The sequence below is a fragment of the Doryrhamphus excisus genome, linkage group LG18 (genome assembly GCF_037039965.1).
Source record: "Doryrhamphus excisus strain RoL-2023G ecotype Guam linkage group LG18, RoL_Dexc_Guam_v1.1, whole genome shotgun sequence".
Classification (NCBI taxonomy): domain Eukaryota; kingdom Metazoa; phylum Chordata; class Actinopteri; order Syngnathiformes; family Syngnathidae; genus Doryrhamphus; species Doryrhamphus excisus.
Window position 1 is genome coordinate 13321404 of NC_136374.1, and position 281520 is coordinate 13602923.

Genomic DNA, 281520 nt, shown 5'->3' on the forward strand with positions numbered 1-281520 from the left:
TTTAAATAGTGTAATTCTAACTCATGACAATATTACTATACAGTATTTTATGCATATTTTTATTTTAGTTTTTATTTTTAGAAACAATAAAAAATTGCATCACGTCATTTTTTATATATTTGTATTTTTTCTCTGTCTCGTAGGAAAAAAAATAGTTTACGGAATTACATACATTTCTATTTACAAATTTCCCTCTTTAGGTGTAATCCTACAGGTAACCATAAGATGGCGCCCGTGCAGTGTCACCACAGCCGTGCGAGTGCGCAGCAGAGTTTTTAAAAAAGGGGGCGTTTCAAAGCCCGGCTGGACGAGTCTTGGCCGTGCCAGGTGTGTTGGAACCTTCCGCAGATGCCTCCACTGTGCGTGGGCTGGACTTCCACGGCGCACACATCGCCTCCCGCAGCCTCCGAGCGCTGCTTGCCGGGGCCATGACAGCTTGCTCGTTGACGCACTGGGTCTCTCCGCTCCATTAAAGGTTGTTCAATCTGTACAAACTTGTCGTCACAAGGAGGCCACCTGAGAGACGGGGAGCTCCGACAGAGAGAAGCCGTGATTGCTGCACTTGTGCGCCGTCGCTTTTTTACGCACACCGGAGCCTCTTTAAGTGAGACTATACTGCAACCGAGGCAAGCGCGCAGGTTTTGGACATAAAGAAGCCGTGGGATGACTGGCACACCTTCCATGGGTGGGAATCACTCCTGTGCACGTCAGGGAGATGAACCATCACTTTCTCCTGTTTATTAGGCCGCGCTAATTCAGCGAGTGGAAGCATCTCGACTGTTGAGAAAAAGCAAGCAGAGCCACCATGTCCAGAACCCTGAAGAAGAAGAAACACTGGTCTAGCAAGGTGGTGGAGTGCGCCGTGTCGTGGGGAAACCTCGGGGACTTCGGCTCCGTGGTGGAGGTCCTCGGGGGAGCCGAGGTGGGCCAGTTCCCGCACCTGGGCCAGATGAAGCTGGACGTGCTGGTGTGCCACGTCGGGAAGCTGCCCTACTACGGTGATGTCCTCTTGGAGGTCAATGGGACGCCAGTCAGTGGACTTACCAACCGGGACACGTTGGCTGTCATCCGGCATTTCCGGGAGCCCATTCGCTTGAAGACGGTCAAACCAGGTGATGTTACCTTGTTACCTTGTCGGTTCCGGTATTCATATCCCAGCGTAATTGAAGCAGTGCCACCTCCGCTACTCTAGGTGGCGCTCGTCCCAATGTTAGCCACTGAGTAATGACGACTTTGAGTCCAAGCAAGCTAGCAGGAGGCTAAGCTGAACATGTGGACAACATTAGGTACTTGATGTGCGATTTTACTACTTAAGTGGTTTTATTTTACGTAATGTGTTTTGGTGTACTGCCATCTTGTATATTCCCGATTTAGTTTCATTATCTCTTTACATGCAATGTTATCTTAATAATACATTTGATTTGTATAGCGCTTTTCAGAGTACTCAAAGACACTTTATAGTAGAGTAATAAAAATAGAGTTGAGTAAAAACAAAGTAAAATATGCATTAAAATACAATATCGAAAACATTAATTCATAGCTAAAACAAGGCTAAAAGCAGTCGGGTATAAAAAGTTAGACATTAAAAACAGATTTAAACAGGTGGGTTTTTAGTTGTTTTTTGAACGTGCATGGAGTGAATGGGGCAGCAATGGAGAAGGCTCTGTCTCCCCAGGTTCGGAGCTTGGTCTTACAGGGGAGTGCCAGTAGGTTAGAGTCCGAGGAGCGAAGGTGATGTGCAGGGATTGTGTGGATGAAGGAGGTCTGTGAGGTACGGAGGGGTCAGATTGTGGAGAGCTTTGTAGGTGATGAGAAGGACTTTGAAATGGATACGTTGGGGGACGGGAAGCCAGTGGAGGTGGAGGAGATCTTCTATTCCTGCTTTTGCTCCTGTTTAAACTACTCAACCTAATGTGGAACATGTGTATGTATCGCTGCTTGGTTGAGCAGGATAAACTGTTGGAGGATACACTTCACAAAATGACGAATAATATTAATAATAATCACATACGCTAGCTTACCATTTTGTTCCAATCTGCAGTGTCTACTTTGCTGCAGGGTTCCGGTTTCCGTTTGCCCTTAGTCTCCTGTCGGATAAACTTGGTCTCCTTCCATGCAGAGTTCTCCTATGCATGAGATGAGTTAATTTGCTTTAAAATGGTCACTTCCTGTTGTAGCTCTATAGCATCATACTATAGCATCTACACTTTACTGCAGGGTTCCGGTTTCTGTTTGCCCTCAGTCTCCTGTCGGATAAACTTAATCTCCTTCCATGCAGAGTTCTTATGCATGAGATGGATTAATTTGCTTTAAAAATGTTCACTTCCTGTTGTAGCGCTATACCATCCTACTATAGCATCTACACTTTGCTGCAGTTGCACCCTCAACCTACACAAGCACAATAATAACACGGAAGCTTCACCCAAAAATGTCACAGCTGATTGGAACATGTAATCAACCGACATGTCTCAGTTGGATTAAAATGTATTATTCCCTGAGTGATGTAAGTCAGTGTCGTCACCCATCTCTTCCCTCAGCCTATAATGCCCCATCATGGCCCTAATTGGCCTACTGGCTCTCATCACTTTTTCAGCGAGATCGAACGCAGATAATGGCAGTAATGGCGTAGCAGACTGGTTTGAGACATCAAGTCTAAGTGCACTCCCATGCATAGAAATAAGGCCTAATTACATCCTCCATTATTCAGTCCGGCCCGTTCCGAGCTGGAGTGGCAAGGCTGGTTGCATCCTGTTGTCTCATCGCAGCACATCCGGCTGAGTCCAGGATGCCGCCTCCGACATCCCAGCACTGATAGATGGGAAGGTGGGAGGGCTGCACTAGCTGGTCCTAATGGAGTTAGTTGACGGAGATGGAGATCGCCTGGTATCCTGATTATGTGCTGGTAGTATTTCAGACCAGTACTTCTCAAATAGTGGGGTGGGCCCTCTTGGGGGTGGCTCGGTGAACTGTTGGCGGATGTGAGAGGCAGGGAAGACGTTCAATATTAGTGCATGTTTGAATTTGTCATAATCAGCATGAAGTTTGACTGGTGAATGATGAATGATTTGACCCCATTCCATGCAGATTACATTCATTTCTATTAGATTGCATGGTTAGCATTTGTCGATGGAGACAATAACATTTATTCATTCATTCATTCATTCATTTTGCAGGAGCCTACCCCAGTTGTGTTCGGGCGAGAGACGGTGTATTTGATTTTGAGTATCAGCCGATACCGAGTCCCGATCGAGTACTTCTTCACTCTCATATTCATACCTATGGACAATTTGGAGTCACCAATTAACCTAGCATGTTTTTGGAATGTGGGAGGAAACCAGAGTACCCGGAGAAAACCCATGCACGCATGGGGAGAACATGCAAACTCCACACAGAGATGCCCGAGCGGGGAATCAAACCCGGATCTCCTCGTTGTGTGGCCTGCCTGCTAACCACTTGTCCAACATTCATTCATTTTCTACCTCTTATCCTCAAGGGTCGCAGGGGTGCTGGAGCCTATCCCAGCTGTCTTCGGGCGAGAGGTGGGGTACACCCTGGACTGGTCACCAGCCAATCACAGGGCACATATAGACAAACAACCATTCACACTCACATTCATACCTATGGACAATTTGGAGTAGCCAATTAATCTAGCATGTTTTTTGGTTTAGGAAACCCATGCCTGCACGGGGAGAACATGCAAACTCCACACAGAGATGGCCGCGGTTGGAATTGAACCCTGGCTGCGTGCTAACCACGACCGCCGTGCAACCAAGACACAAACATTTTAAAATAAAGATGCCAATTATAGTGTGACATCACCACTAATAGATGAAATATTTTTCTGTCCCCCAGTAGAGACATGACAAAAAATTACAAAGAACCACTGACTTAGACCATCCTGAATCCTGAATACTCCAGAGACAGCAGCAGCAGTAGCAGTAGCAGCAGCCGAGTCCCACAAGCACACAGGTCGGGCTCCCTGGAGATCATCCGTACATCCATACAGTATATGTGTGATCATTTCATACACTGGATGAAAGGGAAAACGGGTATTCGTCAAGCTTTAGGAATAGTGTGCTTGTGCCCCGATGTGATGCTGTGTTTTATGGCTCTCAGCTCCCCAGAGCTGCTCGCAGCCTTCTTTACTGGCCCACTAAGCCAAGGATGATTAATAAAGAGCGCCAAGATTCTTAGCAACACAGGGAGACGTGTAGCGATGGGGAGATATTAATATTATAATTATTAATGCTAAAAAAAAACATCACCATCAGCATTGTTACTTAAAAATAATTAATTTTGAACAACATTAATGTTTAAGGGCTGCACGGCGGTCAAGTTGTTAGCGCTCAGACCTCACAGCTAGGAGACTCGAGTTCAATCCCACCCTTGGCCATCTCTGTGTGGAGTTTGCATGTTCTCCCCGTTCTCCGGGTATTCCGGTTTCCTCCCACATTCCAAAAACATGCTAGGTTAATTAGCGACTCCAAATTGTCCATAGGTATGAATGTGAGTGTGAATGGTTGTTTGTCTACATGTGCCCTGTGATTGGCTGGCGACCAGTCCAGGGTGTACCTCTCGCCCAAAGACAGCTGGGATCTAGTGAAAATAAGCGGCATAGAAAATAGATGATGTTCCTGCACGGAATAATACACACAGTAGCTCCGTGTACCTGCACCATCTAATGAGATCCAATAAGAGATTGCATAAAAAATATTGTGCTGATGAGCCTTGCTGCCTATCTTTAATCAGCTTGCGAGAAGAGCGGTCACATTCATTAAAAGAGACCTATTATGCTCATTTTTCAGCCTTTTGTATTAAGTTGTGGACTCCAAAAGAGCAGCTTCACATGATAACCAGCACAGAAAGCTTTCTAAATCTTCCAGACTCTGCACCTATTCCAGCTTTCTTTGGATTCCGTGCTTCCCACGAAAACAATATGTTTTAATGTATTCTACTCACGGCCCGCCTCCAGGCACGCCCACTTCGCTGTGGTTGGTCACACAGTGCTTAGGACGACTTAGCCGCTAGCTGCCGAGTTCAACTTTATAGGAGTTGATAAAAGACTTCATAATAAAAGGCGATTTTTGTTTTTAAAATGTTCGCTTTTAACATAAAGCCATATATGTTGGATCCCGAATCCGATTCGGAAGTAGAGACCGGACGTTAGAATTTTCTCAAGAAAAGAGGTTATTTCAAGACGTCTCTGGATGGTGAGTAGCTTTAGCATTTTAACATTAGGTTTTCTACAGCATCGATAACCGATAATGTGGTCATTATTATTTTTGCAGGGCTACCATTGTTTTAAAAACTCAGGTAGACCCACTGATTGTGGTGGGAAGTGGCTATTAGCAAACCCACTCATTGTTTGCACACTCTATAATGCTACACATACAACTGCTCTTGTTCCATTACTTACACAAAATAAACACAGTTAGGGCACTGATAAATTGTTACTCACTGCTTGTTCTTTTGACTCTTCGACACGACCAAGTAATGTTGGAAAAGCATCAGCCTTTGGCAGAAGTTTGTCGGCTAGTCCAGCTGCATATTGGCCCATGTTCACGAAACAGTGAAATGCCTTTGACAGATTAAAATATATATTTTTGCTGGTCGGGAATCTGGAACTCCAACCAGTTGTACTTAATGATGGTGTTGTTGGGAATTGTAAACAAATGTAGCGTTTCTTTTCACCCGAAGAAACACTTCCTGGAAGCAGAAGTTGAAAAAGGCTCATTTCAAAGCTACCCAGGAGATGCAAACATATAGACATACTAATTTTTAATTTCATTACAATGTCTTCCCAACACTAATTCCCCATGTCTTCTCACAGTGAAACTTCTTATTCTACAACTGAATGATGTTTCTAATAATTAAACATTGTCTCCTATGTTTTAAACAATAAACTGACGTCAACTAGGCAACAAAGCCTGAGGCTCAGAGCTAAACCTTGTCACATTCAACTGCATGTGACAGTGCCTTGGCAATGAAAGCACTTGCTCCCAAGTTGAGGGGATACAAATGTATTGACTTTGCCAATGTGGGGAACAACACTCCATCATTGTAGATTACCTTTAATGTGTATGCTAATCCACAAACTAGTTGGACTAAAATTAGCTGCACCTTGTGCTGGTTAGACGTAGCAGAAGCTAATGAAGGGTCTTGTGAGGATAGGTGGTGATCCCTTGCCTTGTTGTCTCGCTGCCCACATTTGTCCATACATCACATACATGAACACGAGCATATGTATGTTGTCCTAGGGCATGTCTTCCATGTTTGATAAGTGGCATTGGCATGCAGATACCGGCGCCGCTCGCACGTCCAGAGCTCACTGGTGCACATGTCGGCGCTGTGTATACATTCCTGTGTGGTCGCCTCATGTTTTATTCACACCTCCTGCATAATTGAGTTGGCGAGTGGATTTTCTCCACTCTGATAGAGTCGCAAGATCAGCTGTTACTGGGGGGGGGGGGGATTCTAGACATGACGGCGGCTTCTCTTGGTTGAGCAGATGTTCATTGTTGTTCCTCACCGAGTTCCTCTGTGCTCTTAGTGTGGATGCTAGCATCCGAAAAAGAATGTGGAGCAGCATTTCACGCCGTGCACTCTCCAATTCTCCAGGGACCCCCTTCTGTTCTCACACTTCCTCACATCCTGTGTCTTCTTGGAGATGAAGACGTTCATAGTAGGGCCCCAACATTTCTCTGGTACCTTTTTGATTGAGTCGGGAGTGATGCCTCTATTAAAAGATCTATGCTCGCTGCAGGAGGCTATTTCTGCTGAGGCGCAGGAAAGCGGCATAATGATAAAAGGTTGAGTGTTAGCTACTCTGCAATGTCGCTTATACATTCACTGGACGCATTATTAGATACACCTGCACCATCTAATAACGTCCAACACAAGAGCTGCCTATGCAAACATACATAAGTAGCATATTGTGCAAAACTCTGCCAAGGCCCAACAATGTACTATTTACTTAATTTTACCAAATACACATGTTTCCTAAGTATTTATGCATTTTCCCTTGATTTGGGTTCTCGAGGACTTCCAGACAACTGCCGAGCTTATTTTGTCAGATTACTTACACAAAAAAACACAGTTATTAATTATACATTATTTACAGCGGCCTGCACGGTAGTCGAGTGGTTAGCGCACAGACCTCACAGCTAGGAGACCTGGGTTCAATTCCACCCTCCGTCATCTCTGTGTGGACTTTGCATGTTCTCCCCGTGCATGCGTGGGTTTACACCGGGAATAAGCAACTCCAACCACTTCTTGCCTCTTTAGAAAACAAAATTATCTTTAAACTATCTTTCCCTTGCACCGGAACAAACATTTCCAGCGTGCCTTTGCTAACTTATGATGAACAGAGCTAAGCAGATAGGGACGAGGGCGGACCAACGTCAGCAGAACTTGGTGATAGAAAAAACATTAACATGACAATACACCATTTATAGGTCAGAAAAGTGAAAAAGCATAATATGTCCCCTTTAACATTGAATCCTACTTCGGGGAAAATTTACTTGCAGTCAAGTCTCAACCCAGTTAACTGCGATAAATGAGGGACTGTACATTTATACTGTATTTGTATAGCACTGAGCGGTGCTTAAGAACTGGAGTAATACTTTTTCCAACCAGTTCAGGATAATTAGGCTTCTTATGTTTATCACCATTTCCTCCCAATGAAAACCACCCGGGACAAATACTAACAGAGCAGATGGACTATTTTACAGCAACCATTTCTGTTCTGTTTTCCTTTTGTGATTTTTAATCATCTCATATCGCAGCGGGTTGTCATCTTCTTTTTATGTTTATTGACCTAAAGTGTTGCTAGTAGCTGAGGCTATGATGATGATGTTGAAAAGCGTCACTTGAAGCGTTAATCCAGAGGCCAAATTACATTATTGTGTTTTAATACAGCAGCACTTGGGGTGTTGATTGACAATTTGTCACCTGCTCCCGATCACATGGCGACTCCCCCTCGTGCTGCGGCGGGGTCACAATATTTTCCATCAGTAGCTGATCCAACCTATAACGCTCCAGAATCAAACAGCAATAGTGAATGTGGGTTAATGCACCACTTATTCCAGGAAATGGCTCTCAATGCAATCATCTGCTTGACGGGTTTGTAGTTGCAAAATGGGCAGCTGCAAAAACGGAAAAAAGAAATAGTTAGGGAAGATATTAGTCACATGTATTCAGAATCTGATTTTTTGGTGCAGAGCGTTACATGTGGGGACATGTATTATGTTTCCTTTGTGCACTAAAAATGAGCCAAACCGTGACCTTCAAACCAAAGTATGGCTTTATGGATTATGGCGTACTGTTCCACCCTTAGATGTTGACCTGTAGGTCTATGTATTTTAAGGAGACAGAGTGGAATAAGTTGTCATGTGCTACACTGGCTTTTAAGGAGGATAATATAATACACTGTATGACAGTGGGGGCTGCATGGTGGTCGAGTGGTGAGCGTGCAGACCTCACAGCTATTTTTTGCTGCTTATCCTCATGAGGGTCGTGGGGCTGCTGGAGCCTATCCCAGCTGTCTTCGGGCGAGAGGCGGGGTACACCCTGGACTGGTTGCCAGCCAATCACAGGGCACATATAGACAAACAACCATTCACACTCACATTCATACCTATGGACAATTTGGAGTCGTCAATTAACCTAGCATGTTTTTGGAATTTGGGATGAAACCGGAGTACCCGGAGAAAACCCACGCATGCACGGGGAGAACATGCTAACTCCACACAGAGTGTGGAATTGAACTCGGATCCCCTAGCTGTGAGGTCTGCGTGCTAACCACTAGACCGCCGTGCAGCCATACTTGTCCAACAGTAAATATAAAATAAAAAAAATAAATTAAATAGAAATATCATGTAAAAAAACGACTAGCACCTCAATTTAAAATACCCGTCAGGTATGTAAACGAAAATAAAAAAAAAAGAAAATAAAAGTGCCTGAGTATCTTCTTATGTAGTAGTTGACAGTGTGGGTTCATCCAGCTTGGGTGGGGTCATGTCCTTGAAGAAGGACATTTTTCCTTCATGACATCATGAAAAGCAGCAAGTTCAAAAGTGAGCATTAGAGCGCCTCTTCTCTCAAAAGATGACAGAATTTTCTCACATAAACAGGCTCTAGCTACACAAACAGCGTTGCTGTTATGAAGTAATTAAACAGTCACTTTTAATATAGGGGACCTTTTGATATTGAATTAGTACCAACCAGATATTATGACCCATTCAATAGCATAACAGTCCGATTAATCCCGCTCTGGTGTGGCATAAATGTTAGCTACAAATAGATTAACACTCCAAATGTCGCGTATGTCATCATCAGTCATGGCAGATGTTCACCATGTGTGACAATTAACAGGAACATTGTTCCATTGATGGTTGTCAAGCGTTGGACCGCAACTTGTTAACGGCTCACTAACCCTCGCTGCCGCTTTCAACCATGCGCTTACTATTGATCCTCTTTCATGAATATCTTTACTTAACACCCGATAACGAGTGAGATAACAGTATTTATTGTGTTTACCGTTTAGTAACTTAGCTATGAGACGCTCTTCTGAACAAGGAGGAATCTATTTTTCAAAAATGGTTCTTATTGGATAACAGATTTCCTTGCCAATGAGCGCTCTGTGGCCGTCTGACCTTTCTTTGCGGCCGCTTTCAAAGCATGCTGTTGATAAGCAGCTTGTTTGTCCTTCGTGGCGCTCATCAAGCTCTTCCCCAATGTGCCTGGAGGCAGCTGTCAGGCTTTTAGTCAAGTGCTGCAGTCAAACACACACACACACACACACACGCACACACACACTGTCCAGTGTCCAAGGGTAAAAAATAATAGTGTCCTTAAGACGCATCTGACTAAATAAATGTAAATATAAGATACTTAGATTGTCAGGGTGTTAAGCAGCCAGATGATGTAAATATTAGTGCTGTTTTTACATTAAATAACATATTTTGTGCAGTTGCAGGGTTCCATTGTCATATCATTTTATGGTAATGCTTTAATTTCATTTTAACATGCACAAGATTACAATATGCATCACATAATCAGTTTACAGTTCCACATGTCCAAAAAGGAGTAGGAAGAAGCAAAGCTTATTAAATCCTACCCCTCCATCTGGTACTTTTACAATCCGTAACTGTTACATTTGTTCACTTCCTGCTTTCCATAATACAGTTTAAGGTTTTTTTTTTTTTTTTTTAAATAATGTACCTTGTACTGAAATACAAGGTGATATGACCATCCAATGACATAATGGGTACCATAGTATATTGCACAACACAACGGCAACAGAACCAATGTTGTAAAAGCGGTAATGGCCGTTGTTGAGTTCATTGTAAACAACAGTACGTCAAATATAAAGTGTAAATTTCACAGCAACAGCGGAGCAACTCCGCTGACATTTTAAAGCGCATGCAGAGCTAGATTAACTACTTGTGATACTAGAAATACAGCTACTGCAATCTTCCCTATAGCCATTGGTTTTAGATATCCTGGTGGTTATTTGTAGACCGCATACAGGAGACTCATCAGTTAATTGAATGGAGACATTAATTGGAGTATTTCTGGCATACTCGTCAGACCCGTTGAACTTGGGCAGTTTATGTTGACTATTATTCCGAATTGATTGGGAGTTATTGTGCTGATTGTATGATTTTTGACCTTTGACCTCACCAGTTATGCATTGAATGTCATTCAAAATAAACAGGGTTCTTGCACTTGGGTTAAGAGCATTAATTATATATATATTGACCTTTGGACAAAGCATTTTGGAGACTCATCAGTTAATTGAATGGAGACATTAATTGGAGTCTTTCTGGCATACTAGTCGGACCCGTTGAACTTGGGCAGTTTATGTTGACTATTATTCCAAATTGATTGGGAGTTATTGCGCTGATTGTATGCTTTTTGACCCTTGACCTCACCAGTTATGCATTGAATGTCATTCAAAATAAACAGGGTTCTTGCACTTGGGTTAAGAGCATTAAGAGACTCATCAGTTAATTGAATGGAGACATTAATTGGAGTATTTCTGCGTACTAGTTAGACCCGTTGAACTTGGGCAGTTTATGTTGACTAATATTCCGAATTGATTGGGAGTTATTGTGCTGATTGTATGCTTTTTGACCTTTGACCTCGCCAGTTATGCATTGAGTGTCATTCAAAATAAACAGGGTTCTTGCACTTGGGTTAAGAGCATGAATGATATATTGATTGACAGTTGGAGAATGCTTTTTGTTTTGAGCACAGACATGAGGGGGCAGTGTCCGACTGATGTGTCACCATGCTCAAGGACATTGTCTTTATGCAGCAATATTGCCACACGCTGCACACTGCACTGATTGCTCATTTGGCCAATGCTCCACCCCCCCACCCCACTCCTTTTCTGCTGTCATCCAGATGTGCACCATCCTCCAAATGGTGTTTGCCGCCGCAAGATAGCGACTCGGGTCACCTCTGCAGCGCTCACAGGTAATGGGCCTTGACATCTGAATTAGCCTGTCCTCTCAAAGGGTGATTAGCAAGCAGTTTAGCATTCTGAGGGGAGGTTGGGTGCTTCTGATAAGCAAGTCCGGTGGGGTTCTGTCTCCAGGCGCTTCACCGTGGCACTAATGTGGCTCATCACAAAGCGGTCACGGCGCGGTTCTGCAGATGACCGAGGGGAGAGATGAAGGCTTGAACTGGGGACAGCTGTGATTTGGATTCTCGAGGCAGCCAATTTTCATCAGTCGGTACTCCAGCTGTGAGCACCCGTGGACCAGACCTTCAGTCCAGAATCTTGGCCGGTCCTTTTCTCCTCTTCCACAGCCGTACGTTTGGCAGCAAGGGAGTGGTGGGCTTTGTGGAATCTTAATAGCTTTGCGTTGGCCGCCTGCTGCAGGCGTGTGACTGAATGCCAATGAGACACCAGACCCAACTGTGTGAGTGGCGTTGGGGGCGCTTCTTCATCAGGTGGAGAGCGACACACCCCGAGGACACGAGTGTCGTCAAGACGTGGCCCCCTTGCGCTTCTTCATCCATATCTGCTTTGACAGGTTCTGATCCAGTGATGGTGCAGAAATTATAAACACAATATGAATCCAAAGAAATGCAGTCGCGAAGTCAAGATGACCTTTGTGATTGAACACAATGCATTCTGGGATGCTGGTTGAAAGTCATGAATGAAGATGAAAAAGCACTCTGGTAACTCTAGTCAAAAATAGTTTAGACTTTTAAATTATTTTGTTTTATGCAGGAACCACCTGGAATCGACTACAAATAAGTTCTACAAATAGCAAGTGGTTCATTCTGATGTTCTTTATAAGCAAGACTTGGCTGCCAGTTGCATAGTTTTTTTTCTAAAATAAACCTGCTTGCTACTTGTTGATGTCCAAGCAAAAGCTGGAGCAATTCTACATTTGATCGATGTTACTTAAAGTCAGATAAACCCACGGAGCTGTTCGGACTTGTCTGCACCTCGATTGATGCTCATTGCATTTGGCGAGGCACCGACTTTCAAGTAGGCTTGGGTGGAAATTACAGTATGCGGTACATTGGTATAGATTCTTCAATGATAACAAAATGACTTATATCGGTATAAATGATGAGCGTAAACAACCCTACTCGAAGACTGTGCACCACGGCCAAAATCCAGTATATTAGTATAGTTAGAAAAGATGTTCATGTTTGGGAGTATTTACTCTGCAGGCTGCACAAAATCATTATAAACAATGAGCAATCCCCTCCCGACTTACAGATTGAAAGGCCGATAAAGTTGGCTGAATCTCCTCTTCCAGAGCGTGAATGGAAGCTTACTAGGTTTAGCTTGTGTGGTTGTGTGTGCGCGCGCGACTCGGTCTTGATGATTATATTTTAACCATGCTGTGTTTTATGATCAGGAGCGATTCACAGTGCCTGATAACTGCAGTTTATATGTGGAAAAAACACAAGAAGCACTTGTATTTGTTTATGTAGCTCGTCTTGCACGTTCTCCACACACGGAACATTCATTTGTGACCGTCCTCCTTCAAAATAAGAGCGCTGTTTGCCCCATGTCTGCATAAACAAAACAAATATCTACATATGCAGTTGGAATTGCATGGGTGACTACATGTTCTCTTAAGGGGAACTGCACGTTTTTTGGAATTTTGCCCATCATACATGATACTTATGTATCACTTATGTGATAAATTAAATTATGTGATAAATTAACATATATGTCCTTCCCTTTTCTGTGCATTATAACGGCAGAAAATGAGTTAATATGAGCTAGCTATCAATGCACGTCATTGGGAAACAACTATTTAGACTACAAATTAAATAAAGTTGAATAAAGTTTGTTTGTTCAGTCATATTTTTTCATTATACTTTAATGTTATACTTTATAATACTTAAATTTGGTCCCAACCTCGTGTCTGGTACGTTTTGTCTCTCATGTTCAATGCGAACATTGAACTATTCAAATACAAAATAAGTGTTTTTTTTCTTTAAATAAATAAATAAATAATCATAATAATAATAATGATAATAAATATTTCTCACAATTGTTTCTCATGTTCAATGCAAACTTTGAACTATTCAAATACAAAATAAGTGTTTTTTTCTTTAAATAAATAAATAAATAATGAATAATAATAATAATAATAAATATTTCTCACAATGGTTGGTCAAAATCCTGGATCGACTTTGGAGGTGTCATTGTACATCACAACATATCATAGCCACTATCCCCATGTACTGTCTTTTAGCATATGGGGATGATATTATTTCATTGTTAGGTATCAAGAACGAGAAAAGGAAGACTTTTTATATCACGCAGATCCCTCCTAGCTGGTTGTGTTATCCCTGGCCTCATCATGTAGATGTTTCATGTGACACCAACACAGACTGTTGATGTCAACACTGGACGTGTTAAATATCCGAATCACACCTACATTGGCTTTTTCACACATACACTTATTTCAATCTGCTCACCCCCCCACCCCCCCTTCTCCCATGCCAATGCAGCTGTGTCTGACATAGGAAGGCACTAGCCCCCCTCGGCGCCCACCCAGTGGCTTCCTAATCTGATTACAGTTGGTCTTGTGCAGCTTGGCGAAGGGCGGCAGGGGTGGGCGGGCGGCATTCATGAACAGCTGCTATTAACGAGGGTTGTGTGGCGCTCACACAGATACAGAAGCCATGTGTCCAAGTGTCATCCTGGTTGGGATTTGCATTGCATCCTGGGACTTGCTGTGGGATTGTTTCTTTGTCAGAGAGCGAGAACCCTGTTGATTTGCCATTTATAAGGTTAAGCCCACACAAATACGGATTATAAAAAAAAAAAAAAAAGTTCTGTGTATTTTGGTGTCACATGCAAATGTAGGTGTTTGTCCTTAAAAATTGAGATTTTGGAAAACTCCGGTTTCAGCATATGTGTGAGGACAGTGAAGTCTTTGGATGACATAATCATCTGCCGCTATTTCCACATTTGTTAAGTATAATAGAATATTTGCAATGGTTACATTACATTGCTGGATTTAAACATGCTAAAATTATGTGTTGTGTGTTGAAGAGAATATACAGTGTACTTTTATTTTACACTGAAACTATTATGGGCCCCCGCGACCCTCGTGAGGGTAAGCGGTAGAAAATGAATGAATGAATGAATGACTATTATGGGCTCCATTATGGGCATCGGAGGAATCCTGCTGCAGCTATTTTGCTCTCCAAACATCTCCACGCTCACGCCAACTAAGGCGATTTGGGCTAAGACCCGATTGGACCTCTAGCTGGTGGGACAACTTTGAAAAGCATGTCGTTATTTTGGAAGAATGGCGTGGGATCTTCTTTGCCCACACATTGAAAAAACATCCCGGTTTTCCGTATATATGCCTGTTTGTGCCACATAGCTACTGTTGTGGAGGCAATTAAACATTCATTCATTCATTTTCTACCGTGAGGGGTGCTTGAACCTATCCCAGCTGTCTTTGGGCGAGAAGCAGGATCGCCAGCCAATCACAGGGCACATATAGACAAACAACCATTCACACTCACATTCATACCTATGGACAATTTGGAGTCGCTAATTAACCTAGCATGTTTTTGGAATGTGGGAGGAAACCAGAGTACCCGGAGAAAAACCACACATGCACGGGGAGAACATGCAAACTCCACACAGAGATGGCCGAGGGTGGAATTGAATTTGAGTCTCCTAGCTGTGAGGTCTGCACGCTAACCACTCGACAACTTTGCAGCCGAGCACATAAACAAGGACACAGAATAATTTCAGCATTTCCATCTAAATGACGTCATTGATGCTCCTGATTGGCTAAATAAAAGGTATTATGACTACTACTAACACCATATCTTAAACATGTACGTCTTCATCATCATTAGCAACCAATGCCGTCATGCCAGTATCTGTTTTCTTAGCATGCATGCAACAGTTGTGACGTAAGGATTCTCCCAGTCAGCTCCTGGCAGCTTAGCATGGCAGCGTCTTTGCCTTCAAGGGGCTTTTGCGCTCGCTTGAGATGCCAGGAATTACAGTGACTTTCAGCAAATTAAAAATATTAGCGCCTGTGTTTTATTATGCCTCGCGTGACTCTGCGTCTATGGCCTTTTGTTTGTAGATGCGCTTGACATGTTTGGCTGTAAGCTCGTGTTATAAGGTTACGGCTTTTTTTTTTTTTAACAACAAATCCTGCTCGATTCTGATGCTTGTGCTCATGCTACATAGTCATCACGATTATATGGTATAGGCTTAGTCTGTTGGGTATATTTGGATATAGAACTTAAGTCATATTGTTTTTATACAGTTTTATACACTAACTCATTGTTATTTATTTATTGCTTGTATTAGTTTCTTGTTTTACTTTGTTTTTATTTGATTTCTTACTTTTAATTGTAGTAATTTGTACTTTTACTAGTCATTCTTTGTTTTTAATAGTCTGTGTAGCACATTGCAAACAGTGTTTCTAAAATGTGCTATATTAATAAAGTTTGGATTTGACAAAACTACAGTAATAATTTATAATAAAATAATAAAATAATAAAATAATAAAATAATAAAATAATAAAATAATAAAATAATAAAATAATAAAATAATAAAATAAAATAATATAAGAGTAATAAAATAATCTCATAACAATAATAATATAATAACATAAAATATTTTATTTTATAATCATTTTTTGACAATAATAAAAAATTTCACACACAATATGTCCTCTAGTGACTTTGCTGACTTTGAAATAAAGGGCTGACATTCTGTGAAGCGTAATTCTCTTATCTACTTTTTAAGTACAGTAAATTTACTTTTCCAGGTAATGTCATACGGTAAAGTGGTAACTTGTTGCTAGGCATAATTCACGTGGATCGTTTAAAGTGTTTCATAGATAACATTAATATAAATGTATATATTGGAGCCCAGTGTCATTGCCGCTTTATTGCAGACAATATAAGTCAGCGGTGTAGACACTGGATGAGCTCACGTATGCGAGCGTCGCTGACTGGCTTCTCTCTTGCCTCTGCGGCAAAACCAATAAAATTTAACAGCTTGGTCAAACTTCACTCCCGTGGCTCAAGGACGTTGCATCCAGATCTCGGACATCACTGGACCCAGGAAACGGCCGTCCTTGAGATTTTACTTTTATTTTTAGTGTGCCTCATTAATGTATGTCATTTTAATTTATTGATGATTTAGAGTGCATGAAAAAGTGGAAAGCGCTTTTTGTCCAATTATATTGCACAGAACCAATGTTGTAATCGCTATGATGAGCAAACTGCTCAGCCAGCATTTAGATCAGTGATGCGTTCATTGTCAACATTATGTAAGGCAAGTGTGACACTCATGTGGTTCACACAGGCAGTCGACATTTAAGGAGTCCTTGTTGATGCACATGAAGGCAACTGCATTGTCGTGTGCAGTCAAAATATTGTGACGTCGCTTGTCAAGATGCAGCACTTGTTGTAATTTACTTTGGAACAACATGTCAACAGATCGATGGGAAGAAATACATATTTTTTGTGGCATAATTTTGTTTTTTAGCATCATTTTAACATCATACACCTCCTTTACATGAAGATTATAATTGTGATTTTATTACTGAATGTGTCTGAATGAAGTGTAGAATTATTTTAATGGTCCTTTTCGGAAGGCGTGCAGTGTTCACAAGATGGAAGGAACACTTCTCATGCAGTGTCACTCGTCACGGTTCAACAGCCTTTCACAACAACCATTCAGATCATTCTGCTTTTGTCATTCAAAGGGAAACCATAGCGTCCTGATGTGACATCACAGACATTTTCAGTCTTAGTATGTTGTCATTGTGCCCAGGTAGCTTCGCTAGAATGCACGGAATCCACTTCAACAGAGAGAAGGCTTTTCTAATTGGAAACCTGTTCGACTTGTTACCTCGCTCTGCCCAGACAAGCATCATTTGCTGCTGGATTCCATCTTTTGTGTCTCAGTCGGTGTGGGAAATGTAAGCTTTGTTTTTACTGTAAAAAAAAAAGAAAAATGAAATTGTACAACCAGGATTTACTGGATTCATGATATTGAATTTGAAATAGTTTAGGGACAGAATATTGATATTGTGATGTATCGTTATCTCTCAAGACACTGTACAGTGGCATTGGATATCGATGTTGGTGCTGCTGCTATTTCTTTTCCACGTAATATCAAGAGATTTGCAGTAGGTAGTGTTGGCCATCGATAGGACGGATTTGTTCATTCATTCATTCATTCATTTTTTACCGCTTATCCTCACGAGGGTTGCAGGGGTGCTGGAGCCTATCCCAGCAGTCTTCGGGTGAGAGGTGGTGTACACCCTGGACTGGTGGCCAGCCAATCACAGGGCACATATAGACAAACAACCATTCACACTCACATTCATACTTATGGACAATTTGGAGTCGCCAATTAACCTAGCATGTTTTTGGAATGTGGGAGAAAACCCACGCATGCACAGGGAGAACATGCAAATTCCACACGTCGGATTCGTTAATTTTTGTTTTTAATTTACACAGAACAAAACAAAACTCTTATGCTTTTTCTACTTTTCTGACCTATAAATGTAGTTAGAATGTTTGTATTCTCGTGTTAAACAATGCCAAAGTTTCAGATAATCAGGTTTTCGCATTCGGACGTGATCCCTGAAAGAAGTTTGTGATGGCTCTGACTGCTCGGTTTCAGAGAGCTTTTTCTAACACTAGCTGTTTATGATGTCACAAGGAGCCGGGCTTCCTTATATGGACATAAGCTGTAGGCCAGATAGATCTGCTTCACTCTGTTTAATACGGTTGTTAGCTATGGCTCTTTGGAAATCTTTCTATGAGGCAAGCTCAGACAGAAGTGGTTGGAGTTGGTGATTCCCAGCAAGAGAAAAATATTTTCATTTCTCAGCGACATGGAGGTGGGGAAAGCCGCTTGATGTCGCCTGTGTACACTAATGCCGGACAAACAATGCCTGCACTCAGTAAACGCGGACCTACAGTAGGTTTCCCACCCTTTGAGTAGTACTACTCGGCTTTAGTACTACTCTCCAGCACTAAATCAAACCAAGGATTTTCTTATTTTGGTACAGTGTTCTCTCTCACCATACAAAAAAAGACGTACATTTTGCCTTTAGCACATCCTTTAACTTAGCAGGGTTAAAAACAATGCTATTGTCTGTGCCTGCTGTGCCTCTAATTAGGTATTTATTGTTCACAGCACTACTTACTGTTTGTTGCTATTACTGTCAAGTAAGATGTGCTTCTATTATTAGATTTAGAGATTTTTTTCATCAGATTGCCATGATATCGCACATTTTTTGCTAATTACCATAATTACAACTATACACTCCTAGACCAACTGGGAAAATTGGCGACCGGCAAAGGCCAAAACATGCTGGCATATTTAAAATAAAAATAGGACAAGGTTTGTAAGTCAGCTGACTATGCTTGTCAAACTCAGCAGATGGCAATTATGGAAAATAATAGTGCACAAATATGCCTTAGTCACACTCAGTGGCGTCATCACACACCCACTACACACCCAACTTTTTCAACTTCATGTCGATCTTTGCCAGCAAATAAAACACATTCATGTGTATTCTCTGTCCCTTGTAGTATTTCTGTTACTATGTCTTACTATTTTTGGACATTCCGGAGCCCTCCAGATATGTCTGGAACTGTCCTGATATTGTCGCATTTCAAATTTTAAATCATGTCATGCATTCCCTTCCAATGCAGTTGGATGGGTGACTGATGGCGTTCGCTTTGCATCGCCCTTACAACGCCCTGCAGGACCGGGACCTGACATTCCATATTAACTTCCTGGAGTGTCTTTGCTGATGTTCATGCATGTATGATGATTGTATGTACTGAAGATGGCCCCGCCCACTGAGAAGTGCATGTTGGGAATGTCGGTTTCATCAAAAACAAACTGTAGAAACTGGTACAGTCGCGAGTCAGCATTCATGCTCCAGCAAATTTTGGTCAGCCAGCCAATCACAGGGCACATATAGACAAACAACCATTCACACTCACATTCATACCTATGGACAATATGGAGTCACCAATTAACCTAGCATGTTTTTGGAATGTGGGAGGAAACCTACGCATACACGGGGAGAACATGCAAACTCCACACAGAGATGGCCGACGGTGGGATTTAACTCAGGCCTCCTAGCTGTGAGGCCTGTGCGCTAACCACTTGGTCACCGTGCAGCCCTTACAGTGTATATTATCTGTTTAATCAGTGTGTGAGCTACATTTAGGGCTTAAACCTCTATTGTGTTGTGAGTGAACATTGGCAATAGAAGAGAGAAGGGAAGGGTTCTGGAGCTGCATCACTTTTATTGTAAATGTTGATCCAAAATTGAATGATTGGCCATTTTCTGGTGGTTCCGGAACATAACACAAAGCAAAACAGGGAACTATTGTATTATCGTTTCCATTGTTAAACTGACACTATCATAAAACATTCTTTGTAGTTTTATGCAATTAGGGCTGTAATGGTACATACTATATAGTTGCAATGCATTTTGTTGGTGTGGAAAATACCTTAAAAATAAGAACAACACAAAAAAAAAAATAAGAACAGTCTTTTAACACACATAACTTTAATGGTCAATAAGTAGGGTTCATTATTAACAATAATAATAATAAAGGAGTAGCTAACATTGGCAGTTGCCTACCCACCTTGCATGTGATGGTAATCGTCCAAGTGCTACATTAAAGGCATATTTTTTTTCCCCAAAATATTGGTCGGTTTCCAAACTCTACAACATTTTCTGCTTTCAAAGCGTGATATTTGTTTTGGCAGTGAATCATAAGTCATGTCAGAGCACGCATATTACCCCCACAAGACGCTGCATGCACAGAATAGTTTGACCCACTCTTATATAGCCCTTAATTATCAAGTTCTTGGTATTCCAACCCACGCGGGCCACGGCAATGATGTTCTCCACCTCTGTATTTGCACAACTCCCTCCTCCGACCTGTTTAAATCCCTCCTGTCAAAGGCAAACGTGTTCAAGCCTGTTGGCGAACGCGGTAATACAGCACACTTTTGTCTTCTTATAGTGAACGTGGTCGTACGAGGGGCGTGCTGCTCACTTCACCGATTTCACTTTTCCTGCAGCACTCGGCAACCTCTTGTCACTCACTTTGCACTTTGATGAAAGCGATACAGAGCCAGAGGGAAGAATCCCAGCAGTCTCACTCGGATCCAGTGCTTTCTTTTTGCTGTCAAAGCAGATAAAAGATGAAATAATAATCATATACTTGCTTTCTTTGGTTTGTCTTGACTAAATGAAATGCTCATGCAAACATTTTGATGGAGAAAGAATGAGGTATTTCCTCCCATGACATTCACACCTTAATTTATGACTTAATTCTCCTAATATGTGTCTTTGTCTTGTGAAATGTAATGTTTTTTTTGCATAGGATTACATTATATCATATTAATTATTGAGTTTAGTTATTTTATTATTAGTTATGGTTAGTTATTTCTTATGTATTTATGTTTTTGTCACTCAACTTAACTATTTGTTGTACAAGTTTCTTCTTATTACAAATTTTAAAATGTTAATTACATGTGAACAAAGGTGTTTCTTCCAATGATGATCCTATTATTATCCTAATATCATTATATTATATTATATTATATTATATTATATTATATTATATTATATTATATTATATTATATTATATTATATTATATTATATTATATTATATTATATTATATTATATTATATTATATTATATTATATTATATTATTTATGTTTTTGTCACTCAACTCAACTATTTGTTGTACAAGTTTTTTCTTATTACAAGTTTTAAAATGTTAATTACATGTAAACAAAGGTTTTTATTTTATTTCGTTTCATTATTATTATTATTACTATTCACTATTATTATTATATTATATTATATTATTTATGTTTTTGTCACTCAACTCAACTTACAAGTTTTTTCTTATTACAAGTTTTAAAATGTTAATTACATGTAAACAAAGGTTTTTATTTTATTTCGTTTCATTATTATTATTATTACTATTCACTATTATTATTATATTATATTATATTATTTATGTTTTTGTCACTCAACTCAACTTACAAGTTTTTTCTTATTACAAGTTTTAAAATGTTAATTACATGTGAACAAAATATTTTATTTTATTTTGTTTCATTATTATTATTATTATTCACTATTATATTATATTATTTATGTTTTTTGTCAGTCAACTCAACTATTTGTTGTACAACTTTCTTCTTATTACAAGTTTTAAAATGTTAATTACATATGCACGAAGGTTTTTATTTTATTTTGTTTCATTATTATTATTATTATTCAGTATTATATTATATTATATTATATTATATTATATTATATTATATTATATTATATTATATTATATTATATTATATTATATTATATTTGTTGTACAAGTTTCTTATTACAAGTTTTAAAATGATAATTACATGTGAACGAAGGTATTTCTTCCAATGAAAAGAGTATATCTTCATAACAACGTCCCCTAGTCCCCATTGCCACTGTGAAAGTGTCTATAGGGGGTGTTGCAGTTCTCGTAATGGATCTCATTAGAGAGTGCAGGTGTACATCATAGTGTGTTTTACCTTCCTAATGGTCCATGCCTCCTTAACATGCGCTCTCACTATGGGTCTGCTTTCTGCTATTGGGTCATGGTGCGTTCATGTGTCAGTAAGTGATATGAGGTGACAGCCTGCAGAAGCACTGAACCGTAAGCTCCTATCTTTTTTTTTTTTTCTTTTAAACTTCTTTTCCTCCTCTAACATCCTTTTTTTTGACGGACTTTGTTCCCTTTCGCACAGACACACAATGGGATCGCCACAGGGAACTTTAAGGGAAGTACTGGTGTGTGTCGAAGCACTTGCCCTGCAGTCAAAGTGGAGCTCAGTCAAGCGATGCCTGTGAAGAGGGAAGCCATTTATTTTCTTACTCGCAGCTTTTAATGGAGGGACGATGCATGTGTTTGTTTGTGTAGGTGGCTGAACCAGCGTGCCCACATGGCAGCCGCCAAAATAAGCGGCCTGAGATAAATACTGTAGGTTATTGTCTGCCACGCATCTCCACTGGATTCTCTGAGCTGGATAAACACAAGCTGCTGTTGATTTAGAGGGAAGACACCACCTCCGTGCTGCCCCCAGCCTGGCTTTACTGATCCGACACGTGCACACCGATAGCGAGTTAGCGCCATGTCATCGAATGCAGCTGCACAAGTGAAAGTTGTCGACGTTAACAAAAAAGTTGTATGAGACTTTTTAATTTTACTCTAGTTTTGTTCCATTTGAATGGACTTACTCATGGAGCAAAATGTGAAATACAAATCATGGTACAATCCTGTTTCAGATCCAGTACAATATTTTATTTTATTTTATTTTATTTTATTTTATTTTATTTTATTTTATTTTATTTTATTTTATTTTATTTTATTTTATTTTATTTTATATATTCATATTCTACCGCGTATCCTCACAAGAGGGGTGTGTGTACTGGAGCCTATCCCAGCTGTCTTCGGGCAAGAGGCGGGGTGCATCCTGGACTGGTGGCCAGCCAATCACAGGGCACATATAGACAAACAACCATTCACACTCACATTCATACCTATGGACAATTTGGAGTCGCCAATTAACCTAGCATGTTTTTGGAATGTGGGAGGAAACCGGAGTACCCGGAGAAAATCCAGGGAGAAAATGCAAACTCCACACAGACATGGCCAAGGGTGGAATTGAACCCGGGTCTCCTAGTTGTGAGGTCTATGCACTAACCACTCGAATATCGTTAATAGTTGTCAGAAACCTAGTTTGATGAAGAATGAGGTCTCACAAAGAAATGAAGAGTTAGTACTAAGTGTAGTAGATGTACACAGTGATTCTTGTACTCTTCCTTGTACTTTGCAAACATCAACTGCTTGTACTATTTCTTAAAATCGCTCTTTTAGTACATTGTGTGAGATCTTCACTCAAATGTTAATAATTGTGATTGTAGGAATAGAAGCTTTGTAAGTTCTCTATACTGCATTATGAATTATCCTAACGGAACCTTTTGTAGCATAGTTAGTGAGTGAAGTGTACTTTTATCGTTATTTCCCCACACAATAAGTTCGATATTGTAATATGGAGTGCTTTAGCTTTTTTCCATTTTATATTGTATATTTTTAAAGTGAGATTCCCTGCTCATATAATCTATTATGATGGCTAGAGATCCATTTTTGTTTACTCAGTCATGCCATCAATTTTTATTTGCACATCCGCATCCTTTCAGTCGCTATTACCAAATAGCATTACTTTAGTAGTACTCGGGTTTAGCGATAATCTCTTTTTATCAAACCATCTTTTTTGTAAAGCAATTTTTCAGAGACTCTTTTATTTGCTCCGCTGTGCTTACTCCACAACAAAATGCCATAGTATTATCATCTGCAAATAATGTCTTTGGTGATAGATTTCACTTAATCTACAATCAATACCTGCAAAATATCTCGATAAATAAGGTCATGTTTGCTTTATCAGTACAGAATAATATGTATTTCAAGTAAAAATAATTAAATGCAGTAGCACAACTACAGTATATGTGAGATAGTGTCTGGAAATAACATTTTTAAGATGAATTTTACATTATACTATCATCATATGAGCAAGTGTAAGCCATTGTATTCATAAAGATTGCTGTATATGAGTTATGTATTGCAATGCAATGTTTCCTGCTGTTTTTGAACTGAGCCGGGCCTCACCATTGTTGTGAAGCCACATCAGAGTGAATGTGTCACTGTAATGAATGAAAGATCACAGCGTGTGTACCCGTACACAAATCAACAACAATGCAAACACTAGACACTGACTGCTGTTGACTTGCGTCGTGACTCCCTGTTTTTCACAGTCAGACGTTGCATTTGGGTTCTGCAGGACTTTCAGTCCCATAAGGTGCTCACAGTGTTGCATTGATCTGTTTGTGCCTCCCCATCCCTCCATCGCAGAGGAGGTTTCGACGCAAGCTTCAGCTGATGAGAAGTGTTGGAGTCAATCAGTCCAATCAGGAAAAATCACTGGGGGCTCACGTCTGACCCCTGATGAGGACTCGCAATACTTCACTCCAAAGCCACCATCCATTGATCCCTTAAACCTCATCTATGAAACCACTCTTTGGACTATTTTTGTCAAGGGAAACAATAAGGGGGAATCATCTGTTACAGTGTCAAACTGTCATCACTGAGAAATTTATTCACTATAAAAAGTCACAGTTTAACATTATGAACTGTCATACAATTCTAATTATTAATTCATTCATTTTCACGAGGGTTGTGGTTGTGCTGGAGCCTATCCCAGCTGTCTTGCACTGGACTGGTCGTCAGCCAATCACAGGGCACATATAGACAAACAACCATTCACACTCACATTCATACCTATGGACAATTTGGAGTCGCCAATTAACCTAGCATGTTTTTGGAATGTGGGAGGAAACCGGAATACCCGGAGAAAACCCACGCAGATGTCCGAATTGAACTCAGGTCTCCTAGCTGTGAGGCCTGCGCACTAACCACTTGTCTACCGTGCAGCCCCAAGACTTTGTTTTCCCGGATGCTGCCCATCGGGTCATAGGTATAACGCCTCTGACTTTCGTTTTTGATTAATGAAAACATTCTCGGCAAATGCTTTCGATTTCGTCCGTCTTGCGCCGGTCAAGTCTAATTAACCAACGGTTAAATCGAAGATCTTAGATACAGTGGTGCATTGGTTAGTGTTATTAATCCGCTCCAGAAGGGCTGACTCAAAGCAAAACGGACTCGAACCACAGCAGCTTAATCCAATTAATAAAAGACAACAAAAAGAATTAGCACAAAACATATTTCATAGACAATCATTATAGTTTTACGTGGAGATTTTGTTATCTGTTATTGCACTCATGGGGCCCTCAGGCTTTTTGACGTACATTAAAAAAAACAATGCCACAAAAATTACATATTTGAAATTATATTTAACATCATTTTACCTCTACTGCAGACTTTGGAGGTACCATTGTGGCATAAATAGTTAAATAAACCGCTACAAAAGTGCTAGGTAAGTCACGGAAAAAGTATCAGTGTATTTCTAATACAGGCATGCCAAATTACCCTGACTCCTTTAGACCCAAAATTACGCCCTTGACTGTAGGTGTCAGTCGTTGTTTGATAAAACCACCGCTGAAGCACCAGATTTATAGCTAGAGTTTGGATTTTTTGACATGAGGATTTATGGCATTCCCATCAGCAGTGTAGCGCATCAATTGTTACTTGCACCCCTGTCTTGTGATGAAGATACTGGCATCTTCTTTTGCTGTGGAACAAACATGTACTGTAAGTAAACAGGATGGCCATAGTGCTCCGTCGTGGAAGAACAAGTGAGCATTTTCATCACATACTCAAGAATGGACGGGCGACAGTGTGCAGGGAAGGTTATTTTATGTTATTTTAAGATAAGATATGCCTTTATTCATCCATCAGCAAGAGTACAGAATCAGTTAAGCAGTACAAAATACACAATATAGAAAAATAAACAATATAAACAACCCAAGTATTAACAAATAAACAGTTTTACCCAGAGTTATATACAAATACAGTATGCAAATAATATGAAACGAGATGAGATATATGACCAGTCTCTACACTGAGATCTTGCCAGTGAGTTAATATGAGGCATTATAGAAATACTTCACATAGAACTTAATATATTGCATTTAGAACCTTAATTTTGCACGTGGAGGTTGATCAGATATTGCACAGTGAATGGAGTCTGGAGTAACTATACTGAATATAAAGTATTGCACAGATTTTCATGTCTTGATGGCTCTAATAATGTCTAAAAACGTACTTAAAAGATCATAAACAGGTTTTTTTATTCCATATACATACTGTACATGCCTATGAAAATATTCAATTTCTAAAGAAAAAATGCTACCTCACGAAAATTCATGTTCCACTGTCAGAACTGGAAGGAAGTTAACATGAGGCATTATAGAAATACTTCACATAGAACTTAATATATTGCATTTAGAACCTTAATTTTGCACGTGGAGGTTGATCAGATATTGCACAGTGAATGGAGTCTGGAGTAACTATACTGAATATAAAAAAAACAGAGTATTGCACAGATTTTCATGTCTTGATGGCTCTAATAATGTCTAAAAACGTACTTAAAAGATCATAAACAGTTTTTTTTTAATGCCATATAGATACTGTACATGCCTAGGAAAATATTCAATTTCTAAAGAAAGAATCCTACTTTACGGAAATTCATGTTCCGCTGTCAAAACTGAAAGTAATTAACCGTGCTAAATGAGGGATTACTGTATGTTCTAATCACAATTGAAGCTCCAGGCTTACTTTTGTCTCCTGAGGAACAGAGTAGTACTACGACAATACTTTAAATGATCACATCTACATTAGCATACATACTCATACGACTCCATTGCATCACAGCAGATGTAGCAGGGTCCCCCCCCCCCCCCCCCTCTGTTGGTTATCCACCCCCCCAAGGCGCAGCTCGACACGCCACTTGCCGTACGTCGCCGCGTCCTGCATGACTCATCGCGTCTAATAGATTTGCAAGGCTTCATTTACGGCTGCGGCTGAAATAATTAAGTTGACATTCTCCCCCCCCCCCAACGCAATTAACCACGAGCGCTGTCCAATTTGTGACCCGCTAGATGTTTGATTCCACGGCGTCTGTGGCGGTGGCGTCTTAAATTACAAGGCCGAAACGGCGAGCACGGAACCTCATCAGGGTGTGAAGAGGAGGCCGCCTGCGAGCCACGTCGCCTCCACTTAACGCATCTTCCTGAAGGCTTCGTACAAATTGCTGCAAACAAAGACTTTCTAATGAAATACACATGTCTGCCATGGCGGCTTCTTTGTGTGTGTGTGTGATGTGTGTGATGTGGCGCTGCTTAGATCACATTTGATGACACAAAGAAGAGAGCGAGATGGAAGCAGCCTCTCATGTATTTTTAGACCGGATAAATAATGAATGCTTGAAAAGACTGCGAGGACCCCACCTAACAAACCTTCCTACCCCTCCACACACCTGAGCAGCTGTGGGGTGAATGATGAAAACGGAACATTTGCATTTGAATAGATCATGAGCTGGCTAGCCAATCACTGTGTTTCCTGTTGTCATGTGACACATGTTAATATCGGTATTGGGTCAGGAGATCACAGGTCATGTTTGAGGGTACATCTTGTCTGTTTTTTCTTCTTTCTCTTTTGGGTTTTTCCCTTCAGGGGTCGCCACAGCAAATCAACTGCCTCCATCCAACCCTGTCTTCCGCATCTCTCACACCAACTACCCTCATGTCCTCCTTCACTACATCCATAAACCTCTTCTTTGGTCTTCATCTACGTCATGTCCCAACCATCTCAGTCTGACTTTATCTCCAAGGCATGTAATGCCTTAACATGTAATTTTCCTCTGATGTACTCCTTCCTGATCCTATCCATCCTGGTCACTCCCAGTGTGAACCTCAGCATCCTCATTTCCGCTAGCTCCAGTTCTGCTTCCTGTCTCTAGACCAAACAACATGGATGGTCTCACCACAGTTTTGTATACCTTTTCTTGATGGTAAAAAAAATGAGTACTAGTATTGGTCAGAACCTTTTTTTTGAAGTATCTTTCATCCTGGGTGTTTAGTATTTCTTCCTAAATGTCTTTTGCGATCTATATGTCAATTTTGAAGGTTGTGTGATCCATGGTCAAATTCCTCATTCAAATTCCTGATCCACTGACTGTTTGGTTGTACTTGTTACAATGGCAATAAAGGACTATTATTTTCCTATTCTATTCAATTCCTCAAAATTTTTAGTGATTATGTTTGGATGTTAAAGCCAGAACCCCGCCAGTTTTGAAATGCCTATGAGCCAGGAATCCTTGTGTGTCTGGCATCAAAGTTTCAACCTGTATTGGAAGCTCTCCATTAGGAACATATTTAACAAATATTTTCATTAACCCTTTCTGGAACGTGCTTTATGTCAACATCCCTGTTAATTTGGTCACATTGTGTTTCGAACATTAATCCCTCACTATTGTGTTTTTTTTTAAACAAAACATGGACAGACAAGTCATTGGCCACTAGTAACATTACATTGACGAGACAATGAATGAGTGTTAATCCAAGAATCTTCCAGTAGCTGGGGGTCAAAGGTGAGATCACATGATATCCCCACTTTATCCGTTTATTAAGTGCTTTAAGATGTGATGGATCATCTCGCTGTCAGAAAAAAACCTGATGATACCCGATACAAAGTGCTTAGGGTGGCCTTTATTTATTTTTTGTCATGCTGTAGCAGTCATGTAGTATTCATATTCCCCCTCTACAAGTCCCACTTTGTGTGTGTGTGTGTGTGTATGTGTGTGTGTGTGCGTATGTCAGCAGTTATTTCTAACGATGACATTTTCTAGAAATTCCACGCAACCAGGCTGCCCCCAATGCTCCCCAACCCCCAATCCCCTTCTCTCTGTCAACAGATTATAAAGATGCTGCAGGCCCCCGCAGGCATGGTGAGGGAAGCTCCATGAAGAGTGATGATTTAGCCAAAACTGGATGGAGAAAATTAGCGCTACAGTGCTGTGTGTGTGTGTGTGTGTGTGTGTGTGTACTTTGCAGGGGGCATGAGTGTGTTACTCAAGGGAAGACCTTTCACCAAGCAAATTCCTTAAATTCCCCATGAATGCTGGGGCTGTAGCGTAGTGATGGGAGGATTGTTAACACACACACTGGTGTTTGAAATCGTACTGTATATTTGGCAAAGATTACGGTGTCCCACCTCCTTTTAATTGGCGGCTGTAGTGCAACACACAAAGCACTGAAATATAATACAAAATAAATATTAGTACAAAACTACAAAAATGACTACAAAGCATTGAATAAATGAAAAATCCACTCGGTTGCATTCAGAATGATTTAACGTTCATTGTGAATTATGATTTTCAAAGTTTATCAATAATTGAAATGAACACCAAGTCAAACAAATGAAATGGTTCAACACCATTATTTATTTTCTCTATTGAGAGATAGAAAATAAATGTCATTTACAACGAGTGTTAAATATTTTTCAGTGCAACCATATACAAATACACAAACTAGAACTGCTCTGTAGAAGCATGTATTTTGTGTTGTCACTGAGTAACAGCGGGTCCTGTTGACAGGTCCGCCCGGAACCAGTCATTTTCCGAGGCATGATGCCGTGTGGGTGGAAACTCTAAAAGGCAAATCTTTCTTAATCTTCTGTTCGCCTGGATAAAAGAGGAGCCGTGTTTATATTTCATTGTTAGTCTCTTGCTATTGTTGTGTTTTTAGGTGGCAGTGCTGATTGAGGTTGTAGTTGTGTCTAGCTTAGAGATTGTAGCTGCTGTGCTTTCTGTACAGATGCTAATGTTTACCTTTTGTTATATATGGGCTATTATTGCTGTGTAATGTAAATGTCGATGCTATGTATATATTTCTGTGTTACAGTTATACACAATAACTTGCAAATGACTTCACTATAATACAAGAAAAGACCAATCTTGTGCATTTATTAGAGGATATGAAGCTGTTAATTGGCTGTCGAGCTTTGCACAAAGAAACGCACTGCAAGGACGGTACAATATCGCTATATCAAAACGTCACGGCGTAGTCTTCCTGTTTGGATGTTTACATTCCTCTTTGAAGCACAGCGAGTCTGAAGTACCACCTTCGGGTAAAGCATACTTTTGTTGATAATAGCAAGGATGGGAATGAAACTGTCGTCACAAGAATCTATATGGATATAATGAGGTTCGATCAACCAAAAAATAATAATTGTGATTAATTATGATTAATCACAGAACATTAGCAATGGAACTGTCGACACAAGAGTCTATATGGATATGGCAATGAGGTTCGATCAACCAAAAAATAATAATTGTGATTAATCATGATTAATCACAGAACATTAGCAATGGAACTGTCGACACAAGAGTCTATATGGATGGCAATGAGGCTGGGCATTTTTAATCGTGATTAATCATGATTAATCACAATAATTGTGATTAATCACAGAATAGATGTGATTAACTTGATTAAATATTTGTGTCAATCTATACCAATTAGAATCGACAAATAGAAATCCTGGTTCATGCATATTTTGCTCAAATAGGTGCAATAAAAATAAACACCAAAATGGCTACACAAACTTTATGCAACTTTGTAAAAATGAAATGCTAATCATCCCTGACTGGCTCGGCCTTTTTGTATGTGCTGTGAGAGACAAGCTGTGATTTGGCAACTGTCTAGTCCTGCTGAGGACAGATGACACACACACACACACACACACACACTCTCTCTGTGGATGCACAGTTAGTGTGCGTGCGTTTGTGTGTGTCCAGTTTTTCTCCCCACCATCTCACCCCGGGAAGCACCTGAACAATTTGTTGCTGTTGCCATGGTGCTGCCAAGTGCCCAAAGCAGGTCAGTCAGGCAGGAAGTAGCACGCCTGCTGCTGCTGAACTCCATGTGTCTTTGTCTAAAACAACATGCCCAAACATCACTGGTGTTATCACCAATTACTAATCCTCTTCCTCATAAAAATTACCCTGCCAAGAAGCATCATCGGGTGTTTCAAAGTAGGTGCTGGCAGCCAGGGTGAATCCCCATATCAGTTGGTCTTCTTTCCACTTCTAAGGACAGCGTCTCCGTACTCACTGTTGTGAGACTGGGTTGATGTTTTGTAGCCATGTGCTGTCCTCTGCATGGATAATGTCCATGTCACCACGTTGTCCAGGAGACCTGAGCATGTCCTGTGGGGCTTTGCCTGACTTCACAGGCTCAGAGCTAAACACCTGTCACTTCCACACTCCACTTGCCTTTGTCACACCTCGCACTCAGTCGCTTTGATGGCCTCTGTCGATGTCGGTTATTGTCAAAACACATGAAACACAGCCGAGACCCCCCCCCCCCCCCCACACACACACACGCTTCCGTTTCCCTTCAATACCATGAATAAATCAGCTTCTCCGAGATTTTTCCCGTCGTCACGCGGGTTCAAGCTCAGCCCCTTTCGCTCGTGGAGCAGCTGATTAGATAATATTTTGTTTTTCAATTCCTTGCAGGGTGATCACAGAATGATCTACACAGGCGAATTAGCATCATCAGCGTTGCGGCAGAGAATAAACACCTTGCCGGGTGCACGCTTTAATGCACACGAGGATGTTTGTGACTCTAATCCGCTTACGCTATGATAACATCCCTCAGGAGCTGTGAAAGTTGGTGTCCTAATCCCTTAAGAGCATATTTGCCAGGGCTCCGTTACAGTGACCTTCACTTGGTTTCAAGCAGCAAAGCAGTAAGGGGCATTTAATTGGCGCACATCAGGTGTTTGACAAGTGTTGATGTTTTAAGGCGATGATGGTTCAGCATAAAAACGGACAGGCAGATGTCGGACAAAGTGGTGCACACACACACACACACATACAAAAAAAAATGATTTGTCCTTGTTTTTTTTTTTTTTTTTTTGCGGTGCAGCATCGCAAACTTTTCTTCTTTGTTCCTGCCTGGGCTGCTGTTGCCATGGTTACCTGATGTTCCCAACAGGACAGAGGCACCAGAGGGATGCAGGTGTAAATGATGAGCATGCACAGGAACCTGCCAGGGAATTAGTGGGTATTAAAGGAAAAAAAAAAACATCTACACATGTTGGAACATCGATTTTATCCACCTTTAAAGACATTTAGGTAGCATTTAGGACATCAGTGACAATAAGATGACAGTCTGTTGTCTCCAAACGATACCACGGGCTGTTAGACTCAACTGGGCGTGTCGTTTAAGAGTGTCGACATCGATTGGCTTGGAGGGAATCAGGCTCTGACACTAAATAGATCACATCGAAAACAACTGGAAGGAGAAGATGTAATGTCCTCCTTTAGGATTGGCTCCATTTGTCTCAGTTCTCCGGATGTCAGCCAATCTTCTTGAGTCACGCTGTTTTCAATCAGTCGGCCGAAGAGCCATCTTGGTCCCTAATGGTTTCATTGGAAGACAAGCACAGTTGGCCTTCGACAAAGTTGTGTTTGGACTTGTTGGGAAAGTCCATGAATTCATCTTCTCCTCAGGGAACCACAGTGTCTGCAGCACTCGTGCAACTCCAGATCATGACACTATCATGAACATGAGTTATCTTGCTACTCAATGACTAATTGACTCATTTTTAGTCGATAATATATCTATATGGAGCTGCAGTGGTTAGCACGCAGGCCTCACAGCATATTCTCTGGATTTGGGTTCTCGAGGACTTCCGGACAACTGCCGAGCTTATTTTGTCAGATTACTTACACAAAATAAACACAGTTATTAAAGATATATTGTTATTTACAGCGGGCTGCATGGCGGTCGAGTGGTTAGCGTGCAGACCTCACAGCTAGGATACCTGTGTTCAATTCCACCCTCGGCCATCTCTGTGTGGAGTTTGCATGTTCTCCCCCGTGCATGCGTGGGTTTTCTCCGGGTACTCCGGTTTCCTCCCACATTCCAAAAACATGCTAGGTTAATTGGCGACTCCAAATTGTCCATAGGTATGAATGTGAGTGTGAATGGTGGTTTGTCTACCAGTCCAGGGTGTACCCCGCATGTCGCTCGATGACAGCTGGGATAGGCTCCAGCACCCTCGCGACCCTCTTGAGGATAAGCGGTAGAAAATGAATGAATGAATGTTATGTTGTGTTATCATTTCAGCACTACTTTAATCAATCATTATGTATTCTTCAAGATCAATTAGTCAATTGTTAGACATATTACCTCTTTCTAAATGTTGCTTATTGCTGAAGGTTTGAGTTTTTTTCTACATGAAATACAGCGACTCTGTCCTCTACCAGTGGCCCCACTTTAGCAAGAACTCATTTAGCTCAGTGATCAATAGCCTCAGCTCATATAGGCCAAGTATTTTTAGATAAATAGATGGATTTAGGAAGATGTTCAGTTATCTGTCAATAATCCATTTCGACTTGGCATCCTGCCTATAATCGATCTCAGAGCAAAATGTCTGGACTGAAGTCGTGTTTAGAATCATTTAGTCTCCTTAATGGTTCATCAGGATGGAGTATGGCTGTCAGGACACCTGTGGTCCTTCCCAATTCAAGCAGATGAACCTGTGAGATACGCCGCACGGTCAGTGGCGGTGTGACGAGGCTCTCTCTGGATTTGGAAATCAGTCAGTCGTTTTACAGAATGACACACCGTGAACACATCGTGATGGACTCCACCGTTCACCGTCGTTGTCTGTCTGTAATCCAGCATCTCTTACACTATGTCAGGCTTTTTCCGATATCGGACAAAGGCTAACACCTGGTCCGTGTCAAACGGGAGATTACTGGAGCGTATCTCTGACCGCCACCACTAACCAACCACGGAGAGCGCTCGTGGACGCCATATATATGTACGTACATGGAGAGCCAGCACTCTGAACTGCATGTGCAGATGTTGTGTCTGGACCAGGAAGATACTAGGAGTCTGTTTCTCAGGTCCACTATTTGATGTATCAAAAATATATTTAGTATCTGACAAAAGAGTACAATACTCGCATTTCTGTAAGCATTCTTATGACAGTAAAACCTGGATATGCTTCAGTGTAGTTATTGTACAGCTTGTATAGTATACATATATTCATTCATTCATTTTCTACCGCTTACCCTCACAAGGGTCGGGGAAAGGGGTGCTGGAGCCTATCCCAGCTGTCTTCAGGCGAGACGCGGGGTACACCCTGGACTGGTGGTCAGCCAATCACAGGGCACATATAGACAAACAACCATTCACACTCACATTCATACCTATGGACAATTTGGAGTCGCTAATTAACCTAGCATGTTTTTGGAATGTGGGAGGAAACCGGAGTACCTGGAGAAAACCCACGCATGCAGGGGGAGAACATGCAAACTCCACACAGAGATGGCCGATTGTGGGATTGAACTCTGGTATCTGAGCTGTGAGGTCTGCGCGCTAACCACTCGACCTCTGTGCAGCTCTAGAGTAAAAATATTGTCACTCACTCATTTTCTACTGCTTATCCTCACGAGGGTCGCGGGGGTGCTGGAGCCTATCCCAGCTGTCTTCGGGCGAAAGGCGAGGTACACCCTGGACCGGTCGCCAGCCAATCACAGGGTACATATAGACAAACAACCATTCACACTCACATTCATACCTATGGACAATTTGGAGTTGCTAATTAACCTAGCATGTTTTTGGAATGTGGGAGGAAACCGGAGTACCCGGAGAAAACCCACGCATGCACGGGGAGAACATGCAAACTCCACACAGAGATGGCTAACCACTCGACCACCGTGTAGCCCACACTGCCGAGGCAAAGCCACCTTGACACTCGCACAAACTTTGTCCAACTGAAGTGGTACGCAATTTTGTGTGCCCATTAAGGATGTTCGATAGATCTGCCATCGATTAGTATGGGCTTATTTCCAGGAAAGATTGCATCCTCAGCCAATCAGAGAATTCGGGTGGGCGGGTGTTAAGAGCACATAAACGATGAGGATGACTATAGCAGGGGCGAGTAATGCAACAGTTACTTTTACTTGTGACTAGTTACTTTAGTAGCGGAGTAACTCAATTTGTAACTCAGTTACTTTTTTGGAGAAGTAACTAGTAACTATAACTAATTACCTTTTTAAAGTAACGTGCCCAACACTGCTCACATTATATACATTTGTTCATCATATCAACATCGCTTTCTCTGCTAACGTCAACCAGACCGATCTCGTATTTCAGAGCATATTCGTGATGACTCTGAGTGCTGACACCGTGGTGATAATAGCATTGGTACTGTAATGGTCATCTCTCTTTGGGGGCCAGACAGCAGACTAAACGGTCTCATCTTCTTCTGGGTCGATGCTCCTAATCGCATTAGGCTGAGGCATGCAGTGGCGGCGGCGGCGGCAGCTACCGGGCTGGGGCGGGAATATGAGGAAGTCCCCTTCTTCATGTCCAACTGGACACTAGCCAGACTTCTATGCAGCATATGGAGGCTGGTTGGCTGTGATGATGTCATACTGAGATACGCATGCGGTTCGGTTCAAGATGTCATCTTTAAAGGGAGTTTTTCCTTTGCTTCTGTTCCAGCATAATCATGATCCTAGTGATATCGGATATATCATAGGAATCAGATGGATGGATCTTTCATCACAAACCCAACTCCAAGTCTTGTGATATTTTACAGCATCCTATAAGGAACATTTATTTGGCAAACTCAAATGAGAATGTTTAACAAACTAATCACCGATTGGCTCTGTCGTTCTTTGCTCACTATAAATAAGAGTTATATGCTCGCTTGTTTTTTTTTTTTATTGATCACGGCTCCAAAATGATTCACAATGGAGCCAACAAAAGTTGCAAATGCAAGCACTTTGGAGCCAGTGGCTTTGTGGTAGTTCTGGTAACATTGAGAGTCCTCCCTGTCTCTCACGCCCCCCTGATAGTGAAGGGTTTCATTCCATATGATATTCATATGAGCTAGTCTGTGTGATGCAATTTAAGGCAAAATAATGTGTAAAAAATTATATAAATGTATTAATTCATTCACTTTCGACCGCTTTTCCGCACAGGGGTCGCGGGGGTGCTGGAGCTTATCCCAGCTGTCTTTGGGCGAGAGGCGGGGTACACCCTGGTGGCCAGCCAATCACAGGGCACATATAGACAAACAACCATTCACACTCACATTCATACCTATGGACAATTTGGAGTCGCCAATTAACCTAGCATGTTTTTGGAATGTGGGAGGAAACCAGAGTACCCGGAGAAAACCCACGCAAACTCCACACAGAGATGCTCGAGGGTGGAATTGAACCCTAGTCTCCTTGCTGTGAGGTCTGTGCGCTAACCACTTGACCACCGTGCCGCCCTGCATAAATGTACCTTACTAAATTTCAATGGAAGACCCCTGCTCTATATTCATTCATTCATTCATTTTCTACCGCTTTTTCCTCACGAGGGTCGCGGGGGGTGCTGGAGCCTATCCCAGCTGTCTTTGGGCGAGAGGCGGGGTACACCCTGGACTGGTTCGCCAGCCAATCACAGGGCACATATAGACAAACAACCATTCACACTCACATTCATACCTATGGACAATTTGGAGTCGATAATTAACCTAGCATGTTTTTGGAACGTGGGAGAAAACCCACGCATGCACAGGGAGAATATGCAAACTCCACACAGAGATGGCCGAGGGTGGAATTGAACCCTAGTCTCTTAGCTGTGAGGTCTGCGCGCTAACCACTCGACCTGCATAAATGGACCTTACTAAATTTCAATGGAAATTTGGCTCTATATTGACATTTTTTATTGTTAACATGCTGTCTGTAATGGATTAATTTTTACGTTTCCTATGGGACAAATTGCTTTCAGAGGGATCCTTTTGAACAGACGAATCATGAAAACTGAAGGCTTTTGGTGTTGCATAAAAGCAAGCTGAAAATATGGCTATAGATATGCATATAGCTATGAAAAGCTCTTCTTTCCTTAATCAAGGGTGTCCTCCTGAATATTTGCCCTTTCAAGTCGTGCTGATGTCAGCCGGTAGAAGAGCAAACACAGAGTGAGCTCACATTCTGCTTTCTCATAAAGTTCCTCTACATCCGCTGCACTTAGGTTTAATTTATTGCAAAGTCAGGCAATGCAGGCCATCACCATCTCTAATCATTTTCTGGGCAAGCCAGCTCGACTATAAGTAGAGTGAGTCGGAGCTCTCAGGGCTGCTTGTCAACAGCACTTTGCAGAGTGTGCTGCCCTTGGCTTTCACTCTAATCAGCCTTTATGGACACTTTGTGACACCGCGCATGAGACCTCCCCCAGCTCATCATAGAAAGCTAATAAATGTTGTAGCTTTGTACCTGCGTGGCATGAGCCGAGGTTTTGCATAATTAATTTTTTTTTTTTTTCAATTGATTGTGCTCTCCTGATAAACTGCTGCTCAGTTTTTTGGCTTCATTACAGCGATCAGAGTGAGATATCTCATCTCTCCGATCTCTTATAGCACTATCATCACACCAAGATGGCAGACAGGTATCGGCGCTCGCTTTATTTCATCGCAGTTGAAAAATGTACACCAGATTAAAGCAGGATATCCCAGTCGTCCTTTTTTTTTTTATTTTGTCTTTTTATTTCTTCAGCGCTTCCTTGCCCGAATGATGCTATGCTATTAAGTCTTATCAGTCATAGCAAATGAGTTCATACTCGGGTCGTCTGGCGCCGGGATGTGCTAACACACCCTCGCTTCATTCACCCTTAGTCGGTCTCCTTGCTTTGATTTAAAAAAAAAAAATGTGACTGCAGTGACTTCATCGAGTCTGTCGGATGTTTTATTTATCTTCATTCCTGCAATGATATTGAACACCATAAAGGCAAAGAGACATGTGGAAAAGTTAGTGAATTACATTGTGGCGCCCCCTGTGGGTTGTGGTCAGAATGCTTTGGAAGACAAGCTAGCATAAATGTAACATTTTATAATCATGAGGCAAATGGCCAATGACTAATGGACAGTTAGTTGCTAAGGCTCACCCATGCCACTACAAAGACATTTGATGACCTTCATGTTTTTTTGCAAATTCAGTTTCACTTCCAAATTTCTTTGTTTTCCAAAGAGTTTTCATGCATTTCACAAACAATTTTTTCCATTTCACAAATTTTTTTATCCATTTCACAAACAATTTAAAATATTTTTTTCAAAGAAGGATGTACATTTTTGCATAGAGGACTATTATCAACAACTGTCAGTCTTCTGCATCAATCTCCTGGTATGGCTGCTAATCCAAGTTCATCATTTTATAAGGCTAATAGATGATTAGAAAAGCCATCTAAAAAAATCTAAACTAAAACTAAAATCTCTTACCATGCTGTTAACTACTCCCTTCAGAGAGCAGCACAAACTGGGTCTAACAAGGACATAAAAACACTGCACAACTGTGCAAGAAGACAAATAGCCGAGAATGTGTAGTTTAAGACAAAGACGCCTCACAGGTCGTCACCTGGCAGCTGCACTAAATAGTAGCCGTCAATCACCAGTGTCAGTATCAACAGTGAGGAGGCCATTTCAGGATGCTGGACTTCATAGCAGGACTGCCAAGAAAACTGGCCAAAATTTTTTTCAAGTGATCCCAAACTTTTGAGCGGTAGTGTATATACCAAATTTTGTGACAATTGACAAAGTCACAGTGACTGTTGTGTAAAAAATGTGTTCCGGAGGTAAGGAAGTTTAGTGGGAGAATGGACAGGAAATTATGTCGGGGGGTTCAGAGTTGACTTTTCGCCTTCCGGTGGTTACGGCAACAACACTAGCCCCCTTTAGGGATTACCGCGGCTGCTGTGAGATATTTCACACCTGCAATAAAAGCCTGTTGTTCTGGCGATCAAGTATGGTGCTTGTGTGTCTCTATTTATGACCTTATTATTGTAACTTTTATTATCCATTTGATGAGGTATGGCATGACTTGTTATTATATACAAAATAATATGCTAGAGTTGTTATTGTTATTCAGATTATGATCTTGTTTTGTCAAAATTCATGACTAAAGTCTAGTATGAAGAATTCGGAGTTGGGTACCTACTGCAGTACAGTACTTAAAAACACATTTAATGTTCAATCAAGCAACTCGTACATAATGTTCTGTTGTCAACATGCCACTTGTCAACGAAACCGACATGATGATTGATTGCAAACGACTAATGAGCAGTCATCGTTATATAACTTCTCTCTACCCGCTGCACTACTCTTACCAGGGGGAAGGCCGGCCGGCCGCCAAGCAAATGCCCCCACCCTCAACCCCACTTTCTCCTCTGAAAAAGTATGTTGTTGTCATGGTAACCGTGGTCCTATCATACTCTCAGGGGCATACATTTAAAGCTGCTGAATTGCATCAGGAAAAGCAGGAAAAGTTTGTTCCAGGAGAGGAAACCATGAAAAGGTTGAAATCTATAGTTGCCATGACAACTATAGATCAAGTGTGTTATAATTACGGTGCTATGTTTTTAATACCAAATTGTTACAAAGTGTTGCTTTAAGTCCTGACCATTTCCTGTGTTGGTGTCTATTGACTGTTGTGCTTTCCGTAAACTAGATAAAGTGTCGCTATGGTAAATAAGTTTATGCCGCGTGCTGCAAGGCATCAAATACATCCAAATGCTGCAGTGAATATTACATCCCTACTGGAGAGTAATAACATTGCTGTGCCGTGTGAACGTGTGTTATGAGTCCCAGGTGTTTTTTAGATGAGATTGGCAACATCTCCACCTTTTCTCATTGTTTACTGGAGCGCTCCGTGTGTTGTAAGGACCCCCCCGGATGCCTTCTCCACCTTCTCCGACTGTGTTTTTATTGGATAAAATTACTGATCATGTCATTGAGCCTAAGCATGAAAAATAAAAATGCTCATAACGATGAGATTTGGAGCCCCGTGGAGCGAATCATTTTTTACTTTTATTGTTGTGGCTTTAATGAATCCCAGCAGTCTGGCTGGTGATTGCCTTGGAATTTACGATAATTCAACCTTCATGTGGAGGGCACTTGGCAGTAATTACAACACATCATTCAAATGTGAAAATCATCTTGTATAGCCAATAATAATAATAAAAAAAAAATACATCTTGAGTTATTATAGAAGAAATTAGGCTAATTATTTCCAGTTATTGTTGCAATCAAAAACATTGATTACTGGAGCCACATTCTTTTCATTCTCCTTTAATATTTGAATATGATAGATGAAATTATTGAGCTGACTAGAATATCTGGTAAAACTCTTACCATCTTCTGTGGGTTGTAGGTCTGGAATCATATTTATCCTATCTTTTTCTCCTAATTGGGCTGCTCTACTAGATTCAGCAGACCATGCTTTTTTATTTTGTAGTTTGACAGTTTTTTTCTGGACTAAAATGTATATAATAATGGTGCAACAATATGTGTATGTGTATCAAACCGTTATATTCTTATGTATATATACCATATATTCTTTCATTCATTCATTTTCTACATCTTTTTCCTGGGGGTGCTGGAGCCTATCCCAGCTGTCTTTGGGTGAGAGGCGGGGTACACCCTGGACTGGTCGCCAGCCAATCACAGAGCACATATAGACAAACAACCTATATCATATATATATATTCTTATTCTTATATTCCAAATTGGTTGCACGGCGGTCGAGTGGTTAGCGCGCAGACCTCACAGAGTTCAATCCTGCCCACGGCCATCTCTGTGTGGAGTTTGCATGTTCTCCCCGTCCATGCGTGGGTTTTTTCCGCGTTTTCCAAACAAACATGCTAGGTTAATTGCTAACTCCAAATTGTGCATAGGTATGAATGTGAGTGTGAATGGTTGTTTGTCTATATGTGCCCCGTGATTGGCTGGCCACCAGTCCAGGGTGTACCCCGCCTCTCGCCCGAAGACATCTGGGATAAGCTCCAGCACCCCCCGCCACCCTCGTGAGGATAAGCGGTAGAAAATGAATGAATGAATATTCTAAATATTCTTATTGTGAAATAGTGCAGCAGAACTGTACTTTTAAGGTGAGGAAAATGTTGGCAATTTCAATGACATTCAAATAATAAAAAAAATAATAATAATGTATTTTTTGTATTGAACCAAACCGTGAAATTTGTGCATCATTGCACTCCTGCACAGTGTCTTCTGCACCTTTTTTGGTTCCCCAAGCAGCTGGAAGTGGGCATGACTGGCATATGCTATATTTTCTCACGGGGGCAGTTACAGTATGACGGAGTCTAGAATTCTGCCTAGCAACAAGAATCATGTTCAAACCATCACTGCTTCTCTTGTGTGTCTTGTATTTCCACTACCTCATTGTTGCGAGGCTGCATGCTTTGTTTCCTCATGTTTACTTTACTTGCGTTGACTTTCACCGCCATGTAATGATGCAAACGTTTGATCATCAGCTGACTTTTGCACTCTTTCTTGTCGGTGGAGGTAGCACACCAGCTGCTATCGCGCTGGCTCGGCCCGCTGGTCAATGAGGGATAAACAAAGTCTATTTAAGGGCATGCTGTTCACTGCGGGAGCTTCGGAGATAAAAAAGACGTCCCCATGGGTCGTTGCTCGGGCAACTAGAAGCCTCAAGCGTACACATGTTGGCTTGTACACGCCTGAGGAGAATGTGTCCATCATGTCATGTCATATTGAATGTTTGTTAGCAGTAGCAATAGTAGTATTACTAGTAGTACTGTATTTTCTGCAGTATAAGTTGCATTTTTTTTTTTGCTATTTATGATGCAGCTATCAAAGCAACCTTTTTTTAATATAACTCTGCTCCTAATAACGTTGCATTAACAAGAGAAGAAGACAAAGCTAAAAGGAGGGAGCAATATTTCCACAAAGAGACAATCTCATGCTGCAGGAGCTACAGAAATAAGTCCATGTGTTTAATAAATGTTAGAATGTCCTCAAAGAAGACACTATAGTGTTTTCTATAGTGTTTCTATAGTGTTGTATAGTGCAGGGGTGGGCAAATATTTTCACTTGTGGATATTCCGCATTGAGTTACAAAATTGGCTGGGGGGCCAGAACATGCTTATAATTTCGCTTGAATTATTTGTCTAATTTTATCTGTAAGTGGGTTTTTTTTCAGGAGCACTTTAAACATGAGACTGTCATCAAACTAAATTTTAAATTAATTTAAATTTAATAAATTAATAATTAAATTTAAGAATTAATCTAAAATTAATTAAGTTAAATTATTTATTAATTAATTAATTTAAAAATTATTATTATTTTTACAAAATAAGACATTCTATTTGAAAGTCATGTCGCCAGTTTGTATGTTAAAAGTTGAAATACTTAGAAAGCAACTGGCGGGCCGGATTCAAACATTTGGTGGACCGCATGTGGCCCCCGGGCCGTAGTTTGCCCACCCCTGGTTTATAGTTCCAATTTCTAGCCATCTTTATTATTAAGAGAATGCCGGGTACATCTTCCTAAAGATATTTTTTTTCCATGTTTTTCTTTTTTTTTTACATGCTGTCACATACAATAAATGAGATCCCACCAGGAAGCGGCGCCCAACAAACCCAATAAACCGCTCACGCAGTGTGTCATTTAGCCATATTCTCTTTCCTCCCACTCCCCTTTCTTCATTCCTTCCCTCTTCATATCTGCGCCGCTCCCTGGTGAGGCTCAGTCATTGTTTACCTCTTCAGATGGAAAAGCGACGCCGGCTTTAATAAACAGATGTCGGCCTCTGCCTCCGCGCCACATCAGGGGGAGTCTTAAAGAACGCTCGCTGCTTTGCATTCACGTTGACGCTCGGGTTGAGGGATCTGTCTGAAGGGAGAGGAGGGGTTGGGGGGGGTGAAAACCACTGTCAGGTTGAACGTGGCAAGGAACATGAATCTGGATACCACCCTGATACAAAGACGATGAACGGTTATGATTGTATATTAGGTATTAATATTAGTACATTGTACTCGATCATACAGCGGCATGTAAACGTCTTCAAGCTTTTTGGTCGAGCCATCCATCTTCTGTATTGCTTGTCCTCATCAGGTTTCAGACTGTGAAGCCAACATGATGCAAACACTCACCCACCGTTTGTTGTTTTAGTAGTAAATAGTAGAACAGATGCAAGAAGTGTCGATGTAGGTGACAATCTGGATAACGGTGCATTTAAGTCAATATGAAAATCATGGAAGTGTCATGCATGGAATAATAATAATAATAATAATTCATTCATTCATTTTCTACCGCTTTTCCTCACGAGGGTCGCGGGGGGTGCTGGAGCCTATCCCAGCTGTCTTCGAGCGAGAGGCGGGGTACACCCTGGACTGGTGGCCAGCCAATCACAGGGCACATATAGACAAACAACCATTCACACTCACATTCATACCTATGGACAATTTGGAGTGGCCAATTAACCTAGCATGTTTTTGGAATGTGGGAGGAAACCGGAGTACCCGGAGAAAACCCACACATGCACGGGGAGAACATGCAAACTCCACACAGAGATAGCTGAGGGTGGGATTGAACCCTGGTCTCCTGGCTGTGAGGTCTGCGCGCTAACCACTCGACCGCTGTGCCGCCCTTCCAAAAACATGCTAGGTTAATTAGCGACTCCAAATTGTCCATAGGTATGAATGTGAGTGTGAATGGTTGTTTGTCTATATGTGCCCTGTGATTGGCTGGCGACCAGTCCAGGGTGTACACCGCCTCTCGCCTGAAGACAGCTGGGATAGGCTCCAGCATGCCAACGACCGGTAGAAAATGAATGAATAAACAGAAGTACAAACAAGTACACATATTGTGCTGAAGGACACATGGAACATATCCTGGACGACTCAGTTGCCTTACTACTTTATCTCGTAAGAAATCTTGGACAGTTCTATGTTTCCGGGACCTTTTTTGTTCCCAGTGGACAAAGCAACATCCTTAAAGGCATCCGAGATGAAAAACTAGCAAGTCCTATGACATCAGAAATAGAGAACAAGTCCCACAAACATACTCCAACATCTTCACTCCCAGAAGAGTGAACTTTCTAATTGCTGCAAAGTGGCCTTAAAGCTGCCTTGTCGGGCAGCGTTAGCATTAGCTGCTAGTAGATCCCATTCCGGCGACTAGCATTAGGCTTTCATCCCCAGCCTCCCGGTGCACGCACACCTCGTAAGATGGGAACTAATTAGGTTTATGCTTCTGCTGGCGGCCCGGCGGCTTCACTCGTGCTGCTGATTGTTGATTTATGCCGCATCCTCAAGGACAATCTGTTTCCTCCACCGTGGAGCTGGAAAGAAAAGGAATGCTACTTTGCTGCCAGCTGGTTGGGAATCGCATCTTCACCATTCCATTTTTTATCTCGTCTCTTTCTCGACGCCCCCTTAAGTCAACTTGGGATAAATCTGCGAGCTGATCTGAGGGTCACTGGTGAATATTTTATTACTTTACGGCCTCAAATAACCTGAAGTGGACTTTTTGAGCAACTCTCTCCTGACTTGTGTTGATATATTCTGCATGTTTAAGTTAGAGGAAAGAGCTATAATTCAATGTATCTTTGGAATAAAGTGTTTGAGCGTCCTACTTTAATATAATTTGGCCGATGGGAGAGTAGACATCATAAATGCTGTAATTGTAGCGGGGTGTTTATTTACTTAAATCGCGGAATAAATTGGAAACAGGCAATAATTGGATATTTAGAACAGTTTTAAAGTTATAAATAACATAACTAATAATTTGGATTGGGTTTGGAATGAACAACATAGCAACAATGGTATTGACTGTTTTTTGTGTACAGTGGGTCTGATTACAGTCTGATTAATTTAATTAATTATTATTTTTTTCCTAAGGAAAATTTTATTCATCCATCCTATCCACTAATCTCGTCTATCTCTGCAAAGGTCTGACAATCAGTCATCGTCACCTTTTGCTCTGCCAGACTGACGGCTATCAATGACGCTAAGGATGAAGTCAAAGCTTTATGATCAGAGATCAGCCAGAAAATTGTAAGCAATGCACCCCTACTATTTATTTATTTATTATTATATATGTATTTATTATTATTATATTATTATTTATTATTTTTAATATATTTACATTATTTAAGCTCAATACCTGACTCAGTCACTTGCTTCCTCCTAATGACCCAAACTTGCAAAAGCATAAATTGCATGAACTGTAAATTCCGGACCACAGGTCAATTCCACCAATGTCCACATTGTAACAGTTCTTACATTTAATTTTACATTTACATTTTTTTTTACATTTACATTTTTTACATTTATTATTTTTTTACATTTAATTTTTGTATTTTGTATGTATTTTTTTTTACTTTTAATTTTTTTATATTAATTTTTTTTTTTACAAATTTTCAAAATTTTTACAAAATAAAAACATTCCGAAACAGTGTGTATAATGCAGTAGCTTCATCCTCCATCTTCCTTGTCATTGTTAGTGTCTGAAATCAACTGCATCATAATTCCTTCATCACACACCTTGTCAGTCTCTCTCTCTCTCTTCCATTGTTGCTATCTGTTGTCACCTTCTTCCTGAGGCAAATTAGCCCTTGATTTTGTCCTGCCCATCACACAGTTGTCCAGCCTTTCAAAACCCATTGGTGATAGTGGATTATTTGACACTTCTCCACACTTGACTTGACAAAAGTTGCTAGATCGATTGAAAGCGGAATCATATGCATCATATTTTTGTTTTCTAAGTGTGTTCATATAGTGCAAAACGGCAACTGGAAGAATACAAGATGTCACAAGATTAAAACGTAACTATAATCATATACCGTACATAATCATACAAGACATGAATTTACTTGAGGTCACCTTTGACAAACTGCTTTATTATCAATAAAATAGTATTTTTCTCCGTGGTGTGTCTTGAGAGCTTTCCCGCCAAGCTCTGTCCCAGCCTTGCCTCGGGGTTATGTCGATGCTTCCATGGATGGTGCTGACCTTTGTGGCCTTAATGCGCTGCTTGTCCAGACAGATAAGTCAGCACGCATCCATTACATCTGTTGCGGCCGGGTTGGTTCGCAGCGACACGGTCAAGCACAGGTCAGTGCTAATAAATATTGCACATGAGCTCTAATTGCTGCAATCGCTTCTGTGTAGTAGTGCGGGCGTGTACACTACATCGTGCAACAAACAATGAGGACTACGGACCCTCGGGAATGATCTCATTGCGCCGCGGGACTTTGCTGTGCCGAACATGCGAGCATCTCTCTCGAGTCGCATGAACACATGCATGTCAGAAGACTCCATCTAAGAGAGCCATGATCGATACGTCCATCCTGTGCTCCTACCAGCTGCACCATCACTCTTCCCTAAAGGAAATATATCAAAAAAAAAAAAAAACATGACCTACTTAAAGTTGACGATGTTTTTTCTCTGGCTTGTTCTGGAAGGAGGGGGATGGAAAAAGATGTTTTGGGGGGGAGGTGTCTGGAGGCAGACCACTGCGGCACATTTCAAACAATCTGACACATTTTTTTATTGCACTTTCTGTGATGTTTTAACGCCTGCTGGTGAAGAGCAAACACCATTCTAGTCTTTCCAGAATGTTCATTTTAATAGAACTTGTTGATTTCGGGATAAGGAGAGTGGGGGTGTTATGTCAGGGGACGTGATGAAGTGCCCCACCAGCCTCAAGTTACCATGGAAGAATGTTGTCTACAGTGTATCCCAAAGTCTACTGGAGTAGGCTCCTTCATACATGGTCCTAACAGAATCGCGCTTGGATCCAAACCCAGAGATGGTTGGTTCAATTCCTTATTTGAGCTGAACCCACCAATTTACTCTTACTTTCATTCTAGGTTTTATCACATTTCCACAGCATTTCAGTCCAGCTTCAGCTTCTGAACAGCTACTGTGTTCATTCTAAATTTCGATTTTTGCACCTTTTCAAAGCTTTCAGAATTCACACGTATTTTCTGCTGACATTGCACCATCTATCTGAATAGTGATGTTGGATAGGTACAAAAATATAAACAGTTCCAAGCCAGAATAAAAATAAAACATTGATACTTCTAATACATGAGTCATGTGAGGCACTGTATATCATCAATAGGAACTAAATTACTAAATTATTAAAATCTTGGCACAACCATACGCTTTTCTTCTGTCTCCCATGGCTCAGTCAGTCGGGCTCTTGAAACGATGGCCATTTGTAAATGGCGCCATGTCTGGATGACATGGCGATGGTGATATTTGTCCAAAAAAAACAAACAAGTGTGTGCTTGTGTGCATGTGACATACATAAATGCAAGTTCACTGAGAGGAGAGGCAATAGAGAAGAACAATGTCCAACAACGGTTATTTAATTGGATGGGAAATTGGTTTTAAGCATAAATGGCAAATTGCTGCTATTCTTCTATTTGAATTCACAGTTAACTGGCAGTCTGCTGCATAAGTAGAGGTAATGGGGGTTTGCATCAAACGTTAAGAGCGTCACATGACTCGAGGCTCCCACATATACACAAATAAACAAGTAAATATGCAGCAGGCTTATTGAACAAATGAAGTGACACTGGACATCTAATGTATGTTGATATAGTCTCTGAGAAAGAGCCGCAATAGTTTTTGAAGCATATTCAACATGGTGTCTGAGGTCAGAGGTCATTCAGCGTATATGTATAGGAATATCAACATTTTATTAAAGTAGTAGAGGTCAAAACTTAAAAACATCTCTTCAATTTGCCAGAGATGAGCATTCCACGTTACTCTTCTGTTCTTGAAGGCATCGCAACATGTTTACAATAAAACATTTGTGCAAAATGTTAAACCTTTAATGATGATTTTTTGTTTTTTTTTTGTAGGAAGGGGGGTTCCACTGCAAAGTATTGGATGTGGCTCGTTTCCGAGCAGCTGCCACTGGAGCAGCGCTCATGCATTATAAATTATAGTCTGTCTGGTGCACATCTTTAGAGTTCACTGTTGCACATTATTGACAGGCGGGGTTGGAGTGGGGGCAAGTTAGGAAGTCAAGCACATGCAATGTTTATGTAACTTAGTCCAAACTTTGCCGCCTCAGAACCCGAACTCTCCGCACCAGCAGTACATTGATATTTCAAAGCATGGCTTACAATAGAAATAGAAATAGTCTGTTACAGGGTCAAACTGCCACCTTTATTAACTGGACAGGCACAGGGTTGGAGTGGGGGCAAGTTAGGAAGTCAAGCACATGCAATGTTTATGTAACTTAGTCCAAACTTTGAGTCCGCCTCAGAACCCGAACTCTCCGCACCAGCAGTACATTGATATTTCAAAGCATGGCTTACAATAGAAATAGAAATAGTCTGTTACAGGGTCAAACTGCCACCTTTATTAACTGGACAGGCACATGGTTGGAGTGGGGGCAAGTTAGGAAGTCAAGCACATGCAATGTTTATGTAACTTATGTAACTTATTCCACACTTTGCCACCTCAGAACCCGGACTCAGCAGTACATTGATATTTCAAAGCATGGCTTACAATAGAAATAGAAATAGTCTGTTCCAGGGTCAAACTGTCACCTTTATTAACTAGACAGGCACAGTTTTATTCTTTTTTATGTTTTTGATGTAGGAATCGAACTGAGGAGCCATGCAGAGACTCGTTTTGCATGAATGTCACTATAAACAAGATTTATGGTTCTATGTTTATCGTCATGTTTTCTCTTGGCGTTCTATACCAAAGCAGTCATTGTATAGATTTTAAAAGGTGCCTCACCCAAAATGGTCAAATGTCATATTTACGTTTATACATGTCCCCATCACGAAGAATAATCACCTATCACCGCCCCCATCCAGATGTCACATGATCAAAGGCAACACCCAAAAAGCAGCATGCGTGTAACCCTGCATGGCTCACTGCATGTTTGTTCAACGTATACGACTTGTCATGTGTCAGTCCAGTCAGCCATGATGCTGCTGTTGCTTAATAGGTGGCGTGCACGCTTGTCATGTCTGCTTTTGTAGCAGACATCCAGCTGCTCTGGTAGGGGCAGTGCGACTCTCCTGGGGGGGTGGGTACACATGGGATTGTCGGAAGTGCAAAGAAATAATAATGTGTGTGAGGGGGAGGGCAAGAGGGCTTAGTCTGCAGGTAGGAGAAGACAGATGTCATTTTGAATACACACTTTGTCTTCACTCACTCACGCACACACACACACACACACACACGACTGTCAGATCACAGTGGGCTCAGGTGGGGAGGTCTGCATTAAGCACAAGTGTCAGTGTCACATTAGTCACGCTTATTATAGCTGCTGTGCATTAAAAGTCCCATTAAAAGTGACATGTTGAAGAGTTTCAGCTAAATTCACATTACCGTTACCGCTTTTACGCTCCCTGCTGTGCACTTTGTTTTAATCAATCAAAGACTTGACAAAACTTTGAAAAAATTAGATACAGTGCATACATGGACCATAGCGCAAAAGAATGATGTGTAATAATTGAGAAGAAATATATTTAAGTGTGTATTTTTTTAGTTTTACTGAATTTAAAAAAATGCATATTTTTAATATTATATTAATTTGTTATTACTATAATATATTATAATAATATCAATATTTTAAAAATAGTTTTACTCTCTGTACACTGCATTATCCATCCATTTTCTGTACCGCTTAGCCTCACGAGGGTCACGGATATGCTGGAGCCTATCCCAGCTGTCTTCAGGCGAGAGGCGGGGTACACTCTGGACTGGTCGCCAGCCAGCCAATCACAGGGCACATATAGACAAACAACCATTCACACTCACATTCATACCTATGGACAATTTGGAGTCGCTAATTAACCTAGCATGTTTTCGGAATGTGGGAGGAAACCGGAGTACCCAGAGAAAACCCACGAGAACATGCACACTCCACACTCAACCACCGTGCAGCCACACTGCATCATTGATCATGTGTTAATACATACGCTGTCACTGTTGTGAACTTTAATACGGTAATAGTAATTGTGTTTCCTGTGATTGAATATTACATCATGAACAGCAGCATAGTAACACAGTGTGTTACTCTATCCAGTTAGTTCTTGTGTGTGCGCACTTGTGTGTGTGTATTAAGTAGGATCATGCATCCACAGTATAAAGGCTTCACATTCAGTGTTATGACATTTGACCAGTCACTCACACTTTAAACCTGTGATATTATAGTAATTTTAAACAATTTTGTTGTCTCAGGGGTCTCGCAATAGCATATTAGAAACATGTAGTCTAATATCTAGCCTAGATACCAGAATTTATACAGTTTTTTAATAAGCCCTACTGGGAACGCATGATTTTGTGTGTGTGTGTGTATATAGCTTTAATGCAAATGACCTGTGCTTTTTTCCAGGAAGTTCCACTCTATTCACTTTTTAAATATACATTCATTCATTAATTTTCTACTGCTTATCCTCACGAGGGTTGCGGGGGTGCTGGAGCCTATCCCAGCTGTCTTGGGGCGAGAGGCGGGGTACACCCTGGACTGGTTGCCAGCCAGCCAAGCACAGGGCACACATAGACAAACAACCATTCACACTCACATTCATACCTATGGACAATTTGGAGTTGCCAATTAACCTAGCATGCCTGGGGAGAACATGCAAACTCCACACAGAGATGGCCGAGGGTGGAATTGAACCCCGGTCTCCTAGCTATGAGGTCTGCGCGCTAATCACTCGTCCACCATGCAGCCCCTTGAAATATACAGTTTTTTGGCCAAAAAATATTGCTATGCTAAACAGGCCATGGCTGAATAAAATATTGGAATCTTTGGTATGCCATTTTTTTAGGTCCAAGCCTTGTTTTGAGATGTGTAGCGAAGCCTGTTTATTTATATACACACACACAGTACGGAACTGTCGTCGATGAAGTAATGGGTATGAACAGGGCTGGCTCGCCAAAGGTCAAAGGTGCTATCATGTTCATAGGGAAGGAAAACTCATCAAAAGTGTAGCAATTGAGGGAGATGCTAGATTTGGTGTTCATAAACACGTTTTAGGGACACATATTTCAGCATTATTAAAACGTCATTTTGAATAATATGGATCTTTCAACCGCGACCGAGGGCTGAGAATATCTTTTTAATTAAGTAATAACCATTTTGTATTATACTCCATGCTACCGTCGTCCACATTAGAAGTACAGAAGCAATATCCGTGGATCCGTGGATGTCATGTGAATCCATCTCTTAAAGTCTGAGTTCTTGTAGACTTTTTTAAAACGTTGAGTCTTGATGGAGGTGCTGTTCACAGATAAGACATGCGCCCGCAAGATTGAAGCCTGAAATATTCATGAGGTGTCGCCGTGAAGAGGAACGCCGCTCGGTCGGTAGTTTAGTCCCGGGCTTGGCAGGCAAAGAGGGGACAAGGACAAGCCAGCTTAGCGTGGGTGAGGACAAGCCACTCTTGTCCATGTGGGAATAAATTCTTAATTGGGGAAGTGTCCCCGTCAGGAAGGCGAGTGAAGGAAATGAATAAAAAAAAAAAGACGGCATGAAAATTTGCCCCGCATTAAGTGACACTTTGAGAAAAGTTGAGCGATTCAAGAATTGTCGGAAGTGCCCTCGGGCGCCGCAGAATATATTCTGTGTGATTTCATGGTCTTCTTTTATCAAGTTGAGCCAGCAGCAAAGGCTGACACACTTTGTTCTCTCACCTGACATCAGTGTTTGACAAACACTTTGTTTTTATAGACAGGACGGGAGATTTTAATTAAAATAATAAAATGACAAGGCATGCTGTCTTTTTGCAGCTGAGGGGAACTCTTGTCTCCTCGTGTCCAGCCTAAAATAAATAAAATTACAGTGGCGTCCACAAGTCTTACTGACTTATTATTCCATCACAGGCTGCTTTCATGTTTGACATAGTTAAACAATAAATAGGACACACATGTCATGGGATTATACAAAACACACACAATTGATGGCCATTTTCCATTACCCCACTGAGGGACCAATAAAGAATTATTCTCTTCTATTCGATTTTGGTGAGAATCTGGATAAAGGTGTGTTTAAATCACAAAGACCAGCTCGGCTGTTTATTTTCTTATTTTACAGGTATGTCTCCTATACTGTGTAATACGAGTGGAAAGGTGACTGTAGGGGTGTTTTTCCAAAGTTAAAACCACTATTTAGAAGGTTGGAAACTGTTTTTTCTATAAAAAAATAAAATTAAAATTAAAATTAAAATTAAAATTAAAATTAAAATTAAAATTAAAATTAAAATTAAAATTAAAATTAAAATTAAAATTAAAATTAAAATTAAAATTAAAATTAAAATTAAAATTAAAATTAAAATTAAATTAGGTTAATTGGTGACTCCAAATTGTCCATAGGTATGAATGTGAGTGTGAATGGTTGTTTGTCTATATGTGCCCTGTGATCAGTGCAGGGTGTACGCCGCCTTTTCGCCCAAAGACAGCTGGGATAGGCTCCAGCAGCCCCCACGACCCTTGTGAGGCTAAGTGGTAGAAAATGAATAATAATAATAATAAAAAGAATTTATTTTTATTATTATTATTATTTATAAACCAGGAATAATAATAATAATAATAGTTATTATTATTATTCATTCGTGTGAATTATTATATTTTTGTTCCTGATTTATAAATAATAAAAAAATAAAATAATTATGATTATGATTATAATGATTTCTAAATAATAAACAATAAAAAATAATAATTATTATTGTTATTATTATTATTTATAAATCAGGAATCCTACTTTGTGGAAAGTCACTTATCACAGTCGAGTCTGGAACCAGGGATAGTTCCGATTTTTTGACATGAACTTGTATGACGTCCACATTGTTTTGCGAAGCCAAACTCTTTACTTAAGTAGCCTCACAACTAACCGGATACATCAGACTTATTTATACAGTACATATAAGTAAGTGTAATCCATCATATTTTGCTGACACTGTTGTAGAAGCTGCACACTGACTACTTTACACTGTATAAAAGTGCTTTTTATTCAGTGTCCTCTGGGAAGCAATAGGAGCCCAGCATTCAAAACGGCTCTTTAATTCAAAGCAGCTGTTTAATTATGAGTGGAAAATTAATGATGAGCAAGGTCGGTCAAACAAACACAGACCAGAGACGTGACCGATCCCGTTCTTTCAGCCCCGTTTTACCAGCTTTACATTTGCAACAGCGGCTTATTACGGTAACCATGACGATGGTGGTCTGCAGCGTTGCGATGATAATAGAATAAAAGGCATTGAATGGGCTGATAACATCCATAGTGGATAGCCATAGTCTATTTAATTAGCTCTAAAACCAACCAAAGGTATTTCTTCCTTTGTGAAGTATGACTGGCTGCTTTTTTGGAGATGATTTTGAGGCATGGAAGAAGAAAAAGAAAAAACATTTTTTTTTTCCTTGGTGCCTTTATGACGGCAGTCCTTTGAGCTGTTTGGCAGACAAGTGTAATTGATCTGAAAGTACACAGAACACTCGAGGCTTCGCGTTGAAGTGTTGGACTTTCTCAACAACTACCGGACCCCCCCCCCCCCCCCCCCTGCGATTTTCATCTTCTTAGAACATCAAAGCCAAATTGAGTATGTCACAGTCGTCTTTGAACGTTTGCGTTTGGACAGGAAGCAGCGCAGTTTGTCGGAGAGTCGAGGTGTACAGCAGCTGGTAAATATTATGATGTAAATATCATTTAACAAGTGAGCGAGTTTGATCCTGTATCCACTGGCTAATGCACCTCGGCTAACAAACAAGGCGGCAAAAAAAAAAAAAAGTTTCCCTAACATTGTTTTGACAAACTTGTGAAGGTAAGCCTGAGGCTCAGAGCTAATCATCGCTACCCGCAGATTCTGGCTGAGGCCTTTGAGCATCAACAAAGCAGTCTCCGACTGTAGCTCGTTAAGGCAAGCAAACTTAATGACATTTCTGGCACCCCCTGTGGATTTTGGTCAAAAGACAGGCAAGCATGCATGTAATACAGACGACTTTTATAGTCTATAGTCTAACGATTTAATACTAAGTCCTGCCTTTTTAAGTTTTGGTTTTAATGGCGGCAATATATTGTCCCTCACAATATTACGCTTCAGTTATCACTCCCTCGCTATATCACATTTTCTTTCCCTCCAGAAATTAATGAATTAGTAAATTGCTGCTTCGTGGTAGACTATGGACAGATAGCTAGCTTATGGATGATGGATGGATGGATGGATGGATGGATAGATAGCTTGCTTATGGATGGATGGATGGAAGGATAGATGAATAGACAGCTAGCTGATGGATGGATGGATGGATGGATAGATAGCTAGCTGATGGATGGATGGATGGATGGATAGATAGCTAGCTGATGGATGGATGGATAGATGGATAGATAGCTAGCTGATGGATGGATGGATGGATGGATAGATGGATAGCTTATGGATGGATAGATGGATAGATAGCTTGCTTATGGATGGATGGATAGATAGCTTGCTTATGGATGGATAGATGGATAGATAGCTCGCTTATGGATGGATGGATGGAGGATAGATGGATAGATAGATAGCTTATGGATGGATGGATGGATGGATGGAAGGATAGATGGATAGATAGCTAGCTTATGGATGGATGGATGGATAGATAGCTTATGGATGGATGGACGGATGGATGGATAGATAGCTTATGAATGGATGGACCGATGAATAGACAGATAGCTTATGGATGGGTGGATGGATGGATGGATAGATAGCTTGCTTATGGATGGATGGATGGAAGGATAGATGAATAGACAGCTAGCTGATGGATGGATGGATGGATGGATAGATAGATAGCTAGCTGATGGATGGATGGATGGATGGATGGATAGATAGCTAGCTTATGGATGGATGGATGGATGGATAGATAGCTAGCTTATGGATGGATGGATGGATGGATAGATGGATAGCTTATGGATGGATGGATGGATGGATAGCTTATGGATGGATAGATGGATAGATAGCTTGCTTATGGATGGATAGATGGATAGATAGCTCGCTTATGGATGGATGGATGGAGGATAGATGGATAGATAGATAGCTTATGGATGGATGGATGGATAGCTGATGGATGGATGGATAGATAGCTAGCTTATGGATGGATGGATGGATGGAAGGATAGATGGATAGATAGCTAGCTTATGGATGGATGGATGATGGATGGATAGATAGCTTATGGATGGATGGACGGATGGATGGATAGATAGCTTATGAATGGATGGACCGATGAATAGACAGATAGCTTATGGATGGGTGGATGGATGGATAGCTTATGGATGGATGGATGGATGGATAGATAGCTTGCTTATGGATGGATGGAAGGATAGATGGATAGATAGCTAGCTTATGGATGGATGGATGGATAGATAGGTAGGTAGGTAGGTAGATAGACAAATGAATGGGAATCGTACTATGTAAAATAGTATAATAAAATAAAATAAGGTACAAATAGCAAATACAGTAAAGAGCAAAAATATCAAAAATATAAAAGCAAAGCAAGCAAAGGCAAAAACCTCCATCTTGTGCTGCTGTGATCAACCATAATTTATACATGAATATATTTTTGACAATTCCTGATAGTGAAGCTGCAACATTTGAATGTACGGTAACTGTGGAGGTACATTTTCAGAAGTCACTATTGTTGTGGACTACAGCACAGGAAGCTAAACAGCCAGTCATGTAGAAAGATGTGGTTGCTATGAAGTAAACACTTCCTCTAAAGTTTTGCAATTGCAACCCCAACACTCGGCTCCAATCAGGATGAAGATGCGGTCAGAAGGTCCGGCGTAGTGACCATGCTGGAGCATAGTGAAATTACTAAGATTATGCAAATTCTGTAATCCAATCACTGCATTGATAAGTACTTTAAATTGATCAAGTTCAAAATATTGCTTGGTATGAGTAAATAATGTCATGTTTGATTACTTCTTGTCTCTTACTCAGGTGGCCTACAAAGTTTCTCAAGACAAAAAGGGCAACATTTTAGTGCTGCTTCCCAAAATTTCTCTTCCCCAGTTAGACATGTGATGATGGTGTCTACCGATAAAGAAAATGTCAGGAGGATTCCGTGACTATCTCGGCCATTTAAAAAGGTCATCCCTCTTCCAAATCCCCTCATGCACATTCATCCCTGCTCTGCTTTGAGACCTTGCGACAGCTTAAGCGTTTCTTTTATTTCGCCTTCCCCCCCCCCCCTTCTTTCTCTCTCTCGCTCCCACTTCCAGCCTCCATAAATCTCTCAGCTCCTCAGCAGGCGGTGTTAGCAGCCTTGTACGCCGCCCACAGTGATGGAGCCTCACGTAGCACGTCTCTCTCGACCGTGCATGTTTCGGTTAGAAGCAGGAAACTCTTCCTAATTAGCATCATGTCTATAATGGATGAACCTCTAATGGAGCTGTAGGCAGAAAAAAAAAAAAAAACACACTGCTTGCCTATTTACGGAATCACGCCAGAACAATTCACCTTTTCATTTCCCGGCCACACGTGCGATGCGGAGATGTTGGATATCTGCTGGATTCTAACCCGCACTCATTAAAAGCGGCCTATGCTCCTCAGCGGAACGCTAGTGGATAATCTCATGAAAAATGCACTGAGAGAAGATATGCGTATCTCGCGGGCTCTTCCACGCCGTGGTTTTGCAGAGCCTTTTGATGTCATCCATTGATCTCGCCTCACTGACACGTTCTCACAGGCTGCTCCATCCACTGTGCTGATTAGCTTTATTAGCGTAATGGAGGGCTTCAGAGGTGGAGAGGATGGAGGAGAAAGTCATGGCGTGGTCAGTATGGAGAGAGCTAGACGGAGGCTAGTGATTGGTTTATCGAGTGAGCTTGGGAAAAAAGTGCAGCGGTGCTTTATTGGTGTCGACTTTTTGACCACTCTGAGACATCGTAAGATCCGAGATCAGGAGGAGTTGAGGAGGAGTTAATTAGTGCTTCAGTCACTGTTGGTTGCTATTACTTAGATGACCCCGACTTCGAAAGAGAGCTAAAATCATCACACAGCAACTTAACAAGCACAGCCGATTGGCATTAAAAAGTCACTGCTATTGAAAGACAAAGCCTGACAAAGTAACACATTTGGAAATTGATGAAATTCATTATTTTTTGTCCACACACACACACACACACACACACACACACTGATGTGTTCAACTCATGGATGGACAAACAAACACAAAGATATTTTGTCAAATTATTATTTTTTTATCTTTTTGTTTTGTTGATATCACAGGAGGTCATTACTTAAATGACCTCTACTTCGACAGAGGGCTAAAATCATCACACAGCAACTTAACAAGCACAGCCGATTGGCATTAAAAAGTCACTGCTATTGAAAGACAAAGCCTGACAAAGTAACACATTTGGAAATTGATGAAATTCATTATTTTTTGTCCACACACACACACACACACACACACACACACACACACACTGATGTGTTCAACTCATGGATGGACAAACACAAAAATATTTTGTCAAATTTTTTTTTTGTCTTTTTGTTTTGTTGATATCACAGGAGGTCATTACTTAAATGACCTCTACTTCGACAGAGGGCTAAAATCATCACACAGCAACTTAACAAGCACAGCCAATTGGCATTAAAAAATTGATACACGTTTGGAAATTGATGAAATTCATAATTTTTTGTCCCCTTTACTTCCATTGTCAGAGACTTTTAATCATTTAAGTCAGGAGTCCCCAACCTTTTTTGCACCATTGGTGTGATTTGGGTCTTTTTTTCACGGACCGGCAACATGTGGCGGAAAAATACAGCAAATATGAAATAGCACAACGCAAATGTTAAGTGCAGGGAAAATATAACTCACCCGCTGAATCAGTGGGAGGCCTGAGCTCGTTTCGTTGAGACAAGATGATCCCATCTAGGTGTGATGGGAGGCAGTGAGTCGTTAATGAATTAATTATTATTTCTGTACGGCCCAGTAGCAAATGCACCACGGACCGGTACCCGTTGGGGACCCCTGATTTAAGTGATACCCTGTGAATGTTCCTTTAAGTGAGTCATGAAATTGAACATTTGTGTACTGTTTTAATGGATAGTTTCACAAAGAAGACTTAAAGTCTTCAAAAGTGATGGTTGTACCATTCTGTGATTTTCTGTGAATACGTGATAAACTCACATTTTGGAATGTTGAAATTAATTCGGTTAATCTGGAGAGAAAAGTTTGTTTTCCGCCCAATTTGTCGCCACAATATGAAACTGTAAAACCAACAAAACAGAGGATGTTAAATAATGAGCACACATCACCGAATGGAACGGCTGCACACAAACACGCTGAGTCTTCCTGATGTTCAAAAAAAAAGGTCGGGTTAAAGCTTTGCATCACAATCCCAGTAAGAGAGCAGCTCGCCAAAAGGCCGCCTTGGGTTCGATAATTCCACGTCCTCTTTAGAGGGCCGAGCTTGTGCTAACAGGCCGCCAGTGGGAACGTCGCTGAGCGGCGCTGAAAGCTGTAGCCTTTGATTAAGCTCCTCTATTCCCAGCCTAATGCCCCGGCCCTGAATTATTCACCAAGTCGGTGGAGGGGGTGGGTTTGTGCATGCTACAAGCTGGCTAAGTGTGTTAGCCTAAAAAAACATAATGCAATAAAGCCCGGCCATGCATAATGGAAGGGAAGCCGGGCCTGTGGGTTCAGTGTCGTGGCAGGACAGAATTAGAGAAGGGGATCACAAAATGACCACAGTCTGATGCCGGAGGGGGACACTTGGTTTTCTGTCTCGAAAACATTTATCTGCTGACATTTTGTGTTTTGCGCATCACGCAGAGGATGGGACGTGACAAAGTCATCGAAGGTCACCGAGGAACAAACTTTTCCTGATGCTCGCTTGCTCGCTCTGCTAACACGAGGAGCTAACGTGATAGGATGTGTTGCATTGTGTAATCAACACCTTTCTCTGGTTGCAGCGTGCACGCACAAGCACCAGCTCCCTAAAGTGACACCGATCCTCACTTATCACATTGAGGCTGAACATTGCAATAAAAGTGCAATTGACACCTTCACAAACCATCACTGTCAAAGTCACATGACCAACAACACATGACAGCATCTTGCCAAGATGTTTTATATCAATTTACGGGCAAAAGTATTTTGACATGTGGCCGTTCCAGCAACAGGAAGTCACGAGGAGTCTTTCCTAACCTTCTCAGCTCAGTAAAATACTGGAACCTCTGTATCTGACAATCAATCTTATGGAGGGCTGCACGGCGGTCGAGTGGTTAGCGCGCAGACCTCACAGCTAGGAGGCAAGGGTTCAATTCCACCCTCTGCCATCTCTGTGTGGAGTTTGCATGTTCCCGTGCATGCGTGGGTTTTCTCACTCCAGTTTCCTCCCGCATTCCAAAAACTTGCTAGGCTCCAAATTGTCCATAGGTATGAATGTGAGTGTGAATGGTTGTTTGTCTACATGTGCCCTGTGATTGGCTGGCCACCAGTCCAGAGTGTACCCAGCGTCTCGCCCGAAGACAGCTGGGATAGGCTCCAGCACCCCCGCGACCCTCGTGAGGAAAAAGCGGTAGAAAATGAATGAATATTAGGAAAGCAGGAAGTGAACAAATGTATATAAATAAAATAATTTTTTAAAATAAAAAAAAAACTTAAACATATTAGGAAAATACATAAAAATTCAAATTTATTAAATAAAGTAAAAACAACTTAAATTATATTATGAAAGCAGGAAGTGAACAAATGTAACAGTTACTGATTGTAAAAGTACCAGATGGAGGGGTAGGATTTAATAAGCTTTGCTTCTTCCTACTCCTTTTGGACATGTGGAACTGTGAACTGATTATGTGATGCATTCAATTGCATTCTGATGCATGTTCAAATGAAATAAAACCATTACCATTACCAAGTCCTTAGCTGAATTGATTGTTGAGACATGCACTTAGCATCGCAAGACTAGCAACCAATTAACAGGCTGCCGGTGAAGCGATTGACGCCCATGCTCCATAGTTTAGCATAACTGAAGACAAGAATGGATACATAGTTGTCTCGCTTGAAGACAGCTGGGATAGGCTCCAGCATAACCGAGACATAGAAAATGAATGAATGGATGATATTACTATGAGAGAAACAACATAAAAATCAAAGCACTAAAGGAAAACAGATCCCCCAAACACCAGTACAAGCCTGGAGTTTGTTTTTCAGTGAGGTGCACCAAACAAATAAATATGCATATTAACACTGAATAATGTCATGAAATCTTACCTTTATGAATTCCCACATAGTATCAGCATTTGGGACCAAATATAAGGAGAAAGAAAAACGGTCAAAATACCGTATACGTAGTTACCCAAGTGGCAACACACCTAATATCTCGCATGTTGTTTCAAACCCAGAAGTTTTGTGCTACTTTATTGGCCTATTCTTTGCAAAATGCTGTCAATTGGGCGCCCTCCGGGGGTGTTCAAAATCCAGTGTAGTAATTAATATGTAAATATTATGCATAGCTTAGTTTACAATGGCGGTTAGCAGAATACTCCTTGTTTGTCAGCCACACTGCCGGGTGTGCGGTGTCGTTAGCTGGTGTGTGTGCTCGGAGGCTCGGAGACGCACAACAAATCGGGTGAGTGTGTATCAATCTGAGCATGCATTGTTCTCACTCCTGCATGCATCTAATGGTGTGTGTGTGTGTGTGTGTGTGTGTGTGTGTGTCTAGGTAGCTACAGGGCTGTGACACAGCTTGTCATCTTGTCACAGCATGACCGCCCACAAAAAAAATGGCTGCAGGAGGTGAAACAAGATGTCATAGTTTAGCAAATATTTACTTCTGTGAAGGCCATCTCAAGGGGAAATAGATGTGCTTGTTTACCGTGTGCGTTTTGACAAAACACGACACGTCGTGCAATAAAGCCCAAAAAAGTGAAGTGAGGGCGGCGCCCTCTGGAGAGGCGATCCTTTTAAAGTGATAGCAGGCAATCAGGTGCTGTCATCAAAACACGATGGAGGCGAGATACAGACGGAGACGCAAGCCGCAGGAAATAGAACAAGAGAGGCAGAGAAGACTTTGTTTGTCCTGTCGAGTTCATTAACAAAGCTGACTTCTTCACAGCCACGGCGCTAAAGAGACACAGAGAGGATTTGTTTATACTCATGCTGTGTCAGCATGCGGGATTGTTTGTGGCTGTGAGGAAGAGGAGGAGGAAGACAGACAGAACAGGATGTGTTTTTGTCAGTAGGCTCGAGAGTGAGTACGCGAGACGCTTTGTTCCACTAAAGACCACAGCATCTATTTGGGGGAGAGACCCAATAGAAACATCTACTGTTCATACTTGGAACTCGGAATTGGATCCGCCTCAAGTCAGACATCATATGTGATAGCAATGCAGTTTATGTAATGACTGGAGTTGATAATAACACATTTTATGTTAAAGGGTACTTATTATGCTCATTTTTTTAGCCCTTTTGTATTGAGTTGTGGCTCCTATAGAGCAGCTACACACAATAACCCGCACAGAAAACTTTTTTGATTTTCCAGAATCTGAACCAATTCCAGCTGTATTTTCTTTGATTTGTGCTTCCTGGTGCACAAAAACGGTTTGTTTTCATATATTCCACTCACGACCATTCCGCCGTGATTGGTCACACGCCCAAAGTGCTTTCTAACTATTAACCATACAAGGAAGTCGGTCCCTTTGTGACATCACAAAAGGGGCAGTTTTACCATGCTTTTTGAAAGCGAGCATTTTGAGTCATAACAAACTTATTTCAGGACTTACGTACATATAATTGCATAATATTTCCATGGTCATAATAAATAATAATATAATATTCATTCATCATTTTATTCCGAATATACTCACAAGGGTCGCTGGAGCCTATCCCAGCTGTCTTCGGGCGAGAGGCGGGGTACACCCTGGACTGGTCGCCAGCCAATCACAGGGCACATATAGACAAGCAACCATTCACACTCACCAATTGCCAATTAACCTAGCATGTTTTTCCATGCAAACTCCACACAGAGATGGCAGAGGGTGGGATTGAACTCGGGTCTCCTAGCTGTGAGGTTTGCGCGCTAACCACTCGACCACCGTGCAGCCCTAATAATATAATAAATAAATACAAATACACCTAAGTTCAAGGCTCTTTTTTTCCAAGACATCAACTGCTTGTATTGTTTCTTGAAATCGCTCATCTTAGTACAGTGTTTGATTTCCTTAATCAATCCATTCCATGGTCATAATTCCAAATACTGAAAAACAATGGGGTTTTAACCTTGTTCTAAGTCCTTGAGTCTCAATTTGAGAGAAAAGGTGCTCAGATGCTCACTTTTGGTGTAGCGGCTTTTCAACAACATAAAAAAAACATAAAAAAACATAAAAAACACAAAAAACCCTCCTTTCTCATGGACACCATATGCCACAGACCTGCACAATAGATGACCCCACCCCTTGTATATACTGGATGCATAAGAGGCTTCGCTACACATCTTAAAATACAACCTGAAGCTGTGCCAACTATAATAACTATCGCCTCGTATCCATTCATTACTTTTGAAATGATGTTATAGATCCATAAAAGTCATCTGAAATGACAACTTGTTGAGCACAGATGGATGTAGTTGGATCACCGGAATATAAACGGGATACATGGATGTAGTACATGGATGGTGACATCCCATATCCGGCTGTCACAACATCATTAAATGTATATCTTGCACAATATTGGACTTTTAGATATGACCTGAACTTTGACCTTGATGTTCAATTTAAAGTTATTTGTATTGTTTCATGTTTCATTTCAACTCGAATGCAAGAGAATAATTTTATGGCTACGGCGTTGAAGGAGAAACGTTTAATTAAGAGGAAAGATAGGGAATATTGCCCAAAAGAAGAAGCCATTAAATTTTGAAGCCGATCTTTTTCTTTAATGCCTCATGACAGACGTCATTTTTTTTTCAGCACTGACCTTGGCACAAAGTGCACTTGTAGTTTAATGTATTTTTTATCTTTACTTATTCCTCAATCGCTTCTTCTCTTCTGCCTTCCGCCTTGTTTGCCTTCCAGTCTTCTCTCTTCCTCTCTCGCCTCTGTCAGATGCATCCAGGCTTCCCCTCAAGGTCTAATCCTGTTGGGAGCGTTTCTGGGAAAGCGGATTATCTGTCAGAGCACCATGATTTTTTTTTTTTTTTTTTGGGAGGGAGGGGGTAGAAAGTTCACTTCCACTTGATTAAATTAAGTATTGTCCTCCCCTGGTGGATATCGATAAATAATAAGCGTCGCTATGCAGCTTGTCATCCAAAGAGTTTGTAGCATGTTTGATTTATCCTTCTCTTTGTGCTCCATCGTCAGGATCCTTGAAGGTGGCCTCGCTATCCTTTCTGTCGGTGAACGTACGCACACAATGTGGTGTATAATTTATAAAGATGTGTCAGCATTCTGCAGATTTACTGCGGAAAACATTAGATGGCTTGACAATTACTACTTGTGTTGTGTGCACATTGTTAGTGTGTGTTTTATAGCCCGTGTGGTGCTTTGTGGTCAATGAAGCTTCACAGGCGGAGAAGACTTAAGGACTTAACCTTGAGATGATGACAAAACGCTTCCACCTCCCCTACATAAAGGCCACCAAGCGTTCATGACAAAGTGACGTGGAATTCCCTTTGAAAGGAAATAATTAGAGCTGCTTCTTGTGTTTATGGAGGATAATTACCAGGAGGAGCAATTACTTGGCACCGACACTGCTGTTGCTCCACAGGAGTTGGATTCACACTCCCTGGGTGTCGAACACTTGTTGAGGTTTAAGATTTACATTGGTGCAATTGTCTAGGTTAAATGCATGCAGTTATTGTGATAGCTTTAGCTTTATTTGGTCTAACAGTGACTCCTTTCATGAAGATGCAGTCTTGTAATGCCACTATTGGACGGAACGAGTGACACGGTTCCGTCACATGACACGGTTCTACATGTGATTGAAGCTTTTACATTGGCCAAGTTTGTTATTGTATCATTTTTGTAATATTACCGACCCTGTCGCTGTTGCTATGACTTAGCTCAGGAAGCTTCATTTTTATGCAAAAAAAAATCCAATTTCAAAATATGGACCATAAAGTTTTTTTTTTATTATTTTGTCTTTATATTCATTTTTATTAATAAAACTACTGTCTGGGGCTGCACAGTGCAAGAGTGGTTAGCGTGCAGGCCACACATCTAGCAGACCCAGGTTTGATTCCCCACTCAGGCATCTCTATGTGGAGTTTGCATGTTCTCCTCGGTATTCCGGTATTCCGGTTTCCTCCCACATTCCAAAAACATGCTAGGTTAATTGGCGACTCCAAATTGCCCATAGGTATGAATGTGAGTGTGAATGGTTGTTTGTCTATATGTGCCCTGTGATTGGCTGGCCACCAGTCCAGGGTGTACCCCGCCTCTCGCCCGAAGACAGCTAGGATAGGTTCCAGCATGCCAACGACCTATGTGAGGATAAGCGGTATAGAAAATGGATGGAAGTTTTTTTGAAGGAGAAGTCTAATAATGATAGCAATAATAATAAAAAAAAATACTGTGATTTGTTAAAAAAAAAAAAAAAAAAACCCTGAATGTGTGAATCTCAATTCTGATGAAGAAATGTAATATTTAAATTTTTTGGCAGAATTATGCAACCCTGCTCCATAGTCTCCTCTTTGCTGCAATACTGCCGTCAGTCTCCTCTTGAATAAAAGTCTTTACAGTTTCCAACAGACACATGATGAAAAATATCACTAAATTTATATCAGCCATATCCATCAAAACTGATCATTGTTATCTTTTTAAAGGCCCAAAGACAGCTGGGATAGGCTCCAGCATCCCCCGCGACCCTTGTGAGGATAAGCGGTAGAAAATAAATGAATGAATGTCTGTTCTTCATACCTTATATTTTCTTTAATTGAGCTTCTACAGAATGTGTTTATTTTTCTTTTACATACCCTGGGTTGTTTTATTTCCCCAGGATTTGTGTTTGTTTGTATTTTTATACCCTTCATAATGTTTATTGTTATTTCTTAAATGGTCAGAATGACTGGCTGAGGTATTTAGGTCAGTGCACTAATGCAATTTGACTTGAATGCCTGTCTTCCGCTTCTATTTTTATGTTGTTACAGCAAGAAAATAAGAGGAAATGAGGAGTGAATGTGTTGATGTATACCATCATGTATTATTTGTCGGGTAGCATTTTGGGCGGTTTGTGTGCATGTGTGTGTGTGAGGCGGTGTGTCTGGTTTAGTCAGTGATGTGTTGCCATGGTAACAATTGATGGGGATGCAAGTATGCAATTATCATTAGAGCAACCAAACAGAATTAAACAAGACCCAGTGTTGTGCGAGAATCACGTTTCTTGGCGATCCTGCCCCGAAATCCTCTCACGCCTCACGCCAGGATGCCGTAGCCTGTCGGTTACATAATTGGTCCGCATGCGAGATGGAGCGTTTCTCTCTCTTTTTTTTTTTTTTTTTTTTTTCTCCTGCTTTCACACACCTGAGGTCGTCTGTCTTGCAGGATCAGCTTCCGTTGTAGTCGTGATCTGAATTTGCATGCTTTGTGTAACGGGCTGTGTGCATAAAACAACACATTCTGGTGTTGTTATCAGGAGCCACTGGTACAGAGAGGTGATGACGCAGATTATATTTGAGTTCAAGGGATCAATGATGAAAACAACACAAGTTATTCTGTATTGTGTTATTGTGTTTATGACGACTAAAAGGTCATGCAGAATTGAGTATGTTAATTAATCATACTGTATATAATGAGTGATAATCAAAAGTTCTTCCATTCATTCATTTTCTACTGCTTTTCCTCACGAGGGTCGCGGGGGTGCTGGAGCCTATCCCAGCTGTCTTCGGGCGAGAGGCGGAGTACACCCTGGACTGGTGGCCAGCCAATCACAGGGCACATGTAGACAAACAACCATTCACACTCACATTCATACCTATGGACAATTTGGAGTCGCCAATTAACCTAGCATGTTTTTGGAATGTGGGAGGAAACCGGAGTACCCGGAGAAAACCCACGCATGCACGGGGAGAACATGCAAACTCCACACAGAGATTGCGAGGGTGGAATTGAACTATACATAATTTAATAATAATAATTTGTAGTTAATAATACTACATCAGGAGGTTGCCTACAGCCACAGCTGAGAGTGGTATAGGCCAATATCAGTGAAAAAGCATGCTATTGATATTAGCCGATACTTTGCTTTAAGGAATTGAACCCTGGGATCAAAAGTTGTTGTTCTTGGAAACATGAGGTTTATGTATTGTAGATCACGTATTTTTCATTAACCTTCCCACTCACAGATCAAGGTGTGCTCTTCCTAACTGAAAATGTGCTAAAGCCCATGCATGTTGCTCTCACTTATCACTCCGAGCTTGATGACATGCCCGTATTGCACCTGAGCCGCGTACATCTCCATCTTTGCTGCGAACGATCCGTATGCGCTGTTATTAACGGGTCATGGTGCACACCTGAGCCGGGCTGTCACGGCCGTCCATGTTCTCACCCCTCTCTTTTTCTAGCCTTGACAGTATTTCTGGCTCTTGGGGCACTAACACTCTCTTAAGCTGCAGACAAGTCAAAGGTGACTTCTCCCCCCGCCGTCCGTGCCCGCCTAGTACGTGTCGACACAAGTGGCACAAATCCCTCGCCGAGCGCAGACGCTGGAGATGCTGCCCTTCATGGCCTCCGAGCGTAAAGATGCAGTTGCCAGTCTGTCACCGCAGAAGAGACACGTACCACGCTGCATGTTAACTGCAGCATCCTCACACAGAGGGCCTGCGTGGATTGACAGCTACAAGGCTGAGCAATGCTAATGTTCTAGCCTTACAGGAAAATATACACATTATTCCTGTATAACGCTGCGTTGATAGTCAGAAAATTCGAAATTTTTAGAATTTTTTTCTCAAAGAAAGATTTCCATCATTACACTTTGAAACGCATATTGTTTTGAGCCAAACTCTTTATTAAGTAGCAACTAATAAGAGCTTACTGTACGGGGTAAGTCACCTTTGATGGACTACACGGCTGATGGGGATGTCGTACAACTTCTGAACTATTCCTTTAAGGCTATAGGACCGTACCATATTTGATTGGTTCCACCAAAAAGGTAATATATTACTACTGTAAACCATATTTTCCGGACTATAAGTTGCACTTTTTTTCATAGGTTGGCTGTTCCTGCAACTTATACTCCAGAGCGACTTATGTTACATAAACACTGGACACCTTTATTTTTTGTGTAGCTGAATAAGCATTGTGTTAGCATATCTTACACCTATTCAGCCTGTTCTCTATTCTTTTATTGTTAGAACTTGCCTTCCAAGAGGACGTAATGTCTGTTTTGGTCAAGTAGTTTGGAAAATAAATTACCCGCAAAAAATGCGACTTATACTGTATGTTTTTTTTTCCTACCGAATTATGCATTTTTTGCCATGTGCGAATTATACTCCGGAGCGACTAATAGTCCAGAAAATATGGTATACAAAAATCTGTCAAGGTACTGATTATCACATAATCTTTGTATGGTGAAATTACTATTAGTATAATATTGCAAGGCTATTGGGCTGCACGGTGGTCAAGTGCATGCAGGCCTCACAGCGAGGAGACCCGAGTTCAATTCCACCCTCTGTGCGGAGTTTGCATGTTCTCCCCGTGCATGCATGGATTTTCTCCGGGTACTCCGGTTTCCTCCCACATTCCAAAAACATGCTAGGTTAATTGGCGACTCCAAATTGTCCATAGGTATGAATGTGAGTGTGAATGGTTATTTGTCTATAAGTGCCCTGTGATTGATGTGATGTGGTCCAACCCACCTCAAAGTTCTTCTTCAGGACTTAGACCTAATAGGTCCTATGATGGACCTGATACACAAACACCTACATCTTATGAGCGGCCATGTTTTGGGGAGTTTTGAGCTTTGTCTGATCTAATTCATTGTTGACAATTGCGCTGCGGTTCCTCTCAGGCAGCAGGATTAAAAACTGGGATTAAGACTGTGCACTGTGAGTTATTGGGATGGGCGTCATATCCTCTGGGTGTCTCTTCATGATTGCCGCCTCACTTGCTGCAAGCGCTCAATTCCCTGACACTATTTGACGAGCCATCAACCCAGTCAAGTTACTGTCGTCTGCTACTGCAAACCAAAATCTGGATTTAGGATGTCAGAAAGGCGACGTAGCCTATCCAATCCCAGCAAGGAGTTTGGTATGGTAAATTTTATGTAATACTGTGATTAAACTGATTACATTTTAGCGAACAAACGAAAGGAGAAACACCATGAAAGCGGTTCAAGCAAGGGCAGTGGCGAAAGCTGATTGGTCCAGGACTCCAGCCTCAGGACTCCAGCCTTGAGTGTATAAAAGGAAAAGGAAGGGAAAGGAAGGGTGCTTTTTTGCAGCTGCGTTGTAATAAGACCCGCTTACTTGTAGGAATACAGGCACTGCAGGACGTCTGTATTAGGTAGTGTTGTCAGGAATAAATAATCTGGTTCTCATTCTATAATTTGGCTCTTTAAGATTCCCTTATCCTCTATTCGAAACCACTTGGAGTCCTCAGGGGGAGTTTTTTGTACAACTACATACCACATGGAGGGGGTCTCAGAATCAACAACAAAGATGTTTTCCGAAAAAGTTGTAAAATGCGTGTTGTGAACAACGCGTAAACCAAACCACATATGGCCAAAAAGTGGCCTAATGGTTAGCATCGACAGGAGATGGAGGGTTCAAATCCCACATCCCCAATCTTAGGTTCATTGCAGAGTCTAAATTGTCTACATGTGCTCTGTAAATGACCGGCAACAAGTCCAGGGTGTGGGGTAGGCTCCAGCTCACTTGTGACCCTGATGAGGACAAGTGAAACTGTATGACGGATATCCATATACATGTGGAATTAACCTTAATCAGCATCCATGAGATAATTTGGGTCCTGTATTCGTAGTGTGTACGTGTACGTGTGTGTGTAACATCTGTGTGTGCTGCTCTCTCAGCACAATGCACTTTTCCCAAGATGCCCCCCGGAACGCTCTTTGCTCGCTCAAGAGTAAAGCGCATGGTAGCGAATGCGATGGAGCGGCATTTTGCGTATAGCACGGAAACGACGACCTTCCACGAGGAGGCTCCGGCGTGATACAGAAAAGCACGTGAAAGAGACTTTGCCGCCAGGAGTGAAGAATTGCACCTTTTGTTCCCCGCCGAGGTTTTTGTGATGGTAAACAAATGTAGCTTCACTTGGTATTTAGTGCAGACCTCCGCTTAGTTAAAATGACAGCAAAGTGTAAACAAGAACACTCAGTGAGCACAGCCAAGGATTGCATTTCGTTTTTGTACATTTTACTACTACTGTGATTACTACTAGGACTAGTACTTCTACTAATAATACAAATGTATTTTCTTTATGCATCTAAATGAAGTTTCATGGGACTTGATGTAAACATAGTACCATATTTCTATGAAAATACTGGTGTAGTGGGCTGCACGGTGAGCAAGTGGTTAGCGTGCAGACCTCACAGCTAGGAGACCAGGGTTCAATTCCACCCTCAGCCATCTCTGTGTGGTGTTTGCATGTTCTCCCCGTGCATGCGTGGGTTTTCTCCGGGTACTCCGGTTTCCTCCCACATTCCAAAAAACATGCTAGGTTAATTAGCGACTCCAAATTGTCCATAGGTATGAATGTGAGTGTGAATGGTTGTTTGTCTATATGTACCCTGTGATTGGCTGGCCACCAGTCCAGGGTGTATCCCGCCTCTTGCCCGAAGACAGCTGGGATAGGCTCCAGCACCCCCCACGACCCTCGTGAGGAAAAGCGGTAGAAAATGAATGAATGAATATCGGTGTAGTATACTGGTGTAATATACTGTATACTGGTGTAATACTCCTGGTGTAGTTTATTAACCCCCAAGATGGCAGTAGCTGCATTTAAAGTATCATAAGTGGTCAGCATTATAATTGCCATACAGTTGTTTACAGTAAAGTCATCATTGCTATTAATGCTGGATACTGTTTTCGTTGCTGCTGTGTTGCATGTTAATTAATGACCATGTGGTCTAAAGGAGGTATATATTTTTTTTTAACCTTTCCATGCACTCCAAGTCATTATTAAAATTTAAATATGAAGTCATTTTTAATGAGTTTAATGACAGAATCTCTCCAGTCAACACCTGCTTTCAATTAGCATCCCGCTCTGGTTGGGGTTTATGTGAATAAACAACCTGTGTATATTAATTAGAGCGTCTATGATAAATGTAAGGATGGACAAGTGGTTCGCGCGCAGGTCACACAGCTAGGAGACCGGGGTTTGATTCCCCCCATCTCTTTGTGGAGTTTGCATGTTCTCCAAAAACATTCATGTTAGGTTAATTGGTGACTCCAAATTGTCCATAGGTATGAATGTGAGTGTGAATGGTTGTTTGTCTATATGTGCGTTGTGATTGGCTGGCAACCATTCCAGGGTGTACCCCGCCTCTCTATTACTTACTCTATTATTTTATTACTGTTAGAACTTGCCTTCCAAGAGGACGTAATGTCTGTTTTGGTCAAGTAGTTTGTAAAATAAATTACCCGCAAAAAATGTGACTGATGTATGTTTTTTTTTCTACCAAATTATGCATTTTTTGCCATGTGCGAATTATACTCCAGAGCGATTTATACTCCAGAAAATACAGTATATAATAATCTGTCAAGGTACTGATTATCACATAATCCTTGTATGGTGAAATTACTGGTAGTATAATATTGCAATATTATTGGGCTGCACGGCGGTCAAGTGATTAGCATGCAGGCTTCACAGTTTGGAGACCCAAGTTCAATTCCACCCTCGGCCATCTCTGTGTGGAGTTAGCATGTTCTCCCCGTGCATGCGTGGGTTTTCTCCGGGTACTCCGGTTTCCTCCCACATTCCAAAAACATGCTAGGTTAATTCAAATTCCAAATTGTCCATAAGTATGAATGTGAGTGTGAATGGTTGTTTGTCTATATGTGCCCTGTGATTGGCTGGCGACCAGTCCAGGGTGAGGATAAGCGGTATAGAAAACAGATGGATGGATGGTAAATGTACTTCTTTTTGTCACATTATGTAACATACTTGGAGTGCCTCCATAGATCCTTAATTATATAATAAACAAACCCATAGAAATAACAATATATAGGTTGAAATAGACTCCTAAAAAAGTGAAGCGTCACATGCCAAGTCTTTCTTTTCTTTTCTTTTTTTTTTTTTTGCTTTGCAAGGCCTGCTGCTCATATCACTACACCACAAGCATATCATCAGCCTCTTAAACGCCTCACAGGGAAGCCAAATGCCAAATCAGCAGAAATGTGTCCCGTATCCACACACCGACAACTCTTTGTAGTTTAACTCGGGTGCAAAAGATGAATCCGATATTTGTCTTATCATTCCCTCACGGATGGAAGGATTAATGGCAGAGCGCCTCACGACAGCCATCTTAGGTTAGGGTTGACTCAGCGCCTTGTCTCTTGTTTTTTTTCTGCAGACTCATTGAATGTCTGAAGAATGGAGTTTGCTGCCGTGATGCACGTACATGCTTTGTGTAGATGTAGATGCTTTTCACACGTGTGTAAAGTGTATCGGACTGTGCAAGTGTTCTTCATCTCCGTCTAACACGTTTTCTGTTGCAACATCCATGTTAAATAATTTAAGCATATTTATATGTTGCATAAAAAACAAAACAAAAAAACACAAGTTCACTTTTACACAGACTCGGTGACAAACCCGTACCTTCCCGTGAACAACACATTATGCTTCAGTTGTGCTTGTTTTTGAGCTATAACCAAAAAAGGCACCTTGCACCTAGCTGGAGATGCTGTCACATGCGGCTGTGCGGATGTGCATGTAGAATAAGGAAAGTGTTTTCCTGGTTTGTAGTCTAACAGCTATCTTTTACAGTGGAACCTCTTCAGTCAGACATGAGTCTTTTCAGGGCGCTGGTCCAATTGTTCCCATGGGAAATAATGGAAATTTAATTAGTCGGCTCCACAGTCAAACTGTTGCCATAATAAAACCTTTATTAACTGTCCAGGCAAAAGATGTTTTAGCACAGTCATTCACAGTAGAAAAAAATATTCTCCACGGAAAATACTACATAAATTGTATGCAAGGGGAAACTGCGTATGACTGAGAGGTGAGTCAATACTTCACCTATCGTTATTGTCAACTTGCTTTCGCCATATAGTATGGAGCAGCCAGGACAGAGACAAGGTCACGGTGCTCCTTACATTCCATTTCTTATGGTTGTCATCATTGCTACCCTTCAGTTTGGAGCATCCCATATTCATTCATTCATTCATTTTCTACCGCTTTTTCCCCTCATGAGGGTCGCGGGGAGTGCTGGAGCCTATCCCAGCTGTCTTCGGGCGACAACCTGGACTGGTGGCCTGCCAATCACAGGGCACATATAGACAAACAACCATTCACACTCACATTCATACCTATGGACAATTTGGAGTCGCCAATTAACCTAGCATGTTTTTGGAATGTGGGAGGAAACCGGAGTACACGGAGAAAACCCACGCATGCACGGGGAGAACATGCAAACTCCACACAGAGATGGCCGAGAGTGGAATTGAACTTGGGTCCTTTTGGTGTGAGGCCTGCGTGCCAGTTATTATAATTTTTCATTAATTCATGCATTTTCTACCACTTTTCCTCACGATGGTCACGGCGGTGCTGGAGCCTATCCCAGCTGTCTTCGGGCGAGAGGTGGGGTACACCCTGGACTGGTCGCCAGCCAATCACAGGGCACATATAGACAAACAACCATTCACACTCACATTCATACCTAATAAAAACTACCTTAATAATATAATAAATATAAATAATAATTAAATAAATAAATAATAAATACCTTCATAAAAACTAAATAAAACTAAAATAAGCACGTGTAAACATATAAAGACATTTGGTTAAGAGCCAAAACAAAAGGTATAGGGTGTAAAATAACCAGGTTAAAAGGTTAAAAAAGGTTAAAAAAAATCATGCACATACAAGTATGTTTTTCCTTAAAACTTGAATGGAATTCCAAATCGTACGACTTTAGCGGGATTCATCGTGCATGAGAAATACCCCTGCATTAAAATCAGCAGTCCGCTGTTGTCAGCGTCTGTTGAGTTTGTTTAATATGACCTTTACCTTAAAGGAGGAAGGTCATCCCTCCATCTCCAGTGGTGATGGATAGAGACATGGCAGCGAGGCTGGGAGGGAAGCATATGGTTAGTTAACTTTAATGCGCAGGCAGATGTCTCACTGCGTATACTTGTAAAAAAAAAAAAAAAAAAAGCACTGGGCTGGAAATGTGTCACGTTCCACTTATACAAAGCAAACCATGTAGTCTTTATCATGCAGGTTGGCCGTGACCTGCATATATGGCTTAGTGTCAGCTCACGCTTCATTGTTTGGACAACATAGTCGGCGCATGTGTGACTCACGGGAAACAAAAGGGATGTTTATGAAGCCATAGCAACATCCCAAACATGAATGTAATCATGCGTCTTTTGACTTCATCCTTTTAAGCTGCTTATTTGCCCAATCCCTCTCTCCTGCTTTAAAAAAGGAGGTGAAATTAAGTGTGTGTTGAGCGTGCGAGACGCCTGCCAGTTCGGTTTTATCGGTCAGTCGATTGCGGCGGTGCATCCGGCGAGGGGAGCAGCTTCACCGGATGCGCCGACCGTAATGGCATGCCACTTACATAAGTGAAGAGAATCCATCTGACGGTGCTGCGTGAGGTGTGAGATTATAAACGAGGCTTATGGCACTCCGGTGACGCTCTCCGCCCCCTGAGCCAAGGCTCGATGCAGTGCACTTGTCACTCAAAAGGCGGCCCGGGGCCATTTTTGTCCCAAAAGATGGCCATGGTCCGCCGCAGGGGCTTAGACCGGGATAGAGGAGGTGTGGGAAGGACAGGCGAGAGTGATGAGAGCGGGATGCCGGGGGGGCTGAGTGTAGACCCCGGCGAGGAGGACGTGACTGAGTCATGCTGCCAGTAGTAGTTGATCGTTGGCCAAGCTTCTACCTGCGTAGCTCTGCAGGAAAAACACAACAAGAGATTTTAAAGCCTGTGTACAGATTTGATTGAAAGCTTTGGATGCATGCAATATTCATGTCGAATGGTTTGTGTTGTCTTTATGGACCTGTTGTCATGCCTAAATCCACATGTCCACGGCAATAACCCATTCTCAGTTATCATGAGAGGACTGGACATGATACAAAGTAGCCACATAAACATACAGTGAAATACAAGAAAAATGTTGTCGTCCTACTATATAATAATGTTGTATTATTGGGGAAAAATAATTTGACCTGATAATAGTAATGGTAATGGTTTAATTTCATTTGAACATGCATCAGATTACAATTGAATGCATCACATAATCAGTTCACAGTTCCACATGTCCAAAAGAAGTAGGAAGAAGCAAAGCTTATTAAATCCTACCCCTCCATCTGGTACTTTTACAATCAGTAACTGTTACATTTGTTCACTTCCTGCTTTCATAATATAATTTAATTTTTTTTTTACTTTATTTAATATTTTTTTATTTTTAAGTTTTAAATAAATATATATTTTATTAATTTTTAATTTTTTTTTTTTTTTTTGGGTCACGTACCGAAGTCAACATGTGGATCATACATGTTTCTGCCTTGTACCATAACCAAGTATGTGTACAAAAATAGACACTTTTTTGTTGAAAACCAAATCCTACGAAAACCGGGGTATACAAAAACCAAGGTGAGAGATTAGACTGAGCTTCACAATCCTTTCCCATCTCTCTTAAATATGCCTGACACCGTTGTTGAAGTCATTTTGAAGTATACAATCACAAATGAATTATAACATAAGGTGATTTATCAACACGTGTGTATAAAGTAAACAATCGATTGGTTCGAGACTCGACTGTGCAGTTCCAAGAAGTAGTATTAAATTTAATAAATATTAAATGGGACCCATTATGCTCACTTTTCAGCCTTTTGTATTGAGTTGTGGACTCCTATAGAGCAGCGAGACACAATAAACCGCACAAAAAAATGTTTTAGATCTTCCAGAATATGCACCTATTCAGCTGTATTTCCTTGGATTTCCAAAATGGTCTGCTTTAATTTATTCCACCCACGGCCCGCCTCCGGGCACACCCACTCCGCTGTGATTGATCACACTCCCAAATGTTCCCGAACATTTCTGGACTATTGGGAAACCCCAATCTTTGAAGAGCTACTTAAAAGTGGCGAGGAGCTACCCATCCTCCTTGCTAAGACCGTGAAAAAGCTGTGTAGCGGGTTGCGGGTTAAAGTCAGTATTCAATGACCGACAATGTAATTTGCATGTGGCAAAAGGCCAAAGCACATAGAAGGATTTGCATTTTTTAAAATGACCGTGTTCATTTGGACACCTCTGACAGTGGCTTTGTGTGTATTACACAAAGTAGAGGCCACTTTCTTTGTGTGCTCATGCAAATTGGACAGCATTCCTCCCTCTGGCCTCACTCTTTTCTTTTTTTTTTTTATTCCAATAACCCAAGTGTGCTGCAAGCTGCTGCAGACCTGATGACATACCGTATTCCCTTTTTGAAGTGGACGCTTAATTAAGTGACAGGCAAATGACTGAGATAATGAACACCCAGTGGAAGCTGCACACGCCGTGGGGGAGATTTCCCCTGACTGATGTCTTGTAATAGACACCGGGCGTTTGCTCACTTTTTACACCATAAGAACAAATATATTACATACATTGGTGAATTTTAAAAAATGCACTAGGATGAGCGAATTCAAGAAGCAATACAAGCAATTGATGTTGAATAAATCCAGGTTTTACGCCCCATATCCTCACTGTATGCTGGAGCCTATCCCTGTTGACGTCAGGCGAGAGGTGGGGTACACCCTGGACTGGTAGTCAGCCAATCGCAGACCACATATAGACAAACAACCATTCAAATCACCATTCTAATCACTTGGAAACCATGCAAATACAACCGCACAGGTATATTTGCTCAGTTATATAGAAAGTAAAGCTGCAGTTATTATTGTTGTTACAATTATATTGCATGAAAAGTCATGCGGTAGAAAATATAACATAGCTTTGCCTTCAAGCAGGCGACAACATTCAATCTGATTTTCTTCCTCACAACATTATTCTTGTTATTCTTATTATTCTTGTTTGAAGAGGTTACTTCTGAGCCTCGGGCTTTTTAAGCAGAGTGAGATGTCTTTGTTATGGATGCCTGTCTTAAAACGGTAGAAAGGGGGTTCCCTTGGGTGACGTTGCTATTGTGGCCCACACCTCTCTTCTGGTTTCCATGGAAATTGGAAATCGGCATTATAATATATGCATCTGGCTGCACGGTGGTCGAGTGGCAAATCTCACAGCTCGGAGACCCGAGTTCAATCCCACCCTCGGCCATCTCTGTGTGGAGTTTGCATGTTCTCCACGTGCATGCGTGGGTTTTCTCCTGGTACTCCGGTTTCCTCCCACATTCCAAAAACATGCTAGGTTAATTGGCGACTCCAAATTGTCCATAGGTATGAATGTGAGTGTGAATGGTTGTTTGTCTATATGTGCCCTGTGATTGGCTGGCCACCAGTCCAGTGTGTACCCCGCCTCTGGGATAGCTGGGATAGGCTCCAGCCCTCCCCGCGGCCCTCGTGAGGAAAAGCGGTAGAAAATGAATGAATTAATGAAAAATTATAATAACTGCCGCGCAGGCCTCACAGCAAAAAGACCCAAGTTCGATTCCACACTCGGCCATCTCTATGTGTGGTTTTTGCATGTTCTCCCTGTTCTCCCCTTGTCCATAGGTATGAATGTGAGTGTGAATGGTTGTTTGTCTATATTTGCCCTGTGATTGGCCCACCCATTGCCCAAAGACAGCTGGGATAGGCTCCAGCAACCCCCGCGACCCTTGTGAGGATAAGCGGTAGAAAATTAATGAATCTACGCATCCGTCAACTGATTGTTAATTATGCTGCTGATTGTCTGGAATTGATTGCGATTGAAGCACAATTGAGTGTAATGCTTGTCTGCGGCCAGCGGAGGCGCTGTTTATTCAGTGTCAGTTTGCAGTCTAAAGAAAACACAATATGACGTAATTTACTGAATGTGATGTTGAACTCCAATATGCTCCATTGCATCGAACACCGCATTTAATTAACTAATTGTTAATTTTCCCCATTAGTGGAACCATGAGACGGCGTACGATTTCAGTAGACGCCGTCTGCTATCCAGCGTCCAGCTTGCATAATATCTCATTTTCAACAACAGAGACATTATTTTGATGTCAGTTGTGGAATCATACATGAATAATTAAAAACATCTGGCTTAGTTAAGGAGGCGAGGAAATAAGATGTTATTTTAGTCAGAGATGTGTGGAGCCAAACTCTCTTATGTAACGATCCCCCCATTGTTAAACAGTGTGTGTCGGTTTCCAGGCCCGGCCCTCTGGGACAAACGTTCCAAACGAGTCCTTTCTGACGGGCACAGCACAACAGTCCATCCTTTGGGTTGCTGTCAGTGAAAGATGAGGCCTGGTACAATAACAGTGTTATCTGCAAGGAGGGTGGGTGGGGGGTGGGGGCTGGGGGTAGGGGGGGTGCACTTGTGTGACGTGACAGCCTCACTAACGGTTCCTGACAGGACAGCACAAACAGAAACGACACACACACTACTCGCACACAACAGATTGCAGGAGTGCTATTTGTGTTTTAAGAGGAACAGCGTGCATGTGTCACTCTCTTGCAGACACTTTTTGACAACTAAGGACTGTCGGCTACTCTTTACTGCGGCGCCACGTTGCACAGCCATGTGTGCGTGGATCTATTTACGGCACGTGTCACGCTCAAGACCCACGGGCCGAATATCATTTTATGTGACCTGCGGAACCCTTTGAAAAATAACATTAAGTTCACTCATATCACGGACCTGGAAGTCATTTTGTCAGTTTCAACTATTCCTGTTATGTTATTAAAATGAAGTGGCCACATTATTATATATAGTAATGGTAATGGTTTCATTTCATTTCAACATGCATCAGATTACAATTGAATGCATCACATGAATGCATCATTAGAATTTGATTATCTATCAAAAATGTCAATAGTGACACAGCAGGATTTGATGACATGTTTAACCATGATGCTCTTGTTGACAGAAAATAGTACCTGAAAAGGAGTTCTTAGCTTCACATGAATCTTTCACAAATTCTCCTCTGGGGCTGTTCCGGAATTGTGCTATGAGACGAGGAAGTTTTCAGCAATTTGAAGCGGACTTTGTTGAAGGATTGGATGAAAGCATATGTGCGACATGGAGTTGAAACAGCTTTGTTTCCCCGTGAACTCCCACGTGTGTGAGCTGAATCGGAACAAAGAGGGAAATTCTGGGCCAGCGTTGTGATGAAGTTGCCAGATTGGGCCTCGATCTGTTTGTTGGCTTGACCAGCTGTGATGAAGGCCTCTGCGGAGAGCCAGACGGAGCTCCTCCCGCCCCTTTTTCTGCATGTAAAGCTGTGTCAAATGGCGTTAAAGCTCATGGATGCGAGGGGCCATGTTGTTTAGAGCGAACAACGACCTCCGAAACTTGGAGTTCCAGCTCAAAATAATAGGATTGCTGTCACAATAATGGCCTGTTTTGGTTTATATAGCAAGATGAGGAGGAAGAAAGAGGATTTGAAGGTTGAGAAAGCTTACAGAACTATTCCCAGAACTCATCATTATTCTATCTGCTGTGTTTTCATCAGCACATACAGTACAGCTACAGTAGCAAGATCTTCTCTTAAGTCTTGATGGCATCACGGAGGAGTCATGCTGAGCCATGTTTGGTCTGAGAGGGGAAGAGAAGAAGAATAGAGATTAAGAAATGGCATCCCAAAAAAAAAAAAAAAGACAGAAAAAAGCGAGTGTCTATGAAGTGGAGCGCTTCAAAGTCAGCTGTCTCGCTCCTGTCAGGAGACGCAGAAACAGGGCGAGCCGACGCAGAAGATCTCCTCCTGTTTTCCAAACTCCTCATCACCATATTTCTGAAGAAGACGCTGTGTCTTCAGTCAGAAGACGCTGACGCCGACGCTTCGCAAAACTTTGCGCCAACTTGCTTTGTTTTCTCAAAAAGAGTTCTAAGTTTTATGCACTTCATGTGTTGCTTTCAGGATGTTGTGGCGTACATCATTGGCGGAAAGTTTGGCAGGCGGGCTTGTTGAGACCGCGAAGACAATTTATCACAGTAGTAGACCTGACTAATGTACGTTATATACTGTAATTGCTCCAATCAATTGCAGCCTCCAAGAGTCACCAGGGTCCCTCCTGATGGAGTTAATTACATCCCCAAGAAGGCAGCAGCTGCTTATTTAGTATGAGTGGTCAGCATCCAGCAGCTTCGTGGTGTGTATACGTCATACTGTTGTTTCCAAGGAACCCGTTAGTAGTATCGATGCTTACCACGAGTACTGCATTGGTTTTCTTCCTGTTGTTTTGTGCAATATACTTCAAAGATATCACCATAACCCTCTAAATCAGGGGTCTCAAACTCAATTTACCTGGGGGCCACTGGAGCTAGGGTCTGGGCGAGGCCAGGCCGCATCAGGTTTTCCAAAAAAAAAAAAAAATGCATTTATTAAAAACAGAAAAATGAATAAACTTTGCTTTGGTTTCGATTTTCTACAAGAAAAGCTCTGATAAAACATTCCACTGTTCTCAAATATCTTCATTTTTATTTTTCTACACAAAATAAGATCAAGAATAAAGAAAATCAATCAATCAGTAATAAATAAATATAATAATAATAAAACGGCAAATAATTAAAAATTAAAAAAACACATATAGTTGGTGGGTAGACAAATTATTTTTTTCAGATTAAAATGAACAAAGCATTATTAGAGCCCTGTAGACATGACAAAACACGACTATAGTCACATTTATACTCTTTTTATTTACAACATATTGCGCAACTGCAGGGTCTTGAGACACATGCTAACTCGTAAACTAGAGAGCTAGCGACCTAAACGGAAGCCTTCAAGTTATTTGCTTTAAACTTAAAAAGCCAAAAACTTACCACTTCCACACGGATAGGGAGGGTAACTATTAACAGTTATTTAACCTTTAACATGAACATTAATCAAACAACCATTCACACTCACATTCATACCTATGGACAATTTGGAGTCGCCAATTAACCTAGCATGTTTTTGGAATGTGGGAGGAAACCGGAGTACCCAGATAAAACCCACGCATGCACGGGGAGAACATGCAAACACCACACAGAGATGGCTGAGTGTGGGATTGAACTCTCACTCCTAGCTGTGAGGTCTGCACACTAACCACTCGACCACCGTGCAGCCCAAATGTAGTATTATCATCTGCAAATAATACTAACTTTGGCTCTTGGGCAACTTTACAGATGTCATTTATACATAGGTTGAACAGTTTTGGTCCCAGTAGTGACCCCTGGGGTATGCCACAAGATATATTTAAGCTTGTAGGTATATTCTTCTATCACATATTGTTTGCTGCTTTATAAGTCACTTTTAACCCAGTTCTGATACCATACTACAACATAGTTGTGCTAACCACTCGTCCACCGTGCAGCCCTACCCTGAATCATAAATAATGATTCAGTCATTCATTTTCTTCCGCTTGCGGGTTGCGGGGGTGCTGGAGCCTATCCCAGCTGTCTTCAGGCGAGAGACGGGGTACACACTGGACTGGTCGCCAGCCAATCACAGGGCACATATAGACAAACAACCATTCACACTCACATTCATACCTATGGACAATTTGGAGTTGGCAATTAACCTGGCATGTTTTTGGAATGTGGGAGGAAACCGGAATACCCGGAGAAAAAAATAATTAACTTGTTGTTTATAATGTTTTTTTTTCACATTTTGGACATGTGTCAGACTACCACTTCTCTACCACCTCTACGTCACTCAGAATGATAAAATGAAACGGTACAATGACAAGGACAGGTGGCCTCAAGTTATGTCATGTGACTACCGGGTTGTTATCCTGTTGGCTTCATCCAATCAGATGAACCGAGTGGACATGCCTTTTACAAGATTAGTGTAGCTCTAACAGATATTTCACTTGACCTACATGTATTTTATATCCACCTTCTATCAGATTGTTATTGTAAAATCATTTTAAGAACTCCATTGGTTTTTTAATAAAGCAAGCCATGCACAACGGAACTCACTCAGTAAGTGTGATCGTTTTGATCGGACAACATCACTCGGATTGAGTTTTCTTTTTAGTCGGTGAACTCTTGTCATGTTGTATTGACCGCCATTTGTGTCTGTCTTCTGCTGCTGCAGGCAAAGTATTGAACACGGATCTGCGCCACTACCTCAGTCTGCAGTTTCAGAAGGGCTCGCTGGACCACAAGCTCCAGCAGATCATACGGGACAACCTCTACCTGCGCACCATCCCGTGTAAGTCCACCATGAAGCACCTTAATGCACCACAGTGGTCCTCTATTATCACTGAAATCACTATCATTTCCGTAAACATATCCACTTTCGGATCGGATTCGGGATCTAACACATATGAACAGATATCTTAAAAGCGGACATTTTAAAAAGATAAATCATTGTTTCATTCACTCATCCATTTTCTACCACTTTTCCTCACGAGGGTTGCGGGGGGTGCTGGAGCCTATCCCAGCTGTCTTCGGGCGAGAGGCTGGGTAAACCCTGGACTGGTGGCCAGCCAATCACAGGGCACATATAGACAAACAACCATTCACACTCACATTCATACCTATGGACAATTTGGAGTCGCCAATTAACCTAGCATGTTTTTGGAATGTAGGAGGAAACCGGAGTACCCGGAGAAAACCCACGCATGCACGGGGAGAACATGCAAACTCCACACAGAGATGCCCGAGGGTGGAATTGAACCCTGGTCTCCTCGCTGTGAGGCCTGCGCGCTAATCACTCGACCCTAAATCATTGTTTATCAACTCCTATAAAGTTAGCCGCCCAAACCGCAAGTCATTTTATGCACTCGGCAGTGTGACCAACCACAACAGAGTGGGTGTGCAGACATAGAAATACAGCTGAATAGGTGCAGATTCTGGAAGAACTAGACAGTTTATTGTGTGCAGATGCTCCATAGGAGACCATAACTCAATACAAATAGCAGAAAAATGAGTATAATGAATCCCCCCTTAGGCGGTCGTGTGATTAGCGCGCAGACCTCACAGCGAGGAGACCCGGGTTCAATTCCATCCTCGGTCATCTTTGTGGGGAGTTTGCATGTTCTCCCCGTGTATGCGTGGGTTTTTTGCGGGTACTCCGGTTTCCTCCCAAATTCTATATGTGCCCTGTGATTGGCTGGTGACCAGTCCAGGGTCTACCCCGCCTCTCGCCTGAAGACAGCTGGGATAGGCTCCAGCATCACCCCGACCCTTGTGAGGATAAGCGGTAGAAAATGAATGAATGAATGAATCCGTAAGGCATACAGTCCACCATTCTAACCAATGAATGTCAGTTCTGGTGTTTTCCTCACCGCTGATGAAACATCTAACCTACAAAAAGCTACAGTTAGTTTTTTTTATTTATAGATCTTCAGTTACTGTAATTGAATTCCATTTTCTGGTCACCCTCTCCTACACAGTGTGTGTCCATGAAAGAACACAATTGGTCAAACATATTTGCTGATCCAGGAGATGAATGACTCTTGATAAGTCTCATGTACTTGGACTTCTGTGCAGCAGCTCTATAAATCTTCTGCTGTACTTTGTGAGGAACAGCATGACATATATTTCTATTCAGGCTGCTGTAAATGGTTTGTCACTTTGTATAATGTCCCTGGCATTATGTAGCTACACACACACACACACACGCAACATTCAAACACTCTCTCATGCTGTCTCTAACAACACTCTCACACACTCTTTTGTCACCATGGTAACCCCAGCAAGGACATCTTGGTAACCTCCAAGCAACTTATTTACTTACAAGCATATCATCACAGCCATCAAGTTGGATCCTTCGCTTCCTTTTTCTTCTCCCTGATTGTCAGCTCAGCAGGGACGTCGGCATCTACTGTGATTGTATGTTGAATCTTTGTGGGGGGTGTGTGTGTGGGGGGGGGGGGGGGGGGGCTATGGCAAACAAAAACACTTTATTTGAATATTTAGATTTGCCTCTTGTGTCCATGTTTTGTAATATATGACAACATAAAAGGTAGGATCTATAATGTTCATTTCCGTCCCTTTGTATTGAGTTATGGACTCCTACAGAGCGTCTGCACACTATAACCTGCATAGAAAGCGTTCTAGATCTTCCAGAATCTGCGCCCATTCCCTTGGATTTCCAAAACGGTCTGTTTTATTCATTCATTCATTTTCTACCGCTTTTTTCCTCACGAGGGTGCTGGAGCCTATCCCAGCTGTCTTCTGGACTGGTGGCCTGCCAATCACAGGGCACATATAGACAAACAACCATTCACACTCACATTCATACCTATGGACAATTTGGAGTCGCCGATTAACCTAGCATGTTTTTGGAATGTGGGAGGAAACCGGAGTACCCGGAGAAAACCCACGCATGCACGGGGAGAACATGCAAACTCCACACAGAGATGGCCGAGGGTGGAATTGAACCCTGGTCTCCTAGCTGTGAGGTCTGCGCGCTAACCACTAGACCGTCGTGCCACCCACGGTCTGTTTTAATTCAGTTTAATTTATTCTACCCATGGCTCGCATTCTGGTACGCCCACTGGCTGTGGCTGTAGGCAACCTCCTGATATGTTTTTTTTTTATTAACACCACAAAATGACAGTAGCTGCATTTGAAGTATGATGAGTGGTCAGGATCCAGCAGCTTTATTCACCCAGTAGCTCTCCCTCTGCATGAGCTTTAAAATGTCGGTTGTGTTTGGTGCGTACACTCGTTAAAATAAGTTCTTGTATTGCAGCTCATTAAATTGTGTGTGGGCAAATTAACAAGCTTGCTATCAAGTGGACCTTTCGTGACCTGTGAAATATTTGAAAGCTATGATATTATATATAATGAACACCCACACGGTAAACAAATTCAAGTTGAATTTTTTAAATCTCAAAACGGTTCAAAAGAAAGTGTTGGTGGCCGGAAAAAGACTGATAAGGTTTATGTTCAGTTTACTCCACTCATCCTTTACACACACACACACACACACACACACATGTCCTCCTTAAGTGTCAACGAGAACACTCTTCCGATTCTCCTTTCCATGTTCCATGGTGGCAATTGTTGAGGTTTTATGGCCCGTAGGCGCCATTCATCACCAGGGGGCAGAACTGCATGAGTCAGATCCTAATTCCCTGCTTGAATTACTGTCTTAATGAACAGGAGAGCAGGGATCGACTTCCATCATTCACTCGCTCACTCTCATGTTCTCATCCCTCACCTTCCTCTCTGTGTTTCAATTACCTTTTGGCTGCCTTGTTTTATTGTCATCGTTTCTTTGGCCAGACATTTATTGCTCGTTTTGCCTCAGCTGGTAGAAAAAAGTAGATTGACTTGAAGGGAAATGGTGCGTGGGTTTGAAAGTCTACTATTCAATGATACTTGTCTGAAGTGTTTTGCATGTAAAGGTCACTACTTCACCTCATTTATACAAACACTTAAACATGTATCATCAACAACGTGCTGTACTAAAGAAATAGATGCTACTACTTCTCCTCCCACTACAATAACAATAATGATAAAGGTCCAAAAACACAGAAAATAATGGTAATGGTAATGGTTTAATTTCATTTGAACATGCATCAGATTACAATTGAATGCATCCCATAATCAGTTCACAGTTCCACATGTCCAAAAGGAGTAGGAAGAAGCAAAGCTTATTAAATCCTACCCCTCCATCTGGTACTTTTACAATCAGTAACTGTTACATTTGTTCACTTCCTGCTTTCTTAATATAGTTTGAATTTTTTTTTTGTTTTGTTTTTTATTTTGGGGGTGGTTTTTTGTCCTGTACCGAAGTACGAGGTGATATGACGATACAATGACATAATGGTTACCATAGTAACTGTCAATATAGTGATATATATAGCACATCATGACTGGTTCAAGACTCTTCATCCTTGTATTTAGCAAACATCAACTGCTTGTATTGTTTCTTGAATTGGCTCATCGTTGTGCATTGTTTGACTTCCTTACTCAATCCATTCCATAGTTTGATTCCACATACCGAAAAGTAAAATAATTGATGTGCTCATTTTCAAGTCATAGTTTGACCGTAGAGGTTTTTTGTCATGTTTTTGTCCTTTTTTCAGGTGTGTTTTCCGTATGGCCATCGTGTGTCTTTCGAATTTGGGCAAAATTACATTTTTTTCATACGTCACACTTGTAGACTCCTATATCGTGCGCCACACGTGTGTCCCACATGCATACGTTCACATATTTTGTAGGTCCACCATGCTTGCCGAGATGTTACTCCTTCATGGTCATCACAACTATTCATTCATTCATTCATTCATTTTCTACCGCTTATCCTCACAAGGGTCACGTGGGTGCTGGAGCCTATCCCAGCTGTCTTCGGGCGAGAGGTGGGGTACACCCTGGAATGGTCGCCAGCCAATCACAGGGCACATATAGACAAACAACCCATCACAACTATGTTTTTTCCACAAATAAAAAAAAGACACACAGTGATTGGGTAAGTAAAAAAAAAAAAAAAAAAAAAAAACTACATCCAGTTGTGACCATCCAGTTTAGGAGACTTCTGGGGTCCACACTTTGGGCACGTTCCATTTCATTTAAACATGATGTGCTCTGCAGAGGACAAAAGCGTGAGGTTTTTTTTTTGTTGTTGTTGTTTTTTTCCTCTACTAAGAGGACTGGGAGCTCAGTGGCACGCTCCCTTGACACCCTGCTGAGATCAGACATGAGCTGAACGAGCTTATCACGCATGCACAGTGTATGTGTGTGCATGTGTCTGTGTGTGTGTGTGCAAATGATGTCTGGGCCATTATGTCACATAACGTCAACCTCTAGCTCCTCCCCTATTTTTATATTTAGGATATCAGGTGACAAAGTAGGTTTGATGTGTCAGTGTCCATTTCCTCCACCTAAATAACCTTGACTTCATCCTTTTTTTTTGGTATGTTGCCATTTCAGCATTATTTGCTCCTGAGGAGTAGTGTCATTGTGTGAAGAACATATTTAATAGCTATCACTTTGATTTAAGTGCAGCGCATTGCCAAGTCAGGTTAATGTGGACCATGAATGACAACTTCATTTTAGCATCATTACTTTTGTTGCTTGGCATTTCCTGAAATGGGGACCTCTGCTCCAACACATGTTGTACACAGATCTATACAAGGCCATGCGTTGCATTACCTGAACAGACATGGCATCTGTAAAGCTGATGAGATGAAAATGGTGGAGTAACTAGCCATGTATACACGGACCCAAATATTTTCAATTCCATTCGGTTTATTTGCTCAAACGGAAAGAATGTAACCTTTGTATACACCTCATTCCGAAAGAAAAGTGTCAATCCGAATGAATATATAATGGGATTCACTGGGGTGGAATATTCCTTTCCCCAATCCGATTGAGGTATCTTGTACCTGCTCAATCGGAAAGTTGTCAGACTGCATTCTTCTTCCTCGTGTTTTTCTTCTTCTGTTGTTTATTGGCAGTTGGCAAGCAACTTTCGTGTGCATTAGCTCCATCTGTGGAACAGAATCTAAACCCTTCTATACGCCATTCACAAGTCCAGTTTTCTTAAAAAAGAAAATACATATCTATATAAAACATGTGCCGAGCTTAATTATAAAATATTAGCAAGATTGAACTTTATCTTTTCCTGTTCCCGGGTGCGTTCTTTCGGCGAATGCTGAGATATGACGTAACACGCAGCTCGAGACGTTCTTCGATGTAAAAAAATGGAGGCCAGCAATCGGCACTGGACTGCTGTGGAAAGTTTGTTTTTGATTCAAATTGAATTTCAAGACTGAACGAAGGAAAAACTGGCGCTGAGTTATTCCAACAAGTGAAAGAAAAAGAAGTCGATATCACGTGATGTTGGTGTCTATGGTTTAAAAAAAAATCTTAAACTATATTATGGAAAGCAGGAAGTGAACAAATGTAACAGTTACTGATTGTAAAAGTACCAGATGGAGGGGTAGGAATGATTTCAATTGTTATATGGATGGGAAATTAATCAAATTAATAAAAATTAAAAATTAAAAAAAATTAAAAAAAACAAAAAAAAAACTTAAACTACATTAGGAAAGCAGGAAGTGAACAAATGCAACAGTTACTGATTGTAAAAGTACCAGATGGAGGGGTAGGATTTAATAAGCTTTGCTTCTTCCTACTCCTTTTGGACATGTGGAACTGTGAACTGATTATGTGATGCATTCAATTGTCATCTGATGCATGTTCAAATGAAATAAAACCATTACCATTACCATTACTGCGCTTGCCCCATTGACTATTCTGTTTGATTATAGCGACGCATGTAGACAAGAGATTTGAATATTCCTTTCCATGTATACAATTGCTTTCGGAAAGGTCATTCGGAAAGATTCCATTCGGAATGAGAAAAACTCATGTAAACTCTTGTCTTGGCACCTTTTGCTTTTGTGCGATTTGTGTTTGTTACGTTGTGTATCTTTCTGCGACTTTCTGCAACGGCACGTTAGCCAACATTTGTTCACGGTGAACACAATCCAAGGCGAAATTGTTGAATGTTAACCGAAACATGTGCTAACCAAGACAGATGTTAACCAAGGTTATCTTGGCTTATCTTTGCAAAAGGAGCTCTTGTTTTGTACTGCATGTGACTATTAGATGCTTGAAGTTCACCTAATAAAGCGTCCGGCGAGTGTCCACTCAAGCCTCATCTACAGCGTCTGCACCTGCTCTGCTCTCACTCGAACGCAGCGTCCAACACGAGCGAGGCCTCATTATGTCCTTGGCCGCTAGAGAGCAATACGCAGAGCTTCCGTGTGTCGTCCCAGATAATGGCCCGGGGAGACACTTGGCAGGTACGCGGCTGTGGCTCAAGTAATTGGGCTGCAGGGGGACATTTTTTGAGCGCAACGCCGAGACTCAGACACGTCGGTAATGAGAAGCAGCCCGAGCCTGGCATTTCTCGCCCCAAACGAGATGCAGTGTCAAGCGCTTCTGCTAGAACACAAAAGTGTGTTACCAAGCAGCGCTACAGACCAGAAGCTTCTCTGATGTTTCTCTGGCTATCAAACGCTTCATTTAATCATCTGCTCGAGGCGCCGAGGAGATGTCACAGTCCAATTACGGCGCGGATACAAAAAGAGGGGAAACAAAAAAAAAAGGCAACATAAACAACATAGTTACTTAATAGGCCACCGGGCCGCCACAATCAAATCTGCTTGCCCGCTAATTGGTTCAGACGCTGAAAATGTCAATAAATCCTCGGAGGAAATCGCAGGTTTCTATGTGGTCCCAACAAACACATTCCCAGTTTAATTATCATTTAACAACACACATAAGTCATTGTACAGTCGTTGTCGTAATACACAGATATTACTGCAATAAATGATCTTTTCATGGGGGATTAATCAAGGAGGATTTATCCTTAACTTCCTGTGAGTAATATACAACTTTAATGAAGCAGGAAGCATATTGGTTTTGCTTATGCCACTGATTTTTATGTTATCCACTTTAATCACTTAGAACTAATATTAATGTGTCATTAAATAGAACAGTTATAAAAATAATAAGACTCAACTCACCTGGCGAGCTACAGGTTGGAGACCGTTAGTATATTGACAAGATATACTGAATAAAAAAATACATAGCGTTGGAGTGCCACAATAAAAACATTCATTCATTCATTTTCTACCGCTTATCCTCACAAGGGTCAAGGAGGGGTGCTGGAGCCTATCCCAGCTGTCTTCGGGCGAGAGGCGGGGTACACCCTGGACTGGTGGCCAGCCAATCACAGGGCACATATAGACAAACAACCATTCACACTCACATTCATACCTATGGACAATTTGGAGTCGGCAATTAACCTAGCATGTTTTTGGAATGTGGGAGGAAACCGGAATACCCGGAGAAAACCCACGCATGCAAGGGGAGAACATGCAAACTCCACACAGAGATGGGATTGAACTCGGGTCTATGAGCTGTGAGGCCTCCTTGCTAACCACTTGACCACTGTGCAACCTGAAATGTTGATAATAATAACAAAAAAAACACACAATAAGTGTTGCCTTGAAATATATATTTTTTAACCTTTTTACAAAATGAATAATCTCAGAAAAAATATAAAAAAAATATATAAAATATATTTGAAAAAAATTATATATATATATATATATATATATATATATATATATATATATATATATAATATAATAATAATAATATAATATATATATATATATAATAAAATTTAAACACATAAACAGACGTAAATACACTACATAGATACTTAAATGTATTCTCATAATCATCCATTCTCGAGTGGGTATGCTGGAGCCTATCCCAGCTGTCTTCAGGCGAGAGGCGGGGTACACCCTGGACTGGTGGCCAGCCAATCACAGGGCACATATAGACAAACAACCATTCACACTCACATTCATACCTATGGACAATTTGGAAACTCCACACAGAGATGGCCGAGGGTGGAATTGAACCTGGTTCTCCGAGCTGTGAGGTCTGCGCGCTAACCACTCGACACCCGTGCAGCCTCTACAATAAAAATATAAATATGTAAATCAGACTCCTAACATTTTTCAGTTGACATTTCCACACGATGTGCTGTTCACTGATTCTGTGTGATCCTCCATCAGGACAACGTTCTCCAGTGGCCTCTGCAGGCCCTTTCCGACTGCTCTGATTTTCTCATTTGGAATTCCAAATTGCCTTTCTGATGAATGTAAAATAACTTTTATCCAAACTGCCTATGAGTGGATGTGCCTCATTGCTTCCCTCGTCCTTGAGGCGACCCTGAACTGAATCCACTGAGTGACTGAATGAATTGTCCTCCATTATGGTTCATTTATGTGATCGGGATTTGCATTGGCGTTGGCAACGATGATCAGTTGGCTTTCATAGTAGATTTATATATGGACCTCTGTGCTCTCAAGTAAATCTTGCTACTTGGTAGTTTTTAAGCTCCCTGGTGTATTTATTCCAATGTATTCTTTTGGCGTCCACTAGTATAGACTGTGGTTAAAGGTCATGGTTAAGACGGTTTGTTTTGTTTTGTATGTGCAGGCACCACAAGGCTCCCTCGAGACGGGGAGGTACCTGGGGTGGACTACAACTTCATCAGCCTCGGAGACTTTAGAATCCTGGAGGAGAGCGGCCTGCTTTTGGAAAGTGGTACTTATGACGGTGAGTACTAGTGCCATGAGCAAATGTATTTGTGGTAATTGTTAGAAATAACAGTCAGGGGTGTCAGTGTGTATAAGCTTAAATACATTTATTCTCAGAATTATTGTATGTGCCAGCATTTCAACTAAGGACCAGCTAGGAATTACATGTTTTATCTTGCAGTATGACAGCCAATGCTACACACGCCACAAATATGGCTGACATGCTGGAGAGAAGACATATTTTGCCCTATGGTATAATACATACATACTTATAATGCCACTATATTGACAGTTACTATGGTACCGATTATGTCATTGTCTGATCATATCACATCGTATTTCGGTATGTGACAAAAATAAAATAAAATTTAAAAAAAACTATATTAGGAAAATAATTTAAAAAATATATATATTTTTATACAATAAAAATAACAAATTATTAAATAAAGTATATCAAAAAAATTTACTATATTAGGAAAGCAGGAAGAGAACAAATGTAACAGTTACTGATTGTAAAAGTAACAGATGGAGGGCTAGGATTTAATAAGCTTTGCTTCTTCCTACTCCTTTCGGACATGTGGAACTGTGAACTGATTATATGATGCATTCAATTGTAATCCGATGCTTGTTCAAATGAAATGCCGCTGTTTAGGTACGTGCACGCCCTCCGCCAACATCCATCTTGCAGGTGCTTCTTCGTCACACCCTTCATACCGCCACGTTGTGAGCATTTTGAGCAGCTGTGTCACTGCATGCTGACCTTATGTAAACCAGCCAACCTGCTGATCCCAGCAGCTGGCTGCACTGTCGCACATCAGGAGGCGATGATTCTCCAGTCATGCCTTATTCAGCGGATGAAGCCTCACCCGTACCCACCATCCCCCACGCTCGCCGTCCTCGCTTGTTTGCCTCCACAGTCGCCTCTTCGTCTTCAGCTGTATTTGATAAGATGACTCAGTCACATCTTACAGACCGGATATCATACAGGGAGGTGGTTTATGTTTGTGTGTTGATGAGCGCTGGTAATGAGGCATGAGGGGCAGAACGCTGTCCTTTTATTCTGGTTTTTTATTTTATTTTATGATAGTATTATCACCCCCAGTATGTATACTGCAATTAAAATAATAATAATAATATCAGTATTAAGTAAGAATATTATGACTAAAAATCACATAAATTTATACGAAAATAAATCTTAATATTACTGAAAAATTTATTTGGCTGCATGTTGGCCACAGTGATGAGATCTGGAAGATCTGGTTTGTTATCATGATTTTGGTATCTCCGTGTGGCGTTTACATATTCTCCCCATACGGGTATGTTTTATCCGGGTACTCCTTCCCATCCGGACTTCCTCCCACATTCCAAAAATATGCATATTAGGTCAATCTGGTGCTTCCCAAATAGTGAGGCGGACGCCCTCGGGTGGTGCAGTGAACTGACCGGGGGGGGGGGGCTTTCAGTGTTATTGCCAATCTGCCGACATGTATGAATTTGTCGTACAGTTTGACTCTTGGATATGCTTGAATGCTTCATCGCTTTCCATTTTGTTGCATTTGGCTGATTTCAGTTTCAAGTTCGGTCTGTAAAGTACAGATAGATAAATCGATATTATCAGTTTCTCAATATTATTTCAAACTGGGGGTCGGCGGGGAAATATTTCTGTGCCTCAGTAGGGGTGTGACAGAAAATAATTGAGAACCACTAAGTGAATTGGAGACTTGATATTTCAGAAATTCAGAAAAAAATATTAAATTATAGGAAATTAAAGTCATTTGGAACTTTTGGTGACTGCATGGTGGATTCCAAATTGTCCATAGGTATGAATGTGAGTGTGAATGGTTGTTTGTCTATATGTGCCCTGTGATTGGCTGGCCACCAGTCCAGGGTGTACCTCACCTCTTGCCCAAAGACAGCTGGGATAGGCTCCAGCATGCCCGCGACCCTCGTAAGGATAAGCTGTAGAAAATGAATGAATGAATGAAAAACGTCATAATATTACAGAAACATCTGTATTTTAATATGACATGAAAAAATATACAACTATATTTGAATAAAGTCACAGTATGAGAGAATAAACTCTTGATATTATGATGAAAAAATATAGCAATGATTATAATATATATAATTTAATCACAGTTTTAATTTAATGTAGGCTGACCTGCGGACTGCACACTACACAAATAAACTTGAGGCTCTCAGTGACAAATTGCACAAGCGTACACACAAACGTCCACACAAGCAACAGGGAGCTTCTCTGAGCCTTAAGGCGCTTTCCTGGCTGGAGAAGGATTTAGCTTTATCTTTTTAATTCTTCATCATATGGGAAGAGCAGCTGAATGGGAAGGAGGCAGAGAGTTGGTCCATTCAGGATGCTGTAGGAGAAAAAATAAATAAATTGATCCTCTTCTTATTTCGCACAGCAGTGTGGATTTGCAGAGAGAATACGCTTTATTCGGGTCGAGCCGGAAGATTATCATGTTATTGCCATAATCATTGCGCAATGTAAGAGAAATCCCACGCTTGAATCCCTTTAGGAGACAAATACGCTGCAACTGCAAGGCTTCAGAATGCAAGAAGATGATGGCTTTATTGTTGGTGAAACTCTTTGGCCATCAAATGTCCTTTTTTTACCAGGAAAAATGACAATTTATTGTATATAGGTTTGATACTGGGAAATATAAACAATGTGAGCATCTATTTTATGAGAAATTCCTCGACAATTTGCTTTTTCTTTGGCTTTTTGTGTGAGTGATGCCACTCATGAAAGTTGGACAACAGTACAAATTCTCACTACTAAATAGTGTGAAAAATACACATTTAGCAATCTCCTGATTACATCACTCACCATCCAACGGTGAGTCATTTTATTTTATTTTTGTTTTATTGTGGCCCGCCAGGACACTAGTTTGAAAGTTTAATGTTAGTGCGGCCCGCGCAAGTTTGATATGGATGCTGTATGGTATCATGTACACAGAAAAAATTATTACGTTTGATTAATGTTCATGTTAAAGGTTAAATAACTGTTAATAGTTATCCTCCCTATCCGTGTGGAAGTGGTAAGTTTTTGGCTATTTAAGTTTAAAGGAAATAACTTGAAGGCTACCGTTTAGGTCGCTAGCTCTCGAGTTTGCGAGTTAGCATGTGTCTCAAGAGTCTGCAGTTGCGCAATATGTTGTAAATAAAAAAAGTATAAATGTGACTATAGTCGTGTTTTGTCATGTCTACAGGGCTCTAATAATGCTTTGTTCATTTTAATCTGAAAAAAATAATTTGTCTACCCACCAACTATATGTGGTTTCTTAAGTTTTTATTATTTGGTGTTTTATTATTATTATTATATTTATTTATTTATTACCGATTGATTGATTTTTTTTATTCTTGATTTGTTTATTTATTTTCATTTTTTATTTTGTGTAGAAAAATAAAAGTAAGATATTTGAGAACAGTGGAAAGTTTTATCAGAGCTTTTCTTGTAGAAAATTGGAACCAAAGCGAAGTTTTTTTTTATTTTTTTGTTTTTAATAAATGCATTTTTGTTTTTTTGTTGAAAATCTGATGCGACCCAGTCTCACCCAGACCCGAGCTCCAGTGGCCCCCAAGTAAATTGAGTTTGAGACCCCTGATCTACACCTTCTGAAATTGTCCAGGTGTCAGTATTCCGGATCTCTGGAGGACATTTATCTCCACTGCTCCAGTCCTTTCTTCTCACTAAAAGCCAGTCAGCACAAGCTGAGTTGTGAGCTCCCTGCACTCCAAAGCAGAGTGGAGGTAATCGCATTACGGAATGGACTTCTTTTCCTTTTCTTTTTCCCTCCATTGAGCTTTGCTGGGAGTGCAGCCTTTTGTACGCTGAAAAAGAGCAAAAATAAATAAGGTCAGCTGGCTTCTGTCATAGGTCAGCACAATTCTACACTTCATGTGTGTGTGTGTGTGTGTGTGTGTGTGTGAGAGAGAATCTGAATTACCGTCATTTTGCTGGCTCTCAAGTGAGTGAACTGTGCTCAAGGTAGCCAGCTAATGGGGCTCGGAGATAACCGTAATAGTCTTGCTAATAGTCTCAAGTGACTTGTCTGGATGCTCATTATGTTAATGGTTCATGTATAGCGTTTCCCCTCTGCTTTTATTGGCACTGTTCATACGCATAATTTCACTTAAATACCCTTTTCTTCACTCTTTTATTAATCACTGCGACCCGCTAACAACCCTCATTGTGACCGGCAAGGCTGATTAGAGGTAAGGGCGCACTTCTTTTTCGAGGTGGATGCATGAGTGCTCTTTGTTCAAGATGCTCACAGAGTTTGTTTCGGAAGCTGCAAAGACAACAGAAGGACAATAGATGCATGATACAGTGCTGCCAAAGTGGCTCCCATCAGAGAATATAATACATTCATTCATTTTCTACCGCTTATCCTGCTGGAGCCTATCCCAGCTGTCTTTCGGTCGCCAGCCAATCACAGGGCACATATAGACAAACAACCATTCACACTCACATTCATACCTATGGACAATTTGGAGTTGCCAATTAACCTAGCATGTTTTTGGAATGTGGGAGGAAACCGGAAGGGTCATGCACGGGAAGAACATGCAAACTCCACACAGAGATGGCCGAGGGTGGAATTGAACTCGGGTCTCCGAGCTGTGAGGTCTGCGCGCTACCCAACCGACCGTCGTGCAGCCCGTATATAATACAATTCCTTGAAAATGTATTTTTTCCCCAAAATATTCACTTCAGAGATTCCACAAAATGTTTTCTTAGTTTTTCTCAAGCTGCAGCGCCTCTCCTAAAATATTTTGGGGGAGCCCTTTTCTGAATGTTTAAAGTAACATTCTCGTGCCAAAGTGTAAAAAGAAACGAACATCTGTTAGTTAGAACTTAGAATCATTCATTCATTTTCTACCGCTTTTTCCTCACAAGGGTCGTGGGGGTGCTGGAGCCTATCACAGCTGTCTTTGGGCGAGAGGCGGGGTACACCCTGGACTGGTGGCCAGCCAATCACAGGGCACATATAGACAAACAACCATTCACACTCACATTCATACCTATGGACAATTTGGAGTTGCCAATTAACCTAGCATGTTTTTGGAATGTGGGAAGAAACCGGAAAACACACGCATGCACGGGAAGAACATGCAAACTCCACACAGAGATGGCCCAAGGTGGAATTGAACTCGGGTCTCCTAGCTGTTAGGTCTGCGCGCTAACCAACCGACCGTCGTGCAGCCCGAATATAATACAATTCCTTGAAAATGTATTTTTTTCCCCAAAATATTCACTTCAGAGATTCCACAAAATGTTTTCTTAGTTTTTCTCAAGCTGCAGCGCCTCTCCTAAAATCTTTTGGGGGAGCCCTTTTCTGAATGTTTAAAGTAACATTCTCGTGCCAAAGTGTAAAAAGAAACGAACATCTGTTAGTTAGAACTTAGAATCATTCATTCATTTTCTACCGCTTTTTCCTCACAAGGGTCGCGGGGGTGCTGGAGCCTATCACAGCTGTCTTTGGGCGAGAGGCGGGGTACACCCTGGACTGGTGGCCAGCCAATCACAGGGCACATATAGACAAACAACCATTCACACTCACATTCATACCTATGGACAATTTGGAGTCGCTAATTAACCTAGCATGTTTTTGGAATGTGGGAGGAAAACGGAGTACCCGGAGAAAACCCACGCATGCACGGGGAGAACATGCAAACTCCACACAGAGATGGCTGAGCGGGGAATCAAACCTGGGTCTCCTAGATGTGTGCCTGCGTGCTAACCACTTTACACTGTGCAGCCCCAGACAGCCCAAATATAATACAATTCCTTGAAAATGTATTTTTTCCCCAAAATATTCACTTCAGAGATTCCACAAAATGTTTTCTTAGTTTTTCTCAAGCTGCTGCACCTCTCCGAAAATCTTTTGGGGGAGCCCGAAGGAGCTGCCATCAGGAACTTAGAATCAGTCAAGACTAAAAACAAAGTGTGTACTTAAGTATTTCTACGTCTGGTAGAATTGCCATGTTGGTAACGTGTTGGTGCCGTATCATATTTGCGTTAACTCACATTTTGTGCTCTATGGTTATCATCACAGTCAGTTTGAATACAGCCCAAAAGGAAACATACTGTCAACAATGTGGCACATACTGCTGCCTTTCATGTTGTGGCGGCCGGTTCGATTCCCGGACACTCTCCCAAAACACATCCAATGGCATTGTGCCGAGCCTGAATAATTGGGAAGTTTCCAGTGTAAAAAGCCAAAATAAACAAACAAAACAAGCTAATCCCTTAAATGCTCATTCAACAAGGATTTTTGTACGACTTAAAAAGTTTATTATAACCCAAATTCTCAATTGTAGACATGCAAGTCTTTGGTTCTTCGACTAAAAATCAAAGTTTTTGTTTGCGGACTTCTGATATCTGATATTCCGTCCTTAGAACTCAATGCTGTTGCTAGCAGGCAAGTAATTATTTTTTTTTAAAAAAAAAAGAAAAAGGTCTGATGTAAGCTTAGTGTAACCTGCGAGTTAATCGTAGCTAGCATGGTTGATCGGTGTATATGTGTGAGGCATGAAAACGACAGGAAAGGGCAGGGTTGATCCGGCAGCCTTGAACTCTCCTCGCCATCTTTGTGCCGTGCCTGCTAATGAAGCCATGTTTTATCGAATGTGCATGAATGACAATCGGTAGTAAGAAGCAGGCTTTGCATCTCTCCTCCTCCGTTGTGCAGCCTCATGTTTCAGCATCTCACCGCCATGCAACATGCTATAAAAAGATAAACGTGTGACGTCTACATGTTCCTTGTTAAGTACATGAAAAGCTTGCCAAAGTCTCTCTGGCGGGTGTGTGAGGCATCACAGTAAGATCACGTTTATGGAGGCTAATTAAATTGCTTGGGGAAAAAAAAAAAAAAAAACAATCCCACAAGTGTCACTCTCGACTTTAATTAATCTCATTAAAAATCAGGATTAAGAGCAGCAGACTATTTAGTTCTGGTTTATGGGAGGATGCAAGGAAATAGTTGACCTTGCAAATGGATTATGTGCAAATAAAAGGAAAGATGTACATTATTTGTACATACAGTATCCCTTGTGTATTCTCTTCATTTGGGGAAAAAAAATACATACTGAGAAGATATATAATTGCAGTATTCAGTGAACAGTGTAATTAGTTTGTGGCAAATTCCAAGTGAAGTGATTTTAATTTTGTAACGTGAGTCACGACAGCCTTGTGGTGCACATCGGCCGGGGCAAACATGCACATCACGCAGAGGAAGACGCACGCTTATGAATAGACCATCTCTGTTGCTGGCATACATAGTACCTGGTGTGTATTTATGTATTATTGATGACCCATCAAGCTAACGTGTCTTTGTCACAACAAGGAGTTCATTTTGGAGAATGCGTGACACAAGATGGCGGTGCATTTTTTTTTTTATTGACTGCTGCTGCGTTCATTAAAAAGTCTCTAATCCATTCACTCTCTAAGGAAATTTCTACGGGACCCCAAAGCCGCCCGCCGAGCCCAACCTGGTCCAGCCGGATCTGGTGGACCAGGTCCTGTTTGACGAGGATTTCGGCGGCGAGATACCACGCAAGCGCACCACCTCAGTCAGCAAAATGGACAGGAAGGACAGCGCCGTTCCCGAGGAGGAGGATGACGACGAGAGGCCACCGCTGGTCAACGGTTTGCCTGGTGAGTAAACGTCACGCTCCATCAGCAGGCTTTTTTTTTTGCCATATTGTCCTTCCTGTCCTCGGGCGGACGCGTCACTTTAAGTGTCCGTCTCCATCATCAAAGCAGAAAGATGACTTTTTGCAGATTGTACAATTTTTTTTTTTTTTTAGGGCTGGTGTTCTGCATCAAACCCACTCTTACAAGATTTATAAAACATGCAGAATATCTATTCTAAGTCGACATAAAAGAGGCTGTAGCTAAATAATAGACTTATAACAGTAATATTATAAGTCTAATAATAATTCATTCATTCATTTTCTACCGCTTATCCTCACAAGGGTTGCAGGGGGTGCTGGAGCCTATCCCAGCTGTCTTCGGGCGAGAGGCGGGGTACACCCTGGACTGGTCGCCAGCCAATCACAGGGCACATAGACAGGGCATAGACAGGGCATATAGACAAACAAGCATTCACACTCACATATATTCATGTTCAATTTGGAGTCACCTTAATTAACCTAGCATGTTTTTGGAATGTGGGAAGAAATCGGAGTACCCGGAGAAAACCCACGCATGCACGGGGAGAACATGCAAACTCCACACAGAGATGGCCGAGGGTGGGATTGAACTCGGGTCTCCTAGCTGTGAGGTCTGCGTGCTAACCACTCGATCACAGTGCAGCCCAAAGACAAAACAAAGAAGCCAAAAACGTACCACTTCCACACGCAATAGGAGGAGAACTTCTTTTCACTGTTCATCATATCATGTTGGACATGCTGGAGCCTATCCCAGCTGTCTTTGAGACGGGGTACACCCTGGACTGGGGGCCAGCCAATCACAGGGCACATATAGACAAACAACCATTCACACTCACATTCATACCTATGGACAATTTGGAGTCGCCAATTAACCTAGCATGTTTTTGGAATGTGGGAGGAAACCGGAGTACCTGGAGAAAACCCACGCATGCACGGAGAGAACATGCAAACTCCACACAGAGATGGCCGAGGGTGGGATTGAACTCGGGTCTCCGTGCCGTGAGGTCTGTGCGCTAACCACTCGACCACCATGCAGCCTCTAATAATAATAATAATGTTATATTTTTGATGATAAAATGACGATAGAGGTGAAGTGGATTACATGTAGTAATTATACTAATAGCAGCACTCGAGTGGTACTTGATCTTCTTATGATCTTCTTGGCACTAAATTAGCCAACTTCAGTGTACTTTTAAACGTTTTAAGAGTATTTACTTTTATGCTGAACTGCAAACAGGCAGATGAGTTTTGTCTTGTTTATGACAGCATGAAACTTTATTCTAATTGTCAGTGCTCAGCGTCCTGCTTACTCAGCTGCACTGACGATCCACACAAATCTGATGTCTGTTTATCCAATAACACCCTCCTATTTGAACCCAAACACAAAAATGGCTCCCGGACGTGCGGCGAGTGCTTTTTATGGCCACTGAACGAACAGTCGTCTCAGGGCGGCCATAGATGGGCAGGGTTATGCTTCAATGAAGAATGAGGTTAATGGAAAATGTGAGCACTAAGTCTCTCAAATCTTGACTGGTCCTTATGTAAAGTCCAGCAGGGCCTTCACCGCACTTTGACCAAATATGTGGTGTGGTCAGATACACGGTGAACAAAACTGATTTAGATTTTGATTCATTTTTATAAAGAATGTGGGGGAAAAGTCTATTGATCTTCAATAGTAACAATCAGTAACTGTTACATTTGTTCACTTCCTGCTTTCCCAAAAAAACTAAATTACATTAGGAAATCAGTAACTGTTACATTTGTTCATTTCCTGCTTTCCCAAAAAAATTTAACTATATTAGGAAATCAGTAACTGTTACATTTGTTCACTTCCTGCTTTCCCAATATAGTTTAAGTTTACATTGTTACATCTGTTCACTTTATTATAGGAGTTCTTTTATTGTACTGTATGTTTTCTGTTCACTTCCTCCTTTCCCAAAACTTACACTATATTAGGAAAGCAGGAAGTGAACAAATACAACAGTTACTGATTGTAAAATACCTGATGGAGGGGTAGGTATTAATAAGCTTTGCTTCTTCCTACTCCTTCTGGACATGTGGAACTGTGTAAATTAAAAAAGTTAAAAAAGTAAATTAAAAAACAAAAAAAAATAATAATAAAAAAATTTAAAAATGAGAATAAAGATGTGATTTTACAAGGAAAGTTGTAATTTGATGACAATTTTATGACAATTTTGTGGATTTTGGGGTATTATGATATATTTGTCTTTAGTGCATACCACTCCAGAAGACACCACGAGCAGACTGTTTTATAAGTCCAAAAATACAGAGAACAGGAATAACAGGTTTCTTCTTAATAAAGGAACAGATCCTCTGAATTAGGTAAACACTAAGTATTAGACATAGCTACAGTACTTTAAATGTGACAAATTCTTCAAGTGTACTTCAAATAAAAAGGCTGCAGAAGAAGAATAGAAAATAAAAAAATATAGTTTTGGAACTGGTAGATTGATACAAGCTGTACACTGACTACTCTAAAGTGCATTACTGTAATATAGAGCCTTGGCAAGATATATTGTCATAAAAATTGTTGCTTTTTTTTAAATATCAGGGGTATACTGTGTTTTGTGAGCTACTGTATACATCTCTGCGGTTCTTTGTTTGGAGAATGCCACTTGAAAAGACAAGGCTGAAACACACTTTCTCATTTTCTACCATCATCTGGGGAGGGAGGGAAATAAAGTGAATTAGGAGTTCTTTTATTGTACTGTATGTCTTGTGTTTATTGTAGCAGTTTGTCGAAGAGAAGAAGTCTACAAAAGTAATGAAGAGCAGTGCAATATTAGCATATAGAAGATGCCTGGGGGCTCAAATGGTCTTTTTGAACATGAATCCATGTCTTCATCATCTCAGCCCGGGGGGGTTGGGGGCTTTTCGAAACCATATAGGCACAAGCGGTAACCGTGTGTGCACATGCAAATGCAAAGCTGCCCTCGGGTGAACAAACATGCAACAAAACAACGCTGGCCCTCCCTCCAACGTGGCTAACGAGGCTAACGAGGCTAACCTCCTTCCTGCTTTCTGCTTCTTCTACTCTCCGCAGAGCACAAGGCCGACTGGAGGCGAGCCGTGCCCAGCTACGCCCAGTCTAGCAGCACCATGGACTTCCGCACGTGGAGCTCACTGCCGCGTGACGACAGCCTGGAGCCGCTTCCGCTCAACTGGGAGATGGCTTACACCGAGACCGGAATGGTCTACTTCATAGAGTGAGTTCATGCGAGATCTGATCCGTGACTGCTTATTTCATACTTAAATACACTTTTACAATATACACTTATACAATATTGAGATATGAGGTTCAAAACACGTCACCGTTCTCCATAAACACAAGCTCAGAAGCAATTAAATGTTCCTTTTGTACCTTCAGTGATGTTTTTATCTGAAGTCAATAACCCTTAGGTAGGATAAATACCAGGAAAAAACACTACTCTGTTCTTTTTTTTACTTTTTACTTACTTTTACTTACTTTTTTAATCAAAATTGATGCCCTCCAAATTGTCCATAGGTATGAATGTGAGTGTGAATGGTTGTTTGTCAATATGTGCCCTGTGATTGGCTGGCGACCAGTCCGGGGTATACCCTGCCTCTCGCCGAAAGACAGCTGGGATAGGCTCCAGCAACCCCGCGACCCTTGTGAGGACAACCGTTAGAAAATGAATGAATGAAAATTGATGCCCAAATAATGTCCAAAACAAAACGCTGTATTGCTTCTTTATATGGGTCATGGTACCATGGAAGACTACATGGTAAATACATTTTTATTTATAATTTATTATAAATTATAATTTAATTATAAACAATACAAATATTTATTAGCATTTATTATAATTCATAATTTTTATATATTATAATAATAATTTTATAATAGTAATAATTTTCCTTCAAATATTATAACTGCAATGAGCTAAAGTGCAAAGGAAAACGAAAATAGTAAATCTCTTTTTGGCAAGCCTGTTGCTAGGCAGAATTTGTAGAGCACAATTATTAGTGCCCCGATGCCCGATGACGGCTTGATATCTACCAGTTCAGCTCAGCTAGATTATTGTGTTCTTGGACTATATAGACATGGTATATACCAAAATTATGATTAGTAAAAGACATATAAATACATTAATTCATTCATAAATTTTCTACCGCTTATCCTCACGAGGGGTGCTGGAGCCTATCCCAGCTGTCTTTGTGCGAGAGGCGGGGTACACCCTGGACTGGTCGCCAGCCAATCACAGGGCACATATAGACAAACAACCATTCACACTCACATTCATACCTATGGACAATTTGGAGTCACCAATTAACCTAGCATGTTTTTGGAATGTGGGAGGAAACCGGAGTACCCGGAGAAAACCCACGCATGCACGGGGAGAACATGCAAACTCCACACAGAGATTTCCGAGGGTGGAATTGAACTCGGGTCTCCTTGCTAACCACTCATCCGCCTTGCAGCCATATAAATACATCTACGTATAAATATGTTTTTGGGAGCGATTGGTGGGTTGAAAAAAAACATATAAATACATCTTTGGTAGTTAATATATAACATTCTTAAACATGATAATCATGTTAATATTGATTCTTTGGATGATTCTTTGCAGCCACAACACCAAGACAACCACGTGGTTGGACCCCCGCTTGGCTAAGAAGGCAAAGCCACCTGAGAAGTGTGAGGATGGAGGTACGTGTAGACAACATCAAGCAGGACTTTTGATATGCAGACACAGATTTGTAGTCATGGACTAACGTTAAGGATCTTCACATGAGTCCAATTTGATGAAGTGAAACAATGACCTCCTGTCTCAGCATGTTAATAGGACATAAGTGCAGCCAGTGGAACCAGTGTTTTCTTAATGGATTCTTACAGGGAGAGGAAAAAAAGAGTCCAGTGGCATGCAGAGCTTAAGCTCTCTCTGCTTTGTTCCTCTCCCTCCGCCTCATCTGTTCATCTTTGCAGCCATACATCATTGCATGAAACATTTCCCAAATGATCCCAGATTCCTTTTCAAAGCTCTACGACCGTCCGAGTCAACCAACACAAGCCCCTCATGATGATGATGATGATGATGATGATGACTATGTTATGACCTTCTCCTCCCCCTCCTCTCTCTCTCTGTAGAGTTACCTTACGGCTGGGAGGAAATTGACGACCCGCAGTACGGCACATACTACGTTGAGTAAGTCTTATCGATTCATGTAATTTTTTTCAGCACGCCGCCGGCAATGGTTGTAAACGCTACTTTAGCATGCCTCTTCCTCACTGGTGCACATAAAACATTACACTAGAGAGAGAGAGAGAGAGAGTGTACGGTAGGAGTGTACATTAGCCGCACACTAGCATGCATCAATAATGTCTAAAAATAAACACCAGGCACAAGTTTTCCATTGGAGCATTATTTCAGTAAAATAATGGTTATTTTCATTTAAAACCACTATTTAAAAAAAACAATTATTTGTATTTTTGCTGTGGCATCGTTGTTTAGACATTTTGGGAAAAAAATATATATATATAAAAAAATATATATATATATATATATATATATATATATATATAGTTAAATTAGTGTTATGCTTTTGCTGAAACGTACTTATGTTCTACTGCTGATTACTAAAGAACAATAAATGATAGTACCTCACGATTGGATGGCGACCAATCCAGGGTGTACCTCGCCTCTCGCCCAAAGACAGCTGGGATAGGCTCCAGCATACCCGCAACCCTAATGAGGATAAGTAGAAAACAACACAAAAATACTTTTTTAGTATTCATTCATTCATTCGTTCATTTTCTACCGCTTATCCTCACAAGGGTTACAGGAGTGCTGGAGCCTATCCCAGCTGTCTTGGGGCGACAGGCGGTGTACACCCTGCTCATGTACTGCACAAGTACATTTGTACATACAGTATTTCACATGTCTACCACGGCATTCATTGTATCACACAAGTTAGTGTAGCACATGTACAATTACACATTTACATGTACATATATTATACATATACTATACATATACATATGCTATACATGTAGTATATATATATATAACACAATGCATAAATTGGCCATTTAATGCTGAGTACTATATGTAGTAGATATATACTTTATCATATTGCACATGCACAACAAAGTAAAATTGATGTACTATTACACAGGGTCAGGTATACAATACAAACTATTACACATAAATGATTAATATACCTATGTATGTACAGCACGTACTATTACCAACATATCACACAGGTCCTATTTTCTTCATATTTGGTATTCCACAAGCACCTCACATGCACTACTTGCATTTCAGACACAAATGCCATTAAACATGTATAAATGTACACCATACTCATGTACTTTTGCAAACACATACACCATCACACACATATATCACATGTAGTAATGCACATGCAGTACCCATGTGCTATTGCACTTCCAGTACATGTGCAGTACATCTCATCAGTCCAAATGAGTGAAGTCATTGGCTGTGCTGCAGCAACATTGCAGACCTGCACGTGATCATCCTGTTTGTTTATCACAGAATGTTAATGTTTAAAAATAAACACGCACGCATGCAGCACATGTCTTGTTTGGTCTATCCTGGGCGGGGATGCTCCTGGCTAATGTGACACGGCGGCGAGGAAGAGCAGATGATCAGGATTTCCCCACAAAACAAGCACTGTGCTATGAGTTCGGTGTAGAGGTCTCTGTAGGCTTCATGACTGCAGGTGATTTTTTTTTTTAAGGGGGGGGGGGCTTCACTGTTTTATTGGTCATTCTGTGGAAGGAATTCTGCCAGGTGACAGCTGAGTGGACACGAGAGGGATGGAGAGATTTTTCTTAACAGCTTACTGTGGAACAATGGCTGTGCTGTGCCTGCCAGGGGGGGGACATCAGGCAATTTAACTTGTTTTTAGAAGAGCAGGCACTTCGCAAGGGGAGTTCATTTCCTACAATATTAAATGGCTGAATGCCATTTTGGATCCACAGCCATACGTGTGCTGTGTTATTAATGAGTGGATTAATAATAACGAAGCCGGTGGCTTTATTTAATGTGGAGGGGCGCGTGCATAATTGACTGCAGCAAAGAGGTGCTCGGTGAGTTTGAGTGCGTACAATGTTTCACATACGTTCACTTTGTATGTGTTGCAGCCACATCAACCAGAAAACTCAGTTTGAGAACCCAGTCCTGGAGGCCAAGAAGAGGCTGAGCCAGGGGACGGCCATCATCCAGAAGGCTGCAGTGTCTCATGGTAAAAAAAAAAACATCCTCTGCATTGCTATTTGTGATGATCAACCATGATTGGTTGATGCTGTTGTTGACGGCACATGGCGAAATGTGCATGCACTGTTGGAATTGACCACTTCTGTTAGCGTAGAATCATTCATTCATTCATTTTCTACCGCTTATCCTGCTGGAGCCTATCCCAGCTGTCTTTGGGCGAGAGGCGGGGTACACCCTGGACTGCTCGCCAGCCAATCACAGGGCACATATAGACAAACAACCATTCACACTCACATTCATACCTATGGACAATTCTGCGCGCTAACCACTTGACCGCCGTGCAACCAAGCATAGAATCAGGTACTATAAATAAGATAAGCTTAGTAAAAGCTCTAGCCTTTTTGTTCCTCTGTCGAGACTTACATACATGACGTTACAATATCACCTTTAAGCATGTCTAAACAACAATGCTACACAACAAAAACAAAACAAAAATACTTTTTTAGTATTCATTCATTCATTCGTTCATTTTCTACTGCTTATCCTCACGACGGTCACGGGGTGCTGGAGCTTATCCCAGCTGTCTTCGGGCGAGAGGCGGGGTACACCCTGGACTGGTCGCCAGCCAATCACGGGGCACATATAGACAAACAACCATTCACACTCACATTCATACCGATGGACAATTCTGCGTGCTAACCACTCGACCGCCGTGCAGCCAAGCATAGAGTCAGGTACTATAAATAAGATAAGCTTAGTAAAAGCGCCAGCCTCTTTGTTCCTCTGTCGAGACTTACATACATGACGTGACAATATCACAGTATTCATTTAGCACTGAAATGAGGTCCTGAGGTCCTGTCGCTCTGGAATAGAGTTTTGGTCCCCGTCCCTGTAATTCCACTTTAATTACTGTTGCTATGCACCTTTTGTCTCATGGTGATGAATCCGTTCACGGATGTTAGCTACATGTGTCAACCTTCCATCATCTTAAAACCGATGATTGTCAAGATGTTCCTTCATATTTCCCTCATGTAGCATTGAAAGGGTGCTCAGATGATTATGAGGGATGTGTGATGGATTAGAGTGCAACAGGCTGCTGGTGATGCAGGGACTCAGGAGGGAGCAAGAGTGCGAATACGGAGGAAGGGGGGGGCTGGGCTCTGAGCCAGATAAAAACAGCTGTCGGCACTGACGGCACGGAACGTAATCAGACAAGCCCCCCCCCCTTCCCATCTCAACAACCCCAGACCCTCCTTCAGGTGTGCAAGGACTGACGAAACCACTGTTGCTACCCGAGTTAGTCATGACGCAACTTGGCAAGCTGGTCACATCACTGCTCGGATACAAATCCAACATTTTAGTTATTACTCTGCCAAGTCTCCAATAGTTGGTTTACACCAGCAAATAACGGCCATGGTACCGTAGCAGTTTCCTTACCCATATTACAACACTGGTTCTGTTGCTGCTGTATTGTGCTTCTTTAATTAATCATGTGGTCAAAGAGAGCTACTGTTTCCTTTCTACTTTTTATACACTCTAAATTATTAATAAAGTAAAAACAAAAATATTAAATGTAATAAATATTCTCAAATTATCACCTGCTTCCAACTACCATCCCATACCTCTTTGAGGTATCCCTTTACACAAATCTGATGGAGTTACAATCGTTTACCACAGAGATTTACCACAGTATTTGTTAACGATCAAAACGTATTTCTAGATGCAATTAAATGTGATTAATTCTGAGTTAACTGTGGACAAAATGTGATTAAATATTTTCATCGAATGATAGCCCTAATTATACCACAAGTGTTGTATTGCAAAAGCACTAGTCAAAATAGTATACGTTGCACGGCGGTCGAGTGGTTAGCGTGCAGACCTCATAGCTAGGAGACCCAAGTTCAATTCCATCTCTGTGTGGAGTTTGCATGTTCTCCCCGTGCATGCGTGGGTTTTCTCCGGGTACTCCGGTTTCCTCCCACATTCCAAAAACATGCTAGGTTAATTGGCAACTCCAAATTGTCCATAGGTATGAATGTGAGTGTGAATGGTTGTTTGTCTATATGTGCCCTGTGATTGGCTGGCCACCAGTCCAGGGTGTATGTACCCCGCCTCTTGCCCGAAGACAGCTGGGATAGGCTCCAGCACCCCCGCAACCCAACAATGAACATAGTATATTCATATATTCATCACTTACACAGCACATGGTGTACATGTACTATATATTATTACACATGCCATGCACATTTACACATTTACAGCAGGAAGTCACATAAGCAATAAAAAGTTACGTCAGTTTGATTTTTTTTTTTATGACTGCCCACAACTGCTAAGACACTTCCTTTGACCGCCCCCACACGAGTGCCCACTTCCTCCATTACCTCTTGCCCTCCTACTCTACCTCTGTCAGACAGTCAAATTTTCATTTACACAGAGGAGGAGGAAGTGCAGCAAATCCGCGCTGAGTTTATCAAGCAATTTGAATGTGATTATGCAAATGAGCGCCGCTTGATCCACGCAACAGTGTGTGGACATCTGGAGTCCGCGCCGGCTCCGATAAAGCACGTCTCACGTCTGCACTGGATGTTTTTAACTGCTCAACCATTTGATAGAATGAGAGCGTGCACATTTAAATTCCTCGCACATTCCTCAGGAACCTACAGAGCACTCGGAAACCCAAAGGACACGAGGAAGGGGGAACTGTATATACATCCGTGCAAATACGTGACGGAATTCAATCAATTCTGGCCTCACTCTGCTTGTTTACGAGGTCAGGCCGTCCGTCATTTTTCTTCTAATCCTCTTCAGGGTCACTGGGAAGCTGGAGCCTATCCCAGTTGACTTAGAATGAGAGGCTGAGTGCACCCTATACTGATTTTACCACTCATAGAGACATTTGCATTCAAGGGACAAGTCCGCAATCCATCTAATCGACTCCACCGATCGATTATTGCTTCAGAACTGTGTCTTCTTGAAACTTCAGTTCATATTTCCATCTTTACAATCCACAGTCAAAAGCACCGTGCCAGGCTTCACCGCCGACCCGAGCCAGCTGAAGGGTGAGTTGTACCGCACGGCGCTAAAGAAGAGCTCCCAGGGTTTTGGCTTCACCATCATTGGGGGTGACCGCACCGATGAGTTCCTGCAAGTGAAAAATGTGTTCAGCGACGGCCCCGCAGCCCACGACAACAAAATGGCGTCAGGTGAGGGACAGAATACTCACTCGTGGTCTAGAGGTGTATACATACAAATCAGCAAGTCAGAGCATTTCTTCTGCCCACTCACACAGAAGGTTTTCTATAATACGTTTCAACTAGCAAACAAACAGCTTGCTACATTATGCAATGTACTCTCTGGTTCTACTACATCTTACTTAATGTTTGGAAATATGGGGTAATAACTACAAAAGCAATCTTCACTCACTAAATGTACTGCAAAAAAGGTCAGTAAGGATAATTCATAATGCCGCCTACAGAGAACATACTAACTCCTTATTTCTAAAATCACAAATACTTCAACTTGCTGATATAGTTCATCTTCAAACAGCTAAAATAATGCATAAGGCTAAAAAAACAATTACTTTGGATTTAATAAGCTTTGCTTCTTCCTACTCCTTTTGGACATGTGGAACTGTGAACTGATTATGTGATGCATTCAATTGTAATCTGATGCATGTTCAAATGAAATAAAAACCATTACCATTGTCATTACCATATGCTTCCTCTACTAATTACTGTTCAAAAATACATGTTGAAAAATTTAAATTTTGTCTACCATTGACAATGTAATGGTAACGGTTTAATTTCACTTGCACATGCATCAGATTGCAATTGAATGCATCCCATAATCAGTTCACAGTTCCACATGTCCAAAAGGAGTAGGAAGAAGCAAAGCTTATTAAATCCTACCCCTCCATCTGGTACTTTTACAATCAGTAACTGTTACATTTGTTCACTTCCTGCTTTCCTAATATAGTTTAGGGGTTTTTTTTGTCACGTACCGAAGTACAAGGTGATATGACCATACAATGACATAATGGGTACCATAGTAAGTCAAAAGGTTCAGTATGTGTACATACTGTATTAGGTCTTATTGTCCAATGACAAGGCAAGAACACTACTGATTTTTAACAGAGCTGTGGTCAAACATCATAGCATGACATAATTCTTGCCATTGTGACCTTGTGAGGAATGTGCATGAAGTATTGTCTGTGAGGACGTTGCGTAGACGAGATGAAGGGATCTGCCACATTCATGTCAGCAGAGTAGACAGATGAGCTACAAAATGTTCCAAAGGAAGAATCGCCTGACAATGGAAAGAACGTGGAGAGCCTTGATGAAATGTTTCATGATTTCAGTTTTTCTTCTATTCTTTCAGGTGATGTAATCGTGGAGATTAACGGGCTGTGTGTTCTGGGAAAGACCCATCCGGAGGTGGTGCAGATGTTTCAGTCCATTCCCATCAACCAGTATGTGGACATGGTCCTGTGTCGTGGGTACCCTCTTCCCCCAGATGTGGACGTCGACAGCGATGACCCTCTCCCGCCTCCCCCTCCGCCGCCGACCAACCAACCCCAGCAGGCTTTACACGGCGGAGAAGTGGTGACCGCCGTGCCGCTCATCAACGGGCAGCCGCTGCTCGTAAAGGGCGACGTCCTCCATGGCTCTTCACAGGAGCTCCACTACGTCACTACAGACTCCAGTGGCCGGCCGGTGGTCGCCGCCTTGCCCAACGGGAGGCAGGGTGAACTGGGGGAGTCAGCCGCCACAATGCTGCAGCCAGAGCTGGTGAGCGTGCCGCTGGTCAAGGGGCCGGGAGGCTTCGGCTTCGCTATTGCCGACTGTCCGCTGGGTCAGAAGGTGAAGATGATCTTGGACGCCCAGTGGTGCAGAGGTCTTCAGAAGGGGGACGTCATCAAGGAAATCAACAGGCAGAATGTGCAGACGCTGAGCCACGCGCAGGTGGTGGACATTCTCAAAGACTTCCCAGTGGGCAGCGAGGTCAACGTGCTTGTGCTCCGTGGGGGTAAGATCAGTTCTAATTATCTAATACAGCTTAAAATGACCCCAACCGACCTTCACAGAGGTGGAGTACACCTTGAACTCATCACTAGTCACATATAGACAACAGCATTCACACTCATATTCACACCGATGGACAATTTAGAGTCTCCAATTATCCAGATTTGGTCGGAAGCCGGAGTACCCGGGGAAAATAATTTGAAAAGAACACGGAAAAGCTCCAGGGATCAAACCTTTTAAGAAAGAAATGTGTAGGCACAATGTCATTGTGCAGCCTGATTTATTCATTCATTTTCTACACCCTGGACTGGTCGCCAGCCAATCACAGGGCACATATAGACAAACAACCATTCACACATTCATACCTATGGACAATTCTGCACGCTAACCACTTGAACACCGTGCAACCAAGCATAGAATCAGGTACTGTAAATAAGTTAAGCCAAGTAAAAGCTCCAGCCTTTTTGTTCCTCTGTCAAGACTTACATACATGATGTGACAATATCACCTTTAAGCACGGTATTCATTCAACATGTCTAAACAACAATGCTACACAACAAAAACAACACAAAAATACTTTTTTAGTATTCATTCATTCGTTCATTTTCTACCACTTATCCTCACGAGGGTCGCGGAGGTGCTGGCGCCTATCCCAGCTGTCTTTGGGCAACAGGCGGGGTACACCCTGGACTGGTCGCCAGCCAATCACAGGGCACATATAGACAAACAACCATTCACACTCACATTCATACCTATGGACAATTTGGAGTGGCCAATTAACCTAGCATGTTTTTTGGAATGTGGGAGGAAACCGGAGTACCCGGAGAAAACCCACGCATGCACGGGGAGAACATGCAAACTCCACACAGAGATGGCCGAGGGTGGAATTGAACCCTGGTCTCCTAGCCGTGAGGTCTGCACGCTAACCACTCGACCAACGTGCTGCCCGCCTGAGATTTATTGAGAGATAAAATAACATTTATCAGGGACTGCAGGGTTGAACCAATCCAGACTTTACGTGTCAAGCCTGTCTAAACACACTGATTGCCCCGTGGGAGTCTGTCACCTGAGGGATGTCATTCCATAATGTCCATTGAGCACCCAGCGGGAAGGATATCCTGTTTAGAAAAATGACTGGCTATGGCAACAACTGATGGGAGAAAAGCATAGGGACACTATTCCGGAGAAGTGCACATCCATGTACACATCATATAAAAAAATTCAAGAGAATCTCAAGGAGGCGTAGTGATTTACGTCCGCATAATACAACAATACAGTACATCACAACATCAACCCCCCACCTCCCCTCTGTGCTTCCATTGAAGCTAACTATGTTTACGACGGCTTCCATCAAGGCATAATGCGGTGTTACAACTCAGAGAGCGGGAATTACATAAGTGAGGGGATGGGCTCCATTCCAATCGGGGGAAGGGAGGTGTTTGTAGCATTCGAGAGCCGGCGGGGATTCTCTGCGCGAGAGTCGATGAACCCCCAGATTGGCTTTGATCATCAGCAAAAGATGTATTAGGGGTGTTGTGCTTGGGGGGGTTTCGGGGGGCAGTGCTTAAAAAGCCATGGCTTATTGGTTATAAAGGGGAAGATCCCCTTGGAGGGGTTTCATCGTTCATGCCTGATCTGTTGGCCTCCTTTCATCCTCTCGTGGACACCCACAGTATTCACCCAATGCTTCCTTCACTGATTCCACAGTGTGGGCCCCCACCTCGCGTACATCACCTGGTCACGCCCCACAAATACCACCCCAAAAACTCAGCACCGCTTCCCATCAGGCTCAATTAACCTCTCATGACACGTAACGTTTGTCCAGCACTGCAGCCCCACTGTACCCTGGAGGACTGTTTGTTAATTGAGTTAATGCGGGGGGGGGGGGGGGGGTCAGACTATGAGAGACATCTGCAGGGAACAATCTGAGTGCTCGAGATAGGGCAGAAACAGAGCAAGGGGGGGAGAATTATCTTTCACTGAATATCACCCCCATTAATGCATGCAGCCATCTTGTTAGCGGCCCCTCTTGCACTGTGTTATTATTCTGTGTACAAACTCCCTGGCCATTTTTAATCACATGCATGTACATTGCTAATGGAGCCTGCCTCTCTCTCTCCAGTTAAGAGCAGCTTTTATTGCAGTGGCAGCAGCACTCAAGGAGGCAGCGCCATCTGGTGGACAGTGCTTGTTGCATTCTTGTTGTTTACAGGCTTGTGTTTTCCTCCGTAGGTCAAACATCTCCAGTGAAGAGTCTCAAGCCTGTGAGTAAAAAAAACAAATATATTTTTCCCCTCCGTGCTCCTTTGTGGAATTAACACTGCGTTTAATTTCCAATCCTATTGTCCCTCCGTTTAACCGCTAAGCCTCTGCGGCACCAAATTAAATGATGGAAATTTTGAGTGTTGATTGTGATTCCTTTTGTTTACGCTGGGAAAAGTCTTAATTGCTTCGCCTCCACCCTTAGTTTCGGGGATCTTAGCGGCCATTGTCGGGGGATTGTGGCATTAATCAAGCATGGATGAGCCCCTTTTCAATGTGGTGCTGTTATTAATACCACACTTTGGGATAAAGTTGCCCCTTTCATCCTGAAGGAGCATCTTCAGGGAAATCACATCCCAGAGCTTGTAGGTCTCATAACAATGCATGCATTGCATCCATTGTTATTAGCAGCTAAGCTTTTTAAGTCTTTTTCATATACCTTGATGAAAAGTGTCACCATGGAGCAAATCTCATGGGACAGTGATAACCAAAATCATGCACTCCACAAGCGCATTATTTTTTCTTTGCCTTTGTTATTGTGATGCCACCACAAAAGGGTACAAGTGATGTCTTGAGGCTTAAAGCATTGAAGCATTGAACCAGAAATAACAATTGAGAAGTCAACCAATGCCACTGTTCCACTGTCCATCTTTTCATCGTCCTCTAAAGTGCTCTACTGCTCGTGTGATCCGTTTGTGTAGAGGCAGGAAATGACTGCCAGCACGGAGACTTTGGACGCTCTCATCGACTCCACCCCACAAGCGCTACCCTACCATTCCAATACGAGCACCCTGCGTGCCGCTGCTGACTCCCCCAAGCGGGACGCCACGGAGTTATACCTAAAATCCAAAGCCCTGCTGGAGAGCCGTCGTAAGTTCACAGATGGTCTTTACTAATATAACCACTCAGAATCACAAAGAGTATTGCCTCAGTTTTTTGTCGTCCACAGAGCCCCACACCAAAGACATTGATGTTTTCCTCAAAAGAGACATTGAGACAGGCTTTGGCTTTCGTGTTCTGGGCGGAGAAGGTCCACAACAGCCAGTAAGTATGTGTAATAGTACCACATACAAAAGCAAGCTACGGTGAAAGGTCACATTGTTAGCATGCATGCAATCTTCACATGAAGAATTTAATATTCATCTTAAGTTTTGATCAATTTATTATGTACAGTAAACTAAAAATGTAAAAAAAATTGTTTTAAAAAAAATCTAAAAAAAATTCTAAAAATGTTTTTTAACATTATTAGAGCCCTCTAGACATGAACTAACATCCCTATAGTCACCTTTACACTTGTATTACTCAATATAGTCAACGCAATAAGAGTAAATAGACCACCAGACATAGCAAAGACTTATGCTCGTGTGTCGCTATAAACACATCCCCTATATGAGCTGAGTGTGATGTGTATTATTTACTCATCAAAGAGTTGATGACGCTATAATTCACTACATCACCATGAGGTATTCACATGTGTATTGTCATGCATGTCAACTGATTCATCATTCTGCATTACTGATCCCCCCTCAGAATGTCTTTCCCCAGGTCTACATCGGGGCCATCGTGCCCAATGGGGCGGCGGAGAAAGACGGTCGCCTGCGGGCGGGAGACGAGCTCATCGGCATCGATGGCGTGATGGTGAAAGGTCGCTCGCACAAGCAAGTACTGGACCTGATGACGAACGCCGCCCGTAACGGTCAAGTGATGTTGACTGTGCGAAGGAAGGTCATCTATAGAGGTGAGTGAACATGGGAATTGGGAACAAATAGTTTGTCATTTGACGTATTAAGTCATGTGTGATATTGTTGGACTAATTAGCTGTGTAGTAAACCGTTATTATTCTGTAACTCATAAGCATCAAAGCTACAACAGTGCGTTGTTGTTTTGATGGAATAAATGCCTGTCGTTTCACCTCTAGATGCCACAGAGGAGGAAGCTCTGGAAATGGCTTCCACGTTGGTGAACGGTTCCCCCAAACTACCTCGGCTGCCAATGCCCAGCGCTCTAGACCACGAGTCTTTCGACATCACACTCCACCGCAAAGACACAGAGGGTTTTGGCTTCGTCATCCTAACATCCAAGAGCAGACCCCCGCATGGAGGTTAGCGGAATGTATTTAATATGTAAATGTACATATAATCATAGTTGTTGAATAAAAATATACCAGAAGTAGACTGCATCAGCTGAAGAATGTGATTTAAAGGTTTTGTAACGATTATTTTTTCTTCCCCTCTCAGTTATCCCACACAAAATCGGCCGCATCATAGAAGGCAGCCCAACCGACCGCTGCGGCCTGCTGCACGTCGGCGACCGCATCTCCGCCGTCAATGGACGCTCCATCCTTGAGCTATCACACAACGATATCGTCCAGCTCATCAAGGATGCTGGCAATGTGGTCACTCTCACCGTGGTCCCCGAGGACGGTGAGTTTGTTCAGTCCAAGCGAATAAACTTAAAGGCACTTGTGCGGGCAGGTAGCCAAAGCATGCAAGAAGTGCCTATGAATATTTTAGCATGCCAATGAAATATGTAGGCGCAGAAAAGGGGGCCATCAGTGGTGCGAAAGGGTTGAATTAATTCAAATAAATAACGTGAAATCACTGTGTCGTCCCAGTAGGTCTGCCATGTTGTCATATGTGAAATACTAACGTTTGACACTTGAAACTACATTTCAGAGTACAAGGGTCCTCCATCTGGAGCAAGTTCTGCTCGACAGAGTCCAGCTCTTCAGCATCGAGCCATCGGACAACGATCTGCGCTACAGGATGAACGGTAAATAGAATTTAATAGGGAACCATCCAAATAATGTACTGTTTGCCATTGGAATTGACCTATTATGGGAACTATTTGGCCCTTTGTATTGATTTGTGGACTCTAACAGAGCATCTGCATATGATACACCAGTACAGAAAGCTTTCTAGCGTTTCCTGTGAAATTTTTGTGAAACATTTCCTACAATAATTGCGCATTTTAAAAAAAAAATATCTCATGGTGTCCGACACTGGGCACTCGAATAAGTGGTATGTATGACCATTAAATGGTATCACATAAAAATGGGTTAATGTGAAAAATACATGCCAAGCAGTGTTTTCTGTGCAGTGGAGTGCACAGTAGTAAAATCTGAGCTTTGCGTGCCAGTGGATGTCCGCTTTGACTCCATTCCCCAGCACATTCTGCCCGAGGATGTTTAGGCCTTCAGGCTGAGACTGAATCAACAGCACCTCTGCTGGTTGCAGCCAAGTACTGCAGTCCATTTTGCCTCATTTGCCCTCAAGATGTGCCAACCCATTTCACACAACAAACTGTCATGCCCATCCTTATTCTGCATAATTCTACATAATTAACTGCGTTGAGCCTGCAGCATGTTGCATGCTACACAAACATGTCCAAGTGACAAAGTGCATGTGTGTGTCACAGCTACAACCTCGACCTGGAGGACAAACGGGACGGAGCCTCCTGGTCGGAACATAAAACCATACCAGTGGAGCAGGGGGCGCTGTGTGTCACAGGACCCAACCAGGTGCTGCTTTTTACTCCTACGTGTTGTCAGCATGTATACTCATGTATTCAGTACCATGTACAAACATTCACATTCTTTATTGCTCTCTGGTTCTACCATATCTTACTTATATGGGGTAATAACTATAAAAGCAATCTTCACTCACTAAATGGACTGCAAAAAAGGTCAGTAAGGATAATTCATAATGCCGCCTACAGAGAGCATACTAACTCCTTATTTCTAAAATCACAAATACTTAAACTTGCTGATATTTAGGCTAAAAATAACAAATTACCGAAAAATGTCATCCAATACTTCTCTACAAGAGAGGAGAAATATGATCTCAGGGAAGAACTACATTTGAAACACTTATATGCTAGGACTACGTTAAAAAGCCATAGCATTTCTGTATGTGGAATCAAACTATGGAATGGATTGAGTAAGGAACTCGAACAATGCACAACGATGAGCCAATTCAAGAAACAATACAAGCAGTTGATGTTTGCTAAATACAAGGATGAAGAGTCTTGAACCAGTCATGATGTGCTATATATATCACTATATTGACACTTACTATGGTACCCATTATGTCATTGAATGGTCATATCACCTCGTACTTCGGTACGGGATAAAAAATAAAAAATAAATTAAAAAAACTTAAACTATATTAGGAAAGCAGGAAGTGAACAAATGTAACAGTTACTGATTGTAAAAGTACCAGATGGAGGGGTAGGATTTAATAAGCTTTGCTTCTTCCTACTCCTTTTGGACATGTGGAACTGTGAACTGATTATATGATGCATTCAATTGCAATCTGATGCATGTTCAAATTAAATTAAACAATTACCATTCACATTGTCCTCATGCCATCTAGGGCTGTCTGACCGTGGAACTGGACAGAGGCCCGAGAGGCTTCGGTTTTAGCCTCCGAGGGGGCACCGAGTACAACATGGGGCTGTACATTTTGAGACTGGCTGAAGACGGGCCCGCCCAGCTGGACGGAAGGATCCATGTGAGTGATGCTGTGATGTTTCCTACATTTGTAAGACATTCTGTGGTGACTGTAGTCCTAATCAAAATGAAGAACATGACTGATTTGGATTTATTGGAGCTTTACGCGGGATATAAACAAGTCTTTTCAGGGCCGCAGAGGGACTTTACCAGATATGAGACAAAAATTGAGCTCTATTCCTGAAAAGAATTGGCTTCAATTAAGGGGCAAGGTTATTGAGGACTTTAGAGGTAAAGATGAAAATATAAATGATACCATGAGAGGGTTATACTCATACCAATTACCTCCTGACCAAGTGTTTTTTTTGTTCATTTGATTTTTTTGGTGGGGATTTTATAGTGGAGTTATGATTCACTAATGTGCCCACTGAAGCGTTTTTCCACTCTCATTTCAGGAAGACAGTGTTCAATCTCTGTTGTTGCGTGAATCCAATTTCTGGAATTTGTTATTTTGCGAATGCAGGTGGTTCATCAGAATGCACAGCAACCCAAGTAATGAATTTTTTGGAGACAATCTCCACACAGCATGATGAAGCAAACTGTGGTCTTAACTGTAGTAAAAGTAGTTGTAGTAGTTGCTGTTTTTTGTCCCTTCTTTATGACACAGTATCTCACAAAGGTAAACCGATTGGGTAGAATAGGTTTTGCCTCTGCAGACTGCACTGAAATGAGTTTCCTCTGTGGGGTAGCTGGACTCAACCTAAGAGAGTAGAGTAGAGCCGCTCCTCCTACACATCGAGAGGAGCCAGTTGAGATTCCTTAGACATCTAGTCCGGATACCTGGTGGGGTGTTCTGGGCATGCCCAGCCAGAAGAAGACCCCAGGGCAGACCTAGGACACGCTGGAAGGATGTTTCACAGCTGCCCTTGGAGGAGGTGGCCAGGGATCGGGAAGCCTGGGGTTCCCTACTTTGACTGTCCGCCGTGACCTGGACCAGGATAAGCAAAGGAGACTGGAATGGAATAGAAAAAAAATATGAATAATAAGCACACCCATTAAAAGCCCTAAAATGCTTGGCATACAGTAGGCAGTATTGTATGTAAAAACTTCAGGTAACACAACATCATGTCTTGTCACAGTTTCTTCCTGCTGGAAAATGTTGAGTTAATTTTGTTGTGAATGCTGTTGGATTAATAGCTGCAGTGTTTGTTTTTTTGCAGATAGCATCATCAAACCACTTTCTATGATAGGCGGGGCTCTTCTGTATCCAAGTCTACTTTCTATGGTATTGTCAGTAGTCAAGATATCCTGTAAAATGTTGGCGGTGTATTCACTTTTGTCAGATACTGCACTACTTATCTTTTTCTTATATGCATCGTCTCATTCTTTGGTTCATAAAACTGCAATCAAACCCCCGTTGTTGGTTCCACATGGTGACCCTATCGAGAAAGCACAGCTTCATAAAATAATCGAATCATCCCACTGGGATGTAATTATCATATTGTTATTAGCCTGAATGGGAAGGATAAAAGAAGAACAGAAGCTCCTCGCGGGATTCCATCCTGGCAGACTGTGACCTGTGGGCATGCAGAGGAATGTCAGCTGTGATTAGAGGATTACAGATTGATATGCTGGCATTCATTTGTCATCTCTAATAATAGAGACTGCCTCCAGGCTGTTATGTGTGCCATGAATGGCGACACATGTTGATGATGTGTCAGTGTGCACCATCCGGATGCTGTCAGTGGGAACGCCAAGCCAGCATATCTCTCTCTGTCCCCTTAATGATGGCGGAATGTCATGTGTTTCGAGCAGGTCGGGGACGAGATTGTGGAGATCAACGGCGAGCCGGCTCGAGGCATTTCCCACACACGCGCCATCGAGCTGATCCAAGCTGGAGGAAGTAAAGTGGTGCTGCTGCTCCGACCTGGGGCGGGCTTGACTCAAGATGGTAGTAAGTGCTCATTTACGTCCACACGCCCTAAGACATCAAGATGGGAATTACAGCACAGTATACCACATGATTGGGAATTTTGGTCATGTAAACAAAATGTCAGTGAAAAAAGTGGACTGTACTGCTAGGAGACCAGGGTTCAATTCCAACCTCGGCCATCTCTGTGTGGAGTTTGCATGTTCTCCCCGTGCATGCGTGGGTTTTCTCCGGGTACCCCGGTTTCCTCCCACATTCCAAAAACATGCTAGGTCAATTAGCGACTCCAAATTGTCCATAGGTATGAATGTGAGTGTGAATGGTTGTTTGTCTATATGTGCCCTGTGATTGGCTGGCCACCAGTCCAGGGTGTACCCCGCCTCTCGCCCAAAGACAGCTGGGATAGGCTCCAGCAACCCCCGCGACCCACGTGAGGAAAAGCGGTAGAAAATGAATGAATGAAATATTGATTTGAAATACTGATTTGGGGGGCTGCACGGCGGTCGAGTGGTTAGCGTGCAGACCTCACAGCTAGGAGACCAGGGTTCAATTCCACCCTCAGCCATCTCTGTGTGGAGTTTGCATGTTCTCCGTGTGCATGCGTGGGTTTTCTCCGGGTACTCCGGTTTCCTCCCACATTCCAAAAACATGCTAGGTTAATTGGTGACTCCAAATTGTCCATAGGTATGAATGTGAGTGTGAATGGTTGTTTGTCTATATGTTCCCTGTGATTGGCTGGCTACCAGTCCAGCAACACTCGTGACCCTTGTGAGGATAAGCGGTAGAAAATTAATAATAATAATAAATGTTATTTATATTGCACTTTACATTACAGAAATCTCAAAGTGCTACAAAGAAAGCATAAAACCATGAATGAATGAATACTGATTTCTTGTTTTTGCATCCATAGGGAACATGAGGAGTTTCCTTTTTCCTTACATTTCATTTTTTATAGCACCAGTTAAAAACATGTAGTACTAGTCGTTACTTATTCTTTTAAGTTTCCCCCAAATGAATTGAGTGCGGAAGCCTAACAGTTGTCATTGTAACGATCACAGAGAGCATTTTGTTCACTAATTGAAATTCATGCATTATTGCCAGATTGTTTGTGTAAAGCAGGTGGCTGCTGGTATTTTCACACTGTGCTCGCTGCTTTACGAGGAGAGCGCAGACTGCGCTCCTTCCCATAAATCCATGCTGTTTCCTTAGCGATGATGACTCCATCCATTTGCTAACGGGCCTTTTGTTGTGGTCTTGACTTACTGGAACACACCACCGTCTGTATGGGGTTCTTGTTTATGCATTCCATCTCTAACCATCTGCTTCCTGTCGGGTGTTCTTCTTGTGATGCAGGTAGTGCAGCTTCTTCTACTATGTGCTACTACACTGAGCACCAACACTAACATCCTCACACGCCTTTCCTGGTCTCTTCTCTTTCTACGTTGGTAATTGCTCACCTCAGTTCCTCCCCTCCATTCAAATTTGCCGCTGCGGAATGTGCGATTATTTATTAGTGCGCTAAAGCGTGTGGCGTCTCTTGCAGGTCAAAAACGCATTTCACCCTCAAACTACACCGGGGAGGTGTTTTTTCCGGACACGTCACCCCTGTCTTCTTCATATTCTACCGGGGCTTCCATCCTTGTGTCCCCTCCTTACTCCGGCAGACTGAAACACTCCCGCAGCTGGAGCGCCACGTCCCCGCGAGACCTGCGGCGCCACAGCAGTAAGGCTTTGAGCTCGGTGGAGGAGCAAGATGAGTGGCGAGGAGACAAGGAGGTGGAGACGGCTGAGAAGACAACCAGCATGAAAGAGCGCAGAGAGCTGAGCAGCCCAAAGAAAGCAGCGGAGACATCACATCAAGCCAAAGACCAGCCTCGCAGCCCCAAGAAGACGGAGAGCCAGGCGCCAATAGCAGCACGGAACGACAAGAAGGTAACTAGAGTGAGATCCGCGAGCATGGGGGAGGCGAGCCGGGCTAGCAACCTCGATCGGAGACACAAGGACTCCAGAAGCAGTGACAACTTGCGTCATGGCAACAGCCGAAAGTCCAACCTTGAGACTAGAGGACACCCAACGTCCAAAACGAGGCATGAGGCAACAAGTTTTAAAGAAAGATCTCTTCATTCTCCTCGAGAAAGTGAACGAGGTTCTAGTCGGGACTCGAGCCATGTCAAGGACCAGAGTGCAGAGGACAGGAAGAGACATAAAGAGACTTCCTTCAAAGATTCAGTACTTTCACCAAGCGAGCCAAAGGGAAGAAACTCCAAAAAACAAGCTAGCAAGGAAGACCCTGTGGCCTCCGTTAGCAGGACTCCCAAGAGCCCTCAGAGCTCAAAGGCGCCCATCAGCCCTGGCGAATGGAAGGTACCCAGCCAAGCCAGAATCCTCTCCCAGGCTGAAGTCCTCCGTGATCCCTTTTGACAAGATGATTCTGTACTCCGGATTCTCCGTGCCATCCTTTGTGGATTGTTTTGAGCTCTTCCAGTAAAGGTGATACCACGTGCCACTTTTTCGAAGCCTTTGGTCCTTTTTTGGGTGTGGTCAACCTGGAAAAGCACCAGTGGTGTGTAGCAGCCTCTTCTTCTGCCTCCATTCTCTACTTCAGTATCTCAGAGCTCGGACGTCTTGCCATGTGAATTTGTGCCAACACGATGGAAGAGCAGCACCTCGCCCATGACAATGCATCCATCTGCTCATTATGCAAGGTGAGGAGGAAAGGTCATAGGGCAATATTTTTTATTTGTACTCTCATTTCCTGAGCTGCTTGGCTCAACCGCATGCAGTCCACTCGTCTTTGTTAGCGCACGTCTTACAGACACCGCTTTCCTGATCCTCATCCCCCAAGCTGGGCCAATTTGAGACTGTTCTCCACTCTCTTCCCTACGCGCTGCATCCTCCAAATGACCAGAAACTTGTGCTTTTTCAGATCTACTTTACCGAGTGTATGATAGCAAAAACAAAGGAAATGATAAAAACAGAAAAGAAAAAGGCTGGAAAATGTGTTTATGGTAGATTATTTCTCTATTGACAGTGTCTGACAATACATTTTACACATAAGCCGCACCCACTTTAAAGGGAAAGAAATGTGTAGATACGTATGTATGTATATACAGTTGTCTAAAACATTGGATATTTACACAGAAAGACACACTATAAACCTTGAAATCCTACCTCAACTCGATGTTCCCAGTGTATCGTTAGCTCTTTTTTCCACTGGAATTCAACAGCTGTAGTAATTTACTTGATCAAACTTACCTAAGATTTGTCAGATCAGAAATTAAAAACGTGACAATACCATTCACAACAGAAATGTACTATTAGTTCTATTAGCCATAAGTTAGCCAAATCAATGTTTAAGTAGCAGTTTTCAAAGTGTGTGAAAAAAGTATCCACAAATAGTTTGGAATGTGTGGTAAGTCTAAGGCTGTGTTCGAAACCGCATACTTAGCTACTACTCATACTAACTATTTGAGTATGTAGTGTGTCTACACTGGCAGTATACTGCATTCGCCAGAAATGTTGACAATGTATCATCAGCTTACTACTCACACTCAAATTACACAGAATGCAACGCGACGTGTGGGCCAAACGGCGGTGTCAATCAGGATACATTGCAAGTTCTTTCGCTTCTTGTTTTCAAAGTAAAAGCAGTGATTTATCACTATGTTTTTTGTATGAGAAAAGTATGGGGGTATTTTATTTTGTGAAAATAAGCGAAAGTGCATTGCTCACTTCGGCTAGCTTAAATTTAGCCGAAATTCAGCCGAACGAAATTGTAAACGGTTGGTATTTGGACAAATAAATGGCACACTCGGGATCAAAACAGCCACTTTCTCACCTGATTTGAAAAAAAAATCTCAATAAAGTTATGTATTTAAAGAGTTTAGAGCTAAAGTGAAATCAGTTAGTATGCTGTTTTGAACACAGCCTAAGAATTCCCATACTAGTCTATTAGAATTGTTTTAGCTTTATGCTAATGAGTCGTGTTTGTCCATGCCTGTTTCTGACAATGTATGTCTTCAAGAAGTACTATGTACTTTATCCACTTCTTACATAATGTACTATATACTCGTTCGACACAATAGAAGCCATATATCATATACAAAAACGTAACATTAAAGTTTGGGACAGAAGGACACAAATGTTAGCAACACAAATGTTAGCTACTGTTCGTGAGCTACAGTGCTAGCATCATGCTAGCTTAACATATTTGCTGAAAAAAACCAAAATAATCAAACTTACAGCTCCCACATTTGTAGCTGACTGATGGATCGTTGGCACAGTTCCATGCTTTATTTCAGAATTGTAATCCTCTGTGAAGTGGCAGGTGTATAAACATGGCAGGCCTACTTTTCTCAAGTGGCTCCATGACAATGGAGGTTTTTCCTTTATGACAACTGTAAGAGCTCCAGTCAAACATTATAGTCACATTTTAACATCGCTAAGCAAGGATTTCAGGATTATTTACTATGAATGTGCGCCCACCATAATTTTATTTCTATTAAAATTCCATTAGATCATCAGTGATCCATTAGATCACAGTTTAAGAATCCATGATATACAACATATTGGTTAAAAAACACTATTCCAATAAGAGACACAATCTACCAAACACTTTTGCCAACTGTTTTATGTTTCTGTGAAGCTCCTTGTACGTGTAGCTAAGTCCATGTTTTGATATAAACCTTGTCCAATGGTTCATTCTGAAGTACCAGAGTGGTTCTAATGTGCTGTAGGAAACAAACCCTGCACAAATCTTTGTACTTCATGACATTGTAGAGCTCACATGCAATGTTTGCTAATAATATCTCATTGTGAATCATAATTTGCATACATATATAGTATTACACCGTTTACACATTTGGATCTTAATGAGGTTTTACGTAGAGCTACAACATGCAAAAGCAAGAATTGAATTGGAAAGTTAAAAAGTTTAAGACCATTGTGCAGAAAAATCACAAAAAACTCTCCAAACCAGGACAAATCTCAGTCGGACTCGGTTTGGGCAAGATGGCGAAGGGCATCAACTGTCTGGAACCGATTTCGAACCATTTACAATTTATAAACTTCCCTTGCCGTCTACGCCCAAATGTTCTCGATGGTATTTAAACCAGGGGAACATGCGGTGCGGTCCAAAAGATGGTCAAGCGGGCATTGTGACCAGCAATGTTGTCCTGTTAAAAAAAACCCAACTGTCCTCAGTCATGACGGATGCCCGCTAACCACTCGCCGTTTGACAACCCTGCACCACCTGAAGCTCTGATGTTCCACTGAATGGAAAAAGCACCAAATCATGATGGACCAAAACACGTTTATTGTCTCACTCCCCTTTGTTGCTTTTGCATATTGTAGCTCTACTTAAATATTAATAAAATATAAAATACACACATCTTATGTGTATATTTATATACACATGAATGTCATGTTAAGTTTTGCTAAAGTATTAAAGTCCACTGCACTGCATTTGCCCCCGTAGCATAAAAGATATTTAATAATTTGTGATCTTGATGACTTTGGTTGCCAATGCCATATTATATATAGATATATATATATATATATACAGTATATATTTATTTTTCTGTTTAAGGACAGTTTATGTAATAGTGTTCAACCTGTGAGTCATGTCGCTGCCTACTGAGGGGGAAAAAAAGACGAGATCTTTTCGGGGTGTGTGTCAGTGCTGCTGGTTGATTTTTTGTGTAAAAGTCACAGATGCTGATCTCAGCCTGTTATGTAACTTACGGCTTTAAAACGGACTTAGAAATGGCAGGTTTTTGCGAATGAATATGATAGTAGAGCGGCTCAGAAGGGAAGAGGGTTTGCAGTATTCTTTTGTTCTCTAACATTTCTAACATGTGAGGGTAGCACATTTACATAAATGGGATAAAATGAGAAATTAGTGTACATTATAATAATAATAATATGTCATTGGCTGGAAACCCACTGTCGAAACTAGGCTAGCCCCAAGTATAGCCTAACGCAGGGGTGGGCAAACTTTTTGACTCGCGGGCCGCATTGATATGACAAAATTTATGGGGGGGGGGGGGCAGACTATATATTTTACACGTAACAGTCCACCTGGTATTATTGTATCTGTAAAATTGTCATGAAATCTGCTATTATTATTTATTATTTTATATTTATATTTAAATATTTTAAAAATAATAAAATATTATAATAATTACAATAAAATTTAAATAATAATTATTATATTATTATTATGTAAAATATGCAAATATAACAATAATATTATATATAATTAATATAATAATTAGCATTAATATAATAATTATAATAATCATAATAGTTCTAATAATTATTATAATAATCGAATAATCTAATAATAATAATTATTATTATTATTATTATGTGCTTGTGTCCCTTTTTTCAGGAGCACTTTGTAAACAACAGACCATGTCAAAAAACGAAATTGATAAAACCATCAAAAGGTTGGCTCAGGCCATGATGCCAGGTTGTATGTTGAGTTTAAGTGAAATACTTTGGAAAGATTGGGCGGGCCGTATTCAAACACTTGGCGGGCCGGATGTGGCCCCCGGGCCGTAGTTTGCCCACCCCTACCCTAACGATACAATATTAATGTGATATTAGGGAAAAAATAACATATACTGTACATATGATATATAACAAGCATCAGTATCAATATCTGATTTTAGTGTATTGATACCATGTGATCAGTATTTTTGTCGATTTCCTCCGAATTCAAACTTTTTGACAAAACATGATTTGTTTGCATCCAGTAATGCAATAATTAAGAATTCTGGCTGCTTTTTAAAACTACAATCACATTATCAGAATTCAAATTTGTGACTACTGGCCAATAAAAAAATGAGCTGCGGGTCATCAATTGCCCTTGTGCCATGGTTTGGACACCCTTGAAAATTGTGACTTTGAAGCAGCCCTCTTTAATTTATCTGAGCTGACTCCAGGTTGAGTGGACGAGGTATTCAGGTGAGCTCAGGGAAACATAGCGTTGTAGCAAATACAGCATGAGATCCGGCGGCATCAAACAGTGCGCTTGACTCGAAAAAACCACCAGACTTTCAACTTAAAAGACGCACTGTGAAGCAATCTGTGACTTTTTTTGTGCAATACTTCGTTGGGCTGAAGGAAGCATCTGGTATGATATATTTGCTTGTTTGAGGTTTTTTTTTTTTTTTCTATCTCATCCTTGTATCATCCTGTGGCCTTGCATCGCTTCGGTAGGAAACAATCTCTGTGCTTATCTTCTACATTGTGTAGGAACAGTAGATGTAAATGTTTGTACATTGTACAGCACCTTTCTAAATACTCGCTCAGCGCTCTTTCGGGTAGGGGGAGAAAGAAAAACAAAACAGAGGTATATTAATGAAATTGCCCCATTATTTTTTTATGTAAAAAGAAAAAAAAAGATATTTAAAAATGGATTGAAAAGGATCTTGACATGGTGTTCTGTTCATGCACTGAATAATAAAGATTTACTGACTACACACTGGGTGCCCAAACTTTTTCATACCACTATAGTAACATTTTCTTTTAATATGTCTACTATATTGGGTGTAAAGGTGTCTATAGGGGTGTTATTTCATCTCTGGAGGGCTCTAGTAATTAAACTGATTTAGAAGTTATTTTTTTATTATTTTGTTATTATTCTTTTCAATTATATTAAAATTATAATATAATATAATATAATTATAATATTTTTTTTCTAAATATTCCAGCTCCCAAAAATTTACTTGTCACAGTTAACCACAATAAACTGTATATGCAAGTAAGTATATACAATTAAGTATATACAATAAAAATCAAATAAATATGTGCTGAAAATGATAGCTTATTTGTTATTTATAGGAATAAATTGAGCATTGCTTTACATTTTAAAAGTTCATATAACAACAGTCGTCCCTGGTGTTAACTATTGGCGGAAAAGGAATCGGACATGTTGCACATGTCAAAACACTATAACCCCGTTGCTATGTCAGATGTCCTGTTGTCATGGTAACTGGCTTGCTTTCACCACAGAGGTAAGAGAGCTTTTTATTCTTCAATCGTGACAAAATTTGAACATTTGAAGATGTGTCTGGAAAGAATGACAAATTGAATGATTATGTTTTTATGAGTATAAATGATGGGGATTGGAAACAAAACATGAAGTATATCTGTAGCATAGTAGTTGAGAGAACGTCAGGATATTTCAAGGCTTTTGGTGTGACTGATAAATAAAATATGTGCTTTTATCCTGACGAAACAGATATTCCCAAGCACACGATTGTGTCAATGTTGCTGTGAATGAGCACCATTATGTTCACACACACACACACACACACAAACACACACACACACACGGCCATTTATAATTGCCCAAGGCAAGCAGACAAGGAGCCCTAATGGCTGTTTAATGGCATAACGAGTATCAAGTAATTGCATATTGCATGTTGTTCAGCATGGAAATACTCTAGAAGGCAAGTGACTTGTGTTGCAGCTACTATAAAACTGTACTGTAAATAAGGTAATGTATATTTCATAGAAATATTATTAATGGCATAACGAGTATCAAGTAATTGCATATTGCATGTTGTTCAGCATGGAAATACTCTAGAAGGCAAGTGACTTGTGTTGCAGCTACTATAAAACTGTACTGTAAATAAGGTAATGTATATTTCATAGAAATATTATTAAATAGACAGAAGCAAATACTGTGGTGCATTTGAGGCCTAATTAATGGTTTGGATTTGAGAAAACAACACACTCAACCCGGTAACGGCATACTCAAATGATACTCGAAGTTTACTCCAAGACGCCTTACAATTTAATACATGTAAAGTACGCCCGCTCTGGATGGATAGAAAATTGATTGACACTTTACAATGAGGTACACAAAACTACAGTAGTTGATGAGCAACAAGCCTAGCTTAGCTAACCACTACTCATTCGTCCATTAGTTCTTTGTCTGTGCTTTTGTGTACCTTTTGGTAAATTAAACAATATTTAATCATAATTAATCACTTTTGGCCCGTAGTTAACTCAATTAATTACAATTAATCGCACACTTACTTCACTTTGAAATACAATTACACACACTTTAATCAAAATTTTCTAGGTAGCCTTGTAGCCTTGTATTGCATACAACAAAATTTGAGTGCAACTCCACGGTGTATTTTGTAGAAAGTAAAAATAAAAAATAAGGAAATAAAATAAAATAAGGAATAAGAATATAAATATAAAAAGTGGCAGTTCAAAATAAATGTAAATATATGTACATTAAAAACAATAACCTATACAATAAATAAAATGTAAAATTGCAGTAACCAAAATGTGGAATTGCAGTAAACAAAAGGTAGTATTGCACATATTATACCTGAATTTCACTCGAATTAATAAATCTAGTCCTGTATAGCACATTTTGAAGCTTATTGTACATAAAAGTAAGATGTGTGTAATATAAATAAATGATAATAACACTAATAAATTCCCTCCCAAGCCTTTACTGCCATTTTCAGGGAGGGTTCTGTATGTCCTCACTTACTTCCGCCTTTGCTTGCAGCTTTGCAGGGGTGGCTAGTATTGTCATATTTTTGTAGTTCTTTCATTCCACCACAAGATGTCACTGCTTCACTATGTCCCATGCAGATGCATAAAGGTCTTTCTTTTCGGGGTGAATGATGGCAAAAAACAACCAACAGTAAATGAGTGATCATGTTAGACTGACTCCTTTGATCAAGCAAAGGAGTCGAAAACACGTTTTTGTTGGGGTTTAAATCCTCAAGCACTACTTCTCTGTGCATCATACGCTTGGAATGCTGCTGGGAGAGGTTGAAGTGTGAAATGTTTGACTGGGCAGCCTGCTCTTGCTCAAACGAAGAAGAGATAGGAACGTTCCTTCACCATCAAACACCTCAGTGCTTCCAAAAGTCACTAAAGCGTGTATTTATGTTGCCATGGGAGACCGTGTGTGTGTGGGGGGGGGGGGGGTACTTGTCAAGAAGACGTAGGTGGAGAGTTCTGGGTGGAATTCACCCTAGAGTGTCTGGCACAGAGGCACAGCCCCCCCTTTGTTGCAGACGGCGGTGGAATGTGTCCATGACAATAACACAAACTTTCTGCAACAGCACCATAACAACAGTCACCCCTCCCCATCTTTAAAATGTCCTTATAACACCACCCCGACTCAGTTTGCTTGCCCCTTTAGTACAACAGACCAAAACAGATTAATAAGGGCTTTCCCTCAGTGATTCAGAGGGAATACCCTCTTTTTTTTCCACTCTCCCGTTTTAGGACACACCCATTTTGTTGGGAATGCCTTCAGATCGACCGCTAATTTAACATACGGGGACATATATAATGACAAATAATACCCAACTGTGTGTAATGCAATATTAAATACATTAATCTAATCATTAACTTTTATTTATGTATTGTATTGCTTTGAGAACGCCGGAAAAAGAGGACGTCAAGGTACCGCTTGTTAGGAGCTTCCTGCTTGGTTCCTTTCAAAGTAAAACGCCATTCAAACGTGACGCACTCTTGCCGAGCTAATCGAACTCCTGAACAAAAACTTATAGCACACTTGCTAACCAGCCTTCAGTTACCTTCACTGTAAATGGATTGAGTTTATAAAAGTAATACATGACAGCTTCCACAATAATCTGATCGATTACTTGAAATACAACCCAGGATGATATTGTCATCATCTTACATTTGTTATAATAAATTAAGTCCTATTCATAGTCTTATTACATGATATACATGGGCAATCTAAACTATACACAGCCCGTTGAGATTTCCAATGTGTTTCTAATAATTTTTTTGATGTGCTTTTTTTTCAGTACTATACACGCATGTCCTCACAAATGTTCATTAAGAGGAAAAAGGCTTTGAAAGAAAGCTAATTGAAGCGGAGTCTATATGACAACATGGTAAGCTTTATGACAAGCGTGTGCAGAAAAGTTTTAATGCTGGGTGTTAGTATTTGTATCAAGGAAGTTGTCACGGAGCTAGGGAAGTAGCTGCTGAGTCAAGAAGCGAGAACATCCAGTAAGTAGTTAAGACAGCAAATTAGTTTAATCTTATTTATTTTTCTCTATTTTTTAAAATTAGTTTTGTATTATTATGCTAATTCGGCTCTTTGTATTGAGTTGTGGACTCCTATAGAGCAGTTACACACAATAACCAGCGCACAAAGCTTTCTAGTTCTTCCAGAATCTGCACCTATTCAGATGTATTTCTTTGGATTTTGTGGTTCCCTCGAAAATGGTCTTTTAATTTATTCCACCCATTCTGCTGTGGTTGGTCACTCTCATTGCTAGCTGCGAATGGTATAGGATTTGATAATAAATGGCAATGTATCTTTTTAAATTGTGGGAATCAGGAACTCCCATACGAGCCATTGCTGGAAAGTAAACAAAGGGGGAAGGTAGAGAGCTTTGCTGGCTTAAAGCCATGCCCTTATAAGGAAGTCTGCCCTTTGTGATGTCACAAAGGGGCAGTTTTACCACACCTTTTGAAAGCAAGCGTTTTGACCCATTCCAAACTTCTTTCAGGGCTCACTTCCAAATGCATAATCCTTATTATCTGAAACTTCTGGCTTCGTTTTACACAAGATTACAACATTTTAACTACTTTTATAGGTCAGAAAAGTGGAAAAATAGGTAAATTTTTAACATTTTAACATGAAACACAACACTGCTACTCTCAAATCAATATTGCCCTGCTGATTTGTCATGTGGAAAATTACCTGACTGCCATTGTTCTCACAGCAACCAAAAAACAACCATTCAAAAACCAAATCAATGTGGAGGAAACAGCTGCACCCACAGGAAGTTTCTGCTGATCCCCTCAACGTATAGCAAACTGGCCCAAAATTCATACTTTCACTTGTAGAGCGCTATCTACCTCCCAAGGCGCTCAAAGCACTTTGACACCGTTACGCACATTTACTTACTGATGACGCAACATCAGGAGTAACTGGATGTTCAATATCGTTCCCAAGGATACTTCGACATGATCATGGCAGGACGGAGGACTGTAGGTTGTAGAACCTACAACCTCCAGGTTGGCCAAGTACTGTAAGCACACACACACACATTCAAAGTTTGGGCACCCCTAGTTATTTTCAAGATTTTCCTTTATAAATCACTGGTTGTTTCAATGAAATGTATCATACAGCAGACAAATACTATGATGTATGAGAAGTATCCTTGGGTGGGATACAAAAAGCTTCCTATTTGTTAATTCAGCGCTTTAACTGAAATTGCTGATCCAAGCAACCGCTGCTTTATCTTGAAAAAAATTAATCTTGAAAATTACCAGTTTCACTTGGTTCTTCTTTTTCTGGAGATATTCTACATTATGTAAAATGTCTTCTGTGTCAGTCATGTATGCTTTTCTTTTGAAGGCAGCATATTTCTCACTTCCTGGTTCTTTTCAGTCAACTTGATGACTGTATTTTTCTTCACTCACTACTAAGAGGTGGAGTTGAAAGAGGAGAAAGCCACCTCTCTGCCTTATCAGCCACAAGTTCCACCAGGACAGCATCGTGAATGAAGCACTTCTTTTTTTCCAGCATGGCTGACATAAAGGAGCTACTACTGCTGCTGATGATGCGAAGTACCAGAACACAGCGGAAACTCACTTGTGTGCTCTTCTTCTCCGTCTTCGTGTGGAGGTCAGAAGGTGAGAACAAAGATGATTCAATGTGTCAGTTTCGCTCTTCAGATATGTGTTATCAATGCACCAGCTTAAATCTAGTGCTTTCCTTAAAAATATACCCTACAAAATGATTGCAATTGTTATATAGATGGAAAATTAATAAAATTAATACAAATTAAAAATACAAAATTAAATATTTTTTTTTAACTTACATAGGAAGTGAACAAATGTAACAGTTACTGATTGTAAAAGTACCAGATGAAGGGGTAGGAATGATTTCAATTGTTATATGGATGGAAAATTAATAAAATTAATACAAATTAAAAATATAAATAACTTAAATTATATTAGGAAAGCAGGAAGTGAACAAATGTAACAGTTACTGATTGTAAAAGTACCAGATGGAGGGGTAGGAATGATTTCAATTGTTATATAGATGGAAAATTAATAAAATCAATAAAAATAAAAATCTTAAAAAATTAAATAGAAATTAAAAAAAAAACTTTAATTATGTTAGGAAAGCAGGAAGTGAACAAATGTAACAGTTACTGATTGTAAAAGTACCAGATGCAGGGGTAGGAATGATTTAAATTGTTATATGGATGGAAAATTTATAAAATCAATAAAAATAAAAATCTTAAAAAATTAAATCAAAATTAAAAAAAACTTACATTATATTAGGAAAGCAGGAAGTGAACAAATTTAACAGTTACTGATTGTAAAAGTGCCAGATGGAGGGGTAGGATTTAATAAGCTTTGCTTCTTCCTACTCCTTTTGGACATGTGGAACTGTGAACTGATTATGTGATGCATTCAATTGTAATCTGATGCATGTTCAAATGAAATTAAACCATTACCATTACCAAATTTGACATGTAAGCAGCTTTGTTTTAAACAAGTTTTTTCTTACATTACTGGGGTCAGTCTCCCCTTTTGAATGTGTCTTCTAAATACTTTTTACTGTTTTTACACCAGCTAATTGCCCCAGACCAATCCGAGAGGGCTTCGCCATAAACCCCAAACTATGGCTGATGGACACTTTTCCGGATGGCTCCAATGTCTTTATGGTGTGTCGTAACGGCTACGAGCCGGAGAGCGGCTCTGACATGATGACCTGCCATGAAGGGACGTGGACTGAGTTGACTCTTAAATGCAAAAGTGAGATCTCTTTTCACTGTAACTGTCATGCTGTCGAGATCTAGTCAAATCAAAGATGTTTGTCCGGCATCAAGGGAAGGACTGTGGTACTCCTGTTGCTCAGCCGAACATGAGGTTTGATTCCAGTGCCGGCACCCTCTTCGGCGATTTCATAACTGTCATATGTGATGAAGGGTGAGTGAAAAAATATATAAATATACATAGTGGGCCAAGAGTAGGTGTACATTTCATTTTTTTTAATCGCAGTTAATTCGTTCCTTACCTGTGATAAGTGAATTTCTGCCAAGTAGGATTCCTTATGAATGGAATTTTTGGAATTTTGTAATTTAAGGACAGTAAATCTGACCTACGACATAGGTTTTTTTTATATTAGAGCCCTCTAGACATGAAATAGCACCCCTATACATTTATAATACCCATATTTTTTGTTTCTTTCGACTTTTTCCTCATACCGGAGTTGCCACAGTGCGTCTGTTTTGATCCGCATAGTGGAGATTCGAACCCTGGGCATCCGCTCCAAAGTCCAGAACGCTAACCACTACATCACGGCGGGCTCTACACTTATAATACCCATATAGTAGACAAAATAACATTGCATTAACTCCTTAAGCGCCAAAGTTGCAAAGTTGTTGATAGTGGAAATTGAACTAGCCAATATTACAATAGTCAGTGTATTAGTATATTTTAATGAGTTCTTGTAGTGGTCAGAGTTTTATGGCTCCAAGGGGGGATTTTAATTTGGTATTTTGTTGATAAAGGTTGTCTACCAATGAGTTACACAGTTGAGGTGAGTTTTTGAACGCTGCTATGGACTAATTTTGATTGGCCAAGATGACTGATGACATTTTCTGACCAAATGATTTCATCAAGAATGTCTGGTTGTATACCTACTTTTGGCCCCATGTTGTATATTAGTACAGTAAATATAAACACAAGCAGGGCATGTTTGAGTGACTTTTCTTTTGTTTCCACAGATACATGATTCAAGGATTAAACTACAAGCAATGCATGGCGAAAGGCTGGTTCGGGAGAGCAACATGTCAACGTAAATACCTCCATTTAAAATCAATACAAACTTCACCTACTTCCACTATCTGACTTAAAATTTCCAAGCTTTGACATTTCTATTTGTGTCACTTTTAGCCATAACTTGCCAAAAGCCTGCAAATGTGACCAACGGTAAAAGCTCATGGGATTCCGAGGGCTTCCCAGCGTACGGAGAGGTCATACAGTACGACTGTGATGCAGGATACACTCTGCTTGGGAACAGCAGCATTGTATGCAAGAACAGTGAATATGATTCCCCGCCTCCTGAATGTAAAGGTAAGCTGATAAGACTGGTTATTAAATTTTTACAGTATTCTTGGTTATATGTATGCTTTGAGTCATGACAAATCTACGGTGGATATTTAAATTTTTTTTTTTTTACGGTGGATATTTTTAACAGCTAAAATATGACAAAGAATATAAATTATACATACTGCAACCACACCCATCCCTCCAGCCCACGCTCACACAGGGACTGGGACACCCCCACACACACACATTCTTAGGGGCTGCTGTTCTTGACGAATGTGTTCTGGAAAACCGAGAAAATGATTTACCAACTTCCGGTCATGGTAAACATTGAAAATTGAAAAAAAACCAAACTCAAATGTCCTGGAAACAGTGAATGTAGCCTTGTCGTTCTGCAAATGCACTAAAAGGTCCCCAGACCCAGTACCTGGTAGGGTCCCCCATTCAGCAGCCCCTGCCAGGCACAGGCCACAAGGCGTTCTCCCCCTGGTTGGGGGCTGCCCAACATACATAATGTTGATATAGGTGTGTAAATACCATTGCGATGAATTAATCACATTGCTAGATGAGTTAACTCGCGTAAGGCACACAGAATGACCATGTATGTAGCACCAAACTTTGTTTTAACATAATTATAATTTTTACATTCTTACATATATCCCTATTTGAAATGACAAAAATGAATGTTTCATGATGAATGATATATTTCCGCGGTTGGTTATTTTAACATGAACACCAACCTGCACGTTAGCCAATGAGAAGCATTCAGAGGACACCGTTACAGGTTGTTTTCCACATCTTGCAGAGGCGTCTACATCACGTCCATCAACCCCAACACTTGTGCACAGAGATAAAACTATCACAGCCAGCACAGAAGCGACCATCACGACTTCACAGGGTACACACACACACACGCACGGTATCTCTAGGCCACGCCTCTTTCGAGCTTTTTGTCTCTGATGGATTTGGTCAACAATGGCAGACAAGTGCTGACCGCAAGTGATCTTGTGTGTCAAGGTACAGACCTGATCAAAATCAAGACCAGTTGAAAAATACATTTTTCCACATTTGGACCGTAATGAGGTTTTAAGTGGAGCTACAGTATGCAAAAGCAAGAAGGGGGAGTGAGACAAAAAACTGTTTTTTACCTGATCAAAAGTTTAAGAGCACAGGCAATAAAAGCCTAAATCTGCTCAAAATTCTTATTTTCTGTCAGGCATTCACAGGGTCATGCCCTCCAGATGACTATGAAGCTAAGAAGCAGTGTGTCCTTGCTGCTGAGGTCGGATGTTAAATGTTAAAACATGTTTTAAAAAACTGATATTTAATAAAAAAAAACTTGACATCTGAAGACATTTTGTACAAATGATTGATCAGAATGAAGAGAGGGGCCATAACAAGCAGGAAAAGGGATGGGTGTCGAAATGCAGAATGAAAAATGGAAAAAGTGAAATCAACCAAAAGTGGTAAGCAATTGGAAACGATTGAATAGCATGGCATCAATAAGCGTCATTGCTTGCTGAAATATTGAAAAGGTATAAAAAAATTTTTTTAGCAATACTAATGCTAATGCTTGCATGCAAAACCTAGCATGATAGCGCTGAGTATGTCAATGTTAATACTAACTAGATGTGTGCACTTTCTGAAGAAACTGTGTGTGAATTCTGGGGATGATGCCGAATTGCTGTGCTAGCATGCTAACACATAGCCTTGATGAGCTGAGGCCGAACTGCGATGTTGCAACTGGCATGCTAACGCATTGTCTTGATGAGCTGGTGCCGGACTGAAACACGTAGCCCAGACAAGCTGAGGCTGGACTGAAATGTTGTATTTAGCATGCTAAGTGTGAGCATGTTAACACCTAGCTTGATAGTGCTAAATGTCAAAATAAGAAAACCTGAAACCTGAAAAAAATTACTACAAAGCTTGCATGCTAATATATATAAGCATGTTAACAGTTAGCATGTTAACATGTTTCATGTTCTCATGAAAACACTCAGTATAGGTTTATACATTTCAAAATAGCAAAAATGTCATGTTTATACGATAACAATGCTAACATACTAATTGTTAGCATACTAACATTTAGACTGAAAACAGTAAACACCTAGCATGCTAGTGCCACTAACAGCATTCACACAATAGCTAAAAATGCTACTATGGTAATGTTATCATACTAGCAATGCTAACATGCTAGCACTTAACTTGAAAGCACAGTATTTCTGAGTTCTACTGATGGAAATAGCTATAAATGCTACTATACTAATATTGGCATGCTAGCACTAAGTGTCTGTGTTTATTAATTTTCAAAGAAGGCAGAAAAGGCTACTATGCTAGTTACTATGCAGTTAACGTGTTAGTTAGCATGCTAGTATATTAACAAGCTAACTGCTAGCATGCTAACACATAACATGATAGCACAATATAATAGGAACACTAAATTGAGTTGTACATTTTGACTTTGGAATGATTTTAAATGGTTGAAAAATGCGGCAGCAGTAACAATTGTTACGTTTTTAAAGAAAAGTGGTAAGTTTGTGTAAAGCACAAATTTTAGTCATGTGAAAAATAAGTAGCCTGAATAACCTGTATGAGTATGAAACAGTTTAATGTAGAAATGGCTTGAATCTGTTGAGAAATGTGGCAGTAGAATGTTTTTTTACAGAAAGTGATGATTTTGCGTAAAACAAAAAATAAGTAATCTGAAAATTCTGATGAACATAATGAAGAGGTTGGTTTTGGAAGGGATTGAGAAAGATGTAGTACAATTGCGTAAAAATTTAAATGTTTTCTGATTTGAACATTTTGACATTGGAATGCCTTGAATGGATTGAGAAATCTGGACGAGGAAGTACAAACAAAATGGATGAATTTAGAATTCCTGAATGAGAGGAACCGTAGTAATAAGTTGAAAAAATTATGAAAAATGGGAACATCAATGAGAATTTTTTTTTTTTTTTTTAAATTTCTGAATGTTTATAAATATCTGAATAATGTGTAATCTTTACAGAAAATAATCTGATGACTGCAGAAGCTAACAAGGAAGTTGGTGAGTTACTCACATTAACCCTTAGATGCACGAGTGACTGGACCCTACACGCTTCCATAAGTGGGTCAAAAATGACCCATACTAGAATCAATGCGTTTTTAAGGAATAATCACTTGTATGATATTTAGCATTATATTCAGGACAACACAAGAATGATTTCATGTTAGAAACATCTTATTTTTTCACTTTTTTCCATCTTAAAAAAAGAAAATTACCCCATACAACAATAGAAAATGTGAGGATCCAAGTTAAAAATGTGAATGGCATGATTTCAAAAATGTTTTTTGAGGAATACCTGGAATATCAAATGCTAACAATTTTTCATTACAAAGATATTTCAAGAAAACAACCTGACCGGGTCATTTTTGACCCACTTATGCATCTAAGGGTTAAATGTTGATGTCTACTTTACTGTATAATTCTATATATGTCCTTTTACAGATTATCTCCCTTTAATCGCCATGGTTGGTGTCGCACTAGGTAACGTTCCCGCTTTACCAAATGTTAGATAAATTGAAGTTTAAAACAATGTTTACTTTTCTCCAGGCGTAGGCATAGCGGTGTTGTGTCTGTATAGGCTTATCAAAAAGAAAGGGTGAGTTTCAATATTTTCACTATTTTGTTGTATCAGTTTCTTTTCCGATTTTTTTCATGATCGTTCTGTTTGGTTCGAGATAAGGAAGTCGGTTGCTAAAGCGTCCAGGCAAAAAACTGATATCAGAATAGTAATTTAGACTGATGCTGCTATGCACACTATTAAGGGGGGGAATAAGTATTGGGACACCAATATTAAATTAATTTTACAAAGCTGCTCTGCCAAGTGGTGGGTGTATACACATTTAGTAGTTCTTCCTTTATATGTGGACATTATTTGTGTATCGTTTTTGAGTCATCATACTAACAAACACCACCTGCTGCATTGGCGTATTCACCATAACATCTAAAATGGGTATAAGAACAAAACACACACGTTTTTTTTTTAACTTCAACATAGGTCATATGACACCAGAGAAGGCCTGAAGCCCAGGTTATTCAATGTCTAGAAGCCCCACCTCACCAAAGGTACTGGTGCGTTCCAGTACGTGAACGTAATAAATAAACATCGCAGTGGAATTCTGCAGATTTTGACGAGATTTGTGTTTTTACCTCCCAAGCATCTGATTGGAAGAGTGCTGGACAACATCTGGGAGCCAGGAAGGACTTGCCAACGTGCTGCAGCAGTTCCTTTGGCTGAAGGGAAGAAGAAAGAAAAGGGAATTTAATACTATTGCGCGTCCACTGGCGGTCCATTCTGCTGAGTGAAAAGGCTTAGCGAATGAAATCAAGCACTTTTTTGTAATATTTTTGTTGTAAATTTTCAATACTGCCTAAAATGTTTTCTATTTATACTTATTTATATTGAAAACTGGAATAAACACTAACTTCTTAATGTACGCTGTATTTCAGGCCGTGCAAACGTAATGTGGACACGAGCTTATTAGCATGGACGAGGGGGTGTTACAATGTGGTTCAGTGCAGTGCCTGATAATAAAAAAAAACCACACAATCAACTGCATTCTTTTTTTTTGCACGTTTTTGGGCCTCATTGTGGGGCCCTTTTGCTCAGCCGAGTTCCGATAACGGGAGGATAATAGGAGAAAGAATGCAGCAGACGCTCATGTACCACTAGACCAATGCCATGCAGTACTGAATGTACTTAGCATGTATTTATGTACATGTATAGACCTCCAAGTCAGTGTACAGCTTGCACATTGTTTTTTTCCCTCTTTTTCTTTTCTCTGAGTGAAATGACTGCATGTGGATATCATTTTAAATACTAATATACATAGTATCTAAAGTACAGATTTTTTAAAATATAAAAAATATGTAATATATTTAAATATATATAAATATTTTATATTTTAATATGTATATTATAGTATAATTTGTTAAATATTTGATATTTTCAATTTCAAATGCAGCAATAAAATACATATATTTAGTAGATAAAACTTATTCAAATTATACTATCCCAATTAATGAGAAAAAAATAAATACAATGCATTTGTAATCATACAAATACTACATGAGGTAATTGAACTATATATTTTAAGTTATATTTTATTTTTTGAAAAATAAAATGCTTTAATTTATTCTCTTTACTGTATTATTTCTAATTTTGAATGTACATAATAGGTGAATTAAATTCTATAATTTGCCAAAAATACAAACAAGCTGTTGTACAGCAATAGTACCCTATTTGTTGTTGTTTAAGAAGATTGTTTTTCTACTTTCTATCAATCCAAACCCCCAAATTTTATTTATTTTTTTGCATCAGGGGATTTGACCACATCACTCAGGTTGATGATGTCATGATGTTTGCTGTGAAAGAGTCGTTTCGAATGTTCTTAGCAGACGTGAGCAAACATCAAGCCCCACCGAAAGAGGAAAATCTCTGCTGCAATTAAATGGATCCCACTAATAAGCACGTTCCCAGGCCGCAAAACAGCAGCTGCAAGCAGAAACTCCTTGTGGTCGTGTGTACTCCTGCTCCTGGCCATCAGTATTCCTACTCCTGGTCATGTGTACTCCTGCTCCAACCAGCACAGTATTAAGTAACGATTCAATCTTACATTAAAGTAAAAAAAACACATGGAAGAAGGAATGGGATCTCCGCACAGGAAAACCTATTCCCCTCCCAATTTCATGTCCCATCACCAAGCCGACCATTTGTGTACATGCGCCACAAACACAACCAAATCATACATGGGAGTTGCAGTCTCAAAAGCTGTCAGATGTTGAGCTCTGAAAATGTAAACTAGTCGCCCTTGAAATGCAACAAACGGGAAGATTGATACTTGCTCAGTGATAGTATCCCCTACTGGCATAATTATTATAATTATAGGACCCATTCAGGATGTGAAGTAGTCAAAAGTAATGTTAGAATACTATATTGTCATAGGCATCTTATTATGTAACACAATTTTGTGGTCCAATTAATGCAATTTTGATAGTTAATTCATATACATGCAATCATGCTCCCACTTGCTTCAGGAGTTTTGATATACATTATGAGTAGAATTATTACAGGTGTTACGGGATGATAAAAATGTGGAAAATATATGACTATATAGAGGCTGCACGGGTGAGTGGTTAGCGCGCAGGCCTCAAACCTAGGAGACCTGAGTTCAATTCCACCCTCAGCCATCTCTGTGTGGAGTTTGCATGTTCTTCTGTGCATGTGTGGGTTTTCTCCGGGTACTCCGGTTTCCTTCCACATTCCAAAAACGAATGTGGGAGGTATGAATGTGAGTGTGAATGGTTGTGAAGACATGACATATGAAAACAGCTGGGATAGGCTCCAGCAGCCCCGTGACCATCATGAGGATAAGCGGTAGACAATGAATGAATACAGGAATCTACTTGTATTATATATTGTATACAGACGTTTATCCTCGCAAAGGATGTGGGTATGCTGGAGCCTATCCCAGCGGACTTCGGGTGAGAGGCAGGGTACACCCTGGACTGGGTGACACCCCTAATAATTATGTAAATATTTTCAAAGACACCATTTTAAAAAGATGGTCTATATCATGTGTGCATCTTATGGCACTGAGCATTCAGGAGGCTTTTTCCTCCATCCTTGTATGTTGCCATTTTTTGTTCTGTGGCTCTCATCGCACTTTTCTTTTGTGACACCACTGTTAGCCTAATGAAGTGATGACAGTGTCCATTACTCAACATCGGAAGCCATTTTACTCCCATCCTGTTTGTCCTGGACAGGAAAATGGTGAAGCCAATTTGTGCTGTGGCCTTCCGAGGATGGGAATTGAATTTGTGCTGACACCGAAGTTGGTGATGATGTTCACGTACAGTACATGACAAATTCATATTTTATCACTGTTCAACAACATCCTGTTTCACACAGCCTAGAATTCTCATTTAGTCGAAACTGAGCTGTTAGCATCAGCTAATCCCAGATGACTTCATTATGGACTGTTGACATTTATGCTCTTAGACTGTGTTTGTTTTTTTAAGGTTTAATTTATTATTATTACTTACCTGCCCCAGCACATTGTCACACCTTTTTTGGATCCAGTTTGACCGAGATTGTCAAGTCTGTGACTCTTTATCAGTTCTGAGTCAGCCTTCGTGTCCCATTCTTAGTATATTTGCGTCATTTCTCAGTTAGGGTATAATAAACTTTTAACTGTGACACAATAGACTTACAGTTTAAGGAACTTCCTTTTTAAGCTGTAATTTAAAAGCTTATGGTCTCATAACATTGCAGTACTACTATAGTCTATATTTCATGTATATATGTATTTTTTGTTTGGTTTGATTTTTTTTAGCATGATGCATATAACCTTTTAATATTATGCAATGGCAGTCCATACTTCAGGTGTCCCTGGTTTAAATGAGTTCCAAATTAGACTATTTTGGACTAAAAATTCATTTATTCGTTTTCTACCACTTACTCTCTACCACTTTGGCCTACACAAGGCCAAAAATGCATAATTAGGTAGAAAAAAACATACATAAGTCGCACTGGAGTATAAGTCGCATTTTTTGCGGATAATTTTTTTTCCAAACTACTTGACCAAAACAGACATTACGTCCTCTTTGAAGGCAAGTTCTAACAATAAAAGAATAGAGAACAGATATGCTAACACAATGGTTATTCAGCTACACAAAAAATAAACATGAGCAGAAAATTTGTCCAGTGTTTATGTAACATAAACAGTTTTTTTCATTTATAAGTCGCTCTGGAGTATAAGTCACAGGAACAGCCAACCTATGAAAAAAATTGCAACTAAAATATGGTACATCCAGTTTATCATCACTTTCCCACGGTGCTCCAAATCTGAGATGCGCCTGAACCAAAGAATCTTGTTGTCAATGGTGACGCCAAGAATAACGACTCTTTATCCACTGCAAGTTTTGTGCTTCCAAAGTCCAAGTCGGGAATCTTTGGAATCCTTTTCCTTGACAGCATGAAAGCCTTGGATTTTGTAGGTTTTAAGGTAATCTTCCCATTGGCTGCTCATGCACTCATCTTCTCAAGATCTGTTTAGACTAGCTAAAACACTTGTGCTCTTACATGCAGATCTTATTGTTGCAAACAGTGGAGTCATCAGCATTGGTCCCATTTTCCTATTTTTCTTCTATGTAAACAAATATTGTTCTGAAATCTGAATGTGTTCATCATTAATGATGGAGTATGATATGGATCTGTTACAACTCAGTAACAGTGGAGTGGAGCACTTTTACAAAAGTAAACAAAGACAGAATTCCGTTGTGCACTCGTAAGGTCTGACTTGTGTTTGTGTCACCCTGGCGTTCTGACAGAAACAAATACAACATGACCTTCAGGACACAGTAAATACCGTGTGGGTGGAAAAGACAACAAAACCATAAAGAAATACATTTACTGCAAATATACTTAAAATTGCTTGTAAATTTGAAGGAGTTGTGAGTGTGAATGGTTGTTTGTATATACTATGTGCCCTGTGATTGGCTGGCGACCAGTCCATGGTGTACCCCGCCTCTCGCCTGAAGACAGCTGGGATAGGCTCCAGCACCCCTGTGACCTTCATGAGGATAAGCGGCAGAAAATGATTGAATGACTTGAAGGAGTTGATGTCACAAGTGATGCAGATGCAATGCAACTTTTGATGCAAGCCAAACTATAGAAAAGGACGATGAGACAGCTATTAATAAGCACAGCAAACAGGGCAAAGGTCAAGCAAAAATATAAATCAGATAGCTAAAAGGCCAAAGCTAAAACCTATGTGAGAAAGAAATACAAAAGTAACTAATTAAAAAGTGATTAAATTAGAATAAATAGTCCTCTTGGAAGGCAAGTTCTAACAATAAAATAATAGAAAACAGGCTGAATAGATGTAAAATATGCTAACACAATGGTTATTGTGGCTACAGAAAAGGTATCTAGTGTCTATGTAACATAAACAGTCGCTCTGGAGTACAAGTCGCAGGAACAGCCAACCTATGAAAAAAAGTGCTGACTTATAGTCCGGAAAAAACAGTATATATTCCCTTGTAGGATATTTGTAGCCGAAAAAAGCCGTCATTTCATCCCGAGGGCAAAAAGGGGAAAATGTGACGGTGTGTTTTTAACAGAAAAACCAGTGGAGGGTTGACTGCACGTCAGGCTTGATGCAGACACTCCCTGTGACTCACATGGCTTCTAAAGTGAGGCACATCTGGGGGCTTCGAGGATGGATCTGAGAGACGATCTTTGGCAGGAATAAAGCCTTGAATATGAGGCTGTCCCTACTTAGTTATTAAATGTTTAAATTACTATTCTGTTTATGTTACATGTAAGATAAGTTAGAGTTAGAGCATATTTTAACCACTTCAGAAGGATTTGTCACCTGTATCACATAATATGTCAAATACACCCACTTCTATTTGACACCCAGATCACTTGAATGACTTTGAGAAAGTTAGTAAAGAAGTGAATTAGTTATGAGGCTAAAGTTAGAGTGCTGTTTCAGGACTGAAAGTGAGTGGGAGGATTCGGTGGAAGGCTGATTCACAAGAGTGAATGCAAGAGTGCTTAACTGCATCTTCTTATTCCTTATTTACTATTTTTTCCCACAGCTGTTTCAACATAAAACTCTTCCTGGGGAACATGTGATGAAATAAATCAGAAAAAAAGTATTGTGTACAATATATGTCATAAGTGAAATGGTCTAAATATTAAGTATTGAGGACAAAGTTGCAACATTTGAAAGTTATGGTGGAAAATATCAAATCAAAACAGGGTGGGCTGATCATCCATCTTTGAAAGTATATTTCATTTCAATATTCTAATGCAATATATTTTTGCACTGCTACAAATAATATGTCATCATTCATAAAACAACACAATTAAGTGTTACTTGGCAACACCAAAAACAAAGAACATAATCTCTTCTTTGCATCAACCTACAGTATAGTCACATATACCAAACAGCATTAAAAAATGTGTTATTGTGGCACAACAATTCGTGCATTTAATTAGGAATGGAGTGATTTAGTTCCCCCAGAAGGACTCCGTGTAATATCTGAACTCTTATACAAACTTATAAATTATGTTAGACCACCCTTAAAAACAACATAGTTGACAAAAGAAGTGAAATCATATTAAATTTAGTAAGTTAATAACGTATAATAACATTGTTACACATTTAAATGATCAATAATGTAAAAACATGACACAATTGGTTGGTACAAAAATATATTTCATATATTTATTAGAAACAATTCAAGACCTGCCCTGATTGATGTCACAATGCTGCCGCCTGCTGGCCACGTAAGGAAACACACAATGAGGCTGAGTTTCCCTCTACATTGTAACCGATTTCAAATGGTGCTAGACATGATGGAAACTCTGAACACCAAAAGAAAACGGTCAGCCTTGGTGAGGGCGGGCGGGCTGGGGGGTTGTAGTGTGCAATGATGAACACGCATCATGCTGAAAGACAAAATGCTTGATAAAGCTTTGTATTGGTTCCCGTGGTGAGACATGGTGGCCCTCCTGAAGTCTGTTCCCGCTCAAGAACACCGATTTCAAATGGTGCTAGATTTGATTTGATACTCTAAGACACCATCTGAAACCGGTTCCCTGGGGAGGATGCCACCTCTGGCTGTGATAGTCCCCGTGCTCGAGGCCGCCATCTGCAACACGCAAAAAAAATACTATTACATTTTGACATCTGCATCATATTACATTGTAAACATATTGTGACACATTTTACTGTTTTTTTTAACGTTGATTAAACATTTAGCTCCAATGTACGATAGCTACTTGATAAAAATAAATTTGATATAAAATCCTGAAAAGTAGGCTGCACGGCGGAGAAGTGTTTAGCGCGCAGACCTCACAGCTAGGAGACCCGAGTTCAATCCCACCTTCGGCCATCTCTGTTTGCATGTTCTCCCCGTGCATGTGTGGGTTTTCTCCGGGTACTCCGGTTTCCTCCCACATTCCAAAAACATGCTAGGTTAATTGGCGACTCCAAATTGTCCGTAGGTATGAATGTGAGTGTGAATGGTTGTTTGTCTATATGTGCCCTGTGATTGGCAGGCGCCCGAAGACAGCAAAATGAATGAATGAATGAATGAATGAATAAATCCTGAAAAGTTTTTAATGTCAACATGGACACCAATAGCAGGTCAACAACAATCACAATGATATAATCACTGATGCGGTCAGGAGTGGTTCATTAAAAAATATACACATAGCAGCCTTTTGTTGTGGCCAACCTAAGGCACAAGTGCAATAATCCGACACATCTTAATATGTCACACTTGTGAGGTGGATGGATTATCTCGACAATGGAGAAGTGTTCGCGAACAGTCGTTTAGACAGATTTGTGAATGATGACATCGGTCTTTTGTATCCATAGAAAGAGTTTTACATCTGTCAGTTCAGGACAAAAAAAATAGAAGCATAAACCAAAGTGCTGCATTTCTATTTTTGTTGAGAAAATTATAAAGTAAATATTAATAATTGTCCCCTAATCCAAAAACCTCAGTATGTCTTTCCATGACAATTTGACTGCCACGCGTTAATCCCCACTGCCTTGTGATTCGCTGTCGGCTTCTAAAAGAACTGTCACCATGGCTTTTCATTTAAGTCCGCAACACGACTTCTCATTACTCACCATGGCATCCTGGACTAGGCACATACCCCCTTTTTATAGCCCAAACCGTTATGTCACGTAAACCCTGAATGCCCAGTTATGTGTGCGCACATATAAACAAGAGTAGGTGGTTAATCCTCTTATAGATTAGAGCTCCTAATTTATCAGGTGTGAGAGAAACAAATTCATCAGGCTAACGCGTTCTACATCGAAATTGTTTGTGCCGAATATCGACGAGCGGTCGCTGCACAATGTTGACGCTTCTAGCTGTAATTTCATTCGTACGTTGTTATGAATTGATTTGTTTGGGAGTTACAATGTTAGCGGTGACCAGCAGCGACTGAGCGTTATTACGGTCAACTGAGTCAGAGTTCACAAAATCCAGCAGATGACTCATGGTGCGTTCACTTACCTAACGTACTATAAATGCTCCGATTAACACCTCTATTCCACTAACCACCAAAAAACTACATAGCAAATGGCCGTTGTGGTTTCTAATTAGCAGAGTCAAAAACATAAGCATTACGCGGCTGTAGGGAACCTGTGTATGAACTCAACCGTGATATTAAACGGAACGGCGAAAAAAATTGCCCATCATTTACAATCATTCTGTGAACACATATTTCTGTGCATTATAACACAAGAAAACAAGTTAATATGAGCATGCTAACAATGCACGCCATTGGAACATACCTATTTCAACTATGATTTAATCGTTTGATATACATGCTGTGATCATGCATTAACACGAACACTGATAACATGTAATATTTGCAGTATCTTGCCATATTTTGATGATTTAAAATGCTACCAAAACTTTGTTTCCAAGCATATCAATACGCATACTCATGTATGCAAGTTCCATCAGCAACAGCAAAAACACTTCCAATGTCCGCACTCATTGAGATGGCTGTATCTTCCAGCACAAGACTCCAGTCCTCAGGTAAAAAAATGCTGAGCTAGGTATCCACTCTTCCATCTGTGAATGACGCTGAGACAAACGGTTAGCGAGGCGTCGTGTTAGTCCATTTAGTTATTTTTGTGAGGGGTTTAGCATCAAAATAGCTATTGTCCATGACATCCGTTGTTTGCTAGCTAATATTAACTTTTTTTGCGTCAGAATGCACAGAAAAGGGAAAGAAATATGTGTTAATGTTTCATATGATTGTGAATGTTCCCCTTTAATGCTCGCTGAGCAGTTAGCTCCGTACTACAATTACAACATTGGTTCTCGTTCACAAATGACCATTTGGTAAAAGATCTTTCCAATTTTTCTTGTGCTCCAAATCATTATTAAAGTAAAACAATTACTATTTTGAATTTGATAAAGAATTACTTCCCATTAATATCAAGTCCTTTTTGTGGTTTAAAGAATAAACACTGCTGCTATAATTAGCACATTTATGGCAATAGTGCTTGCATGGCAAAATCAATGTGTTTTGGAATACATACTAAAATGTATTTGTAAGTATTTACTGACAAAGGCTACATTATTTCATATTATTTCATATTATTTCAAATGCCACCCCAGCCGATTTCATGAGTGGATATAAATCTGATATATATTTAATGCTACAGCAGTCTATCCGACCGATACATGTATTAGTGAAGCAGCTCACCACTCCTGACCCAATTCTCAGCCAAATGCTCCTCGGAACAGACGTGGGAGGAAGTGCCCCAAAAACTGCCATAGCCAAACGTCTTGCCATCTTCCTCCTTAGTCTCCTGTGTGAAAAAATATGGTTAAGAAAATGTTGACTCTCGTTGCACAAAATCCTTGATATTGCTACAAATGCACCAGGACTGATATGTCATGTTTACTTCCGTAAACACACACAACAGTGTGATGTTGTGTTTTGTGTGTATTTGCATCACTTCCCAAGTGCAGCATGTTCACATTACACACAAATACAAGTCAAATATTTTTGGTAATGTGAAAAACTACATAACAGGATTGAATTTAAACAAAAAATACCATACCCTGCAGTGTGAGCGTAGTCAAAAAGACCAAATCAAGGCTCTGGGACTTTATGCAGTTCATTTTCTAATTAGTGTGTAAACCAGTAGTTTACAATATTAAACTTTTTGGCATGTTTTCTAAATGAATAAGACGTTATCCTGTTGGAGTTATCCAACATGACTTCATGACTGGACTGGTCCGCTTTGATGACGATCGTAACATTTCGACTTTTAATGTGAAACAGCAACACATTATCTTATATTACCAGCTCAGTAAGGAAGAACATCAAAGGCACTGATTTGTTTTTGGAACACTTAAATATGTTTTTAGCCCATTTGGCAGACGGCTAGCTGGTAATGATACCTGTGAACAAACGTGGCCTCACACTGGTCTATTAATACATCATCATCATCACTGAGTGAAGCCCAGGTTTAATTATAGCACCTCTTTCCTCGGGGTCTATAATCTCAGCATGAAAGGGCCGTGTTCGCCGTAGCTTTTATGAGGTGCGCAGGTGATACCGGGCCTGTGGTTGTAAACACATATGTCCGCACGGAACCATATTTGTGTTGTTGCAGTTGTTGCTATGCTGTTCTTGTCAGGGACAATCCTACGGTACGCTGTGTAAACGCGATGCCCTCCTGTCTGCCATCTTGGACAGGTTGTTTAGCCTCATAAAAAGTGGCGGTAGAATAACTATTAAGGTCACGCTTCCTTGTATGTGAAAGTGGGTCATATGGTGCGCTGGTCAGTCTCGTTTAGGGCGCCAGAGTCATGGTTCTAAAAAAAACAAAACACGGATTATTTGATTTATATTTGCAGCAATGAGCTTCCTTTAAATGTGTCCTTCCTGTTTCAGGTACTCTATTCAGGTTCAGTAAAGGAAATCCACTCATGTGCATCTGATTTTCATCCCACGTGGAGAGAACGTTATCTCCTGCCTCTGAGGGGTCAGCAACCGGTAAGCAACCACACCCCCATGGACGCAGATCAGCCTCCATGTGTGTCATGACCTATTGTGCCAGTGCAGTTGTGATGATACTGGTAAATATTTACTCCACAATTTTATGGAACACATTCCTTCATTTTTATGGTGGTTTTGGAGAGTGTTGTCTGGACTTCCGAAGCATATGATTCAAAATCTCCTCAAACTGACTCATATGTTCTACATGGAAGCATCTGCATTCGTTCTGTCTCCATCTGGTTATTTATCCTACTCAATGCCAACGTCCCTGACTAGGAAGGACCAGGAAGGCCCAGGAAACAGGCTTCAGCAACTCAGCACTGCCCTCTTGTGTTCTACAACGGGAGTCGCTGTCATCATATCAAGTGCGCACTAAAGGGGAGCGAGATTATTGTTGACCTGGCTACTGTGACGCAGCAAATGTTGTTGACACCTGAAACACGACACAGGTTGCGTCACCGCTGTGTTACTCACTCCACCCCGCAAACAATTTATATTTCTTTAGTAATGACAAACAATGGCGCAAAGAAACTGACTTTTCCACTTCAATTCAAAGTAAAAAATAGGCTTCCATTAAAGGGCCGTGCCAATCGGGACTGCGTAACATCTCCCACAACGGGATTACGCACTGTGCATCTCTTGCGCAGCATCCTATTCGCAGCACACGCTTTGTTTACATCATCTCATCTTCGCAAAAAGGCCAAAGTCGACTTTTTTCGCCAAACACAACTTGACAAAAGCCCGCTACGTTCACATTCTTGGCGGAAATTCCCACTGGATCTAACCGAGGATCGCCTGCGCCTGCTTCCCTCTGACGCAGTTTCATTTACCTGTTGTCACGTCGAACATACAACATTGTTGTTTTTTCCACCAGTACACATGAGCACTTGTCGTCAGCAGTCACCTCACTTCGGTGTTATGGCGACGACGGAGGTGTTTTTGTTATTTTAATCACATTCGGACACTTACAACAGCAACACCTTTTATTGTGAGCGCTTCACGCATTAGGAAGTACTTAAGTAGTATTCTCGACGCGACATACGCAGCGCAGCGACGCTCTCGTCTCACAATAACATAAATAACTTACGTGTTTATCCCGGGGACTGTCTCCCTGCCTGAGCCGAAGGTGTGTCGTCTTGCCCTCCACCACGCCAGGGGAAGGCTGTGTCCGCGGCTGTCCCCTCCGCTGCCACTATCGGCCCAAGTACGCACGTTTATCGCTGCGTAGCTCCAGTACGATAAACAGAACGATTTTCCATAGCGCAAGCAACGAAAGCCCCGCCCACAGACACTCCCCCGGTCGCTAATTGGTCGAGAGCTCCAAGAAGGCTGTCGTCAACACCGGAATCACATGTGGCTGACGCATGTTTACAAACATCACTTTAAGTCATGTGGTAATGGGCGCCATTTTGTAACCGTAAAGTGTCTCCCTTTGTCGTGATGACAACCTCTTAGTGCTATTTTACATAACTGTACTATGTAGAGATGGGAGGAAAATTGCTTTACCAGGCGTCTGTTTGGTACAGACTTAATATAAAAATACGCTTTGGTACAGTCACCTGAATTGTCACTTTACAGGTATGACAGCACAATTAAATCCACCTTAAATAAAGTAAAAAAATAACATTGCTGATTGACTGTCAGATCTAACAGTGATTGTTATTGTGGGTGAGGTTTGCAGTGGTGTAAAACGGTACTGACTCCTATTGTTTTAATATTTTGGTTGCATTATGCAACAAATGTCAATCAAATAAGCAATGAATAGACCTGTTAAGTGAATACTCCTTTCAGTGTCAATCAAAAGTGAGCATCACTATGTTCGTAAAGGTAATCTATTTTGAGTTCCTTGGATTGCGTAGTTGTACCTAATATAGATACAGATAATATTTTGTAGACTTATTTTCAATAGGTCACTCATGCAATGACAGGTTTCGTCCATTGGATGGCGGTGTAATAATCACATTTGTTCTGTATTTGGTAGACTCGTGTAAGGGCATGCTGTTCTTTTATGTTTACGTGGTGATATAAACATTGTATTTGTTAACTATTAATGTACGACTGCTATTATGAAAGTCACGTAACACTGTAAATATAAAATTGATAATAGCTTACTTGTTTTGAATTATGTTTCACTTTATCAAAATGCACAACTGGCACCCTAAACATTCAGGGAGGAAAAGCTAAAAACGATAGGTACAGTGATGATATGGACACATTGCTAACAGGCTGATGATAGCTGTGATAGTTTTTATTAATAAAAAAAAGTGGTTATTTTCTTCCTATGATAATGTCTTGGCTTGTTAATACACCAAAACAATCCTTTTACTTGCCTTTGGTGATTTCACCAAGAAATATGCTCGTTATTCCGTCAACTAATTGAACAGTATAGTAGTCAAATGAGTCGGAATACATAAATTGAGCACAGTGCGTCGCTTTAAAGGGTCCGACTAAAACACGGTGACATATTTACGTATCCGTTCCTACTTCCTGAATTAATCACCACGAGGGTAAGCGGTATAGAAAATCCGCGAATGAATGGTATCATTTGTACAGTAATCGTTGTTGAGTAAACGTCGAAGCTAACCAAGCATTTAATATTTGCACAGGAAGACGTGTCAATATACTATTTTACAAGACGTTTCTCATCATTCTTAGAGTGCTACAGTGAGTGCTGTGTTTGGCAGACCTTACTACCTGATGGTGGACATGAAGGAGCCGTGGTAAGTAAAACACTGACTTTGTTGACCTCCAACTGTGTCTTTTTTGTGCTTTTCTACTTTTATTACCAATAAAAAAATGTTGATGCACTGCCAGTGGAAAAAGGGCAATCAGTGTCGGTTAAAAAAACAAAACAAAACAAAACTGTACACTCATGTCATATGAAAAGTCAACATGCAAACACAAAAAGATCAAACATTTTTCTGACTAAGATTTGGCTGAAGTTTGCAACATAAAGTGATGCGTATCTTTTGCAAAGAACAGCTTAATGTATGACAGCTTAATCTTAACACATTCTTCATTAAATCTCAAATACTTCCGGATGATAGCATTGGAACAAAGCTATGGTTTCTATAATGGATGTTTGGGCTGATACCCCTGCTAAATTGATCAGATTTAGTTCAAGCTTCAGTTGGATCATTGCATCCCATATATTCCCAGCTACAATGGAAATTGTACACTTAACAGTTTGTAGTTTTTGGGCACATTGGGGGTGGAAAAAAACAAAAGACAACAATAAACAAAAACACACAATGAGTTTTTTTTTACACGGATATAACACCCAAAAATCATGTTAAGAATCAACAGCAAATTACTGAATTCCAATTTCTATTCCTTCAAGACTAAAGGTAGGGGGTGCTGGTGACAAATCCCAGTCAGCACCTTGCTGAGCAGTTTTAGTCCCAAATACATTGTACGCAGGCTCCTCTTGGAAGACAACCCAAATTTTTCACATTACAGGCATTGTCATTATAGTTATTATGAAGGTCACTGACGGATTCATCCTGGGTGGTGGAATTAGGAGAAATGGAGATGTGTGGGGGGTTGTTTCAGGCAAGGAAGACAGTTGATTTTTCTCAATGTGTCTCTCCAAAGTGTGGAGACCTTTCAAGGCAGCTGTTGGGAATTGTGGGTAGTAATAACCAGTGGTTGATGGTTTAAGGTTTGGGGAGGGGGGCAGAGGGGGTGTCAAGATTCACATCTCTGTGTCGGCCACTGAGGTCTGGGTGGCAGAAGAGTGTCCATTAGTGGTCGGGGAAGCGTTGGTTCCATTTTCTGGTGGAGATTCTCCGTTGGCGGTGACCTTGTCAAGGGGCTCCTGGGGCAAGGGGGCAACAGATACCAGGGTGTTGGCCTGGTTCTCCTCATCCACTTGGTAGGACTCGGCCTGAGAAAAGCACAAAGGCAGCAGTTTGTTAGCATCAAGCTAACACATGCAACCCGAAGGAGTTTAATTTTCCTGTTCAAATAACACAAGCAATCAAGCAAGACGGTGCGAAGTGAGAACCGATGTGCACATGTGGGTGTAGCCCCAAAGTAAACAAAGTAATTGGCTCTTAATTCCCATAAGTTCATGATTTACAGCTGTGTGAACTCAGATGTTGTTGCGAGTTCACACAACTCCCATACTAGTAACTCTTTGTGATAGCGTTCACATTTAAGGAGTGGCTAGATCAATGAGACGACCTCCATGGATTTATACACAATATGTCCAAAAGAGTGGTGCAGTGCCTTGGAACAAAGACGGTTCAATGAAAATTGTAGCATGGGTGTGCCTCCATGTGGTAACTCTTACAAAGGATGATGTCATGAGCTAGTGAGAAAAAGGAACTCAAACCACGTGTAGACTTCTGGCAATGGTTGAGTTACAAAAGGCTGCGTTAAGCAAGTCAAGCCGCTCTACTCCCTCAAGTGGGAGACGGTGATGAACTGACAATGGAAGAATCATATATTCAAGTCATAATCCATATGTACTCATAGAAAAGTGGTTGCAATAAAGGAACTGAATATTGGTGGTCCAAGATCTAATTCACATGGAGTACATTATAGTCACAACAACCATTGGTTTCCAACGCAGCATCTTTCTGCAGCATGGCTTATTTCGACCTTCATCCATCCTTTTTCTAATCTTCGTCAAGGTTATGCGAAAGTTCGAGCTTATCCCAGCAGACTTTGGGTTAAAAAGAGACTTCCATTGGTCAACTCACTGATCAAATTCTGAAACTCATTAATTTGCCAGATTGTGCCCATCCTTTGTCAAACGTTTCCTCCTACATTCATAGACACACGAAAAAAAATGTCAAGCCAATGAGGTAGTAATGACCGAGGCATGTCAACAAGTCCAGTGCCTTAAACAGGACCTACTATGCTCAATTCCGAGCCTTTGTATTGGGTTGTGGACTCCAATAGAGCAGCTAGACACTATAGCTTTCTAGATCTTCCAGAATCTGCACCTATTCGAACTGTAATTCTTTGGACTTACAAAACAGGGTTTTTAAATTTATTCCACCCATGTCCTGCCTACGGCACCCCCACTCCGCTGTGATTGGTCCCACTCAGCATGTTCAGCTAACAGCTTGTACAAGTCACAGTGAGCCGGTGTTAGAAAACCAGGGTTCAATTGCACCCATCTCTGTGTGGAGTTTGCATGTTCTCCCCGTGCATGCGTGGGTTTTCTCTGGATACTCCGGTTTCCTCCCACATTCCAAAAAAAACATGCTTGGTTAATTGGCGACTCCAAATTGTCCATAGGTATGAATGTGAGTGTGAATGGTTGTTTGTCTATATGTGCCCTGTGATTGGCTGGCGACCAGTCCATGGTGTACCCCTTCTCTCGCACAAAGACAGTTGGGTTAGGCTCCAGCACCCCCGCAACCCCCCCAAAATGAATGAACGCATCCTGTCATGCACTCACCAGCCGGACTCCTTTGGAATTCTTGTGGTGGGTCTTAAAGTAATAACCAGCCACAAGAAGAGCAGCCAGCAGCAAGCCAGTCAGCAGCAGGGAAATCAGCACCAGTTTCGAGTTCTTCCTCCAGTGAGGAACTGCTTCCTTCACACCGGTCTGGGCAGCAACACACAAACAAAAAGTACACATATGACGATTATTGTCCTGCACATATTACTTGAGCATGTTTTGTTTTTTTTACCTTATCTTTAATGTTGTCGTTGTTAAACTTGTTGACCATTCCTTTAATATCATCTACAAATCAGGAGAGGCACAGATTAGACACAGTACATCAACACCATTCAAAGTACACTACAGAGTTGGCATCATCCTTATAGCTCCAACAGAGTCCATCTCTGACCTTCAACATACTGTCCAGATACAAGGATCTGGTCTGTGTTGTCTTCCTGGTAGATCTCTAGCTTGCAGTCTTCACCACACAACTCCTCGAGGACGCTCTGGATCCTTACTTTGGTGTTTTCCTGCAAGGTGATGAAATATTTTAGTTGAATGGTTGCTTAGGCGATGTTTGTTTATCATTCAGTGTCATGTAAGGGAGTGGTCGCTAAACTTACTATAGCGATTTTACACTATTAATTTATGTATTGTGCAAATTATGTGCTGAGCAAATAGAAAGTGATGCTTTTACTTACACAGTTGGAAAAGTGGGCGAGTTTCAGATTGACTGCGTTTTTATCATGGACAGCCTCTTTGCCAACGCACACGACATCACCCTGATGGACATAAGTCATATTTTAGCATCCAACCAAACGGTCAATGTTACGGCAATATGATAAAAAAAAAATCTCACCCTGGGAATGTTGTCCGGACCGTCTCCTCTCCCAGGTGCAGGTGCGGCGGTCTGTTGCTCCTCAATTTCGGGTTGATCGGGATACACGTCTATGGTGACCTGGCCATCGTCAGCTGCTTCACCTTCGGGTCTTGTCGTTTCCTCTTCGTCACTCATCTGTTCTGTAGCTGGTGTAATTTGCTCAGCAGGTGTGTTCAAGTTAAACAAAACGGTGACTTTTTCATTGCCGCTCTCTGAAATTTTAATGGAAATGAGTTATGCAGCAGATAAGCTGTAGGCCTTTTTACCAGCAGGCATGACTTCTGCTTTTTTAAACATGCCAAAAAGTGTCCCTCTTGGGTTTTAGTTTAGTTGGTTTGTCATCATCATGTGTGGTTAGGCGTTAAAAATATGCATAGCCAAAACTTCCACGAACTCTGACTCATCGGGTATGTACTATGAGGACACCAACTCCAATATGAGGATGGAACATCATTAAAGGTTTGTTTAAAAAAAAGATTACATTTGACTTTTTCTCAATATAAAATAGAGAATGGCACTTTATTTTAGTGGCTATTTTTAGATACGATTATTTTTATGTGCCTATTGCATGAAGCTTTAAAATAAAAATAGAAAACACCCGCATGTTAAGTATTTATTTCAATAAAACAATTTGATATGCATATTTGACTTTCATCTAAAGTCACTTTGTGGAAAAAATATCAGGATATACCTGTATATCGTGCATCGATATTCAACCTAAATATATCAGGATATGAGTTTTTGGTCCATATTGCCCAGTCCTACCTAACGTTTACTTTTCCAAACTCAAAAACAAAACGCAGCAGCAGTGTTGAAAACGCCAATATGCATTAAGTGTGTGGTGGTGAGTGTGTGTCGCTAGTCGCCAGTGTCGTGCGGCAAGGTGTCACTACATCGATAATGTAGTTTTTTGGCATAACAATGTCAATAATTTCCCCTTGTGGGTTAATAAAGGCATATCGTATAACAATGCTGCTGTATAGCTTGATAAATATGCAAGTCATTACTGTATGTAATTGGAGTGTTGGTGGTTTTTGAAGGGTTTTTTCAGAAGTCTTTATTGGCAAAATAGTTGCGTTCCATTATGTGCATTTTTAGCTGCCTCTTTTTGTAAGCTATTTTTAGATATTTAGAACTCAAAAAGAGAAAGACTTGTGTTCATGTCTTTCATATGGATTGTGAATGATGGGCAAAATTCCACAAAAACTGCTGTTTTTCTTAAGGCAGCAACATTTTCTCAGACTTAATAATGTAGCTTACCAGAAGGAGTCACAACCGGAATCATGTCTCCACGTATGTAGCCTTCTGCATGCATGGTTGGCAATGCATCTGTAACAATGTTCTCATCTTGTGCTCTGACTCCTGCTGTAAAATAAAAAACAAACAAACAGATAAATATGCAATACTTGCTAGGTTTGAATTTTGGTTACACTCAACACTCAAATGATTTTAATGTTTATGTATATTCTAACTGGCTAAATTTTGAGTGGTGTCCTTACAATACATGCTTTAAATTCCATGGCTGAGCAGACTGGATAGCATCCAGCATGCAGTAGAGCACTTAGAACCCAAAGAGTATCTGATCTCCCGGTAAGACCTTAAATCAATGAGCGCCACTGTAATAACAAAAAAGTCAATAGTAGACCCCTTTTCAAATAAACCGTTTTCCCTACTACTACAAGACAAGGCCCGGCCAAACTATCTCACCTCCCACTGGGAAAGATGCTGGGAGCTTCCCAGGAAAATTTGTCCACTCATGGCAAGCACACAAGAGCCGATGCGATGGGCTTTTGCCAAACTACGAAACACAATTTATTATTATAAAGCTGCATGCCAGAAGACGGTGTTTCACACAAGCTATAATGACGTATTTTGTCAGTCACAAAGTTCTGTTTAGTTTTACCGCGCTTCTATCACCAGCATAGGATTATTTTTCCTGAGCCAAACCTAACTAACAGTACTTAGATTAAAAATGTGTATATACACATTTGCAAGAACCTGTTGATTCAGACTCTACATGGTCTGTTGGCTGGGCTTGTTGCTTTTGTGTCTTTTTCAATTAAACTTTTATTAATATTGTTATGACTGTTATGACTGTTATGTTCCAATGCATGCAGAGGATGGTGTTTTGTTTCAGAGACATACAGTATGATTAGATAATAGAGCTTATTAAATAGTTTGAATTGAATTCCATTGAATGGGGCATCCAAAGTTAAGTAATTTTTGAAGAATTCTTATCATTATGTCATCTTCCGCTCATTATTTATAAAATCGAGTCTTATAGGGTTATTTCTAGCTGCCATGTATTTCTTTTTTTATGTGAATATGCACACTGGTTTTGTCTTTTTTGTGTGTGTGCGACCCCACCCTGCACTGACACTGATCTGATGATGAGGTTGAGGCCTTTTGTTGCCGTGACAGTTCAAATTGCGGGAGGAGGGTCCGGCAATCAAAACAAAAAGACAGCATTCCTGCTACCCAGATTTCCGTCACGCTGCCAAAACACCACCACCACCGTCATTACCTCACTTTCCAAACATTCCCATAATGCGTCAACTCTGCAGATCTCATTACGCTCTCGCTTGCTGTGTTAGTTTTGCTGCTTCCTGTACTCTCTCAAATTGGAATATTGTTTTCCTTTTTTTTTTTTGCTCACATGCAGCTTTAATTTAGACCTTGGCTGTGTTTTGAGTTGACACAAACTTGGCTTCAGATGTGTATTGCAATTAGGTTTGTGGTGATTTATATCACAAAGTCCAGGAAAATACAGTATATCCACACATACTTTTATTGGTATTAGTTTTTGTATTTTTTTGACTGACATAAGAAAGCATCATGGACTATTCATTGCCATTTTGTCTGTTTACTACTGATTAAAAAGCTTCACAATGTGATTAAGGTTGCTTTCATGATCTAATTTGGAACAATTACATATCGGTCATTCTGGTATTGCTCTGTTATCCCATTTTGCACATGAAAAGAGTTTAGTTTAGACGGCAATGAGTGAGACTTTTTTTTTTATAGAGACCTGATGAATTCCCATCGGAATATTCGGAACTCAAGTGAGTTTTGGATCTTGGCATTCTTTAAATCACTTGAGGTTGGTAGGATATTTTTTTTTCCAAAATACTTTTTTGGCATCTCCTAAATTCCAACATGTTTCTTAAATGACACACAAAGTATGATCAAAGGCTGTGAACGATATACTGTATAAGCATCTCTATAGGTTGCTTTTTATAGAATGTAGATGATGTCTCACAGTTGTATCGGTGCTTGTTTTCTTTTGATAAATCAAAATGACAGGCAGGTGCCACTATAGTGTTGAGTGTAAGCAGGTGTTTGAGTCAGTAATCTTTAAGGTCTTGCGGCATGCTCCATTTCAGCAACTGTCCCTAGCAGCTGCACATTATATTGTATGTATATGTTAGGTGGGAATGTGGTTTCGAGACTTTGCAATACATACATGACTGATCTTTTGGCGGTTTCTCTATTCATGGCAAGCTAACAAGGTATTTGAATGTTGCTGAATGAAGCATGAATTTTTTTTCCAGGTAGATTTTGATGCTGTTTGTCAGAAAATGGAAACAATGCAAGCTACAACCTACAAAGCTACAACCTGAATTTTGGCTGTGGCATTTTGTTAGAACCGTATTAGCCTGAAGAAGACCAGCTTTTTTTTTAAACATTTGCATTAAACATTCATTCATTCATTCATTCATTTTCTACCGCTTTTCCTCACGAGGGTCGCGGGGGGTGCTGGAGCCTATCCCAGCTGTCTTCGGGCGAGAGGCGGGGTACACCCTGGACTGGTCACCAGCCAATCACAGGGCACATATAGACAAACAACCATTCACACTCACATTCATACCTATGGACAATTTGGAGTCGCCAATTAACCTAGCACGTTTTTGGAATGTGGGATAAAACCAGAATACCAGGAGAAAACCCACGCATGCACGGGGAGAACATGCAAACCCCAAACAGAGATGGCCGAGGGTGGAATTGAACCCTGGTCTCCTACAGACCCCTGTCCGCACCCCATCATCTCTTGGGATTTGAGTTAGAGGAATGTGGTGGGCTGTAGAGGAAGACAAACCTACATCTCCACACCTCTCGTTGACTGCTCGCCCTCTCCCAGTCACGCACAGCTAATCCCAGGCATCCGCTGAGGTGAGCCACTACACACCTCCCACGTTCTGGTGGAAGCGCGTCAGGATTCCAGACCATAACATTCTCCTCTCAGTACATGTTACGCTCTTGGGACGAATAAAGAGCAGTTGCATATTTCCCACGGTCTTAGAAAACTCGCATTTCATCACTATTTAGACACTGCTTATTTTTCCACTTAATGATGAGGCCTAGGGAGGTGACGAAGATCTGCCTACTTCCTTGGACATGTTATCACTTAATCACACAAAGAGACACCAATTTGTCTTACATTTGTACCGTTTCTGTTGCCATCTATCTATGCCATCCAAAACGTAAATGCAAGCCGATTTTAAAGTGTATTGTCAATACTAGAGTTGTTGTGGCCCTTTAAATAAAGACTTATTTGTTCCCAATATTGTCAGTTACTATGGTACCCGTTATGTCATTGTATGGTCATATCACCTCGTACTTTGGTAGAAGGTACATTATTTAAAAAAAAAACAACAAACAAAAAAAACCCCAAAAAACCTTAAACTGTATTATGGAAAGCAGGAAGTGAACAAATGTAACAGTTACTGATTGTAAAAGTACCAGATGGAGGGGTAGGATTTAATAAGCTTTGCTTCTTCCTACTCCTTTTGGACATGTGGAACTGTGAACTGATTATGTGATGCATTCAATTGTTATATGATGCATGTTCAAATGAAATAAAACCATTATCATTACCAAGAGTCTTGAACCAGTCATGATGTGCTATATATATCACCATATTGACAGTTACTATGGTACCCATTATGTCATCGTATGTTCATATCACCTCGTACTTCGGTACGTGACAAAAAAAAAACTATATTAGGAAAGCAGGAAGTGAACAAATGTAACAGTTACTGATTGTAAAAGTACCAGATGGAGGGGTAGGATTTAATAAACTTTGCTTCTTCCTACTCCTTTTCGGACATGTGGAACTGTGAACTGATTATGTGATGCATTCAATTGTAATCGGATGCATGTTCAAATGAAGTTAAACCATTACCATTACCAATCAGATTGTTTCCTAACACTGTCTGTCTGTTATATTGTATGTTTGAAAGCCATGCTTGATCTTGATTTAGCCATGCTAACGTGCATCTCTTAAGATGCCTGCACATAAAGATTCATCAGGACACTTTTCTCAACTGGACATTCTTGGGTTTTACACGTGTCTTGTATCCTACAACATACCGGTAATTGCATATCACATTCCTCTTAAAGAACCTGAGTTGTATAGTTTAGAGTATGCAGAGGAATGTGACACCGGAGCCTTAACCCTTTGGGTTAAACACGCTCTGCAACTCTACACTTTTTGAAACAACAGGCTGCTGACCCCCACTATCTTGACTGTGCCCAACCCCCCCCCCCCATTCATTCCAGTCCGGGGCGATTAATAGCCGTCCCGTTCTCTCCCCTTGGCAGGAAAACGACAAGCTTTCATGGTTTTAATCAGGTCTATGGAAGCACCGTGTACTTCACCCGGTGCTGCTCAGCTGGGGCCGCCACATGCCCCCGAGGCCTTCTTATCGAAAGTACAGTGCCTGCTTTTGAGGGCCACAATCAGGAAACGTGACATCTGCTTTCAATTGGCGAGTTGTCGGAGCACCCCATCCACCCCTCCTCCACTCCGCTCCCCACTCCACTGCACACTAACACTCACTTGTGCCTACTCCATGCAAAGCTGTAAAAAGGCCTGTTGGGTTTGATTCTGTGCAGGTAGACATTTGAGGGCTCGGTTTGCACACTGAGTCAAATATTCTGAGGCTTTGTATTGATTGTATCCAGAAAGAATTTGAGTACTACATCTTTTAGAAGAGTAATTACTACTATAGTGCATTCATCCACGGGTGGTACTGAGAAATGGCTACAACAAGACCATTAAGACGACCGACGTGAGTGCACTTAGTTGACGTGTAAAGATTTCATCCTTGCATTTGAAAATGCAGTCAGTGTTTAATGCAGCAAAAGTCACCATCTTGTATACAAGTCTGCTCTCTATGTTTATAACTTGAATTACAGCTTCAAATGCTGAATGAAGGCTTGTTTAATTAAGCCACGTTTCCCCCAAACTCACCGCTTTGAGAACGTGTAGGCGGGATGGAAATGCAGTCGTCCCTTGCCACGTTGCGGTTAGAATTTCATGGCTTCACTAAATCTATACATTATTCCTGTTTTGTGGTTGACTGAGGCCAATTATTTGTCAAGAAATATGCATATTTAAGCAAACTGTATGTAGTCTTGGCTTAAATGAAAATTTTTCAAGCCTAAAATGGTTATGTTAAATAAAAATTCAGTGCAGTGTTGTACACTAGTCACTAGATGTCAGTAATATTACATAAACTATGAATACAATGCTGGAAGTACACTGTGCAGAAAACTCTTCCAATGCTAACATGTGAGTCTGTTATCTTATTTATGTGTCAAATGTGTCTACTATATGAGGTAGTGTTAGTGTAAAGGTGACTATAGGGGTGTTATCTTATGTCTAGAGGGCTCTACTAATGTTAAAAACCCTATTAAGAAGTTTGTCAACAGGCTTTCAACGCTCTAACAATGAAAATATTCCATTTATAAATAAAGAATTCTACTTCACAGAAATTCACTTATCACGGCCGGGTTCACTTATCAAGGTCGGGTCCGGAACCCCATTAACCGAACTTGAGATTGCTGTACCTAAAAACTATAGCCTCATGACACAGTGAATATATGGCATTTGGAAGACTATTCCAATGACTTAATATGCAGTGTTGTACACTGGTCACTAGATGTCAGTAATATTACATTACACTGTCCAGAAAACTCTTCCAATGCTAACATGTGAGTCTATGTTATCTTATTTATGTGTCTGTGTCTACTGTATGGGGTAATATTAGTGTGAAGGTGACTATAGGGGTGTTATGTTATGTCTATAGGGCTCTAATAACCCTATTAAGAAGTTTGTCAACAGGCTTTCAATGCTCTCTGACAATGAAAATATTCCATTTATAAATAAGGAATTCTACTTCACAGAAATTCACTTATCACGGTCGGGTCTGGAAGAAGTTAACCGTGATTAAACTTGGGATTGCTGTACCTAAAAACTGTAGCCTCATGATATAAAAGCGTACTCGCACTAAGGCAACCGTTCTGTGCTTGGGTCCACTGAACACCTAAAGTGTTTGGCCATTGTCAGTGTACTCAATTGTGCCGAAAGTCAAACCCACAGCACAATTGCTATCCTGTGAATACATCATAACAATAATAACAATGATGATGAAAATGTGTCGAAAAAGCTGTTTTGGCCAATTATGGCTTGCAGCAATTATGCTGCGAAAGATGCTATTGTAAATGTTCATTATACCGAACTGAACAGTATACAGTACAGTTACAGTATATACTTGCTTGTATCGCCATGGCGCTATGTTGTCATTGACATCTGACTGTCCGATACATCTGCTCCTCCTATGGTGGCTCCACAAACAATGATTCCCATAATTACATGCTTGAACCTTAGCAGGAATCTTGGGCTGGGTTTGCCGCCGGACTGTAGAGCCGCCCTAAAACCACTTAACAGCACACAGACCATGAACTGTGTTGTGGAAATTGAACATCGGTGAAATATTTAAGGTGGTACTTCGAAGCATGATGATGTGTTCGCAATGTTTTGTGCCTGTGTTGTTTCACAACAGTCCTATCAGCGCTTTCCACCAGAAGCCAGCTGAATGTTCTCTTGCAGGAGTTTTCCCCCTGCGGGCCTGCCCTGCTATGCTACCAAAACTCCTCTCTCCGTTTGTCCCCGTAACCGTTATGCTCTTGAGCATCCATAAATCTCACCCATTGAGTTCCTACTTGCAAAACCATCACCCACTGATTACATAATATGCAGCCTGGCTTCCATCACCAAAGAGTTATTTGCATTTTGTTAAAATAAAAAAGCAAAAATTAGAGGTTTTCTATATTTGTGATTATTGATACTCGGTTTTTATGAATGTTGGGTGGTAGTTTGTGTTTGTAGCTTTGTTTGTTTCTTTTTGTTTTGATTATCTATGCCACAACACAGATGTATACTTCACTGTCATCTCCAATTTGATACTTAGGACATGGTTTAAACTTGGCTTTGTCACACTTTTTCTCTGCACATTCATTTTATGATTAATGAACTGAAACTGGAGTTTAATTAAATCAGCCTGGCTGGAACTCCTACTTAATGCTGAAGTAACTCCCTTGGGAGGAGATTTTGGGGGAGGCTTAAAGGTGTTTGCTGCCTTATTTGGTTGTGTGATAGTTTTGATGCTGCTAGACATCAAGTCTCACTCTGCTACACTGGATGGAAAGAAGATGGTTTGAAAAAAAAAATGTCAGAAGGAAAGTATTGATTGTGCAAAAAAAAAACTGGTGACGAAAACAAGCATGAGGTCATGCCGAGATGCTGCAAATGAAAATAAATGACCGTATGCTGTTGCATCAAGTAGGAACAACTGTCATAATATAAGTTCCACATTTTGAACTTGAGATGTATCCAATTTTCCAGATAGTTCAAAAAAAACCATCAGTCAACTTGAATGTGTCAGGACCGTATAGACACACGCCCTCCTTCACTCACGCATACATGGCTTCACATTACATCTGGCTAAATATAAACCTTAGTCAAGTTGTAGTAAATAGTAGTTAAACAGATATATTATATTTTTAAAATAAAGATGCATGCAAATAACATGACTGGAACTTCACTAAAAGACGATCCCTTTGTTTAGCTTGGAATATCATATGTTGAATGAAAAACAACACAATTGTTCACCATTCAACTTTGTTTTCAGTATTGAAATATTTTTGTTTGTAATCCAGAGCTATGAAAGATTGTAGGGCTAAAACTCGGATTCAAACTCCCTAGCCCTGCACTCTCTTTACAGTTTTAACCACTTCTCCAACTTTCTTTCTGTCTTTAAATAGAATTTTATTACTTACCATTCATGACTGCGGCAGCGAAGAGTAAAGCCAACGCCAGCATTTTGGCGGGTCGGTCTTCTCGCTGTGAGGCTGATGCTGCCATGTGCACGTGTCTGCCGGGTATGGGTCAAAATGGAGGGAAAGTGGAGGTAAAGCTGGTTTAGCTGTGGCTTAAGGTTTCCTCTTGCTCAGAGTGGATAAAGCACTACTTGTGTTCTGTCACTTTTATACAGCCCTCCCATTCTCGCTCCCTTTCCTCCCTCCCTCCCTCCCTCCCTCACTCCCTCCCTTCCTAGTCGAGGCCCAGCCCTGCACCCGTCTTGGTTACTTTAACCCTTCCTGTGAGGCCACGCCCCTCACTGTGAAGGAAGGCAGATGTTGTGAATGGATTCTTGCTTTCTTTTTTTCCTCCAAATATCTTCCAAGTTTATCATACACAGGGATTCAAACATGGGTGCTCCAGCACACAATGAAAGGTGATGGCTGACACTCTGCTCCTTAACAGGCTTACGGAGATGGACTACAGAACACAATATCATGCTTGCAAACAAAGGTGCGAGTCTGTGTCATGCTAATTTTCTTAATCCGTTTCTGTAGCCGTGCTCAAGAAGGCCATCAATCAGCCACAAGTGAAGACTCTGCAGGATCCGTTTAAGTATTTCACACTTCCACAAAGACCCCCGCTAGCCTCTATACCCCCACAGCCACTCTTGTGTAAATTGAAAATGGTTCTCCTGCTTTGGCACATCTGGAACCATTGGTGAAGGTATGCCAAAATGACTTGTTAAAAAATACACCACCCTCTTTTTTTGTCATTTAGTAGAAGCCGACCGACTGTGGAGATCTATTCTTAAAACAGCCAGTAATTTGACACCATTGCCTGTCACCCCCCCCTATTCCTTCTCCCCATTTCCTCTGCCGTACCCCCTCCCCCTAAAAAGACCACTACTAAACTTACTAGTGCAAACAGCTTGGTGTTTAGGCAGCCAATTGGCATCCCACTGTGATTTCAGCTTTGCACCCCCAACCCGATGAGAAAAAGACAGAGAAGCGATGTATTCCCATTACGGCGACCACAGCCGGACAGCGGCAGTCACATCACCCCAGTAAAAATATTAATTAGTCTATTAGCTAGTTATGTGTTTGGACTATACTTCAGTCCTCGTCAATCACAACTTCCTGTCAGATGGCACTAAACACACCTTTAACTCTCAGCAGGGGCACAAATTCCATACTCCGGCACAACCTAAGTGCTGTTTACGTCTCCTGTACGACATATTACACGTGATGCGCCTTGCTCCATGAGTATGCTTTTTTCCCCCATCACTTCCTGCATCTGTGAAGCAGTCATGGCGTTATTTGGTACAGCTTTTTCCACGCTATTGCAGGCATCACTCCTTGCTTTAGTAATTTCTCTATTTGCAATGTTACTGAAAAGTACATAGCACAATAGAAAAGGTGTGTAGCTCGACGACCAGGAGAGAAAAAGGAAAGCACATACAGTGTGAGTTAGTGACTAGCTGACTAGAGGACATTATTATGATCAGTTATTAACAGAACTTCACAAGGAAAATCCAAACGGCTACAGAAATGACTTTTCTACAAAGTAGAAAATGTGAACCCATTCATGACTACGAGACACGCTTTGACACCGTCGATGCGTTCATGACTAGTTGACTAGGAAATTTTGAACACTGAAACATTATCTTTGTGCACAGTTTACACATATGTCACACCTGTTTACGGCCAATTTACGCATTAGCACGCATAAAAGTGCATTAGAAGCAAGTTGAAAAAAACGATACACCCCCCCTTACGTTTTTTGTCAAAAATCACAAAATTCAAACTCCGGCATTTTATGCCATTTTTGGGTGCTTCTGGGGCCCCTGTTGAGCATGTGTGAGGTTTCCACTGTGATTTTGACCAGAAAAGTGCATTAGAAGAAGTTGAAAAAAACTGAAAAAAACGATATACCCCCCTTACGTTTTTGTCAAAAATCACAAAATTGAAAGTCTGGCATTTTATGCCATTTTTGGGTGCTTCTGGGGCCCCTGTTGAGCGTGTGTGAGGTTTCCATTGTGTTTTTGACCAGAAAAGTGCATTAGAAGCAAGTTGAAAAAAACTGAAAAAAAACGATACACACAAAAAAAAACCATACACACAAAATAATCACAAAATTCAAACTCTGGCATTTTATGCCATTTTTGCATGCTTCTGGGGCCCCTGATGAGCGTGTGTGAGGTTTCCATTGTGTTTTTGACCAGAAAAGTGCATTAGAAGAAGTTGAAAAAAACTGAAAAAAACGATATACCCCCCTTACGTTTTTGTCAAAAATCACAAAATTGAAAGTCTGGCATTTTATGCCATTTTTGGGTGCTTCTGGGGCCCCTGTTGAGCGTGTGTGAGGTTTCCATTGTATTTTTGACCAGAAAAGTGCATTAGAAGCAAGTTGAAAAAAACTGAAAAAAAACGATACCTCCCCCCTTACGTTTTTTTGTCAAAAATCACAAAATTCAAACTCTGGCATTTTATGCCATTTTTGCATGCTTCTGGGGCCCCTGTTGAGCGTGTGTGAGGTTTCCACTGTGTTTTTGACCAGAAAAGTGCATTAGAAGCAAGTTGAAAAAAACGACATACTGCCCCAAAAATCAAAAAAAAAGTGCACTCTTGAAATGCATGATGAAGTGTCTGGGGAGAATGTTTGCACTGCGCTTTTGTGAAAGCACTTTCTCACGAGGTCTCCCCTAGCCTATACTTTTAAGACCCACAAAAATCCAAATCCAGACCTTTTTTTATTCTCCAGCATGTTATATCCCTAAAAGACATAAAATTCTCGATATTTCTCTCACTGTTTTTCTCCAAATATGAATCATCCCTGTTTTATTTGGTAGCAAAAGTATTTGCTCTGTATTCTGTGAGTGGAATATGTGAGAGCTGCTGGCAGAATTTCTCCACAGGAAGTTATAAAACAGCCGACTGTCCAAATGCAATGGTCTTTCTAGTGAGGAGAAATTCCTGGCCACCCGGAACAATACCACCTCGATGATTCATGAGTCTTGACGTAAGACGTTAAAAGAAGTTCATCCTGAGACTTGGTTTGAGCTCCAGTTTCAGTTTTATTCTTCAACTTAAAGTGTAAATTACAGTCTTAGTCTTAATTCTCATGCTTAAAACTATTACTAAAACCTTTTTTATTGCTTGAATTGACATTGTGTATAGTGTAACTGGTGGTTATTTTTAGGACTATATATACTACATGCAATTTGACTGCACACCGGCAAACAAAGTAAATTAAATTGATATGAAATGGTATATTATAAATGTTTTGGAAAAGGGGTAAGTGGAATAAAATATAGCAATTAAACAGCCAGTTAAAAAACATTGAATAAATAAACAGAAAACCACAGCTTAAGTATAAGGGTTTGTTTTCTTTTTTTTTGGAAGAAAGGAAATAAAATAATACTCGCTTTGGGTGCAAAACAAAGCTGTGCAAAAAATATAACAACAAAAAAATAAAATTTAAAGGCCAAAAAAAGGGCATCAATATTATATTAATTAATTCATTGGGGTGCTGGAGCCTATCCCAGCTGTCTTCGGGCGAGAGGCGGGGTACACCCTGGACTGGTCGCCAGCCAATCACAGGGCACATATAGACAAACAACCATTCACACTCACATTCATACCTATGGACAATTTGGAGTCACCAATTAACCTAGCATGTTTTTGGAATGTGGGAGGAAACCGGAGTACCTGGAGAAAACCCACGCATGCACGGGGAGAACATGCAAACTCCACACAGAGATGGCCGAGGGTGGAATTGAACCCTAATCTCCTAGCTGTGAGGTTTGTGCGCTAACCACTCGCCCGCCGTGCAGCCCTAGATTGCATGTTGAGTACCATAATTGTGTACATGGTCTGTACTAACATTGAAAGTACTTCTTACCTGTTGCTCCCCAAGGCAGTGTACATTACTATTTGAGAAGAATTGCACTAATCTAATGTCACGCCCCAGGAAGAAATTAGCTTTTGATTATTTAATTTGATTATGTTTTTATTAATCCAATAGAAGAAGCAAAATATGTTTATTACACAACATTAGTTTTGACAAAGAATCTCTGTCTATATTGGTTTTGGTTTACATTGGTATTGTTTACAGCGTCACTGTCTTGCATCTGTAGTGGTTCCCAGAAGGAAAGTCAGAAAAAGGAAAGAAGAGAGAGGGGAATTTATCTGCAACACGAGTTGGCCATTACCTCTGTGGTCCATAGCGGTGATGTCTTGATGATCTTCTTAGTGTGCAGGCAGGAAAAAGGAAGTGATGGAATCATATAGCTGGGGAGAAAATGTGCCTTTCATCATGGTGAATCATGACTATATGTCAGTGTTTAGGACCTGTGGGACCTGCCTCTGCATCTCTACACACACACACACACACACACACACACACACACACACACACACACACACACACACAGATGAGTTCTTTGTTAATTTGAACAGTTGTTCTGTCCACTTTCCAGTGTAGGCCACGTGGTGGCAGTAGTCAACTGTCCTCTGCTCTCCACATGCTCCCTTCCATTCCTGCTTAATTAACTAATTAACACTGCATTGGAATTCCAGCTATTGCTGTTTTTAGAAGCATCATGCAAAACAATACAGTATGTGATGATGTCATTAATTGTGATGGGCAAAAAGGGTTAAGATTTTTCATTGCAAATTGGACAGATAAAGCATCATCACAGATTAGCTGATTACAGAAATGGGGAGCAAAATAGTCAGCAAAATAGAGACTGGTAGCTTGGGAGTTATTCTTGTGGATCCATCAGAGGTTTCAGTTTCCCCATTTGGACATCTGTCTCCTGTCCTTGGCAGGAACAAACACTCCACACACAGGCTGTTTGATTGTGTGCAGTCTGATAATGCAGCATGCATATTTAATTAAAGCGGCGGGGGGGTGATGCCTGCAGACCTCAGCAGCCTTCAGGATGTGTTCCAGCTGCTCTTCAGGGAATGTGACGCTTGATTTTAGAGGAAAACACAAAACAAAGATGAGCCGTGTGTGTGTACATTTGAGGTTATTAACAGATTCAACTCATTTTTTTCACAACAAGTGATTGTATGCATTGTAGGACAGACTGTAACTTTGAAGAAGCATGTATTAAGAAATGCCTACCACACCTGCTTTGCATGTAGAAGAAGTCACTGCAGCCATCATATTAAATGTGCTGTCTGTCACGGTTAGCTAAAGGGAGAGCGAGTCTTCGAATGTGCTATATCCTGTCCTCTTCCTGCTTAGTCACGACTGCCATAATTTAAAGTGAACATGCTTTGGGGGAGCTGGGATAGGCTCCAGCACCCCCTGCAACCCTCATGAGGATAAGCGGTAGAAAATGAATGAATGAATGAATGCTTTGGGTGGTCAAGTTTCGGTTACTGAAAACCAGGACGCTCGGCAATGAGATATTAGAAATTAAAAAAATATATAAAAATTATAAATTTTTTAAATAAAAAATATAAAAATTAAATAATAAAAACATTATAAAAATTAAATCATAAAAAATATACAAATAAAATAAAATAAAATAATAATATAGTGATGATATTAAAATAAAAACAATCCCAATTTTTTAAAAAATATATCAGAAAGGCAGGAAGTGAACAAATGTAACAGTTACTGATTCTAAAAATACCAAATAAAGGGGTAGGATTTAATAAGCTTTGCTTCTTCCTACTCCTTTTGGACATGTGGAACTGTGAACTGATTATTATTTATGATCAGCAAAAAAAAAAAAAAACAACAGTACAGATTAAATTTTTAAGCCAATATTGACCTTCTCTAATTTTAATATATTATCAAGGGAACTTGTGAACGAGGATATATTTTAAAATAGTCCATGCACAGCTTGCATAGCAGTGTAGCTGTACAATTCATTGAAAATCAGCCATTATTATTTAAATAGCTGGGAAAAACAAGTGAGTACATGTCCAAATTGTGTCCTTGGTGTCAATATTTGGACTATCTTGCACAGGTTATGACTGGAATCATCTTCCACCACTCCATGATGACATCACTGATTGAGGTCATACATGTTCAAAACCTCCTTCACCTTCATTTTACTCAGCAAGGCACTTCACCTTAGACGTGTTTGAGCTCCTTATTATGTTTGGAACACTGCCATGCAGCACAGGGAGACAATCATTGTCTCCTTCACAATAGATGTTCCATAATGAACCGTAGCACCCCAGTGCCAGCAGCACTTGTGCAGCCCCTGAACGTGACTCGACCACCACCTGCATCTGACAGGTAGTATAAGGAGTCGATGCTACTCTGCTTGTCCCAGGAGATGAAATAATAAATAATAAATTCTTTATAGTGCAAGCGCTGAGGAGTCCTTTAGGCTTCTCATGCCACACCTAATCTTGTCACAGTACATACAGTACAGTAAATTATTCCTTATTGCCCCAAGAGGCTATTCATCATAGGTCGCCTTTCTTTCTTTTTCTTTTTTTTTTTACTCAATTCAAAGGGATTTTATAATTTTCTCCAGGATATATATTTCTTTGTTGTTTCATAAGCTTGTGTTGTGACACTGCTGTACCTTAAGTTGTTACATTTGCTTGGAGCCTAAATTAATTTCCGTCACTATCAGTGGTGTTGCTATTTCAGTGTATTTTGCCAAAATAGTTTTGTCACCCACCTATAAGCAACCTGCAGCTATAATTGGCATTGAAACTTCTGTAGTCATATTAATTCCCCATCACTGTCATCATTGTGTGTTTTTCTAGTGCCTTGTTGTGTAATTGATTTCAGTTTCATCTCTTAGTTCATTATAAAAAAATACATTGATTAAATGTCCTGTTGGGCCATGCAAAGCAACACTCTTAAAGAAAAATATACACTTTTTTTAGAATGTTGCACATCACCGCAATCCTTATGTGAGATATGAGTGTTCTAAAGATATACAAACAGATAAAGAGGCAGCTCATAGTTGCACATCATGGGATCCACGTATGCCGCCCACAAAGTCCACTACTAACAGAGCCTTTTCCATCGCTGCCCCCACCCTCTGGATCTCTTTGCCCCATTCACTCCGTGCTTGCCCCGACCTTCCCACCTTCAAAAAACAACTCAAAACCCACCTGTTTAAATACATTTTTAATGTCTAAATTTTCACATTTTTATACCTGACTGCTGTGCCCCCCCGCTTTTAGCCTTGTTTTAGCTCTGAATTAATGTATGGATATTGTATTTTAATGCATCGTTTACCCTGTTTTTACTCTATTATTTATTTCTTTTTTTTCTCTACTGTAAAGCACTTTGAGTACTCTGAAAAGCGCTATACAAATAAAATGCATTATTATTATTATTATTATTATTATTATTAAATGGGACCTAATATGCTCTGTCCACTTTTCTGACCTATAAATGTTATTAGAATGTTCTATCATTGGTTCAATTATGCCAAAGTTTCAGGTAATGAGGTTTGCACTGAAAGAAACCATGCTCGGTTTCAGATTTTTCTAACACCGGCTCCCTGTGACATCACAGTGAGCCACACTTCCTTATAAGGGGCGTTCACAGAGTGTGACCAATCACAGCGGAATCGGCGTGCCCGCAGGTGGGTCGTCGGTGGAATAAATGAAAAGAGATCAAGGAGAAAATACAGCTGGAATAGGTGCAGTTACTGGAAGATCTTAGCTGGAGGCTTTTTTAGAAGGCTTTATTGGCATTTTTTCGTTTTTATATCTTTACTTGATATCTTGTCAGAGCATTAAATCAATGGCAACGTGACTGTTCAGATTGTCTTAGAAGACGTTTCGTCTCTAATCCGAGCAGGCTTAACAATTCAAGCCCAGACTAGATAGGACAGTTGTCTTCTAAGATAACCTGAACAGTCCGGTTGCAATCGATTTCAATGCGCTGAGAACACTCTATGGTATCAATCCCACTTCACACAGCCTTCCATTGAAAGGCCAATTATCCTGCGAGTCATCCTGCCAGTGAGCTTTTCACATAGTAATAAGATAAGGAGCTCAACAGCTAAAATTGGCCTGAAAATGACCACACGGCGAAAATATTCTAAAAATATAAAACAGACAAGCCCAGTCGGATTCGAGAGGCAATTCAGTGTAATATATTCCATTTTGGAAAAGCTTTGTCTGCAAAGAAGTAATCACTATCCATTAACACAAAAGAATCCAGGCCAAAATGAGTACCATCAGCTGTTCAGTTTAATGTATAACAACAGTAAAAAGTGAATCTTTTGCTTGCAAAATAGGAGTGTTTTCTATGTACAATATTTATACAATAATATATAGTTTAAAAAACACATTTGACAGTTTATTGCACGACACACTTATAACTTAACAAAGCACACGTAAAACAGATGGGTCCTTTTGACATATTTCAACATTTAAACAGGAAATGTAGGTTTTTTTTTCCCATTACTTTGTTTTCTTCATCCTAACATGAACTGATTGAAGGGGGGGGGGTGTGCAGGAGACAACCCCACTGATACTGGATTGGCAAAAATGACAAGCCCTCCACATCAGGCACCATCAAGCACGCAATGGGAAGTCTGTTTTTGTCTGTTTTTTGGTGATTTGTAAAGAAAACGTAAAACCCCAAAAAGGAGCGTGACGTCTCACACTGAAGGTTTTCATCATCATCATTTAGATATTTCATTTTTATAAATACAGCAGCAAAGAGACCACCAGCAGTCCGGTACAAATAAAAAGATGTGAATTACACAATTAAAAGACGAAGGCGAGCGAGATGATGCAAAAGAGTGCAGTGAGGCGCATCAAATGTACAAGGACCAGCTAACGATTAGAATTCAAGCGGCATCCATCATTACGGATAGCGCGGGAGCTCTCTGCACCGCAGTTCTGTTCCCAAACTGCATTGTCCAGGTTGCTTTTTTTTTTTTAAAAGTGTTAGAATCCACCAACCACGCAAACCATCTGACTTAATCTTTCCAGATTACTTCACGGGAGCAGCAGGTGTTCTCGTGCATTTCAAGTATGACGCTCAGTGTAAACAATGACTGATGAGGTGGGGAGAGAGCCAAGCGGGAAGGATGTGGGGGGGTGGGTGGCGGTTGCTTATACTTATCGGATCCACGGTTAGGCTTATACGTAGCATCATTAGTTACTCCTACAGTTCAATTTGTTCTCAACTTATCTCGGAATGGCAGAATCGGTGCTCTATAGATCAGCAAAGTACAAAATATTTCTTTCAAAGTGAACTCTCAGTACAAAGATGGAGATTAATAGTATTTTTAAAGGGGAGGATAATATAAATGAGTTAGATGAGATGGGGGGGTGCCAGGGATTGGATTGTGTCTATAGGAGAATAAATGAATAAGGCTGTGTTCACACTTTGGTTCTCCAGTCTAGAACAAACTAGAAAATAATACAAGGTGGGTTCAGTCTTAGTTGTAGCTGAATAAAAATGGTTTAAAGATGGATAGCTTTTCTGTGCGACCAAACTAAAACAACATACGATTTAAGGTTGTTGGATTTGTCTTCATATGATGAGATTTTTAACATCTAAAGTCTGACGAAGAACTTCATAATAAATACCATATTATCCGGACTTTTTTTCACTACTTTCCGTCATTACACTTTCAAACGTATATTGTTTTGAGCCAAACTCTTTATTAAGTACCAACTAATAAGAGCTTATTATACGGGGTAAGTCACCTTTGATGGACTACACAACTTCATGTCAAAACATCAACTATTCCTTTAAGGCTATAGCACCGTACCATTTTTGATTGGTTCCACCAAAAAGGTAATAAATTACTGTACTATACTGTATTTTCTGGACTCTGTCACACTTTTTTTCATTGGTTGGCTGTTCCTGCGACTTATACTCCAGAGCGACTTATAAATGAAAAAACTGTTTATGTTACATAAAGACTGGACACCTTTTCTGTTCATGTTTATTTTTTGTGTAGCTGAATAAGCATTGTGTTAGCATATCTTACACCTATTCAGCCTTTTGCCTTCAATGAGAATGTAATATAAGTAGTTTGCAAAAAATGCGACTTATACTCCAGTGTGACTTATGTATGATTTTTTTTTCTACCAAATTATGCATTTTTTTGTCATGTGCAAATTATACTCCAGAAATATAGTCAAAAATTTGGTATATAATAATCTGTCAAGGTACTGGCCTCACAGTTAGGAGACCCGAATTCAATTCCACCTATAGCCATCTCTGTGTGGAGTTTGCATGTTCTCCCCGTGCATGCGTGGGTTTTTTTCCGGGTACTCCGGTTTCCTCCCACATTCCAAAAACATGCTAGGTTAATTAGCGACTCCAAATTGTCCATAGGTATGAATGTGAGTGTGAATGGTTGTTTGTCTATATGTGCCCTGTGATTGGCTGGCGACCAGTCCAGGGTGTACCCCGCCTCTCGACCGAAGACAGCTGGGATAGGCTCCAGCGGTAGAAAAATTATGCAATTATGCATATTTGGCCTTGTGCGACTTATAGTCCAGAAAATACGATATGAATAGAAGAGCACCAGGAGTTCGTCCATTGCATACACAAAAACAATGGTTCCTGACTTAACTGGTAATAATTTATGCTGTAATTTTAACACTGGTCTGTTCTCATTTCAGTTGAACCGAGTCAAACTTCTCTCGAAGACCCGCCTCTTTTGAGAGGTTTTGGTTTACACGTTGGCATATTCATTTTCACTCTTGAGAGTTTGTTTTCAAACCAACCAAACCTCATAAGTGTGAGCACATCCTCGGTAAACAATTGGGCATTTTTTTCATTCCTCGATGAGAGCGATGAGAGAATCCACATTTGATAAAAAACACACAGTAGTTTTGGCATGGACTTACCTAAGAGCTAAATGCTCACATTGGCAGCATCATGCTCAGTCAGCGACACGCCAGTACCTTCATTTTGTACATATGAGCGCTACAGTATTATTAGTCTCCATATGCGGTGACATTACATTGGCATCTACTCTTCCAGGGACTTTTAGAAGTGACTTTAGCATCTGTGAAGACAGCTCACTGGAACTGAAAGCCATTTGATGGTCAATTCCTTTTCTTTCTACCTGGGGTGGTGCAGTTTTAGGAGACGGATGTGTGTTCCTAAGCAATGCAATCACATTGGATACAAACATCATGCTTTGGGATGATCTGCTGTTTATGTTTATGTGTGTGTTTGTGTTTTTTTTTTTTTTTTGCAGGTTATCATATGCATGTTGTCATTTGCAATAGGTCCATAAAGTTTGCAGCATCCCTGCATACATTAGTCTCTGTGTTTGTGTGCAGGCATAAACATGATGCATGTGCACATCGAGTGCCCTTGCTGTGCGCACCTCTTCCTTTTTCCTCTTCTTCCTCACCCCAGCGTATGCTTGAATCGTGTATCTGCGTGTACAGTGTGTGTATGTGTGTGTGTATGTGCATGTATGTTGCTGTGTGTGTCTCAGCTCTCGGCACACATGGCTGAGATGATCTGCTCCACTTTATATGCCAACTTCTGCTTCTGGGCTTGTTCGTCCTGCTCCAGCGCCTCGGTGATCTAACACACACAGAAAAAAAAAACACACACACTTAGCAAGCTCACAAACCGAAACCAAGAGATTAGCATTCCTTAGCCAGTCACATAGTCACGCCAACACTTATTTCATTATGGATAACATCCCAGATTGATGCACTGTATGCATGAGAGTTATTTGTTTGTTTTCTATTTTCAATGTTATCACTTTTGCCGCTTGAGTTCTTTGTTTTTTTAATTTTTATTTTTCTTTTCCAACTGTTAATGGCAAGTCGATACCATGCATTTTCTGAATGAATGTTTGGATATTATATTTGAGTACTCTGAAAAGCGCTATAGAAATAAAATGTATTATTATTATTATTATTATTCATTCATTCATTTTCTACCGCTTTTCCTCACAAGGGTCGTAGCGGGTGCTGGAGCCTATCCCAGCTGTCTTCAGAGGCGGGGTACACCCTGGACTGGTTGCCAGCCAATCACAGGGCACATATAGACAAACCATTCACACTCACATTCATACCTATGGACAATTTGGAGTCGCCAATTAACCTAGCATGTTTTTGGAATGTGGGAGGAAACCAGAGTACCCGGAGAAAACCCACGCATGCACGGGGAGAACATGCAAACTCCACATAGAGATGGCCGAGGGTGGGATTGAACTTGGGTCTCCTCGACCACCGTGCAGCAGCTATTATTATTAAATACTGATAAATTGTATTGTGAAATCAATGTCACAATATTATTCAAATATTTTCAGCACCCACTTTCAGGAGTATTATCCCTTTCACTATTTTCCAGCATCTTTCCTCCTACATGCGTGCTTTAAAGGTCAGGGTGAAAGCGTACTTGAAGTACTCGGTGAATACCCAATGAATATGAATGAGTTGATCACATTTTCCAGTCTCTGCTGTACACACGCCCTTACCTCCTGGCTGTATTTGCTGACGTAGGTGTAGATCTCGTGGAGGGCACTGAGCGCGTTGAACTCACTGGAGTGGAGGCGCGCCTGCTCAGCCAAATAGGCATTCATGTCCTGATCGCTGATGGCAGGCAGGCGGTTGATGTCTGCGTAGTACCTGGGAGCAGACATATAGTCTGTTGAACCTCTTCTCTTCAAAACAGCTGAAGGACTATTTGTTTTACATTGGGAATTGTTGCATTAATGGTAATGGTTTAATTTCATTTGAACATGCATTAGATTACAATTGAATGCATCACATAATCAGTTCCCAGTTCCACATGTTCAAAAGGAGTAGGAAGAAGCAAAGCTTATTAAATCCTACCCCTCCATCTGGTACTTTTACAATCAGTAACTGTTACATTTGTTCACTTCCTGCTTTCCATAATACAGTTTAAGGTTTTTTTTTTTTGTTTTTTTTTAATAATGTACCTCATACCGAAGTACAATGTGATATGAGCATCCAATGACATAATGGGTACCATAGTAAGTGTCAATATAGTGATATACGTATATAGCACATCATGACTGGTTCAAGACTCTTCATCCTTGTATTTAGCAAACATCAACTGCTTGTATTGTTTCTTGAATTGGCTCATCGTTGTGCATTGTTTGATTTCCTTACTCAATCCATTCCATAGTTTGATTCCACATACTGAAATGCTATGGCTTTTTAACGTAGTCCTAGCGTATAAGTGTTTCAAATGTAGTTCTTCCCTGAGATCATATTTCTCCTCTCTTGTAGAGAAGTATTGGATGACATTTTTAGGTAATTGGTTATTTTTAGCATTATGCATTATTTTAGCTGTTTGAAGATGAACTATATCAGCAAGTTGAAGTATTTGTGATTTTAGAAATAAGGAGTTAGTATGTTCTCTGTAGGCGGCATTATGAATTATCCTTACTGACCTTTTTTGCAGTACATTTAGTGAAGAGTAAAGATTGCTTTTATAGTTATTACCCCATATTTCCACACAATAAGTAAGATATGGTAGAACCAGAGAGCAATAAAGAGTGATTGAGAACAAATTTTGCTTTGTTCAATACTGGCCACCTTATGTTGTATATTTGTAATATGAGGTTTCCAGCTCATATTTTCATCTATTGTGATCCCCAGAAATTTAATTGGGTAAAAATATACCTTTCTACCCAGCTTTTGTAATGCGGGATGTCCTTGGCGTAAAGTAGCTTGGTAGACGGCGAGTCTTTGCCTAGACGGTGTTCTGATGTGGAGCACGAGTCCATGAAGGTCTGGGCCACCACCGACAGGCAAGCATCCGTGATGCTGCTCTTGTGGATATCGAAGACAAACTGTGGATTCTTGATCACGTTCACCCAGAAGCGTAGAGGAAGGCTGTGATGAAAAAATTATTATTTTGCTTGATATTTAGGTACAGCAACAGAGCAGAATAATGTAACAGTAACATGAGCTGTTAAAGCAGAGAACTGTTTTAAAATTCATATTCGTATGACTATAAGCTTTGTGGAGATTATTCAAATTGAAATATTTATATTTATGAGAGGCAGTGTGAGCAAGACAATAAGGTCTTTCTTTCCTGTCATGCTAATAAGACCAACGCTATCACACAGAGGTGCGCTCACGTTGGTACTGATTTTTCATTCATTCATTCATTTTCTACTGCTTATCCTCACGAGGGTCGCGGGGGTGCTGGAGCCTATCCCAGCTGTCTTCGGGCGAGAGGCGAGGTACACCCTGGACGGCTGGCCAGCCAATCACAGGGCACATATAGACAAACAACCATTCACACTCACATTCATACCTATGGACAATTTGGAGTCGCCAATTAACCTAGCATGTTTTTGGAATGTGGGAGGAAACCGGAGTACCCGGAGAAAACCCACGCATGCACGGGGAGAACTCCACACAGAGATGGCCGAGGGTGGAATTGAACCCAGTTCTCCTAGCTGTGAGGTCTGTGCGCTAACCACTCGTCCGCCGTGCAACCGGTACTGATTTTTACTTTTAGCAATGTTTTTATGAAGGACCTTCAGTTTTTCACATAAAGTCAATTCAGGCATCCTCTCGTCTTACCAGTTGCTCTTCCAAGTGTGGCGAACGTCCGTGTCGTGGATGCCATGTCTGTCGGCCTGCTCGTCCAAGAAATCGAACATATATTTGATGGCTAGCGGCAGTGCAGTGCCTCGACACACAGTACTGAACAGGGTCTCGAACAGATCATCTACAAACTTCTGCAGTGTGCCCTGAAGAAAACGGAGCGTAGTTGTGTAATGCTGTGATTGTCATGTGAAAATTTATTCATACTTTAGTTTATATGATCGCAAAATCTACCTTTGTGGCCAAAAGCCTAGTCAAGTAAATCTCTGACACCATCTTGCTGCCACGTTCGCCTTCCTTCTGGTCACCGTGGTCGTGGTTCTTTACCAAGTGCCAAACTTTAACCCCACTCTCCAGGTCAGGGGTCAGCATGGGTACACGGGAATGGGGGCTATCGGGGCTGGTCGGTGTGGAGCGGAAGGACATATCCACACCTACAGGATCAAAAGTCAGGTTGATAGTAAGGATGAGCGAACACACCACTATCTGTATCTGTATCTGTTTACCCATCTAAATGATCTGTATCTGTACTCGGAATGGGTGGGGTTTAACTGGAAATGGGCGTGTCTTAAGTCTGGAATTGCTTTGGATTGTTTATTATTCAGCTATACGTGTACTGTGTATGTGTCTAAGTGATGCTTAAAACTATTCTTTTATTAATAATCTGTGTGAAGTTGCTGATTCATGACAACATGGCAAATAATCTTTATATATTTTTCTCTAAAGCACCGCGTTCAATACTACAAATAGTTTTCCAACTGACTTTAAATCACAAGCCAAAACAACCGAAGCAAGCAGACGGGGACAAAAAAAAAGTGTCAGTGACCGATGCACGATCGTGACCGATGCACGATCGTGACCGATGCACGATCGTGACCGATGCACGATCGTGACCGATGCACGATCGTGACCGATGCACGATCGTGACCGATGCACGATCGTGACCGATGCACGATCGTGACCGATGCACGATCGTGCCCGCTGTCTTGAAAATTAAATGCATCATGTATGTTGCGTTTAAGATTGCAAGTTGCATACCGCAATGTGTTGAGAGGGGTGTAATATTTTAGCCACGCATGCAGAATGCTTGATGCCGCTCTGGTGCTGCTGTGGAAGTGTACCTAATGTTGTGTCCAGTCAATGCAGATTACCGTTACCACTGTGTGTACAGTTAAAATGTACAAAACTGAGACTACAAATGATGCTTTGTTGCCGTGAAAGTTTATTTCTTTATTTTATTTGTTTCCAGTACTCACCGTATCTGCTGATGCTTCTTGGGAAGCTGGCTGACGAAGGAATGTTAAAGGACGACATCTGTTTAGGCACCAAAGCCACCACACAGCGATCGGTCACCTGCAAAGTCAAAGGTACATTTTTACATATTTCTGTATGTAGAAAGTTGATACGAGTTAAATTCATCATATGCATATTATGAATAACATCATAACTGTTTAGAAATAGTCTATGCAGGTTGGCTATACAGCTTGCCAGTGTTAGTATGCTGCGGTCGTTGTTCAGTAGCATTCAGCTCATTTGTAAACATGCACAGAGTTTGCAAATGCATCAATACATATAAGAAGGGGAAAATATAAATCCCACTTCTCACATAATGACTGCTTCCACACCTGGTACATTAAAATTGAAAGAGCTAAATTGTGCTTTTGCCAGATGAGGCGAGGTAATTTCCTCCTGTCAGAGTAGCAAATGCATCCTTCTTTGTCTTTATTCTTTTGTTTTTTATTGAACTCGCAAAACTCCGGGCATTCACTTGGCTCAAACTTGCCAGTCAACACTCAATTATTTGTGCAACAATGAAATATAAAACCACATCCAAGGCTGTTGACCAACACATGGAAGCTGAAAAAATACACAATGTGTGGAAGAAAATAAGAGTATGTTGACGGGGGTGATGTAGCTGCTGTGAATAAGAATGAATAGCGCCCTGTCCGTCGTAATAAGCTGTATGTGTCCACAGTGCTCCAGGGCATGTAGCTGTTAGAGTTAGAAAACTAATCAAGCAAAAGAAAAAACACTGTGATTCATTTTTTTGCCCACCTGGTAGTGCAGCAGCGTGTTGAGCCTTTTCCAGTCGCCCTCGATCTTTGTGGTGATGTCTTCATCCTGAAGAACCACACGAGCTGTCCTCCCCTGCCGCCACTCTGTAGGGAGATCAAATCGATAGCGTGAACATGTCGTATTGCAAGTGTGTTTGCGTTGTGCTACCCGTGGATTTGGACCTCCACTTTTGATTTTTTTTTCTTGGGCATTATGGTAGTTTATTCTATCTGGTGAGGTACAGTTACTACTTTCAAGATCTCTGACTATATTTTCAGGACAAGTTCCACCAGACTGTTTTGCTTTTTTGTTGTTACAAACATGATAGGATGCCCGAATAATCCAGGCTCAAAAAATAGTAGTTTTTTTATGCTTGCACATCTGCAGCTTCGTAGTATTTATATACATAGAAAAGTTGTGTCATTTCATTCATTCATTTTCTACTGCTTATCCTCACAAGGGTCGTGGGGGGTGCTGGAGCCTATCCCAGCTGTCTTTGGGCAAGAGGCGGGGTACACTTGCACTTTGAGATCATTTATTTGATGTAAAGTGCGTTATAAATTAAATTTATTGTTATTATTATTATTATTATTACACCCTGGACTGGTCACCAGCCAATCACAGGGCACATATAGACAAACAACCATTCACACTCACATTCATACCTATGGACAATTTGGAGTCGCCAATTAACCTAGCATGTTTTTGGAATGTGGGAGGAAACCGGAGTACCCGGAGAAAACCCACGCATGCATGGGGGGAACATTCAAACTCCACACAGAGATAACCGAGGGTGGGATTGAACTCTGTTTCCCAGCTGTGAGGTCTGTGCGCTAACCACTCGACCGCCGTGTAGCCCCCCAATAATCCTGGCTCGAAAAATAGTTGTTTACATGGTCAGATTTTTTATGCTTACTCATATGCAACTTCGTGGTGCTGGAGCCTATCCCAGCTGTCTTCGGGCGAGAGGCGGGGTACACTCTGGACTGGTGGCCAGCCAATCACAGGGCACATATAGACAAACAACCATTCACACTCACATTCATACCTATCGCCAATTAACCTAGCATGTTTTTGCAAACCCAAGTATGCACAGGGAGAACATGCAAACTCCACACTGAGATGGCTGAGGGTGGAATTGAACTCGGGTCTCCTAGCTGTGAGGTCTGCGCTAACCACTCATCCGCCGTGCAGCCATGTGCCATTTCATTAATACAATTAATACAATATACTAATAATAGACTTGAAATAAGACTGGAAATAAACCACAGCGCCATTGAGACGACAGCAACCTCACCTAGGTCCATGTCGGCAGCTCGCGGCCGCTGAGAGCAGGGCATGTTCTTGTACACGGCATCTAGTATCTTCTCCTTCACCTGTGTGATGGTGTCGCAGTTGAGCACCTTGACGGCGATCTCCGGGCTGTTCTCATTGTCCGGGTTCACGCAGCTCAGCGTCTTGGTCGCGCAGGGGGAGAAACAGACAGGAGAGAGAGGAAGCAGGTTTTACTTGCCAGCTGAGTCCTTTTCATTAGCTGCTTCTTTCCAGACGATCCCGCTGGAGAGGATCTCAGGCCGAAATGTAATTTCACACCTTCAGGATGCGGCTGTGCAGCTTTGGCAGGGGCTTTAAACAAGTAATGAGACACTCTCCTACTGCCTGACACCGCGATCACAGAGGTGTCATCCTGTCGCCGGATGAAACTTTAAGCCTTGGGGAGAAGTTACACTGACGGTCCAGTGGTGGAAGAGGCAGCCAGTTATTAAGCTACCCTTCAGACCGCCTCAACATAGCTAAAACGTTACTGAATTATTGAACACACCGCCAGAACTCCCGACCACTGATGACTCATTTTTTGTAACGATTTCATCCACTTTGTGGGGCATTATGTGTCCTCAAGTATGCAAACCCAGACCTTCGCTTTGTAAAATTACATTACTTTGAGTAAAAAAGCGCACCCAGACATGACTGTCTGTGTCGTATGTATATTTTGATTTTTGTTGAAATGTCAGACAAAGCTTTCCCTAACCTTGGCAGCAAACTCCCATCAGTTAAAAAAAAAAAAGCAGCAGCACTTTTGTTATATTCCTGCAATATATTTTTCCTTGTTGTTTTTGTCTTTTTTTTTTTTTACTGTGTATATGCTGGAGATACTGCTGGTATGAAACGCGCCTTGAAAGTAAATTTGCCTTTCATAACTGATGAACTCTATCCTGGGAAGGCAGACCTTGAGGAGCTGTACTTTTTGAAGCACTAATGACCTCCTCTGATTGGTCAGTATGTTATAGACCAACCCCTAAAACATTCTGCTGGTGCTAACAAGGAGTGTGCACATCATCAGAATTAATATTGGTCGCCATGCATGGTATAAGAAGTTTTTGTACTACAGCCGGATCACATTTGTGCCAAAAGTCTGCTTTGCAATGGAATAACTCATTTTAAAAAAGGCCAGTTATTGCTTGATATACTGCATTTATTGTAATTATACAATGCTTCTGTGAGCTATTGACTCCTGTTTATATTTATACTGCTATTGTTAATATATTTGGTATATATTAAGTACATGCGAAACACATAAAACCTCATCTTTTGAGTAAATGCCATGAAAATAATGGGGTCATGCAGTCCACCTGCAAAGCTGTAACTGAATTGTGGCCTCTATTAAATAGTGTTTCATGCTCTATATTTGGAATCTGCTGAATGACAATTTGGTTTGTTTATTGTCTCTGCTGAGTGACATGACCCTTTCAAACAAAACAATGGCTTCCCCATCGTCACCCTCTCCTGTTTCTCCTCATCACCGTGAACCAAAAGGACCAAAGAAAGCAAATTTGCATCAAATGTCATCTGACGTATGGTCACATTGTCTTGAATTGTTGTCCATCATTGCACCTGACTGATTATTCAACTTCTTCCTGCTCAGAAAGCAGGGAAATATGAATACAGTCAATTTGTTGCAGTTTTTTTTAATTTTAAAGACTGTATTTATTCCCTCATTTGTGTCTTTGTGACTCACCAGCGTCTTGTATTCAGTCTGCTGCCGGATGAGTTTGTCCTCACTGAGGGAATAGCGCGCCTCGCCAGTGATGGCATCGATGGGTCCCTTCTCCATTTGCTGTTTGATGGCACAGAACAGCATGAAGAGGGGCTCGCCAGCGCACTCCTTTGTTTTGGAAGGGAGCCCGTGCAGGGATTAGAGGGAAAAGGTGTGAGAGAGAGAGAGAAGCAGATAGAAGGAAAAAGATGATGTGAGACGATAAGGTTCTCCACACATAGAAAGACATCAAATGTAATACAGCGGATGGATGGACAAAAGGTAGCCACCACAGAAGCCAATCTTACGATATCATCATTTTGTTGTGCAGACATTCAAATAAGACCACTCGATGGTGGTAACATGACGGTACATTATGTTTCTGTCGCCCCCTGTGTGTTGTGGTTAAACTGCTTTGGAAGACACGTTGCCATACATGTAATACAGATAAACAGGTTTTATAGTAATTGGACAATGGGCAACGACACTGCATTTTAGAGACCGTTGACTTTGGTAATGGTAATGGTTTTATTTCATTTGAACATGCATCAGATTACAATTGAATGCATCACATAATCAGTTCACAGTTCCACATGTCCAAAAGGAGTAGGAAGAAGCAAAGCTTATTAAATCCTACCCCTCTAGCTGGTATTTTACAATCAGTAACTGTTACATTTGTTCACTTCCTGCTTTCCTAATATAGTTTTTATAATTTTAATATAAATGTTTTAATATAATTTTTAAATTTTTAAATTTTTAAATTTTTAAATTTTTAAATTTTTAAATTTTTAAATTTTTAAATTTTTAAATTTTTAAATTTTTAAATTTTTAAATTTTATCCTGACTGACCTTTTTTGCAGTACATTTAGTGAGTGAAGATTGCTTTTATAGTTATTACCCCATATTTCCACACAATAAGTAAGATATGGTAGAACCAGAGAGCAATAAAGAGTGTGAAGTGATTTCTGATTGAGAACAAATTTTGCTTTGTTCAATATTGTTCAAGTCACTCCAGCTTATGGGGTCAGTTTTGGGGATTAATAACAGCGCCGTGATGTAGTTTATTTGTCACAAAACATAATAGCACAAGCAACACAGTTGTGGTGCATGTTGTGACAAATTTTCACACTTTTATGTGCAGCGGTTCAGGAGAAGAAAAGTTGGATGTCCTCATTTTTTTTACACAATTATGGCGTTTGACAGCGTAGCAGCGTGACGCATGCGAACCCATAATTTTTCCTTTTCTCCTGAGGTTTGCAAACAAGAAACAAATTTATTTTAATCCTCTTAAAATGTCATGTTTTGTTTTCTTTGTCTCTTCAATCCTGTTGGTCACAATTCTTAGTGTTTTAGTGTCTGACTCCACCTTTTATGTTATGAATTATTGCAAAATGTGCTCATGTATGGGGTCACTATTGTGGTTTGATACAAAGAGTCCGTGCTGCTTGGTTGCGAACACGTCTGGTTCTACCATATCTTACTTATTGTGTGGAAATATGGGCTAATAACTATAAAAGCAATCTTCACTCGCTAAATGTACTGCAAAAAAGGTCAGTAAGGATAATTCATAATGCCGCCTACAGAGAACATACTAACTCCTTATTTCTAAAATCACAAATACTTCAACTTGCTGATATAGTTCATCTTCAAACAGCTAAAATAATACATAAGGCTAAAAATAACCAATTAGCTAAAAATGCCATCCAATACTTCTCTACAAGAGAGGAGAAATATGATCTCAGGGAAGAACTACATTTGAAACACTTATATGCTAGGACTACGTTAAAAAGCCATAGCATTTCAGTAAGTGGAATCAAACTATGGAATGGATTGAGTAAGGAACTCAAACAATGCACAACGATGAGCCAATTCAAGAAACAATACAAGCAGTTGATGTTTCCAAAAAAAACCTTAAACTGTAGTATGAAAGCAGGAAGTGAACAAATGTAACAGTTACTGATTGTAAAAGTACCAGATGGAGGGGTAGGATTTAATAAGCTTTGCTTCTTCCTACTCCTTTTGGACATGTGGAACTGTGAACTGATTATGTGATGCATTCAATTGTAATCTGATGCATGTTCTAATGAAATAAAACCATTACCATTACAATTACCATTTTTTACCTTGAGAAATTTGTGCAGCAAAAAGGCAAACCAGTTTGTCAGCATCTTCTCCGCCACTGACTCTGTTCTGCAAGACAAGAGAATGGAGTGTCATTTGAAAGTGGAAGACATCCACTGGAGAACTTGTGTGCCCCCGATATATTAGATATATTATTATATAATTCAAGAAGAAGAGCCTAAAGACATAACATGCGGAGGGAAAATGGCATCCTGTCTTGATTGCTCAGAAGAGCGAGAGTGTCTAGCGTTTCTATTTCTTATTTGTGTGCAGTGCCATCAATGTGCAGGAGTGGCGGTTATGCGTCGCCACTCAACCGCTTGAACATGTGCCCAGATGTCTCCACATGCCGTGTTTGTTCCTGTTTAATGAGCACGTCTTCAGGTTGATGTAGCCTTGTGGTGAAGAAACGAGTCATTAAGCTTTCAGCAGGCCGGCCTCACTGGTGCCGGGAAAACAATCTTGAAATAACCAAAGATACGAGAGAGAAGGTGCCGGTGGAAAAAAAAACAAAAAAAACGGACGAATATTTCATAAGTGGCACACAGAAGATAAGCGAGACTGACAAGGACTCTGCCGTCTCTGTACTTGCTCTCCTCCATTAGGTTCTCATCCTGTTCCAGTCTGCCCTTACTCTTCTTTCCGTCACTCTAACCGTCAGTGTCTTTCACCTGTCTGCTCAGGCGCCCCGCGTTTCAGGTTCAGAATGGCGGTTTGACACCGCTGTAGAGAGGAGAGCTTGCCTGAAACTGACCTAGTTACTCATCCATCAGATGTGCATGGACTCAGTGCCTGGACTGGAAAGAACAATGCATGATGAATTATCTATGCTGGGAGATAAGCGGTGCTGACCGGATCGAGGCAGTTTTGAATCCAATTATGGCTCACGTTAGAATATCCTACATCGTAACCGCTTCTTTAAAATTGATGACGTCTATGATGAATTCATTCCTTCACTCATTTTCTACTGGTTTTTCCTCACAGGGGTTGTAGGGGGTGCTGGAGCCTATCCCAGCTGTCTTCTGGCGAGAGGCGGGGTACACCCTGGACTGGTCAACAGCCAATCAACGGGCACATATAGACAAACAACCATTCACACTCACATTCATACCTATGGACAATTTGGAGTCGCCGATTAACCTAGCATGTTTTTGGAATGTGGGAGGAAACCGGAGTACCCGGAGAAAACCCACGCATGCACGGGGAGAACATGCAAACTCCACACAGAGATGGCCGAGGGGGGAATTGAACCCTGGTCTCCTAGCTGTGAGGTCTGCGCGCTAGACTGCTGTGCCGCCCCGTCCATGATGAATTGTTTTTGGAGAAGGCAAGACCGGTTGAGGTGGATTGTGGGGTAAGGGTCCACAACAGCCACGTTCATATGAAGAGTTTTTCTCTTTACGAATGACCTTTCCGAAAGCAATGGTATCCATGGAAAGGAATATTCCAATCTCTTGTCTACATGCGCCGCTATAATCAACCAGAATAGTCAATGGGACATGCGCAGTAAAGCGTAAACATCAACATCACGAGATACCGACTTCCTCGAGTTTTTCTTTCACTTGTTGGAATAGTTTTTTGTTTGTCCAGTCTTGAAATTTAGTTTGGATCAAAACAAACTTTGATGAATTTAAACATTACAAGATCAAATTCAATCTTGCTAATATTTTATAATTAAACTTGGGGCTGCACGGTGGTCGAGTGGTTAGCGCGCAGACCTCACAGCTAGGAGACCAGGGTTCAATTCCACCCTCTGCCATCTCTGTGTGGAGTTTGCATGTTCTCCCTGTGCATGCGTGGGTTTTCGCCGAGTACTCCGGTTTCCTCCCACATTCCAAAAACATGCTAGGTTAATTAGCGACTCCAAATTGTCCATAGGTATGAATGTGAGTGTGAATGGTTGTTTGTCTATATGTGCCCTGTCCGTTTGAGCGGGTACAAGATAACTGATTGAGATAGATAATCGGATTGGGGAAAGGAATATTCCACCCCTTTGAATCCTATTATATATTCATTCGGATTGGCACTTTTCTTTCGGAATGAGGTGTATACAAAGGTTACATTTTTTCCGTTTGAGCAAATAAACCGAATGCAATTGGAATATTTGGGTCCATGTATACGTGGCTACTGATACCAAAATGACAGTAAAATGTCAATTTGATGTTCTACCATATGTGACGCTTGAGTCTGTTCATGAGCACCAAATTTTCTCCCGCTCCTCTTTTGAGAGAAGCGGCGCTCAATTGCTTGCTTTTGAAGTTGTGGCTTTCATGATGTCATGAAGTAAAAACCTTCCTCATGGACATGATATGTACCCTAGGACAGACAGAAATAAAAAAAAAAGAAGCTTCAGTCGGGTTTTATCCAGTGTTGCTAACATTGTGTCCTCCTGCTGCACTCCTTATCTCTTCTGTTTTAATTGCATTTGAAGGAGACAAAGTTTAGTGCAGAAATTCACCCTCTTTTTCGTATTGGCAAGGTTTACCTCCTTAGGAGCAGTTTTGGGTGGTTCTTGCTCTCCAGGTTGCGTTCGATCAGGTCTGAGAGCAGGTGCTTGAGGATGTCCGTGGCGTACTCCAACCGCCCCTGCAGAGCCGTCATGATAAGCGACGCCACGTAGCCGCGGTCCCGCATGGAGAATGAACGCTGCAACTCCAGCGTGCGGATGAACGTCAGGAGGAAGACTTTGTTGTTCACCAGCTGTGCAAACTGCTTCAAGGCTTTCTCCACGCCTGCCTGTCCACTCCCCGGCACCTGCGTACATCATTTCATCATGCTTGTTAGATAAAAGGGCATGATTGTGTGAACAAGTGTTTGACCACAGACGGAACAGATCATGGAAGAGTGGCGGTTAGTCGTCAGCTGAAATAGAGACTTGTTTGCACTCTAACTTGGCATTGCAATGTGATATGAATTGAAAGGCTATGTTGTTATGTGCCGTCTGGCTATCTTACTATATACCTCCGTCCAAAGCTCAACAATCATCAATATTATTGCTCCGTCTGTTGGATCTGTTGGTGACTGCACCCCTTGACCGCAATGCAAACAGACTATTTCCAATTTACATATAGCAAATTTCCGGTGCACTTGAGTTCAATTCCACCCTTGGCCATCTCTGTGTGGAGTTTGCATGTTCTCCCCGTGCATGCGTGGGTTTTCTCCGGGTACTCCGGTTTCCTCCCACATTCCAAAAACATGCTAGGTTAATTGGCGACTCCAAATTGTCCATAGGTATGAATGTGAGTGTGAATGGTTGTTTGTCTATATGTGCCCTGTGATTGGCTCTAGCACTCCAATGAATGAATGAATGAATGAAATATTGACCTTTTTCTGGCCTGTAAATATTTTTTTGTTGTTGTTATTTTTTGCACAGCTTTTTGCAAAGCGAGTATTATTTTGTTTCCTTTCTTCCAAAAAAGCCCCAAAACCCTTATACCCAGAAACTTAAGTACAAGCTGTGGTTTTATGTTTTTTTTGTCAGTGTTTTTAACTGGCTGTTTAATTATATTAAATTAAATTATCCATAGGTATGAATGTGAGTGTGAATGGTCGTTTGTCTATATGTACCCTGTGATTGGCTGGCAACCAGTCCAGTGTGTACCCCTGGACAGCTGGGATAGGCTCCAGCACCCTGTGCGACCCTCGTGAGGATAAGCGGTTGAAAATTAATGAATGAGTGAAATTTCCGGTGCATAAGTTGCTACTTTTTCTCCCGGTTTGAACCCAATTTATGCCTTAAAAACTGCATTCCCCATGATGCTTAGAGTGCAGCTTCGTGACGTAGTGATGTAGACAATATTCTGACAAATATTAAGTAAGCTTGATCAAGGGTAGAATTACTTCAACTTCAGCTTGGAACACCAACCATCCACTATCACCAACTGGATCGAAAAGGATAGACTACTACTGTATGTGATGAAGAGGGCAGCTCAAGCTAATAGGCTAATTTGCCACATGACAGAAGTCACTCCGAGAGTGACAACGAAAGAGAGAGAGACTGATAAAGTGTGTGATGAAGGAATTACGAGGCTATTCAATTGTGACGCTAAAGAAGACAACCTTGGTGGTTTTAGTTCCCGGGTGGAGGTGGAGGGTACTACTCATTATGGCAAATAATGTGTCATTTAAAATGAACTCATGAAAATGAACAAATGGGACATTATAGGAAAAAATACTGGATATCAAACTCTTGTTTAAAACGACTATAAACATTTGAAAAAGTTTTGAGATGAGATGAACTGGCAGTCACAGTGACTGGTCTGACTGCACTGCTGAGAGCCACCGAGGCAGCAAATTCCGCCAGCTGCTGCAGCATGAAACCAACCCAAGTCATACCACCGAGCTCCAGCTAGCATTTGCTCACGCTGCTCTGTTTGACAGCGCTTTGACAGCCAAGGATACATCGGGTATTGCTGCCCTTCTCTCACCTCCAGTTCTCTGAGCACCGGGTGGTCGTCGATGCCAGGAAAGAGAACCCTCATTGCGTAAGTGCGGTAGTCCAGGTAAGGGATGCCAGCACGGTCCAGGTCGCTCGTTAGCTCGTTGATGTCGGTCTGCAGCTCAGCGAAAGCTTCACAAAGGACAGAAATACATTTAGTTTCATCTCTTAAAAATAATATGGTAATGGTAATGGTTTAATTTCATTTGAACATGCATCAGATTACAATTGAATGCATCACATAATCAGTTCACAGTTCCACATGTCCAAAAGGAGTAGGAAGAAGCAAAGCTTATTAAATCCTACCCCTCCATCTGGTACTTTTACAATCAGTAACTGTTACATTTGTTCACTTCCTGCTTTCCATAATACAGTTTAAGGTTTTATTTATTTATTTATTATTTTGGTTTGTTGTTTTTTCTTAAAGGAGTAGGAAGAAGCAAAGCTTATTAAATCCTACCCCTCCATCTGGTACTTTTACAATCAGTAACTGTTACATTTGTTCACTTCCTGCTTTCTATAATACAGTTTAAGGTTTTTTTTATTTTTTTTATTTTTTTTTATTTATTAATTTATTTTGGTTTGTAGTTTTTTTATATATATTTTATTTATATTTTTATATCCCTAGTTAGACTATTTTTAACGCATTAAACAAATCATAGGACAAAAGGAGCATCAGAACTTGGGCTGATTGACAGTCAATACCAGACTGATTTTGAAGAGCCCATTGGCAACTGATCCCACACAAGCCATTTTTGTGAATCACTACGTTACCGATGTATCCTCTATAGACGTGGGTAACATTTTTATATGACGGAGTCGTAATTAGCCCGTCTGCCTCATCCTGGATAAACGGACAGAGATGATCGAATCCACTATCCTCACCTTCCTTGCACTCCAAAGCCACACGAGATTCCAGATTATCCATCTGCAGCTGCAGGCGCTTGAGAGTGAGGTCATTTTCGTGCGATTTCCGTCTGTAGGCGAGCAGGACGATGACCACCACCACGAGAAGCAGCCCTCCTCCGGCTGTGATGCTCATGATGGCTGGGAGTGTGAGGAGGCTGTCGGACCGGATGTGGACTTCTCCCGGAGAAATATGGAGTCCTCCCACTTGGACCTTGTCATTAGAAGGCAAAAGGAAAATCATATAGTTTAGATATAATTGGAAGTCAATAATCCTTGAATGTTTGTCTGAAACATATTGATTTGAAAACAATCAGGTGAAAATTTGTTTTGAAACAAGGATTCTGACTCAGATACTAGGATATTGATCCTAATCAATAGGGTTCCATGTGAAACAATAACGTCTGAACCAATATTGTCCTAAGGCCTACAAGCTCCTTATAGTATAATTTCTAAAAATCCATATTCAAAGACATATTTCCATATTCAAGGACATACTTCGGTACGAGGTACATTATTTAAAAAAACAAACAAAAAAAAAACTTGGACTGTATTATGGAAAGCAGGAAGTGAACAAATGTAACAGTTACTGATTGTAAAAGTACCAGATGGAGGGGTAGGATTTAATAAGCTTTGCTTCTTCCTACTCCTTTTGGACATGTGGAACTGTGAACTGATTATGTGATGCATTCAATTGTAATCTGATGCATGTTCAAATGAAATAAAACCATTACCATTAGCAGATTTAAGATGCTGTAGTTGGAGACTAACAATACAATGTATTTGGCCAAAGTGATGTGTTTTGTTGTTTTTTCCAATTTGTGCAAGTTCGCCTGTCAATAATTCTACACAGCAGAGTGCTGTTATAATTGGCTAGCTATCCAACCATGAACGACACACAATGACAGACACAAAGCCTGTCACTGACCCACAAAACACACACATACACGACACAAATAAGTGCTGACCCACATCCGTGCAGGACACATCAGATTTGACGACAGACATACACGAGAAACCCGTTAGATTAGACTGACCAGGACTTTGTGCTGGCCGGTGAGGTTGGGCGGCTCGCAGAGTAACTGTGTGTCGGACACTGTGAGGATACAGGGCGTGTCTCCGATCAGCACGGTGTAGTTCAACCTGGCCCCTCCAGATGCTGATGGTACCAGGTTACGGCCCTGCGTTGTCAGGAGATAGAAACAAAATGCTGAAAAATGGCAGACTTTTTTTAGCAAGTGCTAACTTCATTACTGTTGAAATGCATTATCTCATTTTGCAAAATGAAAGCCACTTTGATTTGCTGACTGATACGTAGTTGCGTTGTCAATTAAATGATTACCATGCAAATTTTTTTTCGAAAAATGTTGCAGAACCACAGAATCTGCTTCTGTTGCTAGCAAGGAGGAGCAAAATTAAAAACGACTAGTCATTAGTGGTCTACTCAAGGAGGCTGTTTGCGTAGAGACGTGATGAATAGTCCAAGCAGCCAATTATGTTGTGAGCCTGAAACATGAATGGAAGATGACTTAATGGGATTAGATTTATTGATCCGAGGAAGGACACTTTGATGTTCCAGGAATATACACATCTTTGGGCCTTTACAGTCAGTGGTGATTTAAAAAAAAAGCACTTAAACGGTCAATATTTGTGTTACAGATACACAAGGCCTACTTTTTTATTTTTGGAGTGGAAAATAAACTCTTCAGCATCATGTACTGTAAATGCTAGTCTCCTAGTTAGTCGGCCATCTCTGTGTGGAGTTTGCATGTTCTCCCGTGGGTTTTCTCCGGGTACTCCGGTTTCCTCCCACATTCCAAAAACATGCTAGGTTAATTAGCGACTCCAAATTGTCCATAGGTATGAATGTGAGTGTGAATGGTTGTTTGTCTATATGTGCCCTGTGATTGGCTGGCCACCAGTCCAGGGTGATGATGATATGCCTTTATTCGTCCCTCAGTGGGGAAATTTGCATTGGTGTACCCCGCCTCTTGCCCAAAAGACAGCTGGAATAGGCTCCAGCTCCCCCCCCAACCCCCCCGTACGTCATCAAATGTCAAGCCTTATGAGCAGATAATGTACTTTTAGGATGATGGGAGCACCCGGTTTCTGCTCCAGGATGCCCGAGAGGCTGAGTGGCTCCAGGTAGGGGTTGGGATAGTAGACAAAGCTGGTGTTGCTGTAGGTGAGAAGAGCTTGGACATTGTTGAAAACGAAGCCAAACTCGTCCACATGTTTGATGCTCTCCTGTTGGCCGTTGTAGTCTGATTGCAGTGATGGGGCAAAGCAGCTGATGGTGGTCGTGTTGAGCACCTTGCATACCTGCACACAAGTCAGATTGAAGTTATAGGAGGATAGCCGTCAAAATGACCAAACTCATGTAGACCAGATTGAAATTGTTATTAAAACCATTCTATAATCCTTTATATATATACACGACCGCTCAAAAGTTTGGGATCACTTGGACATTTTTTTTGGCTAGTCATGGCCAGATATGGCTTTTTCTTGGCAGTCCTGCTATGAAATAAAGCATCCTGAAGTGGCCGCTTCACAGTTGATACTGACACTGGTGTTTGACGGCTACTATTTAGAGCAACTGCCAGGTGACGACCTGTGAGGCGTCTTTGTCTTAAACTACACACTCTCACATATTTGTCTTTTTGCACAGTTGTGCATCGTTTTTATGTCCTTGTTAGACCCAGTTTGTGAAGGGAGTAGTTAACAGCATGGTAAGAGATTTTAGATTTAGATTAGCAAAAATGTACATCCTTCTTTGAAAATCATCTGATTCATTTTAATTGTTTGTAAAATGGAAAAAAAAATTGTTTGTGAAATGCATGAAAATGTGTTTTTCTCTGGAAAACAAAGAAATTTGCACGTGATCCCAAACGTTTGAGCGGTAGTGTACTGTTTAAGGTGACTTACTGTGTTTGTCCATAGGTATGAATGTGAGCGTGAATAATTGTTTGTCTATATGTGCCCTGCCCAATCCCCACCTCTCACCTGACGTCAGCTGGTATAGGCTCCAGTGTATCCTCGGATAAGGATAAGCGGCATCGAAAATGGATGGATGGATGGATAAATATCCCAGTTGCCTATAGAGTTCCCTTTTTTTTGTGAAAGTTGCTTAAACTCCTCAAAATCAACCTGACCTTAAAGTTTCGCCAGCTCCAAGCTGAATTCTAATCGTCAAAGCGTTTTTATCTCAGTTTTTGCCCAGAGTGATTTTCAAGTCCTTGCCTTTGTAATTTATTCGTTCGACGCTAAGTTTTTAGATATTTATGATTTGAATTGCTGCCCTCATTAAATTCGCCAGTGACCCTCTTTCTCGGCAGCTGATTTGTGTCAAAGGTCAACTTTAAACCCCTTTCTCTTTCTCTCCTGCTCTCAGATCGCAGTGCTGCCAGCGGTTCTGTCAAACTGCTGTTTTAATTGAGCGGCTCAAATCCCGTACAGTCATCATTAACACACCATTTAATTGGCTCAGAGGGCAGCGCTGTCTACATGCATTAGAGCTCAGTTTGCTCCTTATCTGACATTTTCTGCTTGTTTTTCTTGTTTCACTACGTTTTGTGTGGCTGGTAATGATAACTGTTAGATATACGTCAAGAGGTAGAGTCTATAGAGCCTTCAGACTCCATTGTGGCTGCCTTGGAGTTACAGGGAACTAATATTCTCTACTATTGGAAAACCAGCCACCTTCCATATTGGATTAGGCGTTCACTTCTTCTTCTGTTGTATTTCTAAAGCACATAGAAATGAACTGTTCTGGAAAAAACCCTTTTCATGACCTTCTGCATAACTCTTATGTACAGCTTCATTATTATGTTCAATGGATTATTACAAAAAAATTGAAAAATTGTTCCAGACATTTTTTGACTTTAATCCAAATTTCTGTTTGGTAGCTTATTGTTTTGTAACCAAATAGTTGATTTAACATGGCATTTCTCGTTGTTATGATTTGTGTCAGATTTCAACCCCGACTACTGCATTGAAGAAGCTGATACATTCTGTAAAAAAATTCCAAGTTGACTCAAAAATTTGAAACCTTGCTGCCTTAAAATTTTCATTAAATCTAGCAAATTATTATTATTAAATTATATTATGTTATAATTATTGGTTGTATCAACAATGCAATTCAAGTAATCTCAACTCACTTTCAAATCAGGTTAACAAATCATTTCAATTAATTTCAATTTAATTGTGAGTTGAATTTACTTGAGCTAATTACTTAGACTAAATCAAAAGTGAGTTGAGATTACTTGAGTTCTATTGTTGATACAACAAAAATATTTGTTTATTTGACTTAATAAAGAAAGTTCCCAAAACAAAGCAATAAGTCACTTGAACTTGATCTTTTAAGTTGAAGAAACTTTGTTGTGAGTTGAAATAATTTGCTAGATTTAATCCAAATTTTAAGGCTGCGAGGTTACAAATTTTTTTTTAAGTTGAGTCAACTTAATTTTTTTTTACGTTTTTTTAAGTTTTAAGTTTCTAATTGCTTATGTGGCTGCACAGTGGTAGAGTGGTTGCCGGCCCCACAGCACGGGTTCGATTCCCCGCTCGGGCATCTCTGTGTGGAATTTGCATGTTCTCCCTGTGCGTGCCTGGTACTCCGCAAAAACATGCTAGGTTAATTAGCGACTCCAAATTGTCCATAGGTATGAATGTGAGTGTGAATGGTTGTTTGTCTATATGTGCCCTGTCATTGGCTGGCAACCAGTCCACGAACCACGCCTCTCGCCTGAAGACAGTTGGGATAGGCGAGTACTGCTAACATTGCTGGAGGTAGCTTTATGTCCAGTGAGATGGATTGTTGGCTAAAAATGAATAGCATGCGTATCACCGAGTTAAAAGTCAGGGTTCGTAGGTAATCTCCCACCTGCTTGGATCCCAGCCGACATTGATCAAACGGTAAACAACTTCATCAGAGGTTTAGTGCAGCACATTATTGGATGTCACACTCACATTGACAGACTCGTGGCCGCCATATTTGATTCGAACTCGCGGCTCCTGAACGACATCCAGGTTGGTCCCGGTAACAGTCAGCGTGGTGTGGCCGCTATGTAGAAGGGAAAGAGCACGGATTATTGATCAGAGGCACACAGCATCAAACCGATTCATCCCCATGTTTTAATTAGTGTAACAAACGCAGATGGAGCTTTGTAACCTGACGTTTTCCAGAGAGGCTTCAGGAATAGACTTTGGAGAAGCTGGCAAGGCGTTGCGCTCTTTGTTATTGGGCGGGGGTGCCGGATCAAACGGGGGAAACCAGCTGGCTCCTATTTTTGTATTCAGCCGTGACTTTGAGGCTGGAATAGCAAGAATTCCGGAGCTGCTTGTTTACGTATCTTACCCAGATGAGACTACAATGAACGGAATGCTGTGATCTTGGCATAACCTGTGCTGTGCCGTCGTTTGAGTGTGAAAACTTAAGCACAGAGGAGAATTTCCATGTCCACTCTGACAACGCGCCAAACCTTGTTTGCTGGCACTTCAAAGGCTAGCTAAGCTTGTACAGACTCTTGGTGGGACGAATGCATCCATGATGAGACATCGACAGGAGATTGCAGCTCCGCAAAGCTCGTCCTGTCACTTGGTTATAGGCCGCGTTCTCTCTCTGCAGTCCTTATCTGCAGGGACACACTGCCTGACAGTCCCACCTGAATCTCAATTAAGTGAGGTCTGTTATCTTATGCTGCATTTCCTAATCCTGTTTAGATCTTTTTGACATGAATCATTAACCCTTAGATGCATAAGTGGGTCAAAAATGACCCAGTCAGGTTGTTTTCTTGAAATATCTTTGTAATTAAATTTTTTTTATCATTTCATATTGCAGGTATTCCTCAAAAAACATGTTTTTGATATCATGCCATTCACATTTTTAACTTACCTTTTATACATTTTAAGAAATTTTAGTTTTTGTGTTACTACCCCAACCTTCCATAAGTGGGTCAAAAATGACCCGGTCAGGTTGTTTTCTTGAAATATCTTTATAATGAAATTTTTGTAGAATTTCATATTCCAGGTATTCCTCAAAAACACGTTTTTGATATCATGTCATTAACATTTTTAACTTTTATACATTTTAAGAATTTTTTGTTTTTGTGTTACTACCCCAACCTTCCATAAGTGGGTCAAAAATGACCCGGTCAGGTTGTTTTCTTCAAATATCTTTGTAATGAAATTTTTTTTATCGTTTCATATTCCAGGTATTCCTCAAAAAACAGTTTTTTGATATCATGCCATTCACATTTTTAACTTTTATACATTTTAAGAATTTTTAGTTTTTGCGTTACTACCCCAACCTTCCATAAGTGAGTCAAAAATGACCTGCATACATTTTCTATGGAATCCAATAGGAATCTTTGATTCTTATCAACTTATCAACTCCTAAATATAATACTAAATATCATACAAGTGATTATTCCTAACCAAAATGGCAAAATTGGCATAAAAACGCATTGATTCTAGTATCGGTCATTTTTCACCCACTTATGGAAGAGTGTAGGGTCCAGTCACTCGTGCATCTCATGGTTAAATAATTAGAAATGAACTTTTAATGTATAGTTTTTCTTGGACAGATCCTGGCTGTTTGCATCAACAGAGCATCACATGCTATACATCTGATGTCATATCTGCTGCAAACATTTAGAAAGTTTTCCACTGATTCTGTTAAAGCGCATGAAAATGGGTGACATCGCCTTGTAAAAAGAATATACACTAAACTGACACAAATAGCAGGAGTAATTTTCACAGACTTTTTTTCAAATAAGGAGCATAAAAAAGTAGTCAGTATTTAACTTGCGCTATGAACTGAAACTTGTCAACACACCAGAAGGATGTGCTGAGCAGAGACTGCATTGACAGTTTGATTTCGAAGCAGTGACTTTGTACCATCCATCCTACAGTGACGAGCACACATCCAATCGAGGGTTCTGACAGTAAACCTCGGCTAATGCGCTTCAATATGCACTTTGAATTCCAAGAAATGAGACTGCAAGTCTGACTCATCTCCGTAAACCAACTCATATTTGTTTAGCGCCTCTGAACGACCTGGGGCCCTTTAAATTTGCCTTGCATTCATTACAGCGTACTCTTCTAATTAAACAGTATATTCAGCATGTAAACATGAGTTGCGGGAGCCCCTCACAAAGCTACAACCATTCATGATTTCACGACTAAAATTAGTAGTTAGCCTGCAAGCACCCAGGCAAATACCTTTTGTGCAAGGTACCCCTGAATTTTTGGCTCATCTGATGTAAACTGATTCCCCATAACGTCTGTAAAGTCACAAGACTCTGAAGCAGGGAAGTGGAGTACTCAACTATTTATCTTAGTACCTCGTTTTACACACCAACATGACACCCAAGGCTGGTAACTACTGAATATTTATTTGTAATGGTAATGGTAATGGTTTTATTTCATTTGAACATGCATCAGATTACAATTGAATGCATCACATAATCAGTTCACAGTTCCACATGTCCAAAAGGAGTAGGAAGAAGCAAAGCTTATTAAATCCTACCCCTCCATCTGGTACTTTTACAATCAGTAACTGTTACATTTGTTCACTTCCTGCTTTCCATAATACATTTTAAGTTTTTTTTTTTGTTTTTTTTAAATAATGTACCTCGTACCGAAGTACGAGGTGATATGACCATCCAATGACATAATGGGTACCATAGTAAGTGTCAATATAGTGATATATCAGGGCTCGACAATAATGATGTACCGATGGCCCGGGGCATTTGTTCACTTCCTGCTTTTCTAATATAGTTTAAGTTTTTTTCTTTTTAATTTTATTTTTGTCACGTACCAAAGTACGAGGTGATATGACCATACAAGTTTTTAAAATTTTAATTTTAATTTTAATTTTAATTTTAATTTTAATTTTAATTTTAATTTTAATTTTAATTTTAATTTTAATTTTAATTTTAATTTTAATTTTAATTTTAATTTTAATTTTAATTTTAATTTTAATTTTAATTTTTGTCACGTACTGAAGTACAAGGTGATATGACCATCCAATGACATAATGGGTACCACAGTAAGTGTCTACAATAGCAAGTTTAAGTACTTGTGATTTTAGAAATAAGGAGTTAGTATGTTCTCTGTAGGCGGCATTATGAATTATCCTTACTGACCTTTTTTGCAGTACAGTTCTAATTGTAAGAATTTGCTAATAAAGACAAAATTACACAAACTGACATCAGTTTGACATAACATTATAAAACACAGAGAGATAGATAACATATATTGTAATTGTTTTTGTAGTGTATGCTTATAAAGCTTTTTTTGCTACTGAATCTGTAATTTATTGTATCAAACAGCAACAATACAAATTCCAATTACCTTGTAATGCTCCATAGCGGCTCAATACGCTGGACTGTGGGGTCTTCTATGTACTCAAAGGACAGACTACCTGGAGCCCTTGCCCGGTCCACCCTCAGACTGACTTGCACTTGTCCCGCTCCAGTCACAGACGGAGCCGAGAAGCAAACAATCTCTGAAGTGGTCCTCCTATGGGAGTCACAGGAAAGAAGGATTTAATTCCGTGTTTGATTGCAAAACCTTGGCTTCACATGGATATGATGAGCGTTGCATGTGTGGGCAGAGGCGTCATTATAGCCTGTCCCATCTCGGCCATATTACTGACACATTAGGGATGGAACGCTGTAATTAGAGGGCGTTCGAGCTAATGGCTCGTTGCCTCGACCCTCCTGGCTCGCACCGTGTCACGTTTTTAGCTTGAAATGGATGCACACAGAAAAGTACCCGCTATTGTGGGTTTCATTGCAAACAGAATGGAAGTAACACAGTATGTTTATCATGCCTTTTAACTCACCTGTACAGCTCGCAGGTTTGATTCCCAAAGTATACATTCACGGAGCTACCCGCCCCCAGGTTGTCTCCGACAATGGTGACCTTAGTGCCTCCAGATTCGGGCCCTCGGCCTGGGGTCAGCGCCAGCATGGAAGGAGTCTGTTGAGAATCGATAATCAGAGATTGTACTGGAATAGGATTTTTATGGATTTTTTTGGAATAGCTTGGTAAACAGATTTACAAAAGTCATGCACAAAATAAGACTAAAACGGCATCCCAACAGCGGGAGCAATTAAATAACAATTGTGCACACAGACTAATAAACATGATCTTCCAGAGCAAGCACTCCCTAATCAAGTATTCTATTGCTTTCTTCTCTACTTGAATTACTGAATGAATGGATTACATTAACATGTGTTCTCGTCTGCACCAAATAACAAAAAGCACATGCATAAATTTCATATTTAATGTCAGAATTACCACAAATGAGTAAAGCTGGGAGGATTGAGTACGAAGTTCAGGTCTACATTCGCCGACACAAAGTTTTACAGGACCCGGTGTACTTCCTTTAGGGCCGGCCACCATCTCACACACGATCCTGGCACACAATAACATCATCAGATAACACGTCATCATCCATGCAGACACCGGTTGTACTATTTATGATGTAAAATTGTTATCACCATCAGAAAAAAACCTAATAAGGGCTTCCAATTTCCAATTGTACTGTGGCAATAGTGCTACTCGGTCGAAATGTGACAAAACACACTCATCCCTCGGGGCTGCTGTCTCTGTGATTGAGGTTGCTTTCATAAAAGTAGTGGGTCAGCATGGAGGACCATCTTTCTTCCTAATGGAAAACATCTCCAGAACCCATGTGATAAACTACAACCCTCCTCCTTCCCTCCATGCGCTGCATGATCGCCACCCAACTATTACCTGCAGTTGTCATGACAACGTAGGGGCTTCCATAATAAATCGACGTTGTCTCTCAGGTCAATAAGATAAAACTTGAATGAATGAATGAGTCATTAAATAAGTGACCGTACACTGAAATGAATGTCTCGAAGAGCAGTACCGTCATCTTTCACAGCGGTGAATCGCCGCCGCCGCCCATCCGTACCCCACCGAGAGTTTTCTCATTTTCCTTTGGCGTTTTTTTATTTTTACAGTATTTTTTTTTTTTTACAAGGTTATAAATGAGAAAGCCTTGCAGTGTGAGCCCAATCACATTACATGGCTGTGAGAGAAACACATGGCTAACAGATTGTCCCTCCAGTCAGCTACATGCCGTGCATTTCAATTACAGCCGCCAGCCTCCTAACAGCGACTGCACAACCGCACAAAGGCCGTCTCTTCCTTTTGCCTCCGGAGCCGCGGAAAGCCCCTCCCTCCCTCCCGACCGACTACATTCCAGCAAACGGATTTAGCAAAATAATTGCATTGGATTTATTTACACACAAGGCGTCTCTCTTACTGTTCAGCAGTGATGTAGCCCTCCTCTCGAGGGATGCATTGCACCCCCGCCACTTTCACGTTGCCCTCCAGCTCGGAGAAGGACAGGCCCAGGTTCAAGCCCTGGATGGTGACCAGTGTACCGCCCTCTAGAGGCCCTGCAACTGGGCTCACCTACATAAAGAAAAAATGGACGAGGTTACATGACTTAAGTTGACTTTTGAGATTCATTCATTCATTCATTTGCTGGTGCTGGAGCCTATCCCAGCTCTCTTTGAGCGAGAGGCGGGGTACACCCTGGACTGGTGGCCAGCCAATCACAGGGCACATATAGACAAACAACCATTCACACTCACATTCATACCTATGGGTGTAGCAATTGATATGACATATTTTTTACCAGCATTAATTAAATGCAAAAATCCTTACATCAATGGACAGTTTTGCCCAGTAATTGAAAAATTGGGGCACACTGCACGAGTGGTTAGCGCGCAGGCCTCGCAGCTAGGAGACTCGAGTTCAATTCCACCCTCGGCCATCTCTGTGTGGAGTTTGCATGTTGCATGCTTGTGTGAGTTTTCTACCGTGTGTAGAAAATGTCTGTTTACGGCCAAGATGAGCTAGCAAAAAATAAACGTGTTTATCGTATTTTTATACTCAGATCCTGCACTTTCACATCGAGCATTGTAAAACGCTCCTTTTAAAAAAAGCGCTAAAACACATTGCGGTGAAAATATACTTATCCAGTCCAAAACGCAAACACACAAAACCGCATTAAAATGCTAAACCCCGCTAGCTTTTATTCACATTCTATTTGAGGAGTTAAGGAGTTAAGTGCGCCAACAAAACATTTCAAAATTCAAATCTCATTCATTGTCATTAAATTAAAAAAGCAGCAATATTTTTAGGCCCGACCAGTCCAGGGTGTACCCCGCCCTCTCGCCCGAAGACAGTTGGGATAGGCTCCGGCACCCCCTGCGACCCTCGTGAGGAAAAAAGCGGTAGAAAATGAATGAATGAATGAATAAATATTTAGGCCCATTCAAGATCCTCTATATAAGAGGAGCACTCTGCCTGCTGTTTTTAAAAGGATCTACTACAAAACACTAGTCAACCATCTTGACAGGAGTTTTTTAAGGATGTACTGCAAAAAAAAAAAAAAAACGCTAGTCAAAGATCATTTATATGACAAAAGTGCTGCAAAAATCCTAATCACTTACAAAATTTGAACTAAAGTTGCGGGCTGGTGGGCTGCCAGTTGAACATCCCATTTTCTTATTTTGCATATAGCCTAATTATTCGGTTATTTATTTATTTATTCGGTTATAATAATATTGTCCTAAATGGAGTTATAAAGTCGTGTCAAAGATCCTCTATTTGACAGAAGTGCACTGCCACCTTTTATGGACACAAGGTTCCAACCAGTTTCCATACGGTCATGTGAGCACCTCTTAATATTTAATCAGCAGTATGCTAATGCTTACACTGATGACATGCTGATCTTTATCAAGCATGATGTTTACCTTGTGAACTGCCGTCTGTTACCGTGTTAGCATGTAAAATTCATCCAGTTCTCAATGGCAGATGGAGTATTTATATGATGACTACAGTTCTACTACCAGACGAAGACATAATATTCCACCCGTGCTAGACTCACTGTACTGGATACATCTTGTGGTATATGTAGTGGTAAGGAAGTACTGTAGTTTAACATGTTTAACAAAGTTACAGTATATTCCACAACATCTCTCAGTAATCTATACTGGACGGTACCAAAGTGATGTAAATATTATCAAATATATGAATAAACAGACCTCAGTGATACGTGGGTTGGTACACTTGACGTTGGCAGCTGAGAGGTCAAGCCAGCGGCTGGCGTACGGAGAGATGGGGGGGCAGTGCTGCTTCATTGTGCATCTGCCCTCGTTGCTGCACCAGCCGCACTGGAACTTTTTCTCCGCTCGCAGACACATGCCGCAGCTGTCCCGCTGGGCGCTGCATTTGTACAAGTGCACTGTGGGAGGACGTTGAAGATTAACAATAAGTGGAATTGTAAAATATTCTGCAGTACACCATTGTGGGGCTGAAGTTACTAAAATGTTACCAAAAATACACTGTATATAAAAATATACCAAATATTAATCAGTTGAGCTGCCGACTATACTGTAAACCGGAATGTTCAAAGTACTTAAATAAATGAAGTTATGCATACTCAAAGTTCTTAAAAATTTTGAATGACTTAATTACTTAATTAAAAAAACAAAAAACAAACAAACAAACAAAAAAAAACCTTAAACTGTATTATGGAAAGCAGGAAGTGAACAAATGTAAGCGTTGCTGATTGTAAAAGTACCAGATGGAGGGGTAGGATTTAATAAGCTTTGCTTCTTCCTACTCCTTTTGGACATGTGGAACTGTGAACTGATTATGTGATGCATTCAATTGTAATCTGATGCATGTTCAAATGAAATAAAACCATTACCATTATGTCAAGTTTATTTAACATGTTGTTCCATTTTGAGTACTTTTAACTAATATGTTTTGATTAAATTCAACTATGGCTAAATTAAGTAAAATTAACTTAAAAAACATAGTTTACATACAACTTAAGTCACTGTAATTCCGAATGCTCAAAATAATGAATTTGTATAAGTATAGTTAACGTTTTCTTAAAAGTTCTACTTATAAATGTTTAGTTGCCAGTTAAATTATGTCTTTTCAGTTTATTTAACTTGTAATTTTTGATTAATATGAACTTTTTGCCAACTCCAAATTGTCCATAGGTATGAATGTGAGTGTGAATGGTTGTTTGTCTATATGTGCCCTGTGATTGGCTGGCCACCAGTCCAGGGTGTACCCCGCCTCTCGCCCGAAGACAGCTGGGATAGGCTCCAGCAACCCCCGCGACCCTCGTGAGGATAAGCGGTAGAAAATGAATGAATGAATGAACTTTTTGCAGATTTGTGTAAGCTACTTAAAATAATTAACTTGTAGTTACTTATATAAAAAGTATCTATTAAACATGAATACATCAAACCAAGAATCAATTAAGAATAAATTATTGCATCAGATACGTAGATTTGTACTGTGTAGGTTACACAGAGTTGAAATGAGAACGGAAATTAAAGAAGGGAGAATGCATGGCAGAGAGAATGTGAAAAAGAAAGCTATTTCTCTTTTCACCCCAACATTAAAAAAGTATATCTAATATCAAGTTCAAATATTTCAGCTCTGATATACTCAAATGTTTGCGTTTATGAACTTGAAAAAAATGTGATTGCCTCACTTTTTTTTTAGTTCTGCTAACTTATTGGAGAATACGGTGTATGCTGTCCATGAAGTATGCAGATAATTGGGTCAATGAAGCAGCCGAATTATGAATTTGACCTTGACTATCCCCGCCTACTGATTGACATCAGCCATGATAGCTCATGTGACCAAACGTGAAGCGCCATCCTTCACCCTTGTGACACATCAATGATGGTCTGCGTCTTGATAAGCTCTTATTGGTATTGTAAACTTTCCGTGCGAGCCCTTTGGGGGGGGGGGGGGACCCATCCATCCCGTGTGAATTGAGCGCTTGGCACTCCTCGAGGCTACATAATGACGGGAGGGCAGAAGCACCTTTAATCTTCTCAGGATTGTCGATGATGAAATTGCCGTTCCACACAATGGCGAGCTCCACTGCCAGGTCGCTGATCCTCACACCCTCGTACGTGTACTGAAAAAGAGAAAATGGCCTTGAGTGGAGAGAGTCAAAGCATGGAATGAGAGAGAGAGAGAAAAAAAAAAAAGAAGCCGAGAGGATAAAAGGGCAGCGTAGAGACGAGGCTTTTAACCATCTGTCATTTCTGCCGCGGTTGTCCACAAACCCTGGCTCATCATCCACGTGTGAGGAAGATGACCTTTGAATGTATTGTCACAAGCGACGGGCCTTGCATTGTAATTGTGTGACAAAAGGGAAATATACCAGCATTCATCTCCGGCATATCGCTCTTGTTTGGTGGGGATGACACCTCCAGTTTACAAGGCAAGGTCACGGAAGTCATAGTTTATTTGCTTTCTATTTCCTCTCCATCCCTCCAGCAAGTCTCTTCATTTTCCTTTACTGTCCTTCCTCCCATGTCTTTCCCTCTTCCTATGTTATCTCCCACTCTCTCTCTCGCTCGCTTTCTACGTGAGCCTAACACTTCAGTCGGACAGCAGCTCTTATCCACAGACGTCTGTCAAACAAGTGTTCCGGGCCGTACCGAGCTGTTCTGGCACTGGACGCTGGTGCTGTTGAAACGCAGCGCCGTAACACGTTGGCTGACACCCTGCACGTTCACCACGCACTCGTAGCCCCGCTGGCCCGACTGCGGCTGTGGGAGATTCCGGGCCTTCAGGGTGATGGGTCGCACCTCACCGGCTGGAATGAGAATTTCCCCAGAGTGGAGAAGCTGAGGGCAATCCTGTACCAAAAAAAAAAAAACATTTTCACAATAGAACCTCTATATCAGGGTTGGGCAAATTTTTTGACAGACTATATATATTTAATACATGCAAACTGTTTTAATTCTAACAGTCCACTTGGAATAATGAATCCGTCATATATTCTGTCCTTTTTTTCAGGAGAACTTTAAAAATCCGACCCCATCAAATAACGGAATATTCATTCATTCATTCATTTATTTTCTACCGCTTTTTCCTCACAAGGGTTGCGGAGGGTGCTGGAGCCTATCCCAGCTGTCTACGGGCGAGAGGCGGGGTACACCCTGGACTGGTCGCCAGCCAATCACAGGGCACATATAAACAAACAACCATTCACACTCACATTCATACCTATGGACGATTTGGAGTCGCCAATTAACCTAGCATGTTTTTGGAATGTGGGAGGAAACCGGAGTACCCGGAGAAAACCCACACATGCACGGGGACAACATGCAAACTCCACACAGAGTTGGCCGAGGGTGGAATTGAACCCTGGTCTCCTAGCTGTGAGGTCTGCACGCTAATCACTTGACCGCCGAGTAATTACAATATGCAAGCATCCCCGACTACAACATGACTACATGAAAGTCATGTTGCTAGCTTGTATGTTAAATTTAAATACTTTGTAAGCAACTAGCGGGCCGGATTCAAACGCTTAGCGGGCCGCATGTGGCCCCCGGGCTGTAGTTTGCTCACCCCTGCTCTAAATGGTAACACCTCCACTCGTATCTTGTCATTAACATGTCATTAACTCATTTACTTCATAAGTGCGGTTTGCTTTTTCTTTGGCTTTTCTGTGACGGCACCACAGAACAATAAAAGTGATGGTGAGGAACGCAAAAAGTGATGCCAACAGTAAACAGGAAGTAATTGCCGCATTGCAACAACACCGTAACATCTGTCCAGGCTGCTCAGTACAATATTGCTAATAAACAAAAGAAGCAGAAAGTGATATATGCTGCAAAGTTAGCTATGTCTATTCTTACAATGAAAAAGTAGTCATTTTATGTTTTGAACCTAGAAATGAAGTATTCAGTTTTAGTTATTTAGTATTATTTAGATATATATATATATATTCCATGCTGTCCATGTACTACTATATCGCCCTAATATAACAATCTGCATGCATGACGCATAGATGTTTTACATAACCATTACTCCTCAATCTGTTCCTGCATCTGTCTTGCTGTCTCTGTCATCATCTGTAGTTTTATAAATGTCAATATGCAGATCAGGGATTAAAGAAATATTTCACAAATCCAAATAATATGCATCCCACATGCTAGTTTTTACAGCCATACTTGCATCCAAATAGTATTTATTGAATTTCTTGTTGTGAAATGTATACTGTGTTATGACATCAGGCAGCTGTAGTGTAGTTTTATGAGCTCTTTGGTTGTGCATTTTAATGAAGCGAGTGTGCAGCATGTAGTACCTCTGAGGCGTTGACTCTGCCCTCCTGGAAGGAACAGCTGCTTGGGTCATGGGTGCACATGTTACGGTATTTACACCAGTGACAACGAAACGTGCTGTTTACACAGGACAGACACCTGTAGGACAGAGACATTAGTGCTGGTTAATTGGTTGTTTTCTTCTATGAGAAGGGCTATACAATAACTACAGAAAGGGTTGACACACTTCTTTTTAGTCTTAAATATAATTACATTCAATCATTTTGCCAGAGGGTTCACTGTGACTGTCAGCAGACTCGGATTAATCCAATGTTTCTCAAATTTAAATTAATTAATTTAATTTAATTAACACCTCCCAACATTTTAATGTTTTTCTACATGACATTCCGTCGAAGCAATGCAGTTGCATGTTTCGGAGGATAAGTCGCAGGACCAGCCATTAAACTACACATTGTGCACTGAGATTGTACATACACTATAGAGTTTTTTTTTAGATGTATGTACGCTACTTGTACATCAAGGCTTCATTCCCTCCAGAAGTACCTACTAAACATCACACGGTGACAGCATCGTTCTGCAAACACATTCCTGCCCCCTCTCCATTACGTGTTTGTCAGGCAACTTATTGTTCCACTTTGGAGATTCCTGTGTAGTCCATTGTAGTGCTTTACTTTAGCCTTGACAGCACTGATATCACCGTAACCATGGAAATGAATTGGCCCATTGCAAAGAACTTACGATATTCAGCATTATCCGACTATACTGTGTGAAAAGAATATACACTGTCAGGTGGGTTCAGCCTGTAGTAAAATTGCTGTAATAAAATTATAAATTAATTAATTTAAATTAATTTAAAATATTTTTTAATTAATATAAATTAATTTAATACGTTTTAATTAATTTAAATTAATTTAAAATAATTTAAATTAATTTAAAATAATTTAAATCAATTTAAATCAATACCATTAAAATGTAATTATAAAACCACAATCAGCTTTCCAAAGCAATAAACGCCACAAAATGTGGTCCAGTCTAAGTCCAATGTGTATCATAATTAGCTGCTGGAGGCCAGCGTGGACATGGACATACCGTATGCGTCTTTTTGTCAAGAATATGCATAGGAGAGAGCAAAGTGTTTGGAGGTGAGGTATTAATAGGCCAGAACTGCCATGGAGCTCCAAAGTCAGGATAATTAATTGCGCAGGGTGGTGTGATGCTGGAGGTGACTGTACAGGAAGAGGCGCCCGACCCAAGTCGGGAGCCGCACTGGTCTTGAAATATTCATCACAGCGGTTCACAGGGTCACCGTGACGCTAATGAAGGCCGTATATGTATGATGAGCTTCCAACTGCTCCCTCTAATGACTTAATTGGGTATACTCATGTATTTATGTGGCAGTCAAAGGGCCGTTAGCATAGGTGGTGCTCGCTGCCACTACGGGCTAATTTAACTATGAATACTCCCATCAATCAATGCAACCTCGCTGGAGTAAAATCATTGTGCATGTCTGAATCTAGCTATTATGTGCTGGTGGCTCAATGTCATTTACTGGATGGGGAAAGTTCAGTTAATTGTACATTTCAGGCTGTCGGATCAAATCAGAGGAAGTGAAATAGAAAATAACACCCAAGCTCTTGATGTTGTAATGTTGTACTGGTCAGAGTAGGGACAAATTGTATAAAGAAAACGTCACGTGCACGTGTCAGGTCCCACGGGTGTGTATTAGAAGTGAAGACGAAAGCTCCTTGCTGTATTTGAAGTGGTCCACTGTCCACTTCACAGTCCACTGTGAAGTGATAGGCGTATACACGGGGTGGGCTCATCCAGCTATGGATGGCAGCTCAGAGGAGGTTTTTCATGGGTGCCTATCAGAATATTTTAGTGCTACCACTAACGATTAATCTTCGAACTAATGACTAATGAACTATGACTAGATGACTAATCTAAATGAGTCATAATGAATAAAAATCAGTTTATTACGTTGTGTTCATTTTTATTTCGAATTCACCTCAAGATCCCTAACACAAAATGTCACTTGTAGTGTGAATAAAATAAATAAATTAGCCTACTTTTGTTAGAAATTCATTAAGTAATATATTTGGTTTGCACTATACGTACAGTAGAGTATACCATATAAAGCATAAGTATCTGCATTTCCATAAGGATATGCCATATTAGTCAGTCTGGACTAGCTTAAATCAGGGGTATTCAACTAAAATACTAATAAGTGGTTCCTCAGTTTTCATTATTAATTTGACGAAACAGAAACTTATGAAAACTGAGGCAATATTTCCCATTGGAAATTAATTTATTCATTTTCTGTAAGCTTATCCTCACAAGAATCATGAGTGTGCTGGAACCTATTCCAGCTGTCTTCAGGCAAAAGGCGGGATACACCCTGGACTGGTCGCCAACCAATCACAGGGCACAAATAGACAAACAACCGGGAGTACCCGGAGAAAACCCACGTAAGAACATGCAACTCCACACAGAGATGCCCGAGGGTGGAATCAAACTTCGGTCTCTAAACTGTATGGTGCTAACCACTCGTCCACCGTGCAGCCCCCATTGGAAATTATGTACAGTAAATCCAACAGTGAGTCAGAAATAGGGTGTTTTCTTTAGGCATTTGGGCATTTCACAGAACTATACAGCACTGAACAAATGGAGTAGTTTGTTACGTGCAATGTTGGTTGAACACAAAGACAGTATACAGAAACCGAGGCAACACTTGGTTTGATTTATACAATGGAATATTGTATAAACATTCCAAAAGGAGTAGGAAGAAACGGAGCTTATTTAAACCTCGCAGTTCCACTTCCTGTATTCCATATGTATTTTTTTGACGGTATGTCCAGATACAGACAATTCATTTTGTCAAGTTAATTTACAAATCGTTCTCCATCCATTCATCCATCCATCCATCATGATGTGTTTGTGTCACACACCACCACATCAGTCATGCATGTTACCACATACAGTCCGATTATCCAGTGTTTCCTGCCCAGTCAAGACATTGATCATATATGATCATATATCGGCATGGTACAATATGAACATAACAGAAGAAAAAGTCCTCTTTAAATGACTGTTTCATACGCCCTCCAGGTACCACAGTACAACAGAAACATCTCTCATTGTACAACAAACACAATTATCAAATGGTGCGCCTCAGGGAAAAGTTGTGTTTAAAAAAAAATGTGCAGTTTAGTATAATGATGTTCTATTTAAGGATGTGATGGGAAAAAAAAGCTGCTCAGTCATGGATGCTGAGGGCCTCGTCTGTGGCGTTGAACATGAACTCCTCATCATGGACCAATCTAAGTTGATGACTGATTTCTTTTTTCTTTTTATAGCTTTGTTTGTTCTCATTTAAACCTGTTAGCCAGTAAGACAGCCAAGTTCAAATCCAAACAAACAGACTGTGACAAATGCATCATGTTGACTTAAATGGAAGCTGACAGATGAATTTAGCTCAAGAGTTTATCTAAGAGCTTCATCTTAAGAGTGAGCATCAGTACATCAGTGCCCTGAATTAAGTTGTCTATTCTCCATCCAGTGAGAAAATCAGAGAGGAGGACGAGGAGGAGGAGGAGCGGTTAAGGCGTCCGCCATACTCACATTTGATGTGTGCTGCAGTTGTAGAACTTCACCTCCGTGCTGGCGATCATTTGACCCGTCTCCTTTGAGTTCAGTTGCAGTTCCACGCCAGCCCAGTCTGATGGAAGGGAGGGAGGTAGACGTACATCAAACGTATGAAAAATAGCGTCAAAGAGAGGTGAGAAGGAGGCAGGATGAAAGGAGTGAACAAATGACAACACCGAGCGGAAAAAAGGAGGTGTCCAAATGAGAAACAAAATGTTCATGCGTTTATCTCGCTACTTTAAAGAGCCACCTGGCGTCTGCCTTTTTCTGCAAGAGCACATTGCTGTTAGGTGAAAACTTCAGAGGATTACTGCACTCCGAGGAGACAAACTCTTTGCATATTAAACAAAAAAAAAATCGGATGTCTTTGTTAATGTTTTCAGTATTAATATCATGTTTGGGTATCAAGTCCCAACTTGGAAGTGTGGATTCAGCAAGACGTGCTCTTTTTTAATTCGGCTTATCAGCGCCTGCTCACATACACAATCCCTAGTGAACTGCAGTTAGCATTTTTTCAGTGCATTAAAGTCTGTGCTTATTTGTAATTACTTGCCGTGCCTTAAGACGACTTGATGTTTTTGTTGGATGATACGCCTACTACTAGGGGCTGCACGGCGGTCGAGTGGTTAGACCTCACAGCTAGGAGACCAGGGGTTCAATTCCACCCTCTGCCATCTCTGTGTGAAGTTTGCATGCGTGGGTTTTCTCCGGTTTCCTCCCACATTCCAAAATCATGCTAGGTTAATTGGCGACTCCAATTAATGTGAGTGTGAATGGTTGTTTGTCTATATGTGCCCTGTGATTGGCTGGCGACCAGTCCAGGGTGTACCCCGACTCTCGCCCGAAGACAGCTGGGATAGGCTCCAGCCCCCCGCAACCCTCGTGAGGAAAAAGCAGTAGAAAATGAATGAATGAAAGGATACGACTACTACTAGGGGCTGCACGGTGGTCGAGTGGTTAGCGCACAGACCTCACAGCTAGGAGACCTGGGTTCAATTCCACCCTCTGCGATCTCTGTGTGGTGGTTTGCATGTTCTCCCCGTGCATGTGTGGATTTTCTCCAGGTACTCCGATTTCCTCCCACATTCCAAAAACATGCTAGGTTAATTGGTGACTCCAAATTGTCCATAGGTATGAATGTGAGTGTGAATGGTTGTTTGTCTATATGTGCCCTGTGATTGGGTGTACCCCGCCTCTCGCCCGCACACAGCTGGGATAGGCTGCAGCACCCCCGCGTGAGGGAAAACCGGTAGAAAATGAATGAATGAATGGATACGACGACTACTCAAAACAACTACCCTCATGTCCTCCTTCACTACATCCATAAACAACCTTCCTCTACGCTTCCTACCTGGCAGCTCTAAACGCATCATCTCTCCTCTGGACATGTCCCAACCATCTCAGTCTGGCCTCTCTGACTTTATCTCCAAGGCCTCTAACATGTAATGTTCCTCTGATGTACTCGTTCCTGATCCTATCCATCCTGGTCACTCCCAGTGAGAACCCCAGAATCCTCATCTCTGCTATCTCCAGTTCTGCTTCCTGTCTTCTTTAAAAGCCATGTAGCATTGTTGATGCTACATCAGTAACATTATTATCTCCATTCTCTGTTGGATGTCACCTTTTATCCAAGTTAAATGAGAATCCAAAGATTACAATGTTAACACAAATCACATTCATAGAGTGACAAAGCATCACATCACATCCGATAATTACACTACTAGTTAAAAGTTTGAGCACACTTCAAACTTTCGATTGCTAGTGTTGCATAACTAAACTATGTCAGTGTGAGTCCTAATTATGTTCTCATGAATTGGCACCGCACTATTTGGATTACTATTGGCTCACAATGTCCAAATTAGTTGCTAAGTCCCGCTCGTGTCCCTGCAAAGACGTTTTGTTTAATATTGTCTATGTTTTTCAACCAATCTTGCTCAAATTTGTGGGTACATTATTCTGCGGTGATTAGGCTTAATGTCCTACAGTTAAAGTCAGTGTTTTGTTGAGCGCATTGAGCTGTGTGAGAAATTTCAAGTCAGCAAGACTTATGGGGTCAAAATGTTGGTTTCTATTAACAGTGCCAAAGTGATGTGTGTATCAGAAAAATAATAGCACATACAATGCAGATGTGGTGCAAATTTTTACAGATGTGTGCAGCCGAAGAGTTTCACAATGAGGGTCTTCATTTTTAGCACCAGTTGCACCACAAAAATTGCTTTCAATACTACAGCGATAATCATGAATACTACCTATAGTCCATTTTGTTTCTCTTTGTATTACACTTCTGTTGTGTACGTTAACCATGCCTCTCATCGATTTCTTGGAAAGACAAAATTTATATAATTATAATAATAATTTACAAAATGAAAAAAAAAAACCATTTACAAGCACCTTGTCCTTCTGGTATCAGAGGAACTTCCTTTCCAGCCGGAGACAGACACATGACCCTGTTCCCATTGACGTGGCCCTCCACTTTGGCCTGCTTCCCAAATGAACATGTGATCCCAGTAGAAAGATCCGGAACGTTGTTCACCTCCAGCAGAAGCTACCAGAAAAAGAAATACACCTTGATTAGCTACAATAAATGTGTCTTGTAGTAGATTAGACAAGACTGAATGTGTATGATGAAAGTAATCTATAAGTTGTCTAACTCTAACCTAAATAAATACTGCGGCTAATACAGTATATAAAGAGTACAACCTTCCTATAGATAGTATAACATGGCTGTAAAATACTACTCATGGTGATTGCTCGTAAATATTTTCACTGTGAGAGTGACGGCACAGAAATGGGGGAAGGATGCAAAGCAAACTCACGGGGACGCTGTGTGCTGATACGGCAATGCTATCTGGGTGAGCAATGACCTTCACACAGCGGTCAATGTCGGTGGCGAAACGGTAGGCTTCATCCACCCTCGGGCAACGATCCCTCCTCGAGCACCTGTAGAGTAAAAAGAATACCGAGATCAGGGCAAAAATGCAATCAAGAACTTGCAAATTACTGTGATTGGGTGGGTGTGCATGGAATTATGCCCCGCCCCACCTATTCGTATTATACCAATACAAGGGAATTGTGCCACATTTGTGTGTGTCCGTGCACTCATACTAGCTACACATACACCAGACTTTTGGCATGAACTAGTACTGGTACCCAAGTACTGTAAAACCGGCCTCGTGTGAGTACACCCTTAATTAGAAGTACACCTTAATCTGCTTTAATCTAGGCCAGTGATTCTCAACTGGTGTGTTGCAACCGTTTTCAGTGGGTTGCGGGGTATTTTTTTATTTTTTTAAATTTTATTTGTGCAAATATATGAAACATTACAGTGCATTTTTTACATCAATCAAAATATGACTTTCCATTATTTACATTTGTATTCAACTATCTGATCACAAGCCCAAAAGGAGTAGGCTGAAGCAAAAGCTAATAAATGCCTACCCCTTTTTGCAAGATATAATCATGTTCATGCCACAGTCTTGTTTTCCCCTGTTATTATTATCATTGTAATATTATTGTTATTATCATTATCATTATTATCATTATTGTTATAATCTTTATCATCATTACCATTATTATCAAAATTATTATAATCATCATTAATATTACAATTTTCATCATTATAGTTGTAACAATTTTTGGATTTTTCTTTTTTTTTTAATTATTTAATTTTACAGACTTCATTGCTTCTTGTAGAGTGCTGTATCATTCCATCTGTTGTTTTCTGAAATCCGCAGTATTTGTGCTTTTATTGATTTTATTTTTTTTATTTTATCAACAAATATTTGACACCTACTTCCTCAGTAAGTTTTTTAAAATAGCTTCTTGCCTGTAGCTATTTGTACATTTTTGTTTCTTTAAATTAAGAGTTTATACATAGAGATAGATTAAATAGATTAGAACTAGTGCAGTAGGAGGTAATCCCTGTGCTTATACATTGGTTCAATGTTTGATCCATTACGCCAGAATCATGAGCAACCCAGCGTAATATTTGTGATGATTAAATCTCTCAGTTTTTTTTTATAGCAGATGTTTAGGGGAATGACGCTCCAATTAGGAAGTATCTAGACTTTGCTTCTGAAGATTCTTGTCCCCTAGATGAGATGAAAGTGTTTGAATTTGCTCTAATTCTCGCCATTTTGCTTCAGCGTGAGGAGGATTGCACCAAGTAGCGCAGCTGTGCAGCTTCATCTAATCTTCACAGCAATTCTAATGCATTCCCATCTCTGACCTTTAGACAACTTGGAGTTTGGAGTTGTATTATTGGTCTTTTCTTTATCCAAATAAAGTCTGAAATCTTTAATCAACTGTTTTGCTGGGACTGGAAGAGAAAGAGCAACTTGGGCAACACATTCAACAATATCTATTGGATTGTACATGTTCATAACAATCAATTTTATATCATATATCATATTTTTTTAAATATCATATATCGTTATTTTTTTGAGTAGGGTCAATAATTTGAGCATTGATTCATTGAGGCTTTTCTCCGGGTACTCCGGTTTCCTCCCACATTCCAAAAACATGCTAGGTTAATTGGCGACTCCAAATTGTCCATAGGTATGAATGTGAGTGTGAATGGTTGTTTGTCTATATGTGCCTTGTGATTGGCTGGCCACCAGTCCAGGGTGTACCCAACCTCTCGACCAAAGACAGCTGGGATTTTTTTAAATATTTAATATTGTTTCACTTCTCATCCACATCCATGTGCAAATACTCTTATTTAATTCCCTGTATATAAAATGTACTGAAAACACTAGGGGTGAAAAACATAGAATCTATATCAGCCGATACTTGCTTAAAAACGCTGATACCCTCTGCCTACACTAGACCACTGTGCCGCCCTGTATTTTTTCAATTATTTTTTTTATTAATGAATTCATGAATTCATTCATTTTCTACTGCTTATCCTCACGAGGGTCGCGGGGGGTGCTGGAGCCTATCCCAACTGTCTTCGGGCGAGAAGCGGGGTACACCCTGGACTGGTGGCCAGCCAATCACAGGGCACATATAGACAAACAACCATTCACACTCACATTCATACCTATGGACAATTTGGAGTCGCCAATTAACCTAGCATGTTTTTGGAATGTGGGAGGAAACCGGAGTACCCGGAGAAAACCCACGCATGCACAGGGAGAACATGCAAACTCCACAGAGAGTGGGATTGAACTCGGGTCTCCTAGCTGTGAGTTCTGCACGCTGACCATTCGACCAAAATTTTTCATTAATAAATGTAATTTATTTCTGCACTATTCCGTGTCGCCGCTTGTCACTGGAGAGTGATAGTGGGTCCCGCAACCAAACCAGTTGAGAACCACTGACTGAGACGCTGAATCTCAATTCTTGATTGTAGCAATTGTATGCTTTCAACTTGGTGGGAACACTTTAGCGCTAGGCCCTTGTCTGTCTCCATTGCACAAAGCAAAGTAAGCTTATGATTTGCGACAAAAAGGAGAACATTCATCCATTTTAATGCCTCCAGTTCTAGAAGAGCGGGTGTGAACCTGATGCTGAATCTTTTGAATGAGACATGACAGGAGTTGTGTATCTGCAGCTTCACATGTTAAGAGGACCGGCTAGGCTGCAACACAAGCGTTGCAAATAAACAAAAGAAGAAGAGTCTCAGCAATGGAGAGCTGAGCTCAATGTGTTGTGGCTTCATGTGGTCACGTTTTTTACCGCCTCATCAGCGACAGAAGCCACTTCAGAAGCTCTCAGGTGCTACTGACGGTGCTCGGAGAGCCCAGACGAGTCTGCTGTAATTACAGGAAAATATGAGGGCACAATGGAAAGACGGTGATTGCTTGGTGTCGCCTCAGCTTCTTAAGAGGGACTGAGAGGGACCGTTCATCAGCTGAAGTACCACCGACTAAATAGACTCCTGTTTTAATCATCAAGTTTTGTCTAACTGGGGCCATTTGTTCCATTATCCTTGCCGAACCAGGCCCCTTGTCCCCTCAGCAGGTGTCCTTTCATTTAGGGACAGCTCACTCTGCCATGTAAGTGCTCCACAAAAAAAACGCATTTTTAAGCACAATTTGGACCTCTCCCTACATGTAGCTATGAATCCATGTGCTTAGACTTTGGTACGTTCCTGTTAATTTCTTAAATGGGATGCAGTGTCTCAGGCTTGGTTAAAGGACCTGTATAGGACCTGCAAGAGTGTGAGTCCAAGACCTCACAGCTAGGAGACCCGAATTCAATCCCACCCTCGGCCATCTCAGTGTGGAGTTTGCATGTTCTCCCTGGGTTTTCTCCGGGTACTCCGGTTTCCTCCCACATTCCAAAAATATGCTAGGTTAATTGGCGACTCCAAATTGTCCATAGGTATGAATGTGAGTGTGAATGGTTGTTTGTCTATATGTTCCCTGTGATTGGCTGGCCACCAGTCCAGGGTGTACTCCGCCTCTCGCCCAAAGACAGCTGGGATAGGCTCCAGCTCCCCCGCTACCCTCGTGAGGATAAGCGGTAGAAAATGAATGAATGAATCTTATGGTAATGGTTTTTAATTTCATTTGAACATGCATCAGATTACAATTGAATGCATCACATAATCAGTTCACAGTTCCACATGTCCAAAAGGAGTAGGAAGAAGCAAAGCTTATTAAATTATTAAATCCTACCCCACCATCTGGTACTTTTACAATCAGTAACTGTTACATTTGTTCACTTCCTGCTTTCTTAATTTAGTTCAAGGTTTTTTTGATTGTTTTTCAATTTATTTTATCATTTTTAATTTTTTTTTAATTTTATATATTTTTTAATTAAAAAAAATGTTTTTAAATTATTATTTTTTTTTATTTAAAAAATATTTTTTGTCACGTACCGAAGTACAAGGTGATATGAGCATCCAATGACATAATGGTTACCATAGTAAGTGTCAATATAGTGATATATATAGCACATCATGACTGGTTCAAGACTCTTCATCCTTGTATTTAGCAAACATCAACTGCTTGTATTGTTTCTTGAATTGGCTCATCGTTGTGCATTGTTTGAGTTCCTTACTCAATCCATTCCATAGTTTGATTCCACATACTGAAATACTATGGCTTTTTAACATAGTCCTAACATATAATGATGAGGAAACTCAAATATATCAAACCTAATGTTGTCTCGTTCGTTGAATAAGTTGGTTATTCAAGGTGTGCAAGGTAGACCTCCAGACTCTGTAAATAAGACTTCTTTTTTGCACTTTAGTCAGTAAAGTACTTTGCTGAATGAAAGCAAAGAAAGTGTCCATCTGGGGATGAGTCGTATAATGCAGTATAATATGTAAGCAGTATAATGCATAAGCGGCAATGCTGAACTGAACAGAGACATTCACTGAGAGACAAAGAGAGATGTTAAATAGAGGATTCCAATGACTTAAAGTTAAAAGTTCTGCAGAGTGACGGATCATGACTCACTTGAGGGAACGTCTGGCTAACAATTAAGTGATAAGTGGACAGCATTAATTCATATAATTAGACATGGCAGGAGGCATAGCTGGCACTCTGGGAAAAAAAAAATTGCAGCAAGTTAATTTAGATTAAAACAAAACATTATTTTTTCCCCCTCTGAGGTCAGCTGTGATTTGACAACTCTGAAAGCTGCAATTTAAGCGCACGCTGATCCTCATCAAGATAGCGCTCGCAGAAACGCAGACGTCACGATGAAACAGCTGTAAATCCCCGACTGAGGTCAGCTTCAAACACGGCGCTCTGCCTCACAAACACAGAGTTTTAATCTCCTCAATCCCCTCTGCTCCATATCGAGGTATTATGCAAGCTAACCTGGGGTCACATAATTAAGATGAGAGAGATAAGCTTGCTCTGTCGGATCCGAAAATGTTCCCGCGGGTATGCGGAGGTCCCCGCTGTGATGGCCCGGGCTAATCCCTCCCCGCTACATCAACACGAGTTGTCCCGTCGCGGGGGAGACAACAAAATCTGCAGGGCGTGCTGCTTCTGTTGTCCTAAACAGCGCAATTGGAGACGGATCAGGTCGTATCCGACAAACACTTCCTGTCTTTCTGCTTGCCACACCAGCTGTTGCTAGCATTGAACTCCGGGGAAGCATAAAAATAATTTACTCGCATTAAAGCTCACAAATCACAAACTTCCTCTTGTGGTGTAATCCTTTAGATATGCTTTGTGTGTGTGTGGGGGGGGACTCACATGTTGTACAAAACACACCAGCCGCAGTGAGGGTCCCCGGAACTCAGACACTCGGCACAGGTACCGTACTGCTCACAGGCCTCGACGGGGACTTGGGCCACCTACAATAGAAAGATGAAAGTCAAATGTTTGAACCTGAAAGTCTTTACTATGTCGCAAGCAATGAGGGTTCAGTGTGGCTGTGACTATGTCTTTAAAATTGTCCTTCTTTTGTTGCCTTACTTAATTCGTAATGTAAGCTTTAACATTGAAACAATCACATGACCAGGAAATGTTTTTGTTTTTTCTGTGTTCCACAAAAACAAGCATTCTCATTTGCACACTTAACTGACCAAACCATTTTCTATACCGCTTATCCTCACAAGGGTTGCGGGTATGCTGGAGCCTATCCCAGCTGTCTTCGGTCAAGAGGCGGGGTACACCCTGGACTGGTCGCCAGCCAATCACAGGGCACATATAGACAAACAACCATTCACACTCACATTCATACCTATGGACAATTTGGAGTCGCCAATTAACCTAGCATGTTTTTGGAATGGGGTGGCACGGCGGATGAGTGGTTAGTGCGCAGACCTCACAGGGTTCGATTCCACCCTCGGCCATCTCTGTGTGGAGTTTGCATGTTCTCCCCGTTGCATGCGTGGGTTTTCTCCGGGTACTCCGGTTTCCTCCCACATTCCAAAAACATGCTAGGTTAATTAGCCACTCCAAATTGTCCATAGGTATGAATGTGAGTGTGAATGGTTGTTTGTCTATATGTGCCCTGTGATTGGCCGGCCACCAGTCCAGGATGTACCCCGCCTCTCGCCCGAAGACAGCTGGGATAGGCTCCAGTACCCGCGCGACCCTCGTGAGGAAAAAAGCAGTAGAAAATGAATGAATGAATGTTTTTGGAATGTGGGAGGAAACCGAAGTACAACAAAATCAGTTTATTTTTAAAAATATTTTTGAACATTTTTGAAATTAGTTCATGCCTGATCTACTGATCCCAATGACCTGGTGTTTGTTCAATAACTTATCATAACTTGGAAATAGGCTGCACGGTGAGCAAGTGGTTAGCGCGCAGGCCTCACAGCTAGGAGACGCAAGTTCAATTCCACCCTCAGCTATCCTTGTGAGGAGTTTGCATGTTCTCCCCGGTTTCCTCCCACATTCCAAAAACATGCTAGGTTAATTGGTAAATTTAGGTAAATTGTCCATAGGTATGAATGTGAGTGTGAATGGTTGTTTGTCTATATGTGCCCTGTGATTGGCTGGCCACCAGTCCATTGTGTACCCCGCCTCTCGCTCATAGACAGCTGGGATAGGCTCCAGCACCCCTACGACCCTCGTGAGGATAAGCGGTAGAAAATGAATGCATGAATGAACTTGGAAATATGTGGTTCTTCCCACTGTGGGGACAAATCCATCACATCATATGCCCCAAATACATAATACACACTGTAAAAATACATATGTATGAAGGAAGCACGGTTAGTTCCGTGTTGAAATCAGAATCAGAGAGCATGCCTCTACCAAAGTTGAACAATAATAATAAACATGTCTTCCTGCTTGGTTTTGTTTGGAAAATCGGCAGGATGGTCAATGTTTTTCCTGTTGATGGCGGTAATGAGTTGGTTACTTCCTCAATTGGACATGATGCAAGCAGACTGTAACATCTAAAAGTGAAAATAAATGACTGCATACTTCATGATCCATGCCGGAATTCAATTTAATATTTAAAATAAAAAAAGTAAATACGAGTATGTCACGTAATTCCAAATTTGGCCCTGCTAAGTTGTTATATGAACATATGATCAATGTTAGCTTTGCACCACACACCTCTGTGTGATGCTGTTCAAGAGCAAGTGCCCTGCATACAAAACTAGCTCGGAGTCGCTGTCTGCAACTGGTTATTTATTTTTTTTTTATTTTATACTTTGTTATTGCTCTCTGGCTGGATGTGTGATGCAAGCAATTTCCTGATGTAGCAATCACAAATGAGTGGATTAGAGTGTCTCCGGTGCACTAATAGCATAAGTGGGTGCTCTCTCAGGTCTGTGTTGGCAAAATGGATTAACAACCACACATACCCCCTCCCCCCCATACACACAGAATAACTTTCTGTGTTTTTTTTTTTTTTCTCAAAAGTTCACAACCCATTTGGTTCATTCCATTAGCAAAATGAGTTTGTCCTGTGGGAGGGGCTGAGGGCTTTAAATCCCAATCCGATGATCGGAATAAGTCATGAATTGTTTGGCTTTTGTAAAAACGAAACAATTCCTCATCTATGTTTTGTACAAACCACATGTGCAGGTCTTTTTTTATTATTATTTTTTTTTTTACGTATCGAAAAGGAATTTTAATGTATGCACACAGTTCAGTTGTAAATGTGGCAATTGTTGAAAAATTGTTATTTTCATGTAAAACAACATTTTTTTTGTATTGTTTATGTTGTGGCAAAATATAAATGCCTACATTTGTTTCAAAGTGAAAGTTCATTCATTCATTCATTTTCTACCGCTTATCCTTACGAGGGTCGCGGGGGGTGCTGGAGCCTATCCCAGCTGTCTTCGGGCGAGAGGCGGGGTACACCCTGGACTGGTGGCCAGCCAATCACAGGGCACATATAGACAAACAACCATTCACACTCACATTCAAAGTGAAAGTTTTTTTTTCTCCCTTTCTTTGTTGAGATACTTTGTTGATGTTCTACTTCTGATTACTCAATAATGGAAAAAGGTAGAAAAACAAACTATTTTTTGATGACTGTCTTTTGGTATATTCCATGTCTGTATAGCCCGAGAACACATGAAAAATCCGTTAAAGTCATGTCTGATACAGTACCGAGCATCACACAATCAGTGCGTGTCAAAAGCAGAGTGTGCACATGTGCAGGTCTGATTAAAAGTTGATTTATTTTCCAAGGCACAGAAACAGCGGAATCCACGCCAGACAAGGCCAAGGTTTTATTTTCACAAGATCCGGAAAGCAGCATGTGGATCAGTTGCAATCTCATTTTTTGTCAAGTTGATTTTTATGGTGTGCCGGGTGTTTTGCTTCACAATAACCTTTTTCATTTCCTTTCTGGACGCGCTGGTGACAATTGAGACTGACACAAAAACCTGAGGCTGAGGCAACACATAAAAATGAGTGCCTGCATGCTCTGCAGTCTGAGTGCAGGTCTAAAATATCAGCTTCAGAAAAAAAAATAATGTGTTTTTCTTTGATTCAGAAAGTGGATTTTATATTTCGCTACCATTACCGAATGGCGGCTGTCACCTTCCAAAGCCAATCCACGTTAAAAATCCCGACTTCTCCAGTGTCTCATTGCCAAGGTCGTGTCAAGTCAAGAACAAGAATCCCTTGCTCAGGGTTAGGAAAACATTGTGGCTTGGGTTTAAGTTACTATGCAGGCTGCTATTGGTTGCCATGACTACGGTACAATAAAAAGCAGCCTTGACTCGCCATTGCAAATGTGAATCTTGCAGCATGCAGACTGGCAAACATGCGCCTGTAGCAATGTCTTATGTTATGTTGATGGAAGCTGACTTCCTGTTCTGCTCTTAATTCGGTACTTTAGTACGGCATTTGGGGGTTATAGGACTTTATAGAAGAGGAATGTAGACATTTTTTGTGGAGGACAAATCAAGAAATGTTCTGAAATGAAAACCAGATTCTCATTGTCCATGTATATATAGAATAGATTAGGCTTTTATTGCAGTTGCATTGTTGGACACAGCCAAATAGTGGGGGTGCTGTTTATGAACTAGACAGATAAAATGACATTGGTTTTGGTCATGTAGTGGAAGGTCGTGTTGACAAAGCCCTTCCCGCAGATTTTTCCTCAGATACCGTGCCCGCGCCGCCTCTGCCTTGTTCATGTCGCCTCGTGGTGAAATACAGGCAAAGATAAGCTACATGTATTTCACAAATAAACAATACAAAAAATAAAACAAATACTGCAATATGCGATACCAGTGACAGAAAAAGTGCCAAAACACTGTGTGTGATTCCGAGTGATTCTTCCTGTGACATGATGATGTACAGTATTCCTTACTATCTCCTCGCATAACTAGCATTTGTATCGCTCCTGCAACTGTATCTGTCGCTATAGTACACATGAACCTATGTGCTTGAACCTATCCCAGCTGTCTTCTGGTTAGAGGCGGGGTACACCCTGGACTGGTTGCCAGCCAATCACAGGGCACATATACTAGACAAACAACCATTCACACTCACACTCATACCTATGGACAATTTGGAGTCGCCAATTAACCTAGCATGTTTTTGGAATGTGGGAGGAAACCGGGGTACCCGGAGAAAACCCACGCATGCACGGGGAGAACATGTAAACTCCACACAGAGATGGCCGAGGGTGGAATTGAACTCGGGTCTCCTAGCTGTGAGGCCCTCACATTATATTCAATGCAAATTAAATATTTACAATCTGATGGTGCACGGCGATCGAGTGGTTAGCGCGCAGACCTCACAGCAAGGACACCCGAATTCAATCCCACCCTCTGCCATCTCTGTGTGGAGTTTGCATGTTCTCCCCGTGCATGCGTGGGTTTTCTCCGGGTACTCCGGTTTCCTCCCACATTCCAAAAACATGCTAGGTTAATTGGCGACTCCAAATTGTCCATAGGTATGAATGTGAGTGTGAATGGTTGTTTGTCTATATGTGCCCTGTGATTGGCTGGCGACCAGTATAGTGCCTGAAGACAGCTGGGATAGGCTCCAGCAACCCCGCGACTGTCGCAAGGATAAGCGGTAGAAAATGAATGAATGAATGAATCCGATGGTGAAACATTCCAGACATTGGGCAAACCAAGCTTGTTGGTGAGGAAGGCTAGACCATCTGAATTCACCAGGTTGATTGGCAGCTGGAGCAGACCGGGTAGGCTGAATTCAAACACAGCCTCTGTCTCCTTTCTGCTCCATTCCAGGCGCAGTCAGAATTTTGAGAACCTTGGCATTGATTCTGTACAGAACTGCGTCATGTGACACTGCCATCCGCTTTAGACTTCATTTTATTGACGGTGGCTCGGGTTTCATCCTAACATCTCCTCATATGGAACATGATCTAGTGCTGCCTTCACCCCAGTTTCCAAACTAGCCATTCATCTTGCCAATCGCTCCATTACCAGCTCCACCTTCAGTGGACACGCCCCCCTCCCCGACCAAATGGACATCATTGCAATCGAACCGTGAAGCCCAAAAAAAGAAGGTGCTGATTAATGGCGCTTTGCTTTTCTGCCTCCGTGTTTAAAGTGTCGGCATGAACGCACGAAGAAGAGGACACACTGCCCGACTTCGACAGGAAGATGGATGTCACATCAAGCACCGACTTCACATTGAGAGATTGCCCTGGAAAAGCCCTGCAGCAGTTTCCTGCCTCCTGTAAGGTTTTCGAGATCTAGCCGTCATTTCACAGAACGCCAAGTGACACCCGGCAAGGTTATTGGTTGCTTCTTTCGCGCCATGATCAGCAGGCTCGAGGCGTGTAGTGATAAGATGAAGTGCTGTGACGTTGTTGTTTTTTTTTTTTTTTTTGTCCCAAAATGATGTTTTCTTGGGGATGTAGACGCACAGGCTCACTCCCAAACAGACCAACTGTCTCTCCTCACTCTCCATCATCATGCTAACACTCGGCAGGAGATGGAGATGCTCATTGTTATTCCACAAGGGTCGGGCTGAGCTCAGTCAAATCTGCCTGTGCTTCCATCCTCATTCGACTTCATGCTTGTATTGTTTGGCTCGCAGGAATCCACAAATCTCTCATCTGTGGGATCTGCTGGAAAATCAAGCAGTGAGGCGCTCTCCCTGGGGATTCCGTAAAAGAGTAGCCAGGAGGGGGGGAAATGGGAATGCTGATCAAGAAAGCGGGAATGTTGACTGAACTCTTGTTGGCTGCAAAGTCAAAGATGTTCTAATATTAACAAAAAAAAAAAAAAAGGTCCGTCCAAAACCGGCTTCGCTTATTGTGAGTCAGTGGCGGCGCCGCATTGGCTGTCTCCTCCAAGGAAGCGTTGGTCTCTCCTTGAATGACCGCCATTCATCAATAAGTTATGTCTTGTCTCTTCCAGTCTATCACACAGAGCGTGGAGCTGCCTTTCAGTAGACGGAACCCGACACAATACCCCACTCTCCACGCAACGTCGTTCTCCTCAACTTGATGCCTCTAAAAGCTACTCAAGGAGGGTTCTTCCAGCACAGTTAGAAGCTTTTTTACAGCTGCAATGGAACCTTATCCCGTTTCACAGCGCCATTTTGCCACCAAATAATCACTTCATGGCAGTGGAGAAGTGATTACCGCTGCTCGCTCTTATCTACAGTGAGTGCAGGGAATATCCAATGTCCGACAACAACAAACGGGCTGTGTGATGGCAGGCCAAGCGGCGAAAAGTCAAAGGTTGTTCTATTAGAGGTGTGTGTGTATGTGTGTGTGAGTGCGCTGCGTACAAAAAATGCAAGCACTCTTAGTTGATCCGCATGGATAAGTAATTAGAACAGCGGCACATCCTTCTACTCACAGCCTGCATCTTTAACAATTCCTTCTGCACGATGTGCTTCGATACTAAATAAATTACTTCAATTTGTGTTTTTTTTCTTCATACTGATTGCCAGACAAGTTTTGGAGTACACGCATCCGTGATGGAGGCCATAGTTTAAAGCAAAAACCCAAAACGGATGTCGCGTTATCATTCCTGAATTCCTCATCTTTAACTGCGTTTAAATGGAATGTAAAGGAACTGTGAGGTAACTAAGCACCGCTTTGCTCATAGCGGGTACTTCCTGTCACGTCCAAAGGATGCGATAGTTGTCGCTTGCAGTTGTGGTGTGCTCGAGTACACGGTTTGAGGTAACTTGAGCTGGTGGGGTGTCTAATTTTACACTTAACGGCTCATTCAATTTCAAGTAGACTCCTTAAAAGCATGTGTTTGTCAGGGACGTGGGGGCTCAAGATGAATGATTTCCAGATGTTTTATTCTATCTGCTATGTACAACCCCCACCCCCGCAGCCTATGATTTCTTGTGCCATGGAAAGCATTCCCTCACCTGATTGTCGGACATGACGTAGAGCGAGTTCTTGTCCAGGGAGAATGCCATGTCCCGCAGGATGGGGCTGTTGTCCTTGACTACAGTCACCGTCTCATACAACACTCCATCTTGTGAACCATCGACTCGAATCTGGAGAGACACACAAACAGAGGAGTGTGTTCAGAAAGCAATCCGTCAAGGCTTAAACCTTTGTCACTATGATCTAGGATCTCCATACTTGCATATGTAGAGGATGCTTTATTCTCTTATAAAACAGTCAGCACTCTTTGCTTGAGTGATCGATTCTTGAAGATTCATAATCAAAAGCCAACCTGATGATTGTTAGTTTTGATCTTGCGTATATGCATGGTTCTTCAAACTGCATAAATGGTATGTTGTTGAATCCAATGGCTTTGGTTGGCGTCCACATTAGTGTGGTTTTCGCTTCATTCATTAAATCCCAGCCATTTTCCAAAAGACGTTCCTCTCGGTAATGGCCGTTTTTGATAATTTTCACCTACTTTTCTGGGGAAATATGGACATGGTATATACCAAATGAAAGATTAGACTATTTTTTTTCACATTTGCAATTGAAGCACGTATTTCCATTCATTCATTCATCATTTTCTACCGCTTATCCTCATGAGGGTCGCGGGGGTGCTGGAGCCAATCACAGGGCACATATAGACAAACAACCATTCACACTCACATTCATACCTATGGACAATTTGGAGTCGCCAATTAACCTAGCATGTTTTTGGAATGTGGGAGGAAACCGGAGTACCCGGAGAAAACCCACACATGCACGAGGAGAACATGCAAACTCCACACAGAGATGACCGAGGGTGGCATTCAACTCGGGTCTCCTAGCTGTGAAGCCTACGTGCTAACCACTCGATCACCGTGCAGCCCCATAAATGACATATACAGTAAATACATATTTGGGAGCAAGCAGTCATTTTTATGCTAAGTGGTAAAATTTTCCTTCAATGTTCAACCTTGTGCACGCTACACAGCTCCATGCATGCAGTAGAGCCCTACGTTATATGGGAAAGCTGATCTCTGATAAAATTCATTTCTGATACCTTGTGGCCATGCAAATGCGTGCACACACACAGTTCCGTTCCAAATGTGAAAATCATTCATGTTATTGTTGCAGCTAACACTATATTTATCTGGCAGATTAACACAATGCCTCGCTAGTCAGGTGTGTCACCGTCACTCACAGACGGGAGCAAACGAAACAGTGCCCTGCATTTAAATGACTGGACTTCCTGTGTGTATATCTGTGGCTTCTGCCAGTCTTTCTTTTGTGGTGGCTTGGCTCAGCTGCTGGAGTGGTCTCCCAAATGGAATTTTGGTGGTTTGATTAGCCTCACCCCACCCCCCCCCCCCCCCTCCCTTCCCTCAATACTGTCAAAATGTCCTTGAGGAAGCTAGCGTTGATGCTGCATGACTGGTAGTGTTTTTTTTTTTAAAAAATAGCTCGATAGCCATCAATCTTCTCTTGGAAAATAGTTTCTGACCATCTGTCCATTTTTTTACGAGTATGCTGGTGAGATTACCGTATTTTCCGGACTATAAATCACCCTTTTTTTCATAGGTTGGCTGTTCCTGTGACTTATACTCCAGAGTGACTTATAAATGAAAAAAGTATTTATGTTACATAAACACTGGACACCTTTTCTGTTCATGTTTATTTTTTGTGTAGCTGAATAAGCATTGTGTTAGCATATCTTACACCTATTCAGCCTGTTCTCTATTCTTTTATTGTTAGAACTTGCCTTCCAAGAGGACGTAATGTCTGTTTTGGTCAAGTAGTTTGGAAAATAAATTACGCACAAAAAATGCGACTTATGTATGTTTTTTTCTACATAATTATGCATTTTTGGCCTTATGTGACTTATACTCCAGTGCGACTTATGTATGTTTTTTCTACCTAATTATGCATTTTTGGCCTTGTGCGACTTATACTCCAGTGCAACTTATGTATATTTTTTTTCTACCGAATTATGCATTTTTGGCCTTGTGCTACTTATACTCCAGTGCAACTTATGTATTTTTTTTCTACCTAATTATGCATTTTTGGCCTTGTGTGACTTATACTCCAGTGCAACTTATGTATTTTTTTCTACCTATTTATGCATTTTTGGCCTTGTGCGACTTATACTCCAGTGCGACTTATGTATGTTTTTTTCTACCTAATTATGCATTTTTGGCCTTGTGCGACTTGTACTCCAGTGCGACTTATGTATGTTTTTTTTCTACCTAATTATGCATTTTTGGCCTTGTCAACTTATACTCCAGTGCGACTTATGTATGTTTTTTTTCTACCTAATTATGCATTTTTGGCCTTGTCAACTTATACTCCAGAGCGACTTATAGTCCAGAAAATACGGTAATTTGTACACAACACTGTATACATATAACTGTCTTTAATCACTGACCATGCAAACATTGCAACCTTACACGAAGCCCCTTTTGTCCTCATCTTAGTGTGCTAAGTTCAGGATGAAACGGTCGTTTTTACTACTTTGCACAGCACAATCGGGACTTTACAAATTGACTGTAATTTCAAAGAGAAGGGCATATAAACAAAAAATGAATTCAGTGACGAGCGTGCATTCTAATGATGCCATCCACTTGTCAGGCATGTTCTGTATGTATGACTTGGAATTGACTTTTACTCTTTTGGGACTCATTAAATGCAAACAGGGAGAGCAGATGCCCACCAATGTGGAATTTTCCATTGGCGATGTGTGTAATTGGACTGAAAACAAATTAAATGTGGCTGTCTGGCTAATAAGTGGTTTATTGATCGGGAGTTGTCAACGTTAAGAAGTTCAAGCTAAATTCTTTGTAGGCTCTTGATTATTGTATTTTCATCCATGCACCCGTTTTCTATGCCGCTTATCATCACTAGGGTCGTAGGGACAGTAAATTATACATTCAATATTACAAAGTTCAAAATAAAAACTAAAAAAAAAAAGATTTAATGCTTATGCACAAATGATGTGACTTGCATCCTAATTTTGGGAGGAATTAAGCTCAGTCAATGCAACAAAGAAAGTGATTAGATATGCATTCCCATGTTGAAGCCTTATTTAAATTCCAGCGAGATTGGATCATTAACCATTTGATGCAATTACTGTGAAGCATAATTAATTTCACAGTCGTTCTAATTACAGCCAATACAAAAGGACTGAACGATGACAATTGTGGAGGTGTTGTGTAGCGTCTGCCATGTGATTATGTCAGTCCTCCCAGCATGCATCTGGACTGGAGAGACAGCGCCGCCCAAATCAAGCCTTTGAACGCTTGCCAGCTTAGCTCGCACACGTTGGCAGCGCAGCGGCAAACTCTAAATGGGGACAGTCAATCAATACAAGCTGATTACATGATTGGATCCCCTAGGCTGCAAAACTTCATCAATCAATCAGGGCGCCACCTTCCAGGCAGACGCTTCGCCAAGAAGTAGATAAACGTGATTGTGTGGCTGGGATTTCGTTTATGTCACAAAAGGCAACAAAGGGGCGAGGCGCCACCAAAACGTGCAGTGACATTATTCCCCTTATCATAAAAGATTCTCGCTACATCAACCCTAATAATTATTTCACATTCTTGCCAAACCTCTACTTCCTTTCACTCGCCTTCTATTCTCTTCCATTCCCATTATCATTCCCAAATCACAATCCCACACAGATACAGCATCTCTTCATATTACATTTTCCCACATTTGTATTTCAGAAATAGCATAGACAGAATGACAAGCTGGAAATTCAAGGCTCTTATGACTCGGAAATTTGTATTTTTTTTTTTTCCAGTAGACACAGACTCACCATGAGCACTGTGTTTGCGTTTTATTAGATTAAAAAGTCATTTGTTATCATTTAGAAAAAGAGCTGACCAGGCAGAGGCCCTCTGGGACCACTGGTGGTCCCAAGCCGATCCTTAAGCCCCAAGGCTCCCTAATGGGAGGTAGGCGGGTTTAATTTGTTTTATAATGAGCACACTTGTAGGGAGCGACGCACAAAAACACAGGCACCATGCAAACAAAGACACTTGGTTTTCTATGCTGCTCTGATGAGGTTGGTACATACTGTATATGTACAGTATATACACTATAATATTTACCACCTTCTGCATGTATGATGGATTTTTTTTTCAATATGTTTAAAGTCTTATTTTTTATTTTATCTTCAAGGAAAACTATACTTTTGGGGGAATTTTGCCTATCATCTACAACCCTTAGCTCATTAATGCATGTAATTTACACACCTATTCCGCCAAAAAAGCCAGCTATTAAAACACCTCCAACAATGTTTGATGGTTTTATATACATGCTGTGACCATGTAATATTTTGCCAAATTTTGGTCATTCTTTTGCATATCCTGAGCGCATTGATTTCCCACAGCAACATGAAAATGGACACTACACCTCGCCTTAACTTTTCAAAACTGAAAAATAGGTTTGGCCGATATTTTTTTTATATATTGGAATATTGGTATAGATTTTTCCAATGATAAGAAAATGACATATACCGGTATAAATGATAAATGTGAACAAGCAGAGCTGATAACAGCACGCTTGATCTAAGCAGGTTGAAATAGCAATAAATGCAAGTGAAAGTTGCCTCAATCTCGTCTTCCAGAGCGCAAATGGAAGCTAACAAGGGTTAGCTTAGTTTAGCACGCTCATGTGGTTACATGTGACAAAATCATGCAAATTCCAGTGCTTCGAGAGTGGATGTACTGTTATACAGTTATTATATTATTATTTCTAGAATAATAATTATTATTATACTATAATTTATATTTATATAAATGTAATTTATATTATATATTTATTAATTTGTTATATAAAATTGTTATTTTTTCTGAGAAACCAGTGCAGTTTTATTTAACTTAAATACTTTTCTGTTAATCGTATTGTATGTACAGTAATGTTTGTTTTCTTTTACCCACACAAAGATGAAACCCCAAAATCACTTCCTGTACATCTCTCACTCAGGTCCCCGAAGGGAACACATTTAGAGCAACACACACAAGTTTTGTTTATGTCTTAAATGGCTGTTTTACTGTTATTATGTCTACTATATACTATAGAAAGTTGTAAGCAGGTTTTCTATGCTCTAATATAGAAATAAGGAATCCTATTTCACTGAAATTCATTTATCACGGTCATAGAATAAACGATAAATGCAATAAACGAGGGACTACTCTATTTCTGTGACCATTATTTTTTTTCCTCAGAACATAATGTATTCAGCCTTTTTGTGTTTCACTGTATGTTGCGAAAAGGATCAGCGGCTACACGCAAGCAGCATCCTCGGATTCAAACATTGCAACCTTAGTGGCTCAGTTCACGTGATGCAAGAATAAAACTGACTCACGGTTAATTCAACACAACCTGAGCAGAACTTCTCACCCTATCCTCTCTTCCCAGACTCTCTGCTGAAAATAATATATATTTAACCCAATAATAACCTAATAACCTTTCTGCAGGACCTGCAGTAGATATAAACAGCCGCGATTAGCATGGCTTCCACAAACAAAATAAGCAACCTGAGCCTTACGCAAACACCCCGGACTCTGCCCCCGTCTTAGCACCGTATCTTAAGAGCTCGCTTGGTCTCTCTCAGCCAAAGAAAATACCTAAAAAAAACCTCTCCAGACTACTCAGATGTCACTTGGCTTTAGCCCGGTGAACTCTGTTGAAAAACCGCCAGACTTCACAAAGCAAGCCTCTCGTCTACATGTGGGATTGATTGTGAGACTAATTTACCTCTTGTGATTTTATTTAGGGGCAGCGGACATGTATATAGACCAAAGATGATGATTACTATGTTTATCTGGCAAAGGCTGTTCAATCTAAAAAAGTGTGTCCATATGTAGCTCTGTGAGCTCTAAATACAGTTGACAAACGAGACATATGGATGATGACCCAGGAGGCAGGAGCACTCTGTCAAACCAATCATTCCCAATCTGCCTCGTTAACAATGTTCTGTCAGCCCCAGAAGGCCCGTCTGTCCAGAGTGGACCCAAAAGGGGAGATATGCTTTTCCTGCAACACTTTTGTCTCTAAATTCAAAGGAAAGCAAAATTTGTTCTCAATCAGAAATCACTCCACACTCTTTATTGCTCTCTGGTTCTACCATATCTTACTTATTGTGTGGAAATATGGGCTAATAACTACAAAAGCAATCTTCACTCGCTAAATGTACTGCAAAAAAGGTCAGTAAGGATAATTCATAAAGCCGCCTACAGAGAACATACTAACTCCTTATTTCTAAAATCACAAATACTTCAACTTGCTGATATAGTTCATCTTCAAACAGCTAAAATAATGCATAAGGCTAAAAATAACCAATTACCTAAAAATGTCATCCAATACTTCTCTACAAGAGAGGAGAAATATGATCTCAGGGAAGAAGTACATTTGAAACACTTATATGCTAGGACTATGTTAAAAAGCCATAGCATTTCAGTATGTGGAATCAAACTGGAATGGATTGAGTAAGGAACTCAAACAATGCACAACGATGAGCCAATTCAAGAAACAATACAAGCAGTTGATGTTTGCTAAATACAAGGATGAAGAGTCTTGAACCAGTCATGATGTGCTATATATATCACTATATTGACACTTACTATGGTACCCATTATGTCATTGGATGCTCATATCACCTCGTACTTCTGTATGAGGTACATTATCTTAAAAAAGTTTTTGGAAAGCAGGAAGTGAACAAATGTAACAGTTACTGATTATAAAAGTGTCAGATGGAGGGGTAGGATTTAATAAGCTTTGCTTCTTCCTACTCCTTTTGGACATGTGGAACTGTGAACTGATTATGTGATGCATTCAATTGTAATCTGATGCATGTTCAAATGAAATAAAACCATTACCATTACCAAATTCAATTCTTTCCACATAAATGCACAATAATAGAGTAAATCACAGTATATTCATATAGTACTTTCCAAAAGAAATACTTCCTAACCTCACATTTGGTATTATTTACTGATGTGAACAACACGCCATCCAAAACCAGACAATAGATCACTGAGACGTTTCATCGGTGAGGTCATATACGACTGTGGTGTGTAATTTTAAAGAAAGCGGTTGTTCAATTTGGTGTTCTGACAGCTGGAATTATGTGCTGAGCCTTTTGTGGTTCATGTTACAACCTTTTTTGGCAGCAGCACTCCCGGATTAGCTAAGCAAAGCTGGGAGCTGATTGCCTTGTTTGACTGTACGTTCACACAGGAAGCAGCGAGCATGTCACTCTCCTGCCAACAAAATCCGACGTCCAAGGCCGGCAAAGAAATGGGCCAATAGTTCCACAAATTCCTCCAAAAAAAAAAACAACTCCCAAACAACGGCCATCTTTAATCATCTGAATGACATGTTGTTAGTGCTAAAGGTAATTTATATTGCTGTTGCTGCTGTTGTTATTACTTCCATCATGGTATTATTTTTCATTGCTATATGGTTTCTTAAATGGCCGCACGGTGGGCTAGTGGTTAGCGCATTGGCCTAACAGTCAGGAGATTGTGGATTTATAGCTCCTTGAGAATATCTTTGTGTGGAGTTTGCATATTCTGCATCAATTCTCGCTTCCTGCCACATCCCCATGAAAATGCAGTCTAGGTTCATTGGAGACCTGTGATTGGCTGACAACCAGTCCAGATTTACCCCGCCTCTCGCCCACATGTGGGATCAACCCCAGCATACCTCCGACCCGAGTCAGTAAAAGTGAGGATATTTGGCTGATGATACAGGAGATACAATCATTTCTATTCACTCTTTAACGTTACAGTCCACTTGCATCAGGGCCGGGATGGCCAATCATATCCAGCAGATGGAGCTGCATCTAAGTACTTATTACTTACAGTACTTACAGTATTTATTTCAGACATGTGTACTATGTTACATTAATGTATCACATATACACTTATACAATATCTATATGTATATATACTTACATATTTATACACACATATACATATATATAGTATATATATATGCAGCATACATACACATATACATACATACATATATATGTATATATACACACACATATATATATACATATGTATATATATACATACACATGTATATATACATACATACACAACATCTATATAAATTACATATATTTACATAAATTACATATATATGTATATATACATACACATGTATATATACATATACAACACCTATATAAATTACATATATTTACATAAATTACATATGTATATTACCTCATTACTACACATGTCTGAAAAGGAGCAGGAAGAAGCAAAGCTTATTAAATCCTACCCCTTCTCCACGCCATAGCAGTTACCAATTAAATCAAGTGATTTTTTTCCACACATACAATCACAGAATCTTACATAAGACAAAGCAACAAAAGAAGAGTGGGAACATCGGACACCCCAGTAAAACCCCAGGACATTGCCGTAGCACACGACCAACCCCGCCGGCCAACCCACTTGGCCCCGCCCCCCCTAAATCCTGAGTGCACCCACCTAGTCCAATAAGAAGCCATTTTGACTGAACCCACAAGTATTTGTGATCCCTGGGCGGGGCTACATTTGTTCTGTAGTACAGTATATAACCATGTAATGAGCTTTACTTTTTTTTTTTTTTTTTTTAATCAAAGCATTGCCAGATCGTTCCCAGATGCTCCCAGCCCTGACTCAATATGGCGACAGGGGACAAGTAGCACCATAATGGCAAGACAACTGTCCACGTTTAAGGCCGAGTGGCCGTGCATATGGTATGAGCGTGGATGAGAAGAGCGCACATTGATTAGCCTATATATCCATCAAGGCTGTGTGTGCATGCTAATGAGCCAAGCTTATTGCAGCAGCTAATGAACACTGGGAGCAAAAGAGGAGTTCACTGATGGGGAAGATGTATATTACAAGACGTCGCTAATCATTAGGGTCATCGCCTTAAACCGCTGTCACAAAACATGGCCGCTAGATGCGTCCCACTGCGGGCTGCATGGAAAGCCATTGTTATTAAGTCGCTTCGCCCTAACCTTCAGCTGTGTGGCCAGATTCCAAGTCTTCACAGCGTAGTTTCTACAGTCTGCTTGCTCTCCTGTCCTGGAGGACACGCTTTCCTGTTTTTTTGCTTCCTGCCCTCCTTCACGCGGCCCCCCATCCTCCAATCATTGCCATTGTTTGCCAAGTTCCCATAGCCCACCTACAGCGGCAAACGGAACAATTCATGTTTTTGAGTATTTTTCCGGACCGCAATGCACTCAGGGTCCTCTTGTGTTTTTCCATTGCTGTGTCTACTGGATGGAGAGAGCAGGGAGATGGACATCTTCCCATATTGTCACAAATTGCCTTCTTTATTTCCAACCTGTGTCTAGCCGAGCCTGAGTCGTCTAATTGTGATCCACTTGGAGACCCCCCCCCTTCCCCTCGCCTCAGGGGGCGGCTCGTTGCATCCAATCCTGTCAATTTAGCTCCAAACACACTTCTCCTACCAGCATCCCGCCTCATCCCTTAAGCTGGGATCACACCTTCCTGGCCCACCTCAGCAACCGTGACTTCCAAAAGGCATTTAGCCAACTGCATAGAGAAGAATTTCCCCCAGCCAAACAAAGCCGAGACTTTATTTTATTTTATTTTTTTACCATGAGCTCAACCTGTCTTTTATAAAATACTGCTACAAAGTTACTTCTCCGCACAAAGACAATTAACTGGTCCATTTTGATTTCATTCCGCACTTTATATTCCTGTGCGTGCATCCTTCCAGGGCGTTGGGAGGCTGCTGGGAGTTTAAGGACAGCTTCTAAAAACCGCAGAGGACGCATTAAACTTGGATGACTCAAAAATATTACTGCACAATTGTGGCGGCCATGACATCATGCAAAATGCTCTGCATTTGTACGCTGGCTACATATCACCGGGTTCGCGCTCCACATGCTATTGTGCTCCCGCTAGGCATCATTGTGCTGCATGGACACGTTTCCTCCGAAAAATCAATTCCACTCAACGGCTGTTATGTGCTGAGGCTGCCACAGGTTAAGTCCAAAGAAGCACATCATTACACAGGGTTTGATGCTTGCATGCATGTTTGCCCTTAGAAGCACATTGTTGTTCTTTGTACCTTTTGGTTATAAAATGGGAGTAGGAAATACAACATTTGAGATTAATATTCTAGGTTTTCGATGTTGATCACTAAGCTAATTCATGACTGTTTGTCTAAGAAATAACCATCACCTTAACTAGGTGTCTTTTATTTCACTCAAATGTTCATTTCTATGGAAGCCTGTTTCCGAAAAAATTATACAAATGGTAAGTCGAAATAATAAGATAAAAAGTCAAAATTATGAGATGAAATGTCGAAATAATGAGATGAAAAGTCGAAATAATGAGATGAAAAGTCAAAATAAAAAGATGAAATTCATAACAATGAGATAAAACGTCAAAATTCTGAGATAGAAAGTCAAAATTTTGAGATACAAAATCTAAATTTTGAGATAAGTCGAGATAAAAAGTCAAAATTCTGAGATAGAAAGATTGGAAAGAATTTTGAGGCATGGAAATAATAAAAAGATAAATTTTAAAGTTCTTAATAAAAAAAGTTCTGGATACAAATTTAAAATACTGCAACCCGTGTGTGACTGAGGAATGAATGAATAATGGGTTCACTTCACCGAGAAGCACTTTGGGTGCCTTGAAAAGCATTATATAAAAATTGAAGCAATTATTATTAATGTATTATGATAAATGTTCATGTATCCATTTCATTTGTCATTTATATGCATTTAGAATTGTATTATTCGTGTGAAACTATAATTGTGAATCTTTTCTCATGCCGGAGCCTATCCCAGAGGGGTACACCCTGGACTGGTGGCCAGCCAATCACAGGGCACATATAGACAAACAACCATTCACACTCACATTCATACCTATGGACAATTTGGAGTCGCCAATTAACCTAGCATGTTTTTGGAATGTGGGAGGAAACCGGAGTACCCGGAAAAAACCCACGCATGCACAGGGAGAACATGCAAACTCCACACAGAGATCCCAATCGGAGAATGGAGAAAAGTGGACTATCCTCAAGTGTCTAATGTCCACTGCTGGAACTGCTCCAAAAATCTAGAAACTGGCCAGCCTTTTCTCTATGAAATTTCAACTACCACCGGGTAAAGTTGATGATGAGGACAACATGGAAAAGTCTCCTTGTATTCAGTCAACTCTGATTTCAGACGATTCTGCTTCCCGCAGGACCTCTTGAGTGTGCATTTTTTAAAATGTTTTCCCTTCAGTTTGTCAGTTGAAAAGTTGTTCATCTGAAGTACAACCAGCTGTTCCAATGTCTTATTAATGTTCCAATGAATCAGTGATGGGATCATTCTCGTCTTTCCAGTGGATCTCTCTAGCATTTAGAGAGATACAACACAACTGTGTCATCGGTGCTTCTAAAACCAACATCCATCTTCAGCTCCTTCCAGGAAATGGAGCAGATTCAAATCAGGCTCCACCAGAGGTACCTGGATTCATGTAATTAGCATAAAAAGCCCCTTTATATTTGTCTTCCACTGGCCCAGAGGCTCGTATTACAGAATCGAAAAAGCAGCAAAGCTAGTCTGAAATGTCTGTTTTACATGCAACTAGAGTAGAGACGTTGATGGATACGTCCATATACTTTTCATGGAGCCGGCGTAGTGGGACTGTCTGTTATCCCCATAACCTTTCACCTCGGCTACACCCGCCCTGTGACAGGTTTGACCTTTGCGGCGACCCCCACTGCTGCGGCAATGCATTGATGGCATTCATTGTCCTGCCCCATTTCCATCCAGCGTGTACATTTGGGACCTGTCGATTGAGACGATTGTGACCTCCCCCCATCCACCCTTGGGAGTCACAATCACTGCTGTACATTTTGCTGGTGTAATAAGACACGTTGGCCTGTTGACTCGAATTTTTTATTTTTTTTTGTTACCTAGTAAAATACACACAAGGAGGCAGATTGAATGACGGAAATAAAATGGAAGGAAAGTACATGTTGAATGCATTTAGTTTTAAAGTCTATGAAATTATGAGTCCCATTCAGACATTAAGGGTCCTCTAATATGCAAAGGTGAATTTTGAATATGTTAAAATCTCTGTGTTGGAGTACTCCGGTTTCCTCCCACATTCCAAAAACATGCTAGTTTCATTGGCGACTCTAAATTGTCCATAGGTATGAATGTGAGTGTGAATGGTTGTTTGTCTATATGTGCCCTGTGATTGGCTGGCGACCGGTACAGGGTGTAATGGTAATGGTAATGGTTTTATTTCATTTGAACATGCATCAGATTACAATTGAATGCATCCCAAAATCAGTTCACAGTTCTACATGTCCAAAAGGAGTACAAAGAAGCTTATTAAATCCTACCCCTCCATCTGGTACTTTTACAATCAGTAACTGTTATATTTGTTCACTTCCTGCTTTCCATAATACAGTTTTTTTTAATAATGATTTGACCATACAATGACATAATGTGTACCATAGTAACTGTCAATATAGTGATATATAAAGCGCATCATGACTGCTTCAAGACTCCTTTCGCCCAAAGACAGCTGGGATAGGCTCCAGCATACCTGCGTGAGGATAAGCTGCATATAGAAAATAGATGGATGGATGGACATTTTAATGCTGTTCCGTCAGCAGTGAGTTCCTATGATCACCAAAATATGAACACTTTCATAACCTTGATTAATCACCAATCTATACTTGGTATTATGCCTCGTATTTCCTTGCATGTTTTTTTTTTGTCTCTCTTCTTGTTTTTCTTTGTTACTATTCTGGTTTTATGGCCTGGTCCGGATTCAGTTTCCTCCCTATATCCATGTCTAGCTTTTCTTTTTCCATCATCCAATGCATGCATGTGTGTGTGTGTGTGTGTGTTGTGTATCAGACAGATTGCTTCCAATAAGACCAAGACCCCCGGGCTAATGTCACAACAGTCCTATTCCACATTTCCTCAGTCAGCTAGCTGCCTGTGCAGGAAGCTGAGCCCGCAGTGCCAGCCAGCCAATCCACTTGGCCCACAAAGAATGGGCCCTGCGGGAATAGAATAGTAATATCATCACAGTGGGGTTTAAAATGGCATGTGATGGACAATGGGCTTAATCAGCTTCATGTACACTACGTCTATAAGGGGTCATATTTAGTCTGTGGGGCTGTTTTGGGGAGGAATTAGAATGATGGAAGAAACCCTTTTTATTAACACTTATTGTATTCATTCATTCATTCATTTTCAACCGCTTTTACTCACAGGGGTTGCGGGGGTGCTGGAGCCTATCCCAGCTGTCTTGGGGCAAGAGGCGGGGTACACCCTGGACTGGTCGCCAGCCAATCACAGGGCACATATAGACAAACAACCATTCACACTCACATTCATACCTATGGACAATTTGGAGTCACCAATTAACCTAGCATGTTTTTGGAATGTGGGAGGAAACCGGAGTACTCGGAGAAAACGCACGCATGCACGGGGAGAACATGCAAACTCCACACAGAGATGACCGAGGGTGGAATTGGAACCACGGTCTTCTAGCTGTGAGGTCTGCGCGCTAACCACTCGACCACCGTGCCGCCCCACTTATTGTATATATTTATAATATCAGCAACCGATATTTATTCATCCAATATCAGATGATATTGGTATCGAGATCTTCCCTTATTCAATCAATCAAACTTTATTTGTAGAGCACTTTTCATACATAGAATGTAGCAAAAAGTGCTTTACATGTTAAAAAAGAGAAAGACAACAACAAGACACACATATACACACACACTCGCACAGACTGAGGACCCCCACTGAGGAAACACTGGATATATGGGATAAGAAATATAAAAACATAAAATAAGACTATAGAAAGTATATATAGAAATAAACATAAAAAAACATAAAAGTGAAATATATAAGAACATTATATATTCTTATTGAGAAGCGAAGTACAGCACAAAGAACGCACATTGCATTTTCAGAGCTGCCAGTAAAATGCAATTAGCACCATGTCGCTCAAACATTCTGTGGGAAAAAAAACAACGCCGTACTTAAAAAAAAAAAAAAAAAAAAAGCAGCACAACATCAGAGCTCAGAATGACCTCACCACGGGTTAAACTTCCACCTACCATTCTTACTCACGGTGTCTTAAAGACAGTGCTACAACATCACACAGCAACGTTAAAAGTAGATAACAACAGATACGACCCAAACCAACAACATATGAGCTCGCCATTTACTACAACAGTACAGAAAAGCACACAGGAAGAGAGCCTGCAACATCACCGCCATATTGGATGTGCTGGCCTGTAAGTGAATACAACTAAATGTACTTACTTTCTTAAAGCGTTTTTTTTTTATGCACAACAGACACAAAAAAAAACAAAACCCACTTGAATCCTTAGATGCTCACTTGATGAACTGAGGTCTCCCACTTGACATCATGCATGATGGCAGTTAGGATTCTTATCAAAGACATATTGTTCCTGAAAATGAGGGTCAAATTCTGAATTGTCTGACTTTCTGAATTGTCTGACGTGAGATTCATCAGTGCTCATCAAACGAGACACAACGTTCTACACACTTGCTCACAAGTGTTGTGACTATTCTGTATACGGGTACGTGCAGACGCTGAAGTGATCTTTGAAGTGCTATGTAATTGTAGAGGCTAATCAGAAAAACAAGATCCACTGTGTGACTCTGTCAAGTGAGTGGCTGCTTAAAGTCTCGTTACTTGCGGCTCATTAAGAGATTATGTCCCGTTGTACGTTGGCTTTTGTGTCTTTTTTCCACAGCTGGATAACGTCAAATTTTAATCCCACAATATTTTAAATATAGGGCAAGATCATTAGCATTTTTTTGGACTATAAGACACACTTTTTTTCATAGGTTGGCTGTTCCTGTGACTTATACTCCAGAGCGAATAACCATTGTGTTAGCATATCTTACACCTATTCAGCCTGTTCTCTAGTCTTTTATTAATGTAAGAACTTGCCTTCCAAGAGGACGTAATGTCTGTTTTGGTTAAGTAGTTTGTAAAATAAATTACCCGCAAAAAATGCGACTTATACTCCATTGCGACTTATGTATGTTTTTTTCTACCGAATTATGCATTTTTGGCTATGTGTGACTTATACTCTGAAGCGACTTATAGTCCAGAAAATACGGTAATTGCGAGGATGATCGTTTTACTGAATGAAATATCTATTTTTATAATACATTATATACTATTAAAAAATCTACAAAGAATTCCTACGACTTGTTTAACTAGCTAATAGGATGCTAACAAGTAAGGACATTTTGTGATTTTAATACAACATTAAGAAAACAGTTGTACTTACACAGTCTTTTAATACTGGAGGCGCAAAATATTCTAAATAGAATATTTCAAAAATCTAAATTAGGCAAATTTGTTGCATACATTTTTATTCATTCATTTTCTACCATTTATCCTCACGAGGGTCGTGGGGGATACTGGAGCCTATCCCAGCTGTCTAAGAGCGAGAGGCGGGGTACATCCTGGACTAGTGGCCAGCCAATTACAGGGCACATATAGACAAACAACCATTCACACTCACATTCATACCTATGGACAATTTGGAGTCGCCAATTAACCTAGCATGTTTTTGGAATGTGGGAGGAAACCGGAGTACCCGGAGAAAACCCACGCATGCACGAGGAGAACATGCAAACTCCACACAGAGATGGCCGAGGCGTGCTAACCACTCGACCACTGTGCAGCTGCATAAATTTTCAATGTAAACCAAAAATGCTAACCAAGACAAGACGCTAACTGAGGTTCCACTGAATGTAACTCATCACGGCTGTGAAAACATGACCTCCTTATCCTTTTGTAATAATGTTGTAATGTTGCATATGGTGAGTTCAGTGGCTGGAGGAGGACGAGCTGTCTAGCTGCCCAACAGCCATAAAAGTCTAAAAAACGGTACGATTCTGCTTGAGTAATGGTGAAAACAGCAAAAAAAAAAACACAAAGCAGCCTCCAGTCGCAATCAAATGTTGGTCGTAAAATTCAGTTTTAATGTCCTAAGTTTGGAATGGCTCCATATCTCAATGTTTAGATAGATCTGCATGACGACTGGAAAGGAAAAAGTCTTAAAAACTTAAATCTTCAGCGCAGTGGCCCTGAGTCCTCACATTTGCGGAATCAATTCAAGGTTCCTTAAAGTTATACACCATATTACGGCACCATATTTTGTAAAAAAAAAAAAATAATAATAATAAAACTTGTTCTTTTTCATAACCATGAAGAAACTAAAGCAGTGCAAAGCAGTACATACCTGCTTTGTTTAAGGACCTCATCTTTTCACATAAATTATAGAGGAATCTCACAAAAGTCATGCAATTTGATCAAATTATAGGGAAAAATACACCTCCACCGTTGCTTTTATGAAAGATCACCGTCTTGTGAGAGTTCTTCTCTGTGAGCATCCAAGGATTCAATTATAATCCAAATACGGCCTTGGCCTCCACAGAGTACCATTCTTTTTGAGAATGTTTTTCTTTCTCGACATTCAAAAAATGCATGTTACATATGCAGGTTTATTGAAGAACTGTTTAGTCTATAGTTATGAATATGAGTGTGAATGGTTGTTTGTTTATATGTGCCCTGTGATTGGCTGGCAACCAATCCAAGGTGTACCGTACCCCGTCTCTCACCCGAAGACCCCATGATCCCATGATGTTGAATGGATGGTTCCCATAGTTAATTGTGTGTCACATGTTAGCATATGTTGAACATTGCCCTCACCTTCTTCAGCCGTCCATTCCTGGTGCCCAGAAAAACCACGCTGTGTCCATTGTAGCTGTAGGAGATGACTGAGGTCAATCTCTCTCGGTTCTCCGTGTACACCGTGCGGCCTGCCACCAGCTGAGAACCCCCGAGTGGCTGGTTGATGTCCAGGCCGCAGAAGTGGTCATCAATGGGGACGGGCTATGCAGAAAGAGGAAAAAAGAAAGAGAATGGGTGTGAAATAATTAAAACTGTGACTTTTTAGTGTGTAAGGAAGATAAAAGAAGAGGGGAGAGAGTGAAAGGATGGAGGATTGAGGATGACAGATATGAGCGAGGAAGGTGGAGGCAATGAGAGTCGGGAAAGAGCGTAATTGTAAGCCAGAAACGGGAAGAAAAATCACTTGTGACACGTGTGAATAAGGAAGGAGCTCCTCCACATTAAGTGGAACATTCGCTTGGTTAAAAATGGGAACTTCAAAAGCTTCTCAGCTGTTGTGTTTATCGACTATGAGCGGACGCAAATTTGCGCTGATGGCAAAGCACGCGAGGCGCCGTGTGGTTTGCACCTGTTCCTGTGATTGTTGATTGCTTGATGCGACTTTACACAAATAAGCGGCGGCAGAGATGTCGGCGTTTGATAAGGCATCAAAGAGCACCGCGTGCTAAGCGGCCATGTTACTTCTGCTTTAAACATACCTCAGACCTTAAGTAGCTTGGTAGTCACTAAATGTAGATTTAGTCCCTAATTTGTTTCTGCTGTCTCCTATTCCTCGCATATTTAGCTTAGCTCTCATTGTTTCTTCCTGCTTGTTTATGAAGGCACTATGCAGTAGGGGTGTAAGAAAATATCATTTCGGCGATATATATCACAATACTTCGTTCCATGATACTGTATCGATATTAAAATGTAATATTCTGGGGATCACAATAGATGAAAATATGAGCTGGAAACCTCATATTACAAATATACAACATAAGATGTCCAGAAATATTTCAGTATTGAACAAAGAAAAATTTGTTCTCAATCAGAAATCACTCCACACTCTTTATTGCTCTCTGGTTCTACCATATCTTACTTATTGTGTGGAAATATGGACTAATAACTATAAAAGCAATCTTCATTCGCTAAATGTACTGCAAAAAAAGGTCAGTAAGGATAATTCATAATGCCGCCTACAGCGAACATACTAACTTCTTATTTCTAAAATCACAAATACTTCAACTTGCTGATATAGTTCATCTTCAAACAGCTAAAATAATACATAAGGCTAAAAATAACCAATTAAAAATGTCATCTAATACTTCTCTACAAGAGAGGAGAAATATGATCTCAGGGAAGAACTACATTTGAAACACTTATATGCTAGGACTACGTTAAAAAGCCATAGCATTTCAGTATGTGGAATCAAACTATGGAATGGATTGAGTAAGGAACTCAAACAATGCACAACGATGAGCCAATTCAAGAAACAATACAAGCAGTTGATGTTTGCTAAATACAAGGATGAAGAGTCTTGAACCAGTCATGATGTGCTATATATATCACTATATTGACACTTACTATGGTAGACATTATGGCATTGGATGCTCATATCACCTCGTACTTCGGTACAGGATAAAAAAAAACAAACAAACAAAAAAAAAACTTAAACTATATTAGGAAAGCAGGAAGTGAACAAATGTAACAGTTACTGATTGTAAAAGTACCAGATGGAGGGGTAGGATTTAATAAGCTTTGCTTCTTCCTACTCCTTTTGGACATGTGGAACTGTGAACTGATTATGTGATGCATTCAATTGTAATCTGATGCATGTTCAAATGAAATTAAACCATTACCATTACCATTCCAAGTTAGATTCCAACAGAAGACTCCGTTTTTGGCCGATTCCGAGATTTCATCCGTGATTACATTAACACGGAAATCATACGGCTATAGTTAAGCATGTTCGAAATAAATAACACTATGACTATTGTGTTGGGATTTTCCATTACTTATTACTTATTAAACTCTTGCACCTTTTAATCACAGACTGTTGTTTTGATTTATAAATGAGCTTTCATTAAGTAGAATCTCAAACATCACAAACATCTGTGAAGCAGAATAAAGGCTGATTTGTTGAACAAGAGTGCTAATCTTAGATAGCCGTGTTTTGATTCAGGTAGGAGAAATATCTGATGTCAGCCTCAAAAAAACACTTAATGAAGCATGCAACTAAACGAGATTGTTTCTCTTTTACCGAGAAACACAATGATGTGATGATAAGTTATCAGGACTGAACAATTTAGCCCCTTAGGTTAATTTCACAGCGAGATTAATTATTGCACTATTATGTGTTTACAGCCTCCCTCAGCTGCTCTCACTTAAGTTGTATCCTATTTGTTTGATAGCATAGTAGAATCAAAGTGCATGCTGGGATATGATTGTTTTCATCGTTGCTTCCAGCGCGCTCCTGAGAAAGGCTCATTATACATAATTGTAGCTTTTATGAAGGCATAGTCACGGATATGTACAAGAAAGCCCCCTTTTTCTCCAGATGAAGAAGAATCCTCGGAGGGTTTGAGCGCCGCTGACAGTGACACGAGTGGAGCGACGGGGATGAGAGGAGTGGAAGGCGATTAGAGGAAGGTGAGCATCGGTGGCCAAACCCCCGAATGAAATCAAAGCGTCTTGCTGGGTGTGATTAGCGCTGCGGGATCAATCTCCACTTAGCCCTCTGCTCTCTCTGTTCAGTCTCCAAAATCGGACTTGGCTTGAATGTGTTTACAATCACTGTTAACCAAAAAAGTCGACCATCTCACATTTTTATCTATGCCAAACACAGGGAAGAACTACATTTGAAACACTTATATGCTAGGACTATGTTAAAAAGCCATAGCATTTCAGTATGTGGAATCAAACTATGGAATGGATTGAGTACGGAAATCAAACAATGCACAACGATGAGCCAATTCAAGAAACAATACAAGCAGTTGATGTTTGCTAAATACAAGGATGGAGAGTCTTGAACCAGTCATGATGTGCTATATATATCACTATATTGACACTTGCTATGGTACCCATTATGTCATTGGATGGTCATATCACCTCGTACTTCGGTACGAGGTACATTATTAAAAAAAATAAATGAATAAAAAATGAAAAAAAAAACCTTAAACTGTATTATGGAAAGCAGGAAGTGAACAAATATAACAGTTGCTGATTGTAAAAGTACCAGATATAGGGGTAGGATTTAATAAGCTTTGCTTCTTCCTACTCCTTTTGCACATGTGGAACTGTGAACTGATTATGTGATGCATTCAATTGTAATCTGATGCATGTTCAAATGAAATGAAACCATTACCATTACCAACACGACTGCGTTCATAGTTCACCAAAAGCTTTAGTGATAACGATGACTGGTAGAGTTCACCTACCGCCTTGGTGCACTGCACGTCCTTTCCGAGCAGCCAGTGCAGCTCCAGGTGCCCCTCCCCCTGGTAGCAGGACTGCAGTCTCTCCTTGATGGACATGTTGATGTCTTGAATGGTGAAGACACAGAGGGCTGAGTGGTCAGAAGGGTCATGGTACTGCTTCTGGCCTTTGGAGAACACAGCATAGATCACGTCGTCCTGGGTGCCGATGTTGAGCTCTTTTGCTAGACCCACGCCGGCCTTAGATAGGTAGGCGGCTTGAAGCAGTCGGTACTCCTCGCCTCGGTGGATGCAGCCCACAGGAAGTGACACATAAGAGTGGAACTTCTTGTCACCTTTGCAGAGTCGGATGATTCGGGAGGTGTAGAAGAGATCGCCTGGGGAGCCACCGGCAGGCATCCCGTTCTCCGGTGTCTCAGGTTGGACGGTCATGAAGTAGACAAAATTGCCACTAGCAAAGCCATAAATGTAGTAGATGTCAAAGTGAGGGACGAGAGCCAGGGTATCTGAGGGGATTTTGATAAGCGACGAGACAAAATCTGTGTGAAGTTCATAGTCCAGCATGGCAGAAGATTCAGGGTCGCGAGGCAGCTTCCGGCTGGAGATAGTTGGGAAGTAGTCCTGCTTGCCTCCAACTGCAGTGCCTATGTACAGTGTAGCGTCCTGACCCAGCGAAGGCACCACCACCCCGTACATGGCCCCTGTTAGGGTGTCACTGGACAGGTAGTGTTCTTTCTTATGAGTGGGCTCCCCGAGAATGAACAAATCATCCAGCCTCATGAGTTTGCAGACCCCCTGGTAGAGGCTGCCGCATGCTAGCAGGCGGTTATGGGAGTAGTCAATAAGCAGCAGCTTGTTGATGTTATCCATGGAGGCGAGAGGCTCCGAGCAGGGTTGCACTATCAAAGGAGGATAGCATGCTTTGTTGTCATACTCGGGCCCCGTGTCATGGGACACCAGGAGCGTGAGGTTCGTGGACAGCTTGTATATCCTGTTGACGGCGCCGATGTACAGCGCCCCAGTGGACTCATGCACAGTGAGGTGGTTCAACGACCACTCCCTCCGCTCTGACTGGAAGCTGTTCGTAATCTGCGCTGACGTCTTTTGATTCGTGAAGATTAGAATCAGTAGCCCGAGAGCCACAAGCCATGGCATGACCTTAAGAGGACTGTGACCTTTAGCGAGGCTTTGATAAGTCCATCTTTTATGCAAGCACGTTCCCATCCCCACAGGGCTCAGAGAAAGACCACGCTCTGACGAACCTCCGGGGACTTTGTGTCAGGAAGTTGCAGTCAAAGAAATCGCCGTCCTTCTCCGGTGATCTTCACATCCCTCTGAAAGACAAGAGGCGAGATGTTTCTTTGTAAACTCCTTAATAGTCCGACATTGTTTCAAGTGCAGCTTATCAGCACTTGCTTAAAGGATGTGTTTGTTTTCCTTTTGAGTGCGCTTTGTCAGGCTCATGATGCATCAAACAAAGAAGCAATCATGTGTTCCAAGTTTCTCATCCTATTTACAAGAGACGGTTTCATATTCCTTGCCATCAACAGGGGAGCTTATTATTTCTGCATCCCTCTTAAAGAGCACTAACTCCCGCCTGTTATTTGAACAAAGTATTCACACAATGTAGCTTGGGTTGCTTATTAAAGCAAGGCTGTGTATTCATCATGTGTCCATGTTTGCGGCTACCTCCTCTATTCCGCCACCCTGTCATGTTCACTTAAATGGCTGAATCCTGGAGGAATTAATCACCCTCCGTTGCAGTCGACATTCCCTAAATTAATCAGCCTCTTTCCAGGGATGGCAGGGAGTCATTAAAGATTCTGAACCAGGCCGCATCAACCCTCGCACTTCCCTTTTTAATTTCATTAGCATATTTTATGTAGATATCTCCTGGGGGGCGGCAAACAATGCCCCTCAAACACGGAACGAGCTTGGATGAGTTGGACGCGTGGTAGTGAATGATGTGCTTACATTTTCTTATCATAAAGAGGACGCAAGGAATGATTGGACCTGGCGCGCATGCTGCGTCGCTTGCAAAATGAATTAATTTGCTTTCAAACAGGTTCTCACTTCCAAACAAAGATGGATGTGGAGTGACGGCAAAGACGGGCATTGGAGATAAAGTGGGTTTGCAGTCACAGCTGCCACACCAAAGTCTATTAAAGTGGTGATAAAAGTGCCTTGACGGGGGACAGATCATAAATTAGGAAACCATACCATCACCCTAAATCTGCTCTGGGTGTCATCATGCATCAACAGGCCCCTAAAGGTGGTGACCCCCCCTCCCCACTTTTTTTTTTGCCATTTAAGTCATTCTTACTGAACCATCACAGGAAAATGTGATGCTTGTGCGCTCACAAAAAAATCTACTTTTACGACCTTTGCCCTCCGAGACGTCCAGGATCTTAGACCTAGAGTTCTTTGAAACCAATCAAGTTGTGGTAGTACCGGTTGTGTCCAGAACAAAGAAACAGTTCTTGTTTGTTTGTTCAGTACAAATTTTTGCATGGTTCTTTTTTTTCAATGACAAATTTCATTTTACCTTGGTTTGTGTACACTGTCTTGGTTACAATACTGGGCCTAAAAAACCTGTTCTATTACAGTATACCCTTTAGTACTTTGATAGCATTGCTTGTTTTGTCAGCCACAACCAACACCAAATCTCACCACACTTAGTTTACACAATACTACAATACTACTGTATCCTGTAAGACACATTCATTTCGTAAACTGAAATGAAAGTATTACACAAACTAGTCCTCCTACTACTACTACTTCACTACTTCATTACATTACTTCATTACTAAAACCGCCACCCGGAGTCGTTGTCCCACACCTCCATCACCCCATGTGACGTCATCAGTGGTTGACTCTGTAGTTCTTTGCTAACTAACACAGTTACACCACAGGTATCTTGTCTTTTTCTTGAGTACAGCTACCAAAATAAGTCACCATGGGGCCAAAGAAAAATGCAATTTGTACCACTTTGATTAGGAAGGTGAGACACACTAATGACTTCAAGAAAGACGTTCTTGGCTGCCCAACAAGAGACTTCAATTAAAGTAAAAAAATTGTTAAATGTTCATTTAGCCATTCCATTCGTCATTTATGTGTACTTCAAAGCCATAATTATTCTTTGTAAAATGTGTTCTGTATCAAAAAGAAAATACCCAAAATACACCAAAATACAATAACAATAAACGAAGAGTCTTGAACCAGTCATGATGTGCTATATATATCACTATATTGACACTTACTATGGTACCCATTATGTCATTGGATGCTCATATCACCTCGTACTTCAGTATGAGGTGCATTATTTAAAAAAAAAAAAAAACAACCTTAAACTGTATTATGGAAAGCAGGAAGTGAACAAATGTTACTGATTGTAAAAGTACCAGATGGAGGGGTAGGATTTAATAAGCTTTGCTTCTTCCTACTCCTTTTGGACATGTGGAACTGTGAACTGATTATATGATGCATTCAATTGTAATCTGATGCATGTACAAATGAAATTAAACCATTACCATTACCATAAATCGCTGCTACCAGCAGGAAATCGGGATATTGTTTACTGGTTATGAGTTCCTCTGTCATTTTTACTCCACTGTGCATCAAATTCAAATGGCTTCTTGCACTCCATATTTAACACCTATACATACAGTCTCATAGAAATTAGTGTGGCAATTGTTGTGTAATCCTGCTCACTGAATGATTTAACGCATCACCCAACAAAAGTTGGAAGATAATTGTCTTTTTGATAGTAATTGGTTTAAAAGACGAAGCTACATCAAACAAGTCAAACTTCAGTCAAGCACCCAATGATATGGAACAATGAACCCTGAGTGTTTTTGGACTGTTGGTTAAAAAAGGACACAGAAAATAACATGTACTGACGTGGGCTTATTTAAGATTAAAACGGCTCTTCGATTTTCTTTTTTTTACCAAGCATCATTTCCCCCAGACACACTTCCTGGTTTAAGTAAAGGTTAAATGAGAACAGCAATGTCAGAAGCCAATCAGGATAGAGAACCAGGGGGTCACGATGCGGCATGCACTCTGCACAGGCCGACTATCGGGATGTCCCACAGAGTTGAGTTGGAGCCAGGGATGGAGCGGATGGACTGACACTGAGCTGGCTGGGTCAGCTCCAGAACCACTCTAGCACCTCCCGGCCATCTGTCCCCACCACACTTAGCTCCGGAGCGGCTCAAAAGTCTGGACCCATTTTGCTCGTTTTTGGCAGGCTCAGTGCAGACGGCTCAGGCAGTAATTGGCCACGGAAGACTAATATGTTTAAGTTGAGCTTTTATATTATTTTTATACCCATCTAGTGTACAGTGGAACCTTGGTTAGTGTCATTTATTCATTCAAAATGTCAGACTCAAACTGAAATCTAATCTAAAGTAATCGATTTTTCCCATCAGAAATAATGCAAATCCAATTAATCTGTTGCGGGCACTAAACAGTGAGTCAGGACTAAACACAGTGAGGCTGTGTTATGCTCCTCATATCTGGAACGGTCTACCAGAAGATGTGAGACAATGGAAATGTTTTGGAAATGTTCAAATCCAGGCTGAAAACACCTTTGTTATTCATTCATTCATTTTCTACCACTTTTCCACACGAGGGTCGCGGGGGTGCTGGAGCCTATCCCAGCTGTCTTCGAGCACTGGACTGGTCACCAGCCAATCACAGGGCACATATAGACAAACGACCATTCACACTCACATTCATACCTATGGACAATTTGGAGTCGCCAGTTAACCTAGCATGGTTTTGGAATGTGGGAGGAAACCGGAATACCCGGAGAAAACCCACGCATGCACGGGGAGAACATGCAAACTCCACACAGAGATGGCCGAGGGTGGAATTAAACCCTGGTCTCCTAGCTGTGAGGTCTGCGCGCTAACCACTCAACCGCCGTGCCGCCCACCTGAAAATATTACATACCTCTAAAATTCCTTAATTATCTTGTGCCAAATGCCAGTCTGAATAAATAGCTCTCTACCTTGGAGGTAAAGGCAGCAAAAGAGCGATGTCCCCATTTTTTGTATTTTGTCCTCAGGACTTCCAATGTTGAGTGTCGAGTCCAGCGCGGGGCCCTGGAGTAGTGACGGACAGTTAAAAGTTCAGCCAAGTACGCTGGAGCAAGGCCATTAATGGCCTTGAACACAAATAGGAGGACTTAAAAATTGATTCTCGACTGAACCAAGAGCCAATGGAGAGAACATGGAGTGATATGAGCGTGTTTTGGGGCATTAGTGAGGAGGGGAGCAGCTGCATTTTGCACCAACTGGAACCAGTAGAAGAGGGACTCGTTTACTCCAGTATTGAAGGCATTAGAGCGATGAATGAATGAATCACAGCAGGAGCAAAAGGTTGCTGGGTAGCAGTAAATAATTAGTTGGTGCCTTACATGCAGAAAACAATTGAAAATACAAACAAATTATGGTGTTGACGAGCATCGAGGGAGACTAAGAGAGAGCCACGTGGAGGTTTTGCCATGAGTTATTTCTTGAATTCAATAGTGTTTCTCACCTGCTTTATCAAAAAAGTGCCACTTGCAAATTGATCGGACTCCATTGCGGGTTTATTTGACACCATGATCAATAAGAAAAGCAGAGGTTTGTGACGTAAAGAATAAAGAACAGAGTAAAGAACTACAGAGTCAGCAAATGATGATGTCATAGACTGGAGACAGAGCTGGGGGCGGACACTGAAATTTGGGTCTGTTTTTTGTTAGCTTAGGCTTTGCGGACATTTATAAATAAATAAAAAAACAAAAAAATTATATATATATATAAAATAAAAATAAAAATAAAAATAAAAATGAAAATGAAAATGAAAATGAAAATGAAAATGAAAATGAAAATAAATAAAATAAACAGTATTAACAACACAAAAAGACGTGTGCCATATTGTACACTAAACCGAACCGAGGCAAAATTTCGGTGTCGATTTTTCAACGTCAACACGGTAACTAAGGTTCAACTGGGTGACATTTTCAAAAACATGACCCAACTTGTTCTAAAAGAGGATTTATGCATGTGACATTTTTAAAACGAGTGAATCAGCTTCTTTGTTGATGTGACCACAATATTATAAATGTTAACTTTATTTTATTTCGCCCAAAAGGTGAAATATTTTAACTATTTTGGCCTCTGGCTAAACTTACATGAATTTGTCCTTTGTCCTTTTTCTTTCCATTTCTCATGCACTAAAAAATCATTATGAGGGTTTTAATTTTTTAATAAATTTTCAGAAATAACAGCCTATGTCCAATGTTGCTGCTTCCAATGTTACGCCAGAAGTTCTAAACCCCCCTGAGCATTTACCAAACAGCCGAGAGGGAGAAAAAGATAAAATAGGAAGCTCTCGGAGCTGGCGCAAAGGGGCCAAGCAAGCAGCAGCCCCCATAGTGTCATCCATTTCTCCTCTAGCCGCTCTGCTCACGTCTGAGGCGTGCAGTCATGCTGCTCAGTGTTTACTCTGGATTACAGAGGCAGCTCTTCACCTCCCTGCCCGATACTCCGCCTCGCCACTCAGACACGCTCTGGCCCAGACGTGACTCATGCACGCACAGGAACACGCTTGGCCGAGGCCTCCGGGAACGCCGGCGCTCAGCGGGCGCCGATCATAACGTTGAGGGTGGGTAGAAAGCGGCCTCTTGCGGGCCACAAACACGACCCCTTGACCTGGATGAAGACGAATGCAGCCAAATCCGTCCTTTTGGCTTTCATCGCGGTGAACTGCTGTCATAGCTTCTGTGGCGCCTTGTTGGGCATGAATCCTTGAACAGAAGGGACAGTTTTTCACTTTTTTTTTTTTCATTTGTTTGTTTGACCCATCTGCTATCAGAGATGGACCGAGGCATGCTTCTTTATTTGGATGTCTATTTGCATCACTTTGACTGCTCACTCAAGTTTGATTACACAAAGCTTTTCTAGTAATGACCATTTGTCTCTGGTTTAATTAAGTTAACAAAAAATTTAATGCTTCAATCGCTCCTTCCAAGAATGTTAATCATTTACTTTAGTGTGTTGTATTAGTACTTTCATCTTGCATCACTAAAATGATCAGACAATGCTGGTTTAAGGAAAAACAAAGGTGGCATCTGCTAATACAAATGTACGTACCTATGCATATTTGTATCCTAAAGTGCCTGGTTGGTTATTATTATACTTTAGGGCTCCAGACTGCGACTAAATAGTCGTATTTTGTGTATGAAATATGGAGTCAATTGTCACAGTCTAACCATGCGTGTGATTCTAGCGTATTGATCGCTTACATTTGACCCTCATTGCTGTTCGGCTATTCTGCCACCTTTGTTTACACATTTTGCCTGGCTAGTGTTAGTAATTATCATGAATACAGTGAAAATGAGAGGAAATGTGAAGATTTACTTTGGAAGTCGGTTTCGGTGTGCGTCTCTAAATTTTCTTTGCACTCCCAAAATTTTAAGTTGGGGCCACTGTGGTCTGAGTAAACAAAAAAGTTCGTCCCGAGCAATGAGAACTGTGCGTAAAAGTGAAAAAACTAAACAAATACTTATTATACATATGATGAGTGATGGTGCACAAGGAAAAAAAGACGATAATTTTACCTTGAGATTTTGGTCTATTTAATACACCATCACGTACTTGTCTCTATTATTTGTGCCAAAGAACACCATCAGCATCTCTCTCAGGTTTGAGATTATGAAATAATGTGAGATCGGGAACAGAGTGGACAGACTGCGTTGTGATCTTTCTAAAGGTCAGAAAATACATCTCAGCCCTCACACTTAGTCAACAATTGGATTCATTGTCATGAGCTTCTGAGGTGATAAAAAAAAAACAAAAACTGGGCAGTAGTGTTCCACGTGGCCTCGATTTATGAGACCGCACAAAGCAATAACAGCATAAGACCACGGGGGTGGAAAAAAGTGAGTGAAGTACAAGAGTCACAACAACTTGTGTCCTCATGATTACAAGCTGGCTGCGCACAAACACAGCTTTTCCCTCCCTGCAGTGCTTGTTTTTAACTTCTCAAGATGGGCAGCTGATGAAAGGTCTGGTTGTGAACTTATACTTTCGCTTGTCACACTTAAGCAATGCGACCCTGAGCGAGGCAAAACTGTTCTCGGTCATGATGGCGGGAATTTCCCAAACTCGGGGGAAAGATTTATTTCTTGCAGCAAAACACCTGCACAGCAATCTGGTTTTACTAGCTGGAAGACTAAAAATCAGAAAGCTAGCATGAATTGATCATCGCCAACAAATAAGCCTTTAATTTCACATTTATGATACAATTAAAGCATGATTATACAATTATTGTGTACAAATTAGACAACATAAATCCAGGGCATAATGAAAGGAGAACAAGCTGAAACATTATTAATAACTACTGTAACATTTCTTCTCTTTAAATATGCATCCTGTTTTTTTAGCCTTTTTATACAATTAAAAAACATACAAATTCGCAATCAGTTCGGGGTTTCATCTTGGGTTTCTGCCCAGTATTTGATCAGGAAATGCAGCTAATTCAGCAATTTTTATTTAAAGACAACCTGCCTATAAATAAAAGACAGCCGCCATGCATAATCCTTATGTGAGACATAAATGCGTCTTTTCCTGTTCTAAATACTGAAAAACTGCTTCAATGAGGCAGCTAATTATGCATGCATTGGGGATTCACCTATTCCGCTTATACGTAAACCCCTCTGAAAAACCTCCAACAACATTTTATAGTTTAATGTACATGCTGTGAGTATGTAGTATTCATGATAAGATGTAAAACTTACAGTATTTTGCCATATTGTGGTCATTTTAAGCATTACAGGGTGCATTGATTGAGCAACGAATACTACTTCTGGGTACACCCTGGACTGGTGGCCAGCCAATCACAGGGCACATATAGACAAACAACCATTCACACTCACATTCATACCTATGGACAATTTGGAGTCGCTAATTAACCTAGCATGTTTTTGGAATGTGGGAGGAAACCCACGCATGCACGGGGAGAACATGCAAACTCCACACTGAGATGGCCGAGGGTGGGATTGAACCCTTGTCTCCTAGCTGCGAGGCCCTCACATTACATTCACTGCAAATTAAATATTTACAATCCGATGGTGCACGGCGGTCGAGTGGTTAGCGCGCAGACCTCACAGCTAGGAAACCAGGGTTCAATCCCACCCTCTGCCATCTCTGTGTGGAGTTTGCATGTTCTCCCCGTGCATGCGTGGGTTTTCTCCGGGTACTCCGGTTTCCTCCCACATTCCAAAAACATGCTAGATTAATTAGCGACTCCAAATTGTCCATAGGTATGAATGTGAGTGTGAATGGTTGTTTGTCTATATGTGCCCTGTGATTGGCTGGTGACCAGGGATAGGCTCCAACCCCCCCGCAAAGATAAGTGGTAGAAAATGAATGAATGAACTCTGCAAGATGGCAATACCTGGGCGACATCCAGCAGCTTTATTTACCTCTGCATGCACTTTAAGAGGTTAGTTGTGTTTTTTAGCTGTTAGTGTGGTGGATTACACTTGTTGCACTGTTGTATGAACTCATCAGTGGCATTCATGCTAGTTGAGCAGTTTGCGATTAGTGTGATTACAACATTGGTTCTGTTGCGGTCCTCTCCACTTTCTTATGTACTCCAAATCATTATTAAAGTTGTTACATTTTTTTTTTGCTGCAATTTGGTGTGTTTTGAGTTATTTTATGGTTGCCTGAGCACGCTTTAGAAGTACTTACAACACCGCTTGTGCATACAAAGTCAGCCTGATGGGATATTCTTGTCCGTGGATCTGCTGTAAATCCACACGCTCGTGTACGGTGTGGGTGGGTGGGGGGTTGTGGGGTTGCTACGCTTCTACACGTTACACATGAGTGAGCTGGGAGGCCGCCAGCCGCAACACAACTTGACTTCCAAATGAATAAATGAAAGCAATTAGTAGATCTGTTTACAATGTTGTGGAGACAGAAGTAGGTCAAACATGGCAGAGGCAGGCAAGCAGAGAGGAGAGGGGGAACCGCGCGGGCTGGTACCTTCCTCGGACCGCGTCAGGAGAATTAGGACGCGGAAATGCCGTCTTTATTAGCACTGACTTTTTGAGTGAATGTCATATTGGATCACAGAGAAGGGTTTATTAGGAAAAGCAGCATTTTGTGCTGATCAGTCCACTGCATTTTATCGCTATGGCGGCGATGTGGAAGAGCAGCCCAGGGCCATTATCACACACACATAAACATAGAAGCTTCAGAGTGCATAATGTGTAGCATGAATGCTCACACTGCAGACCCCCACAGGATATATCCACTTTGATGCCACACAATGAAAATTCATGACATTTGGCCTGTGGTTAATTTTCATTAGATCATTCAGTGTCGACACTGCATTAAGCACATCAGCCGAGATGGGGTGTTTTGTATATTTCACACAAAGTATTATTATTATTATAAAGTATCTTATTCAGTTACAAAATAAAAGTGTATAATTCACATACAGAAAGTCCCGCAGTGATTTGTGGAGTGCAATAAATGCTTCAATTATAGTTTAATTTAATTATTTTAATTAATGTAATTAATTTATTTATTTTAATTAATTAATTAATTTAATTATTTAATTATAGTTTAATTATAGAGCATTTATTTGGTGATATGTGATAATTGGAGGAAGGCTATTATTTCCAGTGTTATTTTTTTTACTTTAATGATTTTAAGTGAATTAAAAAAAATAATAATAATGAAAAAATTAATATATTTTTTTAAATATAGAAAATTTTTAAAAATATACTCAAAGACAGCTGGGATAGGCTCCAGCACCCCCGCAACCCGCCTGAGGAAAAGCGGTAGAAAATGAATGAATGAATAATAAAAAAATATATATAATTTTTTTAATATAGAAAATTTTAAAATATATACCCAAAGACAGCTGGGATAGGCTCCAGCTCCCCCACGACCCTCATGAGGAAAAGTGGCAGAAAATGAATGAATGAATAATAATAAAACATTTTTTAAATATTGAATTTTTTTTTAAATATACTCGAAGACAGCTGGGATAGGCTCCAGCACCCCCGCGACCCTCGTGAGGATAAGCGGTACAAAATGAATGAATAAATAGCTGTCTTCCACCACATGGTTATTTATTAACAAGTACTTTATATTGCACAACACAGGAGCAACAGAACCAATATTGTAATAGAAGTAAGGAGCAAACTGCTCAACCAGAATTCGTACCACTGATGAGTTCATTGTAAACAACAGTATGACAAGTGTAATAACACAATTTAAAGTGCATGCAGAGGTATATAAAGCTTCTGGATTCTGACCTAAGGATACTTCAGTGGCAGCTACTGCACCTTGTGATATTATTTATGGTAATTGGTAATGGTTTAATTTCATTTGAACATACATCAGATTACAATTGAATGCATCACATAATCAGTTCACAGTTCCACATGTCCAAAAGGAGTAGGAAGAAGCAAAGCTTATTAAATCCTACCCCTCCATCTTGTACTTTTACAATCAGTAACTGTTACATTTGTTCACTTCCTGCGTTCCTAATATAATTTTTTTTTTACTTAATTTTTTTTAATTTTTATCGTTTTTTTATTTGTATTTTTTTATTTGTATTTTTTTTGTCATGTACTGAAGTACGTGGTACCATAGTAAGTGTCAATATAGTGATATATATAGCACATCATGACTGGTTCAAGACTCTTCATCCTTGTATTTAGCAAACATCAACTGCTTGTATTGTTTCTTGAATTGGCTCATCGCTAATTAGCATCATTTCATTTACTGTCTGACGAATTTCCGACCAATATACATCAGTAACACCTTGAAACAAAGGTATTTGCTTCAAGTACACACCTTTAAATTAGCAACCTTGGCCACAAATTGAAGAAATAAAGTAATTTCCAACAGCAGCTTCCTTCACACATGTATACTCAGTGGTAGTCAGATTAATGAGGTGTGGTGTAAACAATGCACCGCAAAATAAATTATTTTATTCGCTTAGCTTGCATGCCTAGATGTTCTGCAGTGATTTTTTTTTCCCTTATCCGGCAAATAAAAGCTGTGATTGCCTTTTCTTTTTGGTCCCTGCTGCCAGCTTTATTGGTCAGCGCAGACTCTATAGGCTTTAGGACTCCCCAGCCTGCCACTAATCTTGACGCTAGAGTTGCAGAGGATGTCTGCCGGGAACTCTAAAATGGCACTATGTCATGGCAACACGCTCCGCTCCTAATAAGCAGAGAACGCTCGGAGGGAGTCGGGCTGAAGCAAATGTGACACAGGGGGACAATTCCAACACATCGCCACAACACAGGCGGCAGCTTCCCCCGGCATCGCATGCCATTATCTGCGCCCTGCATGCATTATACATGCAGATACGGGACTGTATCGGAAATTGCTGTTAGGAAATGCGGCCAGATGAAGGGCACCGCTGCCACAGTCGGATTTAGCCATGCTTTGCCTTTCTCCTCCCATTCCTCTTCCCGCTTCTGTCTCCTCTCTTCCATAAATCTCATTGTTGGTCCTCTCCGGTTAATGGTGACCTCAAGCAGGCTTCTCTCGCCCGCCGAGACCCAGCGTTGCATATGTGATGAGCGAAAGAATGGAAAGTCAAAGTGACCTCTAGTTCTGTGATGAAAACCCACACAGGCTGCCTGCAACAGCGGCTCTTCAATAATTCAGCAAAGAAGAAGACACGGAGGGCGGCTTTTGAGCCACTGAGTGTACACGCGGAGGTCGTGGTGATGCATCACCTGCTGCATCAGTTCGACTTCAACCCTCATCTTTAATGTCGCGTAAGTGCATGAAGGAAGAGCAAAATGCTTTGCAGAGGAGTCCCGCCACGAGGCTCGCAGGTATCTCTGGGCAGCGTTGCTACAGGGAATACACAACGAAGGCTTTGAAACCTTAGGAGACATTTTTTTTTTTTTGCTTATGTACCCTAGTCAGACTCCGGCTTTGAGTATTTGTGCATTTTGTCTAAGCTGCCATTCCGCTCTTGTGTTGAACAACGATACATTTCCACCCAGACTGATTCTGTTAGGAGCTGGGCTATATTGCTTTTGCTTGCATAAATCACCGAGATCCGCCGGGGGGAAATCCATTACATTTGGCAGTGACTGCACCCCAGCCAGTGCACGAATGAGAAAAATAATCAAAGTCAGAGCTATCGAGCATCCTCGTGAAGCTGCGAAGCACATATGTCCATAAATCCTGCACCACTGCACACGGAAAATCAAAGGCCTTATTCTGAGGAAGCCTGCATGTTTTTCCTCGGCTCCGTCCCTCTTTCGCCCATATGGCTTGACGGGGCAGAGGATGCCAAGGCTGCAGCGAGCTGGCACGAGTCATTATGATCAAAGAAATTACAATGCAAAAGGAACAGCTGCTACCTCGGCTGCTGACAAATCACTAAGAGCGGCAGGAGATGCTTACAGACCGAGGAAAAAAGCCATATAGTGCACGTTGTTGCGTTCGACAACTTCCACGCTAAGCAGCTGCTGCTCCCAAAACCGTTTTTAACATTTAATCTGCACTGCAAGCGCGACTACAGTGGCCACTCATCCAGAAGCTGTGCAAATAGACGCATCAACCTGGATTATCTCCCACATTCGCTCTGCTCGGCCAACCCGGATTGGCCCTAATTCCACATGGAAACTGCATCTCCTGTCTTAAAGGTAAACCGCATATTTTTTTTTTCAATCCTTATGTGAGACATGAACTCATATGTGGTTCTCTTTTTTGTGTATTTTAAAGATATCAAACAGATAAAAAAAAGCTTTTCAGTGGACGAGCGGTTAGGCAACACAGTTAGGAGACCCAGGTTTGATTGCCCCCTCGGGCATCTCTGGGTGGAGTTCGCATGTTCTCCTTGTGCGTGGGTTTTCTCCGGGTACTCCGGTTTCCTCCCACATTCCAAAAACATGCTAGGTTAATTGGCGACTCCAAATTCGACTCCATAGGTATGAATGTGAGTGTGAATGGTTGTTGGAGACCAGTCCAGGGTGTACCCCGCCTCTTGCACGAAGACGGCTGGGATAGGCTCCGGCATACCTGCGAACCTTGTGAGGATAAGCAGTAGAAAAGGAATGAATGAATACTTTTCAGGGAATTCCGACTAAATCATCTTGATAATGCGGCATTGCGGATTTGCCGGATTAAAAGTGACTACAGTATTTCAGTCCGAAAGTGTCCGTAAAGTCAGAAAAAGTCATGAAAACTGTATGAAAACTGAAAACTATGCTATATGAAAATATTCCATTTATGAAAAATGCTTCAATGTTTGCAGATAAATATTATGGGATTTACATGTGTTTGTTTTCATTTCAGAACTCCCATTGGTTGACTCCTCCAGGAACTGCTCAGAGAAGACAGCGGCTCTTGGTAAGTAATGTAGTGTTCGGTGATGTTCATGTTTTATCTTCATAAGCATTGCTCTGTTTTGGCATGTTGCATCATCTTCACATGCCAAGGAAGATATTATTGGTTGGAAGGAAACAGTTAACACATGTGTGTGTGTTTTGATGCCCAAATGTCACATGGGTGTGAGTGGCAATTTTATATTCATTCATTCATTTTTTATTGCTTATCCTCACAAGGGTTGCAGGGTATGCTGGAGCCTATCCCAGCTGTCTTTGAGCGAGAGGCATGGTACACCCTGGACAGGTGGCCAGCCAATCACAGGGCACATATAGACAAACAACCATTCACACTCACATTCATACCTATAGACAATTTGAAGTCGCTAATTAACCTAGCATGTTTTTGGGATGTGGGAGGAAACCGGCGAAAACCCACACATGCATGGGGAGAACATGCAAACTCCTCACACAAATGGCCGAGGGTGGAATTGAACTCGGGTCTCCTAGCTGTGTGGCCTGCGCGCTAACCACTCATGCAGCCCGCAATTTTATGTTGAATCATAAAATTGTATTATCTGATTTATCACAATGGGATCCACATGGAGATGTTTTATGTGCTGGGATAAAATCGGCATGTTACACAACTACATCTAATGCATTATGTATGTTATTGACTGTTTTATACATCTTAAGCTGCACTGTTATGACCTTGAAGGTGGTATAAATGTATTTTTTTGCTTAAAAAAAAAATCTGTTTATGTCTTGTCATATTAGTGTTTCTTACTGAAAAATGTCCCGCTCTTCCCTTGAGAGAATGACATTCAATTTCCATACATCTTTTCCACATGACTAGTATTTGCATTTTTTAATATCCAAACATCACTTTTTAATTAAAGCCCGACATGAATGTTTGGCATCTGTTATTCGCCTTCTCTGGAGCCGTAAAATGTAAGTTGAAGCGCTTCTTTGCCGAGGGATGAACTCCACAATACAGAATGGCGCATGAGTGTGAAATAAAAAAATGATACTTCTTAAGTGTGTCATCATCTCAACATGCCACTGTGGAGCCGCTCCAAGAATTAGCTTCTGAAATAACCCAGGTTATTTTTTTTCAGTGCTATTCGTCATTATGCCTTGACTTGGTGAACATATGTTACTTAAGATCTCATTCAGAAAAACATGCAATAATAAATGAATTAATTAATTAATCACATGATAAATGAATGTGATCATTTTGCCTGCCTTCTTATATCTGACCATTTACATGCGTGTCCGTTTTCAAACACAAAGTTTATAAGATGTTCTTTTAATCTTATTTTTTGTGGCTCCAGACTATTTTCCTTTAGTAGGTTCATTCATTCATTTATTTTCTACCACTTATCCTCGCAGGGGTGCCGGAGCCTATCCCAGCTGTTTTTTGAATGTGGAAGGAAACCGGAGAAACCGGAGAAAAACCACACATGCACGGGGAGAACATGCAAACTCCGCACAAAGATGGCCGAGGGTGGAATTGAACTTGGGTTTCCTAGCTGTGAGGCCTGCGCGCTAACCACTCACTGCCGTGCAGCCGTTATATGTCATATATAATAAAAATAGTCTTTACTTTATATGTAATTTTTACTATTATACATATAATCATTTTGTTTATTTCCATTTGTGGGTTGGGCAGCACGGTGGATGAGTGGTTAGCGTGCAGATGTCACAGCTAGGAGACCAGGGTTCAATTCCACCCTCGGCCATCTCTGTGTGGAGTTTGCATGTTCTCCCCGTGCATGCGTGGGTTTTCTCCAAGTACTCCGGTTTCCTCCCACATTCCAAAAACACATGTGAGTGTGAATGGTTGTTTGTCTATATGTGCCCTGTGATTGGCTATACCCCACCTCTCACCCGAAGACAGCTGGGATAGGCTCCAGCACCCCCTGCGACCCTCGTGAGGAAAAACGGTAGAAAATGAATCAATCAATGAATTTGTGGGTCAATAAACATTTCAAAATGCACTTACATTGTTGTGTGACTCGGTTAAATAAAGTTTTCTTGAAAATTTATGTTAAAAGACCCAATCTAATGCATTATCTCATCCAGTGAGTTGGGCGTCTCATGACACCCCAAGTTGTTGTTGTTTTTGTTTTTGTTATGACATGCACCAACAGAAAAACAACATGAGTAAAGTTACTGCATTGTTTGTATGAACATCATGGGACAATCTGGGGGCTATGCAACATATTGCCAGAGCCCTCTGCTGGATGCATGCTGGGAGTCAAACCTGCCATCTGGCAGGTGAGCAGCACGTTTTACACTCCTTCACCATCTCTCCTCCTTCCAGTTCCTCTCCTCCGTGGTTTGTCGCCACGTCACCCTTACTCTATCGCTTTTGCTCAGAGTCATTGTCAACAACAACAACACCCTTTTTCTTTGTCTGCCTTGTGTCTCGTGTGACCTCCTTCCAGGCCGCTAGTCACTTGATTAGGTCCACGAGCTAATGAGGTTTAATACATAATAAGAGCTGCATCAAGTATTCTACCTTCACAAAGAGTTTTTAGTCAATTTTGGTGCAAATCCAGTTAAAGTGTCAATAGAGGTATTGACATGATCTTTTTTTCTGTTTTGTATATTTCTTCTTGAACCAGGAAGTAGTTCCCGCTACCTTTTGGTCTCTGCAGGTGTGGTGGAGCAGCCTACCAACATGGGAAGCTGGTAAGACCAGACCTGACTTTTGTCATATGGGGTCTTTTGTGACCTCTTGGCTTTTGCTTTTGTCTAAACTCACTTTGTGTATAAAATATGGCGATATACAGTTTATTGTATATCAATATTCAACCGAAATATATCAGGATCGCTTAGCCCTACTGGGAAGGTTCACCATTGTTCCATCTTTTTGCCATTTGTGGATAATGGTTCCCACTACGGTTCGCTGGAGTCCCAAAGCTTTAGAAATGGCTTTATAGCCTTTTCCAGACTGATAGATCTCAATCTCAGTTCAGAAAAAATCGCTTTTTCACATGGCCATGAAGGTTTGATTTTTTTTCTTCCTTAATAATAATAAGTTTCATTTAAAAACTGAGATGTGTTGTCAGGAAACACAATTATTTTGCCACTTTTAATGGATGTCTACTAGTCCTATGCCAAGCTTTAAGGTGTGTTTGTAACATATTTTTAATCACAAATTGTTCTAGTCAACACAGAAACCGGAAGTGACAGTCATTGTCCATCACCCACCTATGACATCACTGGCAGTTGATTCTGTAGTTCTTTTCTGACTAACGCAGTTACACCACAAGTCTCTGCTTTTCTTATTACAGCTGCCAAACAATCCACAATGTCTAAATTCCAATTACCGTCATTCTTGGGGAAGGTGAATTCAAGAAAAAAAAACATGTGGATATGTACTCATTCCTTTTCCGTCATCGCCGTCTTTGTCAACAATCAAGTCTTCAATCAAGGTATGAGTATCTCCTCGTCATAATGTCTGCTCTTCCTGCGGCTAAACTAATGAAAATACTTTAGTTTGACCTTGGTGTAGTTCTCTTATCATTGTAATGGTAATGGTTTAATTTCATTTGAACATGCATCAGATTACAATTGAATGCATCACATAATCAGTTCACAGTTCCACATGTCCAAAAGGAGTAGGAAGAAGCAAAGCTTATTAAATCCTACCCCTCCATCTGGTACTTTTACAATCAGTAACTGTTACATTTGTTCACTTCCTGCTTTCCTAATATAGTTTAATTTTTTTTTTCGTCACATACCGAAGTACGAGGTGATATGGCCATCCAATGACATAATGGGTACCATGGTAACTGTCAATATAGTGATATACGTATATAGCATATCATGACTGGTTCAAGACTCAATACTTGTTAAAGTGAAGTAATCATTTCCAGTTTTACAGTTACACGCTCATATGTGCAGTATGTGCCCCCCTCCCCACCTAAGCATCCTAACCGTCATATTTAATCAACCTCTCTGTGGGCAGTGGGCTGGGGGGCGGGGAGCTGTGCAAGCTTGGATTGGAGGTAGGGGTTGTGGTGGTGTGGGGGGCTGTGAGGGGTGGTCTCCCGCTATGGGTAGTTAGACGCTGTGCACTCACACACCGTGTAATTGTGTTACATACACTAATTCGCCTGATGCACTAATGCACTCGCCTGTGCCACTGACCCACATCACCCCCCCCCCTCCTTTATATTTGAATGACTCCTGCATCAATGCTACTGATTGAGGCAGAGTATCTTTTTCTTTTTTGTCTCTTTTTTTAAATAGGCAGTACAGGTCGTTAATCTCAGGGTTGGGGTGAAAGGGGGTGCACTCGGAAGTATGGGTGCAGAATTGGAGATGACAAGGACAGATGTTCAAAATGACTTCACCTACACTGATCTGGCATCACCTCGGGGGTCAAAAAGACAAAAATAACGTTCTCTCACCTGCAGTCAGCCTGGAATGACAAAAGCGTCCTCGGAAGGGGGGGGGGGGGATTACAAGGCTAGGCAGGCAGAAATCAATAAACAATCCGACAGAAAATGATTTTTATGCTTCATTTGACTGCATTTGCTTTGATTTTCATTGGATGCACCATGCAGAGATGCCACAACTGTTTTGTTTTGCAAACTGACGTGAAATACATTTAATTCTTTCACCAAATCATCTTATTCAGAGTCACAGTTGAGTTGAGCTGGAGCCTATCCCAGCTGACTGTGGACAAGATGCTCATAGGATACATATAGACAAACAACCATTCACATTCACACCTATGGAGTCCACAATTAACCTGTAACATGCATGTTTTGGGATGTGCCAGGAAGCTGGAATATCCTGGAGAAAACCCACACAAACCAAATGGATTCCACAGATCTAAGCAGGATTTGAACCCAGAACCGCCTGGCTGTGAGCCACACATCTATTTCCTCAAATACCAATTTAACACAATCAGGATGTCTTGAATAACAAGGACGCTTGAACTCACTTGAACGTTGCACTCTGTTACAAATCCAAACTCCAACTTCCTTTTAACTCTGCAAAGGAGTTGCAGAGTTAAACGCGAGGATAGGGGTTGCAGGAGGGGGGGGGGGTGCATTTGAATTCTCAAAACGAGGCAGGCAACTGATAAAAGTGCTGCAGCTGGTGACTTGGCTGGGAACGCTCCCACTCCACTAGAGGCTTGAGCCACTCTTGAGGGGTGCAGGAAGAATGGAAGCTGCTCCAACTGGCCCGTCCAGATAAGGCCGACCCGGGAGAGCCCGGCGTTGAGGAGTTAAAGAGGTGCAAATCCCAAATACACTCCAGAGACAGGGATGAACTTGGTCCACCACAGCATTGTGGAGCTTTGGCACTACTACAGTACATTGCTACTGTACTGTGTGTGTGTATATATATATATATATATATGTGTGTGTGTGTGTGGGTGTGTGTGTGTGTGCAGGCTTTATCTCCATCCCACTGCATATGTCCCTCATCATGACCTCATGCACGATGCGCCTTTACATGTATACATACAGAAACCGGATGCATATATAAAGTCTGCACAAGCACTCGCTGCAGTTTACAGCCACAGGCGACTCCTCCTTAGCGCCACCAAACTTTACGTTTTGTCCAAGCCAGACACCAAAACATGAGCACTAACCTTGAAATTAGACGAGACTCATTCTGGAAGAGTTCTAAACGGGAGCAGGCGGTTTCGGTCCGAGGCTTTTTTTTTTTTTACGCACAGCCGGGCAAAGTGACGCGCACAGCGGCGTGCATCCTCTCTTGCAACCGGTGACCCTCCAGCCTCGTTGTGGGATTGATCATTTTCTGGAGCAGACAGGCAACATTTAATCTCTCTCTCGCTCTCGCTCTCTCTCTCTCTCTGTATATGTGTGTGCGTGGACACACACACACACACACACACGCATGAGTTCGTGTGCGCCTCACGTAGCGTGCACGCCTCCTGTGGCGTCATCCTCTGGCTCAGTTTGAAGGCGTCGCTGTGCTTTTTTATATCCAGACTGCACGTATGTGCGTTTTATGTTTTTATCTGTGTGGAGGAAGCAATCGCACACATGTATGATAGATTTACACTTTTAAAAATAAACACAATATTCTTTATTACGCTTGTTATCAGCAGCAGAATATAAACTGGACAGGACATCTCATTAGGTACACTTGCACGTTCTGTCTTTAGGATGATCACGTAAGAGGTATTGAATTAACAACATGCTTATTATTTCGATTGTAATTTACATATTTCATGATAGTGAGAGATTGTTAATGAGAGATTTGCAGTGTTTATTTAGCAACAAATTCTTTTTTTAGACGTAAACGCAAGTAGCTCCAAATCCAATATTCCGTTGAAACACTGCCATCTGTAGACGGAGTCATGTAACTACACACATTGATTGAAGTGTGTTTAGCAGCATCAGAGGACCAGTTCTTGGATGTGACCAGAATGTCAAACATACAGTGTCTTGCAGTAAGAATCCTTAACAATGGAATATGCCTTTTAAGATCAATTTTGAACATTTTTTTGAACATTTTTAATTTCTCCACATCTTCAAGTGGATGCTTCCCTAAAGCAACCTAATTAGTATGATGCTCGTAATAGTAATTCAGACTTATAATAACTGATTTTAATTATAATATTGCTGCTTTGGGATGTAAGTAAACTGACTCGGGGGGTCCGTCATGGCAGCTGCCCCTCATTATCGCCACTGACATGACTTTGGGATGTCAGACTGGCTGAGGGCCCAGCATCTGTGGGTGGCCAACGGACTCCCCGAGGGCTAAGCAGATGGCAGCGGCTTCTTTTTGGACCGACCTCGGGTGCTGGTCTCATCATGGGCCAATATGTGTTGAAAATGTCAAAAACTTTGACATATTCGCACTTTCTGTACTGTTCAGTGCTAAATGTGCAGTTCTTTAGTTAGCAGGAGCGCTACACACAATAACCCGCACAGAAAGGTTTCTAGATCTTCCGGAATCTGCACCTATTCCATTTCCAAAACAGCTTTTTTAATTTATTCCAGCCACGGCCCGCCTTCGGGCACGCCCATTCCACTGTGATTGGTCCCACTCAGTTTGTACAGCTACATGTTATATCTGGTAGACCACATAAGGACATTCGACTCAGTGTGATGTCACAGTGAGTGAGTGAACCCAAGCGTTCAGAGTCATCCCAAACGTGGGATCCGCAAACCTCATTATCGGAATCTTTGGCGTAGTTTAAGACGATGATACAGCATTCGAACAACATTTGAAGTGTAAATAAAGTGTGGCACGACCCCAGGATGCGTAGACAAGGACTCAAAGTGCAGGTCATTCATTCATTTTCTACCGCTTTTTCCTCACGAGGGTCGCAGGGGGGGCTGGAGCCTATCCCAGCTGTCTTTGGGCGAGAGGTCTGGTCACCAGCCAATCACAGGGCACATATAGACAAACAACCATTCACACTCACATTCATAGCTATGGACAATTTGGAGTCGCCAATTAACCTAGTATGTTTTTGGAATGTGGGAGCACATGCGCGGGGAGAACATGCAAACTCCACACAGAGATGGCCGAGGGTGGAATTGAACCCTGTCTCCTAGCTGTGAGGTCTGCACGCTAACCACTCGACCACCGTGCTGCCCAACCCACAAATGGAAATAACAAAATGATTATATGTATAATAGTAAAAACTATATATAAAGTAAAGACTATTTTTATTATATATGACATATAATGGCTGCACGGTGGTTGAGTGGTTAGCACGCAGGCCTCACAGCTAGGAAACCCGAGTTCAATTCCACCCTGGCCCCCTAGCTGCGAGGTCTGCACGCTAACCACTCGACCGCCGTGCCACAAAGTGCAGGTGAAGTGTTTATTTTATTAAGAATAGCAGCATAGACAGGAAACTAAACCAGAATCAGGCAAAATAAGGGCATGAAAACAGGAACTATAAGGCGTAAGACGTGAACATAAACAACCTGTCAAGCTGGCTAATTCGTAGAGCATGACAGGAGGAGGTGTTGACTCCATGAAATACCGCAACTATAAAGGCAATCTTCTCTTAAAAGTGAAGCAAACAAGTGAAGGAGTGAGACAGATTTTTATCACGTTCGATGCTCATAGACGCATAGACACTGTTAGAACATCATTAAAAAGTCACTTCTACATAATAGGAGGTACAGTATGTACAGTAGCAACAAGTTTTACAGTTTATGTTTGTATTTAACAAAGTAACATTGACGCCAACATGTCATTTACCATTCCAAGCCGAGAGCTGTCTGCTAGAGCTGTATGAAGAGAACATGATGGAGGAGTCGGTTGTCCCAAGTACGATGGATGATTGGTGGTCCTATTAGCTGGACGCAATAATTACGGCATTCCTCAACGCTGGCCAAGGCATGCATGTAACCGAGTATATTAAAATGCTCCACACCGATTGAATCAAGAGCGCTGACGGTAGTGAATTAGTTTCAAGCTGCTGTGCTTTCCGATGAATCATTCTCATTCAGTCTTTCAAGGGCATCACTTGTGTGTTGAAACACCTTGTCATGTTGTTTTTAATGTCAAGTGCAGTACAATTCATGTACAGTGATGATAGATCTGCTTATAAACGTGTCTAACAGATATAAGCATTTCCCTGTTTTCAGTGGCGTCATTAGGCCTGTTCTTAAGCCCACATAAATAAATTGATTTTTTTTATAGATTTTTTTTTTACAAAAAAAATCTCTGACAAATTCAATATAATAGGGCAAAAGCAGGCTAATAAGCAAGCCAATAAGCAGGCTAATACTAGCCTACTAGTAGTAGTAATAATCAGAAGAAGAATAGTAATGATAGTAATAATAATAGGCTAATTAATAATATTAATTCATTCATTTTCTACCCCGCTTATCCTCACGAAGACATGCTGGAGCCTATCCCAGCTGTCTTCGGGCGAGAGGCAGGGTATACCCTGGACTGGTGGCCAGCCAATCACAGACAATCATAGACAAACAACCATTCACACTCACATTCATACCTATGGACAATTTGGAGTCGCCAATTAACCTAGCATGTTTTTGGAATGTGGGAGGAAACCGGAGTACCCGGAGAAAACCCACGCATGCACGGGGAGAACATTTAAACTCCACACAGAGGTCTTCTAGCTGTGTGGCCTGTGCGCTAACCACTCGACTACCGTGCAGCCGTGTCAAATATTGTTCATTCATTCATTCATTTTCTACCGCTTTTCCTCACGAGGGTCGTGGGTGTGCTGGAGCCTATCCCAGCTGTCTTCTGGCGAGAGGCGGGGTACACCCTGGACTGGTGGCCAGCCAATCACAGGGCACATATAGACAAACAACCATTCACACTCACATTCATACCTATGGACAATTTGGGAGTCGCCAATTAACCTAGCATGTTTTTGGAATGTGGGAGGAAACCGGAGTTAATTAGTAATATAATAATGACTATTATTATATAATTGATCAAAGTCCACTGGACAGAAGCGGTTTTGCTGTGTAGATTGTGTGTACTTGTGTACATTTAATGGTGGCCTAAAACAATTGAGTATCTCTACTAAATTGGTCCAAAAGTGGGAAACTTATAACCCAGTTCTTGTTCATTATTTGTTTTTTGGATTTTTTTTGAATGTCTATTACATTTATTCATATCCTGTGCATCTAAGCTAAGCCCCCCCGTCCTCAGAACCTAATGACACCCCTGCTTGTTCTTAAAGATGCATTCACATCCATCTTGGAATGGCATGGAAAGTCATTAGTTCCACTCCATAGTGCTTGCCATAGGCTATGTAAACTTTGCTTCACTATAAGCCTGCATCCCAGCAGTCAAAATGTTCATTCTAAATGAACCAACTTGAATCATTTTGGCAATCATGATACAAATCAAATCGCTATTAAAGCAAATCGTTACACCCTTACTGTAGGCTGTAGCTCTGCACTTGTCCAACGTAATTGATGGCATACATCATATATGTACATTACAAGCAGCAGCATAGCTATGTGAGCAACAGTGCTACAGCACAGGACCTGCCCATTTCAAACTGCCTCTGTCGTTCTATACAAACAGCACTGACTCACACTGAGGTAAATAAATTGACCTGGCAATTTCCCGCCTTCTGATGTACTATTCGACCCCTAACAGTGTGAGAAAAAGGTATTCAGCTTCAACTATATGCAATGGTGCCGAGGTCATCGCAGGAACATCCGGACACAGTCAACATGACGTATGACTTTGAACTGTAGATGCTTGACACGGTCATCCCGTGCTTCTCTCTGCTCCAGATGACAGCTGACAGTTCTTGACGCTGCGCCATCTGAGGGATTAGAGGTGATTAAAGGTTCCACTCAGGTTTAACGCACGGAAAGTCATGCAGATTCCTTAAGTCTTTCAATTACGTTATGTACACCGACAAGGCTGACATGATGGAGCTAATTCCATTTCCAACTTTCATTGTCTTTATTCAATTATTTTTCCTCCTTAAGGAGCTATGAGGCATGTCAATAAAGTTTGATCTATATACTGGATAGTCCTATAAAAAAAACGATGTAACTTTTCTACTTTCGAACCATTCCACCCTGTGCTATTATTTGTTCTTTGTGCTATTATTTGTTATTATTTTGTCATGGTGGCCCATAAATCGGATTGATGCACTATACAAAACACCCGCTGTAACTTTAGGGTGTTTAGTCATGCACAGGGAGAACATGCAAACTCCACACAAAGTTGACCGAGGGGTGAATCGAACCCGAGTCTCCCAGCTGTGTGGCCTGCCTGCTAACCACTAGTACACAACCGCTAAGTATTTAGCCTCTCCAATTTACTTAATGTAAACTTAAAAGTGTTTCAAACAGAGTAGGGAATAAGGGCAAATAAGCCAAAAATGTACCACTTCCACACAGAATGAGAGGAGAATCTTTTTTTTTCATCCATTCAACTCAGGTCTCCTAGCTGTGTGGCCTGCACGCTAACCACTTGGCCATCGGTTATTAGGAATAACATTTATTTTAAAATAAATAATTAAGTAATGTATTCACTCATCACTCTTCCCTCTCTGTGATTGGCCAGTCACATGCAACGACCGCCCCTCCAGCTAGCAAGTCTATTGGTATATTTATAAATATATATATATTAAAAATATGAAAATGTATAAATATATAAAAAAATATATAAAAAATACTATATATATATTAAATAAATATATATATGTAATATATATATATATGTTATTTAATTTTTTTTATGTGTTAAAATTGTTGGGTGTCTGGAAGGGATTCATTAGATTTACATTATTTTCTATGGGAAAACTTGCCTTAGTTAAGGTCCATTTTGGTTTGAGTCTGACCTTCTGGAACGGATTAATGATGTTAACCAAGGCAGCACTGTTTTGACTTGAGGACATTTTCAGTAATGAAAAGTCAACCTTCTATTGTACACGTTACTCAACAGCTGAAATGTCAGCCTTGGTGCAGTTCATTAAATGAAAGTGCAAATTCTTACCGATGGCCGATGTAAAAGACTCCTCGGGGATGTTGGAGATACAGCAAATTGCTTCTCGGCCGAACTGAAGCACGGTGAGGCGATCTGTCTACTTTATATTGTTTACCTGCCTCTTTATGTGCTGTGTAAAGTACTTTGAATGGCCTGCCTTGCACACAGCAGAGAGGCTTAGCGGGCTAATGGGTGGATGTGAAATGATCTGAAGTCCAAAGTGCGTTAAAGACAGCACCCGAGGGCGACTCTGCGGCTTCCATCAGTCTTGGTGTTGCTCAGGTAACCACTGTGGTCACCTGAGCGGCTCTAGTGTCTTTGTGTTGTTATGCCGCAGTATTGTTCTTATGGCTTCATCATTATCATTATGGTGTTCTTCCAGTGGGGTGGACTGCACCCAAGTGGAGCAGCTAGCAAGATGCAATCTGCTTTATGGAAATTACCATAACAACACGAGGCTGTGCCGCCAGATGCATGCAAATGAACGCACACTTCAGGCCCAATCAAGCTGTCATAACACACCAAAGAAGAATAACACAGGAAAGCCATTAAAACCTTTCACTCCAAAGCGCTTCAGCCCGCTGCACAAAGAATACCACCCCAAGGTCCTCCAAAGCATCCCTTTGTCTGAACAATCACTCATAAACACCTGGCTTTATCCGTCTGGCATCCATCACCTCCACATTATAATGAGATGTTCATCAAACAGCGGCTTGGGATGGTAAAAAAAAAACAATTATCTCCATGGTCCCTTGTCCCTTGTTGTCCAGATTAACATTTTCAAACATTCTTTCCACCCACAGGCAAAATAAGCAGCTTCAATACGTGTGTGCTTCAAGGATAATTGGAAAGCCTTCTATCGTCTACTCGTGATCTAATAGAATGCTGAAGGATTGTTCTGTCAATCATCAGTCACTTTATCTATGAATAAACACTTTAACTGTCTGTAAAAGCACAGAAAGATTCAAAATAAACTTGGAATTTTACTGTTTTGAATGTTTTGTTTGTCACAGGGGGACGATGGAGGCTCAAATGGACATTCAAGATTCCCTACCGACTCAACACTTCCAGGCCCTGAGGTAGGGACCACATCTGCTATGTTAACATTCATGCTAATCTCTTTTGGGTGTTTTTAGTGTTTTTAGTTTTTAGTATTAAGGTTATATGTCTTTCTTCTACTGTTAATTTCCTTTTTTCTTACCATTTTTGTAGCAACAGATTACTTTGTACAGTAAATCAAGGGTATAGTAACAGTGTGTTTTTATTCAGAGGATGTACTAAGTACTAAATAACCTTGGACACTTGTAGGAATCAGCTAAGGTTTCCTCCATTTCTGCAAAACAGCTTTAAATTGTTGACCCATTTTGTGCTCCCTGAAACTGGCCTTTTTGTATCATTCTGAAATACATAACTTAAACTATATTAGGAAAGCAGGAAGTGAACAAATGTAACAGTTACTGATTGTAAAAGTACCACACGGAGGTGGACTCCAATTTGGAGTCGCTAATTAACTTGGCATGTTTTTGGAATGGGAGCTGCACGGCGGTCCAGTGGTTAGCACGCAGACCTCACAGCGAGGAGACCAGGGTTCAATTCCACCCTCGGCCATCTCTGTGTGGAGTTTGCATGTTCTCCCCGTGCATGTGTGGGTTTTCTCCAGTTTCCTCCCACATTCCAAAAACATGCCAAAAATTGTCCATAGGTATGAATGTGAGTGTGAATGGTTGTTTGCCTATATGTGTCCTGTGATTCGCTGGGTGACCCTCGTGAGGAAAAGCGGTAGAAAATGAATGTTTTTGGAAACGGGAGTACCCAGAGAAAACCCCCGCATGCACGAGGAGAACATGCAAACTCCACACAGAGATGGCCGAGGGTGGAATTGAACGTGCTAACCCAGTGTACAGTAGTATATATAGTCATTATCAGTTTATAACTTATGATAACAAGAAGTCAAATCTGACACCGATTAGCAATGTAGTATGAGCCAGGGCTCGTTCACACTCTGTTTTTGTATAAAAGAAGACTTAGAAGCTCCTGAATATGTTTGACCTTCTTTCCTGGAGCTCATTTGCATGTGGCTTATTGGATGAAAGCACATTTGCATTCTGTAAATTGTTGTTTTCTTTTTAGAGGAAGAAACTCCGCATGTGTGAATATTCAGCAACAACAGACAGAAAAACTATATTCATTCAGTAGATCCTAGAAGTGAGCCTTTTCATTGCCCAGTACAGCATACTGGTTGGTCCATTGGAGCATATTTGGACATGAAGAAAATGAAAGGAAGATCTTGCCAATTGAAGCACAAATGTCAAATATTTTCCTTTAATTTGCAGTTGGCTACCAAAGACCACAAGTGGTAAATTAGCTTGTGAAAACGGCTTCTGATGAGCACGGCGTGGGCCACTGGCTCCACCCGACGTGGCGGCGCTGATTAAATCTCAGCAGGGTGCCCCACGCTGGCAGCTTCATCACTGGATTGTCTCGCCGCAACACCCGTGTGCTCACTCATGAGAGTTTAATGTGCGGTGCCTCAACGTGTGCGTTGGGTCGAGCAAATAGCAGGAAGTCCGGCTGCAGGACGGAAGCGTGCTTCAGCATCCATCTATGGTCTTAGAGCGGATTTAGGAGACTTAATGAGCGGCAAGATCACTACCTGAAACACAGAGAGTTGGAGATGTGCAGTCCAGTGGGCCCTGCGCATTTAAAGGCAATGAGAGGCATTCATTTGATTGATTAAGACCTTCATGCCTGCTCTCCTCCCTCTTGGCCACTTGCACAGGTGGTATGAGAGTCTGTCTGTATTTCACTGACTGACTGACTGACTAACAGAGATAGAGAGACAGAGAGAAACCTGGCCACTGGAGAAATATAGTAATTCGATATAAGGCCATTACAGTAGTATAGCCTGCTGAAGACAAAGGCATGGATTTAGGTGGTAAAAGAACTGCTGATGTTATTGAATTAATTTAGCTCATAATAAAACAGAAAGGGCTATTTATGCAAGCATGTTCTGCTTGTTAAAAATAATTTGTACTTTTTCAAACAGGGCTGCAGGGCGGTCGAGTGGTTGGCGTGCAGACCTCACAGCTAGGACACCTGAGTTCAATCCCTCTCTGTGTGGAGTTTGCATGTTCTCCCCGTGCATGCGTGGGTTTTCTCCGGGTACTCCGGTTTCCTCCCACATTCCAAAAACATGCTAGGTTAATTGGTGACTCCAAATTGTCCATAGGTATGAATGTGAGTGTGAATGGTTGTTTGTCTATATGTGCCCTGTGATTGGCTGGCCACCAGTCCAGGGTGTACCCCGCGTCTTGACTGAAGACAGCACCCCCGCAACCCTCGTGAGGATAATCGGTAGAAAATGAATGAATGAAAATTTCAAACATTTTTATGGCTTACAATGTACTGAGCAGCCAGACCATCCTTGATGTTGTAAAAAGTTCTATTCCTGGTTCTATGGTTATCATGCATTTCACCTTTTTGCCATCACAGGTACATTTCAGGTACAGGTTTTGTACAGGTACAAAAAAAACTCACATAAAAGTTAAAGAAAAAGTAAAAAAAAAAACATTCATTCATTTTCTACTGCTTATCCTCACAAGGGTCGCGGGAGTGCTGGAACCTATCCCAGCTGTCTTCGGGCGAGCGGCGGGGTACACCCTGGACTGGTGGTCAGCCAATCACAGGTACACTTCTATGGTGACATCATAAAAAACTCACATAAAAGCTAAAGAAAAAGTAAAAAAAAATCTGTTTGATGGCTGCACAGTGGAGAGTGGTTAGCATGCAGGCCACACAGCGAGGAGACCTGGGTTTGATTCCCCGTTTGGCATCTCCGTGTGGAGTTTGTATGTTCTGCCCGTGTTCAAAAACATGCATGTTCGGATAATTGGAGACTCCAAATTGTCCATAGGTATGAATGTGAGTGTGAATGGTTGTTTGTCTATATGTGCCCTGTGATTGGCTGGCCACCAGTCCAAGGTGTACCCCGCCTCTCACCCGAAGACAGCTGGGATAACAGATAATAAATGAATGATGAGACAGATGAGACATTTTTTGCTTGATTTGTTTTGTATTTTTGTATGACTTTGGAGGTTGTACTTTATGTAATTATCTTTTTCTTATGTACGTACTTCCAAACTCAGTACATGAAAGTACTTATAGTTCAGATTCCCTGTTCAAGACAATCACGAGTCACTCGCTCTCTCTCACACACAAACACAGTATAATACAGTATGTTTGCACATCACATTCAGAACCATGGACAGCAGCCCTTCAAAGTATGAATCCGCCCTCTCAATGTCCAGACGTGGAACGTTCAAATAGGAAACACACACCACAGGACACGTTTGTGTTTTCCTTTCGCCTGGAAAAATAATTATCACTGCTCATACCCCCACTCAACTTTTTCATGCGCTTTGACATTGTGTGCGGCACCGCGTGGACACGCTACAGGAGTCACAGCGACCCAGCGACCGCCACCAGGATGACCTGTAATATCAACCATCTGATGAGTGGGTCACCTGGGATTTTGTTTGACGAATGAATCATTTCCTGTCGTGGGCACACAGGAATGGGATGGCTGGTGAACATCAAATAAGTTGTCAATGTGTGTAGCTTCTCTTCAAAGGCAAACTCGGGTTCATGTGGAATTTCTTCAAAGGTGTATTCTCCATGGACACTCGCCTCCACATGGTATTTCAGCTAAAATGACAATTTAACTTTGTAACAAGCCATACCTCCGTCTGTTTGTTCATTTCCAATTTTTTTTTCACCCACTGTCCTCAGTGGGATTTAAGATAAGATATTGTATATGATGAATGAGCAACTGCTACAATAAAAACAATAAAAAGCAATAAAAGCAATAACAAAATAGGAAATATTTCTTATTTGTTAGATTTTGTACATACTAATAGTCGAATGTTTGTTTTTGTTTTGGTCGCCAGCCAATCACAGGGCACATATAGACAAACAACCATTCACACTCACATTCATACCTATGGACAATTTGGAGTCGCCAATTATCCTAGCATGTTTTTGGAATGTGGGAGGAAACCGGAGTACCCAAGAAAACCCGGGAAAAACATGCAAACTCCACACAGAGATGGCAGAGGGTGGGATTGAACTCGGGTCTACTAGCTGCGAGGTCTGCGCGCTAACCACTCGACCGCCGCGCAGCCCCCTTCTTCTTCCACATTTTGATTCATATTTTTGTAGTCTTTATGAGCCAATAAGTCAATCGATGTTGACAGTCAAAGCTAGCACTCACCTTTGGATCATACCACTGTAGAGTGGGTAATTTTTTAAATATATATAAATAAAATAAATATAGATCTTCTTTATTCTTTATTAACGCAAATTTGGCAGATTCAAAAACATTTTTTTGTAAAAATGTAAGCTCTGTAGCAGACAGCGTTAGAACGGCACGATCTTGATGACATGACATTTTTATATGACGAACTACACTGCCGATGGTGATGTCATACAACTACATGCCAAAAAAATCCAAACTATCCTTTTAAGAAAGTGTTTCAAACTAAAAAAAAAGTCAAAAACTTACCACTTCCACACCGAGTGAGAGGACAACCTTTTTTTCTATTTGATCTCAGTCATGGATGGTGCATGATTGCTGCATTAGGATTGAGATTTAGTGTGTTAACATGTGGAGGGGGGGGTGTCAGTGGGGGGTGCTCAAGTGCGAGCATGCAAAATGAGAATTGGCATATAAAGTCAAATGTATTTCATTTGTATTTTTTGTAATTTAATTGGACAATTCTGAGAAAGTGAATCTGACTTCAATAGCGTCAATAAAAAGTCCACCTTTTCAAAGATAATCATGCTCAGTTTTGATTGACATTGTCAGAAATAATATTTTGGTTACCTTATTTAGACAAGACTTTCAAAATATTCAATGAAATCAAGACAGAACTTATTACTTTGTAAAGATAGCATTTTTGATCCAGGTCTTGTCTGACCTATGTTGTCATTGTCAGACATCATGGCTCTCGACCCCCTACCACCCACCCCTATGCTGTGGCAATAACACGCCCAGAGGGGATGAGGCGGGGAAGAAGGAGGAAGTCAATGACCTTTAGCAGACTCCCGGCATGATAAATGTCAAAGGTTTTCACTTTTTTAATTTGTCAGAATTTCCCGGAGAAGCCTGACCTATGCCTTCTTCCAACCACGGCGTTCTCATCACGCCGGTTACTGAAGCGTCTCCGCCAAACCCATTACCGCCCGCCCCTCGCTGTCAGTGCCGCAAATTAGCCCATTTGCCAAAGCCTCGTGATGCACAGCACCAAACAGCAGCACGCACGCCTCACTGTGTAATAATGCACGGCCAGTGTGACATATTGGGGCCCTCCAGAGAACACATGCTCAACATTGGCCTGGTGTCACTTTGGTGCTGCTCTGTGATCCGTTACGTTCCCGTAGCGGAATCTGTCTGCTTCAGATCAACGCGTACATATTGTTGAAGTCCCTGCAATGTTTCAGCTGGAATGAATGAAAAATGAAACAAATGATTTTAAAACATTACTCTGGAACTCTGATCAGTATCACTGGAGCCTATCCCAGCTGTCTTCGGGCGAGAGGCGGGGTACACCCTGGACTGGTGGCCAGCCAATCACAGGGCACATATAGACAAACAACCATTCACACTCACATTCATACCTATGGACAATTTGGAGTCACCAATTAACCTAGCATGTTTTTGGAATGTGGGAGGAAACCGGAGTACCCGGGGGAATCGAACTCGGGTCTCCTAGCTGTGTGGCCTGCACGCTAACCACTTGTCCGCCGGTTATATGGAATAAAGTTTATTTAAAAATAAATAATTAAGTAATGTATTCACTCATCACTCGTCACTCTCTGTGATTGGCCAGTCACACAGCCAATCACAGGGCACATATAGACAAACAACCATTCACACTCACATTCATACCTATGGACAATTTGGAGTCGCCAATTAACCTAGCATGTTTTTGGAATGTGGGAGGAAACCGGAGTAAACCACACATGCAAAATGTGATTTAAAAAAAACAGCCTTGATTCTAGTAGTGTGTACTTAACAGGAGCCAGCACTCGTGATTCTGAAGGCCCTGAGCAGATTAGATTGATATGGCAACTCATAGAAACCGAATTTTGATTGGACCAAAAAATCTAACATGCAAACAGCCCAAAAAAAAAAAAAACACGCTAAATGAAGACAATAGAGTATAGACTGTAGACTAAATTAATAAATGAATACAATGCCATGGAACAAATGGTAGAACTTATATTGCAAATGTAAATGCAGTTTAGTGCCTATGATCGTCTTTAGGCCAGCAGAGAAGTCTTTGCTGGCCCTGATTCTTCATCACTGTTAATATATGACCATATGGTCAAAAAGAGAGCTGTTTTCCTACCCCCTTTCTCATGCACTGCATACAAAAACTTAAAATGTTGAAATGTTGCAATTCCAATTATCAGCCCATCCTCTTAGCTTAGCTCGTTGCTTACCTATTAGCTCTATAAGACACATCTACCATTTCAGCTCTGTGCCATAATAGGCTAACCAAGAACCTTATAAAATAACTAATATCTTTTAAATGCTTAAATACTTAACATTGTATTATTTTTGTGTTCTTCAAAGCACAAGCAGACACACGAGGAACATTTTTAATTGGAGTTCTCAAGTATAGCTGCTACAGAGGCTTCCTTCTTGTCCTCCATCAAAGTCTCCATCGTGGAAATACTCGATCAATGAGTGCTCTAGTCATCATCCCACCCTCTGGTCGATTGCACATTAGACTCCATCCTCCATTAATGGACTTTTTTTCCCCCACCTCCTACTCTCAGTCTTCAAGGTTCACATGAAAAAGAGAGTGGATGGCAAAGGCGGTACACAAAAATATAAGACAAGTTCTTGAAATGGCGTAGTAAATTTAAGTTTTTTAAGATAGATGGATAGATATCCAAATCCAAAAATTCAAAAAATACAAAAAACAAATAAGGAACAAGAACCGGGATATAACTTTCCCACTTTGGGACAGATTTAATAGAGATATTTAATAGTTTTATGCAACCATTAAATGTACACAAGTACACACAATCTACACTGCAAAACCGCTGCTCAAGCTCTGCAACCATTCTGTCCAGTAGACAGTGATCAATTATACAGTAATCATTATTATATTATTAATCAGCCTATTATTATTATTATCATCATTATTATTCTTCTGATTACTACTACTAGTATTAATACTAGACTAGTATTAGTCTGCTTATTGGCTTGCTATTAGCCTGCTTGTGCCCTATTATATGAAATTTGTCCAAAAAAAAAATTAATAATTTTTTTTTTAAATCAATAAAAAATATCTAATTATTTAGGGGGGGCTTAAGAACATTTTGGCTTGCTTTTTAGCCTGCTTTTGCCCTATTATATGAAATTTGAATTTAACAGATATTTTTTGTAATAAAATTTTTTAAAAATCTAGAACAAATTAAAAAAATCAATAAAAAGGCCTATTATATGAAATTTGTCAGATATTTTTTTGTAAAAAATCTATATATTTTTTTAAAAATCTATAAAAAATATCTAATTATTTAGGAGGGGAATTAAGAACATTTTAGCTTGCTTATTAGCCTGCTTTTGCCCTATTATATGAAATTTGTCAGATATTTTTGTTAGAAAATTTTTAAAAATCTACAAAAATTTTTTAAAAAAATCTATAAAAAATATCAAATTACTTAGGGGGGCTTAAAACATTTTTTATGTGGCCTAATGACGCCACTGCATCAGCGCATCCCTACAACAACACAGGCCAGAGCCAAGTACAAAAAGCAGAACCTGCCCTTTGAGGTCATTGCATAGGAGAAACCACAGGAAATTCCTCTTGTTCTTGAATGCAGCACTTATGCCTGCAGTTTGCTGCATTATACTGACCTGCACCTCAGGAATCCACAACCCCCACCCCCCTACCCTCCTGAGAAAAGACCTGCTGCAAACTTGGATGGTGGCCGAGGTCAAGTACGGCCTCCATCACACGTGAACGGATGAAGTCACGTATCTGCTGTCCTCTAGTGTTAATGAGCATATCTGGATGGGGTGGTTAGGTGGGTGGGTGGGTGGGTGGGATAGCTGTGAAATGAGAGAGCCTGCCCCCCCACTGAATGAGCCAGATGTGAGTGTTAATGCTGACGGCTGATGAGAGGTTGATGGTGAAGGATGTCCAAAAGAGGGAGGATGTTGTTAAAGTGAGAATTAATAAGCTGTTTCAGCGACATCTTAAAGGTCAAACAATACTTTTTTTTATCTTAGCGTAACTTCCAGTATGCTAGAGTATTTTTTTAGAATGTTTTATTCTCTAAATTGTTCAGCTTGTTCAACAGTTCGACTGTACTTTGATATGTCCAACTTTGTTGTAACACCAGTCATCACCAGCAGATGGCACTGTCCTCTGCCCCTCTCCATTGGGAGTCATTGTAAAGCTCATCTTTTTTAAGCCTCCAATGGGAACTCCCCATCTTTAGTGCTTGATTTGTCT

At 41.0% G+C, this 281520-nt stretch overlaps 4 protein-coding genes across 13 annotated transcripts; 2 read left to right on the top strand and 2 right to left on the bottom strand.

Annotated features, from left to right (window-relative positions):
• The first annotated feature begins 293 nt into the window (after positions 1-293).
• On the top strand, positions 294-123725 carry magi3b (membrane associated guanylate kinase, WW and PDZ domain containing 3b). Of its 3 annotated transcripts, none has more exons than XM_058054503.2 (22): positions 294-1112; positions 81204-81320; positions 90095-90214; positions 97667-97873; positions 100955-101117; positions 102504-102583; positions 103022-103079; positions 105041-105141; positions 108125-108316; positions 109491-110138; positions 112367-112398; positions 113098-113266; positions 113346-113440; positions 113927-114134; positions 114315-114497; positions 114634-114819; positions 115072-115168; positions 115814-115916; positions 116770-116907; positions 118662-118800; positions 120130-120221; positions 120320-120468. In XM_058054503.2, the coding sequence occupies exons 1-21, from the start codon at positions 806-808 to the stop codon at positions 120177-120179; spliced, it is 3393 nt and encodes a 1130-aa protein (XP_057910486.2). In that variant the 5' UTR covers positions 294-805; the 3' UTR covers positions 120180-120221; positions 120320-120468. The 3 variants fall into 3 exon arrangements, with proteins under 3 accessions (XP_057910486.2, XP_078654770.1, XP_057910484.2); XM_078798644.1 differs by having other exon boundaries at positions 118662-118797; XM_058054501.2 differs by lacking the exon at positions 120130-120221 and having other exon boundaries at positions 295-1112; positions 120320-123725.
• Positions 123726-131114: 7389 nt separating this feature from the next.
• Positions 131115-138463, top strand: LOC131105946 (complement decay-accelerating factor, GPI-anchored). 7 transcript variants are annotated; one of them, XM_078798598.1, is made up of 11 exons: positions 131336-131445; positions 132397-132579; positions 132654-132753; positions 133554-133624; positions 133723-133902; positions 134681-134773; positions 136886-136924; positions 137366-137404; positions 137471-137519; positions 137919-137986; positions 138079-138463. In XM_078798598.1, exons 1-10 carry the CDS (start codon positions 131337-131339, stop codon positions 137965-137967), a joined length of 912 nt encoding a protein of 303 aa, XP_078654724.1. In that variant the 5' UTR covers position 131336; the 3' UTR covers positions 137968-137986; positions 138079-138463. The 7 variants fall into 7 exon arrangements, with proteins under 7 accessions (XP_078654725.1, XP_078654727.1, XP_078654726.1 ...); XM_078798599.1 differs by lacking the exon at positions 137919-137986 and having other exon boundaries at positions 131115-131445; XM_078798601.1 differs by lacking the exon at positions 137919-137986 and having other exon boundaries at positions 131115-131445; positions 137366-137388.
• Positions 138464-151183: 12720 nt separating this feature from the next.
• On the bottom strand, positions 151184-164043 carry LOC131105945 (uncharacterized). Its single transcript, XM_058054504.2, has 8 exons — positions 163880-164043; positions 156017-156121; positions 154736-154968; positions 154578-154658; positions 154286-154406; positions 154127-154179; positions 153892-154041; positions 151184-152364 (listed from the first exon to the last, which is right to left on the bottom strand). The coding sequence occupies exons 1-8, from the start codon at positions 163962-163964 to the stop codon at positions 152173-152175; spliced, it is 1020 nt and encodes a 339-aa protein (XP_057910487.2). The 5' UTR covers positions 163965-164043; the 3' UTR covers positions 151184-152172.
• An 11009-nt stretch (positions 164044-175052) lies between these two features.
• On the bottom strand, positions 175053-266366 carry LOC131105943 (plexin-A2-like). 2 transcript variants are annotated; one of them, XM_058054500.2, is made up of 32 exons: positions 266157-266366; positions 246172-247502; positions 242774-242956; positions 225992-226123; positions 218951-219051; positions 213608-213731; positions 213183-213336; positions 210768-210864; positions 207170-207284; positions 205515-205715; positions 204889-204985; positions 203079-203278; positions 201287-201438; positions 200290-200407; positions 199832-199968; positions 199339-199506; positions 195952-196045; positions 193066-193305; positions 192021-192164; positions 190963-191197; positions 190067-190209; positions 188125-188393; positions 185642-185708; positions 183501-183647; positions 181782-181941; positions 180485-180588; positions 179686-179782; positions 178664-178863; positions 178406-178575; positions 177494-177706; positions 176320-176470; positions 175053-175415 (listed from the first exon to the last, which is right to left on the bottom strand). In XM_058054500.2, the coding sequence occupies exons 2-32, from the start codon at positions 247390-247392 to the stop codon at positions 175320-175322; spliced, it is 5730 nt and encodes a 1909-aa protein (XP_057910483.2). In that variant the 5' UTR covers positions 247393-247502; positions 266157-266366; the 3' UTR covers positions 175053-175319. The 2 variants fall into 2 exon arrangements, with proteins under 2 accessions (XP_057910483.2, XP_078654769.1); XM_078798643.1 differs by lacking the exon at positions 266157-266366 and having other exon boundaries at positions 246172-248447.
• Positions 266367-281520: the final 15154 nt, after the last annotated feature.

Excerpts from the sequence above, each read along its gene's own strand:
- magi3b (XM_058054501.2), top strand. The coding sequence starts at position 806 with ATGTCCAGAACCCTGAAGAAGAAGAAACACTGGTCTAGCAAGGTGGTG. Across the intron at positions 108,317-109,490 it reads CGACAACAAAATGGCGTCAG|GTGATGTAATCGTGGAGATT; the intron begins GTGAGGGACAGA and ends CTATTCTTTCAG. Across the intron at positions 115,917-116,769 it reads GTGTCACAGGACCCAACCAG|GGCTGTCTGACCGTGGAACT; the intron begins GTGCTGCTTTTT and ends CATGCCATCTAG.
- LOC131105946 (XM_078798598.1), top strand. The coding sequence starts at position 131,337 with ATGGCTGACATAAAGGAGCTACTACTGCTGCTGATGATGCGAAGTACC. Across the intron at positions 136,925-137,365 it reads AGAAGCTAACAAGGAAGTTG|ATTATCTCCCTTTAATCGCC; the intron begins GTGAGTTACTCA and ends GTCCTTTTACAG. Across the intron at positions 137,520-137,918 it reads AGGCTTATCAAAAAGAAAGG|GTCATATGACACCAGAGAAG; the intron begins GTGAGTTTCAAT and ends ACTTCAACATAG.
- LOC131105945 (XM_058054504.2), bottom strand. The coding sequence starts at position 163,964 with ATGGCAGCATCAGCCTCACAGCGAGAAGACCGACCCGCCAAAATGCTG. Across the intron at positions 154,969-156,016 it reads TCCGGTTGTGACTCCTTCTG|AGAGCGGCAATGAAAAAGTC; the intron begins GTAAGCTACATT and ends TTAAAATTTCAG. Across the intron at positions 154,042-154,126 it reads ACGACAACATTAAAGATAAG|ACCGGTGTGAAGGAAGCAGT; the intron begins GTAAAAAAAACA and ends GTTGCTGCCCAG.
- LOC131105943 (XM_058054500.2), bottom strand. The coding sequence starts at position 247,392 with ATGGGAACGTGCTTGCATAAAAGATGGACTTATCAAAGCCTCGCTAAA. Across the intron at positions 192,165-193,065 it reads GTGCTCCCATCATCCTAAAA|GGCCGTAACCTGGTACCATC; the intron begins GTACATTATCTG and ends CTGACAACGCAG. Across the intron at positions 185,709-188,124 it reads CCAAAACTGCTCCTAAGGAG|AACAGAGTCAGTGGCGGAGA; the intron begins GTAAACCTTGCC and ends CTTGTCTTGCAG.